The sequence below is a fragment of the Drosophila mauritiana genome, chromosome 2L (genome assembly GCF_004382145.1).
Source record: "Drosophila mauritiana strain mau12 chromosome 2L, ASM438214v1, whole genome shotgun sequence".
NCBI lineage: Eukaryota > Metazoa > Arthropoda > Insecta > Diptera > Drosophilidae > Drosophila > Drosophila mauritiana.
In genome coordinates this window covers 12,046,947-12,311,439 of record NC_046667.1, presented here as the reverse complement: position 1 = coordinate 12,311,439, position 264,493 = coordinate 12,046,947, and the positions used below count along the sequence as shown (strand labels likewise).

The window sequence follows — 264,493 nt, the reverse complement described above, 5'->3', positions numbered from 1 at the left end:
GGCATTCCAAACTGTCCGCTCGAGCTTATTAGCCTGTCGTTTGCATTTCTGCGGTATTTCCACTTTGTTCAAGGCGCCGGCCTCCCAAGTGAACGGGCCCCAATTTGAATGCAAATTCCACGCATTGCGCGCTTTTGGTCATTCAAATGTTGCCGCTTCACAGTGGCCGCCGCAAAGTTATAGATTTAATGCAGAGGTATCCTGGATACCCTACCAGTAAGGGAAGTACAATTTTTTGAATCAACTGAAAATATTAAAAAAATATTTAATACAAAAATATGTTAAATTGTAGAACTCATTCTCATTTGCCTTAAATATTTTTTAGGTATTTATTTCCCATTTACTTCTCTTCTAAAAAAAATTTAATTAAATCTCTTCCCCATCTACTTCTTTACATTAGCCTGTATTCAGCGTTAAATTTCCGCATAACTTGGTATAAACTACTTGAAAATGTAATAAAATTCGAAAAATCCTAATTCATCTAATCATGAAATGCTTGCCTAATAAGCTTCTATTACAATATGATGGTATACCACCATTACAAAATGATGGGCTGTCCTTTGGCTGATGGGCTCATCATGGTTGGTTTGGTTCCTGGAACTTAAGTCGATGTTTAAATTACCATTTAAATGTTACTCCAGCCGAGGCATTTCATCACAATGTTACATTCACATTACTCAGTCAGCATAAAATTGCAAACACATATTATTGACACATCATTATCAATCAAAGTTATGCTCAGTTGAAAGTCCGCAATGCTTCCGCAAAAAGAAAACCACGAGGAACAGAACAGTGTTTCTACTGCCTGCGCAGATTACAGCTAAGTTTTATGACCATGATTTATGGCAGAATTCTTCCTAGGCGGCCGTTCTGGTTTGCTGGTCCAGACCAGGCCCAGTGCACCATGAAGCATCCCAATCCGAATGCGAACGCGAATGCGAATACGAATATGACTTCGAGAAAGACACACTACACACTCGCTGACACGCACAGTCTAGATGCGAGTACGTATCTAGATATCTGGCAGATACAACGCCGAGCACGAGCACTCTAGCATGCTTTATGGTCTAATCCCGATGGTTAGTTTTGTTCAGCATAAACTGCTCGATTTCATGTATTCCATTTAAATGTCATAGAATGTAGCCGCAAATCAAATTCTTAGCCGCCTCATTCAGCAATTTTACATCCATATTTATTTGCAATAATTTGGTCGGTTTATGGTATTCTCTCATTTTGCGCTGTTCGCCAAATGCATTTGTCTTGTTTAATCTGATTATAATTGGTAAAACAGCGGCATAAAATATTCCAAATGATTGTTATGCCAAAAGATAATGGCGATTTTGCGATTTTGATAGGAGCCTTTCCTTACATTAAATACATCTGTAATGCTACTGATTAAGTGCGAATAAATTCAATGTCGGTTGTGGCGATTTTTAGGAGCTTACTTATTTTCTTTTATCATTTTATATTTGACCTACTAATATATTAAATTATTATATGAATAGAATATTTCCCCAATTAATTTATATGTTACCTTAAAGGGACAGCATGAAAATGTAATTAGCTTTTAAGTGGTGGTTGCTATTTTGGCCACCCGGTAAGTTAAGCTACTTAGCATGATAATATGGTACTAGATATTCCCCTAGACACTTACCATATATAGGGATAAACATAAAATACTACCTTTGGCTTCCTAATGGCAACTCATCCATATGAAGATGCCTGCAAGCCAATTTTTCACTTCACACTTGCAGGCACGCCATGCCGAGCACATTTTTCTCTTTAACGCATTTAAACCCCAATGGTTAACCCCAAAACTTTGCATTTATATTAAAAAACAGAAAAAAAACAGGCAAGCGCGAACAATCAGGGAAAAACAATTAAATGTGATATGAAAGGGGTTGTCTGCGGCCGACTCGTTGACAAATTGTGCGATTATGCTAAGGCCGGCCAAGAAACAGAAAGTTTTTTAACTTTAATTGTCGCATTACAACACCCGCAGCAGCGAACGCAAAGTGCAGACAACAAAAGGCCATGTAATTATATATCCACTATATATCCACATCAGCTCTCCTCTGACACGCGGAATTCTTCTGGAGCATTACAAATGAGCCATTGGCGTGCTGTTCCCTTGATTATTTTAATATTTTATTAGCGCTTTTTCTGCGGTTTAATTGTTTTTAAGCAAGTCGCACCTTAGGGCAAATATGTCTGGCTTTAATATTATATTCGCTTCGAGTGTAGACGTATAAAAGTTTATGGTGCATAAATAAAAAAACCTATAAAAATATAAATATATTGGATTGGGCGCTTATATTTTATGTAAAGTTCTGGATTACTGTAAATAAATTGTAAAAAAAAAAAACAAGCAACAAAAGCATCTATTGTTATTTTAACATTTTATCTATGCTCTGAATAATATATAATTCGATAGGTTTTATTATACAAGTTTATTCAATTAGATTAGAAACACTCCTCGTAGATTTTGTATAAATAAATTCAAGCATTACAATTGGTTTTTTTCTGTGCCATTAAAAAAATGATAGGCTGGGTTTGAAAATTGCTCGAGATTTCCATCTGTAAAACACTTTTTGGGTTTTCAATTGCTTTTCAGCTCAATAGTTAATTATTTCAGGAAGATTTCCAACAGTTTAACGCCTTTGTTGGAACTGTTGGCGCCAACGGCAATTTCTTGATTTGAAATCTACTTGAAATATAATTTAACAACTTAAATTCGAGTTTACAGTTCGACTTGGGTTATTATAAATGCACTTCCTAATTGAACTGCATTTGCTTGAAATAATTGATGAGGTAATGAAGGTGAGGCTCCAATCGAGATTATTGATATGACAAGTGGGAAATAAGCCATTAGACATTACAATAAACAAGATCTGATATGAACAACATAGGAATTGTTATTTATTTTGGGTTCTTGTGTTTGATTTTGTAAACTACTCTTAATTGGTACAGGCATTTTAAAGAACTATACATTTTGAAGTGAAAACTAGGAGGAAAACGATGATAGCAAACCTTGTAATAAAATTGATGTATAAATTTTCAAAATTATATTAAGGTATTACAATTAAATTAAGCTTTCGATCTATACTTTTAATTAATTGAAAGTCTAAACCATTTTTGATCCTAAAATCCCTAAAGAAAGCTTAATGCAATGGTGTTCTACAAGCCTCAAGAGTCTAACACAATGTCATCTTCATAGACTTCTTTACAACCCATATATAAGTCATATAAGCCATTTTAACTAAAGAGCAACAAATGCAGAGGAAAATGCAGCATTTAAGAGACGCAAAAATGCTGTATAACAAGCGCCAAGTTTGCCACACAAATCAAAGCCGATTTGCCGTTTGCCGTTTGCCGTTTGTGTACCACTTTGGACATATATGGAAAAATTAGTGGGATGTTTTCGAATTGTCCAGTATCCAGAGAGCGATGATGACGATGGAATCGGGGGCCCAGGAGCATGTGTTTCGACCAAGGTGTCGTCGTCATTAGCAGTTGTAGTTGGCGATGATGGTGGACAAAATAAAAAGCGAGAAATATATATATTTGAAATTGGTGTTTGATTTTTGATTATGAAATTTAAAGCACTCACAGTCGAGGCGGTGCGATTGTGTAGCGAGTGTCCCCACGGATTCGAGTGGCAACACATATCCTCACGCCAATAAACGCGCAATTATAATAAAAATAATCACAGGGGGCGACTGGCAACTCCTGATCCTCTGCATTTGGTCATAGCCGGCCGGGCCAAAACCGTTGAGCTGGCCAAGATCCCAAGTTCCAGAGGCGTTTGATCATTGCGATCCGATCCGATTCGATTCGATTCGATGTCCATCGTTCCCGACGACCGGATTATCGCCTTTTCGAACAGCTTTTTCCTCTTTTGTTCCCATTCTCTATACTATCTCATTGCGACGACAATTGGCGAGTAATTGCTGCTGCATAATAATTCGCCACCATCCATCGTTGGCCTGGTCAAGTTTTTGCGCCTCTTTGCCGGCGATTTAAGCTGTTTTATTTTTTTTTTGTCATCCCCACTTAATCCGTTTTTGGTTGAGTGAGTTTCCTGAATTTATATGGAAAAATATTATATTCTCAGATATATACATTTGTTTGTTCCTAATTTAATAAAGAGAATTAATTAATGTGGTATGAATTTAATTAACGATGCAATTAGACACAAATTCCATTACAAGGTGATAGAGCTCTGAAAAATGCCTTTAAAGGCATGGCCAACTAAAAAGTGGCAAAATAATTCATTATAAAAATGTTGCAAAAAAATTACCATTGCCAATAAGGTTGTTGCGTTGACTTTTACGAGACGAGAAGGCTGTGCATATATAAATTATATTTTTGGGGTGGAGCAAGTTTGCTTCTCATATTCCAAATTATGATTTTCTGATGGGAATGTCATCATATTCATGGTGGCGCATGTGATTGTGCCATCTAAATATTTATAGAGTTTTTAATTCAGATACAAAAAAATACTGCAAAGCATTTATTATCGATACTCCAAGTTGTTTTTCCGGCTAGCTATTAATATGATTAGATTAAAATCCATTTTAACAAATCTGAAACTATGCCCTACATTTTCACATAATTTAGCTAATAACCCCCTACTTTTTAGTTAGCTCCTTCTGCTAAGTAAGCTCTTTTCCATATTTTTACCTAATCAATCATTAAATGTCTATTAGTGCATATCTACGGCAAACAATCCATCAATAGCAGTGGAAAAAAGCCATTTTCCACGGTCATCAAATCAATATTCAAAAAGCCTCCACTACCAAATTGGCAACAATCTGTCAGATGCATTTCATAAAGCTCAAACGGCGGCGAGAAAAACCAGCAGCTTCGTGCTTTAAGCAGTGGAAAAAAGTCGAAAATTGCTTTATGAACACGTTTCAATTGCGTTTTGCCAGCTCGCCAGGCATGTTCGATGTCATGTACTCCATGGCTGCAGTCTAGGGAGAGACACTTCTCCGGGCCTGATGAAATCGATCATTTTCCCACGATCGACTGGATCGGATCGGCTAAGATCGGCTCGCCTGTCAGCGGCCCAAGTCTCAATGACTAACTCTAACTGCACAACAAGTGGCCAGTTGGCCAGGTACAAAAAAAAAACCGGAGGGGGAAAAAAACCTGACCAATAGCAGGCATTACTTGATTTGTATGTGCTGCTATGTAAATGCTATAAAAGGATTTTGATTACGGCCAAATGCCGGCCCCGCCAGCTGGACGACATGGGTCCAAGGTGTTTGAATTCTATTGGGATGGGATGAGATTCAGAGGAGCTCTGTCTTCCAAAGGCGGAAGCATGACTAGGCGCCTTTCTTAGGTCGTGGGCATTCATTGATCGATATCAGGAAACTACTGTTCGAAAATTTAAATCATGTCTCTTCACTCAACCTTCTTTTCATGAGTTGTTAATACAAATTCAACAGGAACTAGCTGTTTAGATATTTTGAAAGTAAATAAAATTGATTTTTAATATACATTAAGCCAGTTTTTTAAACCAAAATTAAACATGGATTTTTCAAATGCTTCCATATAGTTCGAAAATGTATGTTTTCCGTTTAACAACTGAGTCCCCTTTCCCTACCACAAAACATGAATAAACACTTTTCCACTTTTCCTTATTCTAATTAGCAGGTGGTTGCCCCATCCCCCATCAACACATTTTTACCAATTTCCACTGGTCTTACGCACTCGCCATGACTGGTAAAAAAAAAAAAAATGTTTGAGCCGCTTAATTGGGGCGGACAGTCAGCTCGATCCGCTCAGTTCTTTGACATGTTTTCTATTTGTCTAATTTGTCAAGTTTTGACTGGAATATTTTCGGTTGGGAAAACGGAAATGATCGGACAAAAAACTTGTGGCTTACAGACATTACAATTTTGTTGGATTTGAAATGAATTTGAAAGCGTGGCCAGGTTTTTGGGTTAACCCGAAACTGAAAAAATACATATTTAAATTGATCCCATTGGGCTCGTGTTCAAACAATGCTTATTTTGTGACTTGATTGAGGCAAGCGTGCTTCGGTGTTTATTTATTTGGTCGTGGATTCGTGGCAGAGCATATATAGAGAAGTTTATCTTCGGTTTTTGGAACTCACAAATGGAATCGTTGGTAACCTAATGAGCTTAATTTTGGAGACTCTTCATCTTAAAGGCTTTTGAAAATTAGCAAAAGGTGAGCGTCTAACTTCCACATGTGTGTTCTATTGTAAAATTAAGTTTTATAAAAACATTTTAGCAGAAAAATCTGCCTTACTTGCACACAAATTCCACTGGAGATTTTTATCTCACTGCCATATTTGCAAATCTGATAGATTTCTTACCTGACGCCATTGTTCTTTCAGAGAGGAGTGCCTAAAATAGTAATGCTTTTAAACAGTTTACGACTTTAAATAATCTCTTACCTTAGAAAACATTTCAAAAAGGTACAAAGCCGTATATTATTAATATTTATAACTTTTTCTTTGCTTAGCTTCATCTCAAGGTGCTTACTTCTTCAGAGTCTGAAACAAACTGAATGTGGGGTGTTAAAAAAACAGACGAACCACCCTTTCTATAAAAAATGAACAACCATTCAACCCTTTAAATGGTCTCTCACTTCCAGTCCCTGAGTTTTGCATAGAGCCCCGGTCTTAGCTTTTTTAGATCCGTTCCAACCCCTTCGATAAGGAGTTGGAACCAGTTCCGGACGCCAGATGGCGCTGCTGCACTACTTTTATGGGATTTCCACTGCGCTGACATTTCATTAATGGCACAATGACTTGTGAATAATTTATATAATTAATACCCCGCTACGTTGACCACGCACAGCTGGCATTTAGTCGCAACTTAAGCAGAGATCTCTCAGCTGCTGTTTAATAAAATATTTTAAATAATTCCGTAATCTAAATGCAGTCATCGTCAGAGCAACAAAACAAGCCCAAGAACGTTGGCGACGCTTTCCTCAACGCATTCAACAGGATGCTGAGAAGATGGCACTGAGAAAGAAATTCTAAATACCAACCAGTCACAGCAGCATCCAGCACAAATCACAAATTGTCACGTTAATAGTGGCAGCCATCCCCATTCCCATTGCCATTCCCATCCCCATCCCCGTACCGATCTCGATCCCCATGCCCGAACCCACCTCCATCCTACCTCCGCCTCATTTGAGCTCGTCTTGCATTTCGCATCCGTATAAATGCAATGTAAATTTTTTTGTGTTCAGCGCGCCATTGCATATGTCCACTGCATACAACAACAAAACGCTGACGAAGTGGATGGCCAAAGATGAGGTTTACCAAGAGGAAAACTGGAGATGGATACGTGAGTTTAACACTGTATATTTTTAAAAAATTTTTGTTTAATTATATAGATAGATAGATATAGATTAAATTTCCTTCATTTTCTTTTCATCTTATTAAAAAAATAACAAGTAAAAATAACAATGTATAAATATATTTTAAGTTTATGTTAAAGGTCTATATTTTTGATGATGGCATGTTTTAATTGTTAGTTGTAATTCCGGGAAAATAGAGACCGTTGTTGATCTTTTCCATAGTTGACTCCTAGTAAATGATCTGACTTCGTGCCCCAAGAATCCAACTCGACACGCTGTCATCTCGAAAGTTGAAGCCCGATGGAGTGCCATTGGCAGGCACTCTTCTGCGTCTCTCGGCACGTTTCGCCTTGATAATTTATGAGACGCCTTATTAACATCAGTCAGCATCGGCAGAAGCTTCGAGCCTGGTCTTCGGCTTGGTCAGCGGATTCCAACTGGCTTTCTCGGAAAGGAATCTCCGCTTTTTGCCGTCTCTCGTCGGCTGCCACATTTTCACTCATTTTAATGTAATTTCTGCTGTTTAATTTGTAAATTATTTTAATGCAACCTTTGTCATAATTTATTGTCTGCCTCGCTGGCCGCGGAATCCGTGTATCCGGTGGATATATACATATATTACCCCTTTGGACGGACTATACGAGCATGCAAATCAACTGGCCAAAATCCTCCGCGTATCTCATTCTATGCAAATCCGTTTGTCCCGGCCGATTCAAGTCCATTGAGATGAGGTGAGCTGCGGTCCGAGGTTGCTCGTTAGGTGGTCAGCCGCTGGGATTTGCATAAGTATGTTGACTTTCAATTAAATGCCAAAGCTCGATCAGTTGTTAAAGGCATTCCGAATGTTAATTCTCAAGTGCATTTGATCGTAATGCCCAGCTTGCCAGGCAAAACCCGGAATTTATCAAGCCAATGGCGAAGCTTAGATACCCTTAAAATATATACAACTAAGTAATTTTTATATATCCAAAAAAAGGTTGTATTTGTTTTATTTAAGATTGATCCTTTCTCTATTTTTATAAAACATGAAAGATCCAACGTTGTTCTCAACATAAGTTAAAAGAACCTTGGTAGTTATAATAACCAATGTACTAAAGCTTAAAAACAACATTCACATTTATAAGGCACAATCAATCGGTTCAATGACAAGCAGAGCAAATATGTAAGTTTTCGATTCGAATCGAGTCAATTGAGGGCAGCTAAATGTTTGCATAAATTTAAAAAGGAAACCTGACCGTAATTGTGACCCAACAATTATCAATTGTGCATAAGCACAGAGTGAAGTGCTTTAAAAGGATTTCAGACGACGACAATTAGTTGGATGATTTTTCATAAATGCATTCTAAATTAGCCACTCCAAAAAGGACCATGACGAATCCCTGATAAATTGGCACTCTACTAGCGGCGAGTTCAAGTCCATCGTCTTCTTGCTCAAATTACAGTATTTAAAAATCTTTAATAAGCGCAAAATCAGCAGTGGAATATGCCACAAGCCGACCCACTTCAGATGATGCACTCGACTGGGGCGTGTCGCTGATCTTGAAAAGCGCCGACACCTCAACACATCATCATCATCATCATCATCTGCGTCATTGAAGGCCCGAACAGTAGCCGTCAGATGCCAACATTCTTTTAGCCAGCAACGTCTGAGCCAATATTTAAATTAATTGAGGCCTGACTCACGCTGAATTGAAAGGCGAAAAGTCCGCGGCGGAAAATTTACATTCGTTGGAAATGGAAATTGGCATTGCGAAAATCATCAGAACAATGCGCGCTTTTGTCGACTACTTTGTAATCGTTAATGCTGTGAAACATTTTCAAATAAATTAATAATAATTGGAATTACTGCAGGATGAATAACATTTAAGCGGAAATACTCATAGTGTTTCCAGATAAACTGCATATTATATTCCTCACTTAAGAATATATAGTAATACATATTTTATTTATATTAAGCTTAGGATTATTTCCATATTTCCTAGAAAGCCAGTAAAAAATATGGAGCTTGTTGTTCCTCTTCTATTTTTCTTGCCGTGTATGTAAAAGTTCACCAAATCAACAATTGGTCATTGCTCAATATCGACGTGTGCTCGATTTTTGCCAGCATTCCATTTAACTTAGTTCATGGTAATAAGGCCCAATCAGCGGACGATTAACTGACTAACTAGCCTCGTGATTTCTAAATAATTATGCAAATTTTTGATTTGCAATTGCAATTATTGCCACGTTAATAAGCAGAAGTCTAAGCCAACGGCAGCAGCTCCAGCTCGAAAAAAAACTTGGCAAATTATTCAATCGAAAAATTGTTTTCCAACAGCTGCAAGATCGAACTCAAATCTGACACATGGCGAAAAGAGAGAGATAGCTAGTGTGTGTAAGAGAGAAAGAGAGGTGAGTTGGCGACATTGCCGTTGAAGTGTTGTTGGCCTGGGGCCTCCAGTTGGCAGCTGTCAGTCAGTTTGACGTTTTTGACCAAATCGTGTAAAAACCGTTGAAAACGACAAACGACACGTCGCCGGCAGCTGAAGTCGCCAACAGATGCAAGCTTTTCAATTCAAACTTTTTGAGATGGCTGCGTGAGTGGAGTGAATATTCATGCAAATCAATTATGAAAACCATGCGATATTCAAAGATTTAGATATGTGAGTAAATATAAGGGGTTTCTGTATTTGTTAGTAATATTATATAACACAAAATTATATTAAATTGTTTTATTGTGGATATTCATTAATGTGTTTTTATTTTTAATATATTTTTACAACTACATTTTCATTTAAAAGTTTATATTATACACAGTTTGTATAAATTTGCAAAAACATTTTCATTAAATCATATCTTATAGAACAGATTTTTCTGCTCTCCCATCGCTTATTTCTTTTCAATTTTCATTCGATAATTTCAGACTGATCTTTACGCTTCGTCACTAGATTTTTCAGTCAGCCAGACATTGAGGACTTTTCGTCTTGGCCCCTTGGATCAATTAATTGTTGGCAATGCGCAAACGCGCGCCTCTCCTCAAAAGTTTGATTCGTCAGTTTGGAAAATGTAAATTATGCTCGGTGGCATTTTTTCCTTTTCAACATTGCTATTGGAACGGCTGCCCCTCAAGTTTTTAATGAGGTAAAACTATTTGCATTTTGATTGACAGCGCTGGAGATTGTTGAAATTGGACATGCGCACGGATGCATATTTGGCAAATGTGATAATGATGCAGGTAAAAACAAGAAGAATTCCACCAAACAAAAGGTAAAAATACTTTTGTTAGCCTCACAAATTGTATTTTGATTTGAAAGGTGTGGTATTTTTTAATACTTTAAAAGTCGTTGTGCTGGCTGGCAGTGTTGTTTCCAAAAAAGGAGTCACACTGCAAATCTAGGTGTAAAGATATTCTTGGCACAGGGTCACACTCAGATTGTTCTAAAAATGTTTCTTTCCGAAAAAAGGGGTAAGTACTGAAAAGAAAAAAAGGGGTTACGGAATGTATTCCGCTCATTTTTTATGAAAGGGTTGGTTAACCATTCCAATGCCACCCCAAAAATCAACGTAAACCATTCCAATTGCCGTTTTTTATTAATGTCGCGCACATTGCAGTGCGCATATTCAAATTTGGTGAGCTTCCTTTAAATTGGAAACCTTTCCAGTGCTACAAATTTGTATAAAAAGCAAGAACACCGCAAGACTTTGCAGTCAATCGCATTTTGACGGCGCTCGCGAACGGATCCCCCAAACTTGGAATACTCAGCCTTGGATTACACTCAATATTGGATAACTACATTTTAGTTTAAATATTTCAAAATTAATACATTTTTTATATTTCATAATATTTTTATAAATTAATAAGAATTTTTTTTATTAGTATATTATTTATTGAGCACTTGGATTGGATTTATTTTCCGCTTTTTGCATTCATTTATATATTTAGCACATATTTAATATGGTTTTGTTTTCTAATTACTTATTTTATTGCACTTTACAGTTCGTTTTGGATAACTTTTATGCTGCTGATTTCAGCGAATATCATTGCATCAATAGCAACCCAATTTCTTCTCAGAGATCTTTATCACTTCTAATTTGCTGTAATTAGCGATGGAAACATTGCAAACAGATGTATACCTAATTTAGTTTGGAGTTTCTGCCTCGTTGAAGGCCTTAAGCAAATACTCAACCGCCTTCGAGTCGAAAAAATGAGATGGTAACAATTTGCGTGCCAAATTGTGAACAGAAGAGCCGGCCGCCTCGAAAAGGCAAAAACTGTTTATGCATTTTGTGCAGCGAGTGCAACAAATTTAATTGTACCGATAGACATGCATTGGCAGTAAAAACCAAAACTAATAATACTGGCGAAAAAACAAAAAACGATGGTAAAAACCTTTGCTAAGTGGCAATAAAAATGCACAGCACCAAAATTTCAACCCAACGACCATGCAATGATATCATTTCGAATCCGCAACGCCCTGCGTGTTGTTAATTATGCTCATTAATTTTCGCTGCTGTCGCTTGCCGGCAACAACAACCTTAAGCACAACAACAACAAAAACAAAAACAATATTTCTTTTAACAACAACAAGGAAATATAGACGTTACCAGGCTGAAGAGGGCAATGCAAAAGATACTCGGATACGCAAAACTGCACCCAAACAAACATCTTTCATTTCGCCTCATAATTTATTTAATATTTCTTTTATTTCATTTTCTATTTTATTATATTTTCGCTACAAAGCGATTTGTTGCCTCCCCCCCACCAAAAAAAAAACATAACTCACGGTGTGCATCTGTGCATCCAGCAAAGGAAATTAATTTGAAAAATAACTATAATATATTTAACTTAAAATTTTGGCATAATTTTTCTGTAGTTTACTTTTGCGCCTTGCATCTTTTGTTGCCAATGATTTATGAGCCGCAATCATAAAATGCCATTTGTAATCTTGATTTTAATTGGGGCTTCCATTTTGTGATTTTGCAGTAGAGAAATTTTGAACGAATATTTCAAGAAAATAGCAAATAAGGAAAATACATGGCTTGCCTATAAAAAAATAATGATGCAAATAAATCTAATTAAATTCAATTTGCGTGGAAATATAATTAAATCAGTAATTTAAACTAAATAAAATCTTAGTGCTGCTTTATTACAATTATAAAAAGACAATTCCATTAGGAAAAGTACTTTACATTACATTAAAGGCCCATATGAATTCCCAAGCCGTACTAGAACAATTGCCCATTTAACTACAGTTTCAAAATCATTTAGAGAAACATCAGTATCTAGCATATTCATGAAGGAAAATTTAAACTCTAATATAAATATATAATAATAAAAGCGGGCTACACAGCCAACTAAATAGCAAAAGTCATGCAAGCCAGCTGAATTTATACGAAATTCTAAGTATGTATATAAATTGTCTATGCATAGATAAACTGTGAAGGAGTACACACCGAATAAGCCGGCAGAGAACCACATCAGGTCAGAACCAACCCATCATTATACCGCCCAAGATGGCCTATCTCCCGTTCATATATGTATGTATGTACATATATATGTGCACTATATAGTAACCGAGTAAGACATAAAATTATGCTAACTATGAAAATTGACGGCTGCCGCTGATGGCATGGAAATTGATAATGACTTGTCGACGACGAAGGTGGTTTTTAGTCCGGGGAGTCGGCGATTAGCATTTAATTCTAATGCCACTTTGACATGCAAATAATGATATAAACTCACGTAAGCTACATTTTTTGCTCGAGTTATTTATATGTAAAACCGGCGAACACATTTCAAATTTGCACTCCAGACCGCAGATCACGCCCCAAAAAGCTCACTGATGCAGAGTTTAATGGGAATCAGGCATGCAAATCCAACCAAGTCTAATCCACCAGCTTAACTAATAAACACATTAAAACGTAATTTGTTTTTAATACATTTAACAACAAGTGGAAAATATTTTCAAGTCTGACCATATTCAAGGCACTCAGCCATTAGCTGGTAGCCCACAAGCCATTATTAAGCAACGTAATAACATGTCTGTGGGAATAATTTAATAAATCTACTCCGATCCAGTTAAGCTGGACTCCATCGCCTTGCGTGAAGATCTTGGCACAAACTGGAGCTGCATAAGCCGTAGTTTGTTTAATCACTCTTACAGATTTAGATATGTTGGGGCGTGGCCGTATCTTCTAATGATGTTGCGATCATCTGGGCATTACTTTTTGCATAGTACCGGAACCTATTGCAGTCTATAGATGGGATTAACTAGAACGAAAATGGAAATAATCAATTTAACTTCTTTTTTTAACTCGCACAACTCTTAGATATGCATTAAATGTTATACATATGGAAGATAAGCTTGCCAACAAACCATAAACTCATTATTATAATTACAATTCATGTCTTGAAAATGTTTCCGGCCGTCAAACTTCGTGTTAGAAAACAAAATCCCATATATATGCGTAGGTTGCATAAATAATATTATTATGGCTTTACGCAGAAAGGCCCATTGGAAATGCATAAACTTGAATCTTAACTCAAAACTAATTTTAATCGCAGTCAGATCGGTGGCAGACTGAAAGCGCAATTCGTGTGGCACGGTGCATCATGCAAATTTACTAAAGTGTGAAATATTGCAAATTCATGCAGACAGGAGTGCGGGGTATTGGCACCGCAGGTGGCCATCGCATCTAGACCTCCAGACCAATAAATTAACACTCCATTTTCATACAATACTTTTACCACATAGCATGCAAACTGACCAATGTGGAAAATGCTCGAAAAGCATTTTAACTCAGACACAATTAGCTATGCATAGGAAAATGCATTTTATTGCTGGTCCAGTTTTGCATTGGGGGCACGCCATGGTCGAGGAAATTAATACTAGCAAGGAAAATAATAAATTTGCAAAAATATTTCAATAATATCGCATTTAAAGCGATAAGTACTGACTTTGGACTTAACTGTATAAGTAGTTTTATACTAGTTTTATACTCTATTTTAATAATTGAAAGAAATAATGGTGCTATGTTGCCCGGCAGCACTCATTTCATCCGGAAAAAAACAGAAATAAAATTAGTGAAGCTTATCGGCTGACTCCAGTCCGTCAGTCTTCAGACATCCGCAACTCTTCGTCTGCCGTTTCGCCGTTGACAATGCAAGGACATACAACAATGAGCATTAGACATATGTCTGTTCTATCCAGCGATTCCATTTCCAATCTCATCCCCATCAGCCCCCAGCGGAAAACCTACCGTAAATAATAAAAGAAATCGTCTTAGGCACGCATCTCAGGCGGCTGATGGACATTTTCGCACACAGACGTAAGAAAACAGGACATTGGGACAACGAATGCCCCAAAGGACATCACTTTGAATATAAAGCAAGCGAATAAAACACAACACAACACAACAGCGAACGGAATGGAGTGAATGGAATGGACGTGTGGCATAAAAAACACTTCGGACGGAAGGAGAGAAAATAAAAAAGAATTTCTTATTACAGATATTTTGCTTATCTGCAGCAAAACATTCGTTCACACTTCCCACAGGACTTCCACTGGCCTTTCATGTTGGCCAAGGGTGAAACCCAAAGCCAGAATCCAGAATCCCGAATCTCACCCTCCGCCGAGCACACACATGAAACTTGGATGGACACAAATCCGCTTTTATATTTTCAACTGTCAATCGTCGTCGTCCTTCGTCCTTCGTCCTCCGTCGGCTTCACTTTGTAGGTGTTGGAATTATAATCAAAGTCCAGTGTCCAGTACCACCCCCAACCAAGAAAAAAAAAAGAAAAACACACACCCAGTTCGCATTCCTTGCATTATCTTGGCTCACACACTCGCATGCTGTGTCGAACTTTTCCCACTCGATTTTATTTCATTTTATTCGCTTTTCTTTTTTTTGGCCCACAAATTGTAAAGCGAAAAAATTCCAACAAAATTCGTTCTTAATGCCCTCTTTTCACTTGACTGACAGGCTCCACTTTCTTCTCTTGCCAGCTTCCATTGAAAACTCCCCTTTCCCTTTCTTGAAATTGCCTTTTTTTTTTTTTGCTGAAATCTTTCTAAAGTTACATTTTCCAAATTACTTTTTTCCTAAAATAGATGCTAATCAAGATAAGATCGTGGGCCTTTGATCTAAAGAGAACTTTAGAAATACGTTATAATTAAAAGATAGTGTGGAAATCCCATTTGAAATATTTTAAAAGCTAGTTTCTGGACTATAGTTTATATTTCTACATATATTCCTCAATTTATAAATGAAACCAACTCTGAGTAAACATTCGAAGTACCAAATATATCAAATTTATTCAAATGGCTGCATATTTGGGTTTATGACAGCGCAGCACATAAATCCAACAATGAGCCACTAAGGGTGGTTCGATGCTAATGAGCCGCGTCCAGGTCAAAGGTCGGGGGTCGGATATGGCGGTATATTCCTTGGGATTTCACCTTTTGTGGTGCGCAGAAAGTTTCTGCCAAAAGCGCCGACAATGAATCACTAGCGGAAGCAGAGCGCCACCAATCCACCCACAACCAACTCGCAGCCTCCAATGAAGCGTTAGAAGTGCCAAGTTTGCAGAAAGTCCTTGGATAGCAGGATATACTAGGAACGTATATCTCCTCCTTGCATGCATAATAATAACAATCATAAAAATTGCGGGCGAAATACGAGGGAAGCACATTATGCATACAATAATCATGGTTCATGGCTTCTTATGCTGGCCAAAAGTTTCATTCGGCATTTGAATTTATGACTAATCAAATGTATATAATTTTTACTAGCCAAAGATTTATGGTTGCTGATTTGGTGAAATACATGGCTGGACTTTAGCCGTATGTAAAACTATGCTACCCTTAATTTAAATGCAAATGAAGCGCAGAGTGATTGGGGTTAGCCAGAAGGAAGTTGACATGGAAGGGTGTTTTGAGTTTAGAATTTGAATACGAACACATTTTTAAATGGCGGACTCAAAAAAAGGGATCTTAATTGCGCATGCCTTCCCTTTTTTGTAGAGGAACATATTATAAAATGGCTGAATATGGCATTAAGTAGGAATTGCACTTTAATTAAAAAGCACAAAACTTCAATATTTTAATAACTTATTATATTATATTTCAATATTTACTATATTCATGTTTTTATGTATAATTTTTTATTTTTTTTTTTTGGGAATCCCTCAAGCAATGCAAGCTAAAATCTCTTCATAATGCACACAGTCCAGAAAATAAATATATGTACATCCAAATGCTTCTAGACGGGGCAAATAAAATCGATTTTGTGTCACTTGCCACGGTGGCTTTTTCCTCTATGTGTGCAGCCGGCAAAAAGATAGACTGAACGAGAAAATACTCTTTGCTCTCGGGGGCTTCCCCTTTTCGGAGGTAAAACTTTCTTTTTCGGAGTCTGGGGCATTGCTTTGCATGTGCGGGGGTATGGGACATACATATTCGTAAGGGATTGTAGTTGCTGCCTCGGGCAGGAGTTGAAACAGCTTCCAGACTGTGCGTGCAAGATAAGAACTGGGAAAAGAGGAAAAGTCTTGCGAAAAACACGACAAAAGGGGCGTCTGCCTCGCAGTTTCCTGTTGCAAGTGTACTTGTGTGTGTGTGAGTTCTGTCTGCCCTGCAGCAGGATATCCGGTTTGCAATGTATTCACACAGACAGTCGGTGGAATGGGTGCTGCGATTGGTTTCGGCCATCAGTCGATTGGATAGAACGCTATTAAATAGCATTAGCTCGAAATGTTGCAAATTAAAATGTGTGACTATAGGTAGGTAAATTAATTCAGATAAGTTCATCTCAATTATCAAACTTTTTTCATAGCAGCAATGAGTTAGTATAATAAAGATAACATAAAGCTTACATACCATTATGAAATAGGTTGTTCTATTAAATATCTTAAAGAGACTAATCAAAAAGGATTTTAGCTTTATTAGAAAATAATATATGCACTCAACTAGATAATTGCATCATCCAATGTCTATGATTTCTATGTAAATTTGATGATCAAATTCCAACTGACAAAAAATAGTAAACAAGAACATTAGAGGCATATAAAAAATAATTTATGTAGCTCGCTTTTAGGCGAAACTATCAATTTACAAAGAAGTAAAGAAAGCTTTTTAGACGTAAAGAGCGCAATTTAGCCATTGAATTTTATGCGCAGGGCAGCGTAAAAATTACACGAACAATTACCGAGTGATGTCATGCTTTTAGTGATAATGCTTCAAATGTCCCCGGATCTGCTGACCACAGCAAATCCAAAAAAAAATATAAATTCTCTGGTGGATGCCGAAAAAACAGGACATAAAATCTACAGCTGCATAAAAGCCTCTTTCGATTAACATAAAATTAGCATTCCAATTCAATTTATTTTTATATACGGCCTGCCATTTCCCCCCTTTCTGGACAAATGGGTTGAAGTTATTTACGCGATTTCGGCCGCCTTTCCATTTGCTACCAAACAACAAGAGGCGAGAGCCAAGGCAACATTTACATTCGCAAAATGTGGCTAAAAAAAGAAGAGGGCTAAATTCATGGGAATCCTCGAGTGTGTGTGTGTGGGTTTTTGTGTGTGGGAGGGTGCCGGGAAATGTAAGTGGTCATAATAATAAAAATAATGATGCCAGCAATAAAGCTGATTCAAGTCCTCTCGGCGGGAGTCCAGGAGCGAGCTGGTTATTGGCTCGATAGGCCTGGAGTGCCGGCGACGATTTGCGTAAAAAATGGCAGGGTCCTTGCGCAGATAAAAAAGCAAACACCAGCAAACGAAATGGCAAAGGCCGGAAAAGCAGCTCGGAAAAGCCGAGGGGAGAGAGTGGAAATGGTCAAACGGCATGGCCAAGGAAATTTTCCTGCGAATCAGCGTATTTTTCATGCTGCAGCGATTATTCACCACTGTGTCGGAAGGAACGTGCACTGAAAATAAGGATATTGGCAGTTCATTTAATGGAAATGCAAATATTCGAGTATTTATTATAATTCAGTATTTATCTTAAAATTCGCCTAAATATGACATTTTTAATGTGCAGATGCATATAGAAATATCTTTATTCTAGGTGCATAAATATTGTGTTATTAATAGGTTAAACATCATTTTTAATTATTATAAAATACCAAACAATTCATAAAACAATTGTATGTTTAAAGACACTAAACTCATTCAGTTTTTCCTACATTATTTTACCCCTACCATTTTTTATTTTTCGCTGTGTAGAGGACATACCGTCCCACCCACTCAAACCAGCAACCCGTGCGCCTCGTACATCTCGGCAAAGTGTCATAAATTCATAATAACGCAAATAAGCACCGGCACTGGAAGAACGCAAAACTTATCGGAGGCATCTAAATCGGTGGGACCAGCAGCGACGGAATCGGCTAAAGCCGTGGCCAAAGGCATCCTGCCAATAACAACATCGATGGGCTCGTCCTGTATATACGTTTGTGTATGGCGGCAAATACGTTTTTTACGACTTTATGCTAAGCACTTTTTATGCATAAAAAGCAAAAAAAAAAGAAGAAAAAAAATATCAGCAGGAGGCGCAGGGAAAACAACCACCAATGGACCGAAGATGATGGGAAAACCACCACGCAGACTCCACCGCACCACCAGCAACAGACATAACCGTTATTTTCCTCTCGGACGGGTCCTTATTTATGCGTTTTTTAGTATGGAAAGCACAAGGATACACATACACTCACACACACCCAACGATATCCTTTCAGCATCGCGTATGTAAAGAACAAGTGCGCTTTTGCCTTTTATGCCTCGGGTAATATATTGAAAATAGCTGTCCAGCGTAATAAAATGTATCTTCACTTGAGTGTTTGTGTGCGCAAGGACCTCTCAGTGCCGCTGTGTGTGTGAGCGTTTGTATGCATACCAATAAAACTGCCAAATGTGAAAAGCAAAAGCAACGGACACAAACAAAACTCAATTTGCTTACTCAGTCACAGTGGTCGCAGAAGTGAAGAATTGCAATTTATTATAATAATGTATTTATTTGCACACTCTGAACATATTGAAGATTTTTTATAAAATATATTTTATACCAGATTTTATGCAAGCTTAAGATATAACAAATGTACATTTAAAGATGCAAAATTTATTATTTTTATTCAATGATTAGATTGAAGCGTGTCACTGTCTTTCCTCTTGAGTCACCCTCTTCCTTTTTGGTTTCATCCATTGTCATCATCCATTTGTCCATTTGGCAATCTCCCTGTCTGAGGCTATGTTTTTGAATTGCTGCTCAATGAAATTGCATCGATGATTATGTTGATTTTTCCTACTATTTCTCTCTTTTTTTGTTCATTTTTGCTTGGCTCTTCAATATTACTTTTTCTTTGCCATTTCAAGCTGCAACTGTTATTATGTTCATAAATAAGATTGGCTTTTATGTAAGAAGTTGAATAAAGCAAATGTGAAGCTTTGAATAATTGATGGCATTAAAACTATCGAGCAGAACAAAGAGATATCTTCACAAAATGCGTCATGAAAAGCGATAAATTTTGGTTTTATACAAATGAAAATATTTCAAGGGGTTTAGAGTCAAGGGAAATGGTTGCTTATAAATAGATCTTATTTTAAATTAATTAAAAACATCAAGTTAGTGTAGAACTAAGCTTTCGGCTGCTTTATTTTTCTAAGCCACAAAAACAGAATGTTAATTTCACAGATTTTCCTCAAAAACACCCCCATTTATGAAAACCCCACGCACATATGCCAACTACACGTAACTAATACAAAATAGATTTAAATTCCATTTGGGTCGCAAAAGGGCACTCAGTACAAATCCCCCAAGAGACCGAATTGGGTGTAAACAAAAATTATTCCCTAAGTGTTTTCCATAAAAAAATGCTTAGCAATGCAAGGAATGTGTCATGTGGTAAAAATTGCGAATAATTCGAAACATTTTTGAAACACTAGATAAATGCGAATATTTCAAATAAATATTGATCTTCGAGTGCGTAACGAATGGACAACTTCATTTATGCGAGCGAGTAATTTTATTTTTCTAATGTAAAACGAATTCGCAATTCATGCTCAACCCTCTGGTGAAGTCTATTTTTTCCCTGTCCACAAAATGTATTTACAAACAAAAAGGCCAGAGGTCCATGAAGGTGGAAACAATCTAGCCGCAAGAATAAAGTAAAAAATTTTCAAATGTCCAACATTTTCGAGGGTGTCTGGCTGCAAATCCCACATGAAAGATTACCCAGAGAAAAACCCCTTAAAACCACTTGATGCCAGACGCACATATGTACATGGACAAGAGGGTAGAAAAAGATGAATAAAATGTAAAAAATATCCTCAAAAAATGTATAATTTTCGTGTGCTTGTGTGTGTGTGGCCACAGGCGAGTTTTTCCATGTTAACAGTGTTGTTTTTTCCGCTTTTACGAACCCACAGGGGCAGCAAGAAGGGGAATTTTGACATGTTATTATGCTGAAATAATTTTATAATTTATTTATTTTTCTTGTGCCCTCATGTGTTGCCTTTGTGCTCAGCTCCGTTCGCCATTCGTTACGCCTGCCATCTTCCAGGGGACTAGCAGATGACATCTGAGTAAGCTGCTCCATTTGGGGAGTCCTTATTCCTGGTGGCACATCCCGACATCCGTCGCCTCACATTGTTGCTGAATGGAGAATGGAGAATGCTGATGGCAGCATCGCACTGACATTTCCGCATTTCCTGTTTTTCTTGTCTGCAAACCACGCAAAATTCTTGAAAAAATTGAATAGCAGAGATATTCAGAAAAAATATTCTTATAAAGGATACATTTTTCTAAATATAATTTGTACAATATATATGATTTAGATCTTCAAAAATTTGTACAATTTAGTAAAGGAATATTGTTTTTATTCACAAATTTTTCAATTTTATTGGAATAAACCTCGTCTTTATTTAAGTTTTTCCCAAGAAACCTTTTATTAAAACGACCCTTTTCAAGGTTTTGACATACCAAAAGAAGCAATAACTTTTCAAATCAAATTACCAACTCTACTAAGCAAACCAATTCCATACGCAGCATTACGCAATTGAAAATCGAATTGTGTTTTCATTTTCCATTTCAGGCCGACGCAAAATGTTCACAACAAATTAGATTTTACAATTCCAGATATGCGGCCATAAAAAATTGCATTTATGTGTGAGGAAACGAATCGAACCCCAGAGCACGATAAAAATGAAACTCCCATTGATTAGATTGGCCAGACCAGGAGGATGTTTTGCTTTTTGGCAATGGTGAACGTTTTTGGGGAGTTTAAGTGGCCGCTTGTCGGAAATTTACATAAAGTCAATCAATCATGGCATTTGCCAGAGCCATTTTGCATGTGAGACAGACACTTGTGAGATTCCATTAATATCAAGTCCGGTGGTGGATTCTGTACTCAGGACTCCCCTGTCTCGAGATTAGCATTTCGTCGCTCATACGCCCCGGTGGCCCGTTGGCTCTGGTGGCTCCGGCATGAGCTTGCATAATAAACGAGGACGTTGTCCTCGGCCCCGCCGAAGGGTGTCATGATGAATGACCGAGCTGTCCCCGGGTCTCTTCTGGTCCGCACTTGATCCTTCGCCATTGTCCGGCTCGCAGGACCATCATTTTTCATGCGTTTAAAAAAGAAGGAGATGAAGGCGAGGGGGTTGCCACAAATAGAAAATAAAGCAACAGTATTCGCAACAGTAGCTGAAAAACTGTTCAAATTTGATTTACTCACTTGATTACTCGGCTGGCGACGATGCGGGGAATTCCCCTGTTCCGTTCACTTTGATTTACCAATGTATCGTTCGGATGGGTGGCCCCCAAGGCCATTGTTTGCCCAATTGTCGAGTGGCGTGTAATTTGCGTAAAAATGTCATATTCATATTCGGCTGGAGCTGCTGATGTTGATTGATGAGCCAGCAGCTCAAGTGGCAAGAACCTCGAATTATTCCAAGAGCTGAGATACTTTAACGAAGAAGGTTAAAGATTGATTTAGTTTTGGTTACCGCACGGAAATTTGTGGTATTCATATAAGTAATGGGATGAATGTTTATCATTCTTTAGGTATAAACTTAATATAAAAGCGTACAAGTTTGTAATCCTTTAAGAGTGAATGTAAGGTTTTGTTTAGGCTTACAAATGACATTCTATATACATAAAAACAGCCATACAATACATAGGCCCCTGGCAAAACAAACACAAGAAAATCAAATGAAAATTTTCCAACGCAGAAAACGAAAGTTTGACTGGAGGGTCCTTGTGAATTTGATGTGCGTTTGTGCCAGGAGCAGGCAGCAACAACAGAACTTTTGACCCCAAGAACAGAGGGCCAGGAAAATAGCGCATGGCAAAACTTAATTTAAAATTTAGAAACGAAAGCTACACCCGAAATGCTCATGTAAGTCCTAAAAAGAACACACGCCTGATTGGCACGCACATGACAGAAGCAGAAAATATATACATATATATAGAAATGCGTATATGTGCCACATACCACACACAATACAAAGTCAAATATTTGACGTTCTGTTTCAACTTTCTATTTGGCATTTCGTTCTTCGCCACTTTTTTTGTTCATTTAAAAAGAAAGCAGAAAGAATGTTTGGGGTACTCCCGCCACCAACAAAGTGAAGAAATTGACATATATATGTACTTATGTGCGAAAGTGTGTAAACTGTCTTATCTGGAGGCAAAAAACACACTCGAAAACCATCCTTATCCTGGAAAACTCCCCGTTCATTTCCCACTCTCCTGCCATTCGACACTCGTGCGTCCATTGAAGTCTGTGCTAATTTCTACGCATTTTCCTCTGCCATTGACTTTGCTTGCGTGGGTATAAAATGAAAAATCCAACTTGATTACTCAGGCATTCAAAAGGCATTTTGATTAGTCGAAAAGTGGCACGGCTGACGAGTGGAGCTGCCATTTCACTTTTATTTCGAACTTTTGATTGGGGGAGAAAATGGAAAATGGAAAAGGTTTTTAGCCAGCAGGTTAATACTTCAAAGCTGTTTCGATTTTCAACGAATAAAAGGAATTTGGTATCGAAATTTCTGGTCTTTGGCAATGACAAATCAAAGTTATACAATTATTCTCAAAAAGATTAGATTGCTATATTTAATGATTTTTATTTTTAAAATGGATGGAATAAAGTTTCAAATAGCATTATTGTAAAATCCCAAATAAGAAGACTTTACTCGTTGAGTTTTTGTAAGAAACTGGTTTTATTTGGAAATATCTTTGGTTTAAATAGGTGACATGAGAATCGCATCTTAAAGTAAATGGCCTACGCAGAGGCCTAAGTAAATAGTCCCCGCCTTATCGAGGTCCCACGCTCGGGCACATCTGCCTATCTTGAGCGGCGAGGACCTTATCTGTGGTCTCCCACTAAGGGACTATTTTAGGAGGCGGGGAACGATCTCAAGTGACTGACTCATGTGGTGTGCACATGTTTTTGAGCAATGCACCCATGTCGCCTTAGATAACAAAATCCTAAATATAGTTTATCGCTCTCGATTCATTTACATAAGATATGAACGGAGCCCAAAATTGTAAGTCTTTAAATATATTCGTGTTCATGTGTGAACATTCTGCCAAAGGGCCAGCAAAGCTGAGATGTACATTAGTATATTAGTTGCATTTATAACAGTAGTGGACTGTATTTATTTGATATATGTTCATTTATTTTGCAACTAAGATTTCAATGGGCCTAGTTTTTCTGGCTTTTAATTTTATTGGATTACAATTATGGTTTATATTATTTTTAATTCAACAATTTGTACTCAATTAACTTATTTTAAACATTTTGCTTTTTCTATGTAGAAGTACATTTTCTATTAAACAACGATATAGTGGACTGTATATTTTTATTTGTTATATTATTTTATTGTTTATTTACTATTGATATTTATAGTACTGGCAACGGACCTGCAAAGGTTATTGCTTGCATTCTTTGTTGCACAGCACATTTCCGTATGAAATATATTATTAATACTATCATTAGTATTAAAGCAATAATTAATCCAGCATGTCCGGAAATATGATGGAAATGTAAATCTTTCAATTTTTGATGGTTCTCTTTCATAAATTTAATTTCATTATTCAATCGTTTAAATTCCTCAGTATGATTTAATATTGATAGTTTCAGCGGATCCCAAATAATCTTCGGCACTTCACTAACTTCTCCTATATAAGGTGTTGATAATAATTCTTCACTTTCGGACTGAATGTTATGGTGGGCAACTAGAATTTTATCGTCGGTTCTTGCCGTACAATATGGCGCAATGCTTAAAACTCCTTGCTGAGGCAAATCAAACAATTCAATTTGAGAGCCAGTACATTGCAGACGGACTTTTGAATTCGCAGGAACCTTAAACAACCAACTACTTTTCTTTTCTAACTCTACCCAGTAACTTTTAGAGTCGCTCTAGTTCGTCTTTTTGGCTCTTGGTCAGCCTCATTTTTGTCAACAGACTTTATTCCTTCCAAGGGACAAATTTTAGTAATGGGTCTAGTGATATATCCTTCCTGCATCTTTACTTTAGCCACTCGGACCTTATCATCATTCCCCTTATGCACCTTTTCCACCTTTCCTAAAGGCCATCTTGCAGGATGACAATTCTCATCCTTTAATAAAACTATTTGCCCTTCTTCTATATTAGGAATTTCCTTTTTCCATTTATTCCTTTGCTGGAGCGTATGCAAATATTCACTTTTCCACTTAACCCAGAAATCTTTCTTCATTTTTTGGATAAGTCTCCACCTATCCAAATTTCCGATTTTTTCATCTTCCATTGGTTCGACTATTTCTAAAGGTGGTCTTCCAATTAAAAAATGACCTGGTGTTAAAACTTCTTGTTGGTCCTTCTCACTAACTATAGTGTATAATGGCCTTGAATTTAAGCATGCTTCTATTTGACATAAAAGAGTTGACATTTCTTCGTAAGTCAAAATAGTGTCGCCGATTATACGCTTTAAATGGTATTTCATTGACTTAACTCCAGCTTCCCAAATACCTCCGAAGTGAGGTCCTGCCGGGGGAATAAAATGCCAATCAATCCTGTCCTTTTCAAGCTGCGCTGCAATCGTTATATTTTCTTGTATTGCATTAAATAACTCTTGATCTAATTTTCTTGCAGCTCCTACAAAATTTGTTCCGTTGTCTGAATAGATATTGGAACATTTTCCCCGTCTAGCAATAAATCTTCTGAGTGCTGCTAAAAATGCGTCTGAAGTTAGATCGCTTACCATTTCTAAGTGTATGGCTTTGGTGGCCATGCAAACGAATACAGCAACGTATCCTTTAAATGTTTTTTGGCCACGATTTTTTGAACATTTAACATAATAAGGACCTGCGTAATCTATTCCAGTATTAAGAAACGGGAATGTCATCGTCACTCTATATTTTGGCAAGTTACCCATTATTTGCTGAGCTGTATTTTGTTTATACCTTGCACACGTTACACATTCTCTTAAATACTTTTTCAACGAATTTTTCAACCCGAAAATCCAATACTTTCTTTGGATATAGTTTCGCATTAGGTTTATCCCTCCATGCAATGTTTCCTTATGAGCATTTTTTATTAATAAGCTTGTTAGGTGGCATTTTTCTAAAATGATTGGATGTTTAACATTAAATTCTGCATTGGAATTTTGCAATCTTCCTCCAACTCTTAGAACCCCATCCTTGTCCAAAAATGGATTCAATGACAATATTTTATTATTTGTCTTGATTTCCTTTTTGATTTTAAGGCACTTTATCTCTTGCCTAAACTGGTATTCTTGTTGTTTCTTAATAACAACTGTTTCCGCTATTCTTATCTCCTTTACTGAAATAATTGATGAATAGGCTTTATTTCTTGTTTTCATCTGCACGAATCTATTTATGTATGCTATTATACGTATAAGTTTTTCTATACTGGAATACCTTTCTATTAATTCGTAAATAGGATCATCTATTTTGTCATTTAATACCGTATTTATTAAGACAGGTTCTTCTACAGACTGCTGCCGAGGCCAAAGTTCTTTTGGGTCTGCTAGCCATTTCGGACCTTTCCACCAAAAATCACAGTTGATCAACTGGTTAGAATCCACTCCCCTGGATGCTAAATCTGCTGGATTATCCTCTGACTTAACATGATTCCATTCAGTATTTTTTAATTTCCGAATGTCATCCGTTCTTCTTTTTATAAATTTGATCTTACTTTGACCACTGTTAATCCATGCTAAGGTAATCGTGGAATCACTCCAAGCATAGATCTCCATTATATTGTCAATTGATCCTTTTAGTCTTTGGATTAATTCACTAAGCAGGTGAGCTGCACACAGCTCGAGTTTGGGAATTGTCTTCCTATTTTTTATAGGGTTGACTCTACTTTTGCTAGCTATTATATTAACATGAGGTCCTACTTTAGCATAGACTACTGCAGCATATGCTTTTTCGGAGGCGTCCGCAAATCCGTGAATCTGAATGACTGAAGAACTGTTTGAATTAATCCACCTTGGGATTCGAATATTCTCTAACAATAATAAATTTTCTTTATATTTTTCCCAATAATTTTTATCTTCTATGGATAATTCCTGATCCCATTCACTTTTATTTATCCAAAGTTTTTGAATAAAAAGTTTTCCTGAAACCGTGACTGGTGCCAACCATCCTAACGGATCAAATATTTTTGCTAGCGTTGATAACACAACGCGCTTATTTATATTTTTTGATTCATCATTACAATTTACGCTGAACTTAAATAAATCATTTTGAGGTTCCCATTTTAGTCCTAAAGTTTTAACACATTCATTTTCGATAATATTGAGAACCTTATTGTCCCCTGTGTCCTCCACAGTGGTTAATATTTTGGAATTGTTGGAAATCCATTTCCTTAAGTTGAATCCAACTTTCTGCAATTCATGGAGAATTAATGTTATTAATTTATTAGCTTCCTCTACCGAATCAGCTCCAGTCATTAGGTCATCCATATAGAAATCATTCCTAATTATTGCACTAATAACTTGGTTTTTACATTTATCTGCAATATCTACCAGAACCCTGGTAGCCAAATATGGTGCAGATGCAGTTCCGTAAGTGACTGTGGTTAATTTATATGTTTTAATTTTTTCTTTTGGAGAATTTCTCCATAAAATATATTGATATTTTTGATCATTATTATCTATTTTAATTTGTCGGTACATCTTTTCAATGTCTGCCGAAACAACAAATTCCCATTTTCTCCATTTAATAATAATGTCAAAAATATCTTTTTGAACTCGTGGCCCAACCCACATTATGTCGTTCAAACTTTTGTTATTCGTAGTTTTTGCTGAAGCATCAAAAACTACTCTCAATTTGGTCGTAAGGCTTGAATCTCTAATCACTGCCTGGTGCGGTAAAAAATATTTGCCTTCATCACTCACTTCAATCATGTGTCCTAAATCCATGTATTCATTCATGAATTTAGTGTAGTCAACCTTAAGTTTTTCATTTCTTTTTAGTTTTTTCTCCAGATTCATGTAACGAGCTATCGCTTGTTTCTTTGAATCTCCTAAGGTGACATCCTCCTTGAATGGAATTGACACAATGTATCGCCCATCTGAATCTTTTTTTGTCGTTTTGATAAATTTATTTTCACAGATTTCAGACTCGATATCATCTTTTTCTTCTTCTTCCACTTCCCAGTAGCGATCTAACTCTTTTATTTCTATTGTTGTGGCTACAATGGTTTCTTTTCCTTTGGATTTTTTACATCCAGAAACTATCCACCCGAAATCAGTTTTTTGCCCAAGGAGACCGTCTATTTTTATAACTCCATTTTGCAGAATGTGAGTATATACGTCTGCTCCAATGATTAGATCAATGCGACCCGGTTTATTAAAATCGGGGTCGGCTAATTTAAAGTTCTTCCATTTTTTCTGATCAACATTAATCGTGTTGACTGGAAGTGCCTTCATAAGTTTTGGGAGAATAATTGCTTCAATTTCTAAATTTTTCGGAGAATTTCTTATCGAAATAACCGCTTTGTGCTTGGAGATGCACGTTCCTGTGGAAGATACTCCACTTATTTCAGTATGAGACCGAAATTTTTTCAATTTTAGAATCTGTGCAGACTCTTCTGAAATAATTGTGCTTTGAGAGCCACTATCAATCAATGCTCTTAATTGTTCAAAGCCTCCATACCTCGTCTTTACTTGAATCAAGGCCGTGGCCAACAAGGCTTGACCTGTTGTTCTACACGTATTCACTTTTTCTGGATTATGACCTGCAAAGTGAAGTAACGTGTGGTGAGGTTTACGACAAGTCGAACAAAGCTGCTCGCTTATACATTTTTTACCAAACGGATGCCTCAGACATCTTAGGCAAATCCCATTTTTTCTTACCCAGTCAGACCGTTCTGCTGGATTCATTATTTTAAATTTATGGCATTGAATTAAATAATGCCCTGGTAGTTTGCAATATGCACAATTGTCACTATAATTTTTATTCTTGTTATTATTAATCATTTTCTTTACAGGTTTTACTTCCTGTGAGAATGATGATATAGAATTGAGCCTTTGCTCTAAAAAGTCCATGACATCAGAAAGTGCCTGTATTTCTTTTGTCTTTTTAACATGGCTTTCATATAAATTGAGTGATTCTTTATTGAATTTCCGAAGAATTATGTGAGCGAAAATTGCATCCACATCTTCTGGTAATTGTGCCTTTAATTTTATAATATAAATTGACTCGTTAATCGTGTCAATAAATGTCTTTATTTGCTTATTGGATTCTAAATTTAAATTTGGCATATCCATAAGCCTATTCATATGATCTGAGAATATGTTTCTTTTATTCTCATATCGCTTGGTCAAAAACTCCCAAGTGGCTTCATAATTTTCTCCAGAGCCGAGCAGTAAATGAGTAACCACATTTCTGGCTTCTCCTTTTAATGCTGACTTTAGATAATTAAATTTGAGAGAAGGACTGAGATCCTCTCTCACATGTATGAGCTCTGTAAAGAGTTCATTAAAAAGATCCCATTCTTTGGAATCACCAAAGAAAGTGGGAATCTGTATTTTAGGCAGGGTTGGTAACTCCTCCGCCTTAACAACCGTCGACATTTCAGCTTTATTTATTGTGCCACTGAGTCGACTATTAATGGCTGTAATAATATTTTGTTTGTCAAATTCAAGTTCGCTAATTTCTTCTTCGAATAGCGAGCTCTCAAAATGACTATTCACCTGTTCAATCAGGTTATCTATTTTATGCCATAAAAATTCAATTTTATTTTTCCTTATTTTAAGGAAATCTGGACTACTGTCTATTAGTTTAGACGTATCTTCTAGATATACTCGAAATTGGCCAACATTATTTCGAAATGCCTGCTCTACTTTTAAAGCGTTGTTTTGTGCTATACCCTCTTTTTCAGGGTGACCACACATTTCAAGGTTTAATGTAGGGGGAGGGTTTGATTTAGGGACAGTGTTTGATTTTGGGAAAGTGTTTTCTACCGACTCGCCCTTAATTTTTTCATTTTTATTTTTAATTTTTTCTAACACCATCATTATTAAATCATACTGCTTCGCGTTAAAATATTCATGATCGACAACGCCGATCTTTAACAAATTGCTATGATTAGCAATGAAACATTTTTGAAGCTCATTTAATTTTAGAATTTCTACATCTGTTAATGTTGGTTTTACTTCCAACTTTCTAATTTCCAAAATAATTTCGGACTGCTTCTTAAGGAATTGAATAGTCTTTTCTGACATCATTTTGAAAATTTTTTGTAATTTCTTAATATATATAGTACGTGTATATGTATTTTATATGTATTTATATATATATGTGTGTTTGGATAAACAGAAAATTCTTGTTTTGACTTAGCTGATGTCGTTGTTGTTGCTGCTGCTGTTGCTGCTGTTGTTGCTGCTGTTGCTACTGCTGTTGCTGCTTCTGCTGCTGCTGTTGTTGCTGCTTCTGCTGCTGGTAGAGGCTCCTTTGATGTTTAAAGATGATTTTTTTTTTTTATTTGGCACGTTTTATTATTTTTGTAGTCCAGTCAGATTTTTTGTTTTTTAGCCATTTATTTCGGCATTTATGCTCTTTTGGCATATACACTGCACTCTATTTATGAGCTGATTTAATGCTATTAGAGCATTTATAAGGCACTGTTTTCAGGCACTTTTTATTTAATTTATGCTCTTATGGCATATACACTGCACTCTATTTATGAGCTGATTTAATGCTATTAGAGCATTTATAAGGCACTTTTGTTATGCACTTTTTAATTTCACAATTGCTGATGTATGGCCTCAAGCACGCCTTACCACAATTTATAATGGTACACAAAGCAACCTTTAGCTATAGACTATAAGGTGCTTGTTTTAAAACATAAAAGATTCTTTTGTATCTTTTTGCTTTTTATATTTATACTCTGTTCCTTACCTTTGGTAGGGGGAAACAAGAGTCACTTATTTTTGCTACCTTTAGCTGTAAGATGCTTAAAGGAGCTGGCCTTTCTCTGAGTTCCTTACCTTTGGTAGGGGGAAACTGCAGAGTCGATTAAAGGCTCGATTGACCAAATGTAAAATCCCAAATAAGAAGACTTTACTCGTTGAGTTTTTGTAAGAAACTGGTTTTATTTGGAAATATCTTTGGTTTAAATAGGTGACATGAGAATCGCATCTTAAAGTAAATGGCCTACGCAGAGGCCTAAGTAAATAGTCCCCGCCTTATCGAGGTCCCACGCTCGGGCACATCTGCCTATCTTGAGCGGCGAGGACCTTATCTGTGGTCTCCCACTAAGGGACTATTTTAGGAGGCGGGGAACGATCTCAAGTGACTGACTCATGTGGTGTGCACATGTTTTTGAGCAATGCACCCATGTCGCCTTAGATAACAAAATCCTAAATATAGTTTATCGCTCTCGATTCATTTACATAAGATATGAACGGAGCCCAAAATTGTAAGTCTTTAAATATATTCGTGTTCATGTGTGAACATTATTATTTTAATTATTATTTTTATAGACTTTTTTGGTTTTAATTATTTTCATGTTTACTATTTCCTCATTTAATTGCATTCGATATTACAAAGTTTTAGCCGTATTTATCTGGCCCAGTTTAGAAGTTGAAAAATTTCGAACCTTAAATAAACATGAAAAAAGAAAAACACCAGAGTTGCCAACTTGAGTTGATCAGCATTGAAATTAAACTGATTTCTTGTTCCTTCTTATTTAGTTTGGTTTTGTATCTGGTATTTTATATGCAGGAGGGCATATATTGGCACAAGACAAATAATCACAGCACCCATTCCCAACTTTGTCCTGTGTCTCAGTTTAGTGTAAATAGAATGTTGCAAAATGTTGCCTCTTTTTTATTTTGTGCCGAATTCGAGAGGATGAGATTGCTGTGGGTCTTCGAGGTTCTTTCCCTGTTTGCCACGGTTCGTTGCACGTTGCCACTGATTGGACACATGTCCGCAGTGAAAAATCTACGGTCAGGTACCTCCCAACTAAACCGGAAGGCGGCACGTGTGTGGGCGGTGAGCGGTGGGCGTGGCAGCCATATAATGAGACATTTATTTAAAAAGAACATTCGAACATTTTTGATGGGCCATATCTTGGCTTGTCAAGCTCCAGGGCAGACATTTTCCTCACCTCCACCGCCTTTTTTCATTTGAATGGAGGAGGTGTATGGCAAAAAACGTGTCCTGCCTTTTTAAGCAGCACAAAGGATATGAGCCATTAAATTAGTTAATTTGGAGTGCATTTCATTTTAAATAAGTATTGGAAAGGGGATAAAAAAGCGACTGATAGAAAAGTTGCAGACACATAGTCAGAATCCAAGAGATGATGAGAATGTTAAATTGTTTAATAATATCCCTATGTACTCAAATGTTATATATGTATATGTATATATTATTTATTTGTGTATCTTCATGATTTCTGTTAAAAGTTTATGATTTTGGCATGTACAAAACTTACAACCCTTTTGGTCATCATGTCAAAGTCCAAATCATGCAATATTTCCATTCCCTTCTTTTAGCCGATTCATAACATTCGTAGAAATTAATATGAAATCAATCATGTATAATTTTCATTCACGTTATGCCGATTTGATTTCGTCGATTTGCCGGCTCATCGTCGCCATTGTGTTAATGGAAAAGTTATGCTTTTCGCAGGAAAAAGAGTTGAAAATTCCAATTTTTGTCATGCTCATCGGGGGAAAGTTTCTCGGTAATTTGAGCAGGCCAAACGTTAACCCCTTATCGCCCCCCCAAGCATTCATTAACTGCCCCCAGAGCGTAATTAATCTCTTTCGCGCAGAATTTCCTTCACAGCCACGTCTTGGGTGAAAGTCACCCCTCAAAGTGGCAGTTGCATGTTGTAAATTAGATTTTCGTCCGTCATGACAACCCTCTTGCGAGGGTTGCTGCAGCATTTGAATGCAAAACTGCTTTTGGTCATTAACCTGTCTGAGGCACTTTGCTGCAAAACTTCTATTAGAATTCGGTTCGTACTCGAACTCGGATTTCTTCCCCCAAACGCGATGGCTACAGCAAAATGCTTTCAGCTTCCGAAGTTTTGCAACCCCAAAGACCAGAGTTTCCACGCTGTCACGATTCCAAAGCGGCGCCATTTTTGGCTCACGCAAAACTTATTAATGAACTTTAAGCAGACTACGAGGAAAGGACTATAATGGCCACACAAAAGGGTTAAGCAAGTGTTAAGGGCTGGTGGGAGGGGAAAATCATCAATCATATTTCCTTCATAGCTGAATCATTTGCGCCGATCAGTTGGGGTTACTTAATGGGTTTATTTCAAGAAGAAAGCTGTGGGAAACTGTCTCAAATGAAAATGAAATGAAAATTTACCTGGAGGTGATTTTCAAAATATTAAAATAGTTTTAAAAAGGTAAATTTTAAGAAAATTAAAAAACATTGAAAAAGATGAAAATGCATTTATATGTAGCACTGATTATTTATTTTTAAATTGGAAAAATCAAAATAAAAAACATGCTTACATGCGATGTCCAACAAATCCCAAGACGGCAATTTCTGTGTGTTCCAACCTCATCTGAAGAATCTTGCAAATACATTTCGTGTATCCCCAGGCTCAGCGTGCAAATAAATCTTTTGGATCTTTGTAAATGCGAAATGCTTATTTTTATGCGTTTTCAATGCCAATTCCATGGCAAAACCAACAAAATCACATGGAAATAATGGAAAAGCAATTTCCATTTCTACAAGGGAGGCAGTGAGACACAAGAGCAGCGGACACAATTCCCCAGCAGCGATTTGACCATTAAAATTATACCCACAGGACGAGCTGGCATAAAAAGCAGAGGATGCGAGGTGTTCAGGGGACTGTCTATATCTCCAACTTGAATATGAAATCGTTTGGAAATAGCCCAGCGAACAAATTGGCATTTGGAAAATTGCACAACGACCGAAGAAGATGTTTGAAAAGAGTTTCCTTTATTTTTTTGTTTTGGTTGGTCACATTTGGGTTCTCGTTAACTGCGTGGGCGGTGGAGTAAAAGTTGGAGGAACACTGGGGTACGTAACTTCCTTACGTGTTGGCTGGTCATATTTTAGAAACTAATGTGACATTTCGATTATTCGATTGGATTTAATGTGTTTTATGAGTTTTACGCGCTCCAAACGTTTCGCTTTCTCTCCCACAGAGTGCGTGTGCTCGTTGAAAGGGATGACAACCCTGGCAGGAGCGGTGCGCACAAATGGTTAGGCCCTGTCATCGCCTTGATTCAGAGATAAATGTCCTGGGCGTGGAGGACAAGTCCAATAAGAGAAATGTTGCCTACAGAATGAACGAATCCTTGGGTCGACATTTTAGTATGTTTTCCAACTATTATAGTGCAACATTTACCTATTCATAATGTTCATTCATAATAAACATTTTAGAGCAACAACATTCTTAAGATAAATTATTTTAAAGATATAATAATTACCAGTATTTCACACACATATTCCATACATATTCCATCGACAATAGTTACGTAATAAAAAATAATAATATGTAATTATATTAAGGAATACGTGTTTAAACATATTAAGCTGAAGTTGTAGATTAGAATACTTTTGAAACGTGCCTCCAAATAATTTAAAATAAAGCAAAATAATTTATCTGGCTCTTTTTTTGTTTATTGGCAATAAAGTCCAAATATAGACCGCAATATGTGTACTTGCCAGAATTCACTTATGCAGCTCCCCATCATCGTCACGATCTCCGGATAAAGAAACCCCAAAAAAAAGTGGTCATTTCCCTGAAAGTTCCCCCTGGCTGACCTCAACTCAGCCTCCCCTCTCCACCCACCGGCAACTGCCATTCAAAGTTTAACTCATTTGTATGCCAAACAGCAACAGAACTAAAAGTTTTTTCATGTGCCTCCCCCACTTGGATATATATTTATTCCCACTTTTTTCCCTCATCTCTTTTTGCGCCGCTCGGCACTTATTACTTATTACTGGACGCAGGGCAAGGGAAAAGCCCTAGACATGCGAGACATGGAAATTCATCATCAAAAATGAATAATGTCTACACTTAATGCGACCCTGGATGTAGCAGACTCGAAACCGAACCCAAACTCCAATCCCCAGTAGTTTCTTCCCTTGGACACTGAGGATAAGTCGCATCGCACCCTGCTGAATCGCAATTCGCACCCCATCAAATGGCGGGGCGTGAAGCCAATGGAAGGCAATCCGGCAATCCCGTGCAGATCGGAGATGGGTCCTGCCGAAGGTCCTTTGGGGGGGAAAGAGGTTGCTTGAATATTAATTGTGCATATGTAGACGAGGCCGGGATGAAAGACCCCAGCACAAAGGGGAAACAAATGCGCAGACTTACGAATGCAGGCGACGTGCATGGGCACTGCCAGGATTGATGCAGTGTGTCCTGGCACTGGCAATGGGGGCAGGAGTCCTCAGATCTCTGAGTCAGAATCTAATAGATTTCTGCCAAGTGTCGAGATAAAAACATAATACGAAGGCGGCGGGCTGTCAAAGGGAAATTACTTATGCGATCCGGAAGTTTCGAAGCGAATGATGAGTAAGTCTCTCGGGGGAATCCAAGTAGGTATGGACCAATGCATTAAATACCTTTTGAAACTTTAATTGGAAGAAGAATTCATTTCTGTGAAATAACTATCGAAAATAACTAACAAAAATATGCCAAAATTAAAGCCAGATTTAGTTTATCAATGAGTTTTAATTAGTCACATTTTGAATTAAAACGTAGAAATTATACAAAAAATTGTGTTACTTTGAATTAAATCCCAAGAACTATTTCATTTTGTTCCCAATGAAGCACAATTTGTTGCGCCTTACGTGTTGCAATCATTCAACAATTGCGACACTTATGATTATGTGCACGCCCTCAAGAGCCGTCAACCCCAACCAAAATCAGATGATAGATATCCATAGGATAGTATGGTGAAAAAGTGTGGCTGGTAAACAACCCCAAACAGCCAAAAATATTTAGCCATAATTTCCGACTAGACTTATCTATATCTACTGGGCAAAAAAAAGACTAAGCAAACGCAACATTTAATGAGCTTTGAAATTGTTTTTTGGTTCATGTGCGCCTAATTTAGTTCTGCAAAATGAAAACCATTGCAAATGGAAGAGAGCTCCACAAATCAGGAAAAGTTGTTGTTCCAGAATGCTAGTCATAAATTATGGGCAATTAATATGTAACACGTTAGATTCGAATTCGATTGAACAGCCTCTAATGGCCAAGTCCTTTGGCCATTTGTCAGCCTGGATTTGGCCATAAAAAAGCAACTGATATTGCCCCAAAAGGCCTACTCCTTCACTTTCGCTGTCGGTGCCTTCCAGATAAATCACCATTAAAAAAAGGAACGCGTTTCGCAACGGACAATCCGCTGGCCAAGGGACATAAAATAAAATTAACTTAAAAAGCAAATTCACGCAGACATATTTTATGTGGCAATGTCCAATTCGGCTTTGTTGGCTCATAACTCAACAAGCTAATCCTTTAAATAGGACATTCATGTTATCCTGCCTAGACGTTGCGACCATTAAAATTAAATTTATATCTAAAAAAGCTACGCAGATAGTCAACTGTCGCTCATATTGATATTTATGACATTTGCAATGCATTGTAAATCCTATTGGATTGTTATTAATGCTTATACGCGTATATGTTTTTTGTTTACTCGGCAGTTGGATTGTGTATTTTTTTTTTTTTTTGGAAAAAAAAATATTTGTTTTTTGTTGATTATGCTGCAAGTATTAAGTAAAGCATAAATAATAATATGTTGTATTTATTTCTTAAATTTTACGAAAACTTAAGAAAATAATGGGATTTTTTCTGTATTTTTTATTTTAATAGTTTGATTTGTAGTTTTTTTTACAAAAATTGCATCTGTTTACACTGACTAATTTTCTTACAATACCAACTTAATTTACAATTCATTACTTTTTATAATTTCTTCTTTGTACTGGCCGCAGGATTTTGGTAAGGACTCTTTCATCCCCAGCAGCTGTTCAAAAATCCCACGCAGCAAAAATTCGTGAGGGTTGATTGGAAAGTTTTTGAGCCAGCCCAAATCTAATTGGACGCTTTCGCCTTTACGTTTGACATTTTGCCCTCTAAAAAAATGTTTTGCTTAAATTGTTGAAATCCGCTTATGGTCCTTAAAGGACATCGGCCATTTTGTGTGTGCCCCGCACGTTTTGTATTCAGTTTCGAATTTCGTTCGCCATTCGAAAATCAAATTGATCGGTTTAAGTTCTGTACTAAGCTACTTAAATGTCCTTAAGTTTCTATAAATGTAAGATGAGCCTGTTTAATGTGCTTTAAGGATGTTTCTTCTTTTATCAGAAGCTATGTGTTCTCTGTACACTATTTCCCACTCCATCGGCAACCAAAATCGATAATATGCAAATATTTTTTGCATCCCCCACATACACACGCGCGTAAAACAAACATAAACGTGGCGAGTCCTGTGTCCTCTAGCCTCCCCACCCCCCTCCCCCAACCAAACTCACACACACAAACTAAATAACTAAATACGCATTAGCATCCTGTCGGATTTTCCTTTATTATTGCCACGGCCGTCGGCGAAACGAAAGGAAACGAGATGCGTGGGAGGCAGGCAGGCGTGGCACGTTGCACGCGCTGCTCCTGCGGCACAGTGGGGCAAAAGCCATTTTATCCCGGAATTAATAGAAAAGCGTGAAAGAAAATAATAGCAAATACCTATCAAGTTCAAAAACACGAACAACTTAGTGATAATTTCTTAGTATATTTTATTCGAAGTTCATCAGTAGTATTGTTCCAGAAAAATCATAAAGGCCTTTAAAAAATATGTTATTTCTTTACAGAGTTTTCCGGAATGCCAAATTAAATTAAGAACATTTTGATAACATTGCCCCACTGTGCAGTACCCCGGAAAATACCAACGGTCCAAATGGCAACAAATTCAAACGAACTTGTATGCAGAGTGTGACTGAAAGCATTATTAATAGAGAATGTCGGCGGCTAAACTCAACCACATATACTGAAAGCACTCACATACACGCAAAAGGGATATAAAAGCAATAAGGACATTCATCTTCATAATTACGGGCAGCGAAATGAGGAGAAAGTGCGAGAGGAGACGCTGTGGGATGCGCAGAGGAGGAAATTCAAATGAAACGCAAAAGTTTTGCATATGCGGTGGGGATGTGTATGCTGCCAAGGGAGTTGGGTAGTTCCGCCTACACAGAAAAAAAAAATCATGATTTTCAGAATCACAAAACTTAAAAATCAAAACTTCACAGGAAAGCAAGATACTTGTGGGATTTCAAATACATCTGAAAATTCACAGCTAGACAAGGAACTTATGGTAGTTTTAGTTTATTCTTAATATGAAATTACATAAGATATTTTCTAATTTTCAATATTTTCAAAAAATGTGTAATTTTTTTCAGTATGTGCTTGACCAAATGGGCGTCTTATGGAAATGACAGTTAAGCTCGCCGACGTTGGTCACCCTAATGAATGCCGAAGCCAGCACTCGCCCCCCGAATGCAATCAAATGGAAATTGTTAAAGAAATGGAAGAAATACCAGAGAGCCTGAGAGAATGGGCGAAAAGCACGATTGAGTGGATCGCAGGACTTTTGGCATTTCACGAGGGTGCAACGCATCGGTCTGCACTAATTACGCACCAAACATGTCCGGCAAATCGCAAACCTTTGAATGCCGCAAGGCGAAAAGGGGCAGTTTTTGGGGGGAAAAACTGGTCTTTCGTTTGCCGAATGTTTTTCTCTGCCTGCTGCAATTTAAATGAGACGTTGGCCAAATGCGAGGGTGTCGCCTGCAGTCGCTGGGTGAAAGTGGGCGGGGCGGGGCTGGTCAGTGGAATTAATTCTAATCCCGAACACGTTCCGTTGCGAACGAAGTGGTCAGTTGCAATATATAAATATATATAATTGTATATACATACATATGTATATATAACTACTTAGTGGAGTCTCAACTGGTCGAGGGTGCGTCGATCATTAGCGTGATTTCTTTCCGCTTTGACAAGAAAATCAGAACGCTTCAATGAACTCCATCAGGAAAAAAAAAACAAAAAGGAATGTCTTAGTCGAATGGTGCGACTATTAGATACCCGTTAGTCATTAGAAGAAAATTGGCAAGTTGGTAAGAGTTGAATATATTTCAAATCTAAACTTACTAAGGGTAGCATGCAGGGTATCAGAAAGGTACTTAACTAAAAGAAGCACCAAAGAGTTGAAAAAATGCAAAAAGGTGGCAAACACCAATGCGACTATCAGATACCTGTTACTCCTCAAAAATTCTTGAGAAGGCTTAGAGCTAAAACAGGAAATGCTCAAAAGCAGTTACAATTTTGGCAATGATTTATGTTTATGCTTTATGCTTAAAAATAGCTTTAATCAATAGATAAAACGTTTTAGAAATAAAGCGGGAGTTCTATATAGCTATTTTTTATAAAATAAAAAACAAGTAAATTATAAAAATTAAAAAATTGTTAAGGTTATAAATTTCTTTATAATTTAAATTAATTGCTATATATATTTTTATAAAGACTCGGTTTTGCCAAGCGCATTTAGATTGTTTGAATTCGCTTAGATTCCTTGGAATTCGCTTTTAAAATCATTAGCAAAGAAACGAACCAATGTAAATGTATGTATATGTAAAATTGTTGGTTCGTTACTTCGATGTGATATCTGTTTAACGATTTTTTCAGTTATTTCGATACAAAAAAGGTCACTACTGCAGTTATTTTGCAAATAAGAAATTTAAATAAATTATATGACAATGATAAGTATGATATTAAATAAAAGTAAATATAATTAAAATTTATAATAGTCCGATTTTTGACTAGAACCTATTATCGTTATTATATAAAAGGCATTATATAAACCTATTATATAAAAAAAAATTTCCTACAACAATCTAATCAAAGTAGAGTGGTGCAATCGCCTTAGTATAACTTAGTTATAAAGTTATATGTTAATGTTAAATCCTTTTCGAAAAATTGGAAAACGAGCGCCTACGTTGCGCTAGGGATTTTTAAGCGATACTTACACGATATCGTATATTGCACGACAATCGCCTGCATGTAGAACTGAACAATCGATAGATGTATTTAGCATAGAACCAAACCAAATAATGCTAAAATATCAGTTTTAAACAGCATAGTGTGACCGCTATATGTGCCAAAAATCCCGTATTCAGTATTTGGTATTATTATTTGATATTATATTTTTATTGGCATTTTGAGTTGGGACAAAAACGCAAGGCAAGTTGTTGGTCTTTTTCGCTGTCTGCAGACGGTTAAAAAGTAAAAGAACGCAAATCGAACGCGCCGCGGACGTATTGCAAAATCGCTTAACTCGCGGCGCCCTTGAAATCGAGGAGGAAAAGCGAAAAAAGGCTGCGAGAGCTAGCGCAAAATCGAAGAAAAAACTGTGTATGTGCGTGCGTGTGAGTGTATGAGTGTGACGTGTGCGTCGCTGTGTGTGTGAGCGAGCTGGCATGCAGATGTAGAGATGTGTGTGTGCGCTGCTGCTGCGGCTGTGTGTGCGTGTAAATTGAATAAGAAAACGGAGCACAAATGGCACTGATGGAAAATTTATATGTGCGCTGAAAAATTAATTTATTTGCAAAAAGCCAAAGAGCTGCGAAAAGTAAAGTGACAGCGGAGAGATGTGCAAAATCGAAAGAACGAAAAATTGTGGATTGCCGACTCTCTGCAGATTTTAAAGAGAGTGGCAGCTAAAGAGAGACAGAGAGAGTTTGTGTATGTGTGGGTGTGAGCCGCCTTTGCCAGGAAAACTAAAAAGAAAAAAGTCCCTGGCGTTAAAATTTGCAATAAAAAATTGTTGAATTCGATTGTTTGCTTTCCGCAGTTCGGCGTTTCGCTTTTTTTTTTGCACAAAACTTTTTTCGCCAATTTTTCATGCACGCTTTTTCGTTTATTTAATACCTCTCTCTTTCTACCTCTCTCGCTCTCATTTTTTCGCGCTCTCCGAATCGACTCTCTCGCAGTGCTCTCGGCTTTTTGCTTGTGCACAGCCAACTGTCAAAACTGTCATTTACCTTCCTTTTGTCCGATTAGCAAAACGCAACGAAAAACTAATATCCCATCCAAATTAAAATCGTGGCCGTTCGCTTGTTTTAAGTTTGTTCTTTTACGCCGAGAAACATAGTATTTTAAATTGTTTGACATACGCGTAAGTGTGGTAAAAATGTAAAAGAGAGGGGTTTGCCTCTTAGTGCAACAAATCGATCAGAAAGTAACCAATAAAAAAGCAAAGCAAATCGAAACATGTTTCAAAACGAAGGAAAAATCAGAGAAATTCAATGAAACAAAAGTGCAAAACAGTCGCGTAATTGTTGGTGTGTGTGTGTGTGTGTGTCAGCGTGTGTGCCCATCCTTTTGGTCTGCTTCTTCACTTTCGCTCAGTTGTTGTTGCAGCTTGCACTTTGTACCTTAGATTTTCCCATTTCCTCTTTCCATTCCCATTTCTCCAAAACAGCTGGCCAAGCATTTGATTAACTCCAATATTCCTTCGTTTTCTACTGTATTTTATGTGCCATTTGCCTTTGTTTATAATGTCAGCTGGCCCGGCATTGTTGTTTATTTTCTGTTCTGCTTCGCCTTGATTGTTTAGTCAAGTGTTAGTTTTGTTTTTGTGCCATTTTGCAATTTTCTGCTTATTTGCCATCCGATATTATGGGGTAATTTTTTTCATATGTGATTTTTAATAGAAATTCATATAAAAAATTGTGTGTTTTGTTTGGTTAACGGTAACTCGAATTACACACAAGTGTTTAGATTAAATAACAGCGGTGTGCAATAATAGTACATATGCAAAAACAAACCAGACATTTGTATAATAATTCAGTTCACTTGAAGTTCCTCTTAAAGTAACCGACGTTAGTAAACATTTCTGAGAATATTAAGTTCTAGTCTATGAACTAAGATTTAAATTCACTCTGTATGAGTACCCTTTTTGTACCAACTTGAAATGAATAAATCTGATTAGCTTTGAATGCCCTTGAACCAATCTACAGTATCTTCACGATCATAATGATCATCCCTTTTGACGCATCTCCGATTTCAAAGCAAAACAAAATAAACCTCAGGCCAGATCGGTTTTCTTGTCAAGCCGCGTGGCAAATTTTTCTGCTCACCCTGCACCATTTTGTAACTATAACTGGACTATATGTTTGCGTTTAGGAATCGGATACACTTCAGATTTCTGCCAACTCTTTGATACGACCGATGGCACAAACACAGAAAGGTTTGGATTGTTTTCAGAGTTACTTTTATAAGTATTTGTATCAAGAAGTTTCAAGAAAGAAGCTGGGGTTTCTTGAACAGGGATCTATCTGCATAAAAGAAATGCGTGTGCAGACAGTCACGTCGACCAAACCAGAATTCAATCAGCACAACTTTTTTGTAATGTAAGAATTTCGGGGTTGATTGCTATGCGGAAAAGTACCAATCTTTCAGCAACTGGTTAGCTTTTTGAAAGAAACCTTCATAAAATATAAACTAATTATTTAATCTAGGGTATTGCCACTTTCGGTACATTTAACACCTATTTGCACCAATTTTCTTTGATGTCTTGTTGCTTTATTTACATTCTGCGACTCAATTCAATTGAGAAATTATATTCGATTTCAATTGTATCTGAGTATCTCATGGATGCATTGTCATTGTAATCTCTAGCTTGTTGTTGTTCCTTTTGCAGCCGCCTCCTCCTCATCTTCGTCGCTGCTCTTTTCTCGTTTGATAAACATTTTCATTGCCTTCTCTCGGCATACATCGCTCTCTCTCGCTCTTTCGGGTTCTTTTACTTCCTCCTACAACGCCTTCGTTTTTCTTTTCCTTTTCCCTTGCCATTTTTTTGCATTGTGAATCATTTCCTTGCGGAAAGGAAAAGAGCGAAGAAAAGGTGGGAAGTGCCTGTGGGTGAAAGACAGGAAAGGAAAGTCACTGATTGAAAAGTTATTAATTCGGTTCAATTTTCATTATGCATTATTTAACACCCTGGTGTCCTTAAAGTTCAGTTTTATATCTGTTAGCAAGGTTTCAAAATTAAATTCATTTTGTGCAGGATTTTTGAGAGGTGAATGTTAATCCGTTTATTTATTGTCTCTATTCTTTGCTATTTTGTTATATCCCATTTTTTTTTCGTTTTTAACAGATAGTCTTAAAGTTACTTGATAAGGTTTTGATGGTTTAGCTGAAAAAGCAGCAGTCTTTTAATTATTTTATTTCGTATTTCGTATTGCCAATATGTCCTGGCTTACCTTTGATGCACTGCGAACAATCGGAACACCTTTCCTTTTGCCTTTCATCTTCTTCGGCTGCTGCTATCATCATCAATATTGATTACCGGCAGCTGTCCGAGAGAGAGAGAGTGCGAGCGAGCGAGCAGCCGCTCTCCTTTTGCGGTTTGTTTGGTATGCGGCCCCCACCCCGTCCCGCCCACTTGTAGGCGCCCACGTTGGATGGAAGGAGCATGTGGATGAGGATGCAGAGGGGGCCAACAGGCTGCTCTCGCTCTTTTGCAGCTCCCGCTCTCAGATTGCAATTTTCTCAACGCGCATTCGCTCGCTCACACTCACTCTCTCTCGCTCGCGCTTGCCTCTTCTGTACTATCTGTTGTAGTTGCTTTTCATTACATTTGTTGTTGTTGTTGGCTTGCCATCGATTTTATGCTTTGTCGTTGCAATTAGTTCTTCTTCTGTTGCTTGCTTCTTGTCTGCACTTTTAGTTCTCATTTTCTTTTCACCCCATCTCCTTGTTGTTGCTTTTGCTATTGAGGAAGGCAGTGAGCAGAGGCAGAAGTCCTCCTCCTCCTTTCCATTCGCCGATTTGTTTGTGTGCGAAATCTGGTGCCTACAGCGATACTTTGATTATTGACTGCCGGGGGGTTAAAAGGGGTCCCAAGTTTATTGTCCAGAAGATGAGTTATAAGAATGGATACTCCACTTCCAGTGGTTCCTGATGGGTTGGGTGTTCTGGCTCGGATTGGGTGTGCGCTTTTCAATGGATTAAATTCTCTAATTGAGCCAATTTCGTCTAGATTAATTATCCATTCTAAAGAGCTATTGATTTTCATTCACAACAACTGATGCCCAATTACCACAACTTTACTACCCCAAATAATATTCGAAATCAACTTAAGATGAAGAAGAAGCTTTGGGCCAACACCTGCGTGGCTCAAGAACAAGGCCAATAGACTCTTAAACCGCCAACAAACAGCAGGCAAAAAACTAAAAAACAACAAAAAAAAAAAAAAATACCCACCTTGACAGAGTGCTACGACCAATGTTGACCTATAACTGATTTTTTGTTGTTCAGTTGTTCTTCTGGTTTGCTCGTTTTGTCGTTTGTCTCTTTTTTTCGACTAATTCCTCTTCTAGCCACGGAATAATCAGATTTTTTTGCGTCGTTTATAACTCGATTAGGCAAAAGAAATAAAACAAAATTAAGCGAGAGAGAAAGAATAAAAGAGCAGCGTCAAGGTCTTGACTTTGCCTTCTGGCAGGGCACACGCAGAGTTCAAACCCCACTACAGTAATCACTCATAAGTCTGCATATGAATCAATATGTGAGCTCAGTCTTCAGATCAGCCTGAATATTAAACAAGATAAAGATATTCTTCTTAGTTTCGTATAAGACCAAAACAAAATCATTTTGTAATTTCGAAAATTTTAAAAATGGATTGTGAATCATGAGTCCTTATCGAGGGCCCACTATACTTACATATACAAGTACACTCTCTTCTAAACAGTCCACGCAATTTATGAATGATCGTCGAAAAGCTTACGGTTATTAACCAACACAAGTGCGGAAAAAAACGGCGCGTGTGCCCGAAAATGTTTGCAAAACTTTTTCGGCAACATTTTTTTTTTCGCGAATCATTTTGCGGGCTGGCTTTTTTATCTCTTTCTCTTTGGTTAGCGGACTCATTTCTGATTTCCGTAAACGAAATCGATTAAATAATGAGTGAGGGCGAAAAAATCAATGCCGAGAGCAAATAAATATTTGAATATTCAACTGCGAATGCAAAAGATAATAAGACAATCAGCTAAAAAGGAAAGGAGACTAAAAAGTGTTAGCAAACAAACATTGGGATTCTTTTTTTCGCACTGGTTCGGAAGGAAACCCCCTCCGTAAAAATCTCCTTCCCCTAATTTAGCACTTAACTAATTCAACAAAACTACGACGTACCCACAACACCGACAACTCAATGAAATCAATAATAAAAAAAAAAACTGAGGCGAAACAAAAAATAATGAAAAGCACACAAAAGCATCATCAACATCATCGTCATGATGATAATAAACGAACATGAACTACGCAGTTATGAAATTTAACTAGATACTTATAGAAAATCAGCCAATACACAGAAGCCGGAAGGTTGGGTTTAACTTCAAGGGAACACTAAGGAGTAGAATTTGAGCTCTTTGGTTAGTTTTTTTTAACTCGGTTATTAAATTTATGCACCCTTCAGGTAGAAGTCAGACTCATCTTACTTTTTAAAACTTAAATTTCGAATATATCTGGCAATAATTTCAAATAAATTGAAATGTACACCTTATTGAGCGGAAGATTATTTATTTTTCGTCATAATTTCATGCTTTTAAGTGCCCAAACGAACTGATGACAAATGTTTTTTCTTTCATATATTACGTATACGTCGTGTTGCTCTGTGCTATTATTTACCTCTTTCATTTTCCACTTAACCCCCACCCTCTCCGCGATCTTTGTGCTTGGCGTCGTTTTGTGTGCTTTTAATTTAATAAACAAATAATGGAAAATACTATTCATGTTTGTTCTTGATCGAATTTCGTACCTCTTGCTCTCATATTAATTATAATGAATTCTAATGGTATTTTCTTTTTCTGCTCTGGCATTTTACAGGATTTCATTTCTACAATTTACTGCAATGTGCTAGTAAAACTGAACCGATGAAATTGATTAATTCTACGATAAATATAAAGCCGAATTAAACCAACAAATTGAAAACCTATGCGTAACCGTGTGACGACAAAGTGGAGAAGTGCAACAAATTTATGAATAGAAGTAGATGAATAGAAATTCCAAGTTAACCAAGATCACCAAAATATTTTCATAATTTCTAAGAAATATTTTAAGTGTGATACCAAGTTTAGAAACCACTTTCAAGCAAGCCTACTTTCGAAAACGAAACATCCAACTGCAGAAACTGAATCAAATCGAATTGATTCGATTAACAGCTGTGCTGTACACATGCACCGGTGTGTGTGAGGCGACGCGCGCGTGTGCGTGTACGTGTACGTGAGAGATCCGTGTGTGTGAGTGTGTGTGCTGCTTATGTGTTAGTGTGTGTGTGTGAGTCGGTGTTGGTTTCGAAAATTGAAACGCCCGCTAAACAAAGTCAAGCGCTAGATGGCGCTGTCGCCTGTGAGCAGTGCTGTTGTTGTTGTTGTCGGTGTGCCACACACTGTTGTAGTTGTTGTTGATGTTGATGCTGCAGCAGCGGCAGCAGCAGCAAACCAAACGCGGAAGGTCAAATTATAACCGCCCACCAGCCCGCAACACAAAAAGAGACACCTCGCCCCAATAAATTACAATTTAACAGCCTAAATAAATCAACTCCCCCAACACACAAATAAGATACACAAATTAATAAAGGAAAATTAAAGTAATAGTCAAGAGTTTCGCATTACCCATCGTCGGTCGGTCGGTTCAAATTGCGTCGCGTCGGGTCGCGAACGTCGCTAGTCCTCGGATCGGATCGGATCTTATCGTATCGGATCGTAACAGAACGGGACCCTATAGAAGGGACGGTTACGGATCAGATTGGATCAGTTGGCAGTCAGTGGCACCTGACAACGCAACGGTAACCGCTATTATGCATCGGCGTCGGCGGTTGGCCAGTGCAACAATCGCATTCGAATTGGCAGGCGTGCAGCAGTTGTTGCAACAACTGACAGAACTTAATTAAACAGGCTAATAACTAAGGCTGTACGACATAGTGTATCATCATAGTCCATAGTGGATACCCAAAAAAACCGAAACTAACCGCAAGTTGGTATAGTTTATAACTTTTTCCGTGGCCCCAAATAATCCAAGAATCGTTAGCAATCCTGGATTATTTGCTAAAGACTTTGCGCACGCTGAAATCCAATTCGATTATGGCCGAGAATCAAAGTGCGGCCAGCGAAGATTCCGGTCACCAACAGCAACATCAGCAGCAACAGCAACACCAGCAACATCAGCAACCACTAGCCACCACATCAGTCACGGCCGCTTCAACCACATCGGTCTTAGCTAACCAATCGCCCACTAACTCGCAGGCCTCATCCCCCGAAAATTCCCAGGAAGCACTGCCCTTGCTGCGACGCCAGCAATCAGCCGCAGCAGCCACAGTAGCAGCAGCCGCCGCAACAGTTGCAGCCACAACCAGCAGCACATCGCAGCAGCAGCAACAACATCGCAACAGCATCAGCAACATGTTCGATCGCACGGTGAATGCCAAGTTCAAGCCGGCTTCCTCAAATGCCGGACCTGGCAACAATCCGGTCCGCAGGAACTCGATGCTGACACCATCCCGTGGAGTCACTATCGGTGGCACTGGCGGTAACATCCGCAAGCTGACCAAGGTCAGCTCGCTGACCAGCAACCATCACTTCGCTGTGTGCTATCCACCCAGCAACATCTATCAGAACAGCAACAACGCCGGCAGCAATTCGGCTTTGCAGCGCACCACCAGCGAAAGTTTGCGCCTGAACTCGATGAGTCGCCTGGCAGCTGCAGCGACACCCACAACGGTGTCCAGGGCCAGTAGTAACTCCAGCCTGGCCACATCCACCTCCACATCGTTGGCACCCAAGTCCAGCAGCAGCAGTGGTGGCAGCAATTCGACACCGCAGCAGCAACAGCAGCAGCTGGTGAGCAGTAACAACAGCAGCAGCAGCAGCAACAACAGCTTCACCAAGGCCAGTTCGCCCAACAATAATGGAGCACGTTCGGTGGGCGGAGCAGCTACGGCAGCTGCAACTGGCACTGCCGCTGCAGCAGGCAGTCATCACCATCAGCCACATCACCACCATCATCACCATCATCACCACCACCAGCATCACAACCACCAGCAGCAACAGACTAGCCTTAGCCAAGGCCATGCCTCGTTAACCGTTGCCGGTGGATCAGCTTCAGCTGGTGGTGGTGGTGGCGGCAGTGGAAGCTCCTCGGGGACCGCCGCTGGTGGCACCAATCGCAAACCAAAGACGACTTCCTCATTCGAGATCACCTCGGTGACGGTGGGCCATCCCAAGTTGAATGCTGCCGGCGATACTGGAGACGAGTCGGCCGACGATCTGGACGAATCTCACACGGATGACAATAGTCGGATAACGGACCTGGAGAACGAGACGCCCTCCATGTCGGAAGATACGTTTTCCAAGGAGGAGGTGTACTATGCCAACAATGCCCTCAGCACCAATGCACCGGTGATACCGACTAGCTCGCAATACGGCCTTGTCGTGGTGGATCCCATCGCCCCTTCGTTGGGCCAGACGATCCAGAATGTCCAGGTCAATGTGTCGGATAACATTATCAATGTGGTGAGCGGTGCCGTCACACCGGGCGGCACAAAGAAGAAGGACGACATCAAGGAGACGCAGCACCGCAGCGAGCGGTTCAAGGTGGTCAAAATTGAGTCCACGGAGCCGTTTAAGCGCGGCCGCTGGATGTGCATGGATTACCTGGATCACTCGAGTGTGGGTAATGGCGGTAATAACAACGAAAAGACTGGCTCTTCTACTTCCGAGGCGCACGCCGCAACAACGGATGGCGGCGCAGCAGGTGTTGCCGCTGGGTCTGAGGCTCCGGCCCACAAGACCACCCAAAGTATGATTCTGCCACCCACCCAGAAGCTGAACGAGAACCATTTGGAGGCCAACTCGACCGATGCCAACTGGAACTATGCCGAGCAGCAGCAGCAGCAGCAGCAACAACAACAAACAATAGTTGGCAACGCCCTGACCAAGACATTGCCCGTGGCTCTTCGCAATGGTTAGTTTCTACACGAGAAATGCTCGGATTGGGTTACTAATTTTCCTTTATTTCGTTTAATTAGTGAGTCGCAGTTCCTCGGTAACCCGAAGTCCTAATGCCTCAGTCGAGGTAAGTAAATCCCTTGCTTACTTTATGGTAAATTGTTGTTAGTAGCAGTTGTTTACTTAAATTAAAATAAATTTTGATATCGTAGAAATGTTCTGCGAACTTCTTATTAATCTTAAGAAACTTAACATGGGACACCGCTAACAATCTATTTGTGTCTGTCCTCCGCTCGTTTCTTTTCATGCCACCTTCATGCAACAGTTCTTGTCTCCCAATTTGCTTGCCCAGCAGCAACAGCAGCAGCAGCAGATCTTCGATAGCGTCAATGCCAATGCTGCCAGTTCACCAAATCCCGCCGGTGACCCCAACAACATGGACTATGCGCGCACGGCGGCGATGCAACTGCATCAAACGTTGCAGCAGCTCAAGCAGCGCGAAGACGCTATGGACGTGCCGCCAGGGGCAGGAGGTTATCCCAACTACCAAAACGGTGGTGATTCTGCTGGTGGAGCGGCCAGCAACAACAACAGCGCTGCAGCTGCAACTGGAGAATCGCAGCTGAGCACCAGCTACGTGGAGCAGCAGCAGCAGCCATTATCCCCAGCACCACTAACGCCCCAGGCCGCACCCACATTCGCAGCTGTTGCTGCCGGGCAGTCGCCCAACTTCCAATTGGAGCAACAGCAACAACAGCAGCAGCAGCAGCAAGCAACATCGCAGATAGATGGAATAGTCCCACAGCCATTTAAACCACAACAGCAGCAGCAGCAAACCCCACAGCAATCAACAGCTCAGCAAGCAGCAGCAGCAAATGCAACATCTGCAGTGGCTGCACCACCACCACAACAGACTTCAAACACTTCCAATGCAGCGGTAACCACTGGCCAGGGTCAGACAATGCCGCTGTTATCACACATGACCAGCTACGAGCAGCAGCAGCCTAATCTAGGAGCAGCAGCAGCAGCAGCCGCAGGAGGCACTGCAGCAACATCGGTGGCTGCACCGCAAGCGATTCCCACGCTGCAATTGCAGAGTGCTCCCTCAACGATTGCCGATCCGCAGCAATTGATGGTGCCACAGCAGCCGCAGCAGCAACATCAGGAGGAGCAGCAGCAGCAGCAGCCGCAACAACAACCGCTTCCGCCGACAAATATCGCGAGTGCTAGTGCCAATAATAGTAATCTAAACCTAACGAATACGAATGTTGTGGCCACCGGCGAGGCAACAACAAACGCGCTGACCTTGACCGATGAACAGGCGACCGCGGCACTTGCAGCTGCATTTGCGACCGGCGCAGCAGCAGCAGCAACTGGAGCCACATCGGCAGCAACGCAGCAGCAAATCCAACAGCTACAACAGCAACCAAATGCAGAGTCCGAGACTGAAAGGTGAGTCACAAGCGAAATATGTCACTTTTGAGTATTGTATATCTCCTATTCAAATGTGTATAATATATAAGTGAAATAGTCTATTGCTAGGTTTTCGAAATTACTATAAGAAATCAAAAGTATTTAGTTCAATGGGTTAATGTATTTGCCGCGCTATCTTATCGACTTTTCCATTTTCCTCTTCAAATTCATTCACAAAAAACTTGTTGCCCGGGCGGCTTTTCCACATTTACGAGAACCTGGCACATTTGACGTCTTATCTCAAATAGTATTGGGCTGATCAAATATTTACACGATTATAACACAAACTGCCGCTGTGTCTACGTTTCTCAACGGTGGGTGGAAAGGGGCGGGGGGGAGCCAGCCTAATCAATTAACTCAAAAGACTGAGGTTCCGTACCGAAAGTTATTTATGGGCAGAGCCGAGGTTTGCCTTTGTTTTGCATTCGAGACTATATTTAGAACGCATAAACGTTGTTTGAACAAGTTTTGAGAATGTCCGCTGCCCTGACAATCCATCCCCCCTGACCGCCCCCCCCTTCCCCTCCCTGGAATATTATCGTCTAGGGCTAGTTTCAGGTTCATTTCGAGCTGCTAAAGTGCCAACACGCGCCGCCTCTCTTTCTCATTGTGTTTTGTCGTCTCTTTCGGTCGCAAGAAATAATTTCGCCACTCAAATAATTTGTTGTTGCCTCTTTATAGTTTTTTTTTTATTATTTTTTTTTTGTGTTTCGTAGTTTTGTTTGTTTGCAAATTTGCTACGTCCATTTGCTGGAATTGCTTGCTTAGGCGGGAAGCGTAAAGAAAAAGAGAGGGAAAGACCTCTAATAGAGGGTAAACCTCATTATAATAATTTATTTAATAAAAATTCATCAATGAAATTAGCCATGGAATGTTTGCGCAGAAAGCGAGCGAGCGGTGTACATATACTTTTCATTTTTCGGGAACTGGAATGGGAAAGCTGTGGAAAGGGGCGGGGAAAGGGGATGGGGGCAGATCGGTGTATTTTTGTGGGGGCGGTGGCTCTACGAAACGCAACAAAATGAACGTGACACAAAAGGTCGCTTTAATTAAGTTCGTTTTAAAGCGTACAACAGTTTACTCAATTGCCCTACACTGCGAAAATACGAATTTACTGCTATGATGCACCTAATTGAAACTGGAAATTCAGTGTTAAAAAGGCATTTTAAAATGCAAATTACAACAAAGACTGTATAGGCCTGTATTTTTGGGGTGCATTCGTTTAAGTTTGGATCATATATATGTTAAATTACATTTCAATGCATTTAAATGATGAAAAGCTAATTTGCTATTTGTATTCATTCATTGTTCATTCAATGCATTCATTCGCCTTTTCGGTCAATCGAAATCGTTTTTTTTTTTTTTTAAGAGTATTTCAAAACTAACTCATTGACCAACTTTTTTCGAGCTAAAAGTTGGTGACAATTTGTTTTTTGTTTTTATTGGTAGCCCCATGAGGCTGATGACTAATTTGTTTGCCATAGAAAAAGTTGATTGGATGACTCACTATTTGGGGTTTTGCATGTGATTAAACCAGTGAAATGCATACAAAAATGGGGGATCTTTTTCATTAGTTTACACATTGAGCATATGCCAAGAGATTAGAGAGAGAGACTAAAGTCAAGGCGGCAAGTGAAACATGTGTGGATACAGATACAGAAGCAGCTGCAGATACAGATACAGATACAAATGATATGTGTATATTATATTCTTGGCAGATTGCGCATTTGCGTGTGAAGTGCCTGCAACCCCCCTCACAACCACACCCCCTTCTGTCACTCCCCACATTTCAGAACGATCGTCTCTCCTTTTTTTTTGTTTCCCAATGAAATGCAACTGGAAATTGTTAAGGAAAAGGGGCAGACTGTGGCAGCAAAAGGCAAATTACAATGAATTATGTGGCTTGGGTATTAAAAATAGCCGGCAAACTGGGCAGAGGGGGGATTTCATGGGTTGGTCAGGGGGGGTTGACAATGCGTCGTATGAGTAATGCCTTCCCATATGTGCGGCATTGTAAGTGGTTTGTTCGTGTTTGCGTTTGTCGGCTTAGCAATAACTTGAAGAACGAAAAGGGGATGCACTTGACAACTTCCCCCTGATGGCCCCCAACTTGCCGCTCCATCTTCATTTCACATTTATTTCCACTGCAACTCGTCTTCTTTGGCCAGACAATTTGTCCATGCTTTCTTTATTAGAGCAACTGATTGATGCACTGGGCCCAAGGGCAACTGACCCATGGGTTTGCCACATTTTCCCCCACTACCCTGGGTATCCATCCACTTACGTCACTTACCGTGGACAAGTGGCCATAAAGGAAAAGGAGAGAGGAAAACCAGTTTGAGCCCTGTCTAATGAAAAGGAAAGTCTTTGTTGAGTGACACTCAATGTGGTTTGTTGCAACAATGACAATTGTGTATCACTTTACCTAAGCACAAAGAAGACGAGGAGATTTTCTCCGTTGAAAATTGAATAATAAATAAATTACAACTGGTTAAGGAAGTTCAAGCGTAATTGGAAGAAATATTGCAGAATACAAAAGGGTTTTTATTTAGTTAGTCATAGGAACATAAATAGAACTGCAATGTAACCAAGTGGTTACCTCCTATTATCAACAGTTAACATATGTTGCAATCTTTCCTTGGATATTTATATACTTAATCATAAGTTATTTATCAATCGAAAATGTGCACATCAACTGATTAATCAGCATTATTCTCTTGAAATCATCGAACGTTTATTGCTGGAAATAAATCGCTGCCTGCGTCCGACAAACATCTGGAATATAAACTATATTCCGTTGAAATTTGCAATATGTGTTTAGGTATCTTTAATGGCAAATCTACATACCATTGACTTATTTTGCCCCACTTGGCCCCATGGTCAAATGCTGTCATCGTCGAAGAGCTGAGCTCATAACTTTTGCCCAACACACACACTGGAAACTAATTTGCCTTTGTCCAAGCTGCCAATTAGTCGGGCAGAAGTAATCAAACTGTCTGGATAAAGTGGAATACTTTACATGCAGAATAACTGAAGCAATTCTTTCATTACGAACCCTTGTGTTTACTCTATTACAATAAACATTTAACATAAACTTTTAAAGCTTTTTTAGCTCCAACAAAACGTCAATTATTTCAAAAGAAATGTTTATATGCAAGCCATTTGTCAACATAAATATTATTTCATATTTAAATAATTTCAAATTTCATCTTTCAACGTTGGTTGCCATGCGGATGATTCCTTCTTCTTTGCTTTGAATGAATCTCTTTTCCGGACTTTGTTGCTATAATTTATATTTCATCTCTGGGATATCAAGTGATTGTATGCTTGTGTGTGGGCAATTGACAGATTTACTGCAAATGGCTTTGGATTGCCGCAAGGCAATGACCCCATGCGATCGGCGTTTTCAGAACCAGGAGCCAATGAGTCACTCGTTGGCGATAAGGAGACACCTTTACCTTTGCCTCAATCCGAATCCGCCAATGGAAACATGAAACTATATGGGTATATCAGTGAATGTGTGGAAGTGATTGCCGATTACCTCATGCGTTGCTTAAATCGCGACCAAGGCAAGGCCCAACAAATATATACATATATACATATGTATATAATTGTAAATATATATAGTTATATATATCGAAATGGTAACTTGACGCGTGCCTGGCATTGACCGACTTAGAATAATTGAGAAACAGGAGCTGGGAATTGGGAGGTTGGGCCGTTCCTTGGATTCCAATGACCTCGAAAACTGAACTTCCGTAATGGGTGGAACGAACCGCTGAAGGGGCGCCACGAAATGCCTTGTCAATTACTCACTCTCTTTCGACCGAAGTTGATTCACTTGTATACTATAATAAACCAAGCGAAATCAACAATAAAAAAAAAGAAGTATGCATAAAAAGTGGCCAATGAAATAGAGCGGGGAAGACGAGGAGGAATAATCAATATGGGAATTCAACAGTGTTCTTAAACGTCATTATTGTTTTGTTTTGCCATTTGTTTGTCCGCCGGCGGCACGGTGACAGTGAAATCTATGTCAAAGTCACAGCGAAAGATATACCTGTCGCGGTTTGTCAGATTTTCGAACTGAACGATCAGAAAGAAATTAGCGGACACCTGCTCGAGCATTTTCCTGCTCGGATTTCCAATGGCAAATTGAACCACTTTTCGCAAAATATATAGAACTTTTCTAAATAAGAGAACCTTTATTAAACATGATATTATTCTGTTCTAAAAAACATTAAAGACTAAATTTTGTAGCTATACCTAAAGTAATAAATCATATATATAGCAGCAAAAGAATACATGCCAATAATTCCAGTTTTCCTTTGCAAAACATTTGTGCGGTGAAGCGAAAGTATTGAAAATACTTGTATTTATTTTTTGCCCCAAGGTCAAAAACATGCCCGTCTCACATGTGCCAAATTATATATCTTTATTTTGCTAAATACTTTGCCTTGGCTAAAAATCTGCTGCCTGTTTCGCTTTTTCCGTGGCCTGTCGTCTTTTGACGCATTTGACCTACTAAGAGGGAACTTTCAGTGCCATTATTTCACGCTCAAGAACCTTTAGACGCGTGTGTGTCACTTCCGTTTGGGAATCTGCCTTATCGGGTGGCAGAGCCAACCCACCACCCACCTGCCATATTCTTCCACACAACCCTGTGTTTATCTAAATTATCTAGAATTTGCACGAACCGAAATTGAACCTCAAACAACACCAACTTGTCAAGTCAGCAGATTGTACAAATGTATCTGCATGTCAGACCATAAACGCCAAACATCAGATGAGATTAGAAAGAAGGGTTATTGGACCGAGAAGGTCTAGAAAATGCTGGTTAATTAAGGCTTTTAACTAGTAAAGTATCTCAAAACTGTTGCAAGGCATGCCAATTTAATAGAAGGTAGTTAGTTTGAATTTTTTTTAGATGTTGCACTTCGCCAAATTTTGAGTTAACCATGCAACCATTCTAATCTCTATATAATGAAACTTTTTAATCATCACTAACGGTTGTTGTCATTCTTGCATTACGAATTTATTTTACTGGGAAAATTGCATGAGCAAAAAAATTACTGTCTGAAGTGTTTGTTTAGGGGAAAAGTAAACAAATTTGTCAACTCCGATTAGAAAATATTCGGTTGGTGATTAAAAACATTCATTGTATGCTTGATTTAATAATAGCCTATTTTGTCATGTTCGTTTATATTTTTCTAATAAATAAAATAAAACAAAAGCCGAAACACCCTTTTGCGATAAAATCATCATTCACTTCCTCATAATGCATGAAACTAAGTAAGCATGAGCACAGTATACAAACATGCATTTCCATTTATTTTCGTCTCGTTTACATCTAAAAAATACGCCATATTGGGGGCTTGCCCACCCGCCACCCCAACCCCCTTTTGCTTACATAAAAGCCACGCTTTACGCTAAAATGAGCTTCGCCTTATGCGCTGCGCACTTACACGATGTCCGCGCGTGTGTGTGGGCAAAATTGTGATGTAAATAGTAACGAAATGTAGTAAAAACTGGAAATAATTCGTTTACATCAGAGTGCGGAAAATGGGACGAAACCAAAAGCACAGCTTGACCTTCGCTTGGGAAATTCGATGCTCGAGAAAGGTGGGGTTGGTCGAGGGGCGAGTGCCGAGGAGGCGAGTGTTTGTGTGCCAACCTAGGCGCCACACAACTTTCCAATCCGGTTGGTGAAATAGTTTAAACTTATTACTAATGAAAAACAAATCTTAAAAACTAAATGTAAAATCGATCCTTTTAGACACTTAGACACTTTATTAAACGTTAGAAAGCTATGTTTTCGAAAAAGCTTCTTTTGGAAACCTAAAATTAAAATTGGGGAGATCATAATTCTGGAAGATAATTAGGAAGATTTATTTAATATGGTCCCTTTCCTATTAATTCTGATTTTCGTATAAATATGTTGCTGCATTACAACAGTAAAATTAAAAAATATTTCCAATCTCGTAATAGTTTGAAAATGATTACAGGAATGCTAAGAGTAATTTTTTTTTACTTAAAACTGAAAATGGATCTACTTTACTTACTAACGCAAAATGATTTTTGATATTTCGATTAGGTTTAATATGCCTCTGTAAAATCAAAATAGTGGGTACTAGAAAAACAACAACAAGAGCGCTCTCGGACGTCGCTGCGTCTGTCTGGCGTCTCGCACACAGCCACACAAAATACGTGCACATATTGATGAGAGAGATTTTCTGCATTGCTCTTTGGATTCGTTGTTGTTGCTGTTGTAATTGCAAGTGATCGTTAACCGGCGCATTACACTCCCGCGCTCTCTCGCTCTCGCACAACCCACACACTCTCGCACACAATCAACGGTCATGCGTTCGTATCGCTTCGTTGTGTGTCTAAAAATAGACACAAATATTGAAGTTGATTTTTATACGGCCATCGTCAGATACCCCTCCCCCCCTGTTTCCATCCGATGGGTCGTTTGGTGGGTTCGTTGTTGCTATCAAACATCGCCTATCAGTGTTGTTGTTATTGCCATTATGTTGTTGCTGCCTTCATTATAATGCGTTGTTGTTGTTTAAAAATAAACTCTGCTGCGCGTGGCATTTTTTTCCTATTTCAACTCTCTCACGCGCTTTTGGAGAGAGGAGAGAAGTGTGGAGAGCGGGAGATCTTCTCATGCGTTGATTAAACTCAATGAAATAAATTAGATTTAATTCATGTTTTTGCCTCTCTCCCATCCAACATGTCCAGTACATTACACTGAGCAAATGTATATATATAAATGAATTTAAAATTCTCTTGATATAGAATTATAGGTAAAAAGGTTCATATTTGTATTTACAAAAAATTCACATATTGTATTCAGCGGTAGAATTATTTTTATATTTAGTTCCGTCTATCTTTTCCTACTTCTCACGTAGACAAGTTTTTAAAAAAATTTGCGCAGCATTTTGCAATATTTGTTTTATGTTTTTTCGCGCCAATATTTTTAGCACCTCTTCAATTTTTCTCTGTCGCTGGCATTTTTTGTTTGTTTTCCTACTTAACGCCACGAGCTGTTTTTCTCAGATAAAATTCATAGGGTTGTAAGGAGGAGGGGGGAGGGGGGCATCTGGTGAGTGCAACATTGTTGCCTCCTTTGAAGTGGCTGTTTAACCCACTGATGGCCCAGAAGGCTAAAAGCGCATAATGGAAAGATTTATCTTAAGACTTGTTATGACTTTTAAAGACAGTTTCCTAGCTAACGAAGTTTTTCTATAGAAAAAGTTGTTGACTGTCAGTATTTTGTATCCAATATATATTTGGAGAATTAATACTTTTTAAGAAAATGAAAGTAAAATCCATTAGACAAACCTCCAAATGAGCTAAAACGGACAGTGTGCACTTATAAACAAAATAACCTAAATAAATAAATCTAAACATTCATTAGAAATGCTCAAGTACTTGCTCATCTATTTATTTCCACGTGTACCAAAAATAAAACCCGAATCGAGTTCCATTACCATGCGAAACTGAAAATTGCCGATTTGTTGCCAGGCAGGAATGCTAACGAGGTGTGTGTGTGTGGTGTTCTCTCTAATCACTATCAAACAGATTTGAAAAGAACAAGAAACCTGACGACTCACAACCTGCCCCACTGTGCTTGCGGTGCGAACTGCGAACTGAAATGCTGAACAGGTGTTTCCATGTGACGAGAGCTGAACTTTCATCGCTCGAAATGAAATGCCGGCAGAGGGAATGCCTCAGATTACGAAGGCCCCCAGGGTTTTTTTTTTTATATTTATTCGTTTTTGCTTTCTTTGCCATTTGTGTTTTGCCGCAGCACAAGTGACACTTCCCCCCACTTGTTTTAGGTAGGCATTTTTGCTGAAAATTGAAACCTGGAAAGAGCGTGAAACGCCTTTTATTGATTTATGGGCGCCGTTTGCGAGCGCTCGAATCGCCTGATTGATTGATTGATGATTGGCTTTGACTTTGGATATTGACTCCCTGCATATTTGCAAGTCAAATTTAGAGAAAGAAATTGCGAATTAAAAGAGTGCACAGTGGTAAAAAGACGACTCACCCCTGTGCAGTTAAAAAGAGACCGAAAATACAGAACGATATAATTGATAGACGTCAGTTGGCTGTTGTGATCTCACATTGGGATGGGTTTGGTATGGGTGATGGGAAATCCGAGGGGCAAAAGTGTGGGACCCAGAGCACATGATTTAAATACTAAAGTCTAGAATAACAAAGAACCAAGTAAAACGAAAAGGAAAACAGCCGACAATATCAGGCATATTTATTTGCTCATAAATTTCTACGGTCCGCGAAAGATAGCATCCCAGCACCACAGCGAGAACGAGAGATACAATGTCCCCATCTCGTTCGAATCGCCATCTCCCTCGCTCCCGCATTCGCCGTCCTTTTCGCCTGCCAAGTGCCAAGTTTCTGGTGCGATTCTTCTCACAGTGGGTCAATAATCGCAATCAATTGAATGAGTTTATGTGCTGTGAATGCAAATTGCCATTTCTTATAACAAAATTCTTACAAATTGAATATATGGCAATATTTCGGGGAATTTATTTAATCGATAATATGTAGGAGGCTTAAAAAGACAGATTTACCTCTTGTATAAGAGATTTATCTTTAGATTTCGCTTGTAATTTTTAAATAAATTCACAAATCTGCCAAAAATCACCACCAAATGGCATTTTTTCAATTTAGTTACTTATTTAATGTTCAAATGGCAAGCTCTTCAAATCTCTACGATAACTTAAAGTACCACATAAAAGTTATTGCTTGTGCGCAGTGTTTGAAAGGAGATACTAAACTTGTTAGTGTGTATACCAACACCTAAACTTTCAAATACTTCATCTCTTAAAACTTTTCTAACTTAAATCTGCATCTGCAACTGGCATTGCAAATCGAATTGCACTTGGGATGGATTGAAAAAAGTTTGAATTCTCGCCCCATGAAAACTTAATTAAATGACTTCAGAAACTTCGATTCAAATGCTGGATGGACATGTACATTAATTAACATTCCCCCTTCATTTCATCATGTTCTGACATCGTAAGAATGTCGAAAGTTGTCTGAATTCGTTTTCAGTCTTTTTTTGCATGTCAAACTCAATTTGATATTTTGCCAAAACAAAGGGCTGAATGAAACCCCTGCTCTAAACAATTTTGTGGACAGGAGTTGGGATGTAAACAAAAAGCAACAAAATCGAACTAACAAACGAGCCAAATTGATGGGGAGATTGAGGTGATTGCTGGGAGGACTGGGGACATTTGGTCCTTTTTATAGAGCTACTAAACTTTTAAAAGTCTTAAGAATATAATACTCTGCAAATTAAAAGGTTTGTAGTGGAAATCAAAAACTATTTGGTCGTTCTAAAATGACAAAAGTCTAATTTTATTTCCCCAATGTATTATGATACCACATTGTTTATTTGATTAGCTTCAAATCAGAATATTTAGATAATTATATTGCAAATAAGATTAAATTACTTTTGTGAACTGTTCTACTTTCTCTTACTGTATTTCAGTAGTACGTAAATCAAGTTGCAACAACCCCACCTGTGCCATTATTTTCACGGGCTTTATTGTCTGATAAAAGTGACCACAAATAGGCGAAAAGAAGAACACAATTCATTTGGAAAATAGGGAAATGACTGCTTAGTTGAATGTTGACTGAGAAAGGAGAGGGGGGGGCGGAAGTTGGGCTGGCTGGGGGGATCAGCAGTTACCACCGCGGCGAAGAACGACCTTGACAGCGAAAAATAACAGTCGGCACACGGTTGGCGAAAAAGCGAAATTATTACTATCGTGTGTGGGTAAACAGACGAACAAACAAACAAACAGCAAATCGCAGAAAGTTGATTATGGATTTGCATTTTGGGGGAAGGCTCGAAACTGAACTGAAACGCAATTTCCACTTGCTGCCGCAGCTGGAAAGTTACTCGAACCGAAAATCAATAAAAAAGCGCCGGGAAAATGTCAAACGGTGTGCTGGGTGAAAAGCTGAGCTGCACGTGAAAGTTGCCAGACACGAGAGGTGTAAAAAGGTGTTTACATCTTTTTTTTAGTAGTTGCACCTTTCCCACAATTAGCATCGTTCGCACAAATTGCGGGGGCGTGAGTTCAGGCAGTACTCATCGGAAAAGGTCGTTAAAACGCTCAGTGCAAATTAGCGGATGGCTTTTCCACATTCCCAACTATTTTTTTCTTTTTTGCCGCCTAAGGGCGACATTTGCGCTAAAAAGGGAAAAACTTTTCCTTTTTAAGTAGAACATAAGGGAACATCTTAAGTAGGCTCACTTTTCTTAATATATAATCAATATTTTTACATCCTAAACGGTTTTATATTGATAATACTCTTTTTATAGTTTTTATACAGCTTTTAACGCTTTGATATCGATAAATCCACAACTTCTAATAGAATCATATTAGCCCACAAATATTTGTATACTAAAGTGAATAAACCTTTTGGTTTGTTGCCCCCTTAATGTTATTGACGTGTTCTGATTGTGACGCAGTTTTTGGTTGACCCGAAATCCACAAGTGGGCGAGAGTGGCAGGGAAAACTTAATGAGCATGTCGGCGAATGGAAAACCTAGGAAACCTACCACCTATTTTCCTAAATAGAAGGTGATGAACGATGAACCGGAGCTCAAAGCGGTTTCAAAACAAAAATGTGCGTGACACAATGCATTTCTCTTATCAGGCATTTGTTTTGACCCAATACGGATTTCAGTGGGTGGGGGTTTCCTACCAACTCCCACTATTTTCGCACCTAATTTGCCAGTCAGGCGGAGGTCGTTGAACTGGGAAAGTGGGGAATAATATATGTTTTTATTTTATTTTCCATCACTGACGCACACTATTCGTTCGCCATATTGGAATTCAATTCATTTCCGTTCCACTAAGCACAAGTTGCATTTACAATCGCGTTCTTTCACTTCCATTCATATTTTTTAATCAACTTCTTTGTCTGCCTTTCGTTCATTAAGAGATTAGTGCTCCACACTAAATTCAACTTTCTATCGAAGAATAAAATAGCTTAAGATAATACAACTAAATCTTTTAGATATAAATACGGAATGACTTGCCCAACACTATTATCAGATTTTGATATTCAAACTTGTTTTCCCTTCACATTCTGTTTCTTATCTTCTATAAATTTGCATAATTGTGTGCATTTGTACCAATTAAATATAACATTGTGTTATGTATTGTGCAAACTGATTTCTGAGACTTTAAACTTGATTTAAATTGGCTTAGATCGATTTTCTATACTAATAAATGTCTCATTTTGTATCTTGTCTGTTTAAGTTTTCTGCAGCTGACTAAGAATTTCTCTAGACTGATTTTTCCGCCCACGCAAATTTCGCGGAATTTCCCATGAAAATGTCTGTATTTTTAAAAATTATCAATTTGTTATATCTTTAAATGAATCTACAGCTTTTTTGTTGACATCAGGACCTTTAAAATATTCAAACGTTTTCCACACTTTACTGATTTTGCTGAAAGCAATAAAAATGAAAAGAAACTCTGTTGTTGTTTTATGAATTTCGTCTTCGTTTTATTTTTTGTTAGTAATTTTTACTCTTCATGTTCGTATAGTTTTAGAGCCGGTTTTTTTCTTTGTCTGGCTGATTTTTCATTTTCAGTTATGTATTTTGCCGGCTTTTATTTTTGTTTATAGTTTCCGTTGCTTGATGCTTTATTGTTTTGTTTGTTGTTGTCTGTTTCGCAGAGTGCAGAGTCTCTTTGTTTATTAGTCATCATTCGCATACACTCGACACCATACACTCCGATTTCCACTTACAGAAACTCCATAAATGTTGTGGCATTTTGTACCTCTCTTTCTGGCGCCCCTTTGTTTGCCAATTTTTATATCTTATTTTTTTTCTGAGTCGTTTTACAGCAGCTGTGTGGAGTCAGCAGTCAACAGCTGTTTTTACCGGTTTCTTCTTCACATGACAACGCCCACACCCACACACGCAAAACCTCTCACACACACGCAAACCCACACACACACACACACACACACACACACACACACACACACACACACACACACACACACACACACACACACCCACCTAAAATGACTAATACAAGCGCCAATTGACAGAGGAAGTTACTTGAAGTTCCGTGGGCAGATTGGATATTTTCCAGATTTGTATAAAGGAGTTTGGGGTAACTGAAAGGTTGTACATCATAACTAAAATCTATAAGATAAATCACTAAAAAACGTTGCAAAGAAATTGTGTATGGATTTTAGAGTACTAGATACTACTTGAATTTCGATGAGATAGTCTGTTTTAAAAGGAGTGAATGAAATATAAGGATTTTACTATGGCTTTTCTTTATAGAACAAATACGATCAAATTTAGCATCAGTTTTACAGATCACACTTTAAATACCCATAATCATAAAACAGGCATAGTATCGTCACAAATCTTTCAATTAACTTGCATTTTAATTTTTGTATCTTATAGCTTTACATAGGTATATTAAGATAGTTCTGTAAATCAAACTAAGAAGAGACATAATTTATTTATTAGCTGTATTTGTTGTATAAACTTTATTACACTTTCCACTCAGTCAGTCTCGTGTGAATCACTTTTTCTGCCGTCTGCGCTGCACTGTTGGCCAAAGAGGCAATTAATAAATTGCTAATTAAATTGCAACCAAACACTTGGCAAATTGAATGGATATGTGTCTATATGTCTGGGGATATGGCTGGGCGATTCAAGTGAGCAGTAGACGCCTTGCCGCTCCATTAATTTCGCATTAATTTTCTTCACGCGCGAAAATGCGAAATTAATTTAATTACTTTGCCTAATTATTGTGTGTCAGTGAGACACAACACACACACACACACAGGCAGAGGGGCGTAGAATTGAAAAAGACACATGCAGTTGTCATGGACACGAGAAACAAATGAAAGACAACAAACTGAGATAAATATAAATTAAATAAATATAATTGTTTGCACGAACGAACGGCGATGACGCCAAATAATAGAGGGAAATGCAAATTTAATGAACATTTTTTGCAATGTTTTTCGGCTTGTTTATTTTCCTAGCCCGTTGATGGGGCATATTTATTCGCAGTAATTAGTATAATAATCTAAAGAATTATTAAATAATAGTCTGAAAATTCAAATATGATTAAGATACTTATGAAATAAAACTGAAGACACCATGAAATGAACTGAATGAAAGTAAATAGTTGTAAACCTATATATTCATTAAATATTAAAGGGTAATTCTCTGGTCTAATTCTTCGTCTTTTCCCATGAGTTCTGCACCACTTATTTGTACTTTCTATTTGCATTTACATCGCCTTGTGATCGCTCAATTTGTCATTGCCAAATTTAATTTCCGCACAGGGTGCATTCATTAGCATGCGAACAATTTCAAAGATACATTTATTTGCGATGGGGAAGCATAAATCAATTGGAAATACGTTTTCTTAGTCGTATTTTCCCCAGAGCAAATCCATTAGAAAATGCAATTTCCAATAAGGTAAATGGAGGTCATCAAACGATCTATTGATTGCATTTTGACGATATTGGTGATTTATTTGTGCGCCTATTTGTGGATCGATCGAATGAGCTACACCATTTGCAAACTGCATTTTTACAACTGTGTAAATATTTTATGACAATGCTTCCTGGTTGTCTGTTGTGTTTATGGCATTTCTGAGTGAAAGGTGATTGGTTTTGGAGCTGGAGTAATTCGTTTTTATATTTTTAGGACGGTCAGGGTCTAAAAGTTAAGGCTAAAGTATTTTTTAATTAAAAGAGCGTGTTAAAATGCAAGGTATATACTTTACTTGACACATCGTCCTTTTGGATCTTAAAAATTAATTTATTTGTATAGTATGAATATTTGATAACATTTTTTTAAGTCAAATATTTTAATGACATTTATTGATGTTGAAAGATATTCATGATATGATATGAATCAGCAATGAAAAAATCAAATAATCAGTAATATAAATATAATTTTTTTCTTGTTAATAAGTTTTTTTTTGTTTCCCGGAAATACAGCAAAACGAAACAAAAAGTATATGTACACTTTTATCAATTGGGGAAATTAAAAATCTGCCCGCTTGCAGCACGCTCGTGTGTTTCTCCCCGCTTTCTTTCTTTCTCTTCGCTGTCTTTCGTGTGTGCCTCTTTCGTTATCAAGTATCAAGACAAGTCGGTGATAAGAGACAACCGGCGGGCAGGCCATCGATTATGCTTGTCTTACGCGAATTCCCCAGTCATTTGGACGGACATATGGACACAAATACAGCGAACTTGGTAGTCGGGGGGCTTTCAAGTTAAAACCACATATGCAATACAAGCACAAAATAGTGAAAAAATAGAAAATAATAGATTTTGTCGTACGTCGGTTGGCGCCAAGGCGCTTAAGCAAATTGTCATGTGTGCATATATAGTATACAGAGTATACAGAATACGTATACGCGATATTGATGGGAGGGGGCGTGTGCGGGGGGGGCTGTTCTCAGTCGGCAATTCTCTTTTTGTTTTGGCAAATCTTCTATCCTTCTTTCTATTTATACCCTTTCGCAGGGTATTTGAGCGCTTGCTGAGCAATTAGGGAAAAATAAGAATTATGATTTAACAAAATTTAATTTAGAGTGTTAGCACCTGATCATTTTTGATTAAAAAAAAAATGTGTTAAAACAGATATTTGTTCTCTAAGCTATTTCGTGTTTGGTTTTTGCTTTGATTGACAGCAGCAACAAATTGCGAAAAGCAAACAACAAATCGTGTGGAAGACAGAGAGCGAAAAAAAAAATAAAACAAATTAAACATTTTCTCAAAACATTTAAAAATAGTGCGCAAATTGCTATTTTTATTATAGACTAAACGAAAAAAGAGCATGCAAAACAAAAACAAAACAAATGCGACAAAGTCTCGAAGTCAATCAATTCTGCGCGAGAAAGAGAGAGCAGGAGAAGCTTATCACTCGAGTTCTTCGCTCCATCTCTCTCTCTCCCGCTGCTCTCTTACATCGTTTGTCTGTTACACACGTGAATTATTTTGTTTTCCTCTCTCCCTCTCTCTCTCTCTCTGGCTATCTGCGTCTTCTAATTGCATTCTATCGTCGTCTGTTTTGTTTTGTTATTGCTTTTTGGTTTCTCTACCGCCTTCTCATGCTCTCTCTCTCTGTCTACTTCCTTTAGTGCTCTCTTCGATTTTGTTATTGATCATTTTTGTGCATTGCACATTATCGCCTTGTTTGTATTTGTTGCCATTTTTCTTAGCAAAAAAATACAAAAAAAAATGCGACAAACGTAAACACATTTTTTATTGCGTTTCGGGTTTTTACCCATTTAAATTTTAAATTTTAAAATTTCTGTTCAATTAACTTTGTTAATATGCAATACAATTGATTTTACTTACTTATTTATTTACTTACGTCTAATTAATTTTAAAGTGTGACATTATTTTGTCTCAACTTTTATTTTCTTTCTTTAATATGTAAATCATTTAAAGTTCATTTTATAGCAAAACTCAAAATGTTGTATTTTATTTTATATATTCATTTATTACCAATTAGTTTTTCAGCTGTAAAATCTAATTTTTACTTGTATGAAATATTATTCTACATTGTATTGTAAACATACATTCACTGATTTTCGGAGCACTGCTTATATGAATGCGGACTCTCCTATTTTTACAGTTTCAGAGTTACTGTACCTAACTATGAATTCAAGCAGTGTATTTCTTAGTCTCAATTCAAAACTGTCGAAACTGTTAAACAGCATTACTGTTTACAGTACTACTGCTTTGTTTTCAATAATCTTAAAACTGTACCACAGCTAACAACATTACTGTTAAACAGTCTTGTCTGTTAGCAATGCGGTACGACGAAGCAGTTTACATAGCCCTCTATCGGAATATTGTCAATGTACACAGTAAGCAGTATACGTCTCGAACCAACAACAGAACTTTATAAATCAAGCAGTTTACTGAAATATTTGAATAAGGGGCGCCAAAAAATGTAATTCCATAACTTTGGTTTAGATAAAATAGTTTTATAATTGTTGCTTACGACTTTGAGACATATTTACTTAAAATTTTCTTCTTTTATTTTCAGGTAAGCAAGTGAAAATCATAAAAATCGAAATGTTTATGCCCCAATATCATTTTTGTGTATGTGAGTACTACGTTTACCTTAATTCCCTGCCAACCCATCAAATAAACATTCATTACTTTTTGCTGTTTTGTCTTTCCATTTAACGCATTTAAATAATTTAATCATGCACAAAGAAAACTAACTTGTAAATAAATGTAGCTTAGTGAAGCAGTCGAGTTCAGCGTGCTTAAAATCTTTACCATTTTAAAAAGTTATAAAAACAATTTCCTTTAAATATCTATTTTAATGAAAATTCCATTATTTAAAATCCATTTTAATATTATAATTTGTAAATTGTAAATATTAAAGGCAACATTTCCTAACTGCCTCTATTTACTTAAAAAAATAAAAGGCGAATCTATAAATGTTTTTATTGTCCCTTTAAATATTTTTGTAAATGTCATACAAAAAATCAAAAGAATTCCAAACTGAAAGCCTTGGGGATATGTTGTTTTAGTTTCTGGTGTCCCCCGTTTTTCTTCCCTAATTTTCAATCCGCTTTCAAACTTGCGCAATACTTTCTGCTGTCCTTCCAAGCTAATTGTGCTGTCCAATCAAACTGCCGAATTGCGAATGAAAACCGCAAGCATTGGAAATCGAATTACGTAAATAGTAACGAATGAAAGACAATTCGCAAATAAATTTCGGCTTGGCGGGTAAAAGTGGTCAAAAGCTGAAAAAAGCAGCAGCGGCGAGCGCGATGAAAACTCGCAGATAAACTGCGAAAACAAAACGGTGAAGCGATTAATGCAACCCCCTTCCCCCTCACATTTTCCGTTGAAAATTTTCTTCGCGCTGACTGCAAATTTCTTTTCAGCGATTTTTTTTGTCTTATCTGAAATCGCAGTTTTCGAGGCTCCCGTTTTGGAATTTTCCGACTCGCTCTCCGCAGTTTTCTTTGAGCTTAGCTCCATTCACCTAATTTTCTTGAACAACAAATGCTTGTTTTTCACAATTTTGTTGAATACTTTTATTTCCTTGTTGGCTTTGGGGCGACATACTGAACAACAACAAAGCGGGAAAACACAATGGCAAATGAAAATGGCAGTGGGGGGAAAATGCTGCATGTAATGTGCATTTAATTTGTTGCTGCAACAACAATGCAGCCGCAATTTTCCATAGTTTTCAATGGGGTCGTTTTCTTTTTGGTTTGGCGAGTGTTTTGCCCATTTTGCGTTGCTCATTTTATGCTAATTTCGCTACATTTGCCATTATGCAAGCTGCAAGTGGCGAAAGAAAGGATGATGACAATCCAGATGCCAGGATGACACTGGGATTTTCAAGAGGATGACTCAAGAAGACGGGGGAAAGTATTTCAAATTGGGGGGAGTAAACACGAAACAAAATAAGCACTTTATATCCGCGAAAAAGGTTGGCCCAAATGAGTAGTAAACTTATTTTAATAAGTATACTTTTCCGGTTCAAGTTCTAAAAGTTCTGCTAATTTACTCATTTCGAAATTAAATATTGCTGTGCATAGTGTAACATTTTTGTCATGTGCGGCCCATTAAAAAGTTTCGTGAACTTAAAATTAACAATTAAAATCGTAACAGGAAGAAAACAAAAATAAATGGCTGCAGGAGCAAAAGTTTTACTGCAGTCAAAAAAACCACAAGATAGCCACAAAACCGAAAGGAAAAGCAACAACAAGCATGTGGAGCCCATTTCATTCCACTGAGAATTATCCACTATCCAAAAAAAAAAAAGGAAAGCTGTAAAAAAAAAAGAAGGAAAATGTGCCTGGACTGCAGCTAAAAAGTTGTGGTTGCCGCCATTTTTCTTCAATGCTTAGCTACTTATTTTGCGAGGAAAAGGCCTTTAGATTGTGAAAAGTTTTTCTTCGGAAAACCTCCTCTCTCCACGCCCTGTTGCATTTAATTTATGCGCTTAGCTGTGGAAAGAAAATCAGCTTGACTTTGTAGAACGGAAATATGTTTTTCATCCTCAAAGGAAAAGCGAGTTGTCGTCACTCTGTCACAGATCAAACATTTTCCAAAGGAAATGTTCGTTTTTAGCCTATTTGCGGAGATTAATTTGCCACAACGTAATTGACAAATATCTGCACCTTCCACGCGATTTTGCTTTTTGTCAGTTTTATTTGGGATGCATAAATTGCATGTGGCATGCCACATTCATCATCTGCTGCTGCAGCAAAAGATTCCATGTTGCATCCTCTCGCAGTTGTGTGTTGTTTATGCCGAGAATTGGAGCGCATCGACAAGTTGCCACAAATGTTGCATCATAATGTTGCCCTGTTGCTGTTGTGCCGGCAAATGAAGTGGAAATTGAGGCTGCTCTTGTTAACTGCAGTTCCATTTTTTTGTTGGAGAATATTTTGAATGGAGTGAGAGTAGCCACACTAACAAAGCAACAGCTATTAAAATTTTTAAGAACAATTATGCAATGTAACCACATTCATATCATATACAGTTCAAATAATTGTCATGTTGTTAAAACACACACAAATCAAACTTTATTGGCAGCTACAGCCTTTGCAAGGCACAAAAAAAGCGCACACTCAAAATCATTTAATTTTATACCAGCAAATAAACAATTAGCTTTTCAATCAGGCTTTGTCAATCCACAAGATTCGTTCACCTGATTGTCTGGCATCGATCACAGTTCACTTTCGAATCGCAAACTTAGATCACTTCATTGCAGCAACATCGAATCGACTCCTGTTGCCTGGCACCGAATCCCTTCCTATATCCCTGCCCAATAAGAACTTTCATTATAATTTCAATTGGCGTAGCAAAAGAAATTCAAATTATGCGACATCTATATATTTATATCTAAAGCTACTTTCCAATCTATCTTATACCTCTAAACTCTTTATTTTTATTTGAACTGCGTGCGACCTTTTGCTTTGCCAAACATCCAAAATCCAAATTGAAAAAATCCAGCTTTATAACCGCTTCGAATCCCGGCGGAAATCGAAAGAGGGCCTTTAGTAATCCGCACATAGGAGGGCCCAATGATCCGTCGTTTATGCACCGACTGAATCCCCAGCTCTACTACTACAACAAATCGCAGTCGGGTAGAAGTTCCTTTTGCGTGGACGAATCCCTGTGGCCCACGAACAATCCGAATGGAGCGGTCAGCGATACGAACTTGTACATGGGTTCCACCACGGATGAGGACTATGAGGAGGCCATAGATCAGTTCTCGCCAACGATATACACGCGGTCGGCAAGTCGTGCGATTCCCATACCAAGTAGTGCCGGCAGCAGTCCACAGCATCAGGTGCATCACTCGCAGCCGAGGATTGCGATCGGAATTAACCAAATGGCAGGAGGTCCAGCGAGCACGGGTGCATTCAGTGCCAGTCCCTCGATTTATGCCTATCCGCACTCGCCATTCTATGCCAGTTCGCCGGAAACGTCGTTTGCCAGTGCCGCAATGCCAGGACATCCGGCGGCCAGTTCGCGCATATCCTTCAGCTATGATCCTGCCTTCCAGCGCTTGCAAGTGCCCAACGCATCCGGCGATCGCAGACCCCGATCTCCGCTGGAATGTGCCACCGTTTTTGCCGCCGTCGCGGCGGCTGCAACTTGCGGTGGTGCAGCTGGTGGTGCAGCGGATACCGTTATCAGCAGGTCGGTGTGGGTCGATCAGTCCATCATTTCTGGTTGCGGGATCTAATTGCCATGTCCTACTACTTGTCGCTTGATTTTGTACCCCCCCTGTTCGTGTCCTTCGCTCTGAATGCTTGATGTTCCTAATCGCTTGGCCTGTGGTGTTGCACGCTGAATATTGTACTGTATTTGGATTTCGTTCAGTTTCTGGGTGGTTTCTTGTTTAAACGAATGCCAGTGGTGATATTTTGTTGAATAACAATCAACACTGACTGTTCACATAATAACTGAAAAGATATCATACAAAAATATAACACAGTTTAATTTAAAATGATTTAATCACAAAAGAACTAAGTTATTTACCAACTTAGTTAACACATGCTAACACTTCAGTCTAACACTTATGGTAAAAACATTTCCCCTACTAAAATATAATAAAATACCATCCATACCATTGCCTTTGATGTTTAATTCCTTTTATGTCAAATATCATTAATTAATTTGTTTTGTTAATGTATTTCTATAAATTCGGCATGAATCAACCATCGTGGTGCGTTAAAGCATGTTTTTTTATTCCAAAAATCAAAATCCAAATTTTGTCTAATTTCGCACGCAATGCTAAAACATTTTAATTTAATTTAATTTAGTTTTTATGGGAAAACCCTTCAATAATTTCTGTCAGGAATTTGCCAATTAGCTTTTTACCTTTAGCTTTCAATCATGTTGCGTCACTCCGCTGTTGATTGATGATTCATGTGGCAATCAGAAAATGCATCCCTTTCGTGGCCCAACGCAATTTATAAGCCAGACGCGCGAGCCCTTAAGGCTTCTTCGCTTTATTTCGCCCTTTGCTTAATTATAAAAAAGGCAAACTGACGGCAGAAAGGGAATTTCCTGCGTTTTTCAATCAACATTCAGCGCATTTAAAAGTTGTGCGAATTTGTTCTTGGTGTTCGGTTTCTGGTTTGGTTTTGGCATGGAAATGATGTCATACCTAAACTTGGCTGCCTCTTGTAATATTTGCCTCGTGTTTCGTGCATTCATTTCCCGATGATGATAATGATGATGATACGTTAGCATTTGCCAGCTCATAAGCAATAAAAAAGCAATTCCTTTGAGGTGGTGGCTTGGCCGCAACGCAATTCCTCGCCAGCGAACTGCGCAAAAAGTGAAAAGGGTCTCCCGATAGTTACCCCATCCACCCCAAAAAAAAACATGGGGTCACCACAAAGGCGAGGCTTTGTTGCGGAATGGCGCACTAAATTAGGTATCCATGGGACTCTGAAGTTCGTATGTTTACACATCATGATGCGAAAACATTCCATAAATGACAAAAATGCTCAGAATTTTTTATTTAAAAAAATCGAAGGCCCTACGCAATTGTAGTAGTATTATAATTGTGAGCTTCCGTTTTAAATGGAGATGATCACGCCGCCAGATTTGAAAACTATTTGAAAGTTTTGCGCTGTGATTGCTTTCAGTGACTCACATCTGACTCACTTGTAAATTGTTCATAGATAGCGATTAATATTAATGTGTGCTATATAAGGAGCGAGTACATTGGCGGTGATTAAGCAGGAAACTTTCACACTTCAATCTTTTTGAATGAAATCGGGTATTTCCCACGCAAAAATAAATTTCAATCGTATATGTTCTAAGTTATCTTTTCCGGTTATAAACTTGCCAAAATGTGCTAAAATATAGATGGTACACATAATTTATACTTTTTTTAAGAACTTACTCTTAGGAACTGGGAATTAATAAAACTTTTATCTATAATAAACTATGAAATAGTACAGATTTATAAATATCAAAGTTAATAGTAGAATAAAAGTATACATGGAATGGTAAATCATTGAAACCCCTTTAACAGCAGTACAGTTGCCTCAAAAGGTTTTAAATATCTCGTTCTTTCTGCCGAAATGCAGTTTGAATGCACTCAAAAGTCGCCGAAAATGATATTCAGAAAGGAATACAAAAAACCATCGACTTGAGTCCAAAAACTTTTATCAAGGAGAGAACCACAAAGTCTCAAGTTCAAGGTCAGTAATCCCAAATGGAACCGGGTGTTCTCATCATCGTTTGGTTTCGTCAGTACATTTTTGGTGAGGATGCCCATGGAGGAGTGTACATATGTAAGCTGCTGGCGACTCCCCAGACCAATTAGAATTTCATTTAGGCATCATCTTGAGTTCGTCCATACTTTGGGTTTATCTCACTCAAGAGAGGCGAATGAAATGTGGTGTTTGTTGGTGCCACTCTCCTTATCGAGGGGCTATGCTCCCCGCATTCCCCTGCCCCATAAATAAAAGTGAGCTCGATTTTGTGTGTGGCTGCGGCTGAATGGTTTGCTTCGGATGATGTCAGCATTTATTTTTGGCACAAATGCTTGCAGCCAGCCGAGCAAAACACAATGGCCAAAAAAAAGAGCAGACAACAAAAGCAAAACAAAACGCAAAACCCCAAAAAACAAAAAAAAAATATGAGAAAAAACGAAGCAGAAGGCAAACCAAAAAAGCCGCAAAACATGCCAAAAATAATATTCAAAAAGAAAAAGTAAAAATGACGAGCCGCACATAAACAATTATCTTATGGAAATGCTTTAAGGAGTCGGGCTGATGAAGTGTAGGCCAGCGGCAGAGAGTCTTTTATGGCCAAGAGTAATGTATGTTGGCCCAGAAGAGGTGGAAACGATTCTTCTTGTTTACTTTGCTGTCTGGCTTGAAGATTTCTCTCATATTCTTCTGGTCGATGGCTTTGTTTGGCTTTCGGGCCTGTCTAAGAGGCATTCTTTTTACCCTTTCTTCGGCTGCCACCAAAGATCATTTGTCGTCGCCCACTTGTATCTGCAAGATATGCCGATTTATATACATATATTGGTTTTTTTCCACAAGTATATCTTGTCATGTCATTTCACATTATTGCCTACCCGATGAGTCGTGGTTATTTATTTGTTTTACTTTGTATACATTCATATTTATTTATTTAATTTATTTATGTTTTGTGGGTTGCTGTCTGGGACTTGCCCATCTATATTTAGGCCTATTTACAAGTGTTTATTCATTGAACTAAATATATTTTAATGGCAAAGATGTTATGTAACATTTTTGTTATTACTCTTGGTGGTAAGTCGAAAATATATACTGGCCTACCTTGCCATCAATCATTTTTTGTGAAACGTCATCTTATTAAGTGCCGAAACTTTGCACTTTTTGTTATATTGTTTAAAAGACAAAGATAATATATTTTTTATTTCAACACTCGCTTGGAAAGTCTAAAATCATCCTATAAATATTTAAATCATTGCGGGTATTTGGCAAGAGCTGTGATTAAAAGCACATCAATCACTAGTTGTGTTACAAAACGTATACAATTAATGCGAATTTTGGCTTCTGAATTATGTAAAAAGGTCAAGCCGGCGAGGGGAATTCAGAAAATATAAATTTACGTTATATTTAACTAAAACAAAGTCCGAATAGCCCCATATATGAACTATATTTTGTGCCGGCATTATTGGTCTTTGGACTTTCATGAACTGCAATAACCGTAAATCTAGTCCATAAGGAAGTGGTTGTGGAACTTTAACTGCCTAAGCCGAACTCCTCCACTGTCCATACTAATCGATGTGATTACATTAGCATTAGCCGAGGGACATGGAAAACGGGAATGGACACCGACATCGCTGAAATGTGCAGGCTGAAAATGGGGACTTGGAAGACTAACGAGCTACAACAATGGCCAGCGCTGTCGACGCCATCATGTCTGCCACATTCGCTCGTTCACTGGAAATCGTTAATTTTCCACCCTTTCTCCCCCAGCCCGCCCACATTCGAGGCGTGGGCCACGAGCCAGAGACAAACCGGCAGATATAGATACACTTTTCCATACATTATTTTTCATTGCAATGCGCGGCAAATTGCATTTAAATGGCTGCCACTTTAAATGTCTATTGAATGGAGGGGGAAAGGTTCATTTCAGAGATGGGAAGTTGGGGCGCAAAAGGGTTGTTTATTAGAAAAATGTCCTAGGAAGAGACACAATGCGACCACAAATGACAATTGCACAATTAGAAATTTTTAATAAACAACAAAGTGCGTGGGAAGTGCCAGGAAATCCGATTAGTGTGATATTAAAAATGCAATTAATATTTTGCATGGAAAGGCAATAATGTATCTTAAATTATTTAAAGGGTGGCCATATTTTATTGCAGCTTTTAGTTTCCAAAGAAAAACCCAATTGGCTAGTCGAATATCTTTTAATTGCTGTTTTCTTTGAGATTTTCCGAGTCGATTAACGCTTTCCGTTAATTAATTGCCATTGGCTTTGTTTTCCACGGAATTATTTGCGATGAGAAACTGTTTCATAAATGAAAATGAACAATTAAATGGGTATGGCCGCATCTTGATAGATTCCGTTTGAACTTTAGAACTCATTGATAATTCGCAGCCAGCTGCCACTTTGTATTCTCGCGTAGCGTGAGCAGAATAATTTCAGGGTTGTCAGGTGTCGTAAGTCCAGGTGGGCGTTAGAACCTGCAGCTCATGTTGATGTGAAACGTCATGGATGCACTGCATCGATGTGTTGAGTGACTTTCGGTAGTAGATGGAAAAATCCTCCTTTAATCGGTTATATTAACTGAACACAATTGTTTTGTTACAAGAATTGCGTGTTTTAAGATACGACAGAATTGGCATCATTGTTTTGCTCAGTTGGGATAATGGGCATCACTGGTTTTGATTTGGATTCAATAGTGACTTTTATAATAACTAAAATACAGCAGTAAACATTCTAACATTAATTAATTACACCGACCAACTCAAGCAAACTTTTGCAATCAGTCAAAATAACGAATCCCTCTATTTGACTTCCACTTGATTCCAGACATTTTGGCCAGACCCCCGTTGTCCATGATAAACTGAAGTTTTAATTATTTTTCCTAGAATCAGCGTGGCCACGTGGCAAATGTTAAACAGAAGCCGCCGAATGCTAAACACAAACACAGACGCATGGAAAAGCAATTCTGCTCGCCATTTACCCGCGTCTATTTGGCCAAGCTAATGAGTCGATAATGGTCGAAGGGTTAACCGGGGGGAGGAATGTTGGTGGGACAGTTTAGCCACAAAATAAAGCAAAATATATACATATACAGCTGGTGTTGGCATATGGTGCGCTTCATTAGTTTGCCAGAGGGAAAAAAACAAAGGCAACCTGAGATGGAAAGTCTGTGGGGGGGGGAGGAAAACAACATTTTTAGAATGCTTAAGTTCGTTATGGTTTCGGGTTACAGAAACTCACAGCAGGGAAAGACGTCAAGAGATGGCTAATAACGTGGCAGACACTCTGGCGGCACAAACAAACCGAGGCAGTGAAAAATGAGGCAGAAAACAAACTGTTGACTAAGCCAAAACACATAGCCACAAGTTTTCACTCAATGGTCATTTTCAATTTTGCATAATGCTAAGAAATTCTTATGAAACCTCAAGCCACGCAATGTTATGCTTGCGAAATGTGGAAATTAATGGAATGGCTCGGCTTGAAATATGGTATATCAATTTTATTATGCAAACATGCAGAGCTCGAGCAAAGCAAGTGAAATTGTCGAGAGAATTGAAGTGCAATTGTGCATACACTTTCTTTTTCGGAAATCCTACACACTTTCGAGTTAAGCTTTGAGTTTATAGTTTGTAATAATTCACCATCATATTACAATTACTTTATTGTATTTATTAAGTCGTAAAAGCTTAATGCTCCACCGTTTGGCTGCAATTTCCCGGTAGGCTTCGTTCCGCCCGCCGAGGAAAATTGCAAGGCAACCGAAGGAGGTCATGTCTCGCCCTGCAGTCATCATCGGCACAATCACAAGCTCCATGACAAGCCCAAAATGCCTCAAGTCAAGCCACTGCCATAGAGAAGAAAAAAAAAAAATAAGCACCAAAAGAAAAGTGTTGCCGCCCAGCTCGAATAATTGCATAGGCAAGTGCGCCCAGTCTATTCCAAAATTAAAGTGCAACAATCCAACCGACGGCTACAAAACCTCAAACTTCAAAGCAACTTCAACCGCAACAAAGAAAAACATGAGTATGGAAAACGAGCTGAAATTATGATTAGTTGTAATTTGATTTTAGCCAGCCTTTTGCCTTGCGGTTGAGTTTTCCTCGCTGCCATTTTGCATTTAATTATGTGCGAAATTTGTGATTTTATGGCCAGCGATAAAAACAACTTCGCCTGAGTCCAAACAAAAGCATGAAGCGGAGGTATCGAATGACTATTGAGACTGTTGTGTACCCTGTACACAAGAAATAATAAGCTTCACTTCACTACCTAAAGTCTTTATAGAAACAAACAAACGTGTGCTTTCGTTTTAAAAATACGAATGTCCGTGGTAATTTTGCATATGCTCAATATGCCACAGGTATCCATGAGGCTATAGGGTATCGAGGAAACTTATATCTTAGAACGTGCCGCACTTTGGGATTTGAATCGTTCGCTCAACGCATTCGATATTATTCGTTGCTCTTACTTTTTGTTGTTGCCGGGGGAATTAGAGCAATGAACTGTGGCCAACGCTGACTTGTCTCAGCCGGAACTATGAGTTCATAGTGCCCATTGCGAGAAATGCAAAATACGAGAAGGCGAAATTCAAAAGGCCCAGAGACCACACACTCGCATGCAGACAAACCGATTTTAGCACGAAATCGTACGGGTAAACATTCAAAATTTATAGTAACAACAATGGGCAACGCCAACTGCAGTCCTGCTGACCCACAAAAAGGGTCTTGTTCCGGAGGTGATTGCACTACACAACTCTACCACCACTCCACTACTAGTACTAGTACTAGTACTAGCTATGTAACGCCCACCTGGTCCACACCCCACGGAACATTACAGAAATTGCCTTCGAAGGCGGACGAGAACGGCACGCGATGGTGTCTCAAATGTCTTTGTGGGCCTCTTTTCCACGAATTGTTGCATTTTAATGAAAATGCAAATGCATTTGCTTTGTTTTTTGCCAAACAGTCGTGCATAAGTAAATATACAGCCCAAAAGTCAGTCACTGTTGGCCAATGTGGAATTAGACCACGTTGACTTTAGACAGTCATCAATGGGTCAATATTTGCTATTATTTGTTCAGTCAATAGAAGACAGTTCATAATATTTGGCCATTTGCAAGCGAGGAAGATTGGAATGCAAAGAAAAAAGCTTAAGTAAATTAAACTCAGACGCTAGCAAGGGATTTTTGTATAGCCAAAAAAAAAAACCTAAGGTTCTCAGATCACACATATTTCGGTCAATATTTGACTTGTTACTCTGCTCATTCCCTCCATTGTTCTTATTTTGCTAATGAGGTTCATTGACACTGCCAAACACGCAGACAAAACCACAAAAGAGAAAACGACCTTGTTTACTTACAAGCAACAGCAAAATATACAATTTAAAAAATATACAATGTATATAGAGCTATTTTCAATTTGATTTGACTGTATAATTAATGGCACTACAAAACACTATTATTTATACAACACTGTTTAAGTTTATCGATATGGATATACTAACACTGACTACACGTGTAATTGCCTTTACACTTATTGGGCTTATGTGACAAACTTTCACTTTTTAACGCTTACTTGTTGAGTGATTTTATATTCGAGGAAATTGCGTGACCTCATCTACAGCTAAAAATATACATATCTAGCCAAAGAAATAGATTTTTTTGTTTCAACGAGAATAAATGAGTGAATATTTGGGAAGGCATATTAATTGTCATTTGTGAATGAAATAGTTGAAGTCATGTCCCAATTTAACTCTTATCAAATCCAGATACGTAACAAGTAGCAGATAACCAGGCTTGTTATATATGACAGTTGGTCGATTTCGAAAGACATTCGTTTATAGCGCACAATAAAAGTGATAGACTGAAATACTGATATGATGTTGGGCAATACGCATATGGGTAACTCATATTTGTGCAGTACTCTTTGTTTCATACATATATTAATATATTGTATATTCAAGGCATATAGTTGTAAGCTTTAACCCTCATATTCGTAGCCCTACATATTTCCTAAATCGTTAGCTAACAACAACTCGGATTAGAGGCCTGCCAGTTGAGCGAAACCCAGTTGATTTAATCGCTCAGAAAACGGGTTTTCGTTCCTAAATTAATAACAGTTAACAATGGAATTGTGCAGCCAGCCAGTTAGACCATGCCCAGCTCGTAAAAGACCTTTGACTCGCTTATTTCTTTGTAGTTTATTTGCCAAGCTTAAAGGCTAACTTAAGCTAAATACACATTAGGTACGAATTCTTACATAATAAGATCTTTAATTTAAATCACATTGCACTTGCTCGTGCGGTCAACAAAGAAACGATGGGGTAATAAAAACAATCAAAGCACATTTTTATAGGAATATTTGGGTGGCGCAAGAGGAATCTTCTGTTAATTTCCGATGATTATTTGGGCACACTGCCAGCGGATGTGTTGCAATTTGTGTGCCCATTCTTGTTCGTTTTTTCCTCTCAGCTTGTGTTTACATTTTTCAACCAGATACTAGAGTACAGTCATGGCGATGAACATGAGCAGTACGAGTATGAGCCAAGGGCAGATGAACATCAGGCAGGCGACTTCAAACATTTTGCTCTCCTCTTCACCACCGATCTGCTGCCAACTGTTGCTATTGTTTGCGATATGCAGGACTTTTTCACTCGGCGAGCTCTTTGTTTGTTTTTCGCCAGGCACTTTTCGGTGGACAAATCGAAAAACGTGGAAACACACACACAACAGGTACGACGTTCGCCGTCACACTGAGCCAGTCGAACCTTTTTCCTCGTGTTTGTCGACGATGTTGCTGATGGGTAGCGATGTGTTGTTGTTGTTGCTGCTGCTGCTGCTGCTGTCGTTCGGTTTCTTGTCGCTTCGGCTCTTTGTTTGCTTGTGCCGGTTTTGGGTCTCTCTCACACTTCTCTCTGCATCGCACTCTCTCGCTCTCTCTCTGTGTCGCGATTATCTCTGCCGCTTTTTGTTTTCGATCGGTTTAAGCTTTTGTTTTGCATGGGCTTACCTTTCGAGTTCGCGCCGAGTTTGAAAAGCTTCTGACAATTGCACTTCAATTTCATTGACCCCGCACATCAGCGATTCGACTTGCCCTCTTCTCGCTTCTCGTAGTTTTCTATTTGGTTTTCCTGCGCGTCGTTCTTATCACTTTCCTGTGGGTTATCATGAATAACCTCGATTTTCTCAGGTGAGCTTGACGTTTAACCACGTGTTTACAGCGTAAGTTGTATTACAAAGTTGCAGATCTGACTTTAACCGTTAATAATAAAGAAAAAGGCTGGAAATGGAATGGAATCTTTTTTTCTTAACTTCTTTAAAAGTTTGTTGAATATTAACATTTTACGTGCCAAAGTTTTATAGTCAAAGTGACTACTGACTTGCACACCTTTGTGTCCCCTGCTTTACTAGCCCACATAAATCTTAATTATACTATAGTATACTATCAGTAATATGACAAGCTTTTTGGCTCTGTTGCCGAATAAGACGCATAATATGAGCGTGGAGCTGATCGTGACCATCGAGGTGGCGACCTTTTACAGAACTGGTCTCGTAGCTGCACCCATTGCCATGTGGAAAATTACGGGCAACCAGTTTTGTTTACTTTTTGCTCCTTAAGCCCCAGACAGCGTCGATGATTGCTTTATAAAGTACCTTTCAATATGTGCTTACCGCCAATGAGGCAATAAAAAAAAAGTGGACAAAGTGAGGCATTCAAGCCCCGTCATCTAATCAGTTTTTCCCTTCCAACACCTCCGTCTCAGCTTATCTTATCAAATGTTTACTTCTCAAAAACGGTCTTCAATGAGTTGTGTTAAAAATATTAATGAACTGCACTGCATGATATTAACTTAATTATATAATTACAATATAATAAATTAATTATTATAATAAAAATAACTTAATTTTTATTTAGCATAAGTTTATATTGAATTTCAATTAATATATTTTCTCTTTTATTTTCAGGTATGTATGAGATGTGCTTATATAGCGTATCAAATTTGTAAGTAATACTACTTGCATACCTATATTATTTTTAAATATTACTAGTTGATTTATGGCGGCCTGTAGTATAGTAAGTGAAGTCTTTTCGCTGGGGGTTGATAGCAATATTCCGTTAAGTATGCTACACAAAATATAATACCACTTTAAATTGTTTTGGCTTAATAATTCTCAGTAGTGCCATTACAATGTTTTTTACGTTATTTCTTGTTCCAATAAATTTAAAGGCAGATAAATTATCGTATAATTTGGTAAACCTACCTCTTTATATTATATACGTATACGTAATTTTTTAACTACATCAAGCAAAGGAAAATTTTCAGAAAACATTCTATGTGCATAACGTTAGTACTTTGAGGTGGGCACATGGCAAATATTGCTTAGACCATTGTGTTAATGCCCCAAATGACACATCGTATGCCATTACGTATACGCCTAGTAGACCAAGTATTTTCAGAAATTAATTCTTGCAGCATTTTTTCAACGCTCTCATACAAATGTTCTGCATTGTGCTATTAAATAAATACCCTTACATTTGATCGAACTCCCCTTTTATGACAAAAATCAGTCTAAGTTTGCCACTTTCTTTGTTTCTCGTCCCCTTTTCCGTGTTAACTTTTCGGATTTGCAGGACGACCCGCACGCACCAAAGTTCTATTGTTTTGTTAGGACTCTGAGCTGTTCGTTGTGAACATATATTCGCATAGCTGATTTTATGCTTTGTTTACTCAAGTATGTGGGTCATGCTCCACTTGCAATCAGGACAGCGAGAATGGAATGGGATGGGACAGGCCCACCCACTCACATATAACCAATTAATGTTGGATGTCCTTAGAGTAGTGCCCAGTAACAAAAATAACGAGCTATTCAGTTCGGAAACAAAGGAAATTCCATCAAATTCCAGCACTGACGTTGATTTACCTTGTCATTGAAATTCATTCGCTGGCATTTCATTCCTTCATGCGATGTTACACAGGTTTTTGTGGCATTTCTCTGGCATTGCCTTTCCGGGAAGCCTTGAGGAAGGACCTTTCAAATGGTTTCGCCTCGTTGATAATTTATAAATTGGTGTAATTATTTTGGCCAGCGGAGAACTTACAAAAATGGGAACAGCTGAGAGGCACTTTTCTCTGGCTTTCTCTCCTTCTCTGGTTTTTGGTCTATTGTGCAGTGTTCATTTCTGCACAGACACATGCAATCGCTTCCCATCTCCCTTCCACTCGTTACACATGATAACGATGAATTTATGTTTTTTCATGTTATATTTATATATGTATGTATATGTGGTTGGGCTAGCACGTTTTCCTGGCCGATTTGCGCAGGCGTAGGAAAATTGAGAGCCCCCAAAACAGGAGCAGGTGTTATTTATGCTTTACTCAAATCCATATATATTCTATATTTATGTATACATCAACAGAGAGAGAGAGGGCAGTAGAGAGAGTGAGAGATAGATGGAAAGAAGGGCCACTGCAACACTGAGCTAATAAGACAGCAAAGATATTCGATTTGCAAGGGAATTTTTGCTGAGGAAAAGCCAGATACAAATTTTCCTCTTGGCGAGAGCGCGAAATTCACTTTCTTTGCGAAAATCTATCTCTCACGTGGCTCTCGCTCTCCCACTTTCTGGCGAAAATGAACTCGCGCGTGCTCTCTTTCCGCCTGGCTCTCTCTCATCTGCATGTTTGGGCGATGAACGCGCCACAAAAAGCTAGCAACAAAAAAAAATCCTACCCTCAGTCAGTCAATCTACACTTTGGCTTCTTGCTAAACCAAACACAAAAACAAGCTGGCAAAATATAATATTTTCTGGCACTACAAATTAAAACATTAAAAATCGCTTTAATTAAGTTTATCTAAAGTATTTGCGATACATAGTTCGGGGACCTTTCTGCTGTGCAGAAAAAGAGCCATTTTTTGTGTGTGTGTGGCTTGTTTTTGTGGCAAACGCGGAAGTTTTCGCTGCTGTCGTCAGTCAGTCGTATTCGGACATCATCGCCGAGCGTTTGTGTGCGTTGAGTGTGCTGGCTGTGCGTGTATGTGTGCGTGCAACCAAATAAAGTTTGCAACAATTGAAAAGTTGTAACAAATCTAGCAACAGAAATAAAATAAAATTCAAACGGCATCAAAGTGTTTCGCTTGATTATATAAAATCAGCGAATAAAACGAATGCAGATTTGCATCTGGGCAATCAAAAAGTGAAAGAAAAGCGAGCTACCAAAAAATCTTTCATTCAAAACGCCTCGGTTGATTTCAATGTGTGCGTGTGTGTTGGCCCCTCTCTCTCGCTCTTACATTTCGCTCTCGCTCGCTCTTACTGCATAGATAATTTCTAGAATTTCGCGCCCATTTGTTATTTCCCTTGTTTGGTTTTTTTTCAACGCGATAAAAAAAAATTATTATATTCTACAAGCAGTGATCAGCAAAAATTTCATTCATGGAAAACAAAAACAATTTAGAAATCGCTTTTAATAACGGAAATATTTTTATTAAAAGGTAATGTCACCCAATTCTAAATTGTAATTATTTGTGTTCGTATTGTTGGTTAATTCGTTTCGGTTTATGATTTCATTGTGTTGACCAGTACAAAATAAATGGCAAATTATCCAATCAAAATATTCCTCACATCTGATCAACATCAAACGAACATCAAACATTAAAGAGCATTTCAACTAATTGTTAAGAATTTTTATGGGTATTCACTGTAGGATTTAACTGCAGAGACTTGGATATATTTTATTTTAAATTAAAAAAAATAGTAATAAAAAAATATAACTGGCAAACGTATAAAGTAATTATCTTTGGGGTTTCTACGCTTGCATTGCCAACTATACAAGAGTTTATCTATGACATACTTGTGTTAGCCCAAATATTGGGATAATACCAAAGTCCACATACGCCCAAAAATAGGTCCTTGTGGAGAAACCAACCCCAAAGTGTTCTTAGTACGCCCCCTATTTTCCACTAGTTCAGTACACTTGAAATCAATACAAGGAAAGACAGGCCATTGAGAAGGCAAACATTTAATCGCCTTGACTGGCACTTTGCCTTCAATGTCACGGTGTCCTTAATGGGCCAATGGAAAGTGTCCTTCTCCCCAAAGCCGCATGGCCATTAATCAGAAATCAATAAATGGTGGAAACCGAACGGCTAATTCCGCTAGAAGTTAAGCGCAAGAAGTTTAATTGTGCAAACATGATTGAGGGTATTTCCACGAAAGACAACGAGACCATTGATTTTTCTCTATCTTATGCGATTTTCCCCATTTTCTTGCGTTTTCCTTAACGAATCATTGTTGTTCTTTTGCCCACCACAAAGCATTTGAGGTTGTCAGCTTAGTTGTGTTTGCTGTAGCGTTTCCCACGCATTGGCATGGCTAAAAACCATAGAAAGGGCACCCATCCCCTTTTGATTACGCAACTCTTACTTGAAAGCTGATTTTCATTCATTTCCTTGGCGCTATTCGGTGAAATACCCTTGGGTTTTGGCTTAGTTTGGTTATCGTTCTGCCAGCCACAATGGCGTCACGTCAACGCTGCGAATACGCAATATTTTGACTGGTGACCTCAGCAAATGGGTGGTGGAGGCTACACACCAAAGTAAAAAAAAAAAAACGATAATACACACCCCGAAAAATTATCAACTTCGATTTGCGAGAGCGATCTTTTTCGCTTGAATGCAACTTTGCCTATAATTTGCCCATTTTGGTCGTTTGAACAAAAACAATTTAATTTTAGATCTTTGCGTGCTGATAATTTGATTTAAACAGCTTAACATCATCGCCGGCTAGTGTACGTCATATATATCGAGAGATAGAACATCTGGTTCATTTAATCGACGTTTGCCTATTAAGCGGATCGCATTTGTGCATCTCTTCTGCTTTTTTTTCGATTTCCAGTAAATGAATCTTGATGAACTGAGCTGGCTTTGTTCGGTTCTAGCCGGTATTTTTATCGGTTTTTGAGAGACTTTGATGATTGAATTAAATATTGTTGGTTTTTTTTATGTATTTATTGATTTATAAATCAATTAAATTGAAGTATCGTTAAAGGAATTAAGCGATGAATTACTTTTACGGAACCTAATTGACCGCAAACTTGAATGAACCTTCGAGAAAAGATAATTTAAACTGATCCTAAAAAAGCATTTTAATTTTAATTTCGCTGACATAATTAGCTGACCAAGGGCGTTAAATCACTGTGTCATAGTAAAACCGTTAAAAAAATTGTCCAAAGGGCATACTTAAAATTAAACTACTTTTTTGTTAGTACTACCAAAATCCCTGGTCATATCAGCGTATCGTGAACTTTTTTATATCCCGCCCATTAAAATGGAAATTTATGGCCCGAATGCAATGGTATTTTGTAGATGCGCAGCCCTCGGACTTCTGAAATGCAGCTTACGTGATGAAATCGTTTTGGAAATGTTGGCGTCCTTGGCAGCGTTTGGCGCCAATTGTCAGTCGCTCAACTGCAGCTGAACGGCAACTGGAGATGCCATAAAGTCAAGCGAAGTTGGGGGAAACAATAAAATGTTATCATAAAAATCCAGGGGTGAATGGTGGGGCAGCAGAACAGCAGAACATCGCGAAGCATCCGCCACGACCCACATTTGCAACCCACACAATGAATGCAAGCACTTTATGCTGCTGTATCTGTGCGAATGTATCTGAGGCAGCTGCTGATTGTGGGCTGTATCTGTGTGTGCGCCAGCATCTGTATCTGCATATGTATTTGTATCTGTATCTGTGCGAAGCAGTTGCTAACTAAACTAAACTCAAATAACAACATGTTCAGGTTTCGTATTTTTCTGTTGGCCCATTCACAGGCAGATAGAAAGAGGAGGCGAGAGCAGACCACCCACCACCCCTCGATTGCTCCACATGGCGCAGTTTCCAGGTCAAGGTCAGGCCTGCTGGTGTGCATCTGTGTGTGTGTGCCTTTGTGGCAAAAACGATTGCGTTATGTTTTTTTATTTTCTCTTATTTCGAAAGCAAGTAATGCGCTTTTGGAAAGTTGACGAGTCCTTCGCCCGATCCTTGCTTCTTTTTTTGTTTTCACTGCCATAGCTCAATGAGGCGTACACACACACACACAGTCACTAGTAGACCCCCACACACAGATACTTTGCATAATTCCATTACACACTGCGTGAGTTGAGCTGAAATACGCATAACGATACCAAAAGTCGGGGTGATGGAGGCTAGAAAGGGAGATTTCGACTCCTTGCGGACATTGTTTTAGAATGTGCATAAATTTCACGCTTAAATGATTTTTATTGAACGCTTGGCAGAACTACGATTTTAATTTAAGAGAGTATTTATTGAAATGGGAAATTTATTCGCACCAATATCGAACTGAATTTTAAATATCTATTCATATCAAACTAGTTTACAACCCAAAAAGTAAAAATTTCTAACAATATATCAAATGTATCGTTGGGAATATCAAAATGTTTTCAAAGTAGGGTTAATAACGGCTAAGCAAGCCATTTGGATATCCGTAGCTCTAAAAAATATCCAAATTTTTCAACGTAAAATGACTGTTCTTAAATTCTAACATTCATCCACATTTACTGTGTGCAATGATTACCTCGTCTTGTGCCTAATAAACTAGGCATCCCATCACATTACTTCCGCGGATTCCATCTAATGTATATCAAAGCCCACTGGCCCCGGCACGTGTTCAACTAAACAAGAAAAGATCCTTGGCAAGCATCCATTCGTCCATTGTGTTGAGTAGCTCTGAAATGATGCCCTTACAATGGGACTCGAGACATTAGACATGCAGTTCATTTACGAACAGAGATTTTATTTTCTTGTTTCGCGCTGTGTTTGGTGTTGAGTTGGGTTCCATTATGAAAACGTTTTCAAGGCGAAATGGTTTTGTGTTGTTTCATGCTGGGCGCCGTGTGTCAGTTTCAATTGAGTGTAGTGTGGGGGTTTTGTGAACGAGAATGTGAATGAGTTCGTTCTTTGGCATAGCATCTCAAGGTTTTCCACCAAACTCTTTGCATGAATATTACTTGGCATGCTGGCGCCCCAAACCCGACCGACCCCTTCATACCTTCGAGGGCTTAGAAGTGTGGACCCTTGACAAAAAAAAGTACTTGTACTGCCGCTTTGGTACGTGACTGGTCCGCTGGTTGGTTGGTTGGTTGGTTGTGTGGGCGGCAGAGGGAAGTCAAAGTCAGGGTCGAGTAACATCATCGTTAGGGCCCGCCACTTGACAATATTAAAAAGCAAAACATATGATACCCCAAAAAAAATGTATATAAATAATTCTGCCGAGTACATATTACCTGCTAACCTTGGTGCCCTCGGTTCGAGTGATTAAAAATGCTAATTAATGTGTGTAGCACATCAATTGTTACATTTTTTTCGGGGTTGGTGGGCTCATGTAATGCCCCTCTGGGGAGGCATCTCTCGTGCCTTATTATTGCTGAAATGTCTGTGCTTTTTGCTTATCGTATCTTAAACAAGTTGCTGCACAGTTGTTGACACACAAGTGCCTCCAGACGGAGCTGTCATATTTCTAGCCGAACTGTCAACTAGCTGTCAACAGGCGCCATTTGTTGCGGGCTGCTGGATAAAATGGGAAACCAGCGACGACCCAGTGCTCGACTAACTTGTGCTCCAGAGACATATTACATTTTTGTAGCACTTGACAGGCGGTCGAAGCAATTTCTATGGCGGTGGCACACTATTCATTTGAAAGCAAGCACTTCCTTGGAATGGGAAGATCACATTTCCAGCATTATTTATTTATTCCTGTCATAGCTAGTGAAATACATTACTTTTAATTTGTCTACAACTTTCAGCATAGACATGGAAATCTTTACAGTTTACAAATTATGCACCAAAACCAAATATGCAGATTTTTTTTAGAAAGATTTGTAATTTTTTACACACCATTAATGTTAATTTTTTAATCCGACTGAGATACTCATTTTAAACCCTACTAAGCCAATAATTTAGCAAAATATAAAATTATTGAGGAAAAGTACTTGTTGCATTGAAAATTAAATTCATTCATCGAAAATGATATGATATTTATACAAAAATCCTGTACCAAAAACATTGGGTAACCTAGTTTGTGTTACTGCATCTCGCATGCTCTTTCATCCGCTTCTCATGTGTGTTATGTAAGCGTTGTTGTTCATCTCCCCATTTGTACGTGTGTGTTTTTTTTGTGCGAGGCATGCAACAAAATGCCTTGTGGCATGTCAGAGCTCTGTGAATGTTAATTAAATACTTTACTTTTAATGAAGACACATACAACAACAACACCCACACCATCGCCACAACACACACCACACAAAATGGAAGCTGAAACAGAAATTGATAAAAATTGGCAAAGTTTCAAATGAAAGCAAAATACAATTTGCCAATTGCTTTTGTGATTTGAATTTAAATTTTTTCTTTTTGTTTCAAGTCAGTTTTTGTATAACTATTGGAGAAAACCTGAAATTTAAGAATAAATTCTATGACATTAAATTAGAATATTACACTATTTCTAATTAATAATTTTGAATTGGTATGCAGATACTGTTTAAAGCCTTTGCAATGGTTATTTGCCAAACGTTAGACTTTTGTATTTCAATTTTATGGTCAATTTCATTTAAATTATATACGAATTTGGCCCAAAGCAAGACAATGCGGTGCGCTACTAAACAGCACAACTAACTTAGATCAAACAACAACGATAACTGCTAAACGACAGAACAACAACAGTTGCATGAACATAAGCGTTGCCAGCATGGCGGCAACAGTAGCAACAAAATGGCGACATTAGCCAACAAAATGGCTGCCAATATGGCGACGACCAGCAGCAGCAGCAGCAACAACAACATCGGCGGCAGCGAGTCCACGCTGCAGCAACAACAAATGCTACACCACCAACAGCAACAACAGCAGCAAGCACAATCCAATCTCATAATGCCCGCTGCAGTTATACAGCCCGAATATTTACTCAATAATGATCGCGGCTTATTTAAGGTTTATTGTTTTATCAAAGATTTCATCGGGTAAGTAAATAAGAAGCGATAGGTTGTGAAACACAAGACAAGTTTCTCTAGAAAATTGAATTTTTTCGCTTAGTTCAAAGTTATATTTAACTATGGTAAATTTACCATACATATATGATATATATCTTTTTTAATTAAATGCCAATTAAAGAACTAAAATGACCACATAATTTAAAAAATAATGATATTTGATTGCATTCATTTGGGATACACAGTGAAAAAGAATTGACAATTATTAAAGCAAAATATTATGAGTACATATTTTTAAATTTTTAATTATCTGCATTGAAACAGAAAAAAATTATTAAACGCATTTTAATTAACACTTCTTCAGTAGCTTAAACAAAACACAAAAATATTTAGGTTTCATTTTATTGAAAAAATGTTGTTAACACCTTTTAACAACATAAAAAGTCAGACATTTCTGTAATTAATACAAAGACCTATGTATACAAATACTGATTAGCACCCTTCCATTAAGAGTTTATAATTTTTTAGGCATATTTTGGTATTTCTCTTTTTTTTTTTTTGCAACACACCACCCTGTATCAGAAATATTGTTTTAAACTTTTTTTTGTTTTGTATGCCGGCGCTTATCGTTTTTCGTGGCACACACACTTGTGCAGGCAAGTGTTTGCGCCTTTATTTGTTCATATAATTCATATTTAATCAACTGATAATATAAGAAAACTGTTCAACCTGCTTTTGTGCTGACTGCCCGACTCGGTGGCTCTGCTCCAATTTCTGTGCTCCTGATACACTTGCTGACATTATCACCTGCCCTGGCACCGCGAATGATATGGCTGCGAGTATTCGTTTGTTTGATAACAGCCAGCCATTTGATATTTTCGAAGGCAGCGGAGTAAAAAAGAAAATAAACTTCAGCTATCGCTCCGAGGTATTGACAGATAAAAAAATACAAATATAGAAGGGCGAATAAGAGCTAGATTGGGCCTATTTTTCAATAACAATTTTCAAATTTATTTTTCAAATGATGCCAATCTATGAGTTTAAAAGGTTTTCTTGCTCACACCAGTACTTGACAATACCATTTCGAATGAAACCTAGTTAGCATTGAGAATTATTTCTAAATACTAGTTCAGTCAGATACAAAATTCGAATTACAATTATTATAACTTTGGCTAAAACAGATACAAAAATTTATTATGGATGAGGAGTTAAGTGCTTTTGGCTTTACGGTCAACATTGTGTTGACAGTCCTTGCGTCCGTTTTGGTATATTTGTACGCCTATTGGCATCATTGGGTAAATAAGGAAGAAAATGAACTGACTGTTTCGAAATTGCTGGCCACCAAGCTACCCGATTTGCCGCCAATCAAATTGAACCTGGATCAGTTGTTGGGATTCGATGGGACACGAAGTGATGGCAGAATACTGGTGGCGCTCAGGGGAAAGATCTACGATGTATCCAGTGATTTCGAGGAATTCGGCTTAACCGGAACCCTATCTCATGTAGCTGGCAGGGATTTTACGAACTATCTCAATTCGATTATGGACATGCACAACTCGGAGATAAACTATGTGGATCGTTGGGAATCCATACTGGAAACGAATTATTCGTGTGTGGGTGAAGTCATCGATGAGCAGGGCAATCCTCTTATGGGAAAATTGGAAAATCATAATGCTGATGTAGTCGAGGAAACTGAGAAAGACATGATGGAACCCATCAAAGCTAACGAAAAGTCAATAAAGACACTTAATGAGGTTTTAAATGCCGAAACATTGTCATCGGATAACAAATCGGAGAAATGTTTAGAAGAACCCAATGCCGAAATCCTTATCCATGCAGAAATTTCCGATTGTTAGAAATGAAAATTCAAATTTTGCTATAACAAAATTAAATGGATCAAAATTAAACAGGGACAATCAAAATGTAATCATGATAATCAAGCTATCGTAGTTTTAATAAACATATAATTTGCAGTTTTATAACAGATTAAATGGGACCGTTTTAAATTGCCTTTTTTTAATTGTTTAACACGCAAACTTAGCTAGCAATACATGCTAAATCAAATAGTTTGTACTTATAAGTTCAGAAATTTCTATATTCAATTACAATTTGTCACGTTACGTTTGATGTTTTGTTAGCCCACATTTAATTATTCATTAAATTTCTAAGAAATCGCAGTGGAAACCTCTTCAACTATTTTCTAAGATACTTGACGTTAAGTGCCAAATTAGGCAAAGCGTTTCAATTAAAAGGCGTAACGTATTCCGTATTTGACTCATCCTCATGCTGTCCACCTGCCAACAGGCTGACAAAAGAATATTCTGAGTCGAGAAAAGGGCGATAGACTTGTGTGCTTATATCTTAGCCATCAACACCCACTCGGTTGGTGGCACACATCGTGCAGTTTTTGCCAAAATTGGCCAACCGCGCGAAAATTGATGCCATTCTCCCTTTTCATTTTCTTGTTGGCCAACAAATTGCACTCGTGTGACGTCTTTTGGCAGGAAGCTAGCTCTTTAAAATTGCTGAAATTTATTTTTACCGATACCCATGCACTTAATTTGTTGCTATACCTGATTACGACAATTAATTAAATCATTTTTTTTCTCATTTTGCTTTATATTATTTTCGTCTTCATTTTCTTCGACTTAAGACGACGACCTTTTGCGTCGTTTTCGAATGGAAAGCTCTTTCAATCATTTAAAAATTAATTATTTGCCTAGGCATAAGCACTTGAAATTGATTGGAATTGGATTTCACCTAATTAATTGATGTTTATTTTTGCATTTTCGTTTCAGGTAAGCGTGTTTTTATTTCAACCCACCGAAAAAGTCAGTAAGTTAAACGGGGTGGGATAACTTTTAGTAAGGGGTTAATTAGGCAGAGAAAAGATTATATATCACAATCATAACAGTAAATCAGTATATCTTACAGTACCACAATAATTTTTCTTAGTTAAAATAAAAACCTTATCTTTCTCAAATCTTGGAGTGTTGAAACACTTTCGAAAATACTTCCTTCCCGTTTCCAAAATCATCTCATATTGCCTAACGTTGAGTAATGCCCTATATATAGAATATGACTAAACAATACCGAATATGCCGGGCTTATCGCTCGACCATATAGATTATCAGCGGTGCGATAAGGGTTTCCTTGATGAGAACGTTCAACTGACAGCTGCCCAGTCCCAATGACTTTCAAGCAACTGCAATTAAACGCCAATTAGACATGTGTACGACTGTTTGCACTTATATATATACACATTAATATAGATAGATATAGATGGGTTGGTAAACGATGGCGTCGCACAAAATATATACCAAGCATAAATTCGCTTTAGCTGCAAACTATTTTTGCCTCGACGCTTTAACGTTTGCTCAACTCTAATGAGCCAATAAATTCACATTACGTATACGCGCAGGTGGCCAGCTGCTGTAATTTGCTTAAATCAGAAAGCAAAACTGTATCGTTTGCATTTTCCTTTGCGTCGCTTTTCTCTGACTTTTCTTTCACTCAGGCGCGCACTGTTTGTTGGCTATAAATTTCACGCTAACTCGTCACTTGTCGCAACCTATTTCCTCTAATTTTCTTGCTCTCTCCTGCAATTTGCAGCATGGGTTATGAAATCTTATTCCTTCCCCTATTCATAATTTGCCATGAAATCGGTCTTTACAGAACATTCGATAAGTCATTTGAACATGTGCCCAGATATTTCTTATTTGCATTTGACTTTTCGCATTTCCATATTTATTTGTTTAGAGTTGGTTAGTCGAGTGGCTTATAATCAAAGTGCACACGCTTTTCCTGTCAGTTGATAAAAATTGTTTGTTTTGTCTGACGTCAGTGATTAATTCTTATATTAAAGTGGTTGGAAAGTATCTATTAGTATAGTCATCTAGATACATTCATTGAGTATCGTTTCTTAAACTCATTTTGCATCCTTTTTAAAATTTGAAATTTGTGATCTTTTAAATTGGCGGTTACTTCAATGCAAATTGAATGTTATCAGTTCTATTTTCTTTTTATTCGCAAAGCGTTTTTTTAAATGATTTTGGGCTTGTCTTCCTTATCAGAATCATTTACATATGGGCTTTATATTCTTGAAACCAACACAGACTTTAAATTTTAAGACACATTAAGACCCAGTTATTGACTGGCTGATAATGTTTTGGCACGATAAAGTTGTTTCAAAGGCGGCGAATCTTGAGAAAACATATTAATTTACACTACAAAAAAATGTTTTCAGAAGTGGCAATTATTGGTGATAAGTTATACCTTTAGCTGAGGATAAAACATATTTTTTAATTATCATAAAAATAGAATTGTTGAAAGCTAAATGTATATATTCTTGTAGTAAGCAAGTGATTAGCACATGGATTTCAATTTAATTGAATTTAATAAAAGCAGCTTCTCAGTGTTTTTTATTTCCTAGCTCGATCCCTCTAAGAAACTTCCACCCAGCTCCTCTTCTTCCATTTGATTCCCCACTTTTTCTCCACCCCCACCTATCACTCAATGCTAATTATCAGACGGTGATTAGATAGAGTTATATTTGATAAGGGGCACACGACGGTTCTCCGATGTAATCTACTTTGTTTTTTTCGCCTGTCGAGTATGGTGTTTTTTTGCCCCTTATCGTTCATCGGTGCTCCAAAGAAAAAAGTGAAATAAAATATAAAAAATAGCTTCGGCTCCGGTCGTGTGTGTAAATTTTGTTTCTCGCCTATTATTCGGCGCTTTCGTCGCCGTCGTCTTCCCAAACTAAAGAGCGAAGAAACGCAGAAAAAATGTATTTTTGAAAATAATTTTATTGCCAGCGTTGAGCGCAGCCACCACTGTCGACGTCGCTGCCGCCTTTTTGGTTTCATTTTTTTTGGTTCGTGTTCCCCGCTGGTCGTTTTTGGATATTGTGTAAAATTCAGTTTTTGGTTCGAATTCAGTAAACAAAAACTTGTCGCCGGCGTGAGACGCAAACGCGAGCAACAAAGGTTGTTCACCAACAACAAGTTACAACCGAAGATCAACGAAAGAGTAAAGACCGAATAGTATTTGTTTAAACAATTTGCTATAGTTTAAGAAGCAGCTCTGCCCTCCATCCGTTCCGCGTTGCTCTGTCTGTCTGTCTGTCGCTATTTGTATCTTACGGATACGCGTCGAGTGATGATGACGCGCGTTAATTGTTGCCGCTGTTCTTTTTCGTTGTCGATTTCGATGTCGATGGCTCGGTACCCTGACCTTGTTACTGACTGATTGTGAATTCTTTTGCTTATTTATTTACCGAATCGCGCTGGGATTTCTATATACTTACAGTTGAGATACAAATCTATCTATCTATCTATGTAGTTGGCAATCGCACGCACAATTTGTCTAAATCGAATTCGTCTAAAAATAAGCCGCGAGCGAAAACAAAATGAGGGAAAACGGCAAAAACAAATTGTGGAATAAATTTTGGGTGGTTCAAGAGTTTTGCCTTACATTCGGTTTTCTTGGTGGGAGATCGCTTAATTTGTTTTCACATTCGAATGGAGCCAGAAATGGTCCGGAAAAAGTCCAAATATATTGTACAAAAAGTGGAAGAATTTCAAAATCTTAATTTGCAAGTGTGGTGGCCAAGAGAAGTTGAAATACAAATGCAATTATATTTTTGTTGAATTATATATAATATATAATTTGATATTCAGTGAAAATTGATTCGAATTACAGAACACACAAATGCATTTACATAAGTTAAAAAAATTTTAATTATAAATACTCAGCAGAATCACGTTTTGCCATTTTGTACACAAATTCCTCGACTATCATGGCGCTCCTCTGCTAGGCAAACACTAAATTTGTCTGCAATTTCAACTTTGTATCTTTCGAGTGCTCGTGTGCGGCTGCTGTGCGTATCTTAATAGATAAATTTAATTGGTTAATATTTATTTTTAGTCAAGACTTGATTAATTGCCACCCGAGAGGAGTTCCATCGTCGCTCCTCCGCTCGGTTCGGGGAATTCTCCAAACGCCGTGTTCCCTCATATTAGTTTTTGCTATTTGGCACGCGCTACCAGTTCCAGACAGCGCTTAACAATTTATCAGAGAGAAATACTGAAATATATATATAATAAAATTATAAATACAATTGGCCAATGTATCGGGAGCCGTTGGTCGTGTGTTTGTCCAAGTTGAAGTGCATGTTTCTCTCGGTTTTTTCTCTCTCTCGGTCGCGAGAAAAATAAAATTAATGCAAAATTCGAAAATTCAAAGCAATTTTTGTTTTTAGTTGTCGTTCGACCGGCTACACAATTCGTTTGCTGTTTCTCTTTACCGCGCCCCATTGAATAAATATCCAATATTTCAGAGCGTTTTTATATAACAGCAGAAAATCAACAATATTAACCGAAAGGGTCAAATATACCAAACAAGTTGTCCAAGGCGCTAATTTATTAGCCCAAAAATAAATAAACGCAAAGTGAAAAAGTAAATATTTACGGGGATAGCCAGCCCATAAATTGTACTAAAAAAAAATCCCACTTGAAATTAATAAGTGAGCTTAAAAAGTGTGTGAAAATGCTCAAATATCCGCGTACCACATCGTCCACTTCATCGGGTTACTTCGATGATGATGAGGCCATGATGAATCCCTATCAAACGCCTCCGGCATCGCCGCAATCCGTGCCCCAGTATCTGCAGCGTCACATGGTGCGAATGTTCAGCACTGAAGTTGATAAGTAAGTCGTCCTCGATCGGGCATCAATTTTATATATAACCTTCTTTGATAAAGTCCCCTGGGATTTCCTAATGGGAAGGGAAAAGTACTTGACTCACTTAGATAAAGTGGGTGTTTATTCAGGATCAAGTAAGAAGTGTAAAAACCTTGAAAGACCTTCGATAAAGCACAAATTCCCAACCAACCACAATTAAAATTTGAAATTAAAATCGCAGGTCTAATGTGTTATGAGATTTATGCCTTAGGCAATGTATTTCTAGTTGTTCCATACCCTAAGGCTTATAAATATGCATAAGAAGCGCTCAAGAATCAGTTATTTATAGTGACTGATTTTAAATGGTCGCATTATAGTGCAGTTCATGTTCTTCTTATAACTAGTAAAGTCGCAATTTCTCTCATTTAAAAGCAAAATAGTGCCCATTTTATTTTATATTATTAGTACAAAACAATTTTGTAAACCATTTGCATAATCAATTTCCATAAGTGCAAACGCGACTGACTTTAAATGAACTAAAACAGCAGCGAAAATGCTTAAAATGCAAAAATAGAGGTTTATTAAAAAGCTTAACTTGAATAATTGCACAAAAATCGATGCACAATAAAAGCGGTAGCAACAGAATCGCTGCATTTTATATAACCGCCCTCTGCTGATTTCAAATATATAAACATATATATATATAGGTATATATGTGCTATACCTTATGCACTTTCGATTCTTCCCTTTGTGTGTGAATGTGGGAGTCTTTTGTTTATTTATTTTAACAGCCACGCGCGCACATGTGCCATGTCCCACCCAGTCCACAGTTCTCATTTTCATTTTCTTTTTGTTTTATTTATTTTTTAAAACAGAGAAGTGTACTTGTTTGACCGTTTATCGCATTTATCGCTCATTGCATTTCTAATTGCATATTGCAAAAAGCGCTTATACACTGCACCTACATATAACGTTGTTAATTGTTTTGTTCTCAACGGATGTCACATTATTTTGATGGTCTATGGATTTATATAGTTAAGTTAATAATTTAATTTAAAAGTGCATATTCAAGTCCAGTGTAAGTTGTGTTTATACATATACAAGTACGCAAGTTAGTAATTAACAAAAATCTATTAAGATGATTAATAGATTATATGCGATTTTTTCATATATGCATTCATACTTAAGCATGACGTCAGGACCAATATTTCTAGCTGTTTCAGCAATTGTTTATAATTAATGTCATTACAACCGTTGACTTTCGACCGATTCTGACGCAAATTTACGCCAGTACTTTTCTTTATTCCTTTGTGTTGCTGCCTTTAGAATAGATGTATTATCTCTATAAGGAAACCTTGATGATAATGGATCAGAAGCTACTAATTAGCTCAAGGCAATTTCATCCTTGGTTAAGTTGTCATTGTCATTTAATCGGAAATATTAAAAGTATCAATGATATACTATTAAATAGATAATGCATCCAAAGCGAGATAAACTTTTCTTTCAATTTTTGTATTAAGCTTGCTCTATTTTTCTTACTTTTTTGTAAACGATTTTTGTTGTCTACGAAACACAAAGTAATTTTCAATATCTACAGGCAAATGATTATTAGACTTCTAATTTGGTGAACCCCTTTCTTCGTTCCTCGCACGAAATTTCATATCTGTCTGCTGTTGTTTTACCTTCGTGTGATACCTTTCTGAGTTTCCCCCTCTCAAGTTTTTTTTTTGATTAACGCCCACAACTGAACAACAATGAGTAGTAATTAGGCGAAACTTTTCTGGGCTGTTGTTCTTTTTTTTTTATCAATGAACTGCCTTGAACTCCTCGCATAAGCACAAAAATATCAACAAAAAGCTTTCAGAAATCTTGAAAAGCCCAGACAGACGAACTAAGAACTTCAACTACAATAATAACAGGTGGAAAAGGGCTTGTGCCACGCCCACTACAAAGCAACTAGCACGGCAAGAAATAAGGGAAAGAAGTATATTTGTGTCAACGACTGAAAAGGTAAATGCACTTCAAAAGGTCGTGTGCGACCTTTGACCTTTTCGTGCCCAGCAGCGCTTATAACTGCGAATACCCACTACCTATATATATGTATGCAGAAAACGCGTTGGGGACGGAAGAGTTTTTCAAGTGGAAAAGCGGCGTGAAAGCGGCGGCACATGTTCTTTGTTGCGGGAAAAGCTGCTAATCGTTCGAATCGTTGCTCCAGCTTATCGAAAGGAATCGACAACAACTTATTTATATCGCGATTATCGATTGGATCTATTATTAAGTATGCGTTGGTATAAATTGGGTATAATTTATACAAGCATGCCAGTAAATTTGGTTACTACTTTAGTCGATCGAACCAAGCAATACGCAAATAGAGATTATACAACAAGCTTGACATTGTCTTAATGTCAACTCATGATAAATGAAACGAAATGCAAAACAGTATGCAACAATTAATCTTTCGTACCTTCTACTATAAACGTGTGAACACCGACGACTTTCCCCGCAAATTCATTTCAGGCGGTGAATGAATAATGTTCAATAAATTTTCGCTTAACGTGAACACAAAATGTGAACAACAAGAGGGCGAAGCAAAAAAAAAAGAAAGGAATATAAACAGCAAAATGTTAGCGAAATATAAACAATAACAGCGGGGGAGGCATAAATCTTCGATTCCAAACGATGGACCAGAAGGGCGATGAAAATGTTGATTTCAAGGTGAAAGAGGCGCCACAGAATCGACTTGCCACAGAGCCATCTGTTCTTCTCGGTCGAAGTGAAGCCAACCTGAAAAGAAAAAATAACTTAATAATATTACACATGCTGCGATGAAAACAGGAACTTTCAAGGTCAAGAGCTGTAAAAATACAGCTTTTAAACCAAACATATTAAAGGATAGATTTTTCCAACATTAATTATCCAATGAAATAGATTTTCATTTAGGTGTTTTCCAGTTTTTTTTTTATTTTCTTTTCCTTTTTATTGTAGTAGGAGATGAAGAAGTAAAAACTATTTTCCTCACATGTTTTGCCCATAATTTTCTCTACTATATTTACACCTTTGGCTATATGCAAGCATATGTGCATATAACGCACATTCAAATTATATTGACCATGAAAAGTGTTTTCGCTTGGGCGCTGAATTTTCTTCAGGTGTTCAATCGCTAAAAAGTTATTTACCCCGTATGTGTGAAATGGAATTTTGTTTTCGCCAAAACAGTTCGTGCTTTTCCGAAATTAATGTTGGAAAATTGTGTGCCAAAATATGCGAAAACTCATTGAGGGATTTCTTTAAGCATGAAACAATTACACTAGCTTACAAAATTCAGGAGTTACTCCTGAAATAAAAGTTTGCCGAAATCCCATTGTAATCGGTATAATGAGATTAATTTTTAAATTAGCATTTAAACAGGAACCAAGCATACAATTTCTTATGTAAATAATTAATTGAAATCTCTATTTCCAGTAATATCGATAACGATTAATAGTAGAAAAGGTTATATGTACATTCGGTGGGTGGTTTCATATCTAAAAACTGGTTTTTTCTCTTGGGTAACAAAGACTACTTATTCCCACTTACTTTATGGCTTAGACGAGACTGTGGAAAGAGGAATTGCACAGACTTAGAATTGATAATTCGCTGTCCATAATCGCTTCTAGCGGCGGCATTATCATCATGGGTCGCAACTTAAGATTGATTTGATTGCAAAAACACGTTTCCAATTCCATATATACTCCTCGCCACTTACACGATTAGCACGTGAAACATGAATGATAGTCGTCTATAGGCGGTCGAGCGATAGTGCTATATAGTAAGTAAGTAAGTAAGTAAGTGCTGCCTGTAATACGTGTCTTTCCTGTCGATTTGTTTGCCCGGCTGCGGTTAGATTACGTTCGCCAGCGAGAGACGTAAATAGTAGGTTGATTTAATAATGCTAAAATGTTTGCCACGAACTCATGTCTCAGCGATGATGCGAGTGTCTAATATATATGTATTCCACTGCCGCCAGGCTGTCTCAGTTGTAAATCGAAAATCAATCCACTTATGGAGGTGCGACCACAACCTTGCAACCTTGATTAGTTTAAGCCAACTTGATTCACACTGAATTCAATGAGTTGTCCTCTGCGCTTTTTCCCGCCACTTTTTGACGTCACTTTAGTTTTCTTTGCCCATCGCAAACCGATCGTATTTTGACTGTAAATATTTCCACTTTTCGTCTTTCGACTGGCCCCTTTTTGGCATTTCGTTGATTTTATGACTCAATTAAAAGATAAATACGCAAAGTGCAAACATTTCAATGTTCAGTGAAGGCAGCCGACAAACGAACACATGACGTCAACCATCAAACAAACAAATTGTTGAGAGATTTATGAATACTTCGAGTGTCTATATTTGAATAGATCTAGGCAAACACGCACTTTTCAAAGATGAAAGCGAAAGAGTTGTGCCCAATGTGACATTTGCTCCTAGTGAGTGTCATTAAACTGTATGATGGATAATTACGGAATTGGAAATGCTCGATGTTGTTGAAAGATCTATAAGCATTTTATTACGGAAATTAAAAGACTTCTAGTGGACTTAAAAAAAAAATTTTAAAAAGGCATCCATGGATAAATGTTTTATATTATATATGAACCTTATTTGGTCTCATTTTTTTGTACGTGTAGCAAAAGAATATTAATTTGACTGATAAATTTCATGTACAATATTTATTTCTACGATGCATCCTGATCTTGCTACTTGCCTTTGTGTTCCTGTGTGAGTAACATCTTTATTTATCTTTTAAATTTACGACTCTCGACTGCGTCAGCAGTGCGTGAGTGAAAGGCAAAAGTCGCCAGCAAGTTAACCTTAACATTTACTTGCCACTTTATTTAAAAAAAGTGTATATTTAAATTTTGGCCGCAGATTTGCATACAAATTCAATTAAAACGCGTGACGGAATTTCGTAAGCGAAATTTTCCCAAGGCAATTGGGGGAAACAATTATTTGATGAAAACAGCTAAAAGCGAAATTCAAAAATGAATGTAAAAGGCACATAAAACCTTATTCATTGATTAACACATATTAATGAAGCTAAATGTCAATTTGAGCTTAATTTTCTTCTTTAGCCGACCCAATGTCAGGGAAAATTTTTGTACATTTATTAATGGCACTCCATTCGAATTAATGTTGGATTGACATGTCAAGTGGAAATTAGAGAGGAAGCATTCGAGTGGCTAATCAGTGTTCAAATGGCTTTTCTTGTTGTGCGTTTAACACTCACCACCCACCACCACACAGTCGCAGTAACGGAGGTCAAAGGTTGAACTTGACGTGAGTTCGCCTTTCGCTTTTCAACGGTCTTGGGTTGAGGGGCAGGTTTTCACCGGGTCAGAGGTGCAGGCGCCACCTAATGACTTGCAGCCTGGCATTAAATTGCCGTTGCCTGGAAAACTCTGAAAATGAAAGTAACAAAAAAAACCCCAAGTCGAGCTCACGATTTTGAATGCACAAAACCACAAACAAAGTGGTTGAGCGAATCTGGAAATACCCTATTATTTTGTGCAAGATATTTTTATAAGTAAAGAAAATATTAAAATAGAGTTTTCTTTTGGTTGTAGTATTATTATAATTATTATATTAATTTAACCAGGGTAATCATATATATAGTTCACTTTAAGTAAAGCAAATTTTATATATATACTAGAGACTTTTTAGAGTTCTTACATTTCGCAGCTTTTTGGGATTTAGATAAATGCTAAATACTAAATAACTAGATATACTCTGTAAGAAAGGGTATGCAAAGATGCACCCAAGACGTTGCAGCCTCATGCCCGACGATTAAATGTTGTTATGTCTCCTGGGTTGTTCGTTTGTTGTTCGTTGGTTGTTGGGTTGTCTTGGGTTTCATAACAACAACAACAACAAGACAATGCCTGGAAATATCCATCTATCTTATTGTTGGTTTGCCTCAACGGCCGCCGCACTGTTCACAGCTATTAGACACTGTTTTATGTTACACAATTGTTGCTTTTGCTGCTTGCTGGCCAAGCGAAATCCGGCTGGCAACATAATGTTGCCAACTGGCCGATCTATTGGACTTATCACCGCTTATTGCCTCGGCCGTTGCTAATTGCCGGGGCGTGGCACGATCGACACAACGATGTTGTTTTGTGCGAAAAATCAACAGGCGGACCAGCTGTTTATACCACCCAATAAAATCACACTCTAAAATAACACTCATTAACAAGGAGGTTCCAGTATTATATTTTACATTTTATTTTTTTATACATTTTATGTTTTCTCGCTGGGGCTTGGCACACGTTCGCCTTTGTCAGCTATGAATACCAAATATCGCCTTTGTTGACATTTATTTGCACTTTTTGCAGCTGGCAAGAAAACAATTTGCACAAATAATTTGCATATTTTCGAGATTTATATTTATTGTGGTTTCCATTGGGGTGGAAAACAGCTTTTGTTCAGGGCAAATATTGAGGTTACGGAAATCAAGGTAAATGGTATCAATTCAGGTCAGCAGAGGCAAAGAAATGGCCACAATTTAAGTGTAAAATGTATTTTAACAATAATTTATGCTATTTTTGTCCCTTTCATTGTTTAATTTTCCAGCGCAATCTTTACGCACGTTTCTTTTTCATTTCTCTGCCACATTTTCATTGCGTGACCAACAAAACTTTTCTCCAACAATTTCGATACGATTTCGTAATGGCTTAGTTTCGGGGTGTTGCAAAAGTCGTAAAGTTAGAAAAGGCAAGAAAATGTTGTGAAATTGCGGAAGGGTAAATAGTCTTAATGCGTGAACAGCCGGAAATAGACATGTTTGGGTGTCCATGTGGAAAATAAAATTAAGTTTAATTACACCCAGATACACATTTATTAATGATTTTTCTCTTTTCCTTTGCAGGTGAGTTTTATTGAATAAACGTTGTTATGGTAAATTATGTCGCAGAGGGTAAGCTTTAAAGGAAAACCAGAATTATTTGGAAAAAGTAATGCAAAGTATTGGTAAGAAGGTCCAGGCCAATGTATCTTTCGGATAAGTATAAACATACATCTTTGATGGGTTTATCGACAGAGCCCCGCCCACAAACCCATTAACCAAAACAAAATCAGCTGATTTCGAACGTCATAACCCATACAATATATTTAATATTCCACAATGCAACAGCGTGGGAAAACCGTGAAATGCGTATGGGAAATCTACAGTTAGCACACGGGTTATTGAGCCTTCAACGTGGCAACTTGTCATAGTCAAGTGGCATAGAGAGTCACTTGCTGTCCCTTTCTGTCGCTGATGCTGCTGCTGCATCGCTTCACTGGATTTCAAAAGTTCTTTTGCCGTTACAGCAAACAGTCTCTCTTCGGCATTCGCTCTCTGCTGACAAAGCCGCATTTGTATGGTTTCGCTCTCTGTGTCTGAAATTCAGCTAAAAAGCTTTTAAAAAAGCAGCCATGTTGCTTTTTTATCGTCCATGTGTGTGTGGGTGCTTGTCTGTTGGTATCTTACTCTCTCTCTCTCCTCTTATAAATTCACTGATTGGAAAGATTCGTTCCTCTGTTTTTTTTCGGGCTTCCACAACCTTTTTTCAATGTTTATATGGCTTGTTTGTTTATTTGTCATGCATTTTTGTTTGCCTTTAACACGGCATGGCATTGCATATTGCATTCCGTTGCCGTCGAGAAAAAGGGTTCCGTAATAAAGATCGCAGACAATGTGTACAGTGAAGCCTTTGTGCAACGATTTCATGTTGCTTCTAGTTCGGTTGGCAACCAAAGCAAGCCAATCATCATTTTTAGTCATATTTTTATTCTATAGCTGGACTACCAAAATACTGATGTGTCAGTTAAAGAAAAATTTGATTATATAGTGCACATGAACACGACTTAAATAAACGTTACAAGCATAGCACAATCCCTATGACGCTTATTTTTATATTTACGAGGTGTTTAGTGATTTTTATTGCAAGCTCCACTTTACCTGCCAAGCTTTGCTTTGTTGTGCTCTCAGTGGCTTTGCATTTGTGCAAAAACAACAGCTTAGTAAAACTCCCTCTCTCTCTCTCTGGGCTTCTCTTCCACCAACTTGGAAACTTCAAAAAGCCACCACCGAAAAGCTGTTGTAACCATTGTTGTTGTTGCTGCTGCTGCACGTTCAGCTCTCTTTTCGGCTCTCGCATGGCAGCGGATTGACTGCGAAGCGCAGCAGCGACGTCAACATTTTCAGTTATGCTGAGGAGCTCTTTCCATTCAAACACGAAAATCGCCTAGAAGTCAAAACTTCGAGTCGCTTTTGTCGCTTGGCCTTTTATTTTATTTCGTTGCTCAATTGTTGTTAATTAATTGTGTGAAAATTACCTATTTTTATCTGTGCGCCTGTGTTGCAATTCGTGTAAAAGAGAGAGGGAGAGTGGAAAATAGACAAAGCGAAATTGTTTTAACCGAAAAAGAACAAAAGCTGGGCGAAATTGTTTACACCAGCAGTCTAAACAATTCGCAAAAGTTCGCCAGACACTGAATATCAAAATCCAGAGAAAAGGAAAAACGGCGAAAAACGTCTCGCGCGCATTTTTAACTTTTTCACTCAGTGAGTGAGGAGTCCAGGAGAAAGCAGAGAGCGTGAGAGAGGGAGTTGCTGAATAACGAAAGCATTCAGCAAAAGAGAGAACCACTCTTTCGATTTATATCGCTCTCTGAGCACACAACTAAAAGAGCTCCCCAGTTCGTTGTTTTTGTTTGTTCGGTGTGTTAAGTTAAAACATTAAAAAGGCCTACATAACTCGAACACCAAAAATACATGTGTGAATGCAAGTGAAACTCATTAAAAGGGAAGCTGGTAAAAAGAGAACCGAAATAACTGTTTGCACTGAAACCAGTGTTCGTGCTCTCCCAACTGTTTGTGTGTATATCTAATATCTAATAAGAACAAGCAGCTGGGACCTCCCCAAACAAATTTGTCAAATTAAACAATCGTGAAAAAATAAAATCCTAAGCAATTTTTAAACATATCGCTACTGAGCATTTAAAGTATAAAGTTCTTACAACTTTAAATAAGAACTACGGTAGAGAAAGAAGTCGTATTTAATTATCGTAATATCGATAATGAAAGCTGAAACCGGCAGCAATAATAATAATACCACAGTCGTCAATATGGATTTCGATATGTATCCAAGTATTTCGGGCAAGCAACAGGATCCCGTTCGCGAAGTCGTTATGAAATATATCGATTACTTTCTGCCAGAGTGAGTATGCGATAGTTATCTTGATGTAAAAGATACAGCGAGCATTTAAAAACCCGAAGTATATTATAAATTTAGTATATAAAATATAAATAAAGACGACAATTAACGAATTTGTTAAAAATAGACTGTGGGAAAACAAGCATTGGTTAGATAAGACGGGGTTATTGTCCAAGCTGATAGCAACCTGGCAAGAGGTCATTCCGAGAGAAAAAAGTAGGGAAAAAACAGTAGCTCTTTGTTATGCACCTGTTGACAAACGCTATTATCTCTGAGATAAAAGTGTTTCTCTAAGCTGCCGCCAGCTGGAACACTTTACGAATCTGTTTATATGGGTTGCTTGCTATTTTTGTTCAGATCCGAGATACTGCTTTGCTGACAGATTAAAGTTCTTATAATAAACTAGAACACCTAGGTTATCTTTATGGATACTTTAAAGTGTGTAAGAATTAACTATTCTAAATTTATTTTAAACCGTTTAGACAAAATGATCCCCAAAATAAATGGTATTACATAGGCATCATTACTTGGTGTTATATAATCTGAAAATGTTTATATATCATCGTCGGATGATTGACAAACCAACTGCTGACTAATTTCAGATGTCTCCAGTGTCTGTTTATAGTAAACTGTCAAATTGGCATCTAATTTAAGCAAATTTTTGTGAACTACTGCTCGGACAAGGAAAACAAAACTTCAGACATCTAAGCGAACGACAATTGAGCAGGTGTCTATAAATAAATAGCGAAAATGTGTACTTCCGACCCGCAATCGATGTGATTCTCTGCTTAGGAAACCAATTAGCGAGTCCCAGACATCATGAAGTTCCATAATGGGCCCTATATTATATCCCGTGCATGGCAACGCAGCTCAGCTTTTGATCTTTTTTTATTATATCTAAGTATGGCAATTTTACTCGAAGGTGCTAAGTTGTGGATGGCGAGGATAAATATCGTTGGGTTAGTAGTGCTGATTTCATAAGCATACATAAATATTTATCGGTTGGGTGAGTCGGCGGCTAGTCTAAATATATTGGTAAATTGCGTGTGCGTTCAATAGGAGATTACAATTGCTTGAATAAGCAGGGTACTAGGTGACCAGTGTGGCATAGGAAAACTAAATCCCAGAAAATTAATTTCAACGGATTTTTATTTGGCCTGGCACTCAAGACACTGATCTCCGAGTGGCTTGGCTGGAAAATCGCTTGACATATCCACTTTAAACCGTAGCGAATAATCGAATTATGTGCGAAAGACTGGTTACTGACCGCTTCCTGTCTATGCTGAGCCTTACATCACCGGGAAAACGGGCCAACGCATCGTTAGTTGAATAAAATACTATTTTTTGCACTGACCCCATTTTGCTTTTTGTCCGTTACGTCCAGTTAGGCAACTTGTTGCAAACTTGCGTTTGCATGGGCGTAGAGGATTCGGGAAAAGGAGGAGGAGGGGCAGCATCGAGGAGCAGGCCTGCCTGCCACGCGCCTCTTGCCACGAAGCCTGCCAAGTTGGCGACATTTCTTCGGCGGTTTCGCTGGCACTTTAAGGCTTCCTACAATAAGGCGGTAAAACTGAACCGGTCTTGGTCTTGGACTTCCATTTCGATTTACTCTTTATTGACTCTCTTTTCAGCAGTTTTTTTTTAATTCGCCTTTTTATTTCCTTGCGGTGCAACCCTTTTGACCGTTTCTATATATAGACTCGTTATTTCATTTGTGCACCTTTTCACGACTTCGATTTTATTTGGGTCAGGGGCACATGGTTCCTTTAATTATGTTTTGCCCATTATTTATTCTTCATATATTATTTGCCTTTTTCTTTATTATTGTGTCTTAAATATCAATCTGTTATTTATGGGCGAAATTATGACGTATATCCTATTCAAGGTTATAAAAAATGTGTGTTTCATATGCTGATTTAGTTGATTTGCGCACTTACAATTACTACGCACTTACGAATTACTAAATCAATCAATTTAATTTTTTTTTTTTTTTTATTACAAATGTAAATGAAGAACAAAACATATTCGTTATATGATAAATATTTCATTCATAGCCTGTGTGCTTCCTCAGCACAACTGAAACTTTGTTATAAATTCACTTCCGTATTCCGAACTTTTCTTGCTTCTATTTTGCTGAACAATTTGTACGGTGTGTTTTCTTTTCGTTTGCCAACTTCCTGGAGTCGTAAACTCAGTGTCATCGTTCCCGACTTTTGAGATCCCCAAATGCAAATAAACACTCCACAAAATCATCGAATCAGCTTCGAAATGGCGAAGATGGCATGATGTACATATGTACATATGTATATGTATGAATATATGTCAAATTCTCATTTCGCTTACATCAGCAATGGCCTGACAACAATTTCGATATTTGTTTTTACTATTCATTGTTCGATTTTGCCAAGTCAGCGGAGGTCGTTTGCTGGGCAAGTAATTTGTATTTTTAGGAAGTGCAGATTGCGCCATCCGCAAGTTTTAAATTTCGGAAACACTTAAAACAATTTGAGCCGTGTGATTCGCACAAAAAATCGCCGTAGTATCATGATATTTTGAATGAAAATAGCCAGGGGGAAAATGCCAAAGAGCAGCGACATTCTTCAAGGGATTAGCCTGGCACTTGGCCAGAGTTTCATTCACATTTAATGCGCTTGTTCAGATCGTTTCGATTGGATTTGGATTGCAAACGATCTTTAAATTCGGCGAGTCAAAAAAAAAGAAGAAAATGTGGCACGTTTGTAGAAAGACGCCAAATGCAACATAAAATAGAAACGTAAATTACTTATTATTCAGCAAGTTTGTAAGGAAATTTTATAAAATAACACTGTGGCCGAAACTTGTGTTAACTAAATAGCTTTGAATGTAGCCGTACATAAAATAAATAAGTAATCTTTAAATTAGCACGAAAAGCTGAGCCAAAAAAAAGTAAATAAATAAATGACATCACTGATATTTTTACGAGCGTTCGATTGCGGCGTTTGAACCCCAATAAACTTTGCACTTTCTTCCCTCACTTTATTATTTATTCGTCTTCGTTTTGTTGATTTTGTATGAAAAAATATATGTACGTACATATATAATTTTGATCGTCGCTCTTTATTTTTGTTTGGCTATACTTTCATGCTTTTACCATGTCTAATGTTATTGGTCGGACTTCATGCTGATAACACCTGGCGAGATGATAACGAAGCAAAGCAACAATAGATGCTCTAATGAGCCAGCTGTGCATGATTGTTATAGTTTGAATAGAGTAGTTCGAAACTATCAAAAGAGTATCTAAAAGTTGGTGGTCGAAAAGGTGCTTCACTTAGAGAAACACTTTTTTTAAAGTATTTGTCTAAATCTGTGCTGAAGTATTACAAGTAGTTTTTGTTAAATTAAAGCTATTTTAGATTTAGACTTAAATTCAATTAACTAGTTAATTTTAATGAATACTTTAAAGTTTCCTCGAACCGAGTCCTATGTGTAATTAATGCACCCATTCACCTAAAAATAATAATTAGGTGTGTTATTTGTTCAATTTGCTGCCCACTTTATTATCGAACGAATTACATTTAATGGGCATGCGAAAAGCGAACTTTTCGGCAAAAAACTCCGCGTGTCCAGCGAGAACAACAACTACAACAATGGCGCCATTGACCGGTGTCCAAAATGACATTGGCGAATGAATGTTATTTTATTTTTTCCGACTTTTGTGTTTGTGTGCCCATAGCCCAAAGAAAGAGAACAAAAGTCACGACATGAGTCATTGCACTCGCACTCGCACTCGTGCGTGTGGATGCAATGGCGAGACTTTTACTTTCTACCCGCCTTGTTTTTCCCAGGCAAGGCGACAGATGATATGGAAAGTCGTAAACTAAGTTCCCTTGACTCCTCCACGCGGGTTAAGAAACTTTCCGCCTTTCGTCCTTGCCGGCTGACTCAGGGGGTAAACCACAAGGATACCCCATCCCTCCCTGTCCGTCGGTTTTCGAAAACGAAACACTCATAATTTTGGCTTGGTATGCCACTCGTTCTGGATTGCTCAGCCGACTTCTTCCACTGACTTTAATTATTTTGCACGATATTATTCCATTCCACTTAAGTGAATTGCATTTCAGCAAAAGCATCAACATCACGATGTGTTTATCATAAAAGTGTGTATTTAATGGTTGGGCTTTTATTTTGTATATACTGAAGTAAAGAATGCTTAAAAATGACTGGATATAAATAATATAAGCAGGACATGTTTTTAAAATAAATTTTAAATTTATTATATACATACATACTTATTAGAATGTTATAGGGATATTTCCTACAAGACCTGGGCGTTTGCTAATTTGGGCAACCGTATAGATATGGGTTTCAAATGATTCATTGCTCTATTATTTCACATAGGTGTAACTATCTTATGGCCATCTACTTCGATGACACACTCCATTGTATCGTGCCATTTCTATAATTAGATATTATTGCGTATGCCAAGCATTTTTTGAGGCTCAAATCGAATCCAATTCGTTTGATAAAGTGAGGGCCAGTTAGATATGAACAATATAAATTAGCTGATTGATTTCTAATGGAAAAAAAGAATATTTATATTGGATTATGAATCTTAAAAAGCAATACCAATTTGTTGATTCAATTTGATTTACAATTATTCCAAAATTTCTGAAAATACCAGAATGCTTAAAGCATTGAACTATTGATTGAACGTACTAAATGATTTCCTTCATCGAATTGCAAGGTATTCAAATTGATTTTGCATCTTATATAATGCCATTTCCTGCGTCTTTTCTAGTTTCCTTCAGTGTTGCATAATGGTTTGTCAATCGATCGAAATAATTTGCACTTTTGCACTCAGTAATTAAAGAATTGATCAAATTGTAGTAGTGGCACGGGGAAAACCCGATTTGGTTTCATAAAAATCATCATATCGGATTTAAATTCAATCAAAATGTCTGAACACCTTCCACACCACACATTCATCTTTCACTTTTGTCTTATGACAACTTAATTGCTCATTTGGCATTGCAATTAGATGGGGAGATTTGCGTTTTATTCGGAGTTCGCGGTTTTTTTAATGCGAAGTAGAGGAAGTTTTATTGTCATATTGACCTCAATTTACGGCTGTCATCAGCAAGGTCGGATCGCCAAAAATAACTTCCATTCGAAGGTCTTTGGCTAAAGTTTGTCGGCGGTCAGAAAGTAGGCAGTAAAAAATAATTATTTGATTTGTTTTTAATTGAGTCGTTAGATGATGAGGGACTATTAAATATATGAAAAAAGCAATGCTACAATACAACAAAATAACATTAAAAACATATATACTTATCTATTCAATTATATTAACTATTTACTTATTTATTTCAGTGCATCTGGAACTAGTGCAGTTGCGATTGATAACAAAATCGAGCAGGCAATGGTAAGTTTTAATTAAATTATTTTCATTAGGTTTAAACATTTATAAATACAGCGATTAACTCATTATTTGAACACAAAAGACAGACAAAATTAACAGCTTGAAATTGATAAGACGTTGAAAAACATGAAATCGTTAATCTTCAAAAAGGGCAACCATGTTCATAAAAAAAGTGTTATCAGGCAAAAATGAAGAAAAAACGTCGGAAGACGTCATGAGCTGAGCCTTTCAGTGTTTTTCAACTTTTGACCATGAATACAGTCGCTTTTTTCCAAGACAAACGGTGCGTACTCTTGATGGTCCATTCTTAATCTCGATTAGGCAGGTCTCAATTCTCAGCAATCCAAAAATAGCTACAAGATACACGAAAAGCCCAGCGAAAAGATGTTCGAGTGGGGCGCCATGCTCACAAAAAAAAAAAAAGATACAATTCAATCAAGTGGCCCTCCTTCTTCATTCTCGGCCTGAAGTACAAATTTAGTTCAATTGAATTGTATTTGCTTTGTACTGAAATGGCATGCATTTCAATGGAGGATTCTATATTTAGACCCAATTAAAAGACAGTACAAGACTCTCAAAACAATGAACAATCCGCAGAGATGACAATTGGTTTTGAGTCGTTTTCAATGAACTGAAATGAACTGTGGTGAGAGTTATGAATGGAAATTCACATTTTCGGGCTTGTTCATACAATGAACAATCGAATTTATCTCAAGTGGACAATCTAATCGAACTGGTAATCGCTTTTGCAATCAGTCAAAATAAAAGTTTCAATGATTTTGAATGACCTATAGTCAGTATTTAGTGGCTAACAGACAAAATTGTTGCCAACCCTAATGGAATTAGTATTGAAGTATTTGCTATCAGCAGACGATTTAATATTATCTTTACTTTAGATTAAAAGTAGGAAAGGAGGAAGATACTTCATTGCGATCAGTCTATAAAAACCATAATTCTATGAATTTTAAGGCCTTTTTTCACATGCCTTGGCTAAAATCCAAATCATATTGCTCTGTTGTCAATAAATCATCGTGATTGCTTATTTATTATACCAAGTAGCGGAGTTGATAGAAAATTCCAAGCGGAACTCTTGATGACACATTTAGCGCAGTGGCAACTGGCTGCATGACTGCTGCATGTTGTTTGATTTTGCCTCATTTAAAGTCAATCAACTTTTCCTTTTCCACGAAATTCAATTGAGAAAGAGTAGAGTGTCTGTGTATCTGTGCCTCTGTTGCAGTTGCAACTTGCCACCCATAATGGTCATTTGGGTCAATTCAATTGCTCTCCCCACTTTCTTTGGGCCGACGCATTTCATTTCGATTCTCTTCTTTCTTTTATTTTGTATTTTTTCATCTGTTTTGGAATTCCTTTCTAGCCACCTAGAAATGTTTTTTCCCTCTTCATTTTTTTTTTATTCACTTTGTGAAAGTATTTTCCCCAAGCGCATTCCGTTTTTCCTTCAATTTAACTCTTGTTGGCCGCAGAATTTATGCGCTTAATTCTGTTGTTGCTTTTGACCTTGGTGTGGCAAGAAATAATAAAAAAAATAATATTTTATACGAGGCTTTTTGAGGCTGATTTTTTTATGAGTGCTCCCTTCCCGGCGGCGCTTATCAGGCTTTGTCTTGTTTACAAAATGGCAGACTGTTTTTTCTGTGTGGATTGCTTATCTCACAAGCGCCAACAAATGCCACACTTCAAATATGCCATAAATTGTTTGCCAATTCAAAAGCAAATAAAGGCAAGAATGTGAATATTCATATAAGAATCGTATTTGCTTGCAGATAATTATTGAAATTACCCAACTCAATCATCGAAATCATCGACTTGGCTTTTTCGGGGTAGCTTTTGTGTGTTTTTTATTTGTCACCGAGACAAATTGTCATTGCGAGACAAATGTCCGCCTTTTGTTATCTTTGCAACTTTTTGGGTGACTAAAAATGATTTAATTTCTCAAAAACAAGTTTATTTAGTTTATTTCACTTGAGTCACAATGTGCTCTATTACATTTGCCGCCAGGTGTAGCCCCAATTTTATTCAGGAAAGTTCTCTAACCCCGAGCAGATGTCGCATATCATTCATATTTTAGGACACTTCCCATTTCTTGATCTGCTTTCTTTCGGATGTATATATTTAGTATATAAACTCATTCCGTTTGGTTCAGTTGTCACGTAGTGGACATGAGCAAACAGATTGCGGATTACGGATTGAGTCAGAAAAAAATTAAATGAGTTTTTTAGCCATTTGTTGCCTACGCCCAACAAAGGCGCGTCAAATAAAATGTAATTTATTTGCACCAGCGACAGTCTTTTCCTGTTTTACAAATGCGAAAATAAGAAACGATACGGAAGCGTTTTGCTTCCTTAAAAAACAATCGTTTTTATATTTCGCTTTTATTATTCCTTTAACACTTATCAATCATCAAGCAAGTGACGTCACTTATTTTCGATGTTTTTTTGTGCATTTCTCTGCTTTATTGAGCTGCGATCAACATTTAATGATGATAACAGCCAGAACAGGCGATCGCAGACTTTGTCACTGCTGCCTATACATGTATGAAGTGCAATCTTAAGCTAGACAGCTACTCACACGTTCTATTTTCCATGCTAATCTTTTCTGCGTCGAAGAAAACAATGTTTTCTTTAAATGGAATAAAAGAAACGGTAATAGAAACCATGGCGCCAATGATTAGGTTGTTCCTCCCATACTCAAGTAGATTGATAAGGTTTTTAGGTTATGCCAATTTAATTATCGATTTGAACTGGCGCAAACAATAGAAATAGAGAGAATATTTATTATAAACTTATCAGCTTAAACGAACGAAGGAAGAATGTAAGCTAAACCTTGATGGTTTATTATTAATGATAATGCGAATTGAAGGTTTAATGATTAATTAGATATTTCACACTTAATACGTCTTTACATTTCTAATTTCTTACAAATATTTTTAGTGCCCAATAAAACAGATTTCGTTTACGCCCAGTATGAGTATCATAAAGTTCCAAAATTTCCTAACCAATCTCAACAGTCGAAGAAAAAGTTGTGAAAAACAACATGATAGCGATGATAAGTTGATTTGCTAAGACAACTTAATGACTTAATGACATTAATGTGGCTTTATTTCGCCCGATGTGCGGATCGAATGGCTTGACTTTTGTCGAGCCCCTCGCTGGCTGGCTTTACTCTTCCACTTTAGTGAAAAACAAAATGCAGAACCCATAAACAAGACCATAAAAAGCATGACAGATAAGATAAAAATAAAACCTATTGGCCTGGTCGGGTTGTGCTGTGCCTGTGCTGGGTTTTTACCACTCGATTTGTTCGGCCTCTGATATGTTTGTCCAAGTGTGTGGAGTTTCAGCTAAAGCGAACTGGAAAAACAATCCCTAAGAATAGTGTGAAATAATTTACTTTTCCTCGACAACCAGACATCAGCCGATAAGAACAGCAGACAATCGGTTGAGGGAAAACAAAGATGGTTGCATAATAATGTTGGCACTGGAATGGCCAGAAAGATGGGTAAATATCGGCCTAAGTCTGGCTTTACACTATGTATGTATCTCTTGCACACAAATGTGTGTTCTGGCCACGTGCCTTTGTGAAGTCTTTGCCTGATCTCTTATGGAATCATGGAATCACAGATGTCCGCTGCGATGTGTTCAAGTATCTATAACCAATGCTTAAGTAGGCACAACGCGTCATTAGCCAGCAATAGATGTATCATGATCTGTTGCTCAGCCCGTCTAATTGCATTGACAATGCACAGCACCGCAATTTTCAAACAATTGACGTCAGAATCGATACAATATCGGGGGTCGGTCAGTTGGTAGGTCGGTCGGTCACTTTTTTCCTATCCCAATCCCAAATGGTTCGGGCCAGTTAAGTGCTAATTAGACGTGGCACTGCCGCAAAGGCACCCGCTGAGTCGCCTTTGTTGGCGCTGCGTGTCTATCAGTAGATCTAGTCTGGTCTGTAGTTTATAGCTCTCAGTTCTAGAGATGGACTCGTGACTTCAAACAATGCAGCGTAAACAAGCGAAAGAAGAAATGTATGTTTTTGGGTCACAGGGAAAGTCCCTCTTGTCCCAAATATTAAATTTGATTTATTAAAAAGATACTTCATAAAATAAGTAAGTAATAAGGCTTTATCGTTTTTTTAAATATTTTACGCATTTATTCCATATATCGATAGTTATCGTGTGGTGTTACATCGTGATAACACATTTTTCGATTATTTTCGATAGAATGCCTAAATAGGGATAGAATTTAATTTGACCTGATTTATTTAAATCTAAAACCAACAGTTAGCTACTGTTGCATCATTTCAACTAGAAAACATTAAATGTCAAGCTCTGGACTTTGTAACAGCCACCACTCTGACGTCATCTACTCAGTCTTAAATTGCGTCACAACGTGGAGTATCTCATGATGCCCGTATGATGATCTTTAGTGCTATCGTGTAATACATAATACATGTGGGCACACGTTTTACACAAAATCCCCACCAGAGAATCTATAGAACACGAAGAAATTTGATTCTGGCCTTTTGTTTCATTTTCCCCCACTTTGTCTTCGAGGTCGGCGACTTTCAATTCACACGAATTGCAAGTGGAATTGTGGCAAGTAGTGCGCTACTGCACGGAGAAAGGTAAACGGGCAGTGAGCTAAACATTTTCCAAACGGCGATGAGCTCACGCCACCAGCCAACCAACATCCCAACCGACAGCAGCGAGAACTCCCCTAATGACTCACAAATGCCACAATTTTCCGAGAAAATTTCACTGCAATTAGAGTTCATGCGAGCAAAGTTTTCCCCCGAATCGAACTTCAAGGCTGAATCCGTGGGCGTTTTGCAATTGGGTGTGAAGTTCGGGTGTTTTGTGCTTGCAATGCAATGTTGTGCTAGGTTGAAACTTGTTTCGACCCACCTCCTGCCCTCCTGCCCCTTCTAAAATCCCAGCTAAACACTCTCGACCGGACTAGACGTTCAACATTTATTTATTTTTTGAGTTTGTTTTTTATTTTGCAGCCAGACGAGATAGCCTTTAGTTTAAGTTGCAATTGTCGTTCGAGCTGGCCGCTGTTTTTGTTTGTACGTGCATTGCAGCTCCAAAAGTGGGTCAGTTTTATCGCCAATACATGTGTCTATATGCCCATATTGTATACTACTCGTAGTGTACTTGTGTAGACCCGGTGCAGTTGATTTTCGCTTATGTTTGCCTGCTAGCTGCTGTCCACTGTTGCCAAGCGCTCTCAATTTCCATAAACTACGAATGCAAATTCAACTAACTTTGCCACTGCGATCGCCGTTACTGCAGAAAAATGCCATGTGAAAGCCTTTGCGGAATGCTGGATCTTAAAGTAAAACTATTTGAAAGATTTTCCCACTTTTATTCCCCTTCGCGAGCATAAGCTATTTGTTATATTGTTTTTCCCATATCTAATTAACCTAATGGGATTGCAGTTGCATTTAGTGTGGAAAACTTTGAACAGAACACATTCACATTGTTTGAGATAAAGCCAAATCATTAGAGAATTCTGCTTTATCTGCTCACTTTGTGAAGTAAGCTCTGTTGTCTGTGCATTTTAGAAATTATCAAAGAATTTTTAATGCCCCAAGCGGCGGAATGTACATATATTTCTTTTTTAATTATTGCAAAACATCAGAAAAAATAGATTAATAAACAGAGGTCTGTCAGCCAGTCTGTTCATATATACTATTGCATTTTAATGTCATATATTAGCAGATAATTAGGCAAAGATTTTCCTCAATATCAAAATAAATTAGACATCAAGGCAATAAATCTTCAGTTTGGATGGATGTCTATTTTCTCTAATTCGACAGTTTCCTGTCTGCTTTAATGCGGAACTTAAAAACCAAAATTAAAATGCCTAATGTTTGCCAAAAACGTTTTCTAATTCGAAATACTTTGACTTTCAGCCCGATTTCGATGTGGCTTTTATATTTCACTGGGCAGTGTTAAATATTAAACAAGTTTGGTGAACGTCACAATCTGGTTTTATGTCTGTCTTTCTGTTGGTTAAATGAAAACAAAGTAAAATCTCTAGCACAGTCGTTCGATTTGAACGTTCGCCTTCGGTTAATCCCCCAGTCGTAGAAGTCAATTTGATAAATGTGGCTTAGATGTGTTGACCTTTGTGCCATATACGCTGAACTCTAGCCGATATCTTCCGTCTTTGTTCGGCACGCAATCAGGCGAGAAAAATCATTAAAAAAGCGCGCTTAAAATGCAGGAAGCAAAGCTCAATGTATTCTTAATCGCTTTTAATTTGCAAACATGAGTGGGATGATAAATCGAGCAAGACAAAAGGCAATCAAAAGTAAGCACGAGACCCTGAAAGGTGTTTTTCAACTTTAAACTGTCCTAGACCTTCTGATCTCTGGAGTGATTTGAAAACTATTTCCAAAATGTTTGTGGGAGGGGTGTGTTCGAGTCAAAAAAAAAGGCGTGCTTTCACAGAAACGATTTCTCCTCTCGAGTAAACAATTATTTTTTTGGCCCATGGCCTGTGTGCCATTTTGCACAACAACTAAATATGTCAATCAGCTGTCCAACTGTCACACACAACTGTACTTGACAACCACTAAAGTTTTTCAATTTCTGTTTTTGCCCATTTTTCGATTCTGCCATCGTGTTGCCAAGCAGAAAACTCAGCAAAATTATTCATTCACGAAAAAATTGTTCAAAAACCGAAATGGAAATAATATTGGGAAATGACAAAAACAGTTGCTGACCTAATTATATATTTTTTTTGCGCCAGACAATAATGCCCCCAATAAGCATCGAACGAAAATTAACTAAAAATGCTATAAATAAACAAGAGTTTATATTATTTGCAAAAGCTTTCATCTTTTGCCGTTATGCCTGCCTGCCTGCCTGCATATACATTTTAAGTAATTTATTATTATTAAATTGATGGGAGCAATTTGTTTGCTGGTTCAGGGTCCGATTTGTGGATCTGTTTTCTCGTTTTTGGCGGCACTTGCTTTCTAATTGGGTTAGTGACATCACAGTGCGGGAGCGAAAACCAGTTTGTTGTCGGAGTTTAAAGTTGTTCAATTTCGGATTGTTTATAGGTTGTTTATATGTGGGCTACCTACCTACCTGATGGATTTGCCAATGAAATCGGGCAGGGATATAAAAACGCTTTAACGATCTCCGATAAGTTTCAGGTTTACTCTGAGTCAAGGATGGCCAATTACGCGGTCTTTGATTTTTAAATTGAGATAATAAACAGTCAGTGTGGCAACTATCTTCGTTAGGGGAATCCCTTTAAATTTCTCTCTAACTATAATGCAGATAATTAATCATTGGCCAAAGAAAAAGCCAAGCTATGTTTTATATGCCTACGAGCGTGCCAATTAAGATAGCGATTTAGCATATTTTCAAGTGCACGCTGACATAAATTAATTGTAAATGGGCAGCAGCGCCATCGACTGATTTAAAAACATGCGTTAATCGATTTCGGCTGAGGTGCGACCGGACTCGATTGTTTTTTATTTTTCATTTATTTCGGGGACCTGTTCGACAACTCACTTGCAAATGATCTTAGCTGGTGGACCCAGCTGATCTCAGATCTGCGATCGCAGATCTCAGTCGAGTTGAGAAAATCACAAATGCGCTGCGTGTGCGTGGCGTGCGCGTTGGCAATTGGCCGAGACACACCTACCTCACCTGAGTTCGCCGGACTTGTATGTATATCCATATGTACATATGTACATACATACATATGTGATTTAAATTTGGCCATGATCGAACGCCAACGCGAAACGCGTTTGGCCCGAGACATGGCGATCTCACTCGCACTCAAATCGCTCAAAAAAAAACTTTAAAAAAAAGAAAAGATTTTGCAATGCATGATTAATGTGTGCGTTGGTTTGTTTGCTCATTCCCTGGCTTTGTCTTTCGCTTTATTTTTGGGCCTTTTGCATTTTAATTGACACCAATATGTCATTTGAGGCAACACGACGAAACGAGCTGGCTATCCCCGCCGGTGGCACCACAGAAAGTTTATGCCTACCCCCCAAACAGGCATTTCTATTTTGTTATGGCCCCGCCTTTTGCGCTACGTCGCTGCGAAAACAAAACGCCAATAAATATATCACAGAATGTTGTGTTTGTGCTTTTATAACTATGTATAAACATATGTGTGTGAGTGTGCTTAGACCCCCACATAAAACTGTGGCGACTTTAGCTTCCGCATTATAACTCAACTACAAACATATTAAGAAACGTTTGTCTGCCACGGAAAATTTCTCAAGAGAAATTCCTCAGGAAATCTCAAAGCAAATGTTCAAAAAAAATTGTTCGAATTTAGTTTTATATTCGAAAACAAGAGCGAAAATATCAATGAATAAAAAGTAGTTATTACTGGAAATTATCAGTTTTAGAATAGTAACGAGTCATAGTAGGTACATACATATATTGCCAGTTGATTAGTGACGACTGCCAATTTTCGAAACAACAAAATATTCCACTTGTTATTTACTATATACGCCGGCATAAATATTCCTAGAAATTTATTTTCCCGCTGACTGTTTTATTTATTTGCCTAAGAATAAATTCGACAATAATTCTGTTTACATATTTTTGACACTCGCTATTCTGCTTCTTCTCTTTGCAGGTAAGCAAAACAATATTTTCTAATATTAAATCAACAAATTTTGTTGTTCTCTGGTCTGCGTAAGTCAATTAGTAACCCATATATTTTCGTGCATATATTAAATTCGCTTAAATATGCATATGTACACGAATGAAATTATTCCACATACAAATTGAATAACATTCAATTAAAACGGAAACGGAAAATGATCGAAAATATTCCGCACAATAAGTGAAGGAATGCAAATTATGTTGACATCTTTGAATAGTTCTTGTTAGGTTAGGGGAAAGAGGTAAAATGTGCGATCTGACTTTGTGCCGAAAATAGACATAGAAAATATATAGCAAAACAAAATAATTAAGTTCTTCATCCCCAAAATATATCATCCAAAAAGAGCGTGCTAGAAATAAAGCGCCATCTGGATGAGAGAGTTTCTGAATACCCTATCGAAAGATTCCACATTTATCACTTACTGGATTCACAGAGTGAATCCTCAAAGTGAGTAACCCCTTTTGAAGGGTATAGAGTGAAGTGCGAATGGGAAAAATGGGGAACTGAACTATTATGCCGAAAGCTTAAAGGCCCCATTTATTTGGGTGCAGAACACTAAATAGTAAACACACAAATCGAACGATACACACAGACTTCTATCAAATAGTGTTATTGTGACTGCCTCGATTGGCCTTGAATAATTCATGATTATTTGTGGGCATTTTTTTTCCCTTTTTTTTTGTTCGCTTTTGAGTTTTAATTTTTCCCTAATGGTTGTTTTTGTGTGGCTCTTCATTTTGTTTTGTTTGTTCTCTTTTCTTTTTGTTTTTTGATAGTTCCTCTTTGTTCAGCTCATTTGTTTACCAAGTTTTGAGACCCTTTTGGCATAGGTGGAAAAAGAACTTTTGATTTGTGACCAAATATTTGATAGGGGTAATTGTATTCTAGGAAGGCATAATAAAGTTGAATATTCAGGGTCTTCAATATTCCTCGTGACTCAGAATTAATTTCAAACACGACCAAATTGGAACTGAAGTCAAAAATTGCTTAAAAATGTTTATATATAATGACATTTTTAACAGAAAACAAATAGTTTTATGTTCCAAGCCAGCAATTTCAGCTACATAGTTTCATTTTTAGAGTAATTGGTTTTTAGCGTGTTTGTCCTTAACCCAAAATCCAACACTCAAATAAATTCTCGGAAATTTTCTCAATTAAATTATAGTGCAAAAAAAAAATGGTCACAAGGATGAGAGGCACTAACAAATTGTATGCAAATTCAATGAGTTCTTATTATTAACCAAAATAAACAAGAGAAAGTAGCCAAAGAAACAAACAAAAAATAGAAACATCGGAAAAATTCAGGTCAAGATGAAAGTCTATTCAACTGAATTGCCTAAAAATAAGCCAAGCAAATGATACGTGTGTAGATATATCCAAGATATATCGTTTATATAGAAAGGATTTCCAAGTAATGTTAGATATATAATTTTTTGGCGCATAAACCTTGAAAAGTCGCGACATCTTTGCGATGCTTGACACTCGGCCAGAAGTTAATTAGCCACACACGTGCCGTGGTCGTATCCCACGAATTTACAACAAAGTCGTGGGCATTCGAATGCAATTAGCGGTCGGGCCCCTCTACCTGTATCTGTGTTTACCTGTGAGTGAGAGGAGTACCTCTTTGTGGCTGTCGAGGACCGAACTGCTGGCCAATAAAACGATTTAATGGCTCTCACCGAAACTGCAGCAGCCGGACAATTTAAATGCAATTTGCACTTTTATTTTTATCTTCTTCCTGTCCCGACTGACGCATTAGTTTTGCATGAGGTGATTGCCCAAAAAAACCCAGGTATTCAACAAGATTTGTATGACCCGTAGTTTCATTTGAGCCGGGTTACGGAAAAGGTTAGGATTAGTCGTTGTTTATCCAAGGAGCCATTTAGATTTTGAGATTGGCGGATAAAATAAACAATAAATTTAAACTTCTGCCACAAGAAGAGTGTGGGGCAACCCTGTTTTCAAGGATAAGAATAATTAATCTTATCAAATTGTTTCGTCCATCAGTTTCGAACACGAGGAGATGAGAAAATATTGTACAACATTTTAATATTTGAGAAACTGCACATTTCGCTGGCACATTTTCTTGTTAATTTTCCTGTTTCTTGAAACTAATATGCCACTAAATAAATAGTTCCTTGACCAACTTGGATCCCACGTATAAGTTTTTAGATATTTCACTTCTCTCTCCTATTTACAGTTCCCACCATTTTACCCATTTTATTGCTGATCGCATCACACCTGTCGATCACCTGTTTGCAATTTTCGAAAATCGAACATATACATACCTATTTTTTTTATTTTTTCTTGTGCCAAATAACGTCCCAGACAAATGTTTGACTTGGTCGAAAAAAGGGAAACCGTTTGATGGACATATTGACAGACAGCTGCTTCGACTTTTAGTAGCCATTTACATACACAAATATACAAATATTTATAAATGACCCATGTTTCAAGGTGTTCCCTTGGCCGCTCAACACAAATATGAGCCGTTATCAACCTAATAATAATAATAAAAAGAAAACGGAACTGTCAAATGTTCTTATCAATATATATGTATGTATTTATATAGGCTGAAAAGTGAGCTAATCACAAACGAAACTTGTTCTAAGCGGACTCAACTAAAAGCGAATTCTTTGTTTTGATTTTTATTCGATTTTGTTGTTACACAGCTGCTGACGTATGGTTGCCTGCTAAATGGCAAACAATTGAAATTCATTAAAAGCAAATCAAAGGCGAAAATTGTCTGAAGCATTCCCCCAGTTGAAAAAAAGAAGAACTGAGCCACTATCAACTTATCTGCTTATGCGTTTCCTTATCAGTTTGCCTTTTCGTCTAGCTAAACTTTGTGGAACGTCTTTTTAGGTGCGATTCGTTTAATGTGTTTCCTTATCAGCCAGCTCATCATCCCATTTCCCTGTTGCGTGATTCCAAGATCCAAAGATCCAATGTATTTATTCTATTCGCCTCTTTAAAATCAGCAAAGTTTGTTTACCTCAAAAATTGGCCCATCCAAGGCTGGAATCGAAAATGATGTGTTAGCATACTGAAATAAAATTCTCGTTTGCGTAGGCTTTTCGATTTGTTCAAAGATATATGTATACATTTTTCTAAATGATTTATTTAAACTAGGGCAGAAATATGTAGTTTAGATATATATATATACAAAATAATTAGCTATATATTTTAGACTGGCGCGTGTCGCGATGATTTCCATCCGATTCGAAGGCACGTGGATGGATGGATGGGATGGGGGCAGGGGATCCTCCTCTTAAACTCTCTCCCCACACAGAGTCTTATCAATTTGTACTGAGCCGCCGTCAGTCAGTTGTAATTGTCTAATTGTATCTATTTGATACTGATAGCGAGAGACACACGCAGATGTTTTTTTCTTGTCAATATAAGGAAATCACTAATCAAAAAGTATTCCGTCGATTGGCCAAAGTAAGAAAAGGAATTTCTAAACGAGCTCAATAAATATTATTGCTGGAAGAATGAGATGTTGAGTGGGAAAAAAAACTATTTTTGTATGTAGTGGATATGGGAATATCTGGGGATTTGAATATTATAATATGGTCATATGGTCATTATTTCATTTTCTGCAAGAAAAATCTTTTCAATTTATTTGTGGCCCATGGAAACTTACCAATCAATTTGAATAAATTTTCCACTGAGATCTTGAGCGTCTCCTCTTGAGACTAGTGCCCCCTTTAAAAATCAGTCAAAGGGCTCTTGATATTTGAATTGTTACCTAAAATTTAAAATAAATAATAAACTGGCTTTTCCTCACCTTCCCCGTTTGACCCACTGAGTAGAGGAAAACACTTGTAAATTTCCACTGAGTCCGAGACAGCCTGTCGCGCACCTATGCTCCTCGTCCCCACCCACTCCCTTTCGCTTTTTAAAGGTGCTTGGGCTACCACATTTGTTATGGATTGTGTATTATGTCGGCGACTGTTGCCCACCTTTACCCCTTGCCATTCCAGCTTTTGCCTTTTATGGCCCTGTTTTTGTGAGGATTGCAACTTAGACAACCTGTCAAGGGGTTGTTGTAGGTTTTGTGCGGCGATAACAGCCTATCTTATCATCACTCGGGTCTATGGAACCAATTAAAACACGTTCAAATTGGCCTCAAAGTCCAGTCAAAACTAACTACAAAAACAAATGGCCATTAAAGCAACGAATTTTCCCACACGAAATCACGACTCTTCCCCCGCTGATCTCGCAACTTGATGACACGCGCCGCTAAATGAATCAGAATTAATTGTGTTGCATGTTACATGAGCTCTTAATCTTAGCTCTTGTCACGCTAGACGACTTAAAGCCAAATTAATAGATGGGGATAGTTTGGGTTTATATATGATGTGGTATGTAGATTGATCAATCGAATGTCCAAGCCTTTAAACTTTATAGTTCAAGATAAATGTTTCAATATATGTTGCCTAACTTTAAAATAATCACTTTTAATTCAAATATTACATTATTGGTCATCTTTATCCAAAACCACACACAAAACTACCCTTTCAACAACGAATCAACAATGGCCACACCCACCAAAGCTCACCACACACATACGAACACGTGTTGGGGGCGTGCGAAAATCAACAACGAAATCAACAACAGAGAAATGCTGTAATTTTCCACACGCTTTTTAATTTTCAATTTCTCGGACTTTTCGAATATTTTATAACTTTTCCGCATGTGTACAAATGTTTATATTATGAGTGTAAGTTGGGGGGGTGTGGGCGTGTTGATGATTTCTTCGGCACACCCCCCTCTTTGCTAACACCCCACTTTGGGATGGAATCACGCTGTTACAAAACATTTGGACTTGTTATTGTTGCTCACTCGCTCTAGCGCGGCTGCCCTCTCGCTCGCACCTCCCCCTGCCCGGTTGCGATTCAATTTTTATTGATTGCCAGACGCGGCGACGATTTCGAAATTTTCATTTGTTGATTCAAAACACAAATACAGAAACAAAGAATATGCATTGTTTTTGTTGTTGACTTAGTTTGCAATACGTGTATGTGTCACTTTAATGAATTTTGTTTGCATACACAGTCGTCAACAAAGTGCATGCAAAATCTGTGTGATCAGAAAAGCTGTTAGAACTGACATAAGCCAGCAGTGTAGGAAAGTTTTCTGAATGGCTTTTAGAATTTTCCGAACGGGCTGCACAGAGAGACGACTTCCTCGTCTTTACATTGAGTTATCTATCGCATTCAATGATAACAATGATAAGCTAGAGCTGCTTATCTTAAAGTTAGTAATGCGAATTGATAACATAGCCATCCTTGGTTTGGTAAATGTTACTGAGTTAGTAGGGCAGGTAGAGATTCTAACACAAATATCGACGACAGAATTGAACTATTACAAGAGCGTTGGATTTTTGTATTTTGCATCCGGAATCGTTTTTCTCCATTAAGGCAATTAGAGGCCCTTAAGTTCCTCAAATGAAAAAACAAAACTTCAACAGATGCCTCTTTTTACTCAGCACTCTCAGCTTCCGCGTCCGCCCTTCACCACCCCAAACCCCAACCCACAAATGCGACACCACCCCACCCATGACGATCCCAACTTTATCCCATCTACGCAGTTTGTGTAGCAATTAAGGAACTTCTCTTCCTACCCACCTACAATTTGTTGACTTATTATTTTACAGCATGCCATTTGTTTATTTAAATGTGCATTTAATTGCTGTTTTCTCCGCCGGCGACTACTAAAAATGTTGTCTTCTTATATTTTTATTTTTCTTTTTAATTTTTAACGCGGATGTTTGTTTCGGTTTTTGTTAAACAATTTGTTGTTGATGCGTCCAGCTTATTGTTGGTTCCTATATAGATTGAAATCTATATGGCATGCATGTATGGATTGACAGAAAACGCTTCCTTCAGCATGCGCATGAAATCGATACGTTCCGTTCATGTTTTGCTCGTTTATATTGTATATGGTATTATACATTTTGTTCTGCGGGCTCTTCAGCCAACTCTATACAAGTTTCGAAGCCCTTGAATTTTTGTTCCAATTTTGTCATTGTCATTGGTATGATAATGCAGCGATAAAAATCCAGAATGTGATATTCTGTTCAATGACAATACTTATTTTACTTTTACCCATATATTTAGTTCTGAATATCTTTCTTTATAAATTGAAGTTCTTGTATTGCGCTCCATATTTGCTCACATTCATGTGTGAAGTATTAAATTTTATCGTGGAATTTTGTTTACTGTTGACTCCAATCGACTTAATTCTGTTAGTTGGAAAACGCAATGCGCAAAAGGTAAGAAAACCCACCCCACATACACACATAATTCCCAGAGAAATGTCGAAGTAATCGAAAACCACCGCGTGGCAAGCGTAAAAGTATCTACAAGAACCAACCAACCAACGTCCAACCAAAAAATAAAATAAATACAAAAGAAATAAGAAAATAAAAGAGCGAGCGGGAGAACTGGAGAGCGAGTGATAAACAAAAGTGTCATAAAGTTTTTGCGTCGTAGTGGCTGAAAAAAACATATGTATATATTTCTTAAATAACAAAAAAACCGGCTGGCTGTTTGGGAATTCAGTCAAACATTTTGGCAAATGAGCGGCACCGAAGACAAATAAATATACATATATGTGGATTGAATAAATAGTGGCAGTCTTTGTAAATTGATGAGAAAACACGCGTCAAAACAAACAGAGAGTATCTGAGTATCTTTGTATCTCGCAAATGCTGATGGATATGCCCATAGTCCGGCGGCCAGATACAGATACATAAGAGAGTCGCAGAGAGCGCACTGCGCAATGAGAGAGCGCGCTCTCTTTCACTCAAAAGGCACTGCCATTTCATATAAAATCCGCACTAATTGCAAGCAGACGTTCAGTCGCCAGTACAACTTGCTACACGCCACATCGCCAACAAATATAGCTGGCACCAGTTTTAATATATATAAAAAAAAAAGAAAAAAACAATTACTTTTTATACCAACTGAAAATAAAAAACATTTTACAAAAGCCTACCAGAGACTCGTGAATTACATTAATTCGTTACAAGCAGACGCAAAACACTCCAATCGCAGTAAATTCAATCGACAAAAGCTCGAAAATATCACAAAAGCTCTGCGCCGGTCTCGTAAATCTCAAAAAAAAGCTGAACAGCAAACTCAGTTATTGCTAAACTTTTGCCATACAAACACACAGCACCGACGAGAAATCACAAGAAAAGAAGTGAAAATACATAAAATACAATTTAAAAACCCAACTGTGATCCAACTGAAACTGATATACATAAATATACTTGAAAAGTGCAAGAGTGGGAGAAGAAAGTCAAAATCTCCGCAAAAGAAACCAAAAATTATTGATATACACAAAAACCCGTGAAAATCCAAATAAACCCAAAGCCAAATATGATGGGCACTATGTCGCTGCGCCAGCCAGAGAATTGGCTATACGAGATTTGGCAGAAGGGCTACGATAGCCCCTGCTATGTGATGGTGCCCAATGCAAAAGTATGTATACCTCGCACAACCAGCCCCCTCCTCTCCCCGTCCATCCCACCTACCCAACCGTACAAAAAAGAACCCCATTTACCTTGACTAGATGCAATTCTATCGATTTTCCTTCGTTTTTCGTCGCATTTCGTGAGGCTGCGCGATTTTCTGGCGACTTTTCAATGTCGTCAAAAAGGCAACTGAAAATAAAATAAAAAAAAGAAAGAAACTTGTGCTTGTCACTTGTCAATTTATTTTCGCTGATAAATTAATTCAAGCTAAGTGCAAAAAATGAGACACCACTTCCTTTGCTTTGAGCAAAAAAAAATAAGGGAGCCGAGTCCTTTGTTCTTAGCAACAAAGGCTCTAAAGGCTTTCAACCTAAGGATCTCCGTCAAGTGTACAAAATTGAAAAAAAAAACCTCAATGCGGTGTCCGCCATGTTTGTTTGAGAAATGCAACCGAAAACCAAAAAAAAAAACACCAAGAAAACCAAAACTGAGAACTGCAGGAGACTTGGAGAGCAGAGATACCTCTGGAGAAGCGCGTGACCTGACCCCAGCAGGAGAACCCAACCCGCTTTTCCGCCTAGGTGTCTCTCTCTCTCTATCTCAGTTCCTCAGCTCGAGAGTGTGTATCTTACCCCGAGTGTGTATAATTAGCATTTATTTTCCTTTACCTGAAACGAAGATAACCCGTCGTACGCTTATCTACTTCGATTTTTATCATAAAACCCTCGAGATGTTGCAAAAAGCTGATAGAATGCTAGAAACGCCGAGTTTTAGACACACCTGCCTTGATTTCTGAACAATTAAATTACTCGGCCCTCCCTTATGTGCTATATATATATATCTTATATATGTACATATGTATTTTTGCACCTCATTGTTAACAAGTCGAAGCGGTATCAACCGGTTTGCATTTGTTCAAAGCGGTTTGCTAATGGCCTTTTGTATTTTTCGAGTCGACTTTTATCAAATCTTCTCACCCTCGCCTCGTTGACTTCTAATTTTGGTAATTTTTGCACTTATTGATCGGTCAAGCGAGGGATCTAAAAATACAATATGTTATATTTTTATAAACATTATTTATTGGCCTGGCTGCCTCGAAACATCCGAACGAAAAACGTGCAAAATATGATTTCTTTTGCGATTGTTTTTGGCACTGGTGCCAAGAACATGCGACTTTCCGATGGCTTTCCATGCCCCTTGCTCATGCTCACTTTGGATATACTCTTTATATCGTATAGAATTTGAAGTATGACTAATGAATAATGAGCGGAGGACGCACGAAATGCTCGGCGAGCGCGCGGTTCAGAGTTCTTTAATTAATATGATATTTATTTTAAACATTTTTTATCGCTTTGCCCCAGCGATTTTCTCATAATGACGTGCACGATTTCTTCTTAATACGCTTTTAATGTATTCCGAAACCTCATATCCTTTTGCCGATTATGTGGGTTTTTCTTTGTGCGATTTTTACTTTCAACTTTTAGTTGTTGCATTGCCTGAAAAAACCAGGCCACAGCAACAAGAAAATGTTGAAAGAAATTGTTGAAAGTGAAGACGACGACGAAAGCATTCGAGCTGTTGTTGTGACTATTTATAGAGATCGCAGTGGAGAGTCGAGAAAAAAGAAAGAAAACTCTTTCGTGAAACGGAACTGCCGCAGGCAACATTTTCCTCCCCAAAATCTGCAGCCTGCCTTGCTGCCCCCTTTACTTTTTTAGCCACAACCGTTTGGTCGTCTGTTGACATTTCACATTAAACATGGGAAAAATCACCTGAACACGTGCCGTTAAATGCATAGAAAACGAACGATTATTCTATTCGTCTGCACGCGTTTTCCTTTCGACTTTCGGTTTTTGGCCTGCCTCTTTAATGGGCTTATTAAATTTTCACAAGGTGCATGGGCAGCCAGGTGAGCGAGGTGAGCCAGGTGAGGTCGTGGATGTTGTGTGCCGATTCGGTTTTGTTTCGGTCTCGATGACGTGTTCTGCGGCTGTGGCATTGACAATGACACGAAAGCATTTGATTCTTCGGCGAACCATTTACATTTGCATTTACACAGCAAATAAAGCAGCGAATATATAACGCGAACACGCCACATTGGGCAAACATTCGCCACGTTGCTGGCACAAAATGTGATTTATGAATGGGTGGTTCCTTTTCTGAATCTCTGCAATGAGTCAGAGCAACTATACGCTCTTTTAAAGGTGGCAACAGGATGTAAGTTGAGCTAAGCCAACACTACGTTTTTGTTAATCTGCGGGGTAAATATTTATAATTGCAGTGCTAAATTTACTTGGCAGCGAGCGGGATTACAATAGATACACTAAGTGGCACAGATATAGCCAGCTAAGAATTTAAGATAAAAAAGTGGCATATATAAAATTTCACTTCCTATGCTTCACTTCACCCATTTCCCATTTAACAGAAGTATTTTCTTAGTATTCCGAATAAGATCTTGCTATATAAAGACAATACCTGTTTTGCACAACATACTTACAGAACCTTTCACCTCTTTCTATTCTTTCAGGATCTGGTCAAGTCGCATCTCATGATAGCGGTGCGCGAGGAGGTGGAAGTGCTGAAAGAGCGCATCTCCGAGCTGATGGACAAGATCAACAAGCTGGAGCTCGAGAACAGCATTCTCAAGTCGAACATCCCGCAGGAGACGCTGCAGCAGCTGCAGTTGCAGCTTCAGCTAGCCGCCCCGCCGGCCACGCCCGCCATTCAAGCGGCACCGGCGGTACAAAGTGTCGTTGCTCCAGCTGCCGCGGGTCAGGCAGTTCAACAGCAGGCCGCTGGAGCGGTAGCGGTAACGGGTGTGGCCACCAGTCCAGCGTCCGCGGTGGTACCCACGAGCATTCCCAACGGCAGTGCCGAGAACGGCAGCAGTGCAGTCGAGACAGCAGCGGTATCGGTGGAGCAGCAGGTGCAGCAGGTGACATCAGCAGCGGCAGCAGCGGCAGCAGCAGCAGCGGCAGCGGCAGCATCGGTGGTCACAGCCAATGGTCCCATGTCCTAAGCTGTTGCTGCTGTGGCCCGAACACACAGTGTTTGTTTTTTTTAAGGCGCCCACGCACCGTGGTGTGTGTGGGGGAAATGAACGTTTTTAAGAATGAAAACCGTAATGTAAACTCAGCCGAAGTCTCTTTCTTAGCCGGAGGAGGCGGGGCCGAGGAGAGCAGCGAAAGTATTAGGCCAATAACAACAAGAACAGTAACAGTAGCGGCGGCAGACTCACCAACATGTTAAGTTCGTGTTAGGTAGACTAAACTGCGGTTAAGAATTGTTATGTTGTTGCTGGCTGTTAATCTGCTGCAGCCGCCGTTTTGTTAATTTCTCGATTGTGATATTTGTTTAACACACATACAGACCACCACACACACACGCAAACACACACACACTCATTCGCATTTACACACACACACATCCATACGAAATACACACACAAACACACAGATAGACTGCACGCTAACAGCGGCTGCGGCTGGCGCTGTTAACGTCCGCTGTTAACTCGAAGCGAGTATAGAAGTTCTTTTAAATATCGCGCTGCTGCGCCTCCACTTTTTGTTTAATACTTTCTATTTTTGTTTACCCGTTTGTTTCCACGTTGTTAACGCTACGAATAAAAACATAAGAATCATAAACAAACACACCCAGAACACCAACACCACACAACCAACTCATCCAGCTTGGCTGCTAAATAATACTTGACAAAAGTAAAATTTTTGGCCAACAGAGAAAAACAGCAGAGGAAATACAAAAATACAAATCGATAAAGTGTACTAGAGTGCCAGGGAAAACACACAGAAAATGAATAGGGACAGATGGGAAAATAAATGAAATAATATGTGATAATTTGCATTGTGCAGTCAGAGACATAAGATGTAAATTGTAAAAAAACAAAAGCAAACCCGAGAAGCAAAGGACAGGAAAGTAGAATTCAAATTTCCAAAACATTCAACATTGATCGATAAATACAAATACAATTTAATGAAACAAGAAAAGGCCAGCTGCTATTTTTATAATTTACCTTTAATCCTAACTTTTATTGTAAAAATACAAGGGGAAATATTAACTACATCATAAATATGAATATGTTTCAAATTAAACAATGGATAACAAAATAATTAGTAAATTATAGTAATTCTAGCATATTCTCAAGCTATATTTCAAAGATTGTATAGCTATTCAAAAAAAAAAGAAGGGAAACAACAGCCAAACAAAAAAAAGCTTATCAAAATTGTTTGTTAAACTCTAAAAACTATCTGCAAACAAAAAACCCAAAAATATCTGTAAATATTGTGTAAAACTAAAAACTAAATTTGAGAACAAACCTCGAAAGTCACCGACGACGAAGATACATTGCAAAAAAAAATTAAAACACACAAAATCAACATGATGAAAAGCTAAAATTGTAAGATGAAGACAAACTCGTCCTATTTTTTGTTAAAATTATTTAGTCGATAATTTTGGATTACTCTTAGTTGGAAAATTCCTTAATGTTCATACGAAATCTGTTATAGGATTTTCTACACATTAACTCTTTCGTTTCACACCCCGCACTCTTAGACCGACAAAACCACAAGATAAACCACGAAAAGATTCTGAACTGCTGCAGCCATGAGATGAAAGTGTGAAAATAAAAAAAGGACCAAGCTCCAAGGAGGTCTCCCGCCTCCCAGAGTTGTCCCTGTCCGAAGTTGGCCGCCCTGTAGACGCCAAGTTTTGCAATGCCCAAGTGCACTCACTCGTGTTTGGGGCAGGGCCCAAGATTCTGCCCCAGAGAACACAAAATGCTGCCTGCGGAGACGCAAATTGTCTAAGGCTAGCGTGGATTAAACCAGAAAATGATCATCCAAAACGGATTAAAAAGTGAAGAAGAGAAACCAAATATGATACTCCAACTCAAGTGCCGAAAACTAGCTGTCTACAGGGCAAACACCAATGGACGGACGAATCAGATAGACGGACGGACGGACAGACTTATGTCATCCCCCGAACTCAGTAATTCTGTTAAAAGTATTTCCCTTTATGATTTTTGTATTCAATTCAGAGAACCATCTTCATGCGTTTCATGTTTAGTTCTTCTCCTATGAGTTTTACGACTTAAGCCTCTTTTTAAGCTAACTATTAATTTATTAATTAGTTTGTAAGCGCAAAAATAATTAAAATACATCTAAACAAAATAACTGCAAACAACCTATATTAAAATAAAGGAAAAAATAAAATTATACTGAAAACCAAAATATTCTTGTCTCCTACTTTATCAAAAAAGTTTGGCAATTTTGGGAATGTTAAATTTCTTATGGAATCAAATGAATCCTCTAAAACTTCGCAATTTTCAAGGTATATTTATTGCTCAAATATAATCGATGAAATTAAACAATACTCATCAATACTAAAAAAAAAGGTAAAACAAAAATGTTCTTTTTTTAATTCGAAAACTGCACATCTTGACTTTTTGAACGCTTTGAACGAAATTTCGCCAAGAAGTATGCATTGTTTTTTTATTTTTTAACCAAACAATATGTAAAATTGACTTATTTTGACAATTTAAACTAAGCCCTTTTGTTAGGCTACACAAATACCACTAAAACATTTTTTTTGCATTTAATTTAACAGAAAGCGGCGATCCATGATTGTGGCACATGGTTAAATAAGTTAATATCTAAAAGAAAAATCTACACGCTAGCATTTTCAGTTTATTTTTTATTTATTTGTTTTAACACTTATTTATATGCGAAATGTAAAAAAGTTCCTGATGAAATTGAAATATTTGTATTCTACGCATACTTTACATCAAGATAATTTGGGAGGGTGACGAATGCTACGCAGTTTTGTGTCACTCTTTTTGATTGCGATTTGGTTGTTTAGCTGATTGACGCGCAGTTTGTACCAAATCAACGGTTATATTTTGTAGTTTTCGTTAAAAGCAACCGCAAAACGTATATAAAGCGAGTGAATATGAGTTATGAGTGGTATTCATAGGCATGGAGAACGATACAAGAAGCTTGGAGCGCTTAGTGGTCTTCGACTGCGACATTGGAACGGACGACGCCTGGGCCTTGGCTCTCCTACTGCGTGGAGAGCAATTGTCCTTGCCGGGTGGGAGGCGGTACAAGCTGATTGGGATTACTTGTGTACAGGGCAATACGGATGTGGTGAATGGAGCCCAGAACGCCCTAAGAATACTGCGATTATTGGAGAGGCGTGATGTAAGATGTTTCTATCAGATAAAATTTTTAAATTATGGGACGACTATTTTGGCGACTATCCGTAATGCAGGTGCCAGTTTTCAAGGGCTGTGCCAATCCCATTGTAGCTCGAACATGGTTGGACATTTCCCGCTTCCACGGCACTGACGGCCTTAATAACGTTGGCGGCTATCCAGATGTGAGTGATCTGCAGGAGCAACTGCAGCAGGAGCACGCCGTGAATGCCATGCATCGGCTAGTGTGCCAATATCCAAAACAAGTTGACTTTCTGCTTTGCGGGCCACTAACTAATTTCGCCAACTGCATTAATCTATATGGCGATGATTTTTTGGACAAAATTGGTGGAATATACATAATGGGGTGAAATAACTTTGGCCGTGGAAATATTATGAAGTGTGCCGAGTTCAATTTCGTGATGAATCCGGAGGCGGCGCATACAAAATTGGAGCGTTTGAAGGTGCCAGCTGTTGTTCTACCCTGGGAACCCAGCATTGATGACGACTTCAATCTGTCACTTGACTGGCGGCTGGATGTCTTGGGCTCTGTAGACCATCCTCTTGTCAAGCTTTTGTCCAGGGTGGAGCGATCCATGCTAGTGTCACGTGGCATAAAGCACTGGATTAATCCCGATGCCGCTCTTGCAGCAGCCTATATCTTCCCAAAGGCGATGATTGCCGAGCAGTTGGATTACCATGCCACAGTGGAGTTGGCCGGAGTCCACACCCGTGGCCAGATGGTCCTGGATCATCTGCGAGGTCGCCGTGTGGATGCTATCCATGGGAAAAAGAGCAATGTGCGGATCATAACACATCTCAATAGGGAACCATTTCGCACTATTATGTCCTGAACGGGATTCCTTCAGGGTATAGATATCACGGAGCTCTGCGAGCAGGAACATCCTAATAATCTTTAAAGATACAACTATTTGGTTTTTGAATGAAATGAAGAATAGCTTTAATTGTTCTTATGATTTGTCTTGGCACATTGGATCGATCTTAAGTTTACGAATGTAATAAAAACAGATTAGAATACTTTGTGTGACCCCTTTTAGAAGTCCGTTTCTGGGCTCTGGGGCCTCGGACTCTCAGGTTGCGGTTGATGGTTTGGGTGAAGGTCTCTGGTGATCGGAAGCACAGCTTGGACCTGCGGTTGGGTGACCACCACATCGTCGGTGTCAACAGTGTCTTGACCCCTGTCCGCCTCCTGTTTGGGAGGATTGAAGGACTTCAGGTTGCCCAACTGGCTGCGAACGTCCGACTCGGAGAGCAGATGCAATGGTACGTTTGCTGGGACGGCCAACCGCTTGGGACTGGTGCTACCGTCATCTGGCTTGCGTCTGTCTGGTGGAAAGACCACTTGTGCATAGGTGACTCCACTCTCACTGGGCTCCACAATGCTCTGTGCTCCGCCCGATGAAGTAGTCACCGAACTGGGATTCCTGAATACCGCTGTCTCTGTCCGTGGTTCTGGAGCGGCATCTCTGCGTTGAATGGGCGAGGAGGTGGTGGTGGTGGTCACCGGACTTCCTCCACGAGGAGCACTGGGCGACGTTGTCGCATCCTCATGCGGAATTGGTGCGTACAGAGAGGGTGTGTAATTAGTGTCCGTCACCTTGCAGTTGTAAAGATTGAGTCCCTTGGCGAATATGTATACGAGTATGTCGAAAAGCACACTGGCCAGGATCAATGAGGCTGTGAGAATATCCAGGATGTTGCCATGCTTCGGCGTTTCCCGCAGCAGACAACGCTCGTAGTTGGGTGCCCAGTAAACGCAGGTTGTGCCTAATCAAAAGAAAGTTTATGTAGTTTAGATTGTATTTAAGTGCACTTTTTAAATTCCACTCACGGGTGACAATGTCGTAGCTGAGATGCACCGGAACATAGGCGAAGAGGCCCACGATCATTAGTTCAAAGGCCAGGGCCAAGGACTTGTCCTGTGGCAGGACAGCTCGCAGTGTGATCAACGTCTTTCCTATGGCTCCGACGCCCATCAGAAATGCCACCGAAATGCTCATGATCTGGAAGATGATGATGGCTCCCTGGCAGTTGTCGGAGCTGCAAGCTCCAGCGGTGGCCCTCATCTGACCAGTGGAATTCAATGACTGATCCCCACTGCAGCTGCAGCCCTCGAACAACTGAAAGCTATTGATGGTGGTCTTTTTGGTGCAACCCGCGTAGCAGGGCGAGAAGTAGGTCACAGCACTGTTTTCCGGACAGACGGGCATGAAGGCAGTGGGTGTGCATAGGCACTGACTGGAGCAATAGGGCTGTTTCAGCTTACCACCCTCCACCCCAGCAATGGCGCCCACATCGCACTGGACAAAGACCAGGCCGATGAAAATCGCTACCAGATGGATACTGAGGGCTATGTTTATACCCGTGATTTTACGAGCAGATAACTTGGCCTTCGAGATGACCAGGCCACTTATCAGCATTCCCAACGCCATAACTGGCGGCTTGAGGAAGTAGGAAACGAAGGCCGATCTCCACTCCGCCGCCAAGCCATCCTGTTCGTTGTAGGGCAAGAAGAACCTGCTCTGCAGATAGCTCTCCTCCTGGAGGCCATAGTTCACGACTGCACTCTGCACGCACATGATGCTCAACAGATTGAACATCAGCAGGCGGTTATTGAATAACCTCTTCAGCGATGGCCAAAAATCGGAGTCATCCATATAAGTTGAGAACTGGCTGCCAAAGCTACGCATGTTGGACTGCTCAATGATCCGTTGAGCTGCCTGGTGAATGACTGTCTTTGGCAGTCGTTTGGGAAACAGTCCCAGGAGCACAGCGCCCACGAAAATGAAGGGTGCCAGTATCACCCAACCGAGCCACCAACCCACATGGGTGAGACCCACTCCAAGCACCAGGAAGGATCCAGCCTGCTGGCCAAACACCCGCGCAGCTAGAGCAGCACCTATCACCGCTGGACTATCATGTGACAGGGAGTTGTCGTCGATGTAGCTGACACCCAGCGTGTAGTAGGCCAATCCTCCCATTCCCAAGGCCAGCTGAAGGACGAAGAGCATCGCGAGGGTGAGGCTGCTGCTCTGGGCCTCGGTCAGTGTGAGTCTCTGGAACTGTGCCAAGGATGTGGCGCACATATTGGCATCCAGCAGAGCATCCTTTGCCTGGTTGCCATCGGCACTGCAAGAGAGTTGTAAGAAAGTGTTTTTTTATTTGAAATTGATATTTTAGAAATCATATGCTAATGAAGTAATTTTTTTTTACAAGTTACTCACAAGTTCATAATGGAGGGAATCACAGCCACCACACAGGTGACTGCCTGCAGCATCAGAGTTCCCACCAGCCATTTGATGGGATGATAGACGTCCGCCCAGTAGGCGAAGGCCAACGCAAAGACCGCCTGGAATAAGCCACTGGCCACCAGCAGCCAATCTGTATGTTTAAACAATAAAACAACTTGTTAGTAACACGCTTTCGGGGAATTTAACTCGACGATCAACTAAAATATGACGTATGAGTAACCGTAAAAAAAGGTATGCGTATATGTAAGCACGAACATTCATTGAGGTAAAAGCCACTTCCGCTCGAATTCTTTTTTCTGGCGATTTGCAAAAACCAAAAAAAATGTATTACGCGGCAATTTTTACTACCATAACGTATTTCATTCTTATCAAAACAATGACGAATAGATAATACCCAAACACCAATACACCAAACAGTGTACAGAGGTTTGGTAAATAGTTTGACTATTATTTAGTTGATTTCCCTAATAAATAATAACATAATACAGCTCAGTTTTGTTTTAATATTTAGTAATTTACTTTATACCTCTTAATTTAAAAAGAAATGAAAGAAAACTAGTGGAAAATAGAGAGCACCCCCCGCTCCCAGACACTGGAAATCGTCAAGAATATCGCAAAAACTGATAAGATAACAGAAATCTTCACGTAGAACCGGGCCAACACCTCAATTATCTTTCCCTGGTCAGGTTAGCATTTTCCCATATTTGCGATAATGCTGCTTACTCACCCACAATCAGTGGATTCCAACCGAACTGGAAGGAAGCCTGTTTGGCCGACACGCGGAAGTAGGATTCGCAGGCGCCCTGAAAGGTACCCGTGATGGCCAGGACCAGGATGAAGGTGCGCAGCCGGGCATATTTCTGGCATCCGGGACCGCGACACCAGCCCAGACCCTTGATGCCACAGTCGACGCTGTCTGGTTGGAGGGGTTAGAAATTCTATATCAAGTATACGTAATGGGGAAATCGGGGATTTGGGTCACCCACCATCGGGTATATTGTTGGCATTGACCGCTATCTGCGATAAATCGGAGTTGCGCGTATTATGCGCCATATTCCTTATTCGATTCGATTTCGGATTCGTTTATGTTCACTACAGTTCACTTCAATTCACTCGATTGTTGTATTTATTGTCTATTGATTACATTAGTCAGTGGTCCTGGTACGTTGGCATCTTAGCCGCGTTAAGACCGCACTAACGTCTATTCGAAATGAGGAACGGGAGCAAACTGAGGAGCCGCACCTGCCCCGCAACCGATACTCTCTTTTTTTCAACTTTGGTTTGATAAGCCCACTCTTATCTTATCATATTTTTGGACTTTTTTTCTGTGTTTTTCATTGCAACTTTATTGCCGTCGCTTACACATGCCTATGGATCGTGGGCAACATGTTGAAGCAACATGTGCCTAAGCAGTGGTATATAACTAAGATCGTAATTCAAGTTTCACTAGTGGAAAAAAGAACTAAGAACAATTCTTACCAAAATAAAGTATGCCAAAAAGTATAAGGCAAATGCCTTGATTATTTATTGAACCTTTAAAAGTGTATTAAGCATATTACAATTATAATAAGCAAGCCAGATATTTGCTTCAAATATAAGTATTCAATGCTACTGAAAAGTCAAGATGTATTTCATCGCAAGTCTTTTGTTGATAGTTCCTATTGCCTTAGCCTCAGCCCCAGTGACTAGTTCACCACCGGTTTTGGTCTGGGGCGTCGAAACGTAAGTTTAAACAATTAAAAACATAAGCTATTTGCCATAAAGGCGCCTTCTTACAGCCCTAAAGCCACCAGTATTTTTCAACCTGTAACAACGTCGCAGTTTCAAAAGATCATACGAAATCTGCAGAAGAATAATATGATAATTATTTACTTGGCCTCGGAGGTAGATTATAACTCATTTACTTGAGAGCATTCTTATATATTAAATATCCTTTTAATAAAGCTTGCTGCAAAGGATATAAACTGCGACTTGTGCTTTCCCTATCTCACCAAGATCCAGCCGATGAACTACTACAGCCAGGTGGAGGAGCCTCTAAATGCCGTGGAACGTGTGGCTGAAAAGACAGGAGAGATTACCTGGCACATTCCCAAGATCACAGAAATGGGCAGCTTGGAGGCGGAAATGGAACTGCCATGCCAAAAAGGAGAGATACACGCGTTCAGCTTTAACGATCGCAATTTGCTTGCTCACGGTATATATACTATGTACCATAAGAATTAAGTGTTTTAATAGCTTTGATTTAACTTAACATCATTCCATTTATTATATATTTTTTATACATATACATATACTGATTTCAGCAAATTATTAAGACTTGTGGAGCTATTAAAAATTTTACTACTTGACCGCTGTATTTATAAAATGAAATTGATTATTTCAGACGCTGCAATGGCGGTGGCAACCTATCAGTTCAGCGACTGCCCGGTGGTGCATGTGTACACCGCTTACACGGAGGAGGACAAAGCGCTCCAGCGTCGCAAATCCCAGAAGACCCAACACATGTCCATCAAGAATAAAGGCAATGGACAGCCGAGCAACTCTGATACCGTGGCGGAACTACAGCCGCATCAGATCAGCCACAGCCAGGCTGATAACATGACGGTGCTGCGTAACGAAATGATCGTTCTCACCTTTCGCAACATAATCATGGCCATCAAGGAGCAGCCCTCCGTGCTGTCACCCTTCAATCGAACGGAGGTGGTGCTCGCCCAGGGAGGGGAGGCACTGCAGGTGGGCCTGCTCAACAGCCATGACATCTACGGCGGCATTGTGCTGGTGCTCCATACAGAACTCAGTCCGCTAATCGTGGAGCTGATGCCATCGCAGGGCAATTGGTACCTAACGCGCATGATCTTCATGAACAACACCCACTATCCACGCGAACTCTACTTCTTCGGCTTTGAGTTCAGCCTGTGCTGCACGGACATCACTGTCTATAACTCGGATGGGTCGCGTTTCAGTTTCTTTGACTTTCATCTGGATATCCTGTGGCAAGGTAAGTAACGCGGATGATTCTGAGAAAATAACTTATTTCAGTAAATGATAAGACATCTGCTGTTTCATTTTCGTTGCATACGTTTCGGCGACCTTTGCAGATTTACAATGTTTCCCACATATCTTGATCAATTGCATTTTCTTGCAGACAAGGACAATGGCTTGGACTTGGAATACGAGGTGAAGCCCTGCTGGAACTGTTCCATACTCATGACACCGACCATGGCGCAGACCATCTTCGTGGTGCTGATCATCGCGGCGATACTGTGGATGGGCCTGGCCATTCTACTCTCGATTGGCCAGAATCAATTGCTGCAGAACGCCAACGATCCTGACCTGCACATCAAGACGGACACCTAGGCGCACAACTAGGAACTGTGGTGACGACCCTCGGCCACGCTCTTTGATGCACATGCGGCACACAGTAGTAGTCGTCTACACATTCTGCTAATTCACTTGCTTACAATTCTAATCGCATGGGGGGCAGCGGCTGGCGACGAGCCCAGGGGTTTAGAGATCGTAATAATAATGTCATTGTCGCGTTCCTCCATTGTCTGTTTTGTATTGTCATACCGCCTGATATCGTCTGAACTCTCCACCGAGCCACCACTCTGCACGAAGAAAACAAAGCGCTGCGATATGCCATGTAGGTAGGTTTATTCCGAGATACTCTCTGATACATGTCCAAAAATTTCTTTTGCACGTGTGCCGGCGGCGAGAGCAGCGATTGTCCCGCTCCGCCTTTTTTTTATGGCCTGATAAAGCTTTATCAGGCTTCGATTGGCACCGAGCGGACACGGTACGCAGTGCCTGGGAATTCTAAGTTCCATTTCTCAGTTTAACTCGCGCCTCGCTTCAGAACGGATCGGATCGGAACGGATTGGCCAACACTCGTCTTTGTCCACTCAACTGGCCGCTGCATCGGGAGCGGTTCCTGCAAAAAAAGGAACTCGAGCGGCAATTTAATTAATCGCATAAGTGCCGATTAGATTGTACGCTGTACGAGTGGTGACCACTATTTGGCAATTGATAATATGCGCACCATATAGGCAGCAGCACTTCACTGGCGTCTGGAAACGTACGTACACCTGCCTGGTAATCGAATTGTTGGCGGCACTAGTAGTTCGACATTGGGGTAGCTCACCATGCGGAAGGAACCTCAGCTCTGTGGATGCACTCGATGGATTTCAGGGTCAATTTACAAGTACAGGAACTCAAGTCGTATCTAAAGGAAGGAGGTTTATGGGTATTTTTTGGCTTAAAACAAGTTCAGAGATATAGCATATATCTTTGGATTTTAATCAGAAAGAAGGTTTTTTAGGTTGTTCATATTACACCTGCTGATGCAATTAATTAAGATTTATGTCCTTTTTTGGGTGCACAGGAATAGTTTTCATAAGCTATGAAAAATCATGACCAACTTACAACTTGGATGCCCATAACCGTTTACTCAAGTGATTGATTACACTTCAGTATTTCAAATCAAAATTTTCGATAAGCCCTATGCACCAGACACGTTTGTTGCTGAAAACAAATAATATAGCCATGAAATAGACTGAGTCACAAAAAGAGAGCCTTTTAATTCAGTGCGTTGATAAGCAACGAATTACATACAATTCTCACACATCAGTTGGTTGTAGCCCATCGATTTGAGTTCATTAAACTGATTTCAGCTACCTGTAAATATAGAAAAACGTAAATATTCCGTAATTATGATTGATTGCCAAATTACAAATAGCGATAATGGAAACTACAGAGTTTGCAGGTCCTTTTCGCCATCTTTAACTTTATAAAAAGCTAGTGATCCTTGTGATTTGCCAAATGATGGGATGAAATTAGAGGAGGTGGTGGTCATCGTTATGCGGTAAATATAGCTGTTTATGAAAGCTACCCCGACCATATAGATATCGTATATTTGGTATATTTGGCAAAGGAACTCCGGTTTATCTAATCGCCTCGGCCTAGACCCAATGTGATCTTGAGTAGAAGCCATTATCGACACTTAATCAGTACCACGAATTTTATGCCCTAAACGATATTTGATGATTTCTCGATCCGGAGAGTCATGATTACCAGGGTGATTTGCCATCGACCCGGCGTGTGATGAAATTGAATCTACGCTTAGGAACCCTGTTCCAGGTAGCCCTAATGCATTCTGATTTACGAGAGCCCATTGTCCCTTGCAGATTGTTTGCTATCACCACTCACTCCACTGGCTATCAGGAAGAGCCAAGTCCGCAATCTTATCGCCCACAATCGATGGTGAATCGGTGGTGATTCCCACAGACTAGACAGTAGCATCCCGCAGTTGGTGGCGGTACGGAATCCGAAGATGGCGGAAGTGAAGCGTCGGGGCTCGAATCCCCCGCCAGGTCACTACTTGTGCGGCATGGCCAACTGGCATCCGGCCTGGCTGCAGAAGTACGCCACCACCAAGATGTTCATGGGCGTCTACGGGCTGCTCGGCACCATCCAGGCGATGTCCTACATGTACTTCATCGTCACCCTAACCACGCTGGAAAAGCGCTTCAAGATTCCCAGCCAAACGACAGGTAATATTGGAAATCTATAAGATATTATATTTCAAGGTCCTGTAACAAATGAAACACAAAAGTTTTATTGGAATATCTTAATTGGAAGTGATCTTATTGTTGCCCTATATATTTTATTTTTATAGGCATAATTCTGAGCGGCAATGAAATCTCGCAGATCATGCTCTCGCTCATCCTCTCCTACATCGGTGGTCAGCGGAATCGTCCACGTTGGATTGCCTGGGGCATTGTCTTCTGCGGCCTGTCCTGCTACATACTCGTCCTGCCGCATTTCATCTACGGAGCTGGTCACGAGGTGCTGCAGTTCACCAAGGAGTACCAGGATAGTCTATTGAATGGGACATCTGGCTCGGATCACTCCTTTCAGGTGGGTTATCTGCGCCATCATCAAGCTCTATCTCTATTTAGGATTCTATTTATGTAGAATATCAGCTCAGTGAAGACCGAGCGACTCTGTGGACTGGGCAAAACCGAGGAGGACTGCGACGATCTCTTCTCCTATGTGCCACTGGTACTCATCTTCCTCTCGCAGTTTGTTCTGGGCGTGGGCAACACCCTGTACTACTCCCTGGGACAGACCTACCTCGACGACAACACCAAGAAGACGAACACTCCACTCATGCTGGCGGTGGCCATGGCACTCAGGATGATTGGACCAGTCGTGGGATTCTTTTTCGGTTTCATATCGCTTAACACCTTCATCGATCCAACCAAGACGCCGTTGATCGACAGCAAGGATCCTCGCTGGCTGGGCGCCTGGTGGCTCGGCTGGGTGATCCTGGGCACCCTCATGTGCCTCTTCTCTGGTCTTATCGGACTGTTTCCCAAGCAATTGCCCAAAGTCAACGCACCAAGGGTCAACTCCCACTTGCCGTTGGCACTCCGTCAGACGAAGGAGGAGCTCAAGCGGGAGGAGAACCTTTCGCTGAGCAGTCGCTTCTCCTCCAACGCCGCTCTGGATACCATTGGAGCAGCGGCGGGTGCCAATGCAGATCTGCCCAAGCTGAAGGACTTTCCACGTGCCCTCATGAGACTGCTGCGCAACAAGTTGCTGATCTTCAACATCCTCTCGGCGGTGTTTTATATCCTGGGTGCTTCCGGCTTCATGACCTTCCTCACCAAGTACATGGAGGTGCAGTTCCACAAGGATGCGCAGAGCGCCACAATTGTAAATTACCACTCGAATTCAATTGCAGAACTGTGATTATTATTATTAATAATATTTGTTTAAGATCGTTGGACCCATATCCATCATGGGCATGGTCGTGGGTCTGATTGGCTCCGGTTTGGTGCTTTCCAAAAAGAAACCCAGCGTCAGCAAGGTGCTCATGTGGAACGTGATCGTTGGTGGGATCTCCATCTTGGGACAGATCTCATACGCTTTCCTCTACTGCCCGAATACCTTTTCCATGACGCAAGCGGGACAGTATGTATCAGTGGAACTGTGAAATTTTTTAATATGATTTATTATCTTAATCTTTTTAAAACTACAGGCTTAACCTGACGAGCAACTGCAACATGAACTGCTCCTGCGAGGGCATCAGTTACACACCCGTCTGCCACGAGCCAACGGACACCACCTTCTTCTCGGCCTGTCATGCGGGTTGCCGTGGATACAATGCCACCTCCAAGTTGTACGAGGACTGCAGTTGTGTGGTTAATGATGCAGCGCCAAAAAGTGCGGCACAGCGTCTGCTGAATCTATTGCAACCCACAACGGAACCCGAACTGGATACCACCACATACTTTGATGAGTATCTGAGCGGAGTGCCATTGCTGGACGACAACGGTGACTTCGATGATCAGCTGGTGTCCAGGAAAAGGAGATCCACCACCGATTCGGTGATCCGACCGGGCATTTGTACCAAGAACTGCAACTGGAGTTTTTGGGCCTTTTCCATTACCTCGATGATTGTTAGCTGGTTCGGTTCGTCTGGTCGCGTGGGCAACGTCCTGGTCAACTATCGTGCCGTGGCCCACGAGGACAAGTCCTTCGCCCAGGGACTGGCGCTGATGATGATTAGCCTCCTGGCCCTCATACCGGGACCCATCATGTTCGGTCGTCTCATCGACTCCACGTGCCTGGTGTGGACAAAGACCTGCAATGGCAATGGCAACTGCCAGTTGTATGACCAGACCCGCTTCCGTTACTCCCTCAACTTTTTATCCTGCAGTAAGTTTGATTCAGAATTTATATGTAATATAATAACCATATCCTCCACCTTCTTGCTAACTTCCAGTGCTCACTTTTATGGGACTCCTCTTTGATTACCTCGTTTGGTACTACGGACGCAACCTGGACATTTATGGCGACAAGGAAGCCAAGGAGGAGGAGCGTGCCAACAGGAAAGACCAGCCCATTACTCCGCTCCTGGCCAAGAAATCCGAACAGGAGTAATACCAAAAAAAAAAGGCAACCCATCCGTGATACTCAATTATAAGGAGTAGATTCATATAAAACACGCCAGACCCGAGTATTTCATAACAATAATTCAAAGCACATTCCTAGAGTAAGTTTTTGGAATCAAAATAGAGAAAGATTGGGCAAAGCCTGTACTCCAATGCCATATGTACAAATCTTCCGATTTTCGATAGGAATTTAGCTATTGAACTCGCGATGTCTTCTTTCAGTGTACAATTGTTAATTACTTTTACTTTGTGCTAAGATCAATTAAATATACCATGTTTAGTTTAGCAAAAAAAAAATTAAAAGAATTTATGTGTACGTATGTATAAAAAAAATGTTTCAAACAAAAATATATGTTTATTAAAATATTATGAGCTGTCTAAATCATAAATATCACTTTATATATTTATATTTTATATATATTAATTTTTCCCAAATATTCGATTGCAATCCATAGAACCAAAATATGATTTGTTAGGTTTCATTTTTTTTTTAATTTTCTCTTCACTTTTATTGATAAAAAATGTTCAAATTTATGCAGATCGTTTGTTTTTCATTCCATACGTATATGTATAATAATAATACACTTTAATTTCGATTTTTGTATAAATATTCATTCCCGTTTGTCTATATAATTTCTATTATTACGATCGCTCTTATTCCTCAGTGGCGTAGTTTTCGACTTCCGTTCCGATTCCGCGTGTGATTTGTTGGTTGAGTGAGTGTCCGTGTTGGGTGTGTCTGTGTGAAACATTTTGAATGAGTTTCCGCGTTGTCAACAATTATATCGCACTTAGTATTATTACAATAATAATTAATTAATTATCAATCGAGTTCGATTCGTAGGAGGCTGCGAGAAGCGTTAAAAGCTGGCTTAAGTCCTTCATTTACTAGGTCCGCAATGTAAGTATTAATCAGTTAATTAAATTAACTTAGACTTCCGGGGACTGCTCAACGTGCTTAATTGATATTATTTTATTTACTTGCGTCTGTGTTACGGCAACAACATTCAATTTAACAAAGACTGAATTTTCGACAATGGCTGAGGGGAAGACAGATTTTGAAAAATGGTTTTGTGAATGGTTTTGAAACCGCCTTGGTCCGGGATTTGAATGAGTGAATAACGAAAATAAACAATAGAGGGTTAAACTTAAATAAAAACCTTTGATAATTTGTGTTTTTGTTTCTGCTCGGTAGCAAAAGGCATTTTATTTTTTCATATATGGGATTTCGTGATCAACTCGCACGAATTCTTCAATTAACTAAATTATACAAAATCAAATGTGTTTTAATTGGCAAAATCAAATAGTTTTAAATGATTAACAATTAAATGTTTCCGTAGAGTTGAATTTTCTCCGTTCTGCTTTTACAGACTTTACTCCATGTTCTTTAAGCTTAAACTTAACTTAAAGCATATAGATTATATCATTTAAAAAGAAGAGCAGAAATATCTTAATGCATTTCGCGGGGTATTTAACAAATTTGCAATTTAAAGGCGCATACAGGAAGCTGGATGGGGAAAGGAGTCTCGGGATCGCACTTTTGCTTACATATACAAAAATTGGGTAGCTTGCAGCTTTAGTTTTAGTATTTTAAAGAAATTCACGCGAGCGATTTAGGCATGCACGTGTAGGCTATTTAATGCTTACAGTTTATACAAAGTAGTAAACCAAAAGAAAACGACGACTGCGACAAGTGCTCAATATCCTTGCGAGAGGGGCTCAACAAACAAAATCGTTCCAAGTAACTTTTAGTGCCTAATCAGTTATCAATGCAGCTCCTCTTCAACTCTTCCTCTCTCTCTTTGCATATATACGTGTGAGTGGTTTGTTTTGTATACATATATAAATAGTTCATCTTGTTTCGCATTCCTCCGATTTTGCTGCTTAGTTTTACATAATATAGTTTATAATTCGTATATAATGCATTTCTGTTTCTATCTCCGAACTCGTCCTTGTTGTAAATTAACTTTTCGCCTGCCTACATTGCCGTTCCGTTCCATTCCTTTCCGTATCGATCTGGATTCTATAATCAATTGCTATTGCTGGTTGAAAGTAATGTGAGTGAGAGCTCGAGCGTAGCTGAGTACTGTTTTTGTGAATTTGTCAAATGTGAAGAAAGCGTGGCGTGGCGTTGCTGTTGTTGTGGCTGTGGCTGTGTTCTCTCGTCGGGCTTGCAATGCTATCTCAAAAATCGCAATGAAAGGCGGGCGCTCGAATTCAGCTAGGCTCAATTTATTCGACCACCTTCAGCACCTTGCCAATGGCAATGGTTTTGTCTGAAAGATAGAAATGAGAATTAGGTGGGGATCTCGTTTGAGAGTCAGCAATCGACTTACTTTCATCTCTGAGCGTAAAACGGCCCATTTGAGGGAATAGCTTAAACTGTTCAAGGCAAATCATTCCGGAGCACTCGATTCGCATAATTGCAACCTGATCCTGCTTAACGAACCGTGGACGTGTTTTTGATTTGTCACCAGACTTTTTGTCGACCAAACAGATGAGGGCCTATTGAAAAATAATACATATTTAGTATATATGGCTAATGTATTAGAATTATAGACCTAAAACTCACCTTAACTGTGACTTCTTCGGCTGCACAGTGTATGTGCATGACAGCCGAGTAACCCGCACAGATAATTGATTTGTGTTCTAAAATTACGACCTGAGCATCAAAGATTTTTCCCGTCTTGATGGGATTGGCTGCATCGCAGAGAACAAATCCGGGCGAGACATCCTCTTCCTCAATACCCTAAAAAAAAGTTTTAAAGTCAATTAAAATAATCCAAGGGTATAACAGAAGAAATATGTACTCACTTTCAGCTTGATCTTGACGTTCTCGCCGGGACCAACAGAAGTGACTTCAAAGTCGTCGGAGAACAACTGATCCACCGCCACTTGCGTCTGTGTGAATAGTAATCTTAGTTTCATATATCCAGCTGATTACAAAGTGTAAAAGCTTACCCTATTTGGCATCACTAACAGGTTCTGACCCTTGCGCGCTGTTCCGGACTCAACCTTGCCCATCACCACGGTGCCCATATCCTTGTACTTGTCCACAATTGGCATGATGAAAGGCCCGTCAGACTTGCGGTTGAGCGAGGGCAGCTCGTCAATGAACGGAATGAAGGCGGGTCCCCGGTACCAGGGGCAGAGCGTCTCCGGGATTTGGTCTTTCAGCCCGTATCCGCTGAGGCCCGAGCAAGGCATAAAGGTAAGGTCCTTGGCCGGGTTGAAGCCCAGCTTCTTGAGGTATGGTAGTATCTTGTCTTTGCATTCGTTGTAGCGCGTCTGATCCCAATTGACCGTTGGATCATCCATTTTGTTGACCAGCACGACCAGATGCTTAACGCCGGCGGTCTTCGCCAACATGGCATGTTCTCGGGTCTGGCCGCCGCGATCGAAGCCCGTCTCGAATTCACCCTTTCGCGCCGAGATGACCAGCACTGCGAGATCGGCCTGCGCCGCTCCACCGATCATGTTAGGCACGAAGCTCTTGTGACCGGGTGCGTCGAGGATAGTGAAATGCTTTCGGTCCGTTTCGAAGAAGGCTCGTCCCACCTCGACGGTCTTGCCCTTGTCGCGCTCCTCCTGGTTGGTGTCCAGCGCCCAGGACAAGTACCAACTCTCACGCGACTTCTCACGTGCCTCCCGCTCGTACTTCTCCAGTGTCCGCTTGTCCACCATGCCCGTGAGCGACATGATTTGTCCGCCAATTGTTGATTTGCCAGCATCTACCCAACGCGAAGTACGTATGTCAATAATGGATTTTGGTGGGAAATATGTTTATAAGTAATGATAACTCACCAACATGGCCAATGAACACAACATTCACGTGCTCACGCTTGCTCCTATTTTCCTCCACCTTGACCACTTTCTTCTTGGACACCTTCGGCGTAGCCTCACCCTCCGTGAACTCAGCATCTTCCACCTCCTCATCCTCGGGCGTGATCACTGCATCGTCCACGTCCCAGCTGTCAGCGGGATCGGTTTCTAAACAAAAAAAAAAAACAAATAAGTGGTCATTAGTCGAGACATTTACAAGGCGGATCTACTGTGCTTGATGGTGGAAATATTATGACTTTCTGAGGAATATATAATTGTTTGTTGTTTATTTTCTATCTATTACTAAACTTGTTATCGCGCAAATATATAATTTATTTACATTAGACAATCTTGAAAACTAGTAATTTTAAAAATTGTTCAAAATAGTGTCGGTTTGTCCAGATCAATCCAGTTAAAAACCGAATAAAGCAATGGATTTTTTTTTTTTGGGAATTGTCCACATCATCGTAATAGTTTAAAGAAACTTTAGTGGTGGGGGTACAATTCACTTTAACTTTCTCTATTTTACAATATCGGAACCTTTGTATTTTGAGCGACATTTAGTGAATACAAACATGTCTCTTTTTTTGCACAAAAGTAAAAATGTGATGCAAATGCCATTCCATTTATTTTGGCACATGAAACAACTGTGTAAATAATTTTTTTTTAATTTAGGTTGGCTTGTTACGAACTTGTTGCACTTCAGATGATTTAAGGTCAGGGAAGTTGAGCTATCACTCCACTAATTATATACTTCGTTCACGGGCAATCGGTGTTAATCCAGTAACTACTACCACATGCATTCGCCGTGTTTGACCTGGCGGCCACATGCTAATTGGTAATCACTGACTCTAGCCACCCGGGCGTATGAGTCATGTGCGGGATTGGATTGGAGTGCTGTGCTGTGCTGGTGACAACGTGCTTGATTAATGGTAGTTGTCTAGACTTGTGTTCCCGAACCTTTGCCGTAAATGTCGGAGGATCATTTGACCGTCTGGAGATGGGCTGTAACGAAGATATCCCATCCCAACTGCACGATTACTAACTTTTCCTCCACTGCGAAAACGATGGCTTTTTGGAGTAAATGCAGCGAGATCCGACGCCCTCACTCATGATTGCGATGCATACAGATCAATTCTAATCGGATTTCAGAACTAGCAGCGGATGTGGATATAGCCGGAGTAACGAGCTGATACGATCGCGCCAAAGTGTAAGAGCCAACAGCAAATGCTATTTTTTTTCGGCGCTTTGCCAAGCGCGCCGCACAGCCAAACACCATGGAATCAAGTTCGAAGCGGTTTCAACCGCCGGCGAGCTGCACTAAGCGCTTCCATTCGGGCCAAGCGACTACAAAAGTCGCCACATTGGAGTCGCTGCGAAAACGACGAGTGAGCCATTGCCATTCCCATGCCCATTCCATTCCAGTCCACACCGCCAGTCGAAGCTGGGCGCAGCGTAGGCTCCAATGAATGGCTGGCAAAAGAGTAAACGTGTCCAAAACACAAGAATTGGGGGGGCAAGCATTTGCGAGTGTGGGTGCGAAAGAAGGGGACACGACAATGGCCAGATAAACGACACCACAAAGCGAAGCGGCAGTAAAATGGCAGAACGAACAGCTGCTCGTCAACGTCGCCGGGCGAATGGCAAGTAGGTGAGTGGCCACCAGAGATGCACCGTGATTGGGAACAGTTTAACAAGTGATAGTGAGAAGTCGTTACATCGAGAAATCAACAAAGCTAAATAAGAAAGTGTTTTCCAATTAGGAAAAAATGTGAAAATAATGACCAATTTTATAGAATTGAAAGATACACAAAGCTAGTATATTTTCCATTAACATATACGTGTAAATTATTCATGGTTGAACTCTTAAAATCCCAATTCTTGAAACTCAAAATACTGAACGACGGATTCAGAATACTAGAATACTAATAGGATGAAAGTTCTCTCAAATCCCAAGATCACAGCGAGGGAAGAATTGTTTGATGTTCATGTACATATGACTCAACAAGTATTTTTAAATGCATGTACCTACATTTGTTTAAAGCAAAAATGTCAAAGTGCGTGAATAATTCCCAACCACTAGGTGGTTTCTAGAAAACAACTAGACCTGATTTGCGGTTATTTCACCATTTGGTGACACACCCGCGTAGTGATTCTGGCCGTGATTGCTGGGCATCTCTGCGCTGAGCCACTGCTGGCGACACGACGACGAGGAAAGCGCCCAAAGAAAGGGACCTGGCCAGGCGAACTGTTTATGCTCGCAGGCCGAAAGTGATTAGCAATTTGTTTAGCGGCACAATAATGCCCGCAATTCGAATAGAAATCGAGCAACACATGCGACGCCGACGTTGGCAGTGCTGACGCAGATTGAGGTTATGTGCTTGGGCCAGCGATAATAACCTAAACGGAACCTGGTGAATGCAACCTATCTTAGGGGATTTCCATAGCCCTTTCCTCACTGGCGTGTCTCTGCCAACGGTCTTGCGACCAGCAGGTAGCAACAATAACACGCTTCTTTGTTGACGTCACAGAGGAAGCGAGTTCAATGGACGTGGGGCATGTGTATTTGGCAGGGGGTATTTAGGTAGCTAGCAGCTCTATTTACCATTGTTTGCGATTTTGTCCGAGGGGTTGAGACCATCGATGGGCGTTGGAGCCGCCGCCGCTGCTCCTGCTGAAGGCGTGGTGGCTGGCGAACCCGGCGCTGGCGATGCGGAATTGGAGGATGATGTGGGCGGCTGTGCTGAGGGTGCTGCTGCCCCCGCCCCCTGGGCAGTTGGAGGCGGTGGAGCTGCTCCCGCTGTGGATCCCCCGCTGCCGACGGAATCGGGTGTGGTGGCTGGCGTGGCTGAACCGGAGGCGGGACCCGGATCCGCCGTCTCCTCTGCAGCAGCCGCTGCAACCACTACTGCCGCCGCCTCCTCAGCTACATTTACAACGCTGTTGTAACTGAAACTGGGCACAAATTCCACCGCGTTCACGTTCAGCGTGGAGAACTTTGTGCTGATCTCCGTGTTTTCCTGGGCGGCCATCGTTGCAGTGAGTCCGTAATCCTCCGCAGTGGTTTCCTCCGATGAAAATCTCTCTCTCGCTTTTTTCACGCGACGACACACTTTCGCCCTCCTTCTTCAAACTGCTTCAGCTGCTTCTTCTTGCTACTCCCGCACTCACACAGAACACACGCGGTCGTTCGGAATTCTTGGGATTGCCAATGGAAATGGAAATTGGGAATGGCAGAAGCAATGCCACCAACACACGCACGCCTCGTTGGTTGTCGGCCGGAGGGGTGGCTGTGGGGGTTTAGGCCAGACTTTCGGCTCAATGTGGTCTACACTTTTGTTGTGACTCGGTGTTGTGTGTGTTGTTTGTGCTTTGCTAGCCTGGCCAACTCGGTTTGAATTCCCGTTACTTTTAACGACTATCTCCTGTTTGGGACAGTGGTGACCACCTGATGATCTGCAGGTATGATTCGACTACCTGAACACTAAATGCAGTGCTCGGAACTAGCAATCCTCTATTATTTTTACACGTTTTAAGCCACGCATCAAGTCAGGGTTGCCACTTGTATGCGGTGTTATCGTTGCATCGATAGGTGCTGGCTGGCACAGTGGGCTCTAATTGATTTGATGCAAAAATATCGAAATATTAGGTAAAAATAGAAAATTCTTTTATCAAAGTACTACGATATTTGTAAAATATTTTTGCTAACATTTTTAATATTTTTAAAATTCTGCAACATTTTAAACATAAATAATTATATTTTTAATGTACTTTGTACTGAATAATGTAATTTTTTAGGGCTAAATAAAATGTACAACTTGTATATGTTTTATGTGAGACGTGTTGCACAAATATTAAAATATGGATATAATAAAACTTTAATAATTGTTTATTACCCCTCACCCCTTTGGGTGAGTTTTTATAATTAATAATTTAGTTATTCTGTAAAATAGAAGTGTAACGCGAGTTTTGTAAATATTAATAAGTGTAGTGAGCCTTGGGTTTTCAATACATTTCTAAACTCATCATCAATGTTATCGAATTATAATCGACGTTGTTCCAGCTCTAACGTCGTGCCAGACGCCATTTTAATAGTTGTGAAAAAATCGTCTGGAGTTCAGCTCGTTCTTAGCATTCGCATTAGCATTTTAAGCGGTTAAACAAATATCCAAATAGACAATGAGCAACGGTGGTGGAGCCGGGGGATTGGGCGCAGCGCGTCCACCTCCACGAATCGATGGAATGGTCTCGCTTAAGGCAAGTAACTGCAAAGTAAAACACGACTAAGTCGCCCACAAAATGGCGGCCGGCTGGCAACTTTGTGTGGTTAGATAACCTCTCCAAAGGCATGTAAATCAATCCGCGTGTACTAATGCCCACAGGTCGACAATCTCACATATCGCACCACGCCGGAGGATCTGCGTCGGGTCTTCGAGCGGTGCGGCGAGGTGGGAGACATCTACATACCCAGGGATCGCTACACACGCGAGAGCCGCGGATTCGCATTTGTTCGGTAAGCATTCACTTGGCCATCTCTTCCGGGAAAATTGTGAAAGTCGGAGGTCTTTTTTTTGTTTGCTATATCGTTACTTTCACTTGCCGGCGGTGGATTTTAATTATCATGGGACCTTAAATGTAACCATACATACTAGGAGTAAAATATATGTATTTCCCTAAAGTATACTGCGAAAATCGTGCTATACAATCGCTCCTCATATCCGCTTTCACTATCTACTTTATAATGTTTCACTGAAAACTAGCGCAGAATTAATCCGGTAATGCAAGCATATTACATAAAAATTCCATTTCAATATAGCTGATATAATAAGTACACCTCTTTTCCAAACTCACATATTCCTCTCATTCCATTAAGAAATTGCATTATTTGCTATCATCGATTGTGTATCAGTTGCTAATCTGTACACTTTCAGTAGCAAAATGGTGCCAGAACAAATGTGTTCACTTGCAACCGTTGCCTACTCAACTTTTACTAGCCAACGTACAGAGAATACTACATCTAAATATTAAGTTCTAAAGAATAGTTTCATAACATATGGCTACGATACATAAAGTTGTACAAGGTCACTTATTCCATATATTTGCTATCCCTTAAAGTATCTACCTGCATTATTTGCCACCTTTTGAATGTGTATCAGCTTTCAGTCTGTACATTTTCCTTGGTAAAAGGATGCTAGATTGAATGTGTACACTTGCAACAGTTGCCTACCAAACCCCTGCTAGCCAACTTACTGTAAGCCCTACAATTGAATATAGATTTAAATTTAAATGATGTGCAAAGTACACATGAATCTAATTAATTATGTGTTTAATGTTTCAGCTTCTATGACAAACGTGATGCCGAGGACGCACTGGAGGCCATGGATGGTCGCATGCTAGACGGCAGGGAGCTCCGCGTACAGATGGCCCGCTACGGACGTCCCTCTTCGCCCACTCGCAGCTCCAGTGGTCGTCGTGGAGGAGGAGGAGGCGGTGGTTCCGGCGGGCGTCGTCGGTCACGTTCTCGCTCCCCAATGCGCCGCCGTTCGCGCAGCCCGCGTCGCCGATCCTACTCTCGTTCCCGCTCGCCTGGTAGCCACTCGCCGGAGCGCCGATCCAAATTTTCACGCAGTCCAGTACGCGGCGACAGCCGCAATGGAATCGGAAGCGGATCTGCAGGACTGGCCCCAGCCGCGTCGCGTAGTCGTAGTCGCTCCTAGATATCGACGTCACGTTCCAACTAGTGGAAGTGCGAGGTGAGTTCATATCAAGTTCCGATTCAGAACTACATACCTTAGTTAAATAGGGACTCTTTTAAATTGTATTTTTTTAATTCCAGATGTGACTCGCTGACTAGGGCCGATGCCGTATCCTGTTCCGGATATGTGGCTCCATCTGTGTCATGCTGTACCCGAACAGCAGGTATACAAACCATTATACAATCTTACACTTAACACAACTATTTATAGCGAACTATTTTAAGTTTCGGCAGAGTAAATAAGTAGAGATCAGGCATGATTATGTTGCGAGTGAGATCCCCGCAAACTGGGCGATCCCTCGATGTCGGTTCTTGCACATAGGCTTTCATATACTAGAGCGTAGTAGAAATCCTTGAAAGAAATCAGAAACAAAACAAAATAAACTCAAATTAACACGGCTTCAATTGAATACCTAAATATCAAGTGACAGACAGGACAAGAGGAGAATGAGAGGTGATAGGACTGCTCTAGGACTCTGTTTGCGTTTGTGTTGCTCGTTTCCGTTCTTTGTACCTTTTTAACGACAAACTTATTAACAAGCTTCTCCCACACGTTTATTATATATATGCAGGCGAATGGTGTGTGGCAGTTGTTGCGGTTCAGATAAGATTGTGGTTAAATCGCTCGCGATTGAGGATCAGCAGCAGCGCATCATCTAAGCTACAACTCCTTCCTCACGTAGGCGGACACCGCGTGGCTCCTGTTTGTTGCTGCTGCTGCTGCTGCAGATGCTGATGCTGCTGCTGTCGCATGATGCTGTTGCTGGTGCCGCTGATGCTGCAGTTGCAGTTGCCGTAGCCGTAGCAGCTTCCTGTTTCCTGTTAGACGCTGGCGCTGCCAAAGCTCCAGATTCACTCATAGTTTCCCGTTTCCCGTCACTTCTTCTCTCGCCTCGTCTCGTCTCGTCTCAACTCGCGATTTGTTGCTGGTTGGCGTTGTTGGTGTTTTCCTGTATCTTGGTGGGCGTCCCTTTTGAGTTTAGGCGAAAAGTCATCATTTGCAGCAGAGGCCACATCGACGATGCGATGTATGCTGGAGTCTGGATTGCGGACTGACTCGAACGAGGTGTGGGATTCCTTAAAGATCTGGTGCATTCGGTAAGTGAGAGAGCTAACCATTTTAATTTGCAGCCTAATTAAACGGTTCAATAAAGTTTTACTTGATTATACTTAACCATCTACATATGTTGTTAATGGGTTGGAATGGGGTTTGAAAACATGGCCAATAAAAGTTGCCAAAATACATAGTATATCTTGGAATATTGAAAAGAAAGATCTAGTATCTTCGGATGCCCAGAAGCATCCACCTATTATGTTTCGGTTTCTATTGACTCCGGGGAAACATGGTAGCCGGGTGGTATATTGACAAAACAGTTGCCGGGAAACCGAAGGCAAAATAACATATCCCCAAGTCCTGACTACGATTCAGAAACCCTTTTACACTTTCATCTAAATTATATTGGTTGCTCCTGCAAAGATGATTCAGTACGATACTGTGCAGATCAAGAATGTATCATGGTAAGCTTTAGCTGTGCCCGACTTGGCTCAAGATGACTATTGTGTGTTCTCAGGCAGCCCGAACTGCATACGGAGGGCACCTATGTGTGCTCTTTTCCGGAACCCCCGCTGCCGGAGGCCCATCTGAATCCGGGCACCTGGCATGGCCATCTGGAGCCGTATCAGCGGCTCTTCTATCATCAAACGATGAACTCGGTGCGCTCCAGCAAGCGGTACCGTGCCAATCCGAACATTCCGAAGGATACGCTGGATTTCTCGCTGCAGTCGCGTTACGATCACACCCGTGAAGCATTTCCGGACAAGGTGGACTACGTGATGCAGCGAGAGACGTGCCGCGCCGTAAGTAGCTGGTCGGCTCCTGGGTCGGCCAAGGAAATTGGTTCCCAACTCAAATCATTTCGGGTGTTGCGCAACACACGCTTCATTCGGCGCAAGCAGGAGGACGTATTGGGTCATCCACTTCGCATAGGTAAGATCACAAAATTGACAAAAATCTAAAGTGCTTAAAGTAACACCCACTTCGAATCTAATCATATTGTTGCAGGCGGTTGTAAGGAAAAGATTCATCCGCACAGCGTGAAGCTCATTTGCAGCGGTGTCCACAACCAGCTGGTGAACAATGGATTCTCGCGCCAGACCTCCGACGGCAACTTCTTCCGCTATTAGTTCCACAAATCTGTTTGCTTTCCCAGAAAGAATACCATTTTGCGTTTTGGGTTTTACAAACATTATTGGAAATAAATTTGGGACACAGAAGCAGTCGTCACGCAGTCGCCTCCAGCTTGGGTTGCTTGGGCAGATGCTCCACATCTCCATCATGGTCATCCACTGTTTGTGGAGTGTCCTCCGCCTGCTGCTCCGACGCTTTGTGACGCTGTTTCTTGTTCTGGTTACGATAGCTCTTGGGCAGTTTGTTGTCACCAATCCTGAAATTGGATGGGAATTTAGTATGCAAAAGTGGGTGGCTCGGTTACTTAGCTTACATGATAGTGGCTCTGGTTCCAGGTCCCCAATGGGGAGTGGGATTCTCTTGGAAGCGCGATAATGCCGATTTGCGGCTCTTCGGGTTCGCCTCCGGATGGAGTTCATCGAACTCGTAGACAGCAGTGCATTCTTTCGTAAGTATGGCCGCCAGTGGAGTCCCCGGAATCATCCTTTCGGGATTTACCGGATGTCGCTTGCTCCAGCTGCGCAGAATGTCCCATAGCACCGCTGGTGGAGCATTGGTTTTCAACGAATTCTTCGAGGCATGCGAGTATGAGACTCGATAGCCAGCGTGGAGAATAGCAGACCGGAACTTCAGCATGGGCACGATTTCCAGCTTGAGTACACAGCACAGTTTGTCCGGCGTGTAGTAAAGGGGAACGTCCTGCAGCTCCTCTTGCACCATGGAAAGAACTCCAACGATTCGTCTCTGGGTTCCCAGCGATTGCAAGGTGGTCTCCTGCACCGCCGTTAACAGATCCTGCACGAACTCGGGGTTATGAATCGGAGCCGACCAGATGGGTCCACCCAGATGATGCCTGTGACCGCAATGCTCGCACTGCGAGTTGACCGCTGGACCAGTGGGAATTCCGAACTTCAGCTGCTGGGGATTACCCGCCGTGGGATTTGGCTTGGTTATGCCCAAGGGCTGCAGCGTAAAGGTCTCACATCCGGTGCATTGATATATCCAAGATTGCTTGCTCATTGACATCTTGCACTGGGCCTGACCGACGTACACTCTCACAAATATCCGGATGTAGAAGTCCGCTGATATGCTCAATAGTGGTTCGATGTACTTGCCGTACCTGTTCGCATGGCTCTCGATGCAGTGCAGCAGAATGCGCAATGCCATCTCGTGACAGCACTTCATCCGCAGCGGAACCGATCCGTATTTCACATAGCAAGCTTCCGGAGCATTTCCGGCTAGCACGGCCATGTCGGTGGCTGTCACCAGCAGCAGGCCGCCGTCCACTAGGCACTGCATAGCGCCATCCAAAAAGCGATTGGGGCACCCGTACGGATCCAAGTCAACTGCATCAAAGCGCTTCTCGGGTTGCGTCGAAAGATACATGAGGGTCCTGCACGATGTATTGGAATGCCGCATTTTATACCGTGTGCTAATAGCTTAATTATAAACTTACATGGCATCCGAGTGACTGGGCTCGATCAGCTCCTCCACCTTGTTGTGTCGGATGTTTGTGTTGATCGAGGCCACTGCCTGGCGGGAAAGATCGTTGGCCACGATCTGGCGTACACCGGCGATTTCCTGCGCGTAACGGATGCTACGCAAACCGGTGGCTGCCAGAGCCTCCAGGATCCGAAGTCCATCCTCATAGCGAGTACCGGCCTCATAAACAGGTGGATCCTCGAGAACGGGAGTGGGCTTCTCATCCTCCTGCTCCTTGACCTTCCTCCGCTGCTTTTTGAGCGCCTTTTCGCTCCGCTCCTTGGTCAATCTCTGGCGATAAACATTCAGAGCTGCAATGCTCAGATCTCGATTGAATTCCTGGACGGGATTGTAGAACACATTGCCGCCGGACACAATCTCTGCATTACGTTCACGTATCACGTTTTCGTTGGGATTTTCCGCAATAATCTGAAATGGCAATGGTTAGCTTATATGGATTATTTAATGTGATTTTCTTTAACAACCTGCGGCTTTTCCTCGTCCACTTCCATTTGGATTAGTTAAAAGAATACACGTGGGGCAGTGTTGAAAAACGTAAGCTACTAGCTATTAAGCTTTAAAACTAAACACAAGAAGATATCTAAACATATACAAATTTGTTGTTGAATAAAAATGTTTCTTAATATTTATTTGAATTATTTAAATATAAAAATAAATAAATTCTAATTATAAATTGAAATTAAATATGGCTGGAAAATAAAACTAGCTACTTTGCCACCACCAGGATTATCGAATGACTATCGAACCAAAGTCCGCCCCTATGCTTGATAAAGAAATTAATTTGCAGAAGTGAAACAGCCGCAGCCGCAAACAGAAGCAAAACAGCTAAAAGCGATAGGAATTTTGTACTTTTATACAGCGCCACAAAGAAGCCACAGAATGACCGATCTGCGCAACGAGATGGACAGCGATCTGGACCAGAACTACTCCCTGAACAGCAATGCGGACCCCAAGAACATGCAGGAGCTGACCATATACGTGAGTAATGCCCGAACCGGGAGCCACCCAGCAAATCGAGACACCAAATGAGCACCCAGTAAACCCGCCTCCTGTTATCAGGTACAAAATCTGTTGCAGAACGTTCAGGACAAGTTCCAGACAATGTCGGACCAGATAATAACGCGCATCGATGACATGGGCAACCGCATCGACGATCTGGAGAAGAGCATTGCGGATCTGATGAACCAGGCCGGGATCGAGGGTCAGGGACCGGAGAAATGAGATCCGTAGCGCTGGCCCGGCCACGCCCATACGGAAATTGCATCCCAATACCATTAGATACATACATCGAACACCTGGCACCCAGTCACCCGTATCAAGTTTACAATTCCAGGTTCTCACATTCATTTAATCTCCTTCGCACCCAGCTGCTCCCCAAGAAAAGAAAAAAAGAACACATTTGCTCATCCATTTATTGCATAGTTTTAAGTTTCGCCCGCTCGGGGCACATCATAATTTAAGTAAAGTAATTCTTTTGTGAGCAATGGCCAATAATTTTGAATTATTGCCGTTTAGTTTCTATTTATAAATTAAAAATTCGAGAATTGTAAATTCCCTGCTATTTGGGTGTTCAGGACTTCGATTTAACAACGGTTACCAGGCGACCAGTTCCCGATTTGTGCTTCCTCACCTGAAAGGTTATTGCGGAAAGGGGAAGAGAAGCGCGTCATTTCCGCTTGATTAGTTATGATATGCATATATTTAGTCTTGTTTATCTGGGACAAATAATGCAAATCGTGACCCGTGTCCATTAAAAAAAAGTGTATGCAAATCAGCGCTGAATGGCTAGGAGTGCTATGTAACAATCCCTACTTTTAAAAAGGAAATCAACATTGATTTGTGAACCAGAATGAATTTCGAATATTAACTGCAATTTGTTCGCTTCTACATATCAGATTTTGCAAGGCAACTGTTTAATTGTGAGATAATGAGTGGTAATGCATTATGAGAGGAAGCTTCTGAGACTGCGGGGTTACAAAAACCAATTAACGTAAACCATTAGAAGTATGTTCCTAATTCAATTTTATTTAAGCTCTTGCTATGATACCAAAATGTGTTTGCAATACTGATGTGAGCTCCAGGAACTCTACTACTGGTCATAATTTGAGTGCTAGTGCTGGGGCACGTGGAACTGCTTCTGCAGCCTTACATGGGTGGAGGCCACCGCCTTGAAGGGATGTTTGACCGTTTGTCTGCTGGGCTTCGAAGGAGCACTGGCGCTGGTCGATGGCGTGGCTATATCCTTGTTGGCAGTTCGGATCTTGGCCCCAAAAACATTCTCCCGCGGAGTGACCTGGTTGCCCGGCTGTGTGGACTCCCTCTCGTCATCCGTTGCCGTTCCAGATTCCTCTTCCTCATCGGCACTTTGCTCGGTTTCCTTGGGAGGAACCACAATGAAGTTATTCTAATGGGACCATTTCAAAATCATGCCAAATCTTACCTCATCTTCATCATCATCCTCTTCATCCTGCTCGTCGGTTTCATCTTCGGGTTCTGTCTTACTTCCATGATTGATTCCGGCTCCTGCCAGATTCTTATTGCTCCTGGACAACTTCTGGCGCCTCTTGAGCGGACTGACCAGGTGCTCGTGCTCCAAGCTATCCATCGACTGGGAGCGCAGTCCCTTTTTGAGCGCAGTTTTCCTGGAAGCCGGCTCTTCCTTGGTCTTCATGAGTTTCTGAAACTCTAGGAAATCGTCGCGCTCATCAATGGTTCCAATATCATAGTAGCTTGCGCTGAGGATCTCCAATGCCTTGGTGTGCTGCTTCATGGAGATCAGTATAAAATCGCTGATTATCTGCTTCAAGTCGCGCAACTTCCGCTGCTCGAAGTTGCCAATAATGTCGTCAATCTCCTTGTTTGTGCGCTGCACCTCCATTTTGGCCTTAAACAGCTCCGAATCAGCGGCACTCTAGGGTAAGTTTTGGCAATTATATAAAAAGTATATATTCCTTTTAGTACCCACATTGTTTGCAGAAAACTTGGACTTGAGCTCAAGCATCTGGCGCTGACGTAGTACCTCCTTATCCCGCGCTATGACAGCCAGTCGAAGATTGTCCCTTGTGGACTTGCAAAGCTGCTCGAATTGCGCCAACTCGTTGACAATCTAGGCCAATATCATGATATAATATATGAATGCAGACTCAAAAAGGATAACTCACCTTGTGTTCCAATCGGTGTACATTGATGTCCATATAATCACCCATTATGGTAACCGCATTGGTGAAGCTCTTCAGACCCTGACAGAGACTCTCGTTGATTTCCTCGTCGTCGGCATAGCTCTTCACACTCTTGGCCAACTCATCAAAGGAGTCCCGATATCTGCAAGGTTTTATGATTATCCATTCAGTTTTATTTATTTACCAAACTCACTTGGCCATTTTCCGAGTTACCAAAGCAAACGAAGAGCACATCTCCATTAGATGCCTTTCTGTTATGTTTATGCGCTCGTTTATTATTTTAACTCGGTCATCTTTGGTGTTTAGAAAGGATAGTTTTCCACGACGAAACATTATTATTTTGTCTTGCTTAGTCCTTTATATTTGTTTTTATTTTCTTTTGACAATAAAATCAAGTGAAAACCGTTACCAAGGCAACCTTAAAATTCATTTGGCAACTCTCGTTCAAACCGGCATATTTTCAGCTCTGTAAAACTAACAGAAATGTTAAGAACGTACTGCTGCTAGATGGCGCTAGTATCAGCTTCTTTCGCAAGTACACAGATGGCGCAAGAATAAAGTTTATCAAGGAAATTTAAAACATTCTAAAAATATTCAATCCTAAAATAAATATCTGAATATGGGTACTTCATTTTTAAAAATTTGTTTTTTTTTCAACAGTGTCAAGGTCAAGAGCACGTTTTGTTATAATCTGTGAGTGTGTCTGTCTGTCATGCGGTGTCTAAATTTAAATTGGAAAGATTTATGACTAATTAAGAGGTTGCACATTCAAAAAGAAATATATAGTTAGTATATATAAAAAAATATAAAATATACTACGATATTTCCTTGAATATCACAGCATTGTAAATATTTTATTTTAAAAAAGGCAATCTGATATTTTTAAATTATCGTTGGTCACTTGCATATATGTAAGACTAAACTGACTCAAATTCTTCTCACTTCGAAGCCTTGACAACCAAATCTTGTTTTTTGGGGAATTTATTGACTCGACCGCAAGAATGTTGTGTCAACAATTAACCGAAAAAGGTAATTTATTTTAAATGCGCCTCTGCCACTTAAAGGCATAGTGCAATCAAACCTGTATTTAGTAAAACGAAAATAGCAGTCCGAATAAAAACAACGAAAGTGTAGTTAAAACAGAATCCGGTTCGTGGGACCACGACAAGAATTTACAAGTTGTAGAGAATGAAGAGCAGGCTACAGAAGATTTCAACAGCTGTAGCTGCGACGATCGCGATTTCAATCTGGCCAAGAACCAAGAGGCAAGTTCAGGTAAAAGGGGGCAGGTGGACTTCATTGTCAATCCAAGAACGTCGCTTGGCGCGCGTTCCTTGTCGCTATCTATATCCCCGCCTCTTTCTCGTCTTCTGCATCCGTCTCTTTCGCCGGCGCTGTCGGCTATCCGCTTTGAATTTCTGATTTTTATACATACACCTCGAACTCCAACGGTTTTGGTCAAGGGACCGCACTGGAGGACATTCGCGTTCCGCTGGCGACATTCACTTTTGCTCCCACTGACGTGTCAGTGACCACCATTAAGGAGTTGGGTAAACAGGATGGGGTTACCCGAAGGGGCATCTTTGGTAGTGGATTTGTTGTAAATATACAATAATTGAAAGTTCTTCAGCTATTTTTCTTTTTTTTTAATTAAAAGATTGTCGAATGTATGTACATTTGGTGCACTTGGAAGACCCTTCTTCTATCGCATTCTGCTCTTCGCCCTCCTCTCTTTCCCAGTCTCTCTTCTCAATTCTTTTTTTTTGAGTGCCAGCGACGTGAGCTGGTATAAATGAAGCCAAAATCGTACGCAACCGTTTAGTCCGAAACGTTTCATTAAAGCCAACGCACGTTGAAGATCGCGCGTTCTTCTGCGATCTTTCGAAATCGAGTGATTCAAGCGACCCACCGAAATAACTGTATGACACCGGTAACAATAATAAAGTTTATGCAAATTCGCGGGTGTCGGCATGTGTATGTGAATGGATTTGTGTGCGTGAACAATTTCCGCTTCGGCGCTGACAAAAATGTTTACAAACAAATAATTTGCAGCTTGTTTAGGCTGTCTGGGCAATAATTTGGACGCCTAATTTACTTCACGCAGCTGTTTGCGAAATATTTATTTGTGCTCACTTTTATGCTGAGCCCAACATAAACAATAGCTTTCTAAAACTATCGGACATTAAAAATGCTATTAAAAGTTTATAGTTGCTAATTTTGAAGACATTGAAGAATTTACTGTCGGGCAAGATATTTCAATAATTTTCTGATATGCAAAAATTCCAGTTCGTTTTGAGATTATAATACATTTTAGATTTAAATCAGCGTATAAATTTACAAATTCTGTACGCCTTTTTTTATTTATCAGAATTTTAATTGGGTGTTATAACGTAAGTTCTCTCAAGTCTAAAAGATCATTCATAATCGGATTAACTAAAGATTTCCAATAAATTGCCGATCTTTGGCATATTTGTTAGTAAGATCGTGATTAAACCCGGCTCAATCAAGGCGTGACTGCATTATCGATGGAATTAAAAAGAAGCACTCTATCATAACCATTTAATTGCTGAGAATAGTCTTTAGCTTCGTTTTCATTTCCTTGGAAGAAAATGCGCGATAGCTGCCCATTAGGGAAATAAGCAAATGATGCTTTTGTTTACAGAAACTAAAACCTTGAACTCAACAGGTGATTCGAGCAGCCGTTGAATAGACTTAGTTCCATTGAATGCAATCGAAGTGGAATTGAAATACGAATGGGCCGACTAAAACATTCAGCAACTGTGACAGGGACACATTTTAAGTCTGAAATAAAAATATAGTGGAATAGAGAAGCCCGCGTGCAGCTAACGAAGCATAGACAAAAACTGATTAAGTAAATTGAAATCACAACTAAATGTGCAAAAGGTTTAAAGAGTAACGTCGACTTACAAACACCCTTTCAATTGAAAAGTTAACTTTTTAAATATTACTAGCATTTCCTTTTTAGAGCTCCTTTTAAGAATGTTTAAGATTGGTTTGCATCTATAATATATTATATTTTTAAAAGTAATAGATACAATAGTTAGTAAACTTGTAAGCTAGAACAGAAACAAAAAGGTGTACATTAAAAAATTATTATAAATGTACCTAAGTACATTACTCATACGCTGCATTCAGTACAGTGGCGTCCCCGAATATTGCACCCAGCTGATGGGCACAGTGAAGCGCTCTTCCCACAACACTTGCCTGCCATTTGGAATATTTATAAGCCCAGCGGCTAATTGAGTGAGAGGGAGAGCAAGAGAGCGGTCAGCTAGTCACTCACTCGGTTTCTCACTCACTCAGCCGGCGGCCGTTTATTTGCCGCTTCCTCAAATCATTTAAGCGCATTTGACGATTGTTTGTCTTTCCGCACAGAACAAAACTGAACAGAATCGAATCCGGTTGCCGGTTCACATCAACGCTTCAAAGCTGTCAGCCCTAAATAAACTATACAAATTAAACAAACTATTAGCTTGTGAAATACAAAAACAAAAATGAAGCTCTTGTTCGGTTTGCTGATGACCGTGCTAGCCCTAAGCGGCGTTTTCACATTGCCAGGTAAGTGAAAGGCTAGATGATGTTCAGTTTAGATGCACTTCATAATTTAGCATTTAAATGATTGATAGTTGAAAACTAAATGTTGTACTTCTATATAAAGAAACTAAATGTTAACTTGCCCTAAGTACTTCTATATAAAGAAACAAACTAATATGCATTTTGCGCACATATGTTACACATTTGTTTTCCTTCACTTTCCTTACTTATTTTTATGTGCACATAATTAGTTATTAAAAAGCACAGACAACCTTTTGACTTTATTAACAAAGAAAATTGATAAGCAAACGGGAATTCCGATTCGCACTCTTTTACGTACCACCTATTCCTTCTTGATCTGGAATATTCTGGTAGAATCCGAAAGATTACCTCGAAGTAATTCTAACTGGGAACAGCTTTTAAATAACATTGTTAGTCACTATGAATTCTATAAACTATTATGCATAGAATTCTTAATAATTATTAAATGTTGGATTCGAGAGAGGTTTTAATGTCACTCTGCAGCAGATTGAAATTTAAAGTCGCTGCCTTTGCCGGATAATGATGTCAGCATGCTGATAACAAAGCGAGGCACTTGACAATCAGCCAAATGCATCTTACGGATACACAAGTAACTACAAATGGCAAAATATCAGATCCAGCGTCCTTTATTGTCATCATCAGCGTTTGCTGTTCGCTGCCTTTGGCTGCCACTTGAATGCATAAATTGCTGAAGAAGCTGCCAGCGAATCGCAGATACCCGCAGATGGGGGCGGTTTGGTGGGAGTGGGCGTGGCAGCGGGTTGGCAGCTGCCACAGCCACTTGAAGTTGTCAAATTCGTTGCAGTCCAAGTCATTTGCCAGGAATATACAAATTTTATGCAACACTCGTGAATCGCAATTTTTCGGCAAATTTTGCTTGAGAATCATCTTAGGAATGAGTACTTCAAATTGCAGTGAAATATTTCGTAAATTGATGGGCGAACATGCAGACAATGTTATATATTATTTTAAAATACAAATAGTAGTTACTCTAACTATTTAATTTTTTCTCTATTTAATTATTTAATGATTTGCGATCTGAACATGCTGAGGATAGAATCATATCCAATTAAAATAATTTACGTAACCAATTAAGTCACTATAAATGTGGAAATACTGGATTTATCTGCAGGCTTATCTATTCTGGATTATATATTTAAAATTTAAATTAATATTGTTACATCTTTCAATCAACTCGGGGAATCGGTTGAATGAACTGACATACTATACACTCAAGTCATCCCATTTCTCTGGCTGATTGCAAGTGAAATTCTTGAGCACTTTTCTCCGCTTGTTTTGTTTTCTTATTTTTCTTAATTTGGCTTTTATGAGAACGCTTCATGTCAGTGTCCCATGGCCAAAAGAATTGGGTTAATTGTGGCCATAATTCGCTTTTAAGGCCTTTTTCCAGGGAATGTCTTTCTCTGCCGCAGAACAAATTGCAATTGCATGTTCACATAAATCACTTTTTTTTATTTCTTTTTTTTGAATTTCTGCTGCTCGTACGTGGAACTATGCGTGGAGTAATAAAACTCAAAACAATTATGAAAATTATTGGTGAATTATTACATGTAGTTTTCATTGTTGCCATTTGCTGCTGAATAGACGGGCAATTTGTTTAATTTAGACGGTTATTTATTTATGCAAATTGAAGTTAATTTACTAGCCCATACAAATGTTATGGTTAAATTGTATGATATATAGTGAGATAATTAACATTTTGTGTCTGGCCTAAATCAGTTGCAATTGTTATGAAGTGGAAAAACTCATAGTTTGTTTATGGGGCGATAAGCTGGCAATGGAAAATTTTTGACAAATCGGAGAAAGTAGCTTTTAATGTAAGAATATTTAAATTATAAGTTAGTTTGTTTTATTTTCAATACACCATCTAAGTGACAATTCAATTAAAACTAAACTGATAACACAGTTAAATTTAAAATGTTATCAGTCGTTTTTAGAAATCTAAGCCGACTATTTAATTTGAGAATTTCACATCCACGTCAGAGAAGGCATATTAAATTAAAGCATTGAAAACAAAGCCAATTGAATGAACAAATCATTTAAGTAGAAAACACTTTTGCGAACTAAATAAAATGCGTACATCTTGGGGTTTTAATTTAAAGTGACTTAAGTTATTGCCTTGGAATTTTGGACTTTTGCGGTGACTTTAGGGCAAAGAAACCAAATAAATTGAACTTTGTTCACATGAATTGTAAATTGAATTAAAACAACAACGCCGACTGCCTACATATAAATTAAAATAAATTGTTTCCTTATTTTTTTTGGAATTTGAGCTGCCAAATGTAATTCGTTTATTGTACCAAGAAGTTTTACTATTGGCCTTGTCACTTTGGTTTTACATTAATTCGTTGAAAATGAAATCAACAGCTTGGCACTTTTTGTTTGGTTTTTAGGTTTTACCGCAGCGTCTATTGGCTTGTGTTAAATTAAACAATTAAATTAAATTCAAGGAAGTGATAACTTTAGTTGGCTCTATATGAATTTCAAAAGATGCCGTAATTTTAAGAGGCAGTAAAACTTGTTATTATTATTAATCACTTTCAAACCCATACAATTCTAGCCGAAAACTTTTATCGTTGTATCGTGATTGCGATTTTTAATGGGTGAAAAATACTTTAATACTTTAATAATACTTTATATTCCAAACTAGCCAGGTAGCGTAGATTAAAACTGAATTATATTCATTTGAAGCTGCGCACTTCTCATCTTAACTACTGTATAGAACCTAGCAGCTTACGACAAACATGAGTCATCATTGGGCAGTTGTAAAAACAAACGAATAGTTTAATTAAGCATTTTTTTGTTGCTGCATTGTTAGTATTTGCCTAATCAACAATGAAATGCCAACAACACGACCGTGAGACAATAGATCAGCCGACTGGCCAGAGACTCTGGACTCTCAATGGATCGTCGGCTAAATTGCAATTGTCAGATGTCACGAAGGGATTAAGTGCAGCTCCCCCCTTGACGGCGCCCCTGTCCAATTAGACGGTGACTCGAACTCTCGTCGTCTGTGATTGAGAACTACTGCAACGGCAGACCAAAAGCCATCAGAATCAGCCACTTTGGCTCTGGTTCAATGTCACGTAATCGCCGCAGGGCCTCCCTGGAGGGTTATACCCCCCACCCCGGTCCATTCAGCCGCTCTGCCACGCCCCCAGGCCCCTTTCACCTCGCAGTTTGCCGCCTCTTTATGTTAATTTATGTGCTGGCAAAATGTGCAAGCGCCTCTAATGCTCAGCCACGCATGGCGCAAACCCGAAATCAGAAATAAATTACAGAAGGCAGTCGCCGGAGAAGCAGAGGCAGTTGCTCATAGTCAGCACAAACTGGGGGAATTAACACGGAGCAATCGCCGCAAGAAGTTTATGCGGTCTCAGTAATCTTGAGATTAATTCAAAATCTAATTAACTAAATTCGGTTTCAGCAATAAAAGAACTTAAGATCAGTTATCAAGTTTTTCTTAATTACAAAATACATCCTGAAATCTAAGAATTTGAGATATGTATCACGCTGACAATTCACGAGTTAGAACTGCGTGTAAACATCGTGATGCACAGGAATAATTGTATATTATAATGAAATCCCGCACATTACTCAAATACTCGGCAGGCAGTTGCAATGTCAACGCAATGCAGCTTTAAACGATTTGCGAAAGGGGATTTGCGGATGGTGAATTAGTATTGCATGGGCGTAGAAGGGCCAGGGGGGCTGTGGATTGGCAGTGGGAACGGGATCGGATTCACAGACCCGTCAGCAGCTGCTACCATATGTGTCCTTTTGGCATGGCTGTGAATTTAATGAGATTCCTGTCAAATTAATTTCCGGTTATGATTAGATTTTCGTTAATAGCAATTTGCGGTTTTTGCAGGCAACCCAAAAATATGCGAACCTCAAATTTCCATAGCGCCCATGCCTCGCCATCGAAGTTTTCCCTCATTTTCACCCTTTCGATTTGATTTGGCATTCACATGCAACATTGTCACCATGCAACATTTGCAATGATTGCAGAAAGTGTCTGCAGCAATTATCTGTCCAACAAATTGTGCTCATCGTCGTCCTGAGAAACTGAAACTGCTGCACAATTGATTAACATTAAGTAGTTTAGTAATCGTAAATCATGTTCAGGGGCTGCACCCACAAATCCATTGCTGCCAGTGGAATTTATGAAAATGTTGCATACTCCGTATCTCTGGCCAAGAAACCGAGAAATCATTTGGATGGCTGCCAAATTGAGGCTCTTGTGGAATGGTTCTGAAGTTATTTGAGCATATCAAAAGCCTAATTGGAGCTTGCTTCGGATTCTCAGAAGACATTGCACCAAGCTGCTTAGTTTTTTGAGCCTTTTAAGGGATTTCGGGGTACATAGAATATTAAAACTATCTTATCATTACAGATAGCATTTAGTATATAAATTTTAAAATTATTTATATTAAGTATATACATTTGATTAATATTCAGTTTATTTTATTTCAATTTATACTTAGTAACTTTTGCTTATATAATTCTATAAAATGAAGTATTGATTTTGGAGCCCAGTGTTCTGTTCCATCGATTGCCATTCGATGCCGAATTTAAAGTGAAAGCCTTCGGAGTGAAACCCATACTCATTCAGGCCAAACTCCGGCACACAAATCATTAACAATTGCACCACCTGCCGCAGTGCCGTGCCCCCTTCCCCCCTCGGAAGTCAAAACCATTTACAAATCAAACCCAGAAATCAAATCTTTTTCATTCTTTATAAATTTTCTGCACGTACTCGGCGGCAAAAATGATTCTGGATCCAACAGAAATAATGAAGGCTGAGGCAGACGACAATGGCCGGGGAAAGCCTAAAATTAAACAATTTTACTTTTTGGCCATTTCATTTCAGTTTTGCTGCTTTCCAGAATAATTTGTTGCATGTGGCGACGATATGACAACAACAATTGGCAATTGCTGTGATGGGGGACAGGGGGGCGGCGCTCTTCGTGTCCGGGACCAAACAATCAAAATCAAATTCAGATGAAAAAACTCATTTTAAACGCGACAAACGTAACGTTCAATCTTCCAGAACATTGAGTACGTGACACGATTGTCACATTTCGGGATCGGGAGAAAAGTCCCGAGGGACAGAGCGAGATGGATTGATTGCACAGAGAGAAAAATGTTAAATCAAATTCGGCTTAATTGCTTTTTTAAGAAGGTGGTTAAGAAAAACTACAATATTATTAATTTTCTATTTTATTTTATAAGATTACGTATACAAAAAGCATTTAGCCCAATAGGATGTTATGAAAATGCGAGTTTTACTTCAGTTTGCTTGATTAAAACTTTTTAATATTAAACTATTGTAGAATAGAATTGAAACAATTTTATTTTGAATTTTTTTTAATCATCGTACGCCTGAATAAGGTGCTTAATCACAAACAAACCATATTTTTAACTTGCATAATCTTAATTATGATTTTAACAATATTTTTCTCGCTGTGTACTGCTCTCAGTAGCACTCCCTGATTTTTTTCTCCTGTTTGGTTTTAGGCTCAACTCGCGTTTTGTTTATGTTTCGGCAAAATGCAAATGAATTGGAGTGAGAAATGAAAAATGAACGCAGCACCTGACTTGAGTTGAGGGATAAGTTGGCGGTGGGGGTGGTAGGTGGAAATGGGGGGTGTAGGCCTTGCGGGCTGACCTAGCGACCCAAAATTAATTGAATTAAATTTGATTTTATATTTATTTCGTTTTGTTTTGGTTAGCGGTTCTTTGCCGGCTTCCTTACTGCCAACTTCCAACTGTGGGCACGTAAAAATGGGTTTGTCATGCAAATCGTGATTTTATGCCACTCTTATTATGGAGCCCAAGAAATGGGGTTGTTGAAAGATTCAATAGCCAAGTTATTTGTTTGTTTGGTTAATGAGGCTGCATTGTGCGCCAAATGAGGCAATTGTTTATGAATGATTATGAGAATTCAGCTCAAAAGTGGTTTACTTTGATCAAAGGACTTAAATTACTTACCTTCAATAAGTGTTGTATAAATTTTAAATATCTGGTTTAAGTTTCCAGTTTCAATCAGATATCCTCAACGATTGTAATCCCCAAAATTTGTTCTGTAATTCGGCACTAAATCGCATTTGTTATCTGCTCTCAAGTCATTAACATGCCCAGTCCAGCTATTTTTCCACAGGACATGCAGGACATTGAAGCCTCCACGCAGCCATATAACTCGAATCTGTCACAACCCATTCTTCTTGTACTACGGGCTGCTCCCCAACTTATCACTGCCTCATATGGAGTCGCCACTCAACGCGACTGCCAATCAATTGTAGACAGGGGGAAATAACCATGCAGATAACTAGAACTGCACCGCATCCCCTAATAGACAGCGCATCCGCTACACTGTGAATCATGCACTCAAAAAAATAGTAATTTTTTCCTAGACTTAAAAAATTATATTTTAAGCTTCGTTGAAGGTTATAAGTACCCGCTTAAGGACCCAAGACGTTCTATTTACTATTTTGATACTCAAAAACTGTTTTCATAAAGTGCTTATTTGTATTTTAATTATTTATATTATTGATCAGATTTTCTAATAGCGAGATCTAGATACTTAAAAAACCTCTTCGAGTGTATCTGAAACCTAAAGAGTGGGCAGCTGAATGGAGGCAACCGTGAAACGAGACCCGCGTGTGGCCCCAGCTGTTGTTGCAACGCGTCACATTAATCAAGGCACCCAGTGGCTCCCAGCCCGCCCACTCAACCCCTTCGATTTGGTGAGCAGTGGGTGCCAGAGTCCCCCACTCTCAAAGCTAACGTCATCACACATCTCGCACATCCAGGGGATGGCCGAAAAATCATTGTTGACATTTGTAATTAGAATTGATAGCAGGCAGACAGACAGCCGCCCCCCAAAAAGGGGTTGACCTGGGGGAAGGGGGGACTTAGGACGGTTAGCCAGGGATTCAGACGTTAAACTAATTTCGATTTCGTTTTTCCAAAGCTCCAACCAAAGCGATATGCGCACTTTGAGTTGGGGTTCTGCACGTCCATCATTTGTTAAACTTGTTCTTCTTTTTGCCGAACAGAACTGTGATTGGAAGGAGATGATAGCATGTGCGTGTGATGTGCACTGAACAAAATTTTAGGGAAGTCTACTTGGCAAAAAATATTACGATTATTTGAACATGAAGTTAAATTTTCCGAAATCATAGATGCTAAGAAAATATTCAAATTCTAAAAATCGAAATGAAATTATATAAGAATTTCTCCATGTGATCGATAAATGCGTGGTAGCAAAATAGCAGAACACACAATCACGCAGGTCAATTGAAAGGCATTTCACTTGGAGAATGACAGCAACTAAGCTTCCATCTGCACTTTCACTCGATTGGGGCTGTCAGTGGGTGGCTGGCGATGGGCGGATGGAGGGAGTTGGGCATGTGAGGGCATTGGACATTTGGGTGGCTAACTCAAAAGCGGGCTTTGATTTCACTTTCGCCTCGACTGCTGTTGACATTTGCCCCATGAACCCCTCTTCAGGACCTCAAGTGTCGTAGATATGCGTCGGTGTGTTCTGGGGCATCAAACTAATTTTCCCCCTGTTTAGAGTTCTTGAACGTGACACAAGTCTGCACTCGGGCCACGCCCACTACCCGGCAGATGTGCCCCTCCCCCACCCATTGTTGGCCATTCCCATTTGCCTTGGCTTCGACAGGCCTCGGACTGTCTCTGGTCAGTGGTTTTCAACTGATTTGAAATCATTTTAACCCAAATTGCATACAATCGAGTTTGCCAGCAGGCGGGAATCCCGATATCCTTTCCGCACACTTCAAGCGGATGGAGCCCAAGTGTTTTCCCTGGATTTGAGTTTGGCTTCGGGTTTGGGGCTCCGGACGCAAAGGCGTTGATGGCGCCTCTTTGCAGCTGGAAATGCGCCCAGATTTGGGTGGCTGGAATCTAATCTGTGATGGGATTAGGCTAATGGATTACGGCCGGAAAGGTGATTTTAAAAGCGAAAGCCAAAGATTAATTGGTTGCACTGTCAATGGTTTGTTCATTTAAATACGAAAGCTTATTTGTTTTCTTTTCAAATCCAAATGATTTCTGTAAATAATTATTAATAAATAATTTTTTTTCACTTATAAGCTTTAGTTACTTTTCTTCCCCACTGATGACCGTTTCATTAAGCTTCTTTCTTCTACTTTTTCGCTTTAAGTAATAACTTGTAACGTGGCTGAAAAAAAAGAAGATTCTCCAAAGATTTACATAGTTAACTAACTTTTTGCAACTACAATCATAGTTACAACAAGCCTAAGTCCCCCCCCCCCACAACCCTCTCCACCAAGCGGCATTAGGGGAAAACTTTTCACATTAACCGAAGTGCAGCTATTAAAAATTCATTAATTGTGTGCAACTGCAAAAAGGAGCAACAAAATCGAGGCAAAAATTCGCTGGAAAACTTTAATTGATTTGTGAGCGTTAAAATGGTAAAATAATTGATAGATGGCCGAAAGGGATGAGTTGAGGGGAATAAGGAGAGTCCGAGTCCTTAATGAGAATGCCCTGCAGAAAGAGTTGAAAAGTTGTTGTTGTTGATTTTCAGTATTATTATTTTTTTCCTCATTTTATTCGCTACTCTTTCTATTAATTAGAAAAGTTTTACCACAGCCAAGGGAAATGCAATTTTTGGCGAATTGAATTTGCAATTTCGAATGGGAAAGCCGGAAAATGGCAAATGAATAGTGAAAAAGTGGCAGTAAGCTTGTCTCGGCAATAGACGAGCGAGTATTACACATATTTCATCAACAATTTGATCGTCAAAGTAATTGAAAACGCACGCATCGATGATGGCCAAAAAGCGAATTGCAATTTTGTATGTTGGCCAAAACCATATTGGGGCCACTCATCTATGTTGGCCCGGGATAGCCGCAATATAAATTTGATGGCCAGTTCGGTGTCTCATCCCCCGGATACGAAAATGCAATGGAAACGCCAATGGAAAGCCAACCCGATGCATTTTGCCAGCAGTTTAATTACCATTTTTGGCGCTGCAAGTGGGGAAATTCGAAGAGCTTTTCATATTTCCAGCAATTTTGCACAGGCAACGAAGAAATAACCATTGCAGTTGGCAATTATCTTTACGTATTTATTTCTAGTCAAAATCACATAGTCTAGTTCCATCAAATTCTCATATTTCCCAACGTGTCTTTTAATTATGTCTCGATGACTTTGTTGGAGAGCTAAAATGTCATGTTTTATAAAACAAATAATGTGGAATATTGTCTTTGATAATGACTATCAGCCATGGTTCTGTGGATTTTTTGAAAAATGTTATTTGCTTTGCAGGAAATTAAATTTGTTAAGCGCTAAACATACAAAAATATAACGTCAGTTGAATCAATTTGACTATATAAATGTCATGATTTTTCTGGATAAAATATCTGAATTTTATATGAATTTAAATATGAATTCGTTTAAGTTTTAAACTCCTGCTAAATTTCAGCATCAAATCACCTACTCAAAGAACCAACCTTAGCCACTGAGCCCGAATATTCCGTGAGCCAAGGCAAAGAAGTCCGGTGCACAAAATCATCATTGCTGCTCACTAAATTATGCAAAATTGTACAATTATGTTAATTAATTGACGCAGCCAGCCAGCCAGCCAGCCACTCCCACTGCTGCCCCTTGGCCAATTAGCGCCATAAAACGCAGGCCAAGCGATTGTCAGGGATTTTATTTTGGCCTCCCAGGAAGGCAACAAAACTGGAAGGCCCTCTGCCCCAAAAATACAAAAATGAGAAAAAAGAAGTAAAAATGAAAATATATATGAGTGCCACGCCCGCCGCTTGTTAACCTTACATAATTAGCTACAAAAACGCTCGTTGTGTTTAGAACAAAAGCGCAGCGCATTGCAGAAAATTTCCACAGTCCCTTTTGGCTTCACCAAAAATCTGCCAACTGGCTTTATTAATTCCATAATTCAGCAGAGGCAGCGGCGGTTATAATGCGAAAAGTCGGGAGAAAAGCGGTAGTCCCCTGTCTGGGCTTAATTATTGGAAAATTAATGAAACTGCCATGTTAGATGTTTTCATATTTCCCGTGTGCTCCACGTTTCGCATGATTAATGGCCTTTAAAAAGAAATTAGGGGTTGGCCTGATGAACGATGGGGTTATCTTTTGTTTTGTACCCTGTAAATTTGGACTTAAACTTCAGGACAGTTTTATGTACAATTATTGTACATTTATGTGTATTTATGTATATTTAAATACCTGTAACCATACGAATACTTTAAGAAAAATCTTCATATTGGCGATGTGAGCTGTGCATTTATGTATACCAACAAATATATCCATGGTGCATATTTGCCAGCAGGTAGCCCACTTTCATATGCACCACCAAAGGTAAATATTTGCACTTGTAAATGACATTCACGTCTGCCAATCGGCCCCCCTTTTACTCGGCGCCTCTGGCCCACATTTGGGGTCTTTGTTTTTGTTTCTTCAATTGCTCCACTTTATGTTCGAGCTGAGTGGGACTTAAGGGTGGGGGTGTTGGTGGGTGGTGACATTTTTTCTGTTCAGAAAAACCCAAACATATTGCGGACATCGTCGTGTATATTTCTCATAAATCGGCTTAAAAAGCGAATGTAATAAGGGAGCCGCAAAAGTGCATTTGTTTTGTGCACCCCTGAATCAGACATCATATCATGCATGCCCCCATGAACCCTTGGGGTCACATACGTTCGCCTTCTGCGTAAGCAATTTCACGCAGCACATAAAGCTTTTCATATTTCACATTTTCACATTTCACTCCAACTGGAGGCGAAACGAGTTGCCCCGAGATGAGTCGAGCAGAGTCAACTGGGCTTGACTTATTTTTAACGTCGTTATTTTGGCTCAAAGTGTCCGATGCGGCGGGGTATGCAGGAATCGCAAAGTGGTTGATTCAAATAATCGCAAATATTTGGAAAAACAAATATTAAACATAATGTTGTAGTATATTTATCTTTAATGCATATATAGTTTCGTGCTAACACATTTTGGTAGTACTGAGTACCGCCCTGGTCATCATCATCCCATCTCCACTCCTGACTTGTGTTATTCGTGCTTCCCCTGGACACTTGTTGTATGATTGTATGTTGTATGTTGCGTTGTTTTGCCTGTTGTCGCTGTCAGTGTCAGCTGTTGAGATTTATGAAGTGCAACATGCCAGGACTAAAGATTGAGGGTTAAAAAGATTGAGCGTCGGCGGCAAGGAGGATGGGTGAATTTATCTACGCCTGCAACCTGACTGCACTGCGCTCACTGCGAAATCCCGGCGAAGGACTCGTTATTTAGGGGCTCTCAGATAAAACCTTGGCCCAGTTTTTGAAGTAGCGAGCATAGGGTTTGAAAACACAGTGAGGAGCTGATGTCTTAAATTTTCCAAAGAATAAATAAAATTCCAGTAATCAGGAAGGGTCGAGTGAAAAAAGCACTCGCATAATCAGAGAGAGACCCCTTCAAGCGAAGGATAGATGGAAAAAATTATGCAAAGCAAAGATTGCGTAGTCAGCGTTAATGAGGCAGGCAAAAGGGTTCTTTGAACCGCTGATTTGGCTAATTCAATCCAATTTTCGACGGCCAATTTGGCTCTTAATGATGACTAACAGTGCTTAATTTCTACTGAAATAACTTTTTCTGTCTTTGCATTTCAGCGCGCAACGATCCACAGGACGATGCGGAGGTGATTAAAGTACCATCACGCCCTCAGCCCGAATCGGATTTCCATAACTTCCGCGGCGTCATCGATACCGGCTCTGGTTATCCCTTCCTTCAGCCGAATCCTTCGAGCTTCAATGTGGGCATCTTCGACTCCTTCGATGGTGAGTACCGTGCGGCACATGCGGCGTATGCGTGATGTGGTGCTTAATCGGCTTGAGCATTTATAATGATATTTTAATTAAACAATATTTTAATGTGGCCTCAAAAACTGCATGCAACATGCAATTACATGTCTCGCATGCATTTAATGTCGTCATTATTATTCCGCTTAACGATGATCGAACGTTTGACATATTACGTATACTTAATATTGTCGCGGATGAGCAGAGCATTTTGGTTTTGAGTAAAAGTTTGTGACAACAATATTCCGAAATACCACGATTTAATAATATTTCTAACTTAATTGTTCATCATGCTGCCAAAAAATCGTGTTTTTAATTCTATTTTGAGGAGGTAAACAGAGTATGACTTAAATGTTTATTATTGTTGGCCATGGCTTAAAAGCACATCCCCAGGGCCAAGCCAATTAGCCAATGTTCTTTGGAGACTTCCTAACTTAGCCATCTCGTTTTCTGCCTATTTCCCACTCCATTCCCTTGGAAGTGAAATGAAAAACAATTTATCAAAATATTATGTCAAGTTCTTGTAGCCAGACAAAGTTTATTTATGCTCTTGTATTTATTTCTATATTTATGGTGGACCCAAGAGAGTGGCGTGGAGTAGGTCAAACAAGTCTGTTGACCATTAAAAGTGAAAAGTTTTGCGCCTCTTCTTGCCAATTTGTGCTTAACTGAGACCGTAAGACGTCGCAGATGACGACGATGAAGCTGAAACTTCATAAATCTTCTCCTAATACGCTCGAGGTCGTGGGGTAGGATAAAAACTTCCAAAAGCCTTGGGCATTGTGCATGCATAAAAGTTGTTATGTTCTTTGTTGTCTTATTTTTTGGGTTGGGGGATTGAAGATTGCAGGTCAATGATAACGAAGCGTAGAAAATGGCATATAGACAAATGGAAAGTTGAACGTTGCGATGGCCAGCAAAGTTTCTTGTCAGCGAATTATTTTTGATACACCAGGATCGATTTCTTAGCACCGAAAAACAAAAAAGGGGCGAGAGCCCTAAGATATAAGCTTTAAAGTGTGTCTTGTAATCTTTCAAGAAGATCAGAATCTAGAATTTTTGAGGCGAAGAGCGTAAACTATTTCACGCAGCTATTTAAACGCATTAAAATGCAGCAAGCAAATGAATTTGTCGACAAACGGCAATCAGCAACCGGGCCAAAACAAAGTCGTGCAAACAATGCGGTCAAGAATTTATGGCAAGGTTGAAGACAACAACAAAAAAAAGCGACTGAAAAAGGCCAAAGAGCTGAGGAGAAGATAGACTTATAGACTAGAATAGGGAGGGGTTGCAGCCAGGGGTTGAGGATTACAAAAGTGCAGACAAGAAAATGACAGAGACGCCGGCGACACAGAAAACGCTTTTTAGTGCGTTTACGGATTAGGGATTTTCAAACTGAAAAATACATTAGCAGCAGGCTGGGACGACAACGGAATGTCTCACCCTGCTCAAGGATTGAAATATAGATAGAGAGACTCAAGGGAAATTTCATGAGCCAGTCTAGACCAGAAACACCTGCTCTGTTTCCCACCAGATGCTTGAATTTCTTTAGTTTTAGCAGTGCGTTGCGCTCCTTCTTAGATTAAATCAATTCAAAATATTCATAAAAAATGTTACACAAAATATGCAACTTTTTTAAGATAAGATATTACGATAATTTGTTAATAAAATCTTTTCTTTAGATCTCTTCCGCCGTCTACGCACCCGTTTGTGGCCTGTAATTGGCAGGGATTCTGGCGAGGAAGGCGCTTCTCCGACTGGCGACTCTGATGACTCCAGTGATGGCAGCGGCGCAGGCTTTCCATTTGGAGTGCGTCCTCTGATTCCGCTGGACTCAAAGAACGCCAACACCACATCCACCATTAAGGTAGGAGGATATGAAACTGCAATGCGAATGAAATAATCTGATGGATTTGTCTAAGAGTCATTACTAATACAATTCACCACCAGGTTGTCGATGGCCATAAGGTTGAGATCAACGAGACTGTGTATGGTGATAGCAACAGCGTGTTCAAGGTCCGCTTGGTGAATGTGCGTCCTTTGGAGAGCGGCGAGGAGGTGGCCCAGGGAGTGCACACCAGTGGAGGTGACTTCCAGCCGGCTGTGGAGCCCAGCACCTCCTCCCCGCCCAAGAAGTTCGAGGAGTTCGACGAGGAGGACGACGACGATCGCCGCGAGCCGCTGGAGGAGCAGCCGCAGGATAACGAGGTGCGCGACATTGATGAGCCCAAGGTATAAAGTTATTTACGACAGAGAAAAAACTTATATTCTTTGAAAGACATTTAACCTGGAAATGCTTGGCAAGCGCTCTACTAACCAATAAAAAAAACGAATTGTATATTGAGATCTTTCTATAACATGTAATATGATATACCTATATACATATTTCTATTCTTTTTTAAATAAAGTTTTCCACAAAACTAAGCAGTACACATTGTATATACCTACTATAGAAATTGCCTGCGTTTATTTTATTGTACTAAATATTATATCTCCAAATAATGCAACTGAAATAACACATTATTGGGGATTTGGTTTGGTTGTGGTATGCTTTTATATTTGATTCACTTCTGTTTGTTTAAAGCTTTCATTTGTTTCTATGCTTATTATTTGTAATGCAGTGCTTTTTTTTAGTTCCGTTTATTCTATAATTAAGTTTTGCTAATTTGTCAGGCCAATAATCTGTTCAAACCGCAATCGTAAATATTTTATTAACCCGACAAAATGTTTAATTGTACAATTAGATGGTTTTTTCTTCCTATCTGATAACGATTTTGCAGTCATGTAATATGCATATTGGTTCATTGGACTTGTGAGTAATTTGAGACCTTTTTTATGGCATTGCAGTGCATCCAAATTAATAATGCAAACAAATTATAGTTTGTGGCCACATTATTAAAAAACTATATGTAACAAAATATTATGCAAATTTGTAGACAAGTAAAAAGGTTAATGTGATGAGAGGGAAATATATATCTTTATTTTGTAACTGACAGCTGGAATTGAATCGTGACAAAGTTAATGCACAATAAGTTAGGCTTTAACTGAGATTTTTTTCGAGTTTATATAAATTCAGTTATAGAATGAAGGGTTTTGGGAATGTATCATACTTTAAGTCTAGTGAAAAGCTAGCTCGCCTAGAAACGGACGGACGGACAAACGGACAGGCGGACATACGGACAAGGCTTTTGATCCTTTGCTACTTTGGACATAAATCATTATACCCTCTGCCAGGATATATAAATACTTTCCGTCCCCAAAACCTGTGCAAAACCTTGGCAATTGGTCACACCCGTAACCGATTCTTTAGCGGTCCATGCATCACATGCGACCATTTTTCTTGGCATTTTTGTTGCAAGTCCATTAATTACTTTTAGTCCATAATAAAAATTAATTTTTATTAAAAGTCATGCGCTCCGCTCGCATAAATCCTTGTCTTGGGCGGTGGGGCCAACGTTTCGTGGTGGGCGTGACCGGAGGGCGTGGCTGGTGGGCGGCGGCAGGGCCGTATTTATGAGAATTTATTGTGTCGAAATCGACGAGTACCGGTTGGATAAATTTTTTGCTGTTTTTTGCGTACCGGCATAAATCAGCGAGAAATTAATAAATGGCCGTAAAAAAATTGCAATGTTGCGTAAAGCGCAATTATTAACAACTTTAAAGTTGTAAGTGACATGTCAACGTTTAAATACGCTATTTTAAATTTAAATATTGCCAGCGGTGACATTTTCATGCCCGCAACGGAAGCAGGAGGTCGGCAAAAATAAAAACTATTCGCACAAGTTGCGAAACGCATTCGATTTGTTTTTATATTTCCATTTAAATTTTTTGTGCGTTCAACTTTATATTTCATCTCGCGCGGATATTGAAAGTTGTGGTTTGTGTTTTGGGGTGATGGGGAAACGGGGTGTGGGGAAGAGGCCTGGCTTCTCATGCGTTTATTTGAATTTAATATTCATGGTTATAAATATTAATACACATGGAAGGGAGTTTTTGGGAGGGCGGGGCAGAAGAGCGACCATAACTACTTTTCCAGCTGCATTGAAATATTGCAAAATTTTTGAAGGCCGTTAAACAATTGGGAGATTGAAGTTTTTGCAAAAGGAAGGTGCTATAATCGCAAATATCGCAATCTACTGATAACTTTTAAGCTTGTAAGCGTTGACAACATGCACATGCCCTAATAATAACTGAAATATTTAAACATTATATAATATCTATAATTACGTATTTCTAGAAATATATAATAAGTTGTATGTCCATATATAGTTCGTATTTCTATAACAATAAATTGTAAATAATTCATAGGTTGCGCAAAAATAGTTGCCATATTTAGCTTACTAATTAAAATAATCATTCAAAATGTAATTACTCAAACATCGGCTTGAATTCTCGAGAATTTAACAAGAAACAAGCTCGGTGACTCAGTTCCCGTTAATCTGCATAAAGACTATAGTAAGTTTCTTCTCAGTCTACCCCGCATTCAAAGTTCTTCCGTTGTGATATATCATCTGCAATATAATATAACAAGTTGATCCCAACGAACCAAAATACACAAATGTGTAAAAGGTTGTAGGCATTATTAATGCGAATTTCTAAGAAAATACTACGAGTGTAGAGCGAAGTAGTATTTGTACGACGGGGAAGAAATGACAAGATGAGTGAGATGGAATGATTTGAATGCTGATTTAACAGCCAGGGAAGGTGACTCACGAATTGAGCGTTGAATAATAAACGAAAATAATGAATGAAGCCAAAAAAAGAGAGAAATATATCTAAGCATGAGAGAAAAACGGCTGATAAGATGTATCTGTAAACATCGTTGTGTTTCGTGCCCGTTCACACTCGTTGCCAAATAGGTTTTGCGGTAAGCTGCTGTTAATATTGCCCTCTCTTTCCCTTTAACATAATTGCTATTCTGTTATAAAAGCTTAAGCTCGACTTGGAGGCAGTTCAGTTAAAGAATTGATCACTACGCGTGAAGAGGTGCCATCATTGTGAGTCTTTACGCAAATAAAAATTATACAATTTAATTCGCCAAGTACAGTTTTGCAAAAATTAATTAACAAACTATTTTTTAAGAAATATAACTTTATTTGCATTCTGCATGTTGCTGCTAAATTGAAAGTTAACCAATTCCTAACCCTATAGATTGGAAAGAAGTCATCAAACATTAATTTCAACCTTTTATTATTGTTTATTTCGCACACATATGCACCACTAAACTCACAACAAATCGATGCACAGTCCACAACACCAACAAACACAAGTTATACAACCAATCCTCACACCAGCTCACCCATAGACTCCGAATTCGAAGCTTCCGATATCAGTGAGGATATAGTGGAATCTCAACCGGAAGAGCAAAAGAACACCATGGATAAGCTGCAGCAAATGATGGAAACCGTGCGAGAGGAGATCAGACAGGAGGGAGATTTGGAGCAGGGACACGAAGACAAGGAGTACTTGGAGAAGAAAGAGAAGAAGGAGCGCGAAGAATTCGATTCCTCAGACGATGAGGACGGCGAGGCTACAACTCCGGTCGTGATGAGCGAAACCTTCAACGATGAGTGGGCCGAATTCGATCAGGATCAGGATCGAGAGCACGATCCTGAATTGGACATTGAAAACGATCTGAACAACGAGATCGATATCGAGGAGAACTTTGTGCCCATCGATCTATCCAACGATATAGCCGTCAACGATTTGGCTGCCGCAGATCCAAATTTTCCGATCAATGAAGATGCCGAGTTCATTGTGCACCCAGCTGTAATCAGAACTATGCCTATGTTCGAGAAGCTTTCTTTAGGAGAGCCTGCGAAGTGAGGATTCCAAGCCTCTACTACTAGTCTAGGCATCTTCTTTTAGTCTTAAGTCAATAGCTTGTAAACATAAATCGAGGATATCTCTGAGAGATCCAAAGAAATCGGCGCTCACTTCAACCGTAATTTATCCTATTTATTTTCACAGACAACGAGTATTATGTATGCAAAGTGGCATTGAAAATTATTTATTGTTAAAATACAAGAAATCAAAAATAAATGTATTAATATAAATAAGCCTTCGATAATGGGCTTATTTTATAATGAAGTAAATTAAAATATATGCGATTTCTTTGATAATTCTGACTATTATAGAAATGAACGCCATTAATATGAAAATTTCTGCTGAACAGATTATTCCATCTTGATGGGGTCTTGATTCTATCCGGGGACAATTTAATTTAATTTTGCCCAGAGCTCATAAAGCTTTAACAAAAAGTGCAGCATATTTTCAGGCTTTCACTGTTTTATATTGAATACGGGCATAAAATGCTTGATAGGCATTATATGCCTCATTAGTTTTGCCTGCATTAAATAAAAACACTAGTTAATTATTTTTTCCATACTATGCATCGGGGTAATTAATTGTGGTCAACTTATGGTTAACTTAATTGCCTGTTATTCTTTTGTCAAACAAAATCGCCGGTCAGAGAGCTTATTAATTGCTGAATTATAGTCCCGGAAAATCATCCGATTGTTTATGCATACGGAAAAGATATGAAAGTAGTTTTTATATAGTATTGTCTTTACTCAATGTTCTATTAAATTCAATTCTTGAACCCTTATAACAAAAGGAATAAAGGTCTATGTAGTTTGCCATTGTACTTTGAAAATGTCAGTACTTATTGAAAATAATTGCACGAATGAACCGAAATTGATGCGTGAATTGTACAGAATTTACTTTTAAATCTCGATTGGAATGGACGTCTACGTCCATTTGGGTAGCAGGCCCATTGAATGCATAAGTGGCAGACATATTTGTGCATTACAACGTGAGTTGGCATCCTCATCCTCATCATCAGCAGCACAATCCGGCGAATAAAGGATGTAAACTGTTTTCGAGTCCATCGGTGTGTGAGTAAAAAGCATATCAGTAATTATGGCTCCTGTGCTCTCAATCCCTGATTCTTCATACAGGTCTGGATGGGACGGGCTTTTGGGTCCTTTCAAGTGCTTCTCTTCACCTGTCTGCTGAATGGTAATATGGTATTTCATCCCATCCTCCCATTGCTGCGTGTATTTGCTTTGACCGGTGCAATGATTGCAACTTTTCAATTTGTATTTACAAAAGCGAAACAATGCCGGGCATAAAGATGCGGCTACGACTGTATGAAATGAGCTTAACAAATTTGAGCTGAATACAATGCGAAGTACGCAGATTCGAGGGTGATTTTATCATAAATCACTTAAGCCAAAAATAAATATATCAGTAAATAACAATACACCTTTACTATAAAGCAAAAAGACAAAAAATTAAATGCAATATTTATTTATTTTTTTTTATTTTTATATTTTAATAATAAACACATTTTCACATTTTATATTTAAATATTTTACATGAGTGCATCTATGATAAATCTGGTGCTGGTTCTATGTAGCACTCATGATTTACAAGTTTTGTCGAAATTCTTTAATAAGCAACAATAATATTTTAAAGAAATACAGTTAAATTCTTTAAAATTATTATGAAATTAATATTTTGTTGTAAAGATCGGTTTCAGCGAACTGTTTAACTCATGGCTCGACGCCTCCTCGTTTGTTTTAATTTCATAACGCTCTTGTTGGCAAATGTTGAAATCAACGGGTGTGCGTTGTTGGAACGTGGGCAACAAGGGGTTAAGGGTACAAAGCAGTCACGGATTTGGCAGAGATTAGCGCTCGGTTCTTGTGGCTTTGTCGGGTTTGCTTTAGTTCTCGGTTGCTGGAGTTAATTAATTTTCGCTTATTTGATTGTTTGCCAGGTGAAATGTGTGTATAAAAGGTTGGTTAAGTTTTATAACATAACGAATGTAGAAAAATTAGGCATTCCTATTTTTTTTTGTTATGGTGATCTTTCTCGATGCGTTTCAGAATATCATCCATGTTGTTGATCAACTTTTCCAGAATTTCCTCAAGGAGGCCCACACGGTTATTGAGACTAAATTTAAACTGGTTGGTAAAAGTCCAGATGAAAGGAATTCAAATGCTTACCGAACCATCTCCTGGTTATCTCCTTGTGGAATATCCTTAAAGTACTGTTGCCTAAAATATAGTTAGTTTAAATAGTTTGCAATAAATGGTAAAAAAGAATTGCGCAATTACTCTGCTGGTGTCATGTTCTTTCGCATTTCGTGGGTTTCATCCTGCGCGGCGCCAACATCATGTTCCGCATCCTTGTCTTCGGTTTCAGACGCTTGCGGTTGGGGGCGTCTCTTCCGCCCACAATGGGTGACCCAGTAGAGCATGCCCGACAGTTTCCTGTAGATGTACGATCCCAAGTGACTGCGTCCTTGGGTGATCTCACCCTTCACCGTATTGTAGGTTTCCATGATAATGGCCAGGAACATGTTCTATGTAATTAGAAGTCTCAAAGTCATGTTAACTTATGATTTAACTGGCCAAACTAACCAATAGAATGAAGAACACAAGTAGGATGTAGGTAAGGAAATAAATGGGACCCAGCACTCGATTCGCTTGCTCAATGAGGTTGTACTGAAAGTCGCCAAGGATCATCCGAATCATGGTCAAAATCGAGGTAATAAAGTTACGGAAGTCTGGGTGCTTAGTGCCAAATAAAAGAAGTCCCAATTGGGCATAGGCCAGAAAGACAATGCCAAACATTAAACTAAAGCCAGCCAAGTCTTTGGAGCACTAGAAGCAGAAGATTTACACGTCACAAATAAAGTACTATCACCTTTTTTTTAAATAACAAACCCTTTTCAGTGTTGTTGTGAACTGCACCAGGGTCTTGTTGAAGCTGATGAATTTGAATATTTTAATCCACACAAGGAAGGCCAGAATGGCCATCATATCGACATAAATAATATTCCAGAAACATAGAACATCCAGACTTTGGTAGGTCACATCTGTATGGGCTCTGGCAGTGAGGGACATCACTTTAAAACTGTGCCAAATGTTGTACACTAAAGCGAGGTAACAACCCTTAAAAAAGTAATAACTTCAAAGGTTGAGAAAGTTGAAAAATATAATCGCGAAAGAACTTACCAGTAATATAGCGCAGTCCAGAATGTTCAGCATTGAAAAGAAGTAAATTTTAAGTCCAGATTTTCGAATTTCCGTGATTTCATAGATAGTGTAGTAGATAACCATTATATACCAGAAAATGTAGATAACTGTCATGAGCATGCTGCGGTCCGTAAAAAAGGAATACATCTTGACCGTTTGAAGATGGGCTTGTGGTATCACACCGCCCGTGGGTGGAATCTCCGCTATCAATCTACAATTACAAAATGAAAAATATACACAAGAGAAAGCAATTGGAACCTACTTAATGCTTTGAAAGATGTCTGTGTTCTCGTTAAACAAATTAAACTCAACCAAACACAGACGCGAACCCCGATCCAGCCAGTGACTATCCTTCAGATCGTTGATGATCTTCACGTTCGTATCCTTGTCATAGTCCAAGTTCACCGTGTATCCTCCGGTGCGGTAGAAGGCCAGCACCGTCCAAATGGGCGTGGAATCCAGATCGTTCATCGTTCGGAACGGTGAACCTTTGTGCATCGCCTTTCGGTCCTCCGCTCCGGAGGAATACGCAGCATAGCAGGTGTTGAAGTACCGGATGAAGGCGTCGTTCACGTAGCAGCTTTCCTTTCGCACTCGTATCTGCCGGAGACGTGGCGGTCCCAAGAGAAGGTTTTCATAGAGAAATACGCGGCCCTATACAAAAATTTAACACCATATTGGGATCTTATTGCAAAGTAATCGATGCTTTCGAGTTCACTCACCTCCAGATGATGGAAGGTCATATTGGGCTGAATGTTTTCCGAATCATCTTTTTGATAATTGTCAGATACATCTTCGCTACCGTCCTCGTTGGACCCATCCATTTGTCGCTTAGCTCTTCCATGCCGCCTGAGGTCAATGTACGGATTTCCATTATATTTGAAACCCTCTTGCAATCTGCCGAGATCTGGGGAACCTTCAGGAGCTTCACCCACGACTTCTTCAGGTGATTGTTCACCACCCTCTGGTGACATTGTCGTGTGATTCAAGTGGGCGTCGTCCATAAAAGTCAAATCGCCGTGGAGTGTTACAAGAAAGTTATATTTCAGATAGTCCCACCAATCCGGCACGGTGATTAGCTTCTCAAAGCCAACCGTGACCGAAGGAGCCACTACCATTTCCCGATTCGTAAATAGTTTCTTCATCGTGTCATTGAAATAAAACATATACGTATGCCGAACGGACAAAACAACTTGGAGATACGTAATATTGGGAATTAGGCTAAATTAAGATACTTAAATTAACTATACTTACCCAGAGATGTTAGAATCAGAAAAATGATGAACACAGAGAACTCGACGAGTGCATCGCGCACCTCCTCATCGGTTGTGTAAAGGATGCGATTGGTTTTGGCCCTATTTTGCAGGGCTGAAGCCGCGAGTACCGAAGGAGCCCTAGGCCTACGGACTGGTGAAGGTGGCGTACTTGAGCCCACGTTTTTCTTCTTTCTTTTAAACAAGCTAAATCCCTCCTTTGCTGGTGGCTTTGCGGGTCTGGGTTCGGATGCAGCTAGCTTGACCACTTTTGCAGACGTCGATGGGGCAGCTTCCTGGAAAGTTATACGCCCAGATTCACGAGTGCTAACGGGACGAGAGGGAGATGAGGATGGCCCCGGCTCCCGAACAGGTGTCCGTGCAGATGTCGATGGCTTATCAGAAGTCGATGGGCCAGGATCTCGAAGACTTGGCCTAGGCGATGTCGATGGACCGGTGTCTCTCACCGGTTTTTCGGCAGTTGGAGGAGGACTGGCAGTATCAGTTGCTGGTGGTGGGGCAGAACGCGTGGAACCCACTCCTATTGAAACGCGTTTGGTCGCTGGCGGTGGCGGTGGTCCACGAGCCGGAGTCACATCGTCCGAAGTCGAGTCTGTTGTTGGCGTTCCTCGTGGCGATGCGCCCGTCGGCGTTTTTGGTGGACGGGGTGGAGGAGGTCCTGGCGGACCACTTGGGTTTCTTCCACTCTGACCCTGCTGGGCCATTTTCAATGCGAATTTCTATTTGTTTAGCAAGTTTCTCGATGAAAAAAAATATTCGTTCCAGTTGCACGCGTTGAGCCAGACTGAATAATGCTGCGAGCTGAACCCGATGACAGGCACGTATTTTTAAGTTTAAAGAATGTTTACTTGGATCTGGTTAAGTTATTCTATATGAGAAGAAAGGAACAGATTTTTGTTATATATGTCGGCGCATACTTTTGTAAGCTGGTGGATGTGCTAGAATATTTCACAAGAATAATAATTCCATCAGCTCGGGGAAATCATTGGTATGTCAGCATATTGTATTATGTGTTAGAATATTCCAGAACTACAGTAATTTCATCATTTCGGGAAATCATTGGTATTTCATCATATTACAATATTGCATACTGCGTTGCTATTGGTCGGCTGTATTTTTGTAGCTTTGGCATCTCCTGTTACAGCGCGGTGGCAGCGTGTGGTCGCTGTCGCCGAGTGTGGTTCGAAGGTTAGCACGGAGAAGAAGTGAGTGACACAAATTAATTGTGTGTAGAACTTCGGTGCATTCGAAACTCGCTGCGCGAAATGGAGAATAATAATTGTGCTCCGACATCAGAAGTGGGATCACCACACCTACAAAACAATTCGGAACAAAGTTTACGCGCGATAGTCGAAAGGCAAAATAAAGTGATAGCTGAATTATTAAAAGCGTCGGTGACTGGCGCACGTGCTGCAGTGTTGCTGAACATGCTGAATGGACGCCCAAATCAAGATGAATGCCTTTCGGTGTACTCCAGCCGTTTGGTTACAACTTTACTGACCAAGTGGAAGGAAATGACGCACGAAGAGATTGTGGTATCATTGGCCCTGGCACATACATCGCATATCGACCCCAGACTTCAGCATTTGGTTTTCAAAACGAACGTAAAGACACGAGCGGAGCTACAACAACAACTCAGAGCCCACTCGTTCGTCAGAAATGCCTAATTCGCTGGAATAGAGCAAGGTCCCGAAAAGAAGAGGCACAAAATGCAAACACCGATTAGATGCCATAGTTGTGGTAAACTCGGACACAAGGCAATGGAGTGCCGAAACAGAAGAGCAGAAGAAAAGAACGAGAGAAACGAGACGAGACCAGGCGATAGCAGTGGCAGATCTAAAGTTACGTGTTTCAAATGTGGCAACGTTGGACATATTGCATCGGCGTGCAGGAACAGCAACAGCGAATATAACCATAGAGAGGAGAGTCGACACGTGTGCGGTAATTAAGCAGAACGGGACAGCAATATAGTTTGGTGAGCGGTTTCCATTTTTCTTTGATTCTTGTTCCGAATGCTCGTTAATAAAAGAGACAATTAGCGAGAAGAGACGCCATAACCTTGTAGTTTTGAGAGGCATAGGCGACAATGTTGTCAAGAGTAATTTGCAAATTCTGTCCACAAAATTTCTGAATTCAATCTTGAATTGTTATTTCACGTAGTTTATAAGAAATGCCTTTAATACGATATGATGATTGAAGCTGTTGAAAGAGACAGTAGCGAAATGATTGAAGCTGTTGAAAGAGACAGCAGCGAAATGATTGAAGCTGTTGAAAGAGACAGTAGCGAAATTATTGAAGCTGTTGAAAGAGACAGTAGCGAAATTGTTGAAGCTGTTGAAAGAGACAGTAGCGAAATTGTTGAAGCTGTTGAAAGAGACAGTAGCGAAATTGTTGAAGCTGTTGAAAGAGACAGTAGCGAATTTGTTGAAGCTGTTGAAAGAGACAGTAGCGAAATTGTTGAAGCTGTTGAAAGAGACAGTAGCGAAATTATTGAAGCTGTTGAAAGAGACAGTAGCGAATTTGTTGAAGCTGTTGAAAGAGACAGTAGCGAAATTGTTGAAGCTGTTGAAAGAGACAGTAGCGAAATTATTGAAGCTGTTGAAAGAGACAGTATGGATGCCTGAAGGGCTAATAATGAAATTTTTAAGTATAATGTAAGCACAAGTGCAAGGCAAATGTCTTGATCATGGCGTGTTGCGCATTACATATGAATAAGAAGAAAATGAATTATGTTAAAGAAAAGAAATTTTTATCGGAAATTTAAATTTGGATATTTGATTTGTCAATTGGCTAATATTTATTTTAAAATGATGTAAAAATAGTTTTGCAATAAAATTGTAGAGAACGAATCATTTTGGTAATATTTCACGAGGACGTGTAAAGGTCAGGATGGCCGTGTCGGCGCATACTTTTGTAAGCTGGTGGATGTGCTAGAATATTTCACAAGAATAATAATTCCATCAGCTCGGGGAAATCATTGGTATGTCAGCATATTGTATTATGTGTTAGAATATTCCAGAACTACAGTAATTTCATCATTTCGGGAAATCATTGGTATTTCATCATATTACAATATTGCATACTGCGTTGCTATTGGTCGGCTGTATTTTTGTAGCTTTGGCATCTCCTGTTACAGCGCGGTGGCAGCGTGTGGTCGCTGTCGCCGAGTGTGGTTCGAAGGTTAGCACGGAGAAGAAGTGAGTGACACAAATTAATTGTGTGTAGAACTTCGGTGCATTCGAAACTCGCTGCGCGAAATGGAGAATAATAATTGTGCTCCGACATATATAATTACTGCATACACAAACTTCGGCTTGCCAGAACTAGCTTTCTTTTATTTATGTTATTAATGTTATTATGTGGCAATGAAACCATTCATTATTGATATATATAAATCAAATATAAATAAATAAAAAGAGAGTTTTTACCATAGATTTACAGTTTTTCCGTTGGCTGTGGGCATTCTTGTTGAATCGAACTCTGCTCACAGGTACCAGGTGAAAAAAAGAAGATCCAGACAACAGCTGCACATTCGGCGACTCCTAGCATATGCATATTTCATGCGTTAACGCCAACATTTGAATTGCAGCAGGAGAAGGAGTGCAAGAATGGAGTGGGTTGGAGTTTAAGGACTCCCAGCCAGCGCAGGATGCTTTTGATTTATGGCAGTCGTAGCTGGATTCCAACTACCCACACACTGCCCCACCCACTCAAACATCCTGGCCTTCTGGTCCGCAGCTATCAGCGCCAGTTGAGTTGTCAGTTGGCGCATAAAGAATGCATGTACAATAGCATAAATGTGATAAGATCTCCCTCAACTTGCACATATCGGGCTGCTAGGAAGCTGGTTGAAATTCTTTAAGCCGACTTCGCAATCTTAACTGTATCCTGTATTTCAAATAACTGCCACATAACCATTACCATAACCAACTTTATTGCTAAAACTGAACCAACTTTTTAGACAGAAAAGGATTAAAAATCAAAAACTGTTACGTATGTTTTTAAATATGTTTTATTTGTAAATCTTTGAAACCGCTTGACTTTATGTATGTTTTCTATACCTTTCAGTAAAATGTTAAACTAATTACAGACTACATTACATTTTACATTTATTTGTCTGATTTTATTCAATTTAATTTTGCCCTCTAACATCAAGAACATTTTAAGTACAAATATAATAAATTTAAGTTTTGGGTTAAGATTTTCGTATGATTACAATATAAGTTTAAAATAAGCTTCATCAGCTTCATTTTTGTTTAGCTGTATGAATTAGTTAGTTGTTCAGTTTTTCACTTGGGTTTCAAAATGTTTTTATTTTTTTAATTTACTTTAGTTGAATTATTTTTAGCTATCTCCTTAAATGTTTCTCACTACGAGCGGAATTTCGAATGTTTTTTACGTTGGACTGCGCCCCGCTTTATTTTATTATAATATTTATTTTCTTAAATTTAATCTAGATATTATTTTTCTAAGTTTTATCTCTTGGTTGGTGCACAAGTTACATTTCCTCTTCATTATTGATTTTACTCTTCTGTTTGCTTAACTATTTGGCTTTGAAAAATACTTTGGCGCCACAACGCAGTTAACAATTTCTGTATTTCATGCATTTAGTTTTTATTCTGTAGGATTTGTTTGCCGACCACGTTGAATAGTTAGGTAGATTTAATGAAAATGTTGATGGTATTCAGCAAATGTGATTACAAGAGGGATGCAACTTTTAAGCTACTTCTTTGGTAGGGTTGATTTTTGCGGTTCGTTTTTGTGCACTCGAGAACTTTATTTGTAAGCTTTCTATTTATCTTTAGTTGTGTGTTCACTTATCAGATACATTTTTGTAATTGGTCCTTTGGTTTCAGAACGTTGCATAAAAGGCACAATTGTTTAAACTAGTTTCATTCCATTACTTGTGAATTGCTGGTGTGCTGGGTTCCTCCATGGCCACGCCCATTTAAGCCATTTTAGCCCATTTCTTAGCTGCCTAGTACGGCTTAGCCGCATCCTTGGAACGTTTAAGTTGGACCTTCAGCCGCTTGGTGCCGATTTGAAAGCCATGCATCGCCTGGATTGCGGCGTTGGCCGAGTGGGGATTATCGTAGGACACAAAGCCGAAGCACTTCGACAGGTTGGTCTGCTTATCGATGAACACCTTGGCCGAAAGGACATTGCCGAAGGGTAGGAACGTCGACGCGAGATCTGTGTCAATGAACTCCTGAGGTAGGTGATAAATGAAAAGATTGCTGCCATCGGGACCTGGTTGGAGAAAGTCATATTTATTTAGTATTAATAAATATAAATTCAAGGGTAACAAAAGTGTTATTTAATTGATTTAATTGATTTATTGCATAGATGAATACATTAAAAATCTTGAAAGAGCAGGTAATGTGGCGTACTTCTAGACACATTTATAAAGTATGTGCTCTTTTTTGTTGTAAAGATGTCGTTTTTTATTTAAATATTTAATTAATTTTTTAAATTGTATTTAAGCTTACCCTCGATCTGCTTGCCAACCACGCCGGCAGCTGCCGCTTGAAGGGCGCTGGCGGTCAGGGGTTGAGATGCGGCTCCGTAGGCGGCTCCATTTGTCAGTCCGCTCAGGGAGGATGAATAGGGGTCGGCGGCATTTGGAGGCCCTAAAATATTGGACGATCCAATTAAAATTATTAACTACAAATATTTACTTTGAACAACTGAAAAGATGTATGTAAATAGTTATTTCGTTTTCCCATAGAACAAATTTTCCACAAACAACCACTTACAAGAAGGGACATGGACAAACACATACACAAAAACACACACATACACACACACACAAACAGACACAGAGAAATATGTATGCAAATATGCACGAGTACACCATTTCTGAACAATAAACGAACCCAAGTTGACTTAACGCATATGAGATCTCGCTCCTTTATTTATGATTATTTTTAGTTTTTCTTTTCGCACATTGTGCTCAGGCATTTCGTGCTTTTTTTTATACCCTTTTTGTGGCCCTGTTTCTTTCATTATTAAATTTTATATTATTTTTTTTTTCCTTTTTGTTTGTGTATCACGGAAAAATTGGTTAGCCTTTGTTGTTCGGGTTTCCCCGCGTGGCGCCTGTTTTTTAATTGAGCCTGCCAGCCCATGGAAAAACAACAATTCCGAGGCGCCCCTGCAGTTTGCTTTGTGCATTGCCCAAAATTGTTGTTATTTTTGCATAATCTACAACAAATTTATTACTTTCCTTTGGTTTTTAATTTTATTTTATTGCATTTTGTGATTGAACTTATTGGCTTTTGCATTATTCCCATTTGGCGTGTAGCAGTATAGAAGAAATTTATAAATCCATAAAAGTTGCTAATTGAAAGGCTAATTGCAGTTGGCAACGCAAAAAAAAAAACGCTCTCAAATTTATTACTGAATCATGAATCGTTTGTATCTTACCAATTGTGCTTTAAGTGTATGTAGACTCCTGCATTTTATTTTGACTAGATTTATAATGCCTACTTTGTTTTAGAAAATTTAAAATCAAGATGTTATATTTCAATTGCACAATCTCCGAATTTCTAACATTTTTATAAAAACCCTTTGTACGCTGTTTTTTAATATAGGATTTCTGCTACAAGTAAATTTTACGCTTCCCCCTTCGCAAATCTTCCCCTTTCATATTGTTTTCATATTTTCCGCTTTGGTGTTTTTTTATTACATTTTTTCTTTTATTTTGTTTTCAATGCAATCATGTCTGTATTGTATGAGGCACCATTTATTCATTGTTGTCAGTAACACGGACTTGATTTTTTTCAGGGTGCGCTGGTTTCCTACCATTTTCCTGTTTTATCAATTTAACTTTGCTTTGTTTGTTAAAAAAAAATCATTTTGTTTTATTGACAGAGATGGTCAGAACGTAAAAATGCAAACATAAGTGGTAAAACGAGTATTCCGAACTAGAAATTTTCACACATAAATTTAGCCGAAAATTGTAATCAACTGATCAAAAAAGGATAAGTAAATATATAAATATGGCAGAGTTTGTTTTGGTGTAAACTAACTATAATATATAGCCACTAAAATTCGTAGATAATCACCTGCAACATCAACTAAAACGAGTTTTGTGTAGAATTAGTACTTTAGTTAAAAATAGGATTGGATATGGCAGGGCGAGGTTGTAGGCTCATGCATTTGGCAGATGGTTATATTAGTCAGGATAATACCGCTTTTAGTTAGTGTGGTTAAGTGCCAGAGGTAATACTCTGTTTTGATTACAATACACAACAGAACAGTAGAACACAAACGAGATGTACAGAACACATACAAGGACAAGAAAAGAACAGATTGTCCCAAAAACCATACATAGATACTGATATATATTTTCAAACTTCTTGAGATATCTGAAATTCAAAATTTCGTGTGCCCTTTCTTACTTTAATTTTCTTGCCTCAAAATAATATCCAAATAATATCCTTTGAAATGATCTACTTACACAGCGCATTGAAGGTCAGCGATTGGCTCCCGCCCCCCTGCTGGGTGGGCGTGGCCGAGTGACCGATTAGCTGCGGCATGTTGTAGGTGGTCGCGATGGGTGGTGGTGGGGCGGCCGCGAAGGTCAGCCGCTGGTTGTGGAGGCCGCTGGTGGCGCTGCTGCTGCCGTTGTTGTGGCCGCTGCTGCTGCTGCTGCTGTGGTGGAGGGACAGCTGGTGGTGGGCGGTGGGCGTGGCTAGTAGGGCTACCAGATTCTGCATAGACATGGATGGAGCGGCGAGCAGTCCAGCGCCAGCAGCATGCCCGGCGGCACTTGTGGATGTGGGTGTGGGTGGTGGTGCGCCGCCAAGTGGGTTAGATGCTGCTGTGGCTGCTGCAGCCGATAGAGATGCTGCTGATGCGCCGCCGATGCCGGGACTGTGCTGGCTGTGGTGGGCACTGTTTTCCGGTGGGTGGTGGAAATTTAGTCCTGATTTTCCATAGTTATTTTTTTGTTTTGTTTTGTACAGTTTGAGTTGGTTGGTTTATGGTTTAAGGTTTTGGTTGAGTTGGTTGATTGAGTTGATTGATTGTTTTGTTTTTTTTTTGTACATGACCACAGAGTCAATCATAGACATACCAAATAATGTTCAACGAATATTTATATAAAAAACATAGAAGAAAACACACACCCAATTGGATTATTTACATATACAAAAAAATTATAAAAAATTAATTTTGATTTAATTTTTTTGGTTTTGTTTTTTTTGTGTTTTAATTCATGTAAATACATACAAATCAAAAGAAATAAAAATTAAAAAGTAACGAAACATGAAAATAAACAAAGAGGGGAGGGAGAAACAAAAACAAAATGAAAATGGGAAACATAAAATGGAATATAAACTACACAATTTAAAATTAAAAGTAAAAACTGAATAGCAATAATAACGCAAATTTTTGATAAATAGAAAAGTTCCAATAATAAAATATGAATTTAAAATGTAAATTGTAAAAGATAAAACCAAAAATAGGAAATCAATTTTGAAGATGCAAAAATACGTAGGTATCAATAAAAAAGTAATAAAAATCAAACATATAAATGCAAAGACATAAATTCAAATCAATCGAATGCAGTTAGACATAAACTATATAAAATTATGTATATTAATTGCATAAAGTAATTAAAAATCTAGGAACGCTAGCGGAAGGAAACAGGAAATGAAAAAACCTCCATTTCCCGTTTCCGGTTTCAGTTATTCTTTTATATTGCATACTTGGCGGCGCTGGCAAAAGATTGAAAGCTGTTCTACACAAAACAAGAATCCTAAATACACACACAGAGACAGAAAGAGAGGAAGATAGAGGGTAAGAGAGAGAGGGGGGTAGGGGGAGCAGGCAGGTGTGGTATGTGTGCGAGGGATACAGATGAGCACAGACATTCACATAAGGAGCTGAGCATTGTCTAGCATATTTAAGGAATATTTTTCAAATTGCTTCCTCGCTTTGAATGAGCTGCCAGTGGATGGTTTTATATTCTATGTGTGTGTGTTGTTGCATAGTTTTCCCATTCCTGGGTGCCACGCCCCCTCGGGCAACCCCCGCTTTTGTGGGCATAATAAAACTTTAAGTGTTCTCACCTGCGGATAACTTTAGGTTCTTGCTGTTGCCACATTGGAATTGCATTTGTTTACCTGCCAGACCTCGGGCTATTGGGGCAGTCTTTTTTACCATACACTATGTATGTGTATATGGGACGCCCCTTCTTTTCGGCCACCTTTGATGCTGCCTTTTGCCCTTGGGGCCTTTGGCAAAGTCTTATAAAAATTGCAAGTCGGAAAATGGGCAAAGAAAAGCAGGGAAAACGGTAGACGAAGACGTTTTTTCCTTTTCCTTTGTATTTTCACTCATCTAAGAGAAGTTTTTAAAACTTTAAGCTTTGTTTACTTATCTCTGTTCATAATTAGGTTATAGTTCTAGTTGAAAATGGCCACATATTTTTTTTCTTGTCTTTTTATCCCACATATAATAGGTCTCTACTCGAAAAAGTCACAATTATATAATGTTTTGTGCAATCTCCGGCTACCCGAAAGTGGTCAAATCAGCAAACGTTTACGGGTCTGCCGCATCCACTTAACGGCTTCATTCGGCACTTAAATATAGAAAAAATAAAGAAGCGAAGGAGCGCACAGGACACGTTCCATACATTTGCTGGCCATCACAGTGCGGAGTCGTCGAGTCCTTGTTGACCCCTTCGACCAACGTCTAGCGCCTGGATCTGGCATTTAAAAACGTCATTTGTTATTCAAGTGGCATACGTCGTCGCTCTAAGTTCCCCTAACTGCCCAGCAGTTGCCCCCACTGTACCCACTGTTACGGTTACTGCCGTCCACCGGTGGCCACCGCCTCCTCCTTCTTTTGTCACTTTTGCCCAGTCCGATTCCCTTTCGTATATCCTGTTTCTTCGGTGGATGTGTCAGCTATGGGATGGCTTTCGACTTTTCCGGTCTGCCATCTACTATTTGTAACTAATATATTTCAGCAATTAAGTAATGAGCTTGTAAGCTTCATAAATGTTTTACAGAAATATATTGATTTCACTCCAAATTGGTTGAGTAACTTATTTTTATTTGTTTATACATAAACAAATACTTTATTTTTGTTAGAGCATCTCATCCACCTCAAAGTCCCCATTTCAGTGGCAGATTTTTTGCGCTTTGTGCGATTACATCACGCGCCGCTCAACATTTGGTTGTCTGTGATTCCCCCTTTTATTTCATTTTTCCCCCCCGCCGGTGGCTTTTGCTGTTTGTTCAAGCTCTCGAGCTTGATTTGTTATGCGCAAAATGTCCACGTTCCCGTCGAGACTGGCCGGTGGGCGGGGTGGGCGTGGCACGTCGGTCATTCTAATGAAGCGGCGTTGCATATGCAACACGTTTGCCTGGACGCCAGAAATCTGGAAACCCGTCTGGGCCCATCATCCTCATCATCGTGTCATCTCGTCATTGTCGTTGTCCACCTTTTAATCCTATTACAATGTTTTTGTTTTATTCATCAGGCAGCTGAAGAGCTGGGCCGCCTATCCTTTCCCTCCTACTCACAACTTTTCCGGTTTACTTTGTCTTCCGTCCCTGTCGGCTGCATTTATGCAAATTTTGTTGCTTAAATTGAAATTAATTATTTGACAGTTGTTGCTGAATTCTTCCCCCTTTTTTTGCCTAGCTTAAATCTTATAAATAAAGTTGGGGGTGAAAAAAAACGGAGTGATTTTAGCCGTTTTGTTGTGTCAAAACAAATGACTGCAGCAAACTGAGCTTGGGGATTATGAATGTCGTTTATCTAGTAAACTAAAATTTTTTACATTCCCGCTGTTCAAGCTTAATTTCCAGTTTAACTGATTTATAGACTACGTTGGAAAAATATGGTATATAAGAAAGTTACGTGCGGTGAACACATCATTAAATAAGAGACAAATTATGTTTTCTTTTCATTTAATTATGGAATATTTTACCAACCTAATGAAGTGGATTTAATAATGTTAAGTGACCTCTTAAAGCACTTTAATGACACATAAACTTTTCATATTTGGTGTTGATAGAATCACTGTTTGCTGCAAATGAGGTTATTATTTTTATAAGCTTTTCACAATTTTATTACGCACACATAGAAAACCACACATATATTGAATAATTAACAGGCCGCTCATTCAAATTTTTCGTAGAAGCCATAAGAAATATTTTGATGCTGAAAATTCACAATTTAATTGCCTTTGAAATCGATAAACTTTCAAAGGAATGAGAACAACAGGGTAGTGAAAATGTGTAAAATTAAAATGTTTTATTCCGTTGGGTTGCAATAAAAAACACATAAAAAGTGCGCGATTGGAAAAATTAGGAATAAACAAAGAGTAGAACACACGCAGTAAACAACGAGCAGATGTGTGCAGGAAACGAGGACAGATTGAATGAATAGTTACGGATAGATAGCGAGATTTGTAGAAAGGAAGATGCAACGCTTTGGATTTAATCTGTGTCTGTGACTAAAACTGATCAATACGGTTTCATTTTGACTAGGTTCAAGGTTGTTTTGGGAGCGGGAGAAAAGTCTTAGGGGGTGACTAGAAGGACGAGGCCTAACGGAGTAACCTAGGCTGGAACCTATTTCGCCGAATCCACTCACCTGGCAGATAGTGTGCCGGACTCAGTCCGTATCCGTGTAGTTGTTGGTACAGCTGAAGGTGGGCCGCCGCAGCGGGATCTGCCCCCAAATAGGCGGCCGCTGCTGCCGCCCCCTGGTGGGCGGCATTGGTGGCTAGGAGATTGGGCGTCAACGACGCACTGAGGGCGCTGGTGGAGTTCAGGGGAACGAGGGTGGTTGGTGCCGTTGCTGCAGAACCAGCCTGCTGAACCTGAGGCACTGCCGCCAGTGCGGCCGCCATGGACGGATTGGTACGTCCCGCTGAGGGCGGAGCGGCTATTAGAGCCGTTGCGGCATTAATGGTGGGCGTGGCCGCACCTGCTGTCGCACCGCTCGGTGTATTGATGCCACAGAATGCGTGTATCTGCTGCATCTTCTTTTGGTCTTTTTCCTTTTGCGTGTCGGCGAATTTCACAACCAGCGGAGCTGAACAGCCTTCCATGGTCTGACTTTGATGGAGGGCCTGAAAAGTATAGGAAATAATCATAATAATTAATAATACAATATTGTTTGTAACTGTAATAATATATAATATAATTTTGAATTTTAATTATTTGTTTAAGGTTTCTAGTTTGCACACCTGGCGTATACACAATGTTTATTTATTCTTATTACTAATACGCAGAGTTGGCACCAAAAGAGCTGTGTTCTAGACATTAGGTGTGGTTTACTACTCTAAACATTTGTGACTTTAAAAGACTTCTTCTGTAATACTTGGTATACTTTGTGAGCCAACTCGACGTTCACCTTGCAAATTTCGTGACTTAGATTATATTACTCATCCGCAGTGTTGCCGTTCTTTAAAAATGTATAACGTAAATTGGATAAACAAATTATAAATAAATTACCAAATAGTCATATTTTATATCGTTTCATAATTTTAAATCATTCTTTCTTTCACGCTCTTGCAGGCCAAAAAATCCAGCCACCTCACTCTGTGGAAAACTCAGCTTCAACTGTGCAGCCATAGCGACCTGTTTAAAAACTCGGAAATTTCCCTAATTACTTTGTAGCCAAGAGCAGCAGTGTCGCGATGGCTGGTGAACGGGGTGGGGCAAAACAATGCGCCGGCCATAAAAGTCGCGCCAGAGCCGCAAGAATTATAGCCAATGTAATTAAAGAGCACTTCTGGTGGCTGCCACGATACAGGCGAATGGGATGCAGGATAGGATGCAGGTCAGAGTTGCCACCGTCGCCACAATTGAGCGGAAGTTTCGGCCCGGTCGCCATGGCCCCGGCTGAGTTTCAATGATAAAGTCTACATAAACCGGAAAATAAGTAAAGTGGCTTGCCAAACCCCTCCCTCGAATGCCCCAATGCCCGTCAGCCCCTCATCAGACCGCAGTCTAAATGCCTTCGCTAAATGTTTGGCCTGGTTTTCGTGACGCGCCCAGAGTTGCCAGCCTCCCAGATTCTCGGCCCCATTCCCATTCCCGTTCCCGCGCCATTTTGTTTGTTTTCGGGCTTAGCAGAAAGGTGTAAATTAAGTCGCCTAAGCGGACAAATGGCTGTGTGGCCTAAACTATCTGGGGGGTATGATGTTGGGGGGGCATGGCTGGATGGGTGGTTGGTTGAGTGGGTGGTTTGATGGCCGGGTGGACATGCGGAGGCGGCTTAAGTGCGCGTCATTATTCTGATGCTGTAAGCCGACTTGCCGCTGCCATAAAACTTATCAAAACTGTTTTCGACCCCTAAATGCCGCGAATTTGTGGGTGGTGCTTGTATAGAAGTTGTCGTGGTTTTGCATCAAGGACACCTGAGAGAAGTAAGTGTTAAAGGATTTTATCAGGACAGTTTCAGGATTTTCCTTTGTTCCCAGTCCATTGACTACTAAGTATATTATTGTTATGTTTTTTTTAGAATCTTGGTGTAACTTTTCAAAAGAATTGTTGATAGAATATTAAACGTCGTGTATTAAAGCTTTAAATTTTATGCGTATGGTATAAAAAATGGTAAAACGCAATAAAAAAGATTAATACCAAAGTTTCTTAGTTTTCCTACATTATTTTTGCTGGTTTTCCAACCTAGCTTCTTGACACTTGAAAACACTTCATTTCTTAAACATTTTTTACTTGGACCATTCCCAAGTCACCTACTAATCCTCAGTCATTTTTCATAGCGTGGCCTAACATCTCACTTCCCTCTGGGGCAGCAAAAAACGGGTTAAATGACCCGTTGGGCAACAGTGGGCACTGGAGACTCAACCGCATTCCCAAGTTGGCCAGAACTCAGCGTCAACCACTTGACAAATTAGCGAGGCGAATGCGAAAAATAAAATCTGCATGCGTTGAAAAATGCTATCATCATTTGGCCACCCACCCGTACCAGTTCGCATTTTTTGCTTTCATTTGGGTTTTTGTAAAGAGAATGAGACTTAATGGAGGAGCTGAAGCCGAGAACAAATTGTCGGGCTATAAACATGGCACATTAATATTAAATGCACTTTGCCAGCAGCTTCAGCTGAAGCGTCTTTCGCCTGGGTCTTCGTATTTTGATGGGCAAGTTGCACAGCTTTTGCATTGCATTTCATGGGGCTGCATACTTTCAGGCGTCAATAGACTGCAATGACTTTGCAACCCTTGCTTCACTGCGTCGATCCAAATCATTTGGTCCTGGACAGGCTTCTCCCTGGTTCCTTTTCCTGCTTAATATCCTTGGACCACTTGGCCCCAGCTTATTGCTGGCGTGTGCGTGCCTAGCATCCCGTAATTTGACTTCAAATGCATTAAAATCGCTGGCACACACACATGTTAAGGTACAGTGGTAACTGTGGTAAAAGGAAATAATCTTAATATTCCCTTTTTTAGGTATATGCATATTTATTCAGGTAAACCAACTGAGAGAACTAATTTATATTTTCAGTTAAGAAGTCTTAAGTTTTATTTTGGAGCTGGCCAGCTTATCAAGTATATTTTATAGGCAAAAGAAAATATCCTTCAGGCATGCTGTAGCCTGCTCAGACCGTACTCCCATGTTGGTGTGTGTGTGGTGTATCTGCAATGTGCATGTATGGCTTTATAATGGCAGTCCGCCCACAACAACATTCATCTTGCAAAAGGCGACAAATTATGTGCAATATACACAGGACAGAGACAGCATGCTCGGACTGTCCTGCTCTCGCTCTGCCCGCACATTTCCTCCCACACCCTGCAACCCTGCATGTGTTTGTGTTTGGCTGTCGGAAGTTTGTAATTTTGCCTGTTTCCGGCACAAAACTTGCATTAGTCTCCGCTAGTGCGCTGGTGTGAGTGTGTGTGAGTGTTTGCTTATAAGTGGGCGTGGCAGGAGCGGAATGTGAATGTGGAGGAAGCAGGATGGGGGTTACTTGGTTGCCAGGATTACCGTTGACTTCTTCCGCTGCCAGAGGCGGCGTCTTGCTTGCGTTCCAGCTTCCTGTTTGCAGTTGCATGCGGTTTTTGTTGCTGCTGCCGCCGCCATTGTGGAATGAAGCTGTGCTAGTATGCCTGTACATGTGTGTGTGTGTGTGCGGTGTCACCGACTCTGTTTTGGTATGTGTGCCGTGAAGAAACGTGTTTTATATGCGCGACTCTTGCCGCCGCTGCAATTAATCATTGCGACAGTTTTTCCCACACTAGCCACAGGACCAAAAGGCAATGCTGCGCTTCAAGAGCTAAAGTGACTTTAAGGTGATCGTTTCGCCATTCGCTAATCATTTCTTTTATCAATTATTCATTGCTAAGGTTCTGTTAACCCATTATGAATTGTTAAACGATCTGGTACACTTTGTAAAATTGTTAAAGAATATATTTTAAATTCGTAATTTAAGACAACTTAAAACGGATTTCCTATTAATTCTCATACATTTTCGAAAATTCCCATTACTAAACACTATTTGAATCTCCTTTTTTTGGGGCATTTTGAAAGCTTACCTTAATAGCTCCGATGGCGTTCTGCTTTGTGGCGAATGTGACGAAGGCGCAGCCCTTGCTCTGACCAGCCTGATCCCTGAGCACTGTGCACTCCTCGATGGTTCCGTGGCCCGTGAAGAGCTGCCTCACATCGGCCTCGGTGTACTTTTTGTTCAGCATGCCAACGAAAAGTTTACGTTCTGCAAATACATCAGCGGAAAATGCGAAATGAATGAATGTTTTTTCAGTGAATGCTTACAGAAATAAACATAAAATAAATGCAGGTTGAAGTAGAGTGCTGAAATTAGCATAAATAACAATTGTGGTTGGGAGAGTGCGGGTCAAGAGGTCGTCCAACTACGAACATTTGGCTTAAAGGCTCCAACTTAGTGGGCTGCCAATGTGGTAGGAACTACTATTACGTCCTGCACGGTGCTTCATTCAGAGCCGTAAAAATGTACTACCAACTGAGGCTGCTGACTGATTTACGAACGAACTGACTGACTGACTGAATGACTGAGGAGAGTTGCAAACGTAATGGTCACCATAAAAATGTCATTAAAACCGCGAAATGAGTACATGTTTGTGGGGTTTAACTGCTTTAAGGCTTTTGGGTAGTCCAAAATTACATATGAATGGAAAAACAACAGTTTTCAAGACAGATTTTGAAGTTAAAAAGCATTTATTAAAGGGAAGTCTATTTATTTTAAATCTCTTCTTGGAGTATCCACTAATAATAGCTACAGTGATTTCTAGAGTCATTATTGCTAAGGGTGTAAAATATTTTATATTACATTAGAGCTAATATATCGTCGATTTTTAACATCACTGACTGGCTTTAACCTACAACAGGTAACCACATGTTTGGTGGATTTTTTTTATGAACTCTTACTGACACTTAAATTCATTAATGAGTGTTCGTGTGGGCTCCATTTAACGATCGGTCAGCGGGTATTTAACCTAAATTGTGCAACACCCGGCGAATGAGTGATATTTTGGGAAATTTCTTTTGGGGCTCCTTTGTACGAGTGGGTTGCAATTAATCAGGAAACAACTTTGTAAGCAGCTGGGACCAGTAAAGGCGAGGCAACTTTAAACTGCTCCAATAAATCGCCTTCGCCTTTGGTTTTCCCATAGATCTGGGATCTCTCCCCTCATCGAAACGAGAACATTTGTAAGGGAAAAGTTTTTGTGCATGGCAATTGTTATGCTTTATCTTGGTCCCCATGTGAGGAGCGGGGGTGTTGCAAACTTTTTTGGGAGCGCACATGCAAAAGACTAAAAACGCAATCGCAACAAATCGAATCAATGCAACAAGAACTGGGGAACTGCAGCAGTAAGAAAGAGGAACTTTTCATTCTGCAACACTTTCGAGCACACACTATCTTGGCTTAAAGTTTCCCAGAGACAGCACATACAATGCACATAAGAATTCCCCTAAAAACAAACTAAGCGTGCGTTCAAACCACTTTTGGATGCCGTAACTCTGGAATAGGGTGGCTCAAAAATGCAACTTGTCAAGGCAAATAAGTGTGACATAAAGAATTTGTTGGAAAGTGTAGTAAACTTAGTGGTTAACATATGGATTTAAAATATATAAATAAAATAAAATATAAATTATTATTAGCTTGCATTCAAAAATGTTGTATGTAAAGCGGGCTTTTCCTGGTAATGATACTTTATTTCAGGGCGAATCGAGTTCTACCCTGGCCCACTTGGCAACCCCCAGTGTTGTAAAGTATAAATATAGAAAATGGTGTCGCTGCAAGGGAAGTGATTGGAAATTGTTGCTCTCGCCTGGAGTTGGCACCGGAGAAGGTGATGGTGATCCATGGAGACCCCCAGCCAAGGCACTCAGAACGCACTCAAGCCGCCCAAATGGGGGGGCGTTTGCAATGGGTCTTATCTGTGGATGAAACTTTTTTCGAAACAGGGTGCACGGCATTCCTGTGTGCTAAATACATACCAAGTTGTAGTACTTCCTCGCTTTCTCGATATTGTTTGCCACACCAGCACATCCATGTGCGGCATTTGCCCACTTTTTGGTCTCTGTCCGGCACATGTGCAAAATTTATTTGAGGTTAGTTCAGGTGTGACAGAAGAAGTAACATTTTATATATTTATTGTATGGATTTGCCATTTTAAGTTGAAACTTTGCCAGCGAAGATACGAGTGGCACGAAGGAAAAGGGCTATGACAAAAGGAGGTTAAAACTTATTGCAGGCACCTGAGTCTGCCGCGTTTTCCCCCCTCTTTTCCCCTGTCTTCCCACCCTTCGAGCAGCTTGTTAAGGACCTCTTTTGTATTTGGCATCGCTGATTGGAAAGTTTTATGCGCACGTGATTTTTTCAGCGCTGATAAAAGCTCGTTGGGAAAGTCCAGGCCAGCGAAAAATAAAACCCTTAAGAATTTCCTTTTGTTCTGGCAACTAAATTGCCTGAAGTTTACAGACATATTTTAGGGTATTTAAAGAATTTGCTTAATTTAAATACTTCTTTAAAAAGGTGTCCAAATTATGCCCGTTATAGTTACACAGCCTTGCTGTTGCTGAAATAAATTCGATTTTAATGCATTTCATCCAGTCAGCTTATAATTTTCATTGGCCCTGTTATTTGCCTTCGCAATCTCCGCATTAATTTGGCTTTAGGCAGTTTATCATTTTCACCTTTTTCGGCGGCGGCCAAGAAACCAGAGTGTGGAAACTGCCGCCAAATGGCAGGAATCTCATTCAAGGAAAGTCACTGCCTTCTGCCTCCGCTGGCTCCCACTTTCGGTGCATCTCTGTGTCATTCCTGTGGGCCATTACAGTTGCAGAAATTGCAATTTCACGACAATTACCACAAATTGGTTTCCTCAACTGGCTGGGCGAACATTTTCGTTTCGTTTCGTTTCGCCGGTCCTTCTTCGTGCCTTCCGCCCCACAATTATGCAGCACAGTTGCACCCCCCAGGGGGGGATTTTTCAGGATGAGGGGCGATCGGCGGGAAGGTGGAGACTTCCGCCTGTGGCATATGCATTGTAAGTTCATCCTTGGGAGCCAACTCTGCCATATGATGTCGTTAACTGTCTTAAGATTTATATGCACAGTCAAAAGCGGAAACTGCACTTATGTGTGTGGTGGGGTAAGGGGGCCCAAGTGGGGGGCACAAATCTACTGGGTCCTCATATATTTCACTTCACACTTGAGACATCAACTTTTGTGTCAAGTCGGTTTCTGGCCCCCCGAAAATTGTTGGCCCCGGGCAAAGTTTGTCATGTGCATAATTTACTTTTTCCACACACATGAATTGCGTATCTTTTATCTTATTAGAGCTTTTCTGTGGAGTCAGCCAAGCATTAGATTGCATTCAATTTGCATCGCAATTAAATTGCTCGCCTCTTGGCTCTTGGAAAAAACCATCGACAGCTCTTAATGATTCCCCCTCTTGCCCAAGTTCTGTTTGTTTGGCATAAACAAATTAATCGCCTTGTGCAAATGTTTACAAGCCAAGCTCCTCGATTCCGAAATCCCTGGCATACTTTTCGGATTCATTCACATACATATGCACTCATGATACGCACTTAAGTGCGTCAAGATAGTGCATAAGTATATTCTGGTTTATAAGGACACTCTCTAAGAGTTTGCAGAAGTATCTTTTCTTGGTAAATATATAAAAAAAAACTCCTAGCTCCAAAAAATAACATAATTTTGAAGATTTTAAGGTTTTCATATATATTGTTACCTTCCATGGATTTCTCCATAGCTAACTTCCCCGATTTTACTCTCACATGGTGTAAGCCACAAACAAAAGTCAAACGCATTAACCAGAACAATGGCATCCGTGCAAACGAATGAAGCGCATAAAACTTTTACCAAACCAACTGAATGTGAATGTGTGGAGCTGAAATTCCTCCGGAGGGTTGTCAACCGAGATTTGCATATATATCGCAAGTATGGATGGAGCAGAATTTGCTACTAATGCGAAGCAAATTAAAATAAGGACATGCGGAGTGGCGGGGAAGCGAAAGGATAAATGTTAAACACGCCAGCCAGATTTATACAAAACACACATTCAAAATCACACTCGGAAATACGAGTTGTGGTATTCGAATTGGAGGAATGCAACATTATTCAGAACATTTTGGCCAGGGGCTCAGGACGAGCTGCAAAGTAATACATATGTAAAAACAGATGTGAACAAGTTGGCTAATGGCTATGACTTTGCTCCTCCGCCGCCTCTTCCCATTTCCCGTCCACCAATAAATGCCACATAAATGGCGTTTAAGTTGGGCATTCTTAAATATTAAATGTGGATGTCGATCAGAAAGATGTTTTACCTTGACCTTAGCTCTCTTAGCAATTTATATGCAGCAGTTTAATGTTGAATCTTGAATGGAATCACGAATTAATTAAAGCGCACTATAATGAAGCTTGTCTGAGACTGGATCTAATCACATCTTAAGCTACTTAGGCCACATCCCAGCTCCTCGTCTATCAGGTTTCAATTAAAATGTAGCATAAGACGCGGCCAGCCAGCCTTAAGCACAATGGTGTTGAGGATATGTGAAGGACTCGGCGGGTAGTAGGATGCCTCACTGCCGATCCGCCATCTCTAAAAACAGTTAACGTTTTCAATTATAACATAAACACGCCAGCTACCCTGTGCATACAACAATGCATAATCAAGAGAAAGTCTTTACGCATTACACTTGGCATAAAGTGGGTGATTAAGCAATAAATTAGATTTCCATTACAGATTAATAGAATACTGCTCTTTACTTAAAAATCAACTTTTGGTAGGAGCTACATTTGGAATTTTCATCGGTTATTCGAATTTTGCTGCCATTTCTTAATTGACAAATGCAAATTGTTTGCCTGCTGTCGAGGAAATTATTGTTTTTTCAACTGTAAGTGGCATGAGTTGCAGCTCCTGCTGTTGTTATTACTGTGTGTGTACTGTACAGATTAAGCGCTGAGCTCACACGAGGCCTGATAAATGAAAATGGCATGCACACATGTGCAACAGCAGCAGCAACAACGCAGCAGCATCAACGCAGCAGCAGCAGCAACAACAGCAGCTGCAGCAATTTTGAAGTGCTGCACGAGTTGGAGCCAACTTTTCACATATTTGTATCTGTTTGTGTTGTTAAGTAGTTTGGGCGTTTTCAACTCGCAGTCTCAGCTGCATAAATATTTATTGCAGAAAATTCATGTGTGCCATGGAAGGCGCAACCATTTCACATAGCATACTTTCCGCCGGTCTTCTCATAATTAATTTAAAGCGCCGCCAATCGAGAAAAAATGTTGTAAACTGCTGAAATTATGATGCTCATTCCCGGCCATCAAAATGCACTAAAATGCGAATTACATACTTACAGCCATATACATATGTGTGTGTGTGTTGGTTTGGGGCTGTCCGTTCCAATTGTTCATATGTTTCCCCATGGGAGAAGTTTATGGCACGGCCCAAAAGGGGGTTAACTTATTGCGGTGCAGAAATTTTTATGTTTTAATTCAATTAAGCTCCCTGGCGGTTCCAGGAGGAAGGATCGCAGACGGGAAGTTCGCCGAGGGGGGTGGGGAAAACCTCTGTGGGCGACGCATTTAATGAGCACAAATTTTCGACATTTCTTTCCCGCCCTGCGCGCAGCATATTTGCATAATTTTGCAATAATTGACAAGCGGAAAATGTTGATGCGGAAACGGAAATTAAAATGGAATTTTCAACTAAGCTTTTTTCGTTCACGAGACAGAGTTTCGCCACCCGGTGACGTTTCGTAAGGAATAATTATGTGCATGTAATTAAGTTGTAGCAAGAAAAGCGGACTTGCAAGTGAAAATAGTTGCGATAATGAAATTATTGTAGAGCGAAAGTTTCTGATCAGAACAGGCTTATTTAAGGAAATCTTGTCCTTTCTTTTCTATGTCAGTATAATGAATGTCTTGATATTTCATTGACATACTGAAGTGTAGTTATAGTAGTGAGGCAACTAGTATATTGTCCAGCTCAAACACTTTCCACAGTACAGCCAATTCAACACTTCACCACGTTTCCTGGCCACAAAATACAATTAACCGTCATAAAAGCTAATGCCATTGGTTGAGCCAACCGCTGCGACAAATGAGCGAAATCATTATAATCATCCTGCCCCGGCACGAGTCCCAATCCCTGTGGATGCCCACTCCGCTGACCACGATCCACTTCCACTCCGTTGACAGGAGCTGCGAGCCCGGGCACGTTTCGATTACGTTGGCAACACTTCCGGCCCGCGAGCGCCGCAATTTCCGCAGCAGCAGCAGCAGCAGCGGCAGCAAAAAAAAGGGGCAGACTCCCCACCGAAGATGATGTGGCTGGAGGAGGGGGAGCGGCAGCGGGAGCGGAGTGGAGATGTTGCAATAGGCAAACTGCCAGCAGCCAAAAGGGGATTTCGACAGGAGTCAGGGGGAGCTGCTCATTTTTGCCATTCGCTTGAAGGGTTCATTTGTGTGCTGGGCGAGCAATATCTCTTGTGCTCCATTTCGATGCCCTTCATAAGGAGTATGCTGATTTTTAGAATCCGTATGTGCCCGATTTTATTTGGGAATTTAAACTTTGAAATAAAGGGATTAAGTCTCGCCTTTGGTCTCCATTTGTTGAACTTCCAAGGTTAAAGTTGAAGTTATTTATGATTGTGACGTTGTAACTTTTGGTCGAAAGATCATAATAGGATATTTGATTATTATAGTGTATTTGCGAGCTTGGTTATTCGGTCTTCGAACTTTTTATAAATATTGTTTCGATGCTGTTTTGCTTCTTTATTTTTGTAGCCATTCGATGACCGCTTCTGGCTGCCTTTGTGCACTTCATTCAATTACCGCTGCCAGTGGCTATTCCTATTCTAATGTTTTCCATCCTATTTTCCCCGCCCAAGGTTTCCTTGGCCCCCGACGATGTACTCAAGTGCTTCACTGGCAACTTGCCCTAAAGATGAGAAATGCCTGGGAAAATGGCGAAAGGGGAGCAGAACAAAGCTGCAAGTGCAATGACGAAGGGGTTGTGGGGTATGCCACCCAGTCCATAAACATATTTTTCCTAATTTTTCCTATTGCTTCTATATTATTTTTTTTTTATGTATCAACATTTTACTTAAGTTCTTGGCAAGAGCCAACCACTCGGAGATTGTTGAAATGGAACTACAAAGAAGTTGTAGTCTCAAGTGGAACATGGAAATGACTTAATGAAAAACCACTTGAGCAATATCAATCAGCAAAATGTGCACTATGCGTTGGATTTTCCCCCTTTTTGTTGCCCATCTGGCGTCGGCTTACTAATTGACAACATAATCAAGAACTAAAACGTCAATTTAATGCAGAAATAGCATCTTTTGCAAATGCAATTCGGACAGGTTAAAGACAAGAATACCGAGATAGCTGACAACTTAAGCTCATTTGGCAGCAGCTATACGATTAGTTACAATTCCCAATTTGAAAATAAATAATTTTGAAGCTATCTCATTATTTGCCATGTCTGTTTCGGTCCCAGGCAAACTGGTTCTATGACGCACGTGCTCCGTAGACAATAAACGTTTTTGTTTTCGTGCATATTGCTGAAGGGGGAGCGTTCAGACATTCATAAGATACAAAGATACATTTTGACGTCGTATCTTATGTCATTTTATAGCTCATGCCTTGCTGCACATTTAATCTCGTAGATTCCCGACACTCCCCCAACCATCCGGTGCTTCCAGGTGTTTCTGCATATTTGCGGCTGTGAGATGTCACGTCAAAGGTAATTTTGATTGCCAGTCAGTCAGCCAGTCAGCATCTTTCCAACAAGTTGCTCAAATCTTCTACTCGACACTCGTAAAAAATTTCAAGTTGTGCCTGGTTCTTTGAGCTTCTTTTTTTTTGTATTTCTTTACACTTTTTTAACATGCCTCAAAATGCGCTTTGCATAGTAATCAGTTGGGGATCTTCAGTAAATTTGTGGAATGGCTTTGGGTGATTACTTTCGGGGAAAATGACAGTGAGGGTGTGCTTATAATAGTGCTGATTTTATGTTATACTATCAACAAGATTCTTTACCAGCTTAGGTGAAACCCTTATAGATTGTTTAGGACTTAGTAACTTTTCATAAAACTCAAAGTTCTGAACTATGAATGAAATACAATGTCATTTTGTTTAATACTACCCATCAAACTTGCGCACACAATTTGCGATCAAAGCGATAAATTTAATTGAAAATTCAAGCTATGGCTTATGACTAGCTCCTGAGCACATTGACCACCAAAGCAAATGGGAATCAGCTTAATCCTCTTCGTGGCATCTTCTTCGCCTTCTGCACATACTCGTATTACCAATTTGTCCCAGCCCGGACTCATGAGGCATTCCCGGCACATTCTAGACTTCCAGACCTAATTAGCTTAAAATTCCTGGAGCGGAATTCATCTTCCATTTGCGTAGGCTGCAGGCAGAAGGATGCCAGTGCTGCAGCTGAAGGATAACAGTCCAGCAGATGTGCTAATGCATAGTATATGTGTGTATGTAGAAGTATTAAGATGCTTTCGTGCCCGTTTTTGCTCAGATAAATAGGCAATAAATGCGAATTTGTCGGAAAGTTTGCATATCGGCAGCATTTTCCAACAATCTAAAGTTTGGTGCTCGATTGTTACGAGCTCGCTTTGTTTCGGGCTACATGTAAATATATGCAGATATGCCTCACAGATACGAACGAAACACAGATACGAATGTATCTGTTTGAGTTGCCCCCTTGCCACATCCGAATCAATTGATTACGTATTCCGCATTGTTGTGTATTTGTCGCGACAGAATTTCATTTCGTTCTTATGGGACGTTCAGTCGATCAAGCGACCCATTGAACCCCTCGAGCCCCGCCGTACCCTGCCCTTAGACCCCTTAACCCCTCTTGCGACCCACCCTATGTCAATCGCTATTGAACTGTAACGCATTCACCATTTGTTGCTCTCGTGTATTGTCTATGCAAAATTGTGGCTGCTGCTCATTCTGCGGTGTACGTTGAACTCGCTCGTTGTTCAACTCTTCGGTCACTTGTCGCCCGGCACTCGATGTTTGATTTGCCGAATGGATTTGGCGCTACCAAGGGTTTAAGGGACATACATGTGCCTCCCCGGGCCAATTGCTAAAGGGCTAAGAGTTCGCCGGGAATTAGCTGCCAATAAAGTGAGTATGATATTAGGTCGATCGATCAGGAGAGCAGGTTCGTATGAGAAAGAATAAAATTAGAAATCAAACTCATGTTTCCCGCACATCACAATCTTCCTCCTTATGTTGAATGCACTTTTCCTATTGTTTTTTATCAGCACCATCTATACGTCCAGAATATTAACTGGCCCATATTCCGTATGACCATTCCGGTTTCCCATACATACATACCAATTTGCATTCAACTCCGTGAAAGCTTTTCGTAGCTTCAACAACTCAGACATTACCTCAGCGTTTGGGGAATTGCAGCCTGTGACTGCTGACAGGGGTTCCTTTGCTGCTTCTTCTTCATCTGTCTAGTAGCCTCCCATACCCACGAGAACCCCACCATGCCCATGTTAACCCATCAATTGTGCTCCGTCTAACTCGGCGCATGACTTGCATATTTATGCGATATATGTTTGCGAAATGAATTGTTGACTCCGACTTTGCGTCCGACTTTGACTGTGACCAAAAGCAGCCAAAGTCAAAGCGTTGATAAATAAGCAGCCAAAGGGGAATTTACGGGCAGACACGGAAAGAATAAAGAACAACCGATGGTGGAAAAAAAACTATAAATATATAAAGTGCATGTATTTCGAAAGCAATTCGATGCAGACGAGCGGGAGATAATAATTGTATGGCAAGATCAAGTGACTTTTGGGGGCGGCGGAACCCAGAAATGGGGGAGTGTGTGTCAAAATGGCTGTCAGTCAGAAGTGAAGTGTAACAGCTGGATGAATGTGTGGATGGATGGGGAGTGTTACATAAGGTTGTTGGTTTCAGAACTTGTGGCAAGGCATTATAAATGAATTTTCCCCATTTCCTCAAGCCAACCCCCCTTCTCTTTTAACGTGTGCAAATGCGTTAACATAAATGTAACACGTTTCGCTGTGGTAACACAACTGCAACAGCAACTATCCACATGTCACGTAGCTTTTGCATGCCAACGACAGGGCCCAGAACCCCAAAGACCCCCAAAAATCATGTGAACCAAGGCATCCTAAGGAACTGTCACATCTCAGACACCAGACAGGAAACCAGTGGCAAGAGGAAGAGCTGAAGAATCAGCGGAATCAGACGGCAAAGTCACTTTCCTTGTCAGGCTCTACAAAATATTCTAAATTATACATACATTTCTCTCTAGCAGAGGCTAAAAATACAAATCTAAAACCACTTCAAACTGATTTAAGTCTCTCAGTTGCTAGTTGATTAAATTTTTAGCAAAGCTGTGCTAATCAACGAGGCACGAATGTGATATACTGAAGTTATTTAATGTGCAAACGAACTTGAATTTCTTGAGATGAAACGTTGAAAGAATAACACGTTCATTGAATACTGCCTGATTAAGGTCAAATTTATTTACTAATTAATTTTATTGCTCAAAACTTACTTCTTTCCACAAACAACATAAAATTACTTTACAGACTGAGAAGAATCATTTATACAGGATTTTCCCCCACCGAAGCGTATTTTTTATCCGCTCTTTCTGGGGAGTTCAAAAGTCCCATGACAAAGCTAAAATTTAATTAGCCGCCTAGCAAGTGGCGTTTGCAAATGAAATTACCCAAACACATTTACAAACACACACACACACACAAAGGGAACGAAATGCAAGCTCAACATGTACATATCCCCCCTCCCCCCTTTCAGACACACACACACATACATATTGGTTTAACATTTAGCCACTTGGCGCGAAAAGGAAATAAAATACACGACAATCCAACAAAAGAGCAGGAAAATAAAAACACGAAAGTTTCATCGAAACATGGAACACTCGCCGCCCCGTTGCCACCGTCATGTTTTCTCCGGAAAATTGCTCTGCTGGCGCCCCCTAGCGGGCAGTCCGCCCACCCGCTTTTGGCTTTGTAATCCTCGCGAGCTTCACAATAAACACGAAAATATAATTTGCAACGTTTTTGCAGGCGACGCGCTTCCGCTGCCAAAGCGTAGAAATGCAATGAGTTTTAGACAATAGAAGCCACAGTGAAAGGTCATTATGAACGACGTGTCGATTTAAAATTTGTAATTAATTTAAATTGATAGAGAAAATACACCTTTAAATACAGTTGTTCTAACCTTTGGCAACTTCATAAATTATTTATAGTTTTAAATTGTCTTGTTAAAGCTAAGCTGTCAGATACGAACGATAAAATGTCATCAAGCCATATTTAATTTGCTATAAATCAGATTGGTCAATATGAATTTGTTATAGATTAAAGAAAATCAATTCATCATGTTGATATTAGTATTTCTGCGAATTAATTTAGTATAAATAAATATATTTTTGTAACGAGTTTTTCAATCAAAAAATTTGGTAATTCTGAAATGTTATATTTACAGAAGACACCATATATTACCACAACGGCAGGTCAGTTAAATGTATAATCTTTTTTGCATGTCCGTCTTACGGAGGCCCCACTGTGCTCGGACCGACTGGGCTTAGCTGGACGGTGGTCCGTGCAAGTAACACTAATTACCTGGAACTAAATATGGCGCCGGATTCGGCGGCGGGAGCCAATACGTTGCCGTTATCGCCGGATACAACTGATGGCCATTTGTGGCCATGTTTGTGGACATGGAGGACGGCTGCAGTGGGTGGTTGGGATGGCTTTGGTGGTGCATCGACGGTGGTGGCGAGTGCTGCTGATGATGTGGCGGCGATGAGCTCGCGGAGGAGCTGCCCGAGCTTAGTTTGTTGTACCGGACTATTAGATTATTATTGTTGTTGTTGTTGTTGCCGACGACCGGTGGAGGAGATGCAGCATGGACTTTGCCCGATAGGGGGCGTTGCTCGCTGACTCCGCCATTTCCATTTCCGTTTCCGTTGATATTGCCGTCAATGCTGTTGTTGTTTAAGGAATTGCCACATTCCATGATATTTGGGTTTTTCATGTTATTTATTGGCCGCTAGATGGCGCCACAGCACATACAAAAAATTGGTCAAAGGGCTCAAATATTTTTGTCTAACTGAAACTTTGCTTGGCTTTTTTATGGGCCTCCTGGGCTAAATTAAAAACGAAAGGCAATATTTTATTTGCAATTTTATTAGCAAGGGCCGCCATTAAAATGCCACAATTATTCACTTGTGCATAATTTGAATTTTATTTGCAAACACACACATACACACGCGAGCGTTTCACTATTTTTCAGCACGGCGTTTTATGGTCTACCATTTTTGTATAACTAATTAATTTGCCATATTGTCCGGCGAGTGCAGTTGGCCTTTTGCAATAACGCAGTATTTTTTATTGTCGTTCTGTGTTATTTACTTTCAATTTGTTGCACATCCCCCATCAACGCACCGAGTGCTAATGGGACGGACATGACCCGCCCGTACGGGTTGGCCATACAGATGGACCATATTTGCTTTTATTGTTACGATTATTATGGCGATCGCATATCGCAGTTGTTTGATTTTGCATTTTTATGTACGTTAAGGAGCCCCGCCAGCGTTATTAAAATCATTGAAAAATCCAAAGCAAATAAACAACAAATTTTAATCCATCCAGCTTTCGCTCGAACAATTTTTATTGCCGTTCATATGACAATTTGAGGGGTTTCATTTGGATAATAACAATATTATGCCATTGCATATTAACTGGGCCTTAATAACTATTGAATCCAAAGTTTTCAAGCTAAATTTAAGTATTGAAAAAGCTGAAGAAATCAAAACTATTTTTGCAGATAGCATACACTTGGTTTAAACATTTTCTCCTGTGGTAAAATATTCACAACTGTCGCAACTTAGCACCAAGCCACTCCCATTTGCTGGGCTTTCTACCCATCTGTGTATATAACACCTGTGTGAAGCTCTAATCAGCCTAAACAGAGTTTTAAAGAAACGAATGTCTGTGTTTATACAATAAATGAGAAGAAGGGAACCCAGAGTAAATAAGTAACTAGAGAGCCAGGCGGGGAGTTTTGAGTTGGAAAACTAAACAAGCCGACAACTGTTCGACACCTAAACATATACGAGCGATATGATTGTGAAATTTCAGGCCTATTTATCCAGCTACAACAACGACATTTGTTTGACACTGAAGTTTAGCTTTTTTCCTTGGGAAGTTCCCCTAAAAAGTGAATAATAGATCAGATGGTGTTGAAATTGTTAATATTGTACTTCCTTTCATATCTTGTGAAAGCTATACTTAGCATTTTGTCAATTCATTTATACATTAATATCTTGCAAATGACTTGAATCATATTGGAAAACTCAATGTTTTCCCATAAATGCACAAAAGTGAGAATATTAGAAATTTTGTATGTTTTGAAGTAGAAATTTGTTAAAATTCCATACTGTAGTTTCAATTTCGTTGAGCTTTTCATCACTTTTCGAAAAGCAATTGGTCTGAATTGATTTTGTGGCTTCAGCTCTTTTCCGAATTGTATGAAATTGGACATTTTTCTCGAAGTACTCGTGTTTTCTAATTTTTGGTTTATCCCTCCCGGCTTTCCCCCCTTTGCCACCTGATTCGACTGTCTATTTTCAATTTCTTCTGACCCAGCTGAAATTGACGTTTGCCAGTCTATTGACAGACTGCCTAAAGAAGATGATGATGACGATGATGATTACGATGCTGGGACTGATGTCGAAGCTGATGGCTTCTTGTTTGTACATGGCCAACATATAGACATAAATATGCGTAAATAGACAAGTTTTGCCCGCCTGTCGGCCGCAGCTCTCTTCTTGGAATGTAACTCAGAAGAAAGTGCAAATATTGACGAGAGTTTCCATTTTGCAGGTGGCCCAAAGTGGAACAGTTTTCTGTTGATGGTTGCGACATATGTGAGACCAATTGATTCGTAGCCCGAATGGCTATTACTATATATACACGTGCTCCATGGCGACATTTTTGTAATCATTTTGTTAACGCTTCGCTGCTTTCCAGACGATTTTCAAATGTGGAGTAATTTTTTCTAAGTGAGTTGATTTGCTGTGTAGTTTTGTAGCATTTTTTAACCTAGTTTTGAGTTTACTTCGTATTATCATCTTGCCGTCTCGTGCGCCTCAAAGTGCAATTTACTTGGCAACAAACTCGCTGGCAATTATCACATAAACTTCGCATTTACACTCTGAACTTTGCTTCTGCCACAGCACCTCATGTGGCTTGTTGTCTGCTGTTTTTTTTATTGTGGTTTTTGTTATTATTGCTGTTAAATGAAAATATTCAGAGCGGAAAGTTACGCTTTTCCATTATAAGCGGGCCATTCGGGGCATGATAAAGTCTAATATGGAGGTCTCTATTCCAAAGAATATCGAAAGTGAGTTTGAGGTTTGGAAAAGAGGTTTCAGCATAAATCAGCATAATAGCCTAGTTATGTAACTTGAAATGAAGAAAAAACTCAGATCAACTTCAATTAATTAATATCCAGAAAACAAAGGATAATACAAGGAACATTCGAATGTTGAAAGTTCGATGATTGAACATAATTGAGCTCTCTTTTCTGTTTATTTGTGTGGATTTTAAAATACATTCAAGTTTGTTCGAAAACGTATTTGGCTTTTGGGGTTTTGACGAGCCGTTGACATTTTGTATTTAATACGGCCTGCACTCAGGTTTTCTTTTCTGCGGCGTTCGTCTCGTGTGAGGCTCCTCGAAAATGAAAGCCAAATGAAAATTTGACAAGTGACAATTTCCGTTTGTTGACTTCGTCTTTTGAGTGATTATTTTTTGAGGGACAGTTTTACCCAGCGCCATGATTCATTTTCGTTACGTGAAGCAAAAATCGGATTACAATTAGTGGAATTTTGTACTAGAGATCTACACGCACTAGCTGCGTTTTCTTTTCGCTCTAAGTGCTGGAGTAAAGGGATTTCAATCACCTAATGGGAAGCTGAGTTCCGATGACCTTGTAGGTGAGAGCGTGTCGTGGCAAGGTGACGAAGGGTGCTGAAGGGGCACAGCTCATCGACAGCCTTCATTGGAGGCTATTTATGGCCCGACACACCCAGCTCCAAGCTCACACACTCGAGTCAACCGACCGGAACGCCAATTGGATCGGAAATCGCTTTTTCGTCTGTTATATTTGCCAGCTTACATCGGCTTTGACCCATCCCTCCGACCAAATTCTCGAAATGCCCATTGACTGTTCTGTATTCAGTGTGAATTCAATTATTTTTTACGCGATTACCTAGGCTATTTTCACAGGTAAATATAGTTAGGCAATAGGTTGACGGCATGTAGTGCTGATTGACTGCGATTGCCCATCACGAACATTTCGTGAAATATATTTTTAAAAAGTTCTAAAGCCTTAAATCGCATTATATTACATTTTCGCAAGCATGCAGCCTCATATATTTTTTCAATGACCCTAGCTTGTAGCCAGTGCTCACTGTACTTTCGACTGAGTCAAGCCAAGTTCTTATCGACCACTAATTATGCAAATGCTATGTGCATTTCCCAGTCTCATTTACACACTCAAAAATGCGCTTGATTTGCGTATTCGAATCGAATTTTCTCAGCTTTTTGTCGAGTATCTCGATCCGAAAGATACCTGGCAATTGATCGCACGTCTTGAACTTAAACTTTGACACGCGCGTGCGCGGCAATTGTAATTTCCGTTTGGCTCAAAAGTCGCTGTTTATCTTCCCGATTACGGCGACACGTCTCCGATTTGAGAGTATCTGTTAGATACTCGTTGAGAATTTCAGCGATTTGTTTCTGCTATTTTTTCGGCGCTGTATTTTTTTCACAGTCGATCCGAAAACGCGACTGATGTCTGGGCGATTGAGTGACAAACTGCTGGCGACGCTTATTTTTCGCTTCGTTCTGCGGTTTATTTTACTTGATTTTTGTAGTTGTAGTTGTATCTGGTATGTACTTTAGCCATTGTGTACTCAGTTCACGATGAGCCGCATGGCGACGTCAAAGCAAAAGCAATAGCAACAGCAACAGAAGCAAACAGTTCGAATACAAAAAAATATTATCATTATTGCCGCTGCCTTTCGGGGTTTGTGTTAAAATGGGCAATAAGAAAAGCGTGCTGGGGAATGTGTGCTCGTGAAAATGCGAAAATTATGAAGATTAAATGAGTTTTAAAGTGCACTGCGATGAAATCGAAAGAACGTGTAAAATCAATTAGTTGTCGAGGATAATGACCTTAAGTATTCAACAGGTACCATAAAGGCTGCGATTTTAGAGGTAAAAGCTGAATAATCAAACTATATACAGCTCCACCTTTGCAACACTTTTCCTTCGATACGGAGTTCTCAGTTTCCCTTTTTGCGACAAGTTTACGAACTGTATCTGTTGTTTCAGCCATATTGCTTATATATATTTCCATAATTACTCATGTTCCTGGTTCGGAACTTCTACCTGCGCAAGGCACCAACTTTATGTTTGTTTTCGTTTCGCATTTCAGCAGTCAGATACAGTGCGTCTCATTCGCGGCAGTTGTTTAATTAAACAGTTAACAGCTTTGGGCTAAAAGCTTTGGTAGCCAGATCATAATTCAGCAGAATGTTATAAACAATTCTGTCAGCTGACTCTCGAAGAGTAATATTTTGAGTAAATGCAGGTTGAAGAAGTACCGTTCTTATCTCTGAATTTTTAAAAGAAAATTTCAATAATATCGTGGCATATGCCACGAGGAAATGCTGAAATAGGGGGCGTTGGGGCAGTGGAATTATAAAACAATACGCCCCATAATTACAGGCACAGATGCGGATACAGATACAGCTACTGCTGCAGATACAATGCGAGAACGAAAACACTTGAAAAGAACAGACGCGCAGACCATTTTCGATAATTGAAAATAATAATTAAAATTCCCTGAAGTGAAGGGGGAGGTAGAAAGAGCAGAAGGATCCGAGCAGACGTCCACAATTGGAGTGAAAGAAGCCCATAAAGGCGGCAACAACTGCAGGGCATACATAATACAATTTGTATCTGTTAGCGTATGCAAAACATGTCTTCGTATTCTCTCATTCTTTTGGGTCATAGAGCCCGTTAGCCGTATTTGTCCATCAGAAGTCATCATGGAATTGGTTGTCATTCACATTGCGCCTCTGTTTTGTTCTCGGAGCCCCTCCTACCCAGCTCCCCATTTCCATAGAATTTATAACCCCTTTAGCCCCTTTGGGCGTGCGTGATTTCTTCAATTAATTGTTGTCTCCAAGCACTTTGAACACTGCACAATGTGGTTCTTTACAGAACTCTTTTCCCATCATTGTCTACACCTAATTGGAGGTCCGAGAAGAACTAGTCGTTCCATTGTGCTCGTTGCAACAAAGGTCCATGAAAATATGCATAATTCTAACTCAAACAATGACAATTGTCAAGGTATTGCAATTCATTCTGCAAAGAGTTTTGTGCAATACGGATTGCTCAAGAAACCTGGTAAATATTTGAACGAGGAACTTATTAATTATGATGAAGTGCATGTTACAAAGGAAATTGGAATTTATCTGAACATGGAGTCACAACTTACTGTAGTATTTACCAACTTTGTGATACCAACTTGTGATTCAAATAGTAGCATTCTTTTAACGGGCATTAATTATTTACAAAATGCACAAAAATTATCAGTCATCTTTTTCGTTTAAAGCATTCGAATGAAAGGTATAATACCTTTCATTATGTGCTCATATTATGCTCATTATGTATCTTTAGGAATTAATGCTAAAGTATCCCCAGTATCTACAAGCCAACTCTGTGTGGAGAAATTTCCCTGGTGATTTGTCATCTCTTCGGCTTTCCCATGCATCTTTCTTCATGCAACTTGCCGTTTTGGCTCACAAATCTAGCAATTATTCACATATTTCAATTACCGCTCGTCAAGCACAAGAAATGCCTTGTGCCACACATGACAAACTGCAGCTGCGAATGCGATTGCGAATGCGAATGCAACTGCAATTGCAACACAGAATGCAACGCACTTTCAACACGCAACCAACGAAATTTCTCCAATTTCAGTGGTATTTCCCACTCGATCGCAAGTGGCACGCAATCTGTGCCTAGAATCTTTAGCCCCCTAGAAAGATACAGAGACGAGATGGCCGAAGCAAAACAAACGGCAAACCAAAACACCAAACAGCTGACTTGGCTTATATAAACAGAAGCACGTAGAAAAAGCTAATTTCTTTGCGCAAAAAAAAACCCATTATAATGAAAATGAATTTAAAACTGGTTGAGACCGCAGCCGGTTCGCCAGCGAGAAGCTGAGAAACTATGAGGAGAATCTTGGAGAACTGGGAGAAGCCGGCGGAGAATGACTCAAGCTGCAGCCGAGATTATAATTTATTTAGCTGGCTCTTGTTTTTGCTCCTTTTGCACTTAATTATTCGTTTGGGAAGTGCTTTGCATATTGTTTTCGTTTTCGCTTTCATCGCATTCTCAGTTGTCATCTCTTCTGCCGTGTTTACATTTTGGCAATTGCCAAACTGGATGACAAATCCAATCGACTGGGCTGTGACCGCCTGCGCCGTTCTGGCATGGGAAATTAATGTTTTAATGGCATTTATTTCGGGCACCCCCTAGAAATCGAAATTGAAATATGTCCGAGGTATGCCGGCCCGATATTTGCGGTAGATTTAGCAAAGCTATTAACTTAATGTTAGCCAACATTCTGAGTTATGGGGAAATTCTTTAAGATGGCCAAAGAAAATAATAAGGAATGCGACTTTTAAAGATAATTGGATGGATATCTTAATTTATCTTTAATATTTTTTCATAATTTGCGTTGGCTTTTAAAAAGAATTTTAAGAACTATATTTAAAAGCCAACACATATGTTAAAATCGCGAATACTGTTAAAATCTTTTGTGAAATTGTATTTATTTTATTCACAAGTGGTTTTTATTACGTTATGCCAATTACTTTTAATAATTTATTTTGAGCAAAGTAACAGTTAGTTAGCACACCGCACAGTTGTCAGTTTCCAAATCGTTTTCTCAATTACTGAATCAATAATGATTAAGTACGATCCACGCGTATAAACGTACAGCGCGGCATATGGGTGAAAGATTCAATCAATTGGCTGTGCCAATAGTTTATCAATATCTTCGAGATACACAGTTCGTTTTTCAATTAAGACTTTGCGGTCGGCGTAGATTTAATTTAAAGAATTTCATTTGTAGTTTACCAACCACAAAGTGCGGCGAAGATACAAAGATACGACGATCGTGTCGCTAATGAATGACAGACTACGGCACGTATCTTTCGGATATTTGAACGCGACTATCGACTGACGAATTACGAGTGGCGAATAACGATTCCCGATCGACGATCACCGATCGACTGAAAAGCCCGCGGGCACGACACTTTGCCCCGCGATCAATTGCGCTGCACTTTGAGATACAGATACATTTGCCGCTGGCAACGCCGCTCTTGCCGGTTCTCTCCCTTGCTCTCTCTATTTCTATCTCTTTCTGTTTCGTTATAGCCCTCTCTGTCTGAACAGCTGTTGCGGACACTTGTGGCTCGCTCACATGAAAGCCAATTAGCCACGCTCGTTGCCTTTTGGCTGTTTGTTTATTTATGTTTGCTGGGGAGTCATCAGCGGTTGACAGTTTTCGGTACATATGAGTATGAGTAGCTCTCTTCCGTTCGAGTGCTTCGCACTGTCTCTCTCTTGGAGCCGTATTCCTGTCTCTTTCAAATCGGTATTTCATCATTACTGGGTTATTTTAATAAGAATTATTAGAGATGTGGGATGTATAGGTTTCTATTTTTTAAATTAATTTATATGCTGTTAAATGAAATTAAAATCTTGATTTTTTTCAACAACTAATATTTAAGGTTTTGTAGATAAAACTTTTGATGGTATGTATATAAACTTAAAGTGTTTTAGTCAAAAATCAAATAATTTTTTTTTAAATATAGTGTGATTTTTATGAAGTCACCTGATCAGTAAGCTAGCTTAGTGGCTTTTAATTTGCAAGCCAGGTAAACAATACATTGTGTGTTCACAAAATAAGTTTGTGAATTTACAGCAGCTTGACTCGGTATGACATTACATAAATCACTGCACTTTAGCTTAAATCTCTTTTGCACGTCTTCTCAAACGAGTCTGCCCCTGGACCGCCCCGTCCCGCCCCCTTTTACGCCTCATGTGAAACCAAACTCGAGATTTAACAGCAACAACAATGACAATCGTCTTTTCTAACACATTTATTGCCAAGTCAAAGTTGTGTGCTCGCTTGACAAGATCGCGCCGACCTAAAAGGTTTCGAGACGCGAGCAATTAACATCAGAGCTACAAAAAAATACTGGGCGTATAGTTGTGTATCTTGCAGATGTATCTACATCTATGTATCTAGCTAAACGAGCGATCACGCCAAGCGGGGAGCTCGAAAATCAATTGAAGAGCAGTGCGGAGCGGTCAACTCAGTGAACATAGAAAAGCGCTTTGTTTTCGCTGCCAGGCCCGCAGAACTCTTAATAATTGAATCGAAAAGTGTGCTAATGCAACCGGCAGTCGAGCTTCTCAGTATCTGCCACATATCGGGTCACACACATCTGTGGGCTGAAACTGCCAACATGAAAATGCATTCTCAGATCTGAAGATACCGGCTACAAAAACATACGTTTAACCGCTGAAGAATCTGACGAATGCTAAAGTGGCGGTGAATATTAATGGCCTAGTAATGAATAGATGTTAGGTGATTCATACACAGTATTATTTATTTTTAAAGAAAAAGGTTTAAAACTAATTTCCTGTTTGAAAACACGCCTTCTTTGGTCACTCTTGTCATCAAAGCATAGTGGTGAATTAAAAATTGATTCGTCGTTGTCGTAATCTGACAATTTGCCAACTTTGAGCCCATTAATTCGAAAGCCAAAAAGCATAGCAATAAAATTGTGTTCATAAATAAAAACCAGCCTAAGACTATCTACTTGCATTTGCTCGCAACTCATTAATTTGCTATGATTTTGCATGCGGATAGTTGGCCAAAATGTGCGACAGAGATGGGCACAATCGATGGCCAGATGATGCCGGCAAAACCAGCAACATAACAAGGCGGCATCCTGGGCAACTCGACAACTAAGCCAAGCCAAAAGGGCAGGCTAAAAAGGCGGACAGCTACACAGACGACGACAAACGGCAGCTAAAAGTATTTAGAATTTCTGGCATTTTGTCAAGTGTCGCCAAAACATTTCGCACAACACGCACGGTTCGAGAGAGAGTGAGTGAGAGGTGCAGAGAGTGAAAGAGAAGGCAGGCAATGGAATGAGAGAGACGAGCGATATTTGTGTGTAGTAAGGCGAATCTTGCACTTGTTGCATTTTGGGAAATTTGTGTGGCATTTGAAAATGTTGGGCATTTGTTTTTTTGCCAATACACTAAGCGAAGCAGATGGCGTCTATTTGGCAGAAAGTATTTTAAATTACATTTGGAACTTTACATATATATTTGAAATGATTTGATATGTTATAATCTAACTAAGGTATATAAAATTAATATGTTGACTTGTACAGGGCATGGTTTGTTTTCACATTTTCCTACAGGTTTTAAATCTCATAATGAAATTAAACTTTGTTTTATATATTAAGGTAATCAATTTCTTCCAGTGCACGTAATTGTCTTAATACTACAGTAAGTGTATTTTCTCTGGTATTTAGAATTCTCTTTTGCTAGTTCTAGCAATTAATTTCCGTAAACTGATTGAAAAATCCCATCAAAGTGATTTTTTTTAATATTGTTATTCGAATCGTATAATTAAACTACAGCATTATTCAAAAATTCGCACACTCGTCTATTTATCTTAATTTAAGTTAAGCCATTTGCTAATAATTCGTTTATTAATCGTTGAAACTGAAAGCAAAATCAAAAAGAGAGAACTGAGAGCGAGATTCTCGCTCAGCTGGGTGCCAATTTTTGGTTAATTTACCATAAAATTTCCGTGTTACGTATTTTTAATTTTTTGATTTATTTTTGTCACGCGTACACACTTGACGCAATCGGACGCAATCGAGGAGAAACAAAAGCAGCGGAACAAGAATACGCTCAAATGGCTTTTAGATCAGTTGGATATATATCGTGAATTGCTGTGGATACGGGGAAAACTACTCTCTGCGAGGTGGTTGGCCCTTCAGCCACTTGAACACAAACGCCAGCGAAGGAAAGCAATTATGTAAGAAGGGGAGCACGGGAAAACACAAAAGGAACAACAATCGATGGACATCGAGGTGAATGCGAACGATGCCCTAAACATTTCCGTTGCATTCGAGCCATGCAAAAGACAACAGCAAATTCCGAAGTCACATGCACGCACGGCTACACTAACACACATTTGCGGAAGACACGCCAAAGCGGAAACGGAAACGCAGCCCATAAGCGGAGTGCCAGAAGGAGAGGCAACAAGGACACGAATAACAGTCGCCGTCGAGTTTGTGGGAAACGATTTTGTGATTTGAACTGGGGATTGCCATAAGGTGGATAAGTCTTAACAGAGGAATAATGGTTTTGCTAATCTAAGCACAATATAAAACTATTTTAAATATTTTCTTAGTTGCATTTGAAGAACCCGGAACATTTTATGATTTCCAGAAAGAAATTTTTTCTGCAAGCCGCACAAAATGCTCTTTGCTTGAGGCATTTTTTTCCTAAAAGTAATATTTCATCGCTCTTGGGCCGGAGAATCAACTTTTGCTGGCATTTTTTCAACGACAGACTTCCATGTTTCCCCCCTGCTTTTCAGCACTCACCCTAATCGATTTATTGGTCTCACACAATCCAACTAATACACGATTGTAGCCAGTTAGCCTTCTCCATTCCGCTTTTTCCCATCCACCCGTCCTGTCAGTTTGAGCATTATTCATTTTCATTGCCGCATTCTCTGTTCGAATTTCTTTTCCATGTGTTGTTTTGTGTAATCAAATACAGGCACCCCATCCCACCAACTCTTATCCTTGCTTGTGATTAAGCCCAAAAGGCTCATGCACACTGATAAAAAAAAAGCACGAACTAGCAATCAACAGAACGGAGACAGAGACAGGAGTGTGGGACAGAGACGGAAGAAGAACAAATATCCTCGGAATCGATGTCTAAAAAGGAACTTACCATTTCTGTTCTCACTATCCGCCGGCTTCATCTGAATGGGATGGTGCATCTGTCAAAGAGAAGGAAAAAAACGGAATTTAAAAAAAAAATTGGGTAATATTTTTGGGATGTGTGATTGGAATGCACAAAAAAAATAACTTTTATCATATAAAGTCGGCAACTCTTTCAAAATCCTAAGCTTAGGAAATTTAAAAAAAAAACACTTTTTTTCAATGTTTTTATATTTAATTTGAAAGTAGAAGAACCTTAAATTTGTGCTTTTTTGCTTAACCCGATCCCATGGATTCAACAAGCTACAGATCAGCACCCTTGTTAGACAAACAATGATTTCAATAGTTTATTGAAGTGTTGTTCAATCTCATTAGATTTGAATTTGGCCAAATGCAAATGAAAATCGCTAATGAAACAGCACGGAAAGAAAAAGAAGAGGGCGAAACTAAAGGGAACCGGAGAGCCCATTTCATTAACGTGGCCATTAGCACTTGAAAAATGCAATTCAATGCGAGAAGCTTTTAACAAATTTTTTCCATTTATTTTACATTCGTTGTGCGAACTGATAAGGTCCTGGGTCCTTGATACTGGATTCAGTCAGCCGGTAGTGGCCATTACTTTGATTTCAATTAACTTTTCATTCAAACAGTTCGAGCAGCGGAAATGATAATAATAATACTTACAACGATATTAGAAAATGAAGCTTCAATTGCAGGAAACTTTTCCCCCATTGGCAGGACGAAAAAAGGCGTGGGGGTATGTGGAAGTCCAAGTCCGGACAAAGTGACTCAATGACTGAATGATGTTCAGAGCGAATTGAAATGAAATGCTTACAGGTTGAGGCCTTCCCGCATCTCCATTCAAACCAAATAAAACCGAGCCGAACCGAACCGAAGGGGGGAGCCAACGGGTTTTTGCACAAATTACGAGGAAATGTCACCGCCTCTGGTAGTTGGTCCTTGGTCCTTGGTCCTGGTCCAGCCACCGACTTGCCCCCTCTGGAAGCCCCTTCTACATTTATTGTTGCGCCATTTTGCTCCTCTATTATTCAAAATTGACAGTTGAATGAGTAAAATGGCCGTCTGCCTCAATCTGAGTTGCTCTTTTCTGGCATTTCATTTAGCTGTCCGTCTAGCTAGTGTGGATGTTTGTGTTGGCCAAATCCTAAGTGGAAAACCCTTTTCAATTAAATGGCATAGAGGCTATAATGCGATTTGCAGAAAGTTTATTTTTAGACTTTCTCTGATTGTCAATTAGCTTTCCAAATATTGTGGTTAGTAGTTGGTTCTTGTAAAAAACAAGCACACATTGCACAAATAAATTGGGAAAACACTGAAAAAAGAGGTTCACTTGCTTCTAACTACTTGATTGTCTGGTTTGAAATAAAACTATAAATAAATAAATTAAGATTCTTAAACGTTATGCTTAAAATGTCAAGAAATTTAAGATATTTAGCTTAGCAAGGTGATTTTTGAAAACTATTATATCACACTTAAAGAATATTTTAATACTCTTCGGTTAACTATTTCATTTTCCATTGCATACTTGCGGGCTTTTCATTTTAAGTTCTGAATAAATGAAACGCCCTATTTTCTTGGAAGCGCATGCAACTGTATCTTTTCACACGTGCCAGAAACAGGAAGAATGTGGAAAAGGACAGCACTTGCCCTGGACACTTAACACTCACACATGTTTATTGAGGGAAAACGGGCAGTTCAAAACAAAATATTTATTGTGGCCGTTGACAAGCTGGCCATTTCCTGCATTTGTGTGTGTGTGTATGTGGAAATGGGGACATTTTAACGTCTGTTTACCTATCGATTATTTCAGGTAAATTAAGTAGCTTCGGAGCTGACGGGGACCCCCACGTCCTTGTCGACATCGATGTCCCTTACGTTGAGGGCAGCCTGCCAAATGCATTAAAGGATCAGACATGCTCACACACTCACACCCAGTAGCATGCATACCCACACAAGCACACATAGCTGGACGGCCAGGCAGGCACTTACTTATACAAACAAAGATCCACCTTGCCCACACACACGCGCACACACACATGTGGTCATTATTTTGACAATTACACACGTGGCGCCATTTGGCCAGGTCCTTTCGCCCAGCTCCTCCCAAATTCACTGGCTTGAATGTGTGAGTTGGGGTCTTTGTTTTAGTGCTGGCCGAACGTTCCTATATGGATTTTCCATTAACGATTTGAATATGTAAATGATGGAGCGAGTGCCAACTGTGGTCGTAAGATAATCGAAAATCGGTTGTATCCTTTAAATATATGTATTAAATAATAAGATTCTGAACACGTAAGTACTGACTAAATGTATAAAACCTTTTATTTTCGTATAAAATTTATAATTTAGCTCGGCAAAGTTTGCTTTGCAATAATTTGCCAAGATGGCATATTTCCGTTAGAACCTTGATATCAACTGCACTTTCACCGATTTCAATCATTGAACCACTGTGCAGGGTAACATCACTCGGTGGCTTTCCCATTCGTCCTGCCCCCCTGGTGATCCAATCCGCCCGGCAATCTTAGTGTGTTTGCTTGTGCGTGGAACGCTTCATTTAATACGTTAACAATGAGATTGTCCTCAATAATTGAATCCACTAATTGACTGATGATTACATTTTGTGTTGGCCATACACCAATAGTCCACCAATGTCCCAGCACATCCAATTTCGATACCCGACCCCGAAACTCATGCGTTGAAAGTATGTCATCGATCGATCGGGTAGCAAGCGGTTGACTTTCTCAAGCTGTATTATTCAAAAGGGCGCACAAACAGTAACTGTACTGGGTACATGTGTGTATGTGAACTACGAAGAAAAGGCGCATACACGCGCACACATACATACGCAAATACGAAAAGAAATGCACACATACATGGACACAGAGAACAGGAAAACGGGCAGAACTCAAAGCTACATAGATGGCATAGGGGTGTTGAATCAGTGTGTGTGTCTGTGTGGGTGAGTGGGTGTAGGGTGTAGGGGGTAGGCTGTTGGGAGGTACTTACCCCATCCAAGGTCTTGATGTTGTGCAACGCGTCCTGGGCGCGCAGGGCGGCCTTTCTTGTATAGTAGGTGACAAAACAGCACCCTGCAAACGAAAATGAAACAATCGAATACAAATCGAATACATCTCAAACGAGTCGATAGACAGTAGCACAGAACGTATGGATACAGAACGAACATTATATATAAACTGTACTATATATATATATATATTAATCGGATGCATTAGGTATTATTTACTTGGGACCAATACAAGGTTAAGCTCTTATTTCGATAACTATTTGCTTGTAGCCTTTTATAATGCTTCTAAGGACAGGCTTATCGGGTCTTAAATCTAGATAGATATAGTTCTATATTGGCATGCAGAATTTTGGACACAGGACGAGCGCTTCATGCAAGCCATGCGGAGCAAATGGGACGTGGACAAAAAATCATGGGGACTACGGACTGTGTGAGGATTCGATTAAAATATATTACTTCGATTCTAAGTCTAGAAGTTTACTTGGCCAACATATTCTTAGGTCTGCCTGTATATATTTCATTCATTTTATCAATTTGCAAAATAGGTATTTGATTTTTAATGTTGCGAGTGTCATCAAAAATAAAGACTGAAATGTGTTTAATATTTTATACAACATTTTTGTTATATATATGTACTACCTAACAACCACCTTCTATCTCTTTGTTTGACAATATTCCTGCTTTATTTATTTTAATCGGTTTACCAACGATAACTTCCTGCAACTTCGTACGCTAGCCATTTTGCCTGACCCACATAACTATCCGCTGCTCCAGTATAACGATTAAATTATAATCCTCCTCCGACTCGCAGCCACATAAACCACACTCCTGGAAAGGGTGGTTATCATCGTGTTAGCCGTGCTCGAACACCTTGCTCTGAGGATTAATCCACCCATACGCACACTTTTGGGCAGGATCAACAGCAACCCCTCTAGACCATAAATATGCATAATGGAATTTACCTTTTCGCTTTCGAGGAAAGTTTGCAAGCAAATGCGCATATTATTCTAATACAGTCAAAAATTAACCAGAGCAACATGCTCATGTCCTGCATCCTGCCACTGTGTGTGCGTTTGTGTGTGCGAGTATGTGGAAGTTTTTCCCGTTTATACACGCACAATTATGGCCAATTACCCTGGCCAAAACTTTGCCCAACACTGCATTCCTGCCCGCAAACACCTGTGCTCGGGGATGTGGGCTTTAATGTTGATGGGTTCGCCATCAGCATAATCATATTACTTGATGCTTATCCGCACTGCCCGGGGACCCAGAATGGATGGACATTGTTGAATTTCATTGAACCCCTCCGAGTAATACGCCCATTTGTATGCCCCGGAGCTAGGGCTGCCATCTTGTGAAACTCACCTCGGCTAATCGATGTGACCTTGTCCCGGAGCACATTCAGCGTGTGAACGGGTCCGAACTGCTCGAACATTTGGCGTAGCCTCGTCTCGTCCCAGGTCTTCGGTATTTGGCCCACGAACATCTTGATATTGTCCGCATCCGGCTGATCCTTGATCGAATCCGTGCTGGTCGATTCCATGATCTCCATTTTGACCGAGCAGTCACGCGTGGGACTTTGGGTGCTGCAATGCAGAAACAACTTTGAAGATTAATAATTTCGCAGATGCGTTTATGTTCAATTCTACAATCTTTTTCTATTGCCCTCTCAAACCTTATTAACTTAATTACTTATTTAATATTTTCTATGCGAATAGTTTAATGTTATGCTTTATTGGCAGGTGGCTCGTTAGCAGTATCCACGGGTTTCACAGGAGCTTCATCTGCGGTCTCTGCAGGCTTTGGAGGTTCATCAGTGGTCTCAACGGGCTTTGGTGGTTCGTTGGAGGTTTCCACTACTTTCGGAGGTTCTTCGGAGGCCCTTGGTGGAGGTGCTTCCAGAATTTTATCCTCCGGTGGAGGAGGTGCAGGTTTTGGCGGTTCTTCCTCAGCTTCCTTTTGGGAGTGAGCTTCATCGGGCGTAGGGACTACTATTGAAGGCGGTGGCGTGTTTGCTACCGCATAACCATCTTCATGTTGCGGACTAGAAGGTGGAATGACACTAAAGGTGGGCGTCGAATAGCATAGGTCATTTTTGGCGCTTTCCTTGCCCGGAAAACTTGGCTGAGTGCCGCGGCGGCCCATGGAGTAGGCGGCGCAGGTGTGGGCCGCACTGATATGATGTTCTGTGGACAGTTTGGGAAATCGAGCTATGTGATAGGCCAAGCTGCCCATAAAGGCATCTCCGGCGCCCGAGGAATCGGCCAAGTGCGGCACATCGGAGGCGGGCACATGGGTGCACATATCCTTGGTCTTCTTGGACATGTAAACCGCTCCTTGCTCACCCATGGTAATGATCACGCTCTTGGCACCCTTTCCGATAAGAGTTTCAGCTGCTTTTCGTGCCTGATCAGGGTTTGTCACTTCCTCCATATCGGTTAGGCTGGCAGCTGCCTCTTGATTCACAACCAGAATACTAGGCAAACCAATCATGGCATTTGGAATGTCTTTTCTCATTGGCGACATGTGGAGCAGGGAAATCCCCTTGAACTGGCGCAACGCACACATGGTGGCATTCATATCCGTTTCCAGTTGGCAGAGAAGCACCTTCGCATCATGAAAGGACTTCTTAGCCCGGTTCACATCCTTGGCCGTGAGAAAGACATTCGCACCAGCCACGTTGATCTTGTACTGATCTCCATTCTCAGAAACAGCGATTTCACTCATGCCCGTGGGATTGTTCTCCACCTGCTGGACGTGCGTGACATCAACCTCGTGCTGTTGCAGGTGGTTAAGGTAGTCATCTCCGGATTCATCCTTGCCCAACTTGGCGACCAGGACGGTGGAGGCCCCCAATTTGGCAGCTGCTACACACTGATTGGCTCCCTTCCCACCGAAACAGGTCTCCATGTACGTTCCGGCGACAAGTTCACCGGGTTTCGGCAATTCCGGGACATATCTGAGGTAATCACTTGGCAAATTACAGATTTTCTTTTCCTATACAAAACTTACGTTATATATTCGATGTTTGCCGTCCCGAAGACAACCACATCTAGCGTCTTTCCCATTTAAAAGGGTTGCGTAAGCCGCAAATTTCGAAGAAAACTTAACAGAGATTTTGGTTGGGGGGAAAAATTTCTACATTTCTGACATATAACAATACAGATCACTTGACCTTAATCTGAATCATATTTTAAGATAGTCTTCAATATGTTATTTTTAATAAACGTTGTTTCATGTGGCTGAAAAGCAAGCCTCTAGGGAAATTATTCATGTAAATTTAGCCAATTAATTCCGAATTGATGCTGAACAGCTTGCCAACTGTTTCTTTCTCGATTTAAACATGTATTTCCATCACTGGCAAATAAAGTGATAGAAATTCTCAAATGGTAGTTTGGAACTTTTTCATTGAACTTTCATGGACAACTTATTGTATTGCCGACCCCACACAGAGAACAACTCCTCCGCTTCCTAACTTCATTTGCTAATGACCATAAAAAAAGAGAGGGGATAACAACAAGCTGAACCATTTGTTCTCCGTCCCTGTCTGATGCCGAGTTGGCTAACAGCATAAAATACAAATACTAATTGTTATTAGCAAACTAATCTAATCTAAAAAGTTGTAAACGTTGTTACTTTTGTTTTGTGGTTGACCAGTCTCCGACTGCGAGTTCCAGCATGAAGGTTCCGCATCCAGGGGAGGATTCGGGAATGCTGGTCCTTGAGTGACTGGGAACGCATTGAACGCTCCACTTTGAGGTCACTTTCAGTTGGTTTTTGTGTGCTGCCGAAAAAGTTTTCCCTTTTTCCCGATTTTCCCAGCCGATGTTGTTTTTGCTCCTAATGGGGCTTTATTGGGTGCTCGTGATGGTGTACGAAATTGACTTTTGGTTGGCTGTCAATTTGGCCGGCGTCTCCGTTACGGAACCGATTTGCCGTAAGCAGAAGTTGTCAAGCAGTTTGGCCAATAAATTTCGGCTCTTAATTGGCTAAGCCAGTTAGTTGAAATCGTTGAGCGACAGCGGTATGTTGGCATTAAGTCTCGCTGATATAATAGCTAAGTTTTGTGTTTTAGAGTGCAGAATTAATTAATCTTTGTTATGTGGAAATATTTACATACATGTATAAAAACTATCTATTTAAAACTCCCCGCGTTACTCTTGTTCATCATACTTAAAGATTTTTGCATATATATTTTATGTGATAAAATTTCATTGCATACTTTCAGGCTGGCAATTGAAGTTGCCATATATTATCTGCGCAAAGTGAGTGACAAACTTCTCCCCTGCTTTGGTACATTATTAACTCAAGCTATCGCACGGAGTCATCTGAAACGATGCCATTTAGGAAATTACTTCCAATTTACTTTTAAATTTCTTCATTTTCCAATTTCCTGCGTAAGTAATTCCAGCGCTTGCAGCCGCGCCATCCATCTACCCTTACTCCCATTAGCCAGTTATGAACTGCCTTCGTTCCCTGGATGAAAACCCTGCGACAGTCAGTGAAAAGCTGCGTGAAAAGCGACGCGACTCCCGCGGGCCATCGAATGACAAAACGAAATTAATCTATTAGAGCCGGAACGAGGATGAGCCAAATTGTCTATGTCAAGGTGATAAATTCAGGCCTGCCTGCAGGTGAATAAGCCAAAAGGGGGTCGTCGAATCACTTGGGAAAAAAGAGGGGAGGATTCCCACGTAATCCATCGCGATTCCTGTGCCTGCAGCATAAATCTCTAAGCGGAAGGCATTTACGCATCAGCCACCTTTTGTGTTACCATAAATTTGAAAAAAAAAATTAATTCTAAATATAAAACCAAAAAAAGTCAGCAAGTACTAAAGATTTCTGGCAAAAGGAGCAGCGACAGGTGTGTTGCCCCTGGAGTCGCGAAGGCAATTATTTCAGCCAGGCGCGAATCCATCGGGGAATCAGGTGAACGCTCCCCGAGCACCGGCCTCCAACTAACTATCATTCTGCTCCTCCGCCGCAGTCTCCTTCGAAGTTATCCTCGTCGGTCTCTCGGGGCTGCGCCTCTGCATTAATAATTCAGTCTATTTAAATGCGACCAGGCCTAATGAGAAAATCGCCTGCGGTGGGAGCTAAAGTGCGTCGCAAAGTGCGAATGGAGTGGTGGTGGGTGGCAGCGGGAAATGGGAATATGGGGATTTGGGCCAGGACAGCAGGTGTTTTCCAGCTCCGCCGCCAATGAGCTTCACGATGATGCTGATGACGATGTTGCTATCGCGCGAACCAATGCGCGAATCAACAGCTTGGCCCTTGTCGAGGACATCAAATGTCCTCGAACAGTGAGTCAACAAAAAATGCAACTTAATACCTTGAACTCATTAAAATAGGTGTCTGAAAGTATACTACCAGGTCATTTGGATCTACAAATACTGTGCAAGGGATATGTCCTCAAGTAAATTAAACCAGATTTGGTAGCACAAGTTTGCATATCAAGCTACAAAATCGAGCTCTTAAGATCATAAAATATATGTATTTTGATTCTACTTTTTTAAGACTTCATTTTATAACTTTATTCGTAACCACTGTGCAGTGCGGTGACATGGCTATGACGTGGCACTTAATTTATGATGGCAGTTTGTTATGCCGCGCCCGTCACAACAAAAACAAACAGCTGAAAGATAGAGGACGCAAAAAGTATATATACTTTATTTACAAGAAGTCGGTGGGATGGATAAGGCTGCAGACTCCCTGCGTTGGTCACAGGCCGTATAAAAATGACCCAACATAAATTTAATCATTTCAGCTTTATTATTTAATGGTCGCGCACGACAGTGGAGAAAGTCGGATAGATAGATTCTAGGAGTCCTCTTGAAATTATCGTCCTTGGGAAAATGAAGATGCCACAATATTATAATTACAATGTCCTCTCAATAATCATTCGCCATTATCGCCGATGACGCGGGTTATGTGAAAATTGTCGCCTTGATGGCTCTGACCAATTAATAACGTTAATGCAATGGCAATTACCATTAGCTACTTGATGGCAGCCTCGACCTTCCGCCCACTCTGCCACCCAATTTATACGCTTCCCATCCCCCCCCCCCCCATTCCTTACTTCCTTGGCCAGTGCACATTGTCACTTATTTTAATTAAATATTGCTGAGGGGGAGTGGGCCGCCGATGGATTCAACATTCGGTGGGAATTTTTTATAATTTCCGGGCAAAGGAAGCGCACAAATAGAAAATGTGGCGCACGTCCGAGAAATAACCATTTGAAATGTGATAGCCAAAGTTGTCGGCAGGATGGTGGCAGGTGATGTCCTGGGAAGCTATAGGAAATTGAAATGCTCCATAACGGCAAGGTAATATGCAAAGTGATAAGCAGCGAGGATGCGATGCGATGAAGGTGGTGGGGATTCCTTTCGGAAAAAGGACGACAAAAGGAGTTACATACTCCAGCATCTTTCCCAAATACAATTATTAAAACGTATCCATAATATGCTAAACTAGACAGCATAATTTGCATATAAACCATGGTATACTTTGCAGAGCTTAGAAAAATGGAAACGACTATCTGCATTTTCCACGATTTTCCGCGCAGAATTACCCGCTGCAGCATCAAATCATTTGAGTGTAATTAGCAGTCATTAGCCAGCAATGATGCAGAAAGAAAAAAAAAAACAGAGGCAGGAATTCGGATTCGAACACGAGGCATGGTGGTTTGGGGATGGAGGTGTACTCACCGATTTGGGCCGCCGGTTGGTGGTGGTGGTGCAGCAACGGGTGGTGCGGGGGTAACAACAACAATTGCACCACCCTGGTCGCCTAATGAAGTTCTGGAATTAATGCTGGAATTCAGCTGCGTTGACGGTGCTGCTGATGCTGCTGCAGCTGCAGCTGCTGCGGTTGCTGCGGTGCCTGGTGTTGCTGCTGCTGTTGCCGCTGCAGATATTGCTGCGATTGCCGTTGCTGCTGGCAGTGCTATTGGGCTGGAATTTATTTGGTTGTGCAATAGTGTCTCAAACAATGTTGTCGACATTTTAGCCGCTGTTGCTGCCGTTGTTGTAGATAATGCTGCGATGTTGCTGTTGCTGTTGTTGCCACTGCCGGTGGGCCGCAAATAGGGATGGAAACTTTTCGCAGCTCCCGTGAAAGTTGTTGTCGCTGCAATGGCACCTGAAGCTGCGCCCGAGCTCGTTAGATTCTCTAAATACTCGTACTTGACCGGCAGTATCTGCGGATGTTGCTGCTGTTGCTGCTGCTGTTGCTGGCTATTGTTGCCTGTATTTAAATTGTTATTGCTGTAGAGGCTGTGGTTGTTGCTGCTGCTGTTGCTGCTGCTGCTGCCGGCACTTGAATTGCTGTTGTTGCCATTAGCAACATGGGCAACAGGTGCCGTTGCAAGCATTGTTGTTGTTGCTGCTGCTGCGGATGCTGCTGCTGTTGCCTCTGTTGTTGCTGCTGCTGCTGCTACAGTTGCTGCTGCTGCTGGTGAATTGCCGCTCAGTTTATCCGCGTGCAGACTCAAGGATTGCAACATCATTTATTACACCTCTGCTTTGTTTTTATTGCTTACTCCTGCAGCTCCTGTCGCTAATTACATTCAGTGCCGCATTTGGCGTCGCTTGCTTTTTAATTTGCTTCGGGTTTTAGTTTTATTAAAATTGTATATTATTTTGCTGCCGGCAGGAGGGTCCTCTTTCTGTGTTTAGTTCTGTCCCCCTTTGTTTATGCCTTCTTTATCACAGTGTTTTTATTTTCGCTTTCACAATTAGCCTCTGCGTTTACGCTTTTTGTTTTTTAACTTTTATAGAGGGTTGGCCTGGAGTTTCAACTGTAATTAAATAGAGAACAAAGTGGTTGCCGATTAAAAGACATGCACAAGTCGTTTTATGTTTCATTATTGAGCAGGGGATGCTTAAAGCTTAAAAGATAAATGGAAACCCTATACATTTACGGATCAAAAGAATATAATTACCCATGTTTGAAATGTATTTTACATTAACGTTGTTTATGTAAAAGCCTTTAAGTTTTAATTAAAGCCCAATGCAATTGATTTCAATTGTCACTTGAAGTTGAAAAATTGTGATAAAATTTCTGGAAAATGAGCAGCACTTGCTAATATTTATTAATATATTAAGTATCCACAGTGAAAACCGCAGTCAAAATGGCCGCTCTTGGAGCCCATGCCACGCCCACTCTAACTAATCCCACCGCCCATGGAGCCAAACTGCATAGCTAAGCGCATTTGAATGGAAAGCATATTGACTGACAGACTGACCACAGTACTTCGGCCACTCGACTGTCTGCATTCAAGTGCCCGCTTTGATGTGCACACCGGAGTACCTCACTACACACACACACACACTCTGGCATTCAGATGCACACCGATGCAAGTACACTGAGAACAACTAAGACGGAAGTTGGGGAAATTCAAGTTTATACGTGTGAAACATTTGTACCTTAATCCCATTTTTATTTTGACGACTGGAATGATGTGAAGTTGAATTTAACTAGTGTGATTTCAAGCTATACATAGTAAGCTCCACTATTTTTCTCTGTGTAGTTGTTGGCATCTGCCGCTAAACAGATAAGCATGTCGAGTGCTCACATGCTGAGAGCGAGGGCTCAGTTGGCCGCATAATGTTGAAGGCTCCAGCTAATTAGTTAAATTGAAATCAAATTATTTGTTGTCGCACTTGACTGGCCACAGGCATGGGCGCCTTAATTAACGCGCCTGCATATATACCGATTCTGTAGATATCTGTGGATATAGACGGGTTGGTGGGTAGTTTTGGCGGAAAAGCATATATGTACACGTGGTGCACTGGCAAGGAAAGCTCTTACGCTTGGCCTTATTGCTTTACGGCCCGAACAGCTGCATTAAAGGCCAAATTTAAGCAGTTAACTGGAGCGATTTTCTAGTTATTTACGAGTGTCACAAATACAATAATACTTCTTACAATACCATGAACATTTTTGTATCTGGGCTTAAACAGTTTTGACAACATTAAGGAACTTGAATGGGTAGCATCTTCAGCAGATACTTTAAACAACTTAAGGATGTTACGGACTACGGGTGATAAATGTTGAGTACCTACAACAATCTTGTATTGAAAATTGCATTACCTTAAATAATTCCCTTATATACCTCATCGAATAACCCGTCAGTTATTCAGGACTGACAACTTTCAATGCAACATCCTCTTTGGCCAAAATTTAGCATTCACTTAAGGCACATACTTTAAGTCCACCCACACCATGGACAGAGTTGCTCTCGTCCTTCGGATAATCGCGACAGAATTCGACGGTTTTTCTATTATTTTTTAATAAATTTCAACGCTTGCATATTTTGGCGCTCGTCTATTTACGTTGCCCGCTTATTTATTTTCGCAGCGCGCTCAGGCGCTTTGTTTTATTTTTTGGCTCCGTCCGCTCCTCTTGGCCGGGCTGTGGCAACTGTCGTCGTCATCATCCGCATCCGCATCGCTGTCGTGCCATGGGGCGCTTGTTGCATCCCCCACAATTTGCCCCCGAGCTGAGGCAAGCGTGTTAGGAAGGCAGTCATCGGTTCGCCAACGGCGTGCTCCTGCTCCTGATTCTGCCTCAGCCACGCCCACCGCCCATCGCCTGGCTCCTGCGGATTCTTGCCACGCGCTTATCCCAGCGCCATCAAACGATGTCGACGACAGCAACCTCGACGCCAACGTCGCTGGAGTCAGGGTATGCGATATTTGGGGGACATTTTGGCTGTATTATCAAACTTTTCCAAGTTACCAAATGGGATTTAAAACTTTAAAGGATCATGTAAAGTAAGTATATGAAAATGTAGTGCTCAAACTTTAAGTTAAAACTTAAGAGTTGGTAAAGTCTAAAGTTGCAACTGCTTTAAAAGTCAAATGTGAGAAAAGAAATCTTTTCAGGAACCTACTTCCAAATTTTACTAATTAATCATACAGGGTATTAGCAGGTCGAGCTCAGTCTGCACGCGATTAGCCTGACTGCTGCATTATGAGCAGTTATCGTCGCTGTTGCTTCTCGTAGCTTTAACGTACCACGTACATATATATAGCAGCAGATCGGTGGGGGAGGCAACCAGCTGTGCCGTCCTCCATGCTGTTGCTGTCACCTTGTAATTTTATTTATCTATTGATTATTGAGTATCTCTTTTCTATTTATTTGCTTTTGTTTGCCCACGCAGCGTTGACAGAGAGCTACCCCCAAAGGCAGGGCCCAAACCCCAACCACCGTGCCTCAACCCCAAAGCAAAACCCCAACCCCTGGGCACCCTTTGGCATTTTTATTAAACCAGATTCCAATCCGTGTGGGTGTGGAGTGGTGTGAGTGGGCCCCTGGCTGTTTTTTAATTAACTTTAGTGACAATATTTTGCACAGCTGCCTTTGAGCTGGGCATACCATCACCATAACCATCCACATCCCACCCATGCTCCACCCATCGGAACCGAGAGATAATCAAACTTTGGCCATTGTATGCAAATGTTGGCTACGGAGTCTTGGTCGTGCTCTTGGTCCCTGGGACACTTTGACCCCGATTCTCGGTGTTTTCTCTGTCAGCGTCTTGCCATTCTGACAGTTGACATTTCGTAAAGATGTCACTTGTCCATGGTTGCATTGTGAACTGTAGCTATAGCTGCATCTGTAGCTGTAGTAGTCGGTACATGCACTTTATGTAGTGAGTACCAACACATGTCTCGTTCACACATCCCCATATGGCCGATTCACAATCCGACCCTCCCAGAGTTCCCCCATTCACTTGTTGAGCGAGTTTCCTTATCTTATCTCTCGAGTTTTATACGTTTGCTTTATTGTGGTTTTGCTTTTTTCCCCTGCTTTTTGGAGACAATATGGTGTACCTTTATATCCGAGTAACTGGAGTTGGAAGACCGTGGATGAACAGGTCTTTATCTTTAGTGCAGTCAAACTTCAGATAGTGTCTAAGTTTCTGCAGAAGTATGACTAATCCAGTTGAAATTGCGGAGAGACAGGTGAAGATAAGCGGATTTTATATATGAATTAGAATTGTGTATCACTTCTGGGATTAAGAGTTGAGCGAATATTTGCGCTAAATTATAGTTTAACTGCGCACTTTCCTGAATATATTATAACTAATATGTGTAAAAACCACCTAGTTCACAAAATGATTCTTTAAAATGTGTCACGAGTTTGTTTTCCTTTGAGCGTTGAATACTTACATAGAAATAAAAAATTGGTTTAAGTTCCTGGCAGGTACATTTGATTTTAAGCCAGTTTCTATATCGAATTTGATCACACCTTATGCCACAATGGCCTTATCTGGGGCAGATATCAAGGGCGTTTAACTGCAGATACCAGGTAAATCAATCAGGTAAATCACTCAAAAGCACTCGCGATCTGCACTGATCGAATTCAACGATGGAGACAACCGCACGTAGACGCCAACGGAGTACAACTAACGCAGCCGAAATTCCGATTCCGATTTCATAATTCTCAGCCGCCTCTCGCGCGGAAAAGTGTTATCTGCAGTCTGATAAGAGCTTATCGCATAATTGCCCGCTGATTGCCGTCAGGTAAGTAAATTTCACTCTGCCTTTCTCTCTCACGCTTCACTGTTTTCTCTGGAACAACATTTGCTCCGACCGGAGCGACGTTCTCCTGCTACCGAGTCGAGTTACCTATCGCCGCGGATAGTACAGGTTGTCGAGCTCTTTAATTGACTATCTTATCGAGTGCATCGACGACTGCGGGGCAGGGGGAAGTGCCATCTGACGGATGACCGGGCTTAATCAGTGCAAGCATTTGGCTACCAAAATCCAAAATGTATGGCGTCGACAACAAATGCGAGTGCGAAAACGAATCGAGTCCCGGGAAAATATCACAAAGGAGTGCAGGCGGCAGTCGCTGCAATTACTTTCGAACTCTCGACTTCGCGCTCCATATATCCGCACTATAATGCTCATAAATATAAACTAAACTCATGCGAGTGGCCGCTCTGAATTTATATGTACGGATATATCCTCGCTCCGGGTCCGTCTCCCCGACTGTCCGTTTGTCCGTTTTGTCCGTCCGTCAGTCCGTGTGTCCGTGTGTCTGCAGGGCCATTACACAAATACCAGTGCTGCCTGGGGGAAAACGGAGAAAATGGAGACCAATGAGCTTGCCACGTAGCCAAAGCCAAAGCCAAAGCCAAAGTATCGATGAGTTTCGAGTGGGTGACTTGTGGGGTCGTGTGACCGGACAGCCGTTCTCAGCCGTGGCCATAACATCGACGTCGACTCTCTCGCCGGTCGGTCGGTCGGTCGGTCTATATACCCACCATATATATATCCTATATAGAAGCGGTACATAACCGATACGTGTCGGTGAAGGAAAGCTCGGTTTTGTGGGTTTGTTTGTCATTGTGCCATCAAATTATAATAAGCGACTGTTTAGTGGTAAATGTGTGTCACTTTACATACGGCCTATGTCTCGCGCTATCTCCCTCTCACTCGCTGTTGCCATCCCCCTCACCCCTGAAAGGGCTATAATTATGGGGTTTTGGTGAGGGGTACAATTGGTTTCGAACCAATCGAAATTGAAAAAATCGAAAATGCAATTATCTATTCATGGGCTGAGTTATAACATGGTTCTATTTATAGGTTTACTAATTAGCGGAAGTCCTGAGATACAGATACAAAATACATTACATTAATAAAAATCAATTGTTTTGATTAAATCAAGGCTATCAGACCTCCATTCACAAATTCCTCTTCAGCCAACTATCAGCTGATAAGAATTGCGTGCAAAGCTTTTGAAGAATTTGACAATTGTACGAAATAGTAATAGAACTCCCACGATAGATTAGTTAATAATTCTATTAAGGCGAACATAAATAGTTTAAAGATAGTGTGGCACTTAAATAGAGTTACATAGAAAGATACATGGATATTCTTAATGGTATACATATAAAGTAACATAGTTAGGCCAAATATAAATTAATGCGGTATACCAAAATGTTCTGATTCCAATCTGCTGCTTATCGGGAGCTAGCGTCTGTACCTAACTGTTTACCGATTTATCTAATCTGAGATTCTTATCTCGAGCAATTACTCCGCACTGCCTCCCGATGCCATTTGCCCCCGTAACCATCCAAAAAACCTAGCCACAACTCACGAGTTGCGACACATACAGTGGGTCACGTCTGCTCCCATCGATTTACAGGTACAGTGGGCGCTAGTGAAGAATGGCCGCCATAAAAGGTCCGCCATTGAATACCATGATACACGTTGGTCTATTCATAGATGGATAGTTACTTTAGCTACATGCCCAGCTCTTTTACACGGAGGAAAATACATCAGAAAAGTTGTAAAACTATCTTTTGATACACATTACTATACACAGATACAGTTTATACCTAATGATGCTACTTAATCAAATACTAATTGAAATATTATTTGTTTGTTTACAGCTACTATTTTTTAAGAGTGTTCATGTATGGCAAGTGGTAACCCTTTTTGTTTTTGCCACTCGATTTTCGTGTCCTTCTTATGTGGCCCTTCTGTTTCGCCTGCCCCGAACAGCGATCAATATTGAATTGAATTTGACCAATGGTTATAGCCACGTTTCGGCGAGGTCCTCGGACAGACTTTGGTATGTCTGCGGAAAAGCGTGTTGGTAAGCGGAAAACGTTATTTAATAATTTACGCCGAAGCATTTCGGAACTGAAGTCGATTGTCGACTCGAAATATGAAACGCAATACTCTTACCCTAAATTCAGAGCTCGCTCTTTGTGCTGGCTGTGAGAACCCTTCAATTCCAATAATATTATTAGAAACTCAACTGGAAAATCGAAGTTGAAGAAGCCACAGGAATGCGGTTGAAAATGCAACAAAAGCCAAAACACAGTTTAGTGGTTGAATAACGACAACAGCAGCAGCCAGGACATGACCGTAGTCCTGGGTCAGCTGAAAGGGCGGTCGAGGAGGGGTCGACCAACCAACCAACCGACAGACAGACCGACAGACGGACAGACGGACAGTGAGCTACTAATAAAGCCAGGTGAACGCAGGTGGAGAGCTGGGTCGCCGGCCAAGGCAGACAAAAGGAAGCACAAATAATATAAATTAAATGTGGGGAAAGTTGGCCCACGTCCGACCCGCCCGCTTCGTCGTGGCCCTCCACTCGAAAGAAAAGCAAGCTGAGTAATTATTTCCGGCAGAGCGGGCAGGCCAGGAGGAAAATGCCGGAGCCGGGGAGTCCTTGCGGTTTGACTGCAACACATGGCCGGACACTTAAACCGAAGTGGAAGTGTGGCAAACGGGGTTGGAAAATCTATCTGGGCAATAATTTCGGTTGACATGCTTGCGGTAATTATTGACCGTAATGACAAAACCGTATACGAATACGGCAAATGGTAGCCCCAAACCAATCCCGAAACCCTGACAAATTGCTTTAGTTTTTTGGGTCATCTGTGTGTGCCTGTGTCTGCTAATTGGATATTGGATTCGGGATCGGGATAGGCATCGCCATCGGCATCTGCATAAATTTAGTCCATCTCACCTCTAAACAAATAAAAATTGTCAACGACATCGCAATATAAACAAGCGATTCGCGAGCCATAACTTAAGTCTATTTCTTGTTATTTGCACTGGACGCTCGAGATTTATGGACCACTTGCCTATTTATAGCGATGTTAATGAAACGGAGCTGTCGAACACAACACAGACCCAAAGTTTGTCCAAAAATTAATTAATAATACTTTCCATTGCTTATTTTTGGATGGCTCTCTTAGCAATCTATGCTCATCCCAATTTTCCACAATCTATTTTCTGATTTTTTTTGTTGTCTGATTTTGCCAAATTCATTTCAATGCCGGCTATTTCTGTTGCAATATGGCCCACATGTTGGACATTCGGGAGCAATAAATATTGAATGCGACCGGCAGAGTATCCCGAAGAGATCAGCTGGAATCTCTTTGGGATTTTAACTTAACTAACTCACTTACTTCGATGGCAATTGGCTGTAGTGATGTGGGGGAAACTTCCGTGGACTAGAACGATTCTTTTGTGTGACAAATTGGCCGGGTGATTGTGCTTAGCGCAGATCCAAGATTCAAGATCGCAGAAGACACATGACCGATGATGACGAGGAGCAGACCGCGGATCGCGTGAGTTGAACGACAAATGAATTCACTTGATGGGTGAAGTGCGAGGTCAAATCTCTCTTGGATGCGGCATACCGAACGCACTCGCGGAAACACAGCTCGCAGATAAAGATACAGATACGCACACGATGCGCTGCAGATACAATCAACAAACAATGGCCAAGGCAAATCAACAGCACTTGGAAACTAACTTGGATGTTATGACATATTTAGAGTCGTAGGTACATTTTATGTGTTTTGTTTCATTTTCTGTTTATATTGAGTAATTTTCTTGTTTTTTGAATAGTTTAATTTTTTAGCATATTTTTTTGTAATTTCTTTTCTATTTCGAGATCAGTTGGCACTTTAACTGCACTTCCTTACGCACTATGGCTAGAATTTCCACACTTTTGAGCTGGCACCGCAAGTGACATGATTTCCAAAAAAACTGCACTGGGCCACAAAAATATTATTTTATATATATTGCACTTTATATCCGTGTGTGCTTTTCTTTTCGGGCGTGTAAACGTGAAAATGCGAGTGGGCGGCGACGACGTAGCGGCGACGACGATGCGCGCGATTTTCTCGCGTTTGGCTGGCGGAACGTTCAAGATGGCACTGCCGGGCGATCCGCGCCGATCGACTTGACAGTCCATGGAGCCGCCCAGCGGACCCGTCGTTATTTATTCCGGAATATAAATTATAAGTATAAATAATATTTCGACGAATAAAACTTATGCATGTTCTATGTATCTTCTGTTCAGTATTTAATTGAATTTGCCGGCGGCGATGTTCAGGTTGCCGCTGTTTGTGAAAACTGCTTGTGTTGACCATAATTTAAATCAAAACACAAATTAATTTGACGCTCAGCTCTCGCTGCACTTGCTGCTCTGTTTAGTACACCCAAAGTTTGTGGGGGGAAAACTGTCGGCAAGTGTCCACCACACTGAGAGGAAAAGCATCGATGAGTGGGCGTCATCGGAAAATCAGAGTGAAGAGCCACATCTCTAGGCTTCTCCGATCGATTTGCTGCTTTTACGAGCTGTCCGAGCAGAACCAAACAAAACCATAATAGAACATCTGTTCATCTGTTATTTACGTGTTTTCCCAATTGCCACCGATGGTCCCACAATGCCAGCCAGCCAGCTAGGTGAGTTTCCTGCTATTATTTTTATTTTTCCGTGACATTTTGTCAGGCGGATTAGTTTGGCCGTTAGTTTGACAGGCTCTATAAGTAGACACTCAAGTGGGTGGCAATCTAATTTGGCTGCGCTGCTCGAACAATTTGAATATTGCTCGGGGGATTAATGGTTGTGGATATGACCCATTTGGATTGCACTCTATAAACTAATCGAGCTGAGATAGCTGGGCTATTTTTCATGGAGAGTGCCAATATATGACTTTTAGAAATTGAACTGTATAATACAATTTTAAAAATTTAAATGCACTTAAATAAACTAGGTGAAAATAATTAAAATAATTTTTTTCCATGTTAAGTTTTTTTCCACACAGATCTTGGAGATTTTCCGCTTGTTTTTCGTCGATCATTCATCTCGCAACATTGTCAAGTTCATTCCCTCTTTTCATTTCTATCTATACCTATAAATCAGAACAAAAGGTCTTATTTTACCGCACAGACATTGGCATGGTTAGCGGTGCGAAAAAGGCTTAAATTAAATGACATCGCTAATTATTCACGGCACTCGCCGGGCGTTTAATGTCAATGGCTGTGAGTTCCATAATCTTCTTTTTATTGCAATTTTACTTGCAGCTAAGGGAAGGGGACTTTGCGAATATTTAAGAGGCTGAAAACTGGGAAAACAGAAAAAATAGCTGTTTGTCTTTTTGGTCAAATAATTATCTGCAGTCAACGCCCGGGGAAGGGAGGAACTTAGAAACTTGGAAATGTTAAGACTATTACGACTAAATCTTATCATCGCCACCTTAATACATATTTATTTATTCAAAAATCACAAAACAATATTTTTGTTGCACATTTTAAATCATTTCCATTCAAAGGACATTCTTGCCGATTACCCTAAAATGTATTCTTATTTGTTGTTCTTACTAAACCTGTATACAACATTAAATTCCATTTTCTAATGTACCCAAACAAAAACGCAGTGCACAGGGTATGCAAATCCGAAGGCGGCCAGCATAATTTTGCACGTGTTTCGAATAAGTTGTGAACTTTTCTTTGGCAAACTTTGTGAACAGCCAAGAAAACCACCACCAACTCAAACCTTGGATAGTTTTGTGGGCGCTTAAAAATGCGCGACCGCATTCATTAGAGAAAATGGCTTAAATACTTGGCCAGTCGAAACTGATGAATGGCGGCTTAAGAAACCGGGATTCAGCAGCCAGAACTCCCCCAAATTCAACTCCGAACGCCAGGCATTTGTTTGTTTGCTTGACTTTGGGCTCCGGGGTCTGGGATTAAGTTTTCTCTCGCCAGGCAAAGTTTCGTTTTCCCCCAGCTAAGCCCCCACTTCAGTGAATTTGTGTTATCGCCCTTGCTGCATACTTTTGTAGCTCAGTGTCGACCAGCTGCGAGTGCATTTGCGATTGCATACTTTCGGGCGAAAATATTTTTGCCTGCCGCTATTGGAATTTGCAAATATTCTTATAAATTATTATATCAAAGTTCGGCATTACTTATGGCTGGCTGGCTTCGACAGCAAACTTTTCCCTACTTCGAGCACTTTTCCTGCACTCTGGCTCACTCTCTCTTACTTGACACTTTAGTGTAATTAGTTCTCCTGCGGTTGCCGCTTTGTGGGGAAAATCTCTTTGGCTTCTGGCGGTGCGGGAAATGCACTGGCTTGAGCGGGTTTCCATGTTTTTGCGGCTTTTTCATGCCCTTTGATGTGGCAAAAATTTCAATTAATGCAATGCAAAATATCTTTAAACTCCTCTGCTTTAGTTCTTAATCTCGGATTATCGCTCCAGTGCCGCAAGCAAAAATTGCGTAAGACTTAAATAAACTCAGGCATTTATAATTGCTTGATTAGGCAGCCTTGAGGTTGGCCTACATAATTAAAGATATTATTGAACTGTTTAATATAAGTTATTCATAACATAATTTACTTACTGCTAAGCCAGCACACTTATAAATGTATTTTTTTTTATACAAATTTGACGTTTTATTAAATTATTCTTAAGCAGATGTGTGTATTGGAGTAATCTTCGATATACAAGTAACTTTGGTATGTATAAATAAATACAAATACTTTACAAGACCTTTGCAGAACAAGGACAATTTAATATTAAAAACAGATTTTCAAAAATTAATTTCACGGCCATAGTGGGGACACAAGTCATCGAATTCGCCACAAGAAACTTTCCTTTTTTGGGCAGCTTTAAAGAAATTATACTTGACACTTTTCAATTAGTGAAGAAAGTTTATTTTAATTGTGACAGTAACATGTTGTTGCCATCGCCACCCAGTCCCAAAAAAGCAGCAACAACAAGAGCAACTTGGCCAGGACAATACAGAAGCCTGGCAAACTAAGGCCGAAGTCAAGGAGCACCCTAGGAGCCACAAAATGTCAAAAGAAAACTTTTCTGGCCAAGATTAATTACAATTGAAAACAAATGAATGCAAAAACGATAAGCAGCCGAAAGGATTTCCACAGCAGTTTCCCGGAGCGGGTTGCGGGCAAGCCAAATGGAAATGAAAACCCAAAACTGAACTTTGCCAATCAAGATTGGAGGAGGAGTGGGGCGGCTGAAGGAGCTCTAATCACAGAAATGCTGTTGAAATAAATGTTCACACCTACAGCAGAAGCCAGAAATGCAAGAGCATTAGCTGTGCACTGAGAGAAACTTGTTGGGGGAATTGCAATTAACTTATTTTTATAGCATAAGGTATTTCCGCTAAGACAACCTAAGCCAAATATGGTATTTTTTGCTTTTGTAATTCATGAAGTTTTTAAATCTAACTCTCAGGTTAATAAATAATTTCTGATATCATGTTTCTCTAAGTGCTGGTAACAACTGTTCGGTAGTCCAGTTTTTTGGGGACTCCAACTTTTGACCGAAAGAGGTGGCAAAGTTTTGAAGGGGTTCGCTGGCTGGGGAAATACTTTGCAGGCCAGCCACGTGACCTGTTTAGTTTTTAGCAGGGAGTTGGTCTATTTCGGTTTAGCTCCAAGTTTTCCATTGGGTGTGGGCTCCCTTTGTTGGTGGAGTGCCAGCGGTCAATGGGCCAACATTAGCACCACTTAACCCGCAGCCCGGTGCAGTGTTTTCAATGGGAAAAACTGCCTTGGTAAAGTTTTCGTGCATAAATCATGAAATTAATTAATTTTGACACACATTCCCCCCCAGTCGCTTTCTTATGGAGCAGCGCCATAAGCAACTTTACCATCAAAGTATTTTATTCCTAGTCTTTTTTTTGCAACGCTCCTCTTTGCCAGAAATTAAAAGTAGAATTGAGAAGTGAAACATTAACACCAACAACAACTGAACGGGGAAAAACTTGCCTTGCCACGCAAACTTTTCCAACGTGAGCAGAGGGGTGTGTGGGGGATATGGGGGAAAAAGGAATCAAGTTTGAAATATGTGCAAAATTCATTCAGTATTCGAAATATTCCCAACTTGCTATAAGTTTCGTATGTTTCGACTTTTTTTCGTTTCTTACAATTTTCGCAGTTTTGTTGCTGCCAAAAATAAAACTTGCGCCGTGAGTTTAATTTTATTCATGCTGCTAAGTGAGTGTTGAGTGAGTTTTCTGGCCAAAAAAAAAAAAAATGTAAAAAACGTAGGTAGGCAAAGTTTGCGCCCAAAATGTTTCACTATTTAATTGCATAATTTGAGAGCGCACTGAGATTACACCTGCCGGAAAAATAAGTTTATGCGGATGATGGATTGGAGTGTGTATATATTAACAAAGTGTATATACATAATAATAAATACTCTTGTTTTTAGGCCTCACGAAAGAAAAAATACAATGGAATCTTCTAAGTAGAATGATGATCTATATAAGTCGAACTAATAAACCATATGTTTATGCTGCAATATTATTCTTTATTTAGGCCATAGAATGGAAATAGATAGATATACAAGGATTAAAACAAATCGATGATATGGGCCCACAATAAATCCTTGTCGTTATCCTTGTCCGTGTCCTTATCCTTCTTTCCCAACTCGTCCAGCTTCTTCTTAAGCTTTTTTAGCTGCTCTTCATCGCTAAAGATTGCCTTGAATACGCGAACAGTGAACCCATCGTAAATGCCAAGCCTCCTAAGGAGTCTAAGGATTTGCTTTTCGAATTGGGTGTATGTCTGGCGCAATGCTGGTCCCTCCTCGGAAGAGGTTCCATTCCGGATCACTGGCTCGCTAGTTGAACCCGAGGAGATGTCCGCCCGCTGGAGAAGATTGAGCTCATTATATGCCATTATTTTTTCATCCAGTTGGAAAAGCGGAAGATCAGCAGCTTGTTCAAGTCTTTTATATTGGCCAGAAAAATCAGCAGAAGTGACTTCTTTAAGGCGCTCTTTTAGACGAGAAGTGACGACATCGTTAAGCTTCTCTAGTGGATCCAAGGATATATTATCCTGGCTTTGGATCCCCTGAGATAATACCAAAATTGCTGCCAATACAATTATTGCCATGACTACTCTCAGTCAACTGCTTGCAAATTCACGGATCAGTGGCTTTATAAAGCTGGTTGGTGGTACCGATAATCATGAATTATGTCTAACTGACAGTTAGTATAGTGCTAAATGAATGTAGGCAAGGTGAAAGACGAGTGATTTATCGAGGTCACAGCATAATTTCATTTTATGAACTGCGTAAGTTCGTTGGGTATTTACGACCTGCCAAGAATTTAGTGTTGTGCTTCTTAGTTATCAGTTAACCCACTTTAAGAATAATATTTGAAGGTTGTGTCGTACGAAAGATGACATTGTTTCGAAAGTCTAAAATACATAACTTATTAGTTTTTTTATTTTATTAAACAAATTTGTTTCATTTGGGTAAGTATATAATCTAAACTCTAAAATAAAATGCCGTGGTGCACGTGGTGCTACAAACCTTTCAATGATTTCTTCACAGGCAATTAAACAAATGCAGCAAAGTCTTTTACTGCTGGGAAATTGTAAAGCAAATATTGAAAGGGGTGGTGCAGCTGGGGTATGCGAATGAAATGCAAAAGCATTAAGCCGGGCCCAGAACTCGGCCCAGAGCAGACCCAACTTCGCATGCAAAGAAAAGCGGCAACTGTGACAATGTAAGCAACAGCGGAAAGAACTGGTGGCATGGGGCATGGAAATGGAGTGGGGTTGTGGTGGTCTACATTTTTGGGGGGGTATGGGGTGTTCGGCTCGGGGTGGTGGTAGAAGTGCATACAAAATTGGCAAAGATGGGGGAACAAAGGAAACAAAAACGACGCCGTCAGCTGCAACGCAAAACTGCAGCTAACCGAAAATGGTAATGGCCTTCGATGGGTGGCGTAAAAGGGGCGGGGCCGAAGGGAGTCCTGATGCGGGGTATGGTGAAGGGGGGAAGTTTCAATGTTTCAGCTTAATGCGAAAATCTTGTTGCACGCCGCCTGCAGCAAACGATTCAGCCTCCAGACCATGGCGAAAAGTCTATTGTTTCACAATCATAATTCTCCTGTAAGCTCTCGGTTGAAGGGTTTACAGGGGATGGGGAATTTGCCTGGCTGCAGGAAATGAACATCATTAATTTTGCCATTCTGCATTTGCATTGGAAATGGCATTTCAATATACGTTTCGCTTTTCAAGATTGCCAAAACCATTTTCCGCTCAGCCAAATAGCCTTTATTCCAGCTACAAAAGCGCCCCGTCTCGCTTGCTCCGCTTATCGCCCGTCCCGCTCGCACTCACTGTCGGCGGCTTGGAAAAACTTTCAACTGCTGTGCGCGATTGCCGCGACGTGACTTAATTTCCACCGCCGGCAGGCATACGGCTAAATATTTGTTCTATTCGCAGGGGGGCGGGGATATCGAGCAGAGGTTAGTTAGACATCTACACTGCGACAAAAAATGGTGTGCCAGCTCTGAACTCATTTAACTTTCACTTTCAGTAATTCCAATATCATTCAAGTGACTTCTTAAATTTTTAAATCTGTTATCTATTATAAAAGTATTACTTACATTTAACCATTCTTCTGATAAGCCATAAATCATCTACCTAACTATGTTGTCATAATCTCTCTGTAAGAAATTTCTTGCAGCTACTAGTTTCTTTCAGTGTGTGTTTCACTTCGAGCATTTATCAATATATGGACATGTCCTGATAACTCTGTCGATGGGAATTGCGGCACGTAGCGCTCGACACTCAAGTGTCCAAGTGTTGAAAAAGCCGTGCATAAAAACTAACACGTACGCACCGATCCGATCCGAACCGAACTAAGCTCCAACTGCGGGTCATTCATACACCCGATGGCTAGCTCGGGGACTAAGCCAGTCCAAATCAGATGTGTACTACATATATACATATATATATATGTATATATATAGTAAGAGAAAGTCCGGCAGTGGGCTGAAGAGCGAAAATCAAAGCTAAGCACTTTCAATTGGATTTATGCGTTTGCGATGTGCCCAAAGTAGCGAAACGGAATCGGAATCGCGTGCCCAGCTGGCTAATGTCTCAATTTCTCTGGTTATGAGTCTCCATAGTCCCCCGTCTCCTCCTCCTCAACTTATGGACTTTCTTATTAATCAGCACAAAAAGTTTGCCGCACCAACTTGCAATTCTGCCGATAAGCAAATAGCCCAAAAAACTGTTTACACAACGCATACATGGCCAATTATCCTTATCCCAATGCCTCTATACCTATCCCCATTTCAGTGCCCATGTGTGCGTGCTGGAATTTGTGTTTGAGTGCCTTTGGTTATTAAGTTTTATGATCAGTTTGTGTTTTGCGTTGAAACGATTTATTTAGCTAGGCGGAATTAATTGGAATTTTACGTGTTGATTTCCTCTGCACTTACACAAAAGTGGAAATGAGTTGGTTGGCAGACAGGGCGAAAACCCCCGAGGCCTGTCGGGAAAACTTCTGCTGAACGCTCAGTTTGTCTAATCGATTATAAACTTGAGTGAATGGAAAGCGGAAGGCTTGTGGAAAATGTAAACATTTCACAAAGGTCCTTTTTCTTCAAAATTCCGATTAAAGTCTCGAAGGATTTATATACATTGCATGAGCATATGCTTATTACCTTAGCAAAAGGAATCTGTATAAGAAAGCTAATTTCTTGTCAATCTATTCAACTTTGTATAAGGATATATGCGTCTTAACTATTTATCCTAAGCGGCACATTAGGTGCATTTTCCACAGTATTTAAGAGGAATGACCGCCTGTGTGTCCATTCACTTTAAACATGTATGTAATACTGCACCATTTTAGGCGGGAAACCGCAGTTAATGCCAGCAACAAAAGCGACCCAAAAACCAAATCGCTTAGCAAACAATGCGAAGGTCCTTCGTCCTCCACTTCTCCGCAAGACGAAAAATGGCCGCTACGACCACACATTATATGCGATCCAGCAGCTGGGCAGTCCGAAATGCTTTATGCGATTATTTGCTGAAATGTTGCGAGCGGGTTTCGTTTTATTTATTTGCCCGGGGCAGTTTCCTTCTCTATTTTGTGGGATTGGATTAGGGCGGTGGCATTAACAAACATTCCTGTGGCCGGCAACAAAAAAAAAAGATTCTGTGGCATATATATTTCATGTTTGCTCCAGGAGCTTTTCTTGGGTCGACGGATGAAAATCGCTCAAGTGTTAAAATTTCCAGGCTGAAGATTTGCATGACAGGCGGGGGGTGAAAGTGGCTCTAGTGCCCACCACATTTACCTTTATTGAAAACATAATACGCCTTTCGCATGCACGGTTTCCATTTCATTGCTTTCGGTCCAATTCGATTCCATCCACTTCGATTTCATTCTGTTTTTTGGGTATTTTTTCGCTTGGCGCGTGACAAAACTCAACTTATGCCGGCTTTGAAATTTACTTTGCCCGGCTAATCCGGGCGATGTACCAGTCCTGGCAGAGTCCTGGCCAAAAGGAGCGGATCCTAAGCCGACTGTCCAGAGCGTTTTTTTCCACCGCTCCTCCGGTTCGAGTGGCTGTCACAAACGATTCTGGCCAAGAGCCATCGCAAATGGTCAACACCATGGGGTCAACGTTGGGAGTCGGCCATGTCAATGGCCATGACATGGCAGGATGGCCAGGAAGGGCGGATTACCAAGGGGTTCAATCAGAATCAGAACCTGAACCAGAACCGGAGCCCAGGACTCGGGTCACAACAGCAGCGAAGGGCACTCAACAAAGCCGTAGGCTTCAATCTCATAGGAATATTTAGATTCAATTCTTAAGCTAAAGTTATTAAACGATCCTATTGTAGAAAATCTATATACTAGACATATGATAAGTATATCTTATGTTGTGACTAAAAAGTAGTTGGTTGCCAATCAACCAAATTAAAATATTGTGGCAACTTATCAACACCTTTGGCTCAGATTTTCAGAACTAAGTTTTGGGAAAACCATTAAATTTTCTTTCCTAGGCTGCCAATCTTTTTACTCATGCCACTTTTTATGAAAACATTAGCATTAAGCCTCGAGTGTCCCCTGGTAATCCTTTTACGTCTTGTGCCCTAAGTAAACAATCTGCGCACTTCATTTGGCCGACGAAAAAACATTGGACACACAATTTACAAGCTGAAAATCTCTGACAGCTTACAAAGACATTTCGGTAAAAAAAAAAATTGGGCGCACAATTTAATCGAAAACTTTTTTTCTTGGAAAACTCTTTTGGAGGGCTTGTCATTCCAGGTTTTTTTTTCCGAGCTTAAACTTCTGTCCGAGCAATGAAATTAATGCAAAAAGTTTGCCGCTTGTTGCGGTGGCCGGAAAAGCGAAAACCTTTTCGAATTTCTAATGAGCAAAACAACTTTTTTTTCGGACAGACTTTCGGCCAGGTGAGAAGCTGAAAAAAATTTGATTTGAGTTGAGGGCCGGCCAAGTAAAAGTTTTTAAATAAAAATTAAAAATTGTCAACGCGTTAAATTAGGGTCTGAAGTCCGCGGAGCCTGGGCAACCCGGGGGTTAAAGGTTTAAATTGAAATTGAATTGGGTATCTGCAACTGACAGTCGGGGGAGATATTTTGCCAGCAACATATTGGAGATTTCCCCTTCAAAGGAAAACTTGCAGCAACTCATCCTCTAAAACTGAAGGGTTCGGCATTTTTTGCCTTTCTACCTTCAGTCCCCGCCCCGGAATTCATAATCTCCTCGGTAATCTTTTAATCCAGTCGAGTGAATTTCGTACTCGATTGTGCAACAAAGTTGCCAAAGGCTGTCCAAGGAAGCGGGCCGGAGTTAACTTTCGACAGCAGCTAAACATGTGAGGCAAGTTCCACAGTCCACAGCCCAGTTTTCCCCGCACTTGCCATTACATTAAACTCACACAACTTTGATGTCATCTTTGTGCTTAGGCCCCCACAAACAAAGTTTCCCTGGTCGCTCTAAAAAAACTTTTTTAATAGTAATGGACTTTACTTCTCTGCCACTCAGAGCACTCGCCTTTTTTCACCACCAGCAGCGCGATTGCTGTTTTTTTTGGGCAGTGTAAGCCGAGCGAGCGAAGGGAGTTTGCAACCAGGTAAAATGTGGCTCCACAGCTTCAAAAAGTTATTTCCGCCACAAATGAACACGAGATGCATTTTTTTAGCGTCTCCCATCGATACGAGTGTGATGAAAGTGGTCCAGGATTCGGGTCCCATGTCCTGTGTCCTGCTGGGTGCTGTGTCCTGGTTCCTGGTTCCTATTTCCCCAGCACTTAGCTCACGGCCAGACTGTCTGCCTGACTGAGCTTCTTTTTCATGTTACCTGGCTGGCTGGCATAAGCCGCTTAGCTTTTGAGCAACTTTGAGCATGTAAATGGCAGACAAATTCTGGTATTTTTGCCATTCGGCTGGCAAATTTATTAAATATGATGTGACAGCCCGAATACGTTTGACATTTGTGGAAATGATTTTTTCATAAACTTTTTGAAAAGCGGGCATTACGGAAAATTAAGTCGATTTTAATTGCGGATCTTCCGGCTTTCATATTATTACTCATACGCCCAGTATTGCATGTGCATTTTTATCATACATTTTTAAATTTGCTTATGTCTGCAAATAATTAAGTACTTTTTATTGTATTATTAATTTATGGCATTATAAACGTGACAAATTTAAAGTTTCTACACCTTAAAGCTACTCTCTCTATTAAGATGACAAATTGTTGAATAAACATTTTACTTAGTTTTATATTTTGTTGGAAATATTATTAAACTAATATAATACCTTTATGAAACGAAAACTTTACAAACAGAGCCGCAACGAAAGCTGGGTGGATTTGCCACTAGTTATAAATATAACTCATACGCAGTGTGTAGAAAAAAATGTTTATCAATTATCACAGCTTAAAGTCAGCCATTTGGAAATGAGACTACAAGAATATAAACTAAAAATGGACCGAGTTTCAATTCTTGGCAAGTTTGCCAGGGTTAAAGGGGACATAAACTAAGCTCTAATGCGCCAGCTAAGGATACAAATTACGAAACAATGACGTCAACGTGCCTGTCAACAACTTGGCCAGACAATAGTTTTGCTTGGGGCAGACAGTCCCGGAAAATGGAAAATGGGCGGGGGAAGGGGGCAGGATCAAGGGGAGGGGTGGCGGCGGCACGAGAAGTCGGAAGGAAAAGGGAGACGAAGGTTAGGCGACAGGTGCAACGGACATTTCTGTCGCATACATACAAATTACGTGCGAGATTATGCCGAGTCCGGTTTGGACTAAGCACTAAGGACCTGGGCGACAGGACGCAGGACGAAGCTGTACGCTTTCTATTGGTGGTTACAGCACGTACGGAAAATCAACAGAAAGCAACGCCACCTGGCGATGACAGCGTGACTCACGATCGCCTATGTGTGCTTAAGTATTTCTCATTGTATAAATTGTATTTCCCATTGCCTAATAATACATAAACTATTGATAGGCCTAACAATTTTAAATAATTCACATTCTTGTTATTATTTCTTTATCAATTTTTGGACCACATCTCCATTATCATTATGAAACACACAAAACTATCTCAGACTTCCACCCCCCGCCACCCGTTTCAAGTTCAAATGGAACAATGCCAAAATAATGCTTTCACTCCGATGGAGCTGAACTGAGGTGATAGGTCATGGGAATGGGCATGGGCATGGGCATGGGCATGTGCATTGGTTGTGAATACGAGCGCCTCAAGTAGATTTAAATGAGCTCAACATGCATTTAAATGCAGCCTGATTTGATTACGAAATACGGGCTGCAACTGGAAAGGGGAGCTGCTCTGTGCGGATTGCCAACTGCTTCTTTCTGATATTATGGCTGCCAGCCCCTGTCACAGGCATCAACAATGGCGCATTGTGGCATCGGCTGGCTGCCTGGGAGGCCAAAAACAATGCAAAACGCTGCGAAAACAACAGTCAAAGGTGCGAAAATTAATATTTGCCCTGGAAAACAACAACCGCAGGTAGGGTGGGGTGTGGCAGGTGTGCTGGAAAACTACTACACCTGGAAACGCATTGTCGGCCCCAGCAAGTGTCTAGTAATTAATTTCCTTGGCAGGCACAGTGATGTTCAGGGCTTAAGATCAAGGTTATTTCTAATTGAATATGGCCTGAACATCGAAGTTTTATGAGGGGAGGTTCTATAAATATTTGAAAGTTACTCTTAATTATCACTATAGATCAAACTATTTGTATAATCAAAAATAAAGTTTAGTTAAGAAAGCCATGCTAATATCATTTCACTAATATCATTTTCACAAATTAAAGTAAAAAGTGAAAAAAAAAAAAACAATTAAATAAGTTTTTTACTTACAAAAACGCTTCGTGGGACGCCCAATCAAGCAAAGAAGTAAATGAAATAGGGCGAACCAGTGGGGCGAGCCGAACTTAAGAAGTTCAAGTGCTTGGCAGTTCTGAAACGAACTCCTTGGCCCCGAGGATAACCAGGATATCCAGCGCACCTCCGCGCCCCGCGCACTCTGCCACTTTGCTGGTTTCAGATCAAATGCATCACGCGGCTCAGTTTGGGATTTCTGTTCAGTTGGCTATGATTGGGATGAAGTGATGGTTGGATGCTGCTGGGATGTTAGGGTACTGGGGTACTGGGATGTTGTGATGCTGGATTTCGGTAGTGGAGTGGTGGCGAACTGCTGGCAGCTGTTGAAGGAGCAGCTATTGTTGTTGCTGAGAAGTGGGTGGATGTGGATGCGATGGTGCCCTGCGGTGGCTCATTGTTCGACTGCAGCGCGCGAAGGGATACGCATGTTGGTGGCAAGTCGGGATTGGATTGGATTTGGTAATGGGCGGGGCTGGAGGAGACCACTGGAGGAGGCAACTTAAAGTGAGCTGGCTGAAGTGCCGGCGGGTGGGGATTTGGGATGCTAAGCCATAAGATTCAGCCTGCCAGTGCCTTTGACTTTGACTGCATTCGGCGAGGAGCTTCGAATATGGCTAAAACCATCGGCCACATGATACTCACGGAAAATGCATTTTCGAAAACTTTCCATTAATTAATTTAATGAACTTTTGCCCGGGCTGCCAGTCCGCCAGTCAGTCAAGCCAAGTCAAGTGCATTAAAGCCTTTTGGACAGCTGCATTTCCAAACGGTTGGACAGCCTTTGCAACACAACGAAACGTAGTATGTGGGCTAAATAAAATAGTTATTCATAGAGATACATATAATTAATACGCAATTAAATTACCTGCAGCTTAAATTAAATGAAAAATACCATGCTGAGAACAAAAGCTGGGGATTTATGTTTGCTCACAGCAATTTTTTATAAGCCTGTTTAATTTTTATTTTTAGTAATGAATTTATGCAAACGTATCAAGTATCGAGCTTTAATTAATTTAAACCAGATAACTGTATTTCCCAATTTATAACTTATTACATTCCCCAAAAATTAGCATCTACAATAGTTGTGAATAGTATATAGATTTTCCAATTCGATTTCGATTACCATTTTAATTATGTATATGAACGTAATCATGTTTAAATGCCTGAAATGAGCGAAAATATTGCAAATATCGTATCAAATTCTAGAATACTAAAATATATCTTAAATTGTTAAATAAATTAAGTCGAAAAGTCTAAGAGTAGGATACTATTCTTGTTATATGATTTAATATTCTTTGAATACTGCAAATAATAACAAAAGCAATTTCATTACCTTTATTATTTTTCACAATGGCTAACCATTAAATCCACGCCGTCTGGAATCGCTCGGCATTTTCCTTTGGTTGGTCCAAATGGTCCTCTGCGACTGTGGAAATCTTTCATTATTTCGTTGAAATCATCCAGTTTCACCTTCGTGCTCATAACGTCCTCGCACTATTAAATTCGAATCGGGAAAGCTTTCAGCTGCACTCTGGGCCACAAATTATGGCCATCCTCCCCCATCTGCTCATGCCAATCATTTTGGCCCATTCAATGGCAGAACAAATGGCCAAAAGCGGCTGCCAAATGTCGGCCTACAAAACATATAGAGATGGATATACAAAGGGAAGACATTCGGCCGGAATTTAACTGCTGTGCAGTCGCGCATGAAGATCCGCTGGCAATCCCCCCGCTGCCACTCCCCTCTGTCAATTATGGTCTATGGACATTAAATGTCATTACGCAGCAACAATCAAAAAGAGCGACAGAAGCCGCAGCTAGGAAATTGGAGGAAAACGGGGGAAAACTGGGGAAACCTGGGGAAAAGGGAGACAACGGGCCAAGCAAAGCATGAAATTAAAATGCGCCTAAGATGTATTCTCAACTGTCATGATGCTGATGATGCCAGGAGTTGTCCTGGCAAAGGAGTTGCTCCTGCATCCCGTCGTTCTGCTTATAATTTCATTTTTCACACCCAACTCTCATTGACAAAGTGTGAAGGACGCAGGCCAAAGGCGAGGATACTTCTTGGCTCTTTGCCTTTTGCATACTCTAGCCAAGAAGGAGAGGCTAAGATTTGCTAAAATGGGCTAACACAATTCTTAGATAGCCAAACAGAATATCTGCGCCTCTACAATTGGAAATCTCTTATAAGAAGTATATTTTCCACATAATTCATATTTTATATCAAAAACTCTTTTAACAATTTAATACTGTATTTTTCAAAATTAATATACATCTTATTTTTTATAGTTTAACTTTAATTTTCTCAACATTTTCTTTGTAAACTTTTCGATGAGAGTAACGCAACTTCTACACAACACTGCTATTATTTCGTATCTCAGCTCTTGAATTTTTGTGGGAGCCTTGCCAAAGCGATAATAATAATAAAATAAAATGATGAAAATGCCAGCGGCAGTTGAGAATCAGCCGGTGGGAGCAAGGACAATGCTTGGCAGCCTTATTAAATTTATATTTAAATTTCTTGTACTGCGGTTGGGTACGTGAGGGCTGGCTGTAGAAATTTAATTAGTTTCAAAAACAAAAATTGAATTCTCGCCTCATTTGAAATGCAAAACCGAGAGAGAGGAGTCAATTAAATGAATGTCAAAGAACAACTCCGAGCATTCGCAATGTGTCTCCGCCCGGCTGTCCCCGACCGCCCCTCCCAATACTCCTGTGTTTTCAGGTCCTGCCTCAACAATTCCTTTGACACACACTGGAATTCCCCAGAAGGAGGAGCCTGGCCACCGTGTCCTGTCACTGCTGCTGTTGTTGTTGTCTTTATGGCAGTCGCCTCCTGTGGCCGCGCCCTCTGTTATTGTAGCCATGGAAATGAATATTAATGCCGCCAGGATTCTGGCAGTCGATTCTGCGGAGCATCGAGAATCGAGAATTGGGGACCGGGCACTGAGGGGCGCCGAGGACAGGACACCAAAAGTCCTTTGCCCACAAGGGCTCAGTGCGCACTTTGCACAGCATTAATATTTATCAGCCCGAATTCGGAGTTGCTGTTGATACGGGGACAACCCCACTACACCTCTGTCCATTGGTAGGACAGCATATTTTGCATACCCTTTGTCCTTTGCCTATAGTATTTCAATAAGCGAATGAATGCGAATCAAGAAAAATGCCTGTGGTATCCGCAATTGCAGGGCATGAATATGAATGCATAACTAAATTAAACAAATGTCCTGAAATACCAGTAACTTTCACTGCCAAACTGGCTTTTTTATTTTTTGTGGCATCATAAGCATTCAGGTGCTATCATCCTTCGAAATTCTTGGTCCAATTGATTGTTCTTAATTTAAAATTCATTAATTGGTTTTGGTTTCAATTCATTTGTTCAATCAAATTATTTATTGTTTTATTTGAAGAGCATTACTTTTATTGAGCCTTACGTTAAATAGAAAATGTGCGTAATTTAAGAGGAAAAATTAAATGAATTCCTTCAAAATTTGACTGCACTTTGATGGCAGTTTGGTCAGGGCTAGCGAACAATCTGTATAATCCCGGGGCTCTGGACATCAGCGGCTATCATTTCCCGACACTCACTGGACCTCTCACCTCTCAGCCGCCGTCGCTCGAGGACACTCTCTTATATGGGCCCATTATCAAGGGTAATGAAATTTACTTGTACACGAAATAAAATTATATCATTAACACCTGAAGCGTGCAGAGTCACACATGTGTCCGCATATAGAGCAATGGAGGCTTGGGTGGGCGTGCATTTATTCCACCCACTGTGCACATGTTTACACTGTCTGCACGCCGACTTTCCGTATCGTTTTAAACACTCAGAAAAAATTGCTGAAAGTGGGGGCAGTGCGGAATGTCTCGATTGTTCCGCGAATAATGCAATTTGTTAACATTGGCTATGCCGTGTTAATCAGACCCGCTGCGTCGGGGTTAAAGCAATTTCCCCCAGTTTCCACTCATCGAAATTGCACTTTAAAATTGAACTTGGTCTGCGAATGGATGTATGTATGTATTCCTGTGGCTCGTCGCACGTTTGGATTGGTGGCCGGAAAACGCCCAAGTGCAGGAACTTAATTAATTAGCTGCCTAAACTTCGTTTTGAAGTTTTTGGCCACAATCTGATTTCTTTTGAGATTTCTGCACTGAACCATGCCAACAGATGGCATGGCAAGACCATCCAAACCAACCTGGACCTGGCCACAGGGATCATGGCCTGTAGTTGCACCACCGATGATTTGTAGGGATTACGGGTGAGATGAAATAGATGAAAGTGGGAAATACTTTTAATTTTACATATAAAATATAACTTACATCTTGATAATGATAATGATAACAATAAACTTTTATCGTACACATTATTACTTAGTATTACAAACCCTTTCTCACTCTTAGCTTAACTAAAAGATAAAATAGTAGGTATTGTGTGGCTCCACACAGCTTGCAACTAAATTTAAATATGTCCAATTAGAAGGTACAGGGTAACTTCCGTTCGGCTCCCCTTGATAGTTTTCCCTTGTCCACTTGTTACTGTTTTTCTTTGGGATTTTCGGCTCGGTTTTTGCCTGTTAAGTGCAGGGCCTGAGCCGGCCGGAGCTTTTGTGTTTTAGTTTCCAGCTGCAAGCCGGACACGAATGCGGCCCAGTGAATGGCCAAAGAGGAAAGTCGGAAAAGGCGGAAAACTCGCTGGGGGAGCGGCAAAGGTGGATGAGTAGTGGTAGGGGGAGCGGGAGCGGAAGGGACAGGGCCACAGCTGAGCCCTGACCGCAATCGCATTGTGGCATTGTCCACATCGATGTTGTCGCCCTTTATTTTTGTTACCGGTTCGGGTTTTCCCAGGCTTAATGGCCTGCAAAGGGCAAGGAGGCGAAGGAAACGGAGGAAGACTCAATTGATTTTTACTTTTGTTTTGCGATTTCCGACAGCTGAAGGCGACTCCTCGAAAAACTCCTACCGGAATCGCAACACTCAGCACACAAATCCGCAGTAAATGAAAACCAAAGCTCGAAAACTTTCCACGGAACTTGTCATCGTTTCTCGTTGCGCTTCCCTTCCGTTAGCCGAAATTAAATTTTAGTTATTAAATCATCAATTCAATCAGACAATTAGGAAAGTTGTCAGCTGCAAAGTTTGCCAGCCACACAAACTTGCTGACATATGTGAAAAGCCAAAGCCAGTGCCCTTTACGCTCTTCCCCCCATTTTCCGAGTGACAAAAACTTTGCCGAAGAACATTTAAGGGAAATATTCCTTAGTTAAAAACTCAATTTGTTTTTCGAGAAAACTCAATTTGCGGCTTTTGAAGTAAACTGCAAATTTTCAACAAATTTTGAAGGGAATTAGAGTCGGTGTTTTTAGTGTTTATAGTGGGTACAGAAGCTGGGTGCTGCGGTCACTCTGCCGTTGACTTTTGGTCTCTCGATTGATTTCAATTTCATTAACGCCTCGACTTCCACCATTCCCAGCCTGGACAAACTGTCTGTTTGTTTAGCTGACAGCTGTTGCCAATTTCTGCTTTTGTCTGAACTCACGACCCTCGAAGATTGGCAGATGACGTCGAAAAAGAAGGACATCGTGTGGTCCTAAAGATAATACCGATTTTTCGGAACACGAAATGCCAATATAAGCTTAATGAGTTTTCAATAGTGGAATTTAGTTCAAAATTCAGTAAAGAATTCTTTAAATATTCGCTATTTGATAACTACACTCTAAATGTAACTTCTTTTATTCCGCAGCCGCTCGTTTAACTTGTCTCATCGCATTTGTGCAATTGATGGAAATTGCCTTTGAGCAACTAATGAAAATGTCAGAAATTTCTAGTCCATTTCCCTGCCCACTGCCCACCGTGGCCAATAGGGAAAGCTGAAATGCCAGGGTCCAGGCTCGACCTGGGCATGATTTTCAATTTGTGATCTTAATCAGCAGGTGTCCTCTATGGCTTTCTCTTTCACTTATTGCCCCACCTGCAGCTCCTGTGGTTGCCTATCAACGGCACCGTCATTGTCGTCAGCATCGTCATAGCTTTTTATTATTTTCATTCGGGCTTGACTGCCTACTAATAGTGGATGTTGCTCTTGCTGCCGATGTTGCCTTTGTTGAAAGGTTGCTATGCATTAACTTTTGTCATTCGGACCATCCTCCCAATTCCTCTCTTTATTCTCCGCCGGCCAGCGAACAATGCAATGTGAATTGGCAGGACTGCTTCCACTTTTACGGCGTTTATGCGGAAGCCGTATGATGAAAACCCTGGTTGTGCATTAAGCTCAATTTCATGAATTCAACTATAATATTTTAGGTTTAAGTGAACACAACGACAGTGCCTAATTAACTAGGAAGAAACCAAACTTCTTGCTTCTAACGAAAAAGTATTAATATTATTGTATCCAAGTTCTTATGAGCTGATAGTTATTTGTCACTTCTTAAATATCACATTACTTGGAAAGAAGTGAACACGAAATCATGAATTCTCTGCCATAAACGTAGTGATTCATCTAGAGAGGCCACTGTGGTTCACTGGTCCAGCCACCAAGAATCGGACCGGAGTCCAGTGTCCAGGTTCCAGAGTCTAGACCGCCTTGAGAGCTCCTGCCAGTCCCGTTGCTTTTTGGCCTGCTGCTGTGCCCATTTAATTAAATTACACCAAATTGTTTGGGCCGTCCTTCGCTCGCAAAAAATTATATGGGGTGAAATGTGTAGAAAATGATAAAAGCTGATGTAGCATCGAAAACATTTTTAAAGGGGGGTTAAGTCCGCGTAATTGCTCCCTGTTTTTTCTCAGTTACACTTTCACAGCTTTCAGCAAATATTTGTGGATATTTTTTAAATTTTAAGGTTTATTTTGATACAAATTTATTTATACCCTTGAGTTTTTAAACGTAAAGCCTATAGATTTTCTAGGATGCTTAAATTAAAGTTCTGCAGTTGTCAGTTTGTAGTTGAATTTAAATTCAAATTGAAAATCTAATTTGAAACATCTGTTACGCACATCAACTTCTTGTTTGACAATTCAATGCGTGGCTGATTTCCATACGAGTGCCTGTGTGACGTGTGCGTATATTTATATATGTTATTAAAATACAATTGACGTTTGAGTTATGAAAACTTGGATGCGGCACATGTTCAAGTATTTCATATAGAATATTTGGCCGCAAATTCAACACGTTGCCAAGCAAAGCAAATTGTTTGAAAACAGAAGCGAAATCAAACTGAAAATAACGCACAAAACTCACTTTTGGACTTTTTTTCTCTTTGCCCCAACCGGAAAACTTTTATATTGTCAACTAGTGTTGTCGAAATAAAAACGAAAATATTTTGCTTTACGCATAAGTAATATGTCAATATATAAATATATAAATAGAATACAAAATGAAATCTTAGAGAGCTGAAATAATTAAAAACAAAGTTATAAACAGAAATAATTTGAGAATACAATAATTTAGTTAGCCTCATTTGATTTTTTTAAGAATATATATTCTTCTTTGGCACACAAAGTTTTGCTGATCCAATAAATTTGGCATCACTGCAGCTCCACTTGAAATTTACATTTTTCCTTGCCTACTTTTTCGGGCACGCAATTCAAAGTCATAAAATATAAGTTTGCACTGCGTAAATTGTGGGCGGGCTGGTCACAGCTGCCTAAATGTATTTTAATTTGTTTGCCTCGACTGCCGACTGTGTGCAGCAGTTAAATGGCGAATACATGAAGCTCAAGTTTTTAATTTTTCAGTGGGTGGGGGGAGGTAAAACTTTTCCAAATCCCCAACAAATGATTAATCGCTGGAGCGGATATACAGCCGGCAGCTGGCTCTCCCTCGCCGGAAAACTGGAGCACCGGACAGAACGGCAAGAGTTGACAATTGAAGTTGGGTTAGGTAACTGCGGCGCTCATATTGATCAATCACTGTCACCTGGTTCGCTCAAGAAGTGGAAAAATCGGAGGGGGTAGGGGAAAATCTATAAACAATATGATAACCATTTGGCAATAAACTCGAATGTGATGTGTCTGGCGTTGTCTCTGCAGCACTTTGAGTGATTTGATATGGCACATCTATATCGGCGATGGATATATACGCGGACATGGCCCCGCGGCTCCTCTTTGATTGTAACAAATTTCCAATCTAAGCGAACGCGCAAGAACGGAATCGCTGTGACGGATGCGATGAAAGTGGAGTGGAGTGGCAAGTGGCAAGTGGAAAAAGTGGAAAGCTGCCGGAGTTTCCCACCCAATTTTCCGGCACCCCGGTCTGCGGAGCGCCAAAAAGTGTCACTTTTTATGAGCGATCATTTGTATTTCCCCCTTTTGCTAGTTGTATTTGCTTGTTTGTCGTTTGTCAATACACTTTTTGCCCTCCTCCGGCTTTTCCGCATTTTCCTTGCGTTTTCCTTGTAGCTTCCATTGTAACTTTATGCTCTTGACAAATTCGAGTTTAAGTGGATTACTTTCCACTGTTGCATGTTGTTCGAGGAGAAATTCTGATTCCATATCTTCCTACTTCAGCTGATGACTCATTAATTGTCCGAACGGAGCGTTCTTGGCGCAATTAATTTTCATTTTCATTTGCATTTTACGATGGCGAGTGCTGGTCATAAATTCAGCTGAGATTCACGGGTTGTGAAAAATTCCAACTCGTGCTTAGCATTTGTGCTAATGGGTCGCTCTTCCCTAATGGGTTACATTTTGAATGATTGCTAGTTAAATAATAAGAGTTCACTCATAAAGGTGGGTAGTGCAATCAAATAGCAGTTATCAAAGGTAAATGAGTTTTTTATCGGTTTAAATACATACATAAAAGTAACATTATTTTATAGCTACTTTAATTCAAATTAAGTCAATTAAAGTAAGCTCTGTTAGAAAGAATGATATTAACTAACATTTTTATTACAACAGTTAACCACTTGCAAAAAGTTAATAATCGAAAGATTTTATATATCACATACCAAGTAAGTCGAATGATTCTACCCTCGAATATCGCCAAAATCCGCAAATACTTCCTCATTCTGTTTGAAATGAAAACCCTTTCGCATTCTTTAAGTCCTCCCATGTGCACAATTAGTGCCCCAAATGGGCATCGACCATCCTGCGACACGTGCGTAAGTTTTCAATTTCGCTTTCATTTGGCTCTATGTTATTTGTGCCACACGAAAACGAATCGCCACTCGGCAACGGATACACTGGAGCACGCGGCCAAAAAGGGAGGAGGACTCATAAAAGATTTAGGCCTCGCTGCCATTACGAAATGCAATTTGCAGAAACTTTTGATTTCGCCGGCAAGCGGCAGGTCGGGTCAAAGGACCAAATCTTTTATTGGTCTCATTAAACGAAAATGTTTGCGAGCTTTGAGTTCCGAGAACGGAGTCCTGTCCCTTTCGATTCCCAGTCCGCCTCCCCGCCCCCCAGTCCGGCCACGCCCACCACTTATTTTCGAGTCAGTTCACGTTTTCCGAAAGGTGAGCGGCGTTGATTTTGAAAAGTTTCTGCGGCCCACCTCGAGCAAAGT

General features: G+C 39.9%; 18 protein-coding genes and 1 long non-coding RNA gene across 38 annotated transcripts; 10 read left to right on the top strand and 9 right to left on the bottom strand.

The window, feature by feature from the left end:
• The first annotated feature begins 40,131 nt into the window (after window positions 1-40,131).
• On the top strand, window positions 40,132-130,291 carry LOC117142934 (protein bunched, class 1/class 3/D/E isoforms). 6 transcript variants are annotated; one of them, XM_033307258.1, is made up of 7 exons: window positions 40,132-40,264; window positions 45,740-48,874; window positions 48,939-48,985; window positions 49,184-50,310; window positions 69,382-70,074; window positions 109,365-109,416; window positions 128,105-130,291. In XM_033307258.1, exons 2-7 carry the CDS (start codon window positions 46,996-46,998, stop codon window positions 128,594-128,596), a joined length of 4,290 nt encoding a protein of 1,429 aa, XP_033163149.1. In that variant the 5' UTR covers window positions 40,132-40,264; window positions 45,740-46,995; the 3' UTR covers window positions 128,597-130,291. The 6 variants fall into 6 exon arrangements, with proteins under 6 accessions (XP_033163149.1, XP_033163141.1, XP_033163157.1 ...); XM_033307250.1 differs by lacking the exon at window positions 40,132-40,264 and adding an exon at window positions 40,933-41,027; XM_033307266.1 differs by lacking the exons at window positions 40,132-40,264; window positions 69,382-70,074 and adding an exon at window positions 40,941-41,027.
• Window positions 89,206-90,087, top strand: LOC117142966 (membrane-associated progesterone receptor component 1). Its single transcript, XM_033307307.1, has one exon. The coding sequence runs from the start codon at window positions 89,293-89,295 to the stop codon at window positions 89,950-89,952; it is 660 nt and encodes a 219-aa protein (XP_033163198.1). The 5' UTR covers window positions 89,206-89,292; the 3' UTR covers window positions 89,953-90,087.
• Window positions 93,828-94,752, bottom strand: LOC117142970. Of its 3 annotated transcripts, none has more exons than XR_004459589.1 (3): window positions 94,666-94,712; window positions 94,047-94,158; window positions 93,828-93,985 (listed from the first exon to the last, which is right to left on the bottom strand). It is a non-coding gene; the product is annotated as an uncharacterized LOC117142970 (long non-coding RNA). The 3 variants fall into 3 exon arrangements; XR_004459588.1 differs by having other exon boundaries at window positions 93,829-93,985; window positions 94,047-94,183; window positions 94,666-94,752; XR_004459587.1 differs by lacking the exon at window positions 94,666-94,712 and adding an exon at window positions 94,216-94,530 and having other exon boundaries at window positions 93,829-93,985; window positions 94,047-94,183.
• Window positions 130,292-131,567: 1,276 nt separating the features above from the next.
• Window positions 131,568-132,705, top strand: LOC117150802 (pyrimidine-specific ribonucleoside hydrolase RihA). Its single transcript, XM_033317860.1, is given in 2 exon segments — window positions 131,568-131,792; window positions 131,863-132,705. Coding segments are annotated over 2 exon segments (1,068 nt in total).
• A 19-nt stretch (window positions 132,706-132,724) lies between these two features.
• LOC117150801 (solute carrier organic anion transporter family member 1A1) lies at window positions 132,725-136,263 on the bottom strand. Its single transcript, XM_033317859.1, has 5 exons — window positions 136,044-136,263; window positions 135,785-135,973; window positions 135,031-135,187; window positions 133,638-134,935; window positions 132,725-133,573 (listed from the first exon to the last, which is right to left on the bottom strand). Exons 1-5 carry the CDS (start codon window positions 136,108-136,110, stop codon window positions 132,840-132,842), a joined length of 2,445 nt encoding a protein of 814 aa, XP_033173750.1. The 5' UTR covers window positions 136,111-136,263; the 3' UTR covers window positions 132,725-132,839.
• Window positions 136,264-136,675: 412 nt separating this feature from the next.
• LOC117142576 lies at window positions 136,676-138,730 on the top strand. Its single transcript, XM_033306647.1, has 5 exons — window positions 136,676-136,779; window positions 136,836-136,941; window positions 137,002-137,251; window positions 137,441-138,055; window positions 138,203-138,730. Exons 1-5 carry the CDS (start codon window positions 136,682-136,684, stop codon window positions 138,412-138,414), a joined length of 1,281 nt encoding a protein of 426 aa, XP_033162538.1. The 5' UTR covers window positions 136,676-136,681; the 3' UTR covers window positions 138,415-138,730.
• A 134-nt stretch (window positions 138,731-138,864) lies between these two features.
• On the top strand, window positions 138,865-143,317 carry LOC117150632 (solute carrier organic anion transporter family member 74D). The gene is made up of 7 exons (XM_033317604.1): window positions 138,865-139,132; window positions 140,241-140,606; window positions 140,732-140,973; window positions 141,031-141,774; window positions 141,839-142,032; window positions 142,100-142,779; window positions 142,847-143,317. The coding sequence occupies exons 2-7, from the start codon at window positions 140,387-140,389 to the stop codon at window positions 143,002-143,004; spliced, it is 2,238 nt and encodes a 745-aa protein (XP_033173495.1). The 5' UTR covers window positions 138,865-139,132; window positions 140,241-140,386; the 3' UTR covers window positions 143,005-143,317.
• An 867-nt stretch (window positions 143,318-144,184) lies between these two features.
• Window positions 144,185-150,399, bottom strand: LOC117135179 (eukaryotic peptide chain release factor GTP-binding subunit ERF3A). Its single transcript, XM_033295245.1, has 7 exons — window positions 149,443-150,399; window positions 146,820-147,005; window positions 145,977-146,746; window positions 145,830-145,916; window positions 145,588-145,764; window positions 145,352-145,520; window positions 144,185-145,291 (listed from the first exon to the last, which is right to left on the bottom strand). The coding sequence occupies exons 1-7, from the start codon at window positions 149,867-149,869 to the stop codon at window positions 145,248-145,250; spliced, it is 1,860 nt and encodes a 619-aa protein (XP_033151136.1). The 5' UTR covers window positions 149,870-150,399; the 3' UTR covers window positions 144,185-145,247.
• A 501-nt stretch (window positions 150,400-150,900) lies between these two features.
• Window positions 150,901-153,302, top strand: LOC117135181 (serine/arginine-rich splicing factor 2). Of its 2 annotated transcripts, XR_004458994.1 has the most exons (5): window positions 150,907-151,094; window positions 151,220-151,350; window positions 152,176-152,590; window positions 152,674-152,756; window positions 153,165-153,302. XR_004458994.1 is itself a non-coding variant. In XM_033295247.1 (4 exons), exons 1-3 carry the CDS (start codon window positions 151,017-151,019, stop codon window positions 152,552-152,554), a joined length of 588 nt encoding a protein of 195 aa, XP_033151138.1. In that variant the 5' UTR covers window positions 150,901-151,016; the 3' UTR covers window positions 152,555-152,590; window positions 152,674-153,002. The 2 variants fall into 2 exon arrangements, 1 of the variants encoding a protein (XP_033151138.1); XM_033295247.1 differs by lacking the exon at window positions 153,165-153,302 and having other exon boundaries at window positions 150,901-151,094; window positions 152,674-153,002.
• A 352-nt stretch (window positions 153,303-153,654) lies between these two features.
• On the top strand, window positions 153,655-154,797 carry LOC117135182 (protein C1orf194). Its single transcript, XM_033295248.1, has 3 exons — window positions 153,655-154,110; window positions 154,164-154,579; window positions 154,655-154,797. The coding sequence occupies exons 1-3, from the start codon at window positions 154,070-154,072 to the stop codon at window positions 154,774-154,776; spliced, it is 579 nt and encodes a 192-aa protein (XP_033151139.1). The 5' UTR covers window positions 153,655-154,069; the 3' UTR covers window positions 154,777-154,797.
• A 23-nt stretch (window positions 154,798-154,820) lies between these two features.
• On the bottom strand, window positions 154,821-156,836 carry LOC117135180 (probable tRNA (guanine(26)-N(2))-dimethyltransferase). The gene is made up of 4 exons (XM_033295246.1): window positions 156,748-156,836; window positions 156,237-156,691; window positions 155,094-156,173; window positions 154,821-155,036 (listed from the first exon to the last, which is right to left on the bottom strand). The coding sequence occupies exons 1-4, from the start codon at window positions 156,772-156,774 to the stop codon at window positions 154,874-154,876; spliced, it is 1,725 nt and encodes a 574-aa protein (XP_033151137.1). The 5' UTR covers window positions 156,775-156,836; the 3' UTR covers window positions 154,821-154,873.
• Window positions 156,837-157,066: 230 nt separating this feature from the next.
• Window positions 157,067-157,767, top strand: LOC117150400 (heat shock factor-binding protein 1). Its single transcript, XM_033317264.1, has 2 exons — window positions 157,067-157,261; window positions 157,343-157,767. Exons 1-2 carry the CDS (start codon window positions 157,163-157,165, stop codon window positions 157,502-157,504), a joined length of 261 nt encoding a protein of 86 aa, XP_033173155.1. The 5' UTR covers window positions 157,067-157,162; the 3' UTR covers window positions 157,505-157,767.
• Window positions 157,768-158,255: 488 nt separating this feature from the next.
• On the bottom strand, window positions 158,256-159,795 carry LOC117150399 (protein FAM92A). The gene is made up of 5 exons (XM_033317263.1): window positions 159,656-159,795; window positions 159,445-159,604; window positions 159,249-159,389; window positions 158,724-159,194; window positions 158,256-158,660 (listed from the first exon to the last, which is right to left on the bottom strand). Exons 1-5 carry the CDS (start codon window positions 159,793-159,795, stop codon window positions 158,394-158,396), a joined length of 1,179 nt encoding a protein of 392 aa, XP_033173154.1. The 3' UTR covers window positions 158,256-158,393.
• A 1,484-nt stretch (window positions 159,796-161,279) lies between these two features.
• Window positions 161,280-181,006, top strand: LOC117146280. 3 transcript variants are annotated; one of them, XM_033312280.1, is made up of 6 exons: window positions 161,280-161,381; window positions 162,859-163,041; window positions 174,753-174,920; window positions 176,624-176,808; window positions 176,892-177,173; window positions 180,189-181,006. In XM_033312280.1, exons 2-6 carry the CDS (start codon window positions 162,978-162,980, stop codon window positions 180,765-180,767), a joined length of 1,278 nt encoding a protein of 425 aa, XP_033168171.1. In that variant the 5' UTR covers window positions 161,280-161,381; window positions 162,859-162,977; the 3' UTR covers window positions 180,768-181,006. The 3 variants fall into 3 exon arrangements, with proteins under 3 accessions (XP_033168171.1, XP_033168186.1, XP_033168181.1); XM_033312290.1 differs by having other exon boundaries at window positions 161,308-161,392; XM_033312295.1 differs by lacking the exon at window positions 180,189-181,006 and having other exon boundaries at window positions 161,284-161,381; window positions 176,892-177,279.
• A 1,277-nt stretch (window positions 181,007-182,283) lies between these two features.
• On the bottom strand, window positions 182,284-185,966 carry LOC117150586 (polycystic kidney disease 2-like 2 protein). Its single transcript, XM_033317541.1, has 9 exons — window positions 185,243-185,966; window positions 184,711-185,180; window positions 184,251-184,642; window positions 183,968-184,199; window positions 183,677-183,904; window positions 183,371-183,613; window positions 183,065-183,312; window positions 182,954-183,004; window positions 182,284-182,900 (listed from the first exon to the last, which is right to left on the bottom strand). The coding sequence occupies exons 1-9, from the start codon at window positions 185,964-185,966 to the stop codon at window positions 182,792-182,794; spliced, it is 2,697 nt and encodes an 898-aa protein (XP_033173432.1). The 3' UTR covers window positions 182,284-182,791.
• A 3,308-nt stretch (window positions 185,967-189,274) lies between these two features.
• Window positions 189,275-242,023, bottom strand: LOC117137718 (CUGBP Elav-like family member 1). 10 transcript variants are annotated; one of them, XM_033299303.1, is made up of 10 exons: window positions 241,936-242,023; window positions 233,699-234,789; window positions 228,357-228,577; window positions 226,973-227,055; window positions 223,956-224,004; window positions 200,787-200,965; window positions 196,879-197,359; window positions 192,725-193,192; window positions 190,752-190,892; window positions 189,275-190,512 (listed from the first exon to the last, which is right to left on the bottom strand). In XM_033299303.1, exons 2-10 carry the CDS (start codon window positions 234,496-234,498, stop codon window positions 190,241-190,243), a joined length of 2,694 nt encoding a protein of 897 aa, XP_033155194.1. In that variant the 5' UTR covers window positions 234,499-234,789; window positions 241,936-242,023; the 3' UTR covers window positions 189,275-190,240. The 10 variants fall into 10 exon arrangements, with proteins under 10 accessions (XP_033155194.1, XP_033155185.1, XP_033155203.1 ...); XM_033299294.1 differs by lacking the exon at window positions 241,936-242,023 and adding an exon at window positions 238,169-238,375; XM_033299312.1 differs by lacking the exons at window positions 192,725-193,192; window positions 241,936-242,023 and adding an exon at window positions 238,169-238,375.
• On the bottom strand, window positions 228,707-230,099 carry LOC117137765 (ribokinase). The gene is made up of 2 exons (XM_033299388.1): window positions 230,004-230,099; window positions 228,707-229,950 (listed from the first exon to the last, which is right to left on the bottom strand). Exons 1-2 carry the CDS (start codon window positions 230,057-230,059, stop codon window positions 228,717-228,719), a joined length of 1,290 nt encoding a protein of 429 aa, XP_033155279.1. The 5' UTR covers window positions 230,060-230,099; the 3' UTR covers window positions 228,707-228,716.
• A 458-nt stretch (window positions 242,024-242,481) lies between the features above and the next one.
• Window positions 242,482-242,743, top strand: LOC117137775. The gene has a single exon (XM_033299400.1). It carries the CDS (start codon window positions 242,506-242,508, stop codon window positions 242,719-242,721), a length of 216 nt encoding a protein of 71 aa, XP_033155291.1. The 5' UTR covers window positions 242,482-242,505; the 3' UTR covers window positions 242,722-242,743.
• A 4,399-nt stretch (window positions 242,744-247,142) lies between these two features.
• Window positions 247,143-247,688, bottom strand: LOC117150660. The gene has a single exon (XM_033317649.1). The coding sequence runs from the start codon at window positions 247,686-247,688 to the stop codon at window positions 247,143-247,145; it is 546 nt and encodes a 181-aa protein (XP_033173540.1).
• Between the last annotated feature and the right edge of the window lie 16,805 nt (window positions 247,689-264,493).

Bases quoted from the DNA above. Each gene is read 5' to 3' on its own strand.
- LOC117142934 (XM_033307258.1), top strand. From the start codon at position 46,996: ATGGCCGAGAATCAAAGTGCGGCCAGCGAAGATTCCGGTCACCAACAG. The intron at 48,986-49,183 runs GTAAGTAAATCC...TTCATGCAACAG, and splicing joins GTCCTAATGCCTCAGTCGAG to TTCTTGTCTCCCAATTTGCT. The intron at 70,075-109,364 runs GTCGGTGTGGGT...TATTTATTTCAG, and splicing joins GCGGATACCGTTATCAGCAG to TGCATCTGGAACTAGTGCAG.
- LOC117142966 (XM_033307307.1), top strand. From the start codon at position 89,293: ATGGATGAGGAGTTAAGTGCTTTTGGCTTTACGGTCAACATTGTGTTG.
- LOC117150801 (XM_033317859.1), bottom strand. From the start codon at position 136,110: ATGGCGCATAATACGCGCAACTCCGATTTATCGCAGATAGCGGTCAAT. The intron at 135,188-135,784 runs GTGAGTAAGCAG...TTAAACATACAG, and splicing joins TTGGAATCCACTGATTGTGG to ATTGGCTGCTGGTGGCCAGT. The intron at 133,574-133,637 runs GTGAGTGGAATT...TCTTTTGATTAG, and splicing joins CAGCTACGACATTGTCACCC to GCACAACCTGCGTTTACTGG.
- LOC117142576 (XM_033306647.1), top strand. From the start codon at position 136,682: ATGTATTTCATCGCAAGTCTTTTGTTGATAGTTCCTATTGCCTTAGCC. The intron at 136,942-137,001 runs GTAGATTATAAC...CTTTTAATAAAG, and splicing joins TTATTTACTTGGCCTCGGAG to CTTGCTGCAAAGGATATAAA. The intron at 138,056-138,202 runs GTAAGTAACGCG...ATTTTCTTGCAG, and splicing joins TCTGGATATCCTGTGGCAAG to ACAAGGACAATGGCTTGGAC.
- LOC117150632 (XM_033317604.1), top strand. From the start codon at position 140,387: ATGGCGGAAGTGAAGCGTCGGGGCTCGAATCCCCCGCCAGGTCACTAC. The intron at 141,775-141,838 runs GTAAATTACCAC...TATTTGTTTAAG, and splicing joins ATGCGCAGAGCGCCACAATT to ATCGTTGGACCCATATCCAT. The intron at 142,033-142,099 runs GTATGTATCAGT...TTAAAACTACAG, and splicing joins TCCATGACGCAAGCGGGACA to GCTTAACCTGACGAGCAACT.
- LOC117135179 (XM_033295245.1), bottom strand. From the start codon at position 149,869: ATGGCCGCCCAGGAAAACACGGAGATCAGCACAAAGTTCTCCACGCTG. The intron at 147,006-149,442 runs GTAAATAGAGCT...TTTTTTGTTTAG, and splicing joins GGACAAAATCGCAAACAATG to AAACCGATCCCGCTGACAGC. The intron at 145,521-145,587 runs GTGAGTTTTAGG...ATTTTTCAATAG, and splicing joins CCGAAGAAGTCACAGTTAAG to GCCCTCATCTGTTTGGTCGA.
- LOC117135181 (XM_033295247.1), top strand. From the start codon at position 151,017: ATGAGCAACGGTGGTGGAGCCGGGGGATTGGGCGCAGCGCGTCCACCT. The intron at 151,095-151,219 runs GCAAGTAACTGC...TAATGCCCACAG, and splicing joins ATGGAATGGTCTCGCTTAAG to GTCGACAATCTCACATATCG. The intron at 151,351-152,175 runs GTAAGCATTCAC...TTAATGTTTCAG, and splicing joins CGCGGATTCGCATTTGTTCG to CTTCTATGACAAACGTGATG.
- LOC117135182 (XM_033295248.1), top strand. From the start codon at position 154,070: ATGATTCAGTACGATACTGTGCAGATCAAGAATGTATCATG. The intron at 154,111-154,163 runs GTAAGCTTTAGC...GTGTGTTCTCAG, and splicing joins CAGATCAAGAATGTATCATG to GCAGCCCGAACTGCATACGG. The intron at 154,580-154,654 runs GTAAGATCACAA...ATATTGTTGCAG, and splicing joins GGGTCATCCACTTCGCATAG to GCGGTTGTAAGGAAAAGATT.
- LOC117135180 (XM_033295246.1), bottom strand. From the start codon at position 156,774: ATGGAAGTGGACGAGGAAAAGCCGCAG. The intron at 156,692-156,747 runs GTTGTTAAAGAA...TTGCCATTTCAG, and splicing joins TGGACGAGGAAAAGCCGCAG to ATTATTGCGGAAAATCCCAA. The intron at 156,174-156,236 runs GTAAGTTTATAA...TACATCGTGCAG, and splicing joins CCCAGTCACTCGGATGCCAT to GACCCTCATGTATCTTTCGA.
- LOC117150400 (XM_033317264.1), top strand. From the start codon at position 157,163: ATGACCGATCTGCGCAACGAGATGGACAGCGATCTGGACCAGAACTAC. The intron at 157,262-157,342 runs GTGAGTAATGCC...TCCTGTTATCAG, and splicing joins TGCAGGAGCTGACCATATAC to GTACAAAATCTGTTGCAGAA.
- LOC117150399 (XM_033317263.1), bottom strand. From the start codon at position 159,795: ATGTTTCGTCGTGGAAAACTATCCTTTCTAAACACCAAAGATGACCGA. The intron at 159,390-159,444 runs GTGAGTTATCCT...ATATTGGCCTAG, and splicing joins TACACCGATTGGAACACAAG to ATTGTCAACGAGTTGGCGCA. The intron at 158,661-158,723 runs GTAAGATTTGGC...GTTCCTCCCAAG, and splicing joins AGGATGATGATGAAGATGAG to GAAACCGAGCAAAGTGCCGA.
- LOC117146280 (XM_033312280.1), top strand. From the start codon at position 162,978: ATGAAGCTCTTGTTCGGTTTGCTGATGACCGTGCTAGCCCTAAGCGGC. The intron at 176,809-176,891 runs GTAGGAGGATAT...ATTCACCACCAG, and splicing joins ACACCACATCCACCATTAAG to GTTGTCGATGGCCATAAGGT. The intron at 177,174-180,188 runs GTATAAAGTTAT...ATCGATGCACAG, and splicing joins GCGACATTGATGAGCCCAAG to TCCACAACACCAACAAACAC.
- LOC117150586 (XM_033317541.1), bottom strand. From the start codon at position 185,966: ATGGCCCAGCAGGGTCAGAGTGGAAGAAACCCAAGTGGTCCGCCAGGA. The intron at 183,905-183,967 runs GTAAGTTCTTTC...TACTTTTTTAAG, and splicing joins TGGACTGCGCTATATTACTG to GGTTGTTACCTCGCTTTAGT. The intron at 183,614-183,676 runs GTTTGTTATTTA...TTCTGCTTCTAG, and splicing joins TCACAACAACACTGAAAAGG to TGCTCCAAAGACTTGGCTGG.
- LOC117137765 (XM_033299388.1), bottom strand. From the start codon at position 230,059: ATGGGAAAGACGCTAGATGTGGTTGTCTTCGGGACGGCAAACATCGAA. The intron at 229,951-230,003 runs GTAAGTTTTGTA...TGATTACCTCAG, and splicing joins GCAAACATCGAATATATAAC to ATATGTCCCGGAATTGCCGA.
- LOC117137718 (XM_033299303.1), bottom strand. From the start codon at position 234,498: ATGATGTTGCAATCCTTGAGTCTGCACGCGGATAAACTGAGCGGCAAT. The intron at 228,578-233,698 runs GTGAGTACACCT...TCTGCATTGCAG, and splicing joins CCAACCGGCGGCCCAAATCG to CACCCAAAGTCCCACGCGTG. The intron at 193,193-196,878 runs GTGAGTGGATTC...ATGGAAAATCAG, and splicing joins TCCGGCACACTATCTGCCAG to GACTAAATTTCCACCACCCA.
- LOC117137775 (XM_033299400.1), top strand. From the start codon at position 242,506: ATGATTTCCAAAAAAACTGCACTGGGCCACAAAAATATTATTTTATAT.
- LOC117150660 (XM_033317649.1), bottom strand. From the start codon at position 247,688: ATGGCAATAATTGTATTGGCAGCAATTTTGGTATTATCTCAGGGGATC.